This window comes from Columba livia, chromosome 2, assembly GCF_036013475.1.
Source record: "Columba livia isolate bColLiv1 breed racing homer chromosome 2, bColLiv1.pat.W.v2, whole genome shotgun sequence".
In the NCBI taxonomy this organism is placed as follows: domain Eukaryota; kingdom Metazoa; phylum Chordata; class Aves; order Columbiformes; family Columbidae; genus Columba; species Columba livia.
This window is the reverse complement of record NC_088603.1, coordinates 109,924,753-110,176,770: the sequence shown is the minus strand read 5'-3', so window position 1 is coordinate 110,176,770 and position 252,018 is coordinate 109,924,753. Positions and strand designations below refer to the sequence as shown.

Genomic DNA, 252,018 nt, shown 5'->3' with positions numbered 1-252,018 from the left:
TTACCAATAAAGACTGACACAAAGAGAGCCTTGAGAATCAAAGGTAATCCTTTTGCTGCCAAAGTATCTATAGGTCTTCTTCTTGCCATTCATGTCTATCCAGAGTCAAATCCAGCTGTGCTTGTCTGTTACCTATTTCATAGCAGTTCTCTGTGCATTTGATGAATTCTTCTGTGCAGTGTGCAACGTTTCCTCCTTGTCTGCCCAGGATGTCCTTCCTAAAGGGTCGTCTGTTACAGGTGCTCCAGTCATACAAACCAGTCCATCCTTCCAATGACACCATAGCTCTGGGGCTGCTCATGGGTTCCCAACACCTCCTTCCCCATGCTGTGTACATTTGTGTTCCCCTTTTTTGTCCCTCTGTTGCCAATTTCAATACACAAAAGGAAAGATACTCTATAAATCCTGAATGTAGACTTGAAACTAAAATTCTTCACAAAAGGCTATCTTGGAGCAAGCAAACATAGAGGTACAAGCTTCTACATGCCTATCCCAAGCCAGATTAAGCCTAAATGCAGTATTTGTCCATCAAACTGTAAGCTAATAAATCCATGCCAACATGGGTGCAGTGGTCTACCAACACGGCTATGTCACCTCTACGCCCTGCATACCCAGCAGTTGAGGGTACTGTTTGTGATGCACAGGGTTCTCAGACCTTCTGAGACCACTAGTTAACCTAGATAGTTAGTCTAAATCTACAATTAAACTGTGCGGATTCACGGGCAATAATTCCAGTAGCAATCAGCAAGTCCATACTCAGTTTGGGTGATGTCAACCTGGCTGCATGGAAACCCCTGTCGGCAGTTGCTTGAAAGTTTCTTTACAATGAACCATTATGTTAAACATATGCTGAGACATGAAAAGCAATTCAAGCTGTAGCAAGAAACATGGAAAAGGCACTACAGAAATTCCATAACATGCAACTTCAGTGAAGCTAGGAAAACATTCTCTAAGATTCTCCCTGCTGGTCTTCACCTTAATGCAAAATCCCAAACCTAACCCTTCCCAAACATCCATCTTCACTAGTTTAACATCTACTTGCTCCTGTCTGCAGCATGAAGACTTGCAAAGGATGGCACACAGCTTGTTGAACAATATTAAGTGCACCCTTTTGTATGGTATAGCCAACCTGCTAAAAATAGAAATAGACCAAAGCCTTCCTAAGGAGGGATTTCTCTTTCTCCCACTATCAGATGAAGCTCTTCAGACCCATAATTTAACTGTTTGTCTCATTGTAGAGGTGCTAAAAATTTTGTCAAAAGACTTCAGCTAGTTAGTCTGCAATTTAGCTTGAAAAGTTTGTTGCTTCCCTTTCTAGTTTTTGAATAAAGAGATAAGGAATAACGCCTGCTTGCCATGGTAGGTACACGAGCTATAATTTGCAATGAAATATCATGAACTGTGCCATACTACAGAAGCTTTAATTAGAGTAATTTAAACACATTGTAACTTACCAGTGATTTTGCATTCAGTATATTTTAAACAGCTGAGCCCTGAAAAAAATGCCATGATTTTCTCACCACCACATATCAATGGGCTTCTGCAGCTGCGGAATCACACTCAAATCGAGCTTGCACAGGCAGCCAAATTATTCTTCAGGAACTGGAGAAAATCAGAGAACGATATCCTTAGAGACAGACTGTTAAAGGAAAATTAACTGTTAGGTCTCCTATGTGATTTTTGACTATTCACACCTGGATGACAGGCCTCAAGGCTGTTATTTGCTTTTTTTTTTTAAAAAAAAAAAAAAAAAAAGTTAATATAATAGTTCCCAGATATTTCACCTGTTTGTCTCTCTAAGCTCACACATATGCTGCTCTCCATCAGGGCAGGAGGTGGCTGGCCAGTCGCCACATAGGGCCATGAAGCTGTCCCTCTAGTTAGCCGAAGCAGAGAAATATGCTGTAAGAGAATATGCTATTAAGAGTACTGTGAGCATGGACTCACAGTAGAAAGGAAAAGATGACAGGTACTACTGGCTGGCAGTTTCAAAACAGCTGTTTCTTGGAGGATAATCTCACAAGACTGTAATTAAGAAATGAATATGCTTTTGAATGAAGGAATGAAAGCTAGAAAAAAAAAATTCCTAACTCTTTCTTGGCAATTACATTAGCATTGTGTATATCCCCAGCGTATTTTATTATGTAGGCCCTTATCACTTCCAGAAGCTAGAAAATACAAAAGATTCTTTCATTCCTTGCACAGCTGCTTAAATTGAGACTGGCTATGGGTAGGAGACACCTAATTTGATTGCACTTTTACACACCTTGCACAAACACTTAGTGGGAAAATATGTAGGAGATTCTGCATCACCAGCCCTCCACAAGGCACCTTGCAAAGGCTAGTTCATCTTGTGCATCTGGTGTAGGTCCAAGTCCAAGCTCATGCCCAAACATGCACGATCTATACACAGAAATCCCTGAGCATGGACCATCAACATATCCTTTTTTGTCTTCTACTGTTTTCTTCAAAGAAAAAAACACTACCTCAAAAAAAATTGCTATAAACAGACCAATGTCCCACACAGGAAAAGACGTGGGTCCTACAATGCCCCTCACAACTTGGAAAATGCTTAAAATTAAAATCCCTGTGGCTGCAGGTGAAGGAGTCAAACCTCTGATATACAGCAAAAGGAAAGACTGGCGGGTTGCAGCTAACTGCCCATCTGACATTAGTTGTTTCTGCACATCCAACATGAGGACCAAGGTGAGCAGCTGGGGCTCACCTAAGCGTAAGTACTAACCTTCTCCTAGTCAGGGCCCATCAGAGGCTAATTTGGACAGAAAAGCGGCAGCTCAGGCACTAGATGTGCAAAAACCTAAAATTCCCTTTAAGGAGAGACCAGCCTGTAAACAGAAGATTTTTGCACTCAACGTTTAGAAAGTTTAACATCCCTGAGATTATATGTTCACCACAGCATCTGTAAATGGTAGAGAAAGGTATCAAGTCTGTAAAGGGCATGCAATTTCCACACAAAAGCGAGGAGTTCCTCTGAAAACACTCTTTCCAGGCAAGGACTGCTCTGATAATATTTTCAAAACACAGCACAACAAAACAGCTAATCATTATAGGCTTCTGGAGGACACCCTACATAGTTAATTCAAACCTAAAACACAGAGGAGTAGAAGTACTTTATTCCAACACCATTGTTTTTTATTTAAAAAACTACCTTTCTGAAAATATAATTGAGTCAGCTGTTTAAGTGACAGCGTTGGCAACAGGGAAAGGATGAGTCTTCAGTGAGTGATTAAACTCTGAAGCAACCTATTTAGATAACTATTAAAATATTTTATTGAAGATCTAGTGCAAATTCAGAAGTATATTCATATCATAGGACAAAAGAAGAAGATAAAAAGTAACGTAAGCCTTTAAAATACATTTGTCCTTTCTTGGAAGCATTTGAAAATTGTAGACTATTTTTGAGACAGAAACTTGTCACAGGACAGCCGCTCACTGCCCACCAGGCTGTCCCTTCGCACCTCTCAAAATCATGAGTGCCTTCTGCCCACGCAGCAGGCACCAAATTTCATTAGCGTGCTCTGACAGGAGACTGATTAGCAGGGCTGTGACTGCGCTAGGGACACAGATGAACCCTTGGTTGGTTCAAACACTCATTTTATCTACAAAATTAATAAAATAATAACAACCAAACTTCACAAAGCAATAATTCTAAACAAAACATCTACTTAAATGACTGCTGATACCACTCACAGCCCACCACGTGGATGCACCTCACTTACATGATGAGCCACTACAGCTACAGTTCATGTATGGCCCAGGGACCCTCACACTGCCCCAACTGAGAACCAGGGGAGGACACATCGTTTGGCTCAGATCAATGTTAGGAATACGGTCACACCCACCACACTCCAAATGGCAATAACACAGGCAGCTTCATCTCAGGTCCAGCAATGAGGGTCCAGTGTTTCCTCTCATTAGGATCTTCTCCCACGTAATTTACTATGTGGGTTTGATATCACCAGCCCCTGTGCTGAACATTACATGGGTCATCCAACTGCTTTTGATGGTTTCATCCAGTTGTTACCCCTTATCTCTGGCAAGAGCAGGGTGCCAAGGAATGGTGGTACAGACTCCTCCACAAGAATCCTATGCATCAGTATTGCAAGCAGAGCTAGGGCTAGCTAAGGAGTCAGGGTAAAAAGAAAACAATACAGCTCTGACCTCCATAAGTCATCTGAGCCCACTACTACAAATAAATTCCTTCAACAACTGTATTTGTTTTGGAAAAGAAAATAGCCTTGGTTTCTGGATGTATAGTGTAAGAAGATTTCAGGATTGTCCTGTTTTACTGGTCAATTCATCTTTCATTTCACCTGTAACAAAGTTTGGTTTAAATGTTTTTCATAAAATACTTGTCATCACTATATAAAGATGGCATTAGTTATAATGAACTAATGCAATCTGTTATTTTAGGATTAGAAAGTATGGAGACCCTAATATACCAGGGAGAGAGTTACCAACAGGAATTATAATATAAAACTTGGTAGTTCTTGCCATATAATTTGCATTCTTCCTTTGAAGCATGATTGGAGAAAACAACATTTGGTAGTATCAGCAAGTTGAGCAACACCATTATTTACTGCCTTAGCTTCCTTGACTTCTCAAAGGTCAGCCTACTCTTATAAGAATCATTACCTAAACACTCACCGCTCTGCCTAATCATTTTACTTGCATAGGGGCACATATTTAGTACTAGTCAATTCATGAATTTTAAAATGCTGGAAAAGCCTCAAATCAATTGGACCCCTCCCTTTAGAAACAAGAAACAAAGGAACCTACTTTTCTCTGCAAAGCTTTATCACAACACCTTCTTAGCTTGACTTAATTTCTAAATACTACCAAGATTGTCTACTCAGCAAATTTCAAATCACATGCAGGACAAAAGAAAAGAAAAAAGGATAGTGAAGGAGAAGCTTTCATGCAAATAGGTCACAACCAGCTCTAAGCATTTATTCATCAACACTTACCTGAGAGTGTCCAAGAGCCCCAGGTATCCTGTGTAGAAAAACAGGCTAAAGCATTAAATCTTTTGAAGAAATATTTGGTGATTCAGCTCTACCAATGTTTGTTATGCTGCCTTCCCAATCTATCAGATAAACAGCAATCAGGTTTTTTTCCTCCTGAATGATTACTTTATTCACCACAGGTGCAGGCGTGTCATATTCATGAGAAAGGCTCAACCATGTGAATTGGATTTGGTATAAAAACTCATTCCAGGAAATCAGTTCTACCTGCTGGTAATATAAGTTTTAAGTAGCCTAGTAGGTGTGGCTGGCTGAAGTGTTTAATTTAGAGGATTTCTATGTGAGTTGGTAGTGTTGCTATTAGCAGGTAGGTAAACAAGCAACTAGCTAATTTAATTTCATAACTATCTTCCTGGCTATAGTCTTGCTCTTTAAAGAGCTGTAGTTGGTTAATACAAATGTGCTGTACACAGAGAAATGGCAACTTATGGTTCCTGCTAATGTGTTTGAAAAATGGTTAAGGGTAATAGGAATTTGTGGGTTGGAAAAGAGGAGACAGAGTACGGTGTGGTTTGAGCTAATCTGATGTTAGTGAGGGTAAAATGCAACTACTATGTGCAGAAAGCCTAATTGCTCAGCAGGTTTGTATTGTGGCTTTTTATTGTGGTTCTGTGTTGTACCTTATGACCCTGTTTTTATTTCGAAGGGAATCTCTATTTGAAATGTGTTCCTTGAGGTAAAAAATGTATTGTAGTGCTCTCCATTAGTATTGGCTTATCTAGTAGGAGGTAGCAGTTGGCTATGAATCTAGATAATGAACTGTTTATATCTTTCTTATTTTAAATTTCTGTTCTAAATATTTTTGGCTGTCTATTTGTGATGCTAAAGTGATTAGAGAACTTAAGAGCAGCAGCTCCTGAGTCTATTTGAACTAAATCTGTTTCCCCTTTTTTACACATGGGGAGAGGGACATAACCATAAAAAAATTTTATTTTCCCTGTTATTTGTTTTTTTTTTTATTATTTTTTTTAATTTAATTAGTGTGTTCTTGGAGCAAATTGGCCTCAAATACCAAGTTACTGGTTAATGGATGTTTGTGGAAACCTGACTCTCTAAGATATAACTATTTAGTATGCTGGGCTATATTGCTGTTGCCTTTCACAGGCCGTAAAAGACATGCAGCTTGAATAATAACTTAAATCTAAGGTTGTTAACAACTGACTATAGGCCTAATAAGCTACTGCCACTGGGAATAGTTAATGACGAAAGTGTCCTACTTATTTGCAACTTGTGTATTACTTTTGTTTATGCTTTAGCATTTGCTGTCATGACGTTTTACAAAAAAAAAAAAAAAAAAAAAGGACAGTAAAGTTTTTGCCTTAAGATTATTCTTTAGGTTAGGCATGTGATTTTGATAATAATGTCAGGATGAACTGGTGTTTACTGGAACACTGCCAAGTTAGTAGCTTTGAAGTGTAAACCTCCTGTTTTGTTTGCCCAGGAAGTGGAGCACCGGTAATGGAGGTTTACCTTGTCTTGGGAGTACTTAACAGCAATCCCGAGGGAGGGCAGCCTCTCACTGAGAGCATTTTGTCATCTCCAGAGAGATGTCTTGTGGCTTTATAGCATTGTGGAGGAGGGACTGGGGACAGCTGCTTGGGTAAGATGTAAAGAGGAGATTCCTTTCCCTCTGTTCCTCACTGACCCTTGGCTGCCTCTTCTGTCTTGCTGCCCCAAGACCTTGTCTGTGGCTGCTACTCCTTTTCACCTATGGAATAAATGTCCAAATCCAATTTGCCTCTTTTCTACTTGGCTATGCAATAAGTTTGCTGTGACTTTCCTTAGGCTTTTTAAACACTTTAAGAACGTGGCCTCGGGAGATATCTTAATCTAGGAAGCCGAAAGGGGGGTATTGGGAGGGGGGAAAATGCTTCCTTAAGTTGCTTGTTCTGACCTACAAAGTGGGTTGGTGGATCCTCTGCAGATTACTAATAGGGACAAGTGCTTGCTCATCTCTGCTACTCTTTCTTTTATTTTGGGATAATTTTATTGTTGAAAGGAATATATGGATATACAGTGTAAAGGATTTCCACAGTTAAGGAATGAGCAAGCTGACTTATATTCTAATGTTGGTATATATCAACAGCCTATGCAAGTGCAATGCATGTTTAGGTTATATAAATATATCTATACACATACACACAGTATGTGTGTGTATATATGTATACAAGCTGTAACTGAAGACTCTTGTTGCCATATTTTTAATTCTGAAAAACAGCCATCTGCCAACCCAGAGCATTTTTTTTTGAGGCTCCTTTGTTAATCATTAGTTTTGTGGTGTTCTTTTTTCCTAATACCGATGTTTCACATATTGAGATGTTCAACAGATTATCAAAAGAGAAATTTTCTATAAGGCTTATTTCAAAGAGATTTGTGTTCCTGCAGTTCTTTTCCATGTTTCCAAATATGGTTTTATGAATTTAAATAGATGAGCTGCAGTTGTTATCTCTTCTTAATCTGTTTCTGAAGCTACTGATCTTTTATCTCTTTCACACTGGTGGTGCAGTTGCTTGTTCATTCAAGGCACAAACTCTGAGGTTCTGGGATTATTCTGTGGCTCTAAAACTGCTCGTTCTTACAAGTAATCAATGCTAGTTCATTCTCGACAAGGATTTAATCCATACCAGGATTTTGATGGAAAGGTTCAATTACTCTTTCTCTTAAATTTGATTGTCAGAGCACAAGGAATAAAGGAGATGGGACAGTTTCCATAATTCTTAATGGTGTTGTGCCTTACTCTACAAAAAGCTATAAATACTATTAATTGCAGTCTCTCTTGTGCCTCCTTCATATAGAAAGTGACTCACTGCTTCCTAAAAATCTATAATAAAGACAAAATAACTCCTGTAAATAACTTTTTATGGTTCATTTGAGCAGTTAATTAAGAGTGTAGTATTGTTTCTCTTTTCAGTGACTGAGCAAAACTCAAAGCAGTTTCTAAAGAAAGCAGGAGTTTATACACATGCTGACTGTGTATTCCACAAATATCCAGCAATTGCTTATCTTGTAGCATTAAGTAATATTTTCTTCTCCTGCGGATGTTTCTGAGGAATAGCCTTGTTAGAACTTCTACAGAAACACGCTTGCTATTTCAAAATTCCCATTTCTTTGTTCCCTAGAGTATCTCGTCTAGTAAGCACTGTAAATTTCCTTTTCTGTTCCTGCCATCCTCTTGTGTGTTGGAATGCATGTATGTGGCATCACAATTGATGTGGAGAGGGCTGATTCACAAAAAAAAAAGCCTCCTGTTCTGTGAGTATCTGACCTGCCTTCAAGCGCATGCGAGAACTTTGGGCACAGAAACTAAAATATCTCCAAGATGTTTGTGCCATGTTAATTTTGTTTGAATATGAGGGTAGTAAGTACCTACAAGAATTCTGACATGCTGCACAAGCCACAACCTGTTGGAATTGTTTGCATAATATATACCCAGAGCTGTTATTCCTCCCCAAGAGGATCCTAGCAATCTACAATTTCATTCATGGAAAAGTTATCTTTCAGGATTGTCTTTTCTTTGAAGGCTCAACAATGATCACAAAATATATCAAAGCAGTTAATTTGTTCCTTTTTTAGTAAAATGTTGGCAAGCCTGTGTCTTAACAGCTTACTAATGGATATGTAAGAAGTTGTCTGTGCCCATAACTGTAGCAAGCAGAAGGCTCTCAACACATTATGGCTGATAGATTAGGTATTAAGGTTAATAGGCTGCAGTAAGAGGTCAGGTTTTAGCTTTCACATTTGGGAACAAATTGACAAATATATGTTACCTGGGATAACCCAGTGTGGTGATTATTTTAAAATAAACAAAAAGCATGGGGGATGGAAATGAGAACCTCTGTATTAATGTGGTCTGCTGCTTCCGAAGATCAACAGTTTGGATATCTAAATACAGAACTGAGCATTGTCCAAAATTATGCCTGTAAATTAGCTGTGTCATCCTGTAACTGGTAACTCTGGGTATATTGTGTAGTTCAGTAAAACATTGCACAGTAGCAGACTGGATTTGTGCAGCAAACTGATTTCCTTATGGCAACTTGCAGAGGTAACCTTCCCCACATCCTGCCATGAGCTTCTTTTCTAACCCATCCCAAAAAATCCCGGGGCAGATGCTGTGGTAAGTTACTTCCATGTATGTGCCCTAGGATCATTCCCTTCCAACACACCCTGCTAACAGGGAAACCAAGGAAAAAAAAAAAATCAGAATAGAGGTTTTAATTTTTTGACTTGCAGTCTAATGAGCAGCTTTCATGGTGATAACTGGGAGTAGGTTCCTCTTAGGTCTTTTGTCGTCATTGAAGGAAACTGCTTGGTGTGTGGCTTTTTTTTTTTTTTTTTGACCCTCAGACAAATGAGCATAATCACCACAAGGGGAGTTTGACAGACATGTTGCAGTGTGTACTCCATGGCATAAGAATAGTGGTTCTTGACTCTCTCCACAGGGGAAACTTAGAAAACTTAATGGGCATCATCTTGCTAGAGTGAATAGAGAAAGGAGCTTCAGGGATAACTCTGTTTTCTTTATACCCAAGAAGTATTCTTCAATTTGAGAAGAAAATTACATTCTTGATAACAATCAAAAATAGCAAACACTTTTAGCTGTGTTCAATTCCCCCTGCTATGTGTTTACAGGACACAAAAGTAATGCATAGATTGAGTGGTAGTTGAGAGTTCATACTTGCACACTGGCATAACAGTAATGTCTTGTGTAGCTTCACTACAGTGCAGTGTCTTGCCACTATTTCTGGCTTTAATACCAAATGCAGATTAGCAATGCAGGATTATTGTGCTGTACAGGCTATGTCTATTATAGCATGTGCTTCTATGGAGAATGCAAAAAAGAACCCAGCTCTTCTGGTGCTGCAGTGTTAGATACAGTCTTTATGTCTAAATGTGGTGAGCATATGAAAGTGAAATGTAAGAGCAGATTTGCCAACTGCTGATATCTATCTTATTTCTCTGCTCCATATGTTTTTCCACGGGCTGCCTCTTGCGTCACAGTTTCCATCCCACTGCTCAGATGCTTTTGTATCATCTTTGGAAGAAGGATCTATGTTCCTCTAACAGGAAGAATACATAATGTGAGCTACTTATTGAAATAGGAGCATTTTCTTGGACCATACATATACATTGATTTTGCTGAGCTCTTCTTTGAGCATGCAGGTAGGGAGAGTGGGTGGTGGAGGGGGAAAGCATTACCTTTCCTTTCATATCCAAATAGGTCTGCAGACCTTCAGTGCAGGGTGAACTGCAACAGGAGCGTGACTCTGCAGAAGTGTTTGTTTATGTGACTGAAAAATCATTCCAGTTGTAACTCAAAGGTTCATTCTGTTTGCATACACCAGTACACAGAATTATTTTTATTAAACATGCCTAAAACAATCCTAAGGAGGTGTATGTAATACATAATTCTTAAATGTTATTGAAAACTATTCAGGTTTGCAGTCAGTTACATACTGTTACAGTGCTGCAACTGAAGAATGGAAAATGCGGTTTCAAATGCTTCGATAAAGAAGTGAAAGATGGTTAATAGGAGTTGCTTTGCAAAGAAATATCTAAGCTACTGACTTAAAACTCTTGTTTAAATACCAAAAGTGTTTTTTTTTTCCCACAGAACTTGAATTCTGCGTAACTAAAATAGATTACCAGATAATATTTGTTCCTAGTCTGTACAAAACAGACCTTATGTATAATGTATGGTGTTAAGAACAGTGACTTGTACTATGTCTTTTGGGCAATTAGAAGTCTAGTAACTGTGTTTAAGATTAAAAATAATTTCTTATTCTTGATTCAAAGAATTTTTTAAGGATACTTGTAAAACAAGTGCAGTTTTGCTGCCCTAAAATCTCCAGTCCTCATGCCAGTAGAAAGAAACAAGATGGGGGTGTGGTGTGTTTTTATGGATTTGAGATATGCTTTCTCCAGTCTCTAAGGTATGCTCCTCTAGAGAGGAAAATGATGACTCTCAGCAGTTTTGTGCCTGGCTCCAGCCCAGCTTGCACCCCAGGATGCTGGGGCTGAAGAGGGTCAGGACACTGTGGTGGTCAGATGTTCACCTGTAGCACTCACTGCACTGCTGATGGATGCCTTGCCTGGACTGTGTTCTGCCTTGTGCACTTCTAGCCTAAAGAATGTGTTAGCTTGAGTCCTCTCACACTTACTGCCTGAATAGTGTTTGTGTAATTGGCTGATTAGTGAGGCTTCAGGCAGGCATGAACTAAGAACTCAATAGTAAGTGGTTTGGATGCTTATGCAGGGTCTGGAAATATGCATAGTTTGAAACTCATAGTAAAGACTTATCTAGTTAGATATGATTCTCTTTCTCTCCTTCCCTCCCTCTCTCTATTTCTCCTAGGCTGGGCAGTCAGTTACTTAAGATGGAGACTTCTAGATATTCCTGTATACTTGGAAAATATTTTTTAAAAGAGCAAATAATCCATATTTTCTTTTCCAAGTGGATATGAAGTACTTAAAAGCCATTAGTTTAAGTAACTCCTTCAGACAGGAGACAATCACTGCGGCTCAATATTATTAGAGGCCATCATAAGCAGAGGCTAAGGTGATGCAATGTACTGTCTTTCTGATTAAAGATTCTCTCCTTAAGATACTATTCTGACTTGTGAAATATCGCTAAGATAATGGAATCTGTAGAAGTGCAATAAGAAATTGTCTGTGTTAGAGTAATGGGACAGTATCTAGACTATGCTGTCTCAAATCCACAGGTGTAGTCGTTGGTGTAAAGCTGATAGTTAGGCCCTGCCTTTGCACACAAAAAGTGCATTCAAATAAAGACAAAAGCATGTAGGGAGGAGGTGTCCATTCTCCATAGAGCTGGCTTGGTTCATGAGTGCTTCAGAAGTTCTGGTGCTGAAGAGTGATGGGAGTGCCAGGTCTTGCTGAGCTTGTGGCAGCCAGAGATGTTAAAGTGTGGAGGGACAGACTTGAAGCTTCTACCTGAGGAAGAAGGAAACCTTGCTTATCAGAACCCAGGGGTTTCCCAAATCAGTTGTGGTTTTAGCCTTCCTACCTATCTGTTTAAAGTGGGTTTAGGTGCCAACTCTGCAAAGGAGTAACAAAATCAGGACATCCCTGCAGGGCATGCTGGCAAGCAGCTGATTGTGTAACCTCATCTTTTTTAATTCAGTCCTGGTATTTTAGTTTCTTGTGTACCAGAAGTGATTGAATCTTACCTTTTCAAAGAATGTTTGTTTGCATAAATGATATGCCTACCAAAAAATCAAAGTAATCTCAAGTGTGTGCTAACTGATTATCTTATGCAAATTATCTCAAGTTTATCTTGGGTAATACTCCTATTTCATGCTAGGGAGTATAAAGATGCACTTTGAAATGCACACTAATATGGCTATATGAATCACACCTTAACTGAGTTTTGTTTCACTTGGGGAGGGGCAGCAGTGGGGATTACAATTTAAAGCAGCTGAGAAGGTACAAAAATCTCTGCCTCTGTTACACCTAAAAGATCAGTACAGCATCAAAGATAATTGCTGTTTAATGGCTGATCAAAGATTTTCATGAAGAAAAGCAGTGACTGGGACATATTTTGTGGGTGTATCAGTTTTTGCTGCAATGAGAATGTGGCACAATCATTGCATGATTTTGGTAAGTATGAAGAAACTACTACAAAAACCTCTTTAACACATTGTATAATCACTATAACTCACAGGGGAACATTATTATTTGAGGGAGGATGGTTTATCTTGCATATCTAACTTTTTCTAATTACAATGTTTTAAACAATGGCTGATAAAGCAAGATACACACTGTCATTTGAGAGCTAATAACTGCATTCCACTTGAGAGCAGTGTTGACTTTCCTTCTCCACCAGATAGTGGTGGTCTCTGCAAGACACTGTCCTCACTGTTATATGTGTACTGCATGCTAAATGCTGAAACTCTACCCACATGCAGATATGTTAATAGTGGATCATTAAATACAAGTCAAGCCTTTGTTATCTTTTATCTGTGCTCTGGGAACAATTCATTCAGTGTGGTCTGACAGTGCATTGAATTGTAATGAGACACTAAGCAAAAAGTATCTTTGAAGTGTATGTTGCCTCTGTGTGGGGTGGGTGTATCTGTGATCCAAATATATATATTGTTCAGTTCATAGCTTTCATTTATCTTGTTTTCACCCTGCAGACCTCTTTCTTGGTTTCACCTCTGTAGGTGAACAAACCCTGTAAATGTCAGTCTTGGTAAGGCCTTCAAATGCCTTACTTACTGGTTACCCAGGCTACTAGTCAGATAAAAATAGATATAATCAAATACAGTATCAGTTTTGAGGTGTGAGTTGCCTCATTTTGCCACTTTTAAACTGGGAAAATAGAGCTAAATGAAAATGTCAAGAACCTCTTGAACTTCAGTGCCTCTTGATTAACAGACAATGCTACACACAAAGAAGGCAACTGACGAATTCTCTTCACTCTGGGAGGGCTGGGTTTAGACTGTGGAGAAACCTGTACATGCAGATCTTGGAACACTGGTGGTTTTGATCACTCAGTCTCTATGCTGTGTTATTTAATTGTGGCTCTGTATTCCCTCCCACCTTCTCCCCCTATATTAAACTTCTAGCAAAAGGTAAGATGAGACAGGATAAATTATGCCTCAGTAAAACAAGTTATTTAGCTAAAGTCATATTGTACAGATGACTTGTTTATTATATTTAAATTTGGTTCCTTGGTTCTTCTTCCTGCTCCGTTTCTTGTCAACTTCAACAAAATTTCACACTTATGAAGGTGGAATAAACTGGTAAAAAGGAAAAACTCAGCCCCAATAAACTATGTTCTCTCTCATGATCTAACTTAATTTAGATTTAATTGATAGGGAATAAAATGAACAGATTTTATGGCATACTGTGACTTAGAAAGCAATGCAACTTCATACAGAAATATTGTTTCTAAGAATATTTATGGAAGGCTCTTTGACCTGCTGCTTCCTCTTCTCCTACTTAATATCAGGGGAGCTGAATGCTGAAAAGGCATCTTAGTAAGAAAGTTATAGGTATCTGTCTGACATGTCCACTGTGCAAATCATGTAGCTGTTTCTGAGTAAAATAAAGCCCTGTGATCACACAAAAGTATTGGGGAGAGACTGGGGAAACTAACTTGCATAGCTACAGTTTTCTGGCATGATTGGGTGTTTTAGGCATAGGTTGCCAGAGAGGGAATTATTGTTTAGAGAATTACTTCTGCTGCTGCACCCAGGTCTGCTGGCTCCAAATGCCTTTTCCTTCATGTATCAGGTTATTTCAGTACACTGATAGCTTGAGTGGTGGGGAAGCACTGAGGCCTCAGGCAGCTATTCAGGTGAAGTGCCAAACAGGGCCTTGGCAAATCTTCTCTCTATCCCCTTGCAGTCTAAGCAGTCTTTCCAGACTGGGGATGTGAACTCTTTCTCAGCTTGCTGAGCTGCCTTTGCATCCTTCTCTCCTGCGACTGAGTAGCAAGGGGACTTAAAGCAGAAATCAAGGCCCTTAAAGAGACTTCTATTTTAGGTTTCCCAGACCAGTGCCACCAAATGTGCATGTCACTGTCTGTCACACAGTTCAGGAGTTTCTGACCTACCTGATTGAGCAGAACTGTGTAAAAGCTGTTGTCATGGCTTATTTTCTGCTCAGGGAGGCTGTTTTGTATGAGGCAGGGTGGTTGTAGCAGATTTCAGCATCATCCTTCAGAGGTACTAAGGCAGGTTTACCCAGTCAGCAGTTTCCTGTGGCACTTCCCTGGAGGGCAAAAATTCTGTTTCTGGGTGGAAGAAAACATTGTCAGACTTGCATGGTGTCTGTGTGATAGGTTAACACTTGCAACATAAACAGTTGGGCAAGGGGGAGTTGTTTCACACTAGAATTAAAATTTAGTGCATCAGTGTTTAATTATGTATTGTTATCCACATTGCGCATTTGATTCTTGTAAGACTGAGGAAGTGAGAAGCAGCAGAGGGTGGACTGAGGTCTTTAGCTAAATGCTGCCTACATCTGTATGGAACAGGTTGAATTTCCTTCTCGATGTTTCTGGATGCTTTTCATCAAGGGTGACACTAGCTAGGCACAGTTAGTAGCCATTTCCAGACTAGGGCATTGGGGCTGAGGGTGGGGGAGCTTATGCATTTACTGTTTCAGAGCTGCTGGTTGGGATGCAGGTGTCTGTACAAGCTCTGTCTGTAAAAATGCTGAAAACTGAATAAACAACTTATTTGAAGAAATAGTTGTCCTTGCAGTTTAAACATTTTGAATGCACTTGGGTGGTCTTTCAGCTCCTTTCTTTTTTTTTTTTTTTTTTTTTTGAGACGGTTGCTATTAAAAGCATGTTTAATGGCTCTTTAAGTGATGCAGGGTCAGGAACCCTTCTTATTTGTATAGACTACAATCTTCAGCACTTGGCTTTTGGCTGCCTCTCTTGCACTGCAGCTTGTTCCAGGTGATCAGGTATTTGGTAGTGTCACTTGGGCTAAATCAGTTGGCAGTGAGAGAGTTTGGGGGAAGCTTGGAGCCCTCTGGGATGCTGCTAGCACTCAGGATCTCCATCCATGTGTGTTGTGTTTTTTGTTTTTTTTTTTACTTACACAGGTTCTGAAGTGTTTGAAAGACCAAGATGCTACCACTTCATCAACCTCTGTGGAGTTCAGGTTGTATGAACTAGAAGCATAAAAAAACCTGACCCTCTAATTCTTAACTTGATGACAGCCACACAGTGGCTTTAAGGGCTCTGTCAACTTGCAAACAGTGTAGGGATGGCTAGATAACAGTTGCAGCCCTAATTCTTTTTAGGTGGTGGGCATGTCAACAGAAAATTTTGCAGAAGGTGCACACATGTGAAGTAATATAGGTTTAAGAGTAATACAGTATGAGGAAAGCACTCTGGCATTGACAAGACTACTCTGTTACATATTAAAAACCATAATAGTCATCCATTACCTTGTAAAGGACACTGAAGCTTTTTTGTGCACTCCTTCCATACATAGCTTGAGCTGTCACATTTTCATCTCTGCTATACTGGTGGCAGTCTGCAAAATCCCCACTGAAGGCTACTGTGCAGGCACAAATGCAAGATAGCTGACATGCTGGTGGTAGCATAGGGAAAAAAAAAAACCAAACAACAATTGTCCACCACTATGGTAGCTTGTTACCTGTTATAACAAGTTGTTACAGATCTTAACAAATTTTCACACAGCAACTTAGGCTGTGTGCAGAAAAAAGGGTTTGTCTAAACCTTGGCATTATGCCTCAGCTGTGTGTAGGTAGTAAGAAAAAGACTTACATGGGGTTTATGAAGTTTTAGTGGCATGAATCTTGCTGTCACTCTAAGTGCGTCAAACATTATTTCTGTGATTGATCTGAGTGCATCTAAATACTTGTTTACAGAGGAGTTAGATGCCGTGTTCTCTGAATCTGGCTGAACTTTTGTAATATGTTCTCACCAAGCCTTTACAGAGGCTTAACTTAGGTGGTGACCTCTGAAAGAGAAAAAGGAGGTTGCTTTCTCAAGTAGCTTGACTGTGAGGAAAGCAGAGGAGTGTAACAGTGTCTCAGCAGCTGTTATACCATTGCAAGTACTTTAATGCACACATGTGTTTTACAGCAGGAATAAGGTAGGAAGGGACTTGCTGGGAAACTTTGTTTTCTTTTTTCCAGTTTCTTCTTTGGACAGTGAAGACATGACAGCAATGGCAGAGCTTCCTTTCCTCAAAGCTGATATCAGAGATGTATTTGAAAGTAAGTGTCATGCTGTTTCAGGATGAAGTACCATGCTATGCTCTGCCTTTCATTAAGGATCATCTACTAGCTGATCAGGGACTTGGCACATTCCTGATTAAACACTCTTGCAGAAGGGCAAAATCTTCTGTTGGAGCCTGGGCACAAATATCATGGGTAATAACTGATTTTATAATTAGTTTATGACCGCAGTGCTTCATCTCCAGAGGTAGGATCTGTCTATTTCTGTAGGCATTTGGTTTCTTGCATTTGAAAAAATCTTCATTAGTCTCTTTTTAAGGCATTGGATTTGACATACAGTCAACAAAATTCTTAGAATGTAATTAAATACAAGAAATTGAGATATCTGATTAGTGAAATTACATACATAATATATGCAGGCATTCAAATCTCCTTTTTAAAACTAGCCCTTTTTTATGAACAACTCCCCCACATCTGGATTCTTGAAAGTGTAATAGACTTCATATGAATTCAGGGTTTGCTTCTTAAGCTTCTCATCTTTAGCCCACTACAAAAATATGTGGGTTTATTCATATAGGGGACAGCTGTACTGCCTATGTCTTGGATAGTAAAATATTAAAAACATTAGATTGTATGTGATTTTTTTTATGCTTTACCTATTTAATTTTGACTTTTTCATAGATGCAGGTTTTGTGAGAGTGGGAAGGGGTCTGGTTTTCCTGCAAATTTTGAACAAACATTTTGGTTGTATTGGAGAACAGATTTATGGAAAATATATCTGCCTACTTTTTTATAGCTTCAGAGGAAAAACTTGGTGTTGCTGTGACTCAGAAGGACTTAAAGTTAAGACAGGTCATAATCTGGGGTCTGAAGCATTTTTCTCTGTGTAGATGAATCCTGTTTGGTCTGTAGAATTTATTTTCTTAAATGTCTTCCTTAAAAAGTGGCACTTCAGTGCATCTGGGCCTATTGCATCCAAAGAGCTGCACTGACTGATGAAGAAATGTTCTTTGTGCTTCTGTGAAGTTTGCCCATGAAACAAGCAGTGAAAATCTCTTTGGACTTTTAATGCCTTCTCTACTTATATGCAGACACTACGGTTGAGAAAAGCATCTCTTCTGCACCTTTACTGCAGAGAAGAAGAAAATCAGATGGAATGAATGCGAGATGCTAAGATAGAGAAGGACACAGCAGGATTTTAGAGTAGAAAAAACAGTAATGTGTATTTCACAGTATCACAGTTAGTTTGGGGTTGGAAGGGACCTCAAAAGATCATCTAGTCCAATCCCCCTGCTGGAGCAGGAACGCCTAGGTGAGGTCGCACAGGAACATGTCCAGGCGGGTCTTGAATGTCTCCAGAGAAGGAGACTCCACAACCTCCCTGGGCAGCCTGTTCCAGTGCTCTGTCACCCTCACTGAGAAGAAGTTTTTTCTCAAATTTAAGTGGAACCTCTTGTGTTCCAGCTTGATCCCATTACCCCTTGCCCTATCATTGTTTGCCACCGCAAAGAGCCTGGCTCCATCCTCATGGCACTCACCCTTTATATATTTATAAACATTAATGAGGTCCCCCCTTAGTCTCCTCTTCTCCAAACTAAAGAGACCCAGCTTCCTCAGCCTTTCTTCATAAGGGAGATGCTCCACTCCCTTAATCATCTTAGTTGCCCTATGCTAGACCCTCTCCAGCAGTTTCCTGTCCTTCTTGAACTGAGAGGCCCAGAACTGGACACAATATTCCAGATGTGGTCTCACCAGGGCAGAGTAGAGGGGCAGGAGAACCTCTCTCAACCTACTAACCACCCCCCTTCTAATACAACCCAGGATGCCATTGGCCTTCCTGGCCACAAGGGCACAGTGCTGGCTCATGGTCATCCTGTTGTCCACCAGGACCCCCAGGTCCCTTTCCTCTACACTGCTCTCTAATATGTAATTTCCCAACCTATACTGGAACCTGGGATTGTTCCTGCCCAGATGCAGGACTCTACACTTTCCCTTGTTAAATTTCATTAGGTTATTCCCCGCCCAACTCTCTAGCCTGTCCAGGTCCCGCTGGATGGCAGCACAGCCTTCTGGTGTGTCAGCCACCCCTCCCAGCTTAGTGTCATCAGCAAACTTGCTGATAGTACAATCTATTCCCTCGTCTAAATCGTTAATGAATATATTGAATAATATTGGCCCCAGTACTGACCCCTGAGGCACTCCACTAGATACTGGCCTCCAACTAGACTCTGCACCATTGACTACCACTCTCTAGCTTCTCTCCTTAAGCCAGTTTGCAACTCACCTCACTACTCTATTGTCTAGACCACACCTCCTCAACTTAGCTGTGAGGATGCTGTGGGAGACTGTGTCAAAGGCTTTACTGAAGTCAAGGTAGACGACATCCACCGCTCTGCCATCATCCATCCACCTTGTTACATTCTCATAAAAGGCTATGAGGTTGGTCAAGCATGACTTACCCTTGGTAAAGCCATGCTGACTGCCCCTAATAACCCTCTTATCTTTGATATGCCTTGAGATGGCACCAAGGATAAGCTGTTCATTACTTTCCCAGGGACAGAGGTGAGGCTGACTGGTCTATAATTACCTGGGTCCTCCTTCTTGCCCTTTTTGAAGACTGGAGTGACATTTGCTTTCCTCTAATCCTTGGGCACCTCCCCCGTTTCCCAAGACTTGGCAAAGATGATGGAGAGCGGTCCAGCAATGACTTCAGACAGCTCCCTCAGCACTCATGGATGCATCCCATCTGGACCCATGGATTTATGGATGTCCAGACTATTTAATTGCTCCCTAACCCAGTCCTCATCAACTAAAGCAAACTCCTCCATTGACCTGGCTTCATCCAGGGTCTCAGGGGTACAGGGCTCCCCAGGACAGCCTCTGGCAGAGTAGACAGAGACAAAGAAGGCATTCAGTAATTCTGCCTTCTCTGTATCTTCTGCCACCAGAGCACCCACCCCATTAATCAGTGGGCCTACATTGCCTCTGGTATTAGTTTTATCTGCTATGCATTTGAAAAAGTTCTTTTTGCAGTCCTTGACCCCTCTCGCCAGCTGTAATTCTAAGGAGGCCTTGGCTATCCTAGCTGCCTTCCTACATCCTCTAACAGCAGCCTTATATTCTATCCAAGTGGCCAGCCCCTGCTTTCATGACCTGTAAACTCTCCTTTTCTGCTTGAGCATACCCAACAGATCCCTATTTGACCACGCAGGGGGAAAAAAGGTAAAGTGTGTTAGTCTGATTAGTTGGAAACATGTTGCTGCTATAGGAGACCAAAGCTTCACTGGCAAACTTGATTCTGGATATATTAAATTTCTGAGTCTTTGGCTTAGGTTATTCTCCCAATCTAGATCTTGGTAAGTACCTCTAAGTAATGGACCTGCAGTCCCTTGATAAGGCCTATGTTTCTATACTGTTATGAAGTGGTATGCTTGTACCTTAAAGTGTGTGAGACCTAAACAGACCAAGGACAGAAGCCAAAACAGAATCACAGAATGTTAGGGATTGGAAGGGACCTTGAAAGATTATCTAGTCCAATCCCCCTGCTGGAGCAGGAACACCTAGATGAGGTTACATGGGAAAGTATCCAGGTGTCCACAAGCTAGTGATTATCCAGGGTGCACAACATTCAAGAGGCAGTAATTTAATCTTGAGGTGGGCTCTCCAAAGGTTGAGCTATTTGACCTGTTTGGAGCTCCCTGTAGCAAGACAAACTGCAGAGCTGAACCCCGATCAAACGATCATAAACTATTCTTGATAGCTATTTACTCTTTTTTTTCTTTGTTTTCCAGTTCCTTTGAAAAATTACTTCAAGTCCCAAAGAAAGAGGAGGAGGATCTTGGAGAAACCCCAACTTAAGAGAAGAAAGCTTTTGTGTCATAGGATGAAGGTGGTAAAAAGGGAGTTGTGTAGGAGTAGGCATCAAGAGATGGTCCAGAAACAGGTTCAGGTGGATGGAAGTCCAGAGGGAGCTCAGCATCTCTGCTCACCAATACAGTTTGGGCAAGGACAAGACCATCTCTCAGCTGCACAGATGCTGCCCCCTGTTCAACAGCCTCAAGAAGGTGACAATGTCCACGTGCAGCTGCCGAGGCAGGCAGTGAGAAGAGGCATGACCCTAAACGTGGGACCACAACAAGTGGTCCAGGAGTGGGAAGCCCCAGAGGTGACAGTGCAGGTGCGGCCTCAGAAGCAGAGCCAGGGATGGGAGTCCCCAGAGGTGACTGTGCAGGTGCGGCCCCAGAAGCCAAGTCCACAATGGGAAGCCCCATTGGTGACTGTGCAGGTGCAGTTACAGAAGCAGGTCCAAGGGCCAGCTCTCCCACAAGTAGTTGTACAGGTACAACCACAGGAACAGAGACAAATTACAGCTGGTATCAAGATCACTGTGCAGCTGCATTTGGGCTGTGACACAGAAGAGGTAAGCTGCCTCCAGGACCAAGGTGAGGAAATGTTAGGGAATGGAGAGCAGCTGACCGCAAAACAAAGACAGGGAGAGCCAATGGCAAGATCTGAAGGTGAGAGAGAACTGGCTGTGGTGGAGCTGGTGCCACAGGGGACTCTAAGCCAAAAGCATGATCAAGAAGGGGAAATGACAAAACCACAGCAGGACCAGAGCCAAGAAGAGGAAAGTTCAGAAATGGTGGAGCTGCAGGAAGTGCAAGTTAAACACAAAGCAGATTTGGATGGCACGGTGACAGAGGGGCAGCTGCAGGACCAGAGCCAAGAGCAGGAACAGCTGAAAGCAGACCTGACCCCACAAAAGGAAGGTCAAAGAGCTACAGACATGAGGCAGGAGCAAGGTGATGTCCAAGAAGAGTCCAAAGGGATGGGAAAGGACCAGAAGGAAGACCTGGGGCAAGAAGTTTCTAAGAAACGTCCTCGAGGGACTCCAAATTATTTTGTTGCTATTCCAATAACAGATGATCAGGTATTTCAAAGTAGCTGTTCCACCAAAACAGAAACCTGAAATAACAAGCTGAGCATATGTTTCAAGTCATGTTGGTTTCAAAGCTTGTTAAGAAGCCAAGACTGACCAAATTCTGCTCACTTACCTGCAGTGGTCTGTTAGGTCTGTCTGGCATAGAAGTTAACTTCCCCACAGCAACCTTCATAAGTACAATGCTTCATATTTGTAGCCAGAGAAGTGTCAGTAACACACCTATGTTTTAACTCTTGATGGGAGTGGAACAAGGGCAAGAATCAAATACTTTGAGGGCTGACGTTGCCTTTTCTATTATATAAGGCTTGAGTGGATGTGTTTCTCCTGAATTTCTTCTGTTCTGTAATCTTTTTCCAAATGAAAGCAGTGGCTTTCACCATCTTCCATTGTTCCTATCCTATGTTGTCTCACAGCCATATTTAGTGCAATAGTATTGATTTGTTTCTTCATCTCGTTCCATGCTGAAGTTCACAGTGAAGGATAAGAATTTTCTTCTCTTACAGAAGATTCTGTATAATTGATCTGTTCCCTCTTTTCCATCTTTTACCCAACTAACTTACCTTGGCATCTTAGGCAGACAGTTAATTCTAAGAAGCTGTGTATGGAGTCTCAATGTGCATACTTCATTCAGTTATGCTATATTCTGTGATTTCCCTTTTTGGAGCAGTGGTGAAAAAACAAAGGATTTTTTTTCACCTCTGTAATGTTAAACCAAAACACAGCAAGAGCGGAAATCCAAATAGAATCTTCTAGAGGCTTTGTGGGGGACCTAGTGTATTTCAGTCACCAGAGTATAAGTTTCTTCTGTAATATGTCAAGGTAGCCTTGTAGGGCTTGCATGCTACAGGCAGTGTCTTATGATGCATGGATGTAAATTCCAAAAATGATACAAAAGCTAGAGAGACAGACTTGACATTTTGTTTTTTAACTAGATATGTATGAATGCATGATAGCTTTGAAACTCCTAACTTCTATGTAACTCTGTCCCTTTATGTTTGTGAAGAAGGACAGTATTGACTCATCTTAATTACTTATTCCCATTATCCCGGTGTGAATTCTGAAACCCACGCAAAAGTTTCTGCAAAGATACAGACTGTCTTGTTCCCAAACCAGAGCTGTCAGTACCTGTATGAACACAGGATTTTTTTCCCTTTAGCCTCCCCTAGACAAGGGTGACTTGCTGATGGCCATGTTTTATTAGCAGCTGCTCAGGTTATGCATCAGCGGACAGTCTTTGCCTGGTACCAGCACCTGCTGCCCCACTCTTGGCTGGGACTCTGCTCTTGTTGCTGAACAGCAGCAGAGTGAGGTGGGACATGCCCCATGCTGTGGAACTGGATGCAGGGACAGCAGGTGACTGTGCACTCAACTCTGTTGTGAAGAAAAGAGAAGGAAAAAGCTTTGGTGTGCAAAGACAAGAAACAGACTATTCCACCCAATAGGGGCAGGCAAGGGAAAAGTCTTAATTTGAATCAGTAACAGCTGTGTCCCAGCTAGCATGGACAGAACTGAGAAATAGCATATATATTGTGTGAATTATTAATATTCATAGTGTATATGCATCTTGGGATTTTTATCACAAAGAAAATGTAAAAGGCTGAATGAAAATGTAAAAAGCTGAATTTTAGTTTGTGTTAACATAATGAAAATATAACCCTTGGCTACCAGCTTCTGCTATTAGTTTATGGCACTTTATTCAATGAGCCAAATGGATATTGTTTGTTGTAATGTATAACTCTTTTTTTTTTTTCCAGCTTAGGTTTCCATGCAGTATCTGGCATGACTGTATTTATGTTGCCGAAGGGCAATAATTAAGTAGGATGGCTGTATCTGTTGTACATCTCCTTTTTATTTATTTTTTTTTTCCAGCATGACAAGAAGCTGTAGCACAGTAGCTTACTTTGGCAGGCTTTTCAGTTTTTGTTTTTACCTTAGTTAAGTGTAGAAACTCTAATGTATGTGTTAGAGGGAGATGTCAAAGGTGCCTTCCTGTTGGTAGCAATTATTTGCTCTGGCTTTGTCTTGAGTAGAATAATTTCTGAAGGTTATCTGGAATATGGCCTCATATAACTTTCAGTGATTCCTACATATGACTGGCTTTTGAGAGGTGAACAAAAGTGCAGAGTACATCAGGAAGATAAATGCCAGGAAAGGAAAATGACTGTGTAAGCTGGAAGACAATGCTGGCAGAGGAACAAATGGGTATGAAGTGGGCAAAGAATAAATCTAGGCTGGAAACGAGAAGTTTCCTGCCATCTCAGGAATGAGATCATGGAACAGCTTGAGTGGACATGAATGCCTAACTTATTCTGGTATTTTAATGAGATTTGATTGTCTTAATATATGGCCTGTGACCACATCCTGTCCACAGCTCTATGAATGTCCTTCCTCTCTTTCTCCTTTTCTCTCTTGATTCTGCTCTTCCAGATTTCCCTGCTCTCACACCAGCTCTGGTAGCTCTATCCCTGGCTGGATGCTCTGCTCAATATATTCCCAGTTTATGCTCCTCTATAGTGCTACCTTTAAGGGTGGCAGAGACCCAAGACAGTTCTGGGTGAGGCTCTGTGAGAGGAATGTTGAAAGGCACAGTACTGTAGGGCTGGTATGTGTATATGTGAAAGGTAAGTAAACAAATATGTGTGTGTATATATATATGTGCATATAATATATTCTGTTGACAATTTCAGATGCTTTTACCTCTAACATGGAGGTTCCTGACCTCACCGAACATGCAACACGCTCGCCTGTTATTCTGTACCTCTTGTAGGCTGTTACAGAAAGATTTTAAAAATACTATTATTTTGGCGGGTAGAATTAATTACCCTTAACTATACTTTCTAAGAGGGATTTCCAGATGATGGGACCTATGGCTGTCTCCATCTTCCTCCCTTTTAACAGCACATGTGAAAAATCCTGTCACAATCCTGGTGGGTGCAGCAGCTCTTATTTTTTTTTCCCTTCCCAGCAATGGGTTTACACTGGGGCAGATCTACGAATGTTGTGGTCTCAGGTTTTCAATACTCCATTACATGTGCTTTCTTTCCATCCTTCACCCAAAACAACAACAATGCCACCACCAAAACAAAACAACAACAAAAAACCCAAACAAACAGAAACCCCAAAACAAAACCAGAAAAAACCCAAACAAACAAAACCACAAAAAACAGCTGCCCATCAGAAACATAACATTTATAGAAAAGTGCTACAGACTGATCTACAAAAAAAAAAAGTGAAGAGGTAAGGTAAACTCTGCCCATGAGAAAAGAAGCAAAAAGTTCTGAAGGCACATTTGCGAAGCTGACAAAAGAGTAAGGAAAGATACTGAAATTTTTCTGTAATAGTTAGATATCTAATTCACTCAAACTTGGCTTTCCAGCTGTCTGAGCCTCCAACTGAGGAGGTAAAAGGATCTTGTTATTTCAGGAGTGTTCTTAGAAAGATTGGTCAAGGGAGAAGAACATGGGTCTGTTTTGTGGAATTGTTGTCAATACTTAACCTAGTCTGTGACTATTTACTGGACTGTACAACAACTGCCAAGGCTTTATTAGAGAGATTGCAAAACAAAATTATATTGACCCATCTGTTTCAACCTGTGTAAAAATAAAGTGGAGCTCTAACTTGTGTAAGCACCTGGGCATGTAAGCCAGAATTAGCTTAGTGAAATAATCTAAAAATCTATAAACAACTTGGCTGTAACAAAGGCTTCCATCAGGTGCTTAGTCCCTGTGTGAATGAATTCTTCTCCTTCCTGCCTTGTACTCATGGCTGACTTACAAACCTTAACAGATCACTGTGAAAAATCTTTCCTTGAAATCAGTTGTGTAAAGGCACAAATAGACTGTGAAGAGACAGAAACTGGCCATGCAGTTCTAGAAAATACAAACTCAGAAAACACCATGTTTACCCAGTTCTGCTTTGTTTGCTGTTACAGTTTCCTTTTGGGAAGAGACATCAGTTTAATCTGTGACCAAGCTTGTAATCAGAAAATGGCATAAGATTAATTATAGAAATGCTATTTCATTTCCACAGTCTATTAACAACTGACAACTGCTTGAAGATCCCATTAATATTTACGCGGTGCTGTGAGCTTTATTCAAACATGCTTAGTGTCAGATTCAGACCTACTGTAAGATCTAGGGGTGCTGGCTTACATGAGAGCTATGAGTTCAGCCTGTGGGCTTTAAAAAAGAAAACAGATCAACTAATCCCTGAAAAATTAACTTTGAAATCGAAACAGAAAGCTGTTAGACTTGGTGACTTTTGTTTTGTGGATTCCTGGCTTAAACTTGAGTTGTGTTTTTGTGTGTGTCAGCCTTCAGCATCCTGAATTCTTTGAGTAATACCTGGATGATCTAAAATGAATATTTGTTTCCCTGTCTCCTGTTTATTGCATTGCAGATTTTGGACAGAATTGAGGATGTCCAAGAGCTCATATTCACTAAAGAACCTGACCTGTTGAGAGCTCTTCTTCCTGTTCAGACTATGCACCTTACTATAATAGTAGCTCACCTGGGAACAGAAGAAGAAGTAAAAAAGTAAGAATCCTGCAAAGTTCAAGCGCAGCTAATTTTTCTGTAAATGTGGTAGCCTTACTGCTGTTGTGAATTATGATTTAGTAGAGCCTACAGACAATTTCTCTTGGATGTTTTTGATCAGTTTCTGGCTTGTTCTCAATACCAATGAGGAGAGATTTTTACAAAAGCTAGATGTGATGCATTGGAGGTTCAAGTTTTGTGGGGTGAAGAGCAAAAGCAGCCTAGTTGCAAATAGTATTACTACTGTGTTACTGTATTATTACCATAAATTGACTTGACAGATGTAAAGTTTACTGAGTTGTTGACTTTTACGAAACCACAGCCTTTCAGATCAGCTTTTCCTGTAACAACTGGAAAATGTTGGCTGATAGGACATGTTAAGTAGAAAATAAAAAATAACTGCTGAGCTCCTTTCCAAGCTGTTTTTCTGTCTAATGCAAGTTGTGGGCTGTCACTGAGGGACCCTGTGAATTAAGATGGAGATATTGAAAGATGACTGAGGAAAGCTACCTTGTGGTCAGGAAGGCCAGAATGACTAGCAAGGTGCAGCAAAGAGGCAGTATGCTGCAGGTATTTTTCTCTAAGCCTCTCCTACTGTACTATGTGGGGTATCTGGAGACTTCTTGGCATGAGGAGGGAGGGGAAATCCTTAGGTGTCTGGGAAGGTCTCCCATGGTAGAGGTGGGAACCTGGTGAGAGCAGCTCTTTCTGCAGGGTCCTTGGTACACATCAGCAAGGGTATTAAAAACAGAGTAAGGCCTCAACACTATAATAGTGTGACACAGGATCTGCTTGGGCATAAAGCAGAATACCTAACTGAAAAGATGTCAAAAGAACCAATATGAATAGAAAACCCTACTGCCCATACAGGTAGCAAAAGTTAAGCAGGATTGAGATGTATATGACAGGTTTGTGTGTGCCTTATTTTAAAATTACCTTCTTTACTGTATGTCTGAGAAGCTTTTTCAGAAGGTTTGAGACAGGGAAAAAAGGTGGGAGGACCATTATGTGGGTTAAGGAGCCTGCATGTAGAAGACACCATGTACAGTAATTCAGTAACAAAAACATGTGCCAGTGCTGCTGACTGGATGGGCTGGCATCCAAAAGGATAGGAAGCTAGTGGAGAGCAGCAATCAAAATGGGAATCAGCTGGTTAGGGAGGTGAGTGAAGCAAGTAGTGTTAATGAGCTTAGGAGTGGATGTGTGCCTGTAATATAAAAATAATGGGAGTACCTAATGAAAAGCAGATCTTCCTTGCCAAATGCTTTATCTTCTGCCTACCTACAGAGCTCTGCTCAATGAAGCTGTGCTTCATTGGCTACTGCTCTGTGCTGCCATATGAAAGAACTGCTCTAAGGCCAAGTATTTCTCTCTTTTCAAGCAAACAGCACTGCTGAAACAGCCGTCCCAGCCCCTTGCAGAGGGAGGAAGGCATCTTCAAGTCTCATGGTAGAAGTTGTTCTAGCAGCATTTAATGATAGCTTAGACAGTGAGGACTTAAATGAAGGGCTAGATTAGCCTTGCTTGTTAAGGTGGAAGAAGCAAGATCCTCTGCAAATAATTAATTCCTTTTCCACCTTCAGTCCTGTCCTCACCAAACCTTCGTCTGTGGAGTCCTCAGGAGTCTCAGAAAGAAGCAGCTCTGTCATTTTAGCTGAAATAACCTCAAAGTAGCGATGAAGATTGCTCATAATAACTCTTGTTGGCTGAAGTGGCCTTTGTATGCATGAAACATGCTTTCCTAAGGAGATTAGTTTGTGCTGTGTGGGTTGTAGTGCCCGATTTCTATTTGGATAATGTTACATATTTTTAAGGTTTTTAGACAATGAAATGAACATAGTAAAAACATGTTCTAGGTTTAATGACAGAATGTGGCTACAGGAGCCACAACAACTTATGGACAGGTGTCCTGCAGTCCTTAATTATGCTCCCCCTCCCTGAGACATCAGGGTAAAGAGGGGCACCTGTAAAACTTCAGTGGGTATTAAGCTGCTGAAACACTTGTCTACATCTAGAAACCTGATAATTATGATTTTTCTGTGTCTTTAAGAAAGATGGTTCAATTTGAAGTATTAACGTCTTTGGGTAGTTCACTTTTTTTGGAGATATTTTTCTGTACCACAAGATGCATGTCTGAACTTTTTTGAAATGGGACATAGAGCTCCCAACATAAGCATCAATTTGATATTTAGTTAGGTGTTCTGGAATAGAACACAATGGAGACAAATGTTAAATGTGTGTCAGGTGGGAGAATGCATTTATTTTGGTTTAAGAATAAAACTATAGAACCAGTTGGAAATGGCAATGATAACGCCTTAATCTACTTGACATTATAAAATATACAGTCAGTTTTATCCTTTTTGATTCCCTATCAACATACATTCACATAGATGTTTCTGGCGTGTTAATGACATTCACTTTGCTAGCAAAATTCACTTTAATATATAAGCTAAGGTTGAGGTTAGTAAAAGACATAATGTATTTAAAATGCCTATGCATCTTATAACTGCTAAGAAAGCATTAGCATTGAAATATAGTGTGCTTTCTATACCTTGCATAGTGCTACAGAGTGGTCAAAATCTGGTGTATTGCCTGGTATTAAAAATACAACATTTTGTTATGTAATAATCAAATAACCTCCTTTCAGAATATATATATTTTAACTTTTTAAGGGCTGTTCTAGCACTGAAGCAAAGCAAGACTAAAGTGGAGGCCATCTTACAGGGCAAAGACCTTAAAATGACATTTCATGGGATTGGACAGTTTAACAATCAAGTCATATATGTGAAAATGTTGGAGGAAAACCAGAAAATCCTGAACAGAATTGCAGGTAAGTACCTAACCTTGACTCTTTGCCATTTGTGGTAAATCAGTTTGTAGAGTCTGTCAGCTCTCATAAGCATGGGCCAAGGCTGCTGTGCATGGCCATGATGTGCTGCCTTTCCTCTTGTCTCCTCTTTTTCCTAACTGTTAAATATGAAGCTGACAACTGGGATCCTGTACAGCATGAGAGCTAAACCAACTTCTCTGTGTTAATTTGGGGCAGTGAGCTACACAGACATCTGGCATGTCAGGATCACACAGCAATGCTCTTCCAGCCTGCCCTGCCATCAGGATCTCTCAGGCCTTTGGTCTACACAGGGTCTTCACTGGGGCACCTCAGAACTGGGGCTCTGTTCACTCTAATAAACTGGAAACCCTGTTGGATCCAGTTGAGTTTATAAGTACTTTGTTTAAACTGAAGCATGAATGAAATCATGAGTATCTCTGTGGCAGGAGGTGATAAATAGATGTAGCTTTTTTGCATATGTGTGTGTAGCACCAGTAAATCAGTCTCTTGCTTCCACTGCAGAAGACAGACCAGAAGTATGAGTAGCTTGTGTCCTCTGCTCTAACTTCCCAAAGCACTGATGGGCTCATGAAGATGTTCCAGATCTTTGACCTGCTTACCTGCATCAGACTACAATTTCAGAAGGGCTTGATAGTCTCCCCTTCCCGCTTCCTCCCTCCCCCCCGGCTCTGTTCTTAGCAGCTGCTTTACCCTGCAATGCAGAACCTAATCTGTGTCCTGGGCTTCTGCTTCCAACAGAGCAGAAATAATCAATATACTTTTTTCTTGCTATTTTCATACTAAGCAAAAAGGAAGCATAGTTCAAGTAATGCTTCTCAAAAGACATGCAGTACAAAGACACTACGCAATCTTCAAAAGATAGGACCTGCCAGAATAGTCTGTTTTCCTTTTGTTGAAGATGCTTCCTACCTCCTCCATTTCTTAGCTTTGATATAATAGTCCTGCTCTCTTCTCCTCCTGCTTATTTTCCCTCTTTAATAGTCAGTGTTGCAACTAGACAGAAAATGCCTCTTAATATGTACAGCTTCTTTGCCTGAGCTAAATAAAATTATTCACTTCACTATCTATTACCTTTTGCTTGACTCTGGCCTTCATTTCTCTTACTGTTTTGTCCTGGCAAAGACAATTTTGACTCAACACAGCTGTGCTTTTATTGAAAGTATTCTGATGTTGTCCCTACTTACCAGCATCAACAAATGTTTCTTCTGCCCAAATTGTTTCTTCTAAAGTCTTTAACACAAAATAATCTTGACTGGAAGATGACTAAGTAGAAGGCATGTGATGCAATTTCTGCTGAGATCGTATTTGATACATGCCTGCCCACAACATATATATACTTCAATGCTATTGAAAGAAGGGACTGCTCAACTGTTTTGATGCACCCTGCACCTTAGCTTTCTTATCATTTATGTCTGATGTAGAAGTGAATATCTCCCTTCTCTTGTCTGTCTACTGCTCTTTTCTCCCTCTACTCATTGTTTTGCTTAACTGAGAATTTTATTACCAATGAATCACAGCAGACAAGATCCACCTTTATCACGTTATTTTAGTACCAGCAGAAGTGTTTCATTGTGGTTTTGCAGAATGTGTGCTATGATGCTCTCTTTTTTCTTTTTTTTTTTTTCCTAATGATATTAGAGCTACATTAACTCTAAAAGCCATTATAATAGTGAGTGGCAGATCCTTTGTGTTCTCTACCTGGACAAGCTGCATCTTCAGGGTTCTAGAAACCTGGTGTGTAGCTTCTGATCTGAACCCTTTTCTTAATGAGATGGAAGAGAAAAAAATTGTTTGCAAGTTCTGGAATATTCTGTCAGTTCTTGTGGCTTTTTTTTTTTTAATCAATATGATTGTTCACTGATTGCCTGAAATAATTTCTTGACTGTGAAACAAACTGCCAGTTTTCAAGCTGTTAACTCTGTCACCAATAGATTTGTTATTCAGGGATGTAACTTTCAGTGATGTTCTCCTTTCTGCATAACTTCTGACCATTTCTAGAACTTGATGAGTCTGGGGATTATGCAAATACATATAAAAATCTGTCTTTTTAGTGGCATCCCTGAATAAATGTTTTTCTGTTTGTGTGTGTGTGTGTTTTTGTTTTGTTTTTCCATTTCCCCCTCCCTCAGCATGGCAATAGAATTAACCTGTATTCATTGTATAACAATTTTTTTCTTATCTTTTAGTCAATATTTTTGGTTGCTCATGGGGTAGATGTGGATTTTCAAACATTTCCTTTTCAAGCAGGATGATGGGTGAATGATTTGACTGGCAAAGGCCAAGCTGCTCCTGCCAGCTGCCTCTGCCTTGTCATACACTTATTGATGATTTATCAACAACAGTTGAACAGTTCAGCCTGCTCTAATGAAGTTTTTGAACCTCTGAAGTGTTCCAGGCTTTAGAAAGTACAAAGATAAGTGGCTGGTTTTTAATTCACTTTCATTGCTACATTATGGACTTGGCTTTCAAAGTGGAAAGTTATCCTGTCGCTTGATCAATTAACTGCAGTTAATGGGTAGATACTGGGCACTACTGGGCTTTGTTTGCTGCTAGTCACCTTGCCTACTTTGAAGAAGTACTGCTTAAGATGTCTTGTAATTTTCTTAGGATATTTATCAAGTGAGCTATGGAAGAGTCCAGAAAGCTGACTGTTGTCCTGACATGGGTGGGACATCAGCTACAAACCTTGTTTCTAAACTGAGTTTTTGAAGATGATTCCTAACCTCAACCTTTCTTTCATCAGCAGCCTTTTTAATGAAAGTCTGCTTATGGCAGCAAGACCTTCACCTTGCATTAATAATTCCTTCCTGCTCTTTAGTAGGACTTGTGCTGGGTGGTGAACATCAGGAGATACTAGCTTCACGTTTTTGATATGTAAAGCTCAAATTTGTTTTTGTGCATCTAGAGGCTCTTAGCCCAGATGATATGTGAGGAAGGGCTTTTTCCTACAAGGAGCTTTAGATATTTGTGTTTTTGGAGGCTTGTTTTGCTTTGACCTATTGGTGCATGAGTAAGAAGGTTTAATAATATGTGGAAGTCCTTTATGTTAATATGCCTTATTTCATGAAGTACCAGAGGCATAGTAGGGGTGGTTTGACACCTAACCATAATCACCCAGTACCATTTTTAGATGCTCTAAAGCATCTGTGTTGTCCACACACACTGGACCTACAGTCAGCAAGTACCCTTCTGCAGTGGCAGCTGGAGGCCATGTGGACATCCTGTAGGGCATCTGAAAAGGGCATTAGATGTTTCTTCAGGCAACTAGATCCTTTTTTTATGTTTTCCAGCTGGAAAACACAAAGCAGTTGCCTTGGCAAAGTGACCAGACAGCCCCAGCTGCTGTTCCCTCACAAATATTGAGTTGAAACATGTCAATGTATTAACTAGCAAAACTCCAAGTCAGAGACTTGGCCTTGATACAGCTGCATATGACAAGCTAGTAAACACACAGTTAAATTTCCTGATGGAAACACAAAATGGAAGTAGAGTGATTTGAAGAAATGCACTCATCAGATATGGACTATGCTATTTTTAACACAAATTTCAACATTACTTCTCCCAGTACTTAAACAATTAAGGAGTAACAAAGATAGTTGGCAAGGAGTGTGGGTGAGGTAGGAAGAGCCACATAAATGTTGCAAGTTTCCAGGACAGATGTTGATTTTTTTTTTTTTTTTTTTAAATTTTTGTTTTACTCTTTTATCCCTTTCTTACAACCATGTTATGAAGACCTTTTGCAATAAGAAAAATTGCTGGAAAGAGGTCCTAAGTGCTCTAACCCTAGCAAAGGCTTTCAGTAGTATTTTGGAATTACTCTTCACTGTTTAAGCACAACTGCAGGAGAACAAAACTTCATCTTCTGTACTTGCCAGACTTGCAGGGGTCTGCCTAAAGTAAGCTTTGCCTTGCTATTCTTTTAAGACTCCATGTTCCTCAGTTCAGAGTTCAAGAAAACCAAGGATAGATCAGCTTGGCTTGACTTGTCATTAAAATCCATAGCTGAAAAACCATGAATATAAATTGAGGAGTTGTTCATAGACATATTTTGAAGCAGAATAAAACCTTATCACTTAATTATAGTGGCCAAAGTTTTCAAACCAACTCCACCATAAACACTTCATAGCACATAATCTGGGGAGGGAGTACTATGTGTGACCTTTTCTTCTGAGTTGCTCTAAGTGCTGCAGAGTTGTACAAGTTTTGGGAATCTTGCCACTTTTTGCTGGAAGCACTTTGCTTCTTGCATTGCTTTTTTGCAATAATTGGGGACAATCTGTCCTATCACACTCCTCAGCTCTGGTCACAGGCTGCATCTTGCTCCTGGCAGGGCTGTCATGGGCACGTGCTTTCCTGAACTCACCATTGTGACAGAAGGTCTGCGAATTCAAAAGGAATTGCATTGCAAATGTATAAGTTTGGATTGGGTTTTAGGCTTGCAATATATGGCTGTACATCATGCGCTACTTTTTATTTTTTTATGTGTATGTGTTGGCTATGATGGCATGACAACTAATTATTTGTTGTGTGTTTTAACTGTGTCTCTTGCTAAAGGAAGTCGTACTGGCTTTTTGTCTAATCTTCCTGTAAATATTTTTCCCTACCTCTCAACTGTTGATTTTAATTTTTTCTTATTTTATGTCTTTACCAGAAGCTGTGGAAGAATGCTTTATTGAAATGAATCTTGACATTTCAGGGAGCAAGGATTTCAGACCACATCTTACTTTCCTGAAGCTCTCTAAAGCACCAAGGCTGAAAAGAAAGGTAAGCAACCAGGTTTAAAAATATATTTTTGAGATTTGTTCTAGTGATTGTTTTCCTTCTAATGAAATTCTTGGAGACTGTATACTTAAGCAATAATCATTGTAACTAGAGGAAAACATAACTTCTATTTCTTAGCAAAGATTGTATATGGGCTGGCCAACACAGTTGTTTGCTCATAGCAAATTGGAAGAGATGAGGTCTCTTGTTCATATTGCATATGGCTCTGTTGTAGAGTACAGAGTGCTTTCCTTCTGCTGTGGCTGGTCAAATCTGCACAAAAACACAGTGTCAAGCTGTTTATGTAGGGGGAGATGGCTTCTGAGCAATATTTATCTGAGAACAAGATTAATGTCATGTTGGAAGGCAGGCTGGTGCCTTGATTTATGCTAGAAATGTGCCATGTGCTTTTCTAACCTTTACTGCAGCATTGTATGGGGTTTTATCACACACAATTAAAGTAAAAACCAACTCTGATTATATTGCTCATTTCCCAGTGGAATATTGTCCTGCTTGTTTCCTGGAATAGTACTTATATTTATGAGGTCAATATATCGCAAACCTGAAACACTAAAGGAGCATGCACAAAGAAAACAGAAAATGCTATAATAGCTGAAGAAAATGACCTTGTATTTGTGCACTTCAAGTACTTAATATTGACTTGATATTTGCCTTCTGTATATATGGTACAATCAAAGTTGGATAGTACTGATAGTTCTGTGCTGGAGGCTTTTTCTTTTATACTTCCTATGGGGAATTTTAGGAGTACAGACATCAGCAATGTCTAATGCAAAAAAAAGAAATACAGCAGGCATGTAGGAATTATTTGTTGACTCTTTTCCAGAGTATTTTCACACTTGCTTTTACTATAAAGTTTAAAGTAGAAAAAAATAGACCGTAATTTCTTGCATGTCCTCCTTCTTTGATCTCCAGCCCTAAATATAACATGTATTCCTGCATAGTATGATCCAAGTATGCATCCTTCTTGCTTACAAATATATATATATGTGTATAAAGCTTTGAAAGTCAGAATATCAAGTAAATAGAGAGCCCAGAACTGGACACAGTACTCCAGGGGTGGTCTCACCAGTGCCGAGTAGAGGGGAATTTTAGAGTTATAGAGCAGTTTAGGTTGGAAGGGACCTTAAAGATTATCTAGTTCAAATCCCCCTGCCATAGGCAGGGACACCTTCCACTAGACCAGGTTGCTCAAAGCCCCATCCCAGCTAGGAGTGGGGCACCCACAGCTGCTCTGGGCAACATGTTCCTGTGCTGCCTCATTCTCAGAGTGAAGAATTTCTTCTTTATATCTAATCTAAATCTAATCTCAGTTTAAAGCCATAACCCCTTGTCCTATTACTACATGTGCTTGTAAAAAGTACTGCTCCAGCTTTCTTGTAGGTCCTCTTTAGGTACTGGAAGGCTTCTATAAGGTCTTCCCAGAGTCTTCTCCAGGCTGAACAATCCCAGCTCTGTCTGTTTTCACAGAAGTGCTCCAGCCCTCTGATCATCTTCATGGCACTCCTCTGGACTTGCTCCAAGAAGTCCATGCCTCTCTTGTGGGATCAGCTCCCTCAACCTGCTGGCAGTACTCCTCCTAATGGAGCCCAGGGTACCACTGGCCTCTTCTGCTGCCAGGGCACATTGCTGGCTTGTGTTCATCTTGGTGTCTTACCAGGACCACTAGGTCCTTTTCTGTAAAGCTGCTTTACAGTCTGCCCCTGGCCTGTACTGGTGCATAGGGTTGTTCATACCTGATGGCAGAACTTTGCACTTCCTCTTTTTGAACTTCATAATGTTCCTATAAGTTCATTTCTCCAGCCTATTGAGGTATCTCTAGATGGCAGCATGACCTTCTGGTAAACCAGGCACTTCTCCCAGTTCTGTTATCAGTGAAGTTGCTGAGGGTGCACTCGGTCTCATCATTCAGACTGTTAATGAAGGTGCTGAATGATGCTGAACCTAGTATTGACCCCTGGGGTACACCTATAGTTACCAGCTTCCAACTAAAGTTTGGGCCGCTAACCACCACTCTCTGGACCTGGTTGTTCAGACAGTTTTCAACCCACCTCACTGTGTTCACTGAGCCCATACTTCATTAGCTTCTCTGAGGATCTTATGGCAGACAGAGTCAAAAGACTTCCTGAAGTCTAAGTAGACAGTATCTACTGCTCTTCTGTTGTCTACCAAGCAATACTCAATCCTGTCCAAATTTGTTTGCGCCTTAAAACCATTGCTCCTAAAATACCATTCTGCATATCAAGGCCATGAAGACAAAGTGGAGCAGGACTACATGTTATCATGGAGCATGCAGATGCTGGAGGTCCATGTACAAATCTCCCTGAGGTTAGGAAGGGTCAACCCTAGATGTAGAATTTAACCTCAAAGACCAAACTGGAAGATTAGTATATGTGTATTTTGAGATCTGACATGTCAACTGAAAATACTGACAATTTACTTCATCTCTTTCAAAATCAAAATATAATGGAGAAAGGAAGGAGGGAAAGTGACTAATTCTATAATATCCCATTCCTAAACACTGCAGGAGAAAAATCAACCTTCCTAAGTATTACAAGATGCCAAAGTATGAATAAGACAAAATATTACTTCAGCTATTATGATGCCATCTACTGGCTGTAATTACTTGCTTTATACCATAAATAACTGTTTCATTGTAAGGATGCAGTTTAAATATTTCATGCAAGTTAAGTGCTGCTTATATGAAGTTTGAGGAAATAATTAACTTTTCCTGTTTATATTTTACATCTCAAGAAAAATTTGTTAACAAGACAGGTATGTGATGATATTGGTGGAGTAGCTGCAGACCTTGCTCTTATTTGTGGGGATTGAGGAGCTGCTTGTCTTTAAAACCACTACTACAACTGCAAACTTTGATCTTGGGAAATAGTGCATCTTTGACTATAGCTGTGTGTCTAAAGATTCCAAGAGATTGGAGAGAGCTTGGTTTGTGTTCTCTTTGACTGGAGTAGCTACCGAAGGAGCAATATGTGCTGTTTGTTGATCAGGCTCAAAATGCATAGCATGCCCCTGGCATAAATATAAAACATGGGCTCTTCAGGTTTTCTGACCTCTCTTTTTCCAATGAGCCTAAAGGGAACAGTTCACCACTTAAGAGAATCTGTTTCAGTATCTTTCTGTAGTAAGAGCCTTCTTCAGCATGGAGACCAGGAAGTGCTTTTGTCAGTGCAGTTTGTCAGTCTCCACTGCTGGGCACTGCCTGTGCTGGAGTAAAGCTGTGGAACAAGCACCTCCATGCTCAAGTAAAAATGTTTCTACTTTTTATTCTACTATAAGTAGATTCACCTGGTGCAGGTCTGCAAATGGCTGTGGTCCATTCTAGTTTGTGAGAGAGCAGCAATCCTGCAATCCTGAGGGGTTAGATACTTGTATTAAAATATTTGTGGTTTGTTGTTTTTTAATGAAAGGGCAGCCCTAATCCTGCCCTCTTCTGACTACTTGATATGTTATCTTCTGTGATTTGACCTTACTCAAGTTTCCATCATCCTTTAAAATTACCCAGAAGACAGCCCATGCACAGGGTACCTCTGCATTTTAGCAGAACTTGTACCCCACTGGTGTCAAGGTGACATGTAGCTCTTGGTTACTGAACAGCCTGGCTCTGACAGGCAGATGAGTATCTCTGGGGGCACAGGAAAAGTTGTGCAGTTTGTTTAATTAAACTTTGAAGTGTCTTGGTCATCAGGGGCACTAGTGCCTAATGGTTTGATGTGCTTGGTTGCAAAGCTATTTATATCTGTTTTTAACCAGGTGACACTAGCTGTTCTGGTTGTCCTCCCACAGTCCCCATGTCATGGGCCATGCATGTTTGCCTGCTAAAAATGCTGCCCTTACAAGGAATGAAGCTTGTAAAGAGACTTTTTTGGTTGTTTTTAATTGTGCATTCCTGTGCATTTGGGGGCAGGGCTGAACAAACTGATTGAGACTTCTTTGAGGCAATGTGCTGCAAGGGGCTCCTTGGAGCCTTGTTAGCTGGCTTGCTCATTAGGTTAAGAGAAGGCGGAGACTGTTCCCTGTTGCTTAATGATTCATCTGTCCTTCACTTCATCACCATGTGTGCCCCTGGCATATGTGGTTTGCAGGCTAAATGCTTTGTGGGAGCTCCTTATTAAAATTGGCAGCCTGTTGCTGACCAAATTATGCCATGGGGACCCTGGAATGTTGGATTGCTTGCACATCCCTGGTGACAGCCATACATAGGAGCCAGCACTGCTGCGCTTGACTTTGTCAGGGGAGAGAACTGTGAAGAAATTACTCAGACAGGGGACAGTTGATTTTAAGTCTTGACAGCCCTAAATTACATTGGCTTCTGAACATGTGCCTTGACTATGGCAGTGGAAGTTACTTTTTCTTAGTCTGAAAATAACATGTTAACATCAGAAAACACATGTATAGGAGTAAACGCTTCCATTTATATGCCATGACTGCTGTAACATTTGGTTGTTGGGATACCAGCAGTGCTTCGTAGCCATCTAAGAGCCATTGTGTTTCTCTTTCTTCTGGCTTACTGAACTGAGCTTGTTCTCGCAATAAGTCAGAGTCAAATTTCTTTCGAATACTACTTAGCTCACCCACCTTCCCTGTGAGTTCTCTTTCTAACCTATTTTCAATGTAATTATTGCTGTGGAATGTGAACACCAGAGAGGACTAATTTTTCTGTTTGTAAAGGTAGTGATGGGATGAAAGTGAGTGCACTTTAGGTGAAACAAAGAAATCCCACCTTAAGGTAATTCAAGAAACTAGGGAATAGCTTCTCAACAGATTCAGTAGGTTACATTGATCTGTTTCTGCATCTTTGGTATGTTTTTGCTTGCAAAGGGTGGGGTAGGTGGGAGGATTGAACAAAAGCTGAACTTCTTACAGTTTTCATTAGTAACAGTTGATTTTTCTCAGTATCAACTTAAATACTACCAAATAAAGCAGATATTGCTATCTTAATGGGGGAGGAGTATTTTCTTTGCTAAGTTTTATTCAGATAATACCTGATATATCTTGAACCTTTCTAAAGTGCATGTATTTTTTGTGTGTGTATATGTAATATACATGTCTCTTTCAATATTTAGGGCTTCAGAAAAATTTGTTCAGATCTGTATAAAGAATATGAAGACAGTTACTTTGGCACAGAGGTTTTCAGTCAAATTGATCTCTGTGCCATGCGTAAGAAGAAGCAGGAATCTGGTTACTACTACTGTGAGTGTTCAATCAATGTGGGTTCCAGTGCTAGAGAAGAGAGTAAAGAGCAAGAGATGCAAACACAAGATGTAGGAGAAACCACCAGTGAAGATCTTCCAAACAGTGCTGCAAAGACTGAAATAGGAGCAACTGCTGTAAGCTGTAAGCTTGCCTCGTGTTTAGTAGTAGCTGATGATAAGCCATCTGAAAATATTGCTGAGGCTTCAATTACAGGTTAAGCAAAAGAAATCAATGAGGTGAAGGGACAGCCCAAAGCTACAGATGGGACTTTTCTTACAGCTGGGGAGATCTGCTCAAAGTCAGCACTTGGTCTGTTGCCAGCAAGGTCAGATGCGCTGAAGAGTGTGGAAAAGGAACAAGAAAAATGAATGATAAAAGATAAAAGATGGCAGCTTGCAGAAAAGTGAAGCAATGGAATATGTACCTGATCTGCCACCAAGTTCAGGATAAAGCTGTTGCAGTCCTCAGTGAAGTGAACCTGCACTTGATGATGGAGAAGGTGAACAGTCACAGTGGTGTTGAGACCTACCAGACTGAGGTGGGGGGGGGTGGGGATGGCAAATGAATTTTTGGCAGAAAAGGTCTTTTTAGGAGACTCACAAAACAAAGTAGAACAAAATCCATGGGGGAAATATCACTGAATGTTGTGATAATGAAAGGCCTAGGTCTAAACAAGAACCTGCACTACAGGTCTCTGTGAGCATCTGCACTATGAAGACAAATGAGATTTGGTTTACGGGATCAACAGTCATGCATGGATACAAAAGTTGTTGCCAGACACTTCTGCCTTCATCACATTTATTCTTGTCCTGCTTCCCATCTTGCTCTGGGCCTTGCAGCCCCTGACTTTGCTCCCTCTTCTGCCTGTCTGCCTTCTCCTTTCAAAACTGCCTTACAGCCCTCTCCTCTTGCCTAATCCCTGCAGCTGCTCTGACCTAAGAATCCAAACCATGATTGTGACACAATCATTCATTTCCTGTCTGCAAGTGACAGATTACTTCAGCTGTTAACACTGTTCTGTGAAAGCTTTTGTTTGGCTAGTAGCTACTTCATGGGAAAATTATTTTGTATTAAGTATTCTTTAGATAAGGAAAAGGAGAGGGAAAGAAATCCGTAATGTTTTTTTTTCATGTAAAATGCGTTGAGGACGAACATGAGGCACAACAGCGTTTTTCGAAACTGCGGTTATGTCGTAGTCTCCCGTATAGACAGGTGTTAGAAAAGAGCCGGATCAAACAGAACCGGGGAAGCGAGAACCAGCAGGTGGCGCCGCCGGGAAAGCAGCGGCGGCCCCGGGGCGGGGAGGGGCGGCCGAGCGGGGCCGGTGGAAGAGGGCAAAGAGACCCTGGGAAAAGGGCCTCCTTCCCTTTTCTGCTCTGATTGCTCCTCGAAAAACGGTGTTTTAGTCTCTTAAAATCTGTCTTTCCTTGGAAAGCCTGTATTTCAAAGAAAGATGTGATCAAATACCGTTCTTTCCTCCCCAAAAATTAGTAGTATTAAATATAGGATGTTTTACTTCCCTACATAGGGCATGGGAATACACATTTGGGCAGGATGTTTAGGATGTGCTCTGTTAAATTAAAAGGCTGTTTTGAACCTGTTCCACTTGTTATGTGACTTAAAAACAAACATGCCCACAACAAAACAACAACAAAAAACCCCAAATCTGAACAAACAAATGCAAAAACAACCAACCAAAAACCAAAAAAACCCACCAACAACCCCAACAACAAGAAAAGCAACCACCTCCCCACAAACCAAAGAAACAAAACAATCAAAAAAAGCCAAACCCACCCCAAATCAAGATGAAACAAAACCAACAAAAAAATCCAAGCAACCAAAACAAAGGCAAAAAAATGCACACCCCCTATGCCCCACCCCTCCCCAATACCAACCACCACTAATAACAGAAACCCAAACAACAACACATAAACCCACAAAAATTACAACACAAACCTCCCAATCTCCTGTATTTGTGCCCTTTACACAGGGATGGGGGAAAACTGAAATCCACCAGCCAGCCCCTGTGCAGGAAGAAAGGGAAGGTTTTGCATTTAATGAACCTTCTTTGTACTCTGCATCGAGGTCTGTGTCAGATCCCTTGTGCTACAGTTCTTGGCAGAGCATTTATTTTTGTGTCACTCCTCTGAAGGTTGTGGACTTTCAAAAGGCTTGTCCCCAAATGGTCTTCGAAATGCAAATTTGAGAGTAGCTGTTTCCAGCTTCTCTGGGGGTCTTCAAAATGGAGCTAAATTGCTCAATGCTAGAGGAAGGCTTTAAGGTTAATTTGGGGGAGTAGTTAAGAGTGAGACTTCCACAGAGCATCTCTGTATGAGCATGCTCTGGATGAGTTTGTTTTCTAGAAAATTTGCTTTAAATATGTACTGAGGAAACAGTGTTTCTTAATGATTTCTTTATTCAGAAAAGGGTCAGCAGTGCCATTCATCTTGGGAATTTAAGTGGATTCAATGGCCTAGGACCAAGTACACATTACAACAAGCTGTATTTCTTCTTACTGAAGATGTTAATTATCTTTTTATAGACAGATGGCACTGGAGTGTAGCAAATGTGTGGTGAACCTGCACTCATAAATGTTTGGGTTTTTAACGTGTGCAGGTTCCAATTTAAGTTTAATTCTGTTTTAAGACTATTGTAATGATTGTAGGGTAATTAATTTCACTTATCTTGAGAGTATAGAACACTTGTTTTGGTACATTAAGTTAAAGTAAATACTTAAGTTGTACCATTGTGATTAAACTTGACAATTTAGAGTAGTGCTTAAAACCAAATATCTACCACAGTATTTGGTTCTTTAGTCTCTAATGACAACCAAGTCAAAATAAGCTTCTATAATGCTTCAAATCATAACAGTATGTTTTCAGCCTTATGATGGAGAATATAAAATATGTCTCGAATTTTGTTGGTGCTCTGCTTTAGCCATGGGGATCCATGTTTTTGTTCCCTGGTGTTTCTTATTCGAATTAGTTGAAATATATTTGGTTATTAGACAGTTCTGATGTGAGTAGGGCAGGTGTGAGAGTTTCTGAAATGAAAATAACTTTATACTGCTAAAGCAGATTAATTGTCCTTTCTTATGACTACTGTAGAGAAATTACACCATAAAATCTAGGTCCAGACATGAGTTTGATTCAGTCTTTATGATCCTTGCATTAACAGTTATTTTTCTATGACTTTTTTTTTCCACTTTTATGGTCTCTAACTTGCCTATTTTTTTCCTCCTTTGAGCAATTTGCTGTAAAAGCACTAGTAGTTAATGTAGAAGATAAATGCTATCTACTAATTTCTTCTAATTGAGTTTAGTTTAATGTAACTTGTTATTGAAACAATGGTGCAGGACTGGGATGGGAGAAACTTGCATTATGTATTACCCACTGGCTGCGTTGTTTTTGTTCTTGTATTTTTTTTCTCCTCCCTCCCCTCTTTGGGAAAGAACTAAATGCTGAATTGCACTGCAATGATTATTGTGTTCCAAATAGGTTGGGAGCAGGCTTTGACAACAGCATTTCCCTGCGTCTTGGCTTGCTTTACCTGGATGTTTGTTAAACTAGGTATTCTAATAAACAGGATGCAAAAGCCAAAGTATTAGGAATGCTTTGTAAATGCTTTGTTACTGGTTGCTCTTAGGCACTTAACATCAGATGGGCCTTTGCCATCTGAAGAGCTGAGGCAGTTCTTGCTTCTGAATGTTGCCTTTTTGGGGGGCTAGATGCAACTGAGTAAGAGCCCTGTATCTGTGGGTCATCTGCCCCTGCTTGGCTGAGAAGCTCTTGGTTGTACAGTCCCACTCACATATCATCACCCTGACCTGCAGCTGAAGGGCTGCAGTCCTTTAGCCAAGAGAAGGGCTTGCTTATGGCGCTCTGGAGTGTTGATGGGGTGAATCAGACCAAAACTACTTGTTTTTCTGTCAGGAAGTCTTCCATTTCTTTCCCATCTCATTGCCATGAAACTAAAAGCAGATGCAGGATTGAAAGACACCGTGTTAGACAAGTACCCCCATTCAGAGAGCTGTTTCTTTGGGAATATTTAGATTTAGTTAGAGTCAGAAGGACACATCTGGGGACCCATAAATCCTAAGAAACTCAATTTAATTATATCGTACAGTTTCCTTCTCACAAACCACTCTCGGGCTTAAATTCAGGCACTATGCAGGTTTAACACCTCTGAAGCTGGCTTCCTACCATGGATTCTGGTCACTGACCTGTGCAGCAGAAACATGGAGCAAGTCTTATAAAGAAACTCTAAAAAGCCTATATATGTAGGTCAGAGCATACTTTTCACACTCACAGGAAAGAAATGAAGTGCTTTCTGAAAACCAAGATATTTTAGTTATTGAATGTCCACCCAGGGCTCTTTTATTTTCTTTTTCTATTCTGGAGATCAGCCATTGCTTAACTGACCAGTATTTCTGCATAGAAAGCAAGTAGTAGTGCATGTGAAAGTGGTGGTTAAAATCAGATCTCCTTAGCTTTTTTTTTATACTCAGGAGATATACTTACATAGTTAAATCTGCTCTCAAAAACTGAAAGTACATCTCCTTTTCCCATTGTCAGGAGCACTTCCTAGAATGTGCAAGTTGCTTCATTACCTCATTACTTGACCTTCCTTTAGTACTGCTTTTTTCCATTGCTGTTTATTTTCTGTGATACTCCTCATTCTCCCTATGCTCATCTAGTTCATCATGGGGTTCCACACTTCTGCCTCTGCTATGATGCTTCTGTATCTGACTGCATTTCCTAGCTTGTACCCATTTTCTCCCTTTTTCTGGGTAGTGAACACCCTGCAGTGAGAACAGTGCTTGTTGTACCACTTTCTATTTATCCCTAGTGTGCTTTTGTGACTCAGTCTGCTGCTGCAGGACAGGATGCCCAACATCACCCCTTCGAGCTGGTAGAGTCTCTGGGCAAGCTCACTTTGCTGCTTATAAGCCCCTGTTCTGGTTTGCAGATCCCTTGTTGCAATGGGGGTGCTGGGCTATCACAATGTCTCTGAGCTGCTGTAATCCTACACGGAATAACTGAGCAAGTGTACTGCTGACTCCAAATGGAAACCGAAGCCAGCACAAAATGGGATTGCAGGAAGTGTACCAGTAAGCATACATCAAGGCCTTGCAGAGCAGCGCTTAAATAAGCAGCATCTACAAAGTATGGTGTAAGATAAGACAGAAAGGGCACAAGTTCTCCCTGTACTCTTCAATTTAGGCAGATGATGTAGAGAAGCAGCAGCAAAAAGCAGGATTTGGTGTCATGGGCTGTCATAGAATAATTTTTGTTGGAAGAGACCTTTAATATCATCAAGTTCAATCATTAACCTAACTATAGCACTAAACCAGGTCCCTACAAACCTCGTCTATGTGTTTTTTAAACACCTCCAGGGATGGTGATTCAACCACTTCCCTGGGCAGCCTCTTCTAATACCTGACAACCCTTTCTGTGAATAAATGTTTCCTAATATTTGATCTAAAACTCCCCTGGTGCAACTTGAGGCCGTTTCCTCTTGTCCTGTTGTCACTTGCTACTCAGGAAAAGAGACTGATGCCCTTCATGCTACAACCTCCTTTCAGGTAGCTGTAGACAGTGATAAGGTCTCTCCTCAGCCTCTTTCTCCAGGCCAAACAGCCCCAGCTCCCTCAGTTGCTCCTCATAAGGCTTGTGCTCCAGGCCCCTCACCAGCTTCATTGCCTTTCTCTGAACTCTCTCCAGCACCTCAAGGTCTTTCCTGTAGCGAGGGGGCCAAACTGAACACAGGGTTTGAGGTGTGGCCTCACTGGTGCTGAGTACAGGGGGAAATGTCTCAGGCTGGCTCCAGCCTTGGGCATGTAAACATAACTGGTACTAATTTGGTGTGCATGACATGGGTGCAGAAGGAGGAAATGGTGAAGGGGACAGAAATTATTCTGCCATGTTTCCATTTCTGGGACTTCTGGGTTCTGCTGTAGGATGAGCTGAGGCTGCTGCTGCCCCCGGTATTCCTGCTCCTCGTTGAGGAACAGGCTCTGTGCTGCAGCCTGCAATGTAGCAGGTGATCCAACAGTTGCTGGAGGGACAATGTCTGCTTAGGACACGAGAATGCACTGGCCACAGGAACTGGAATTGCTCCTGCCTTAACTTGGGACCTTTCCTATGTGCCTGATGTACAACATGGCACTGGCATAGAGAGCTCCCTCCCTCCTTTTGAGTTGCCACTGCTTTCATGGGCTGTGGGAGGGCTCCATGACATTGCCTTCAGTTACATGACTTGGGTTTTCTTTTTTTCTTTATTTTTTTTTTTTTTTGCTAACTTGTGGCAGGTTCAGCCTAGCCTCCAATTTCAAACATCTCTGACCATGCTTATGCCTTTAAATCACTGCTGTGGTGAGATCAGCTGTTTCCACATTACCTTCTCCATCTAGGACACCTATTTTACCCTGAGTGCATATGTCACTCCGTGTGTTCCACTAGAATTTGGTTTATCAGCAATTGGCTCAGTTCTTTGGGCTATGTAGAAGTAATGTGTGTTAGTTGTGCATAAACATGATGATTTATATATGTCACGTTACTACAATATGCAGGAGTGAGCACCTGTAACATAATTGCTTACACTCTGTACCGTAACAGAATTATTCATTTGAACAAAAGATGATTAAGTTGTAACCCTTGACAGAGGAGAAACAGAGCGATTCTCAGTATTCTTGATATAACAAGACCTGCTATTACTTCTATATTTTAAGGTGGTATAAACAGTGTACTAATTGCTATTTCAGAGTTATGAAGACTAAATACTCCCTATATTCATAAAGCAAATACTTTTTAAGAGAAGGTTGCATACTGGATATTGTTCCCATTTACTATGTGTAATACAAATAACCTGTCATGTGGTAGGAAAGAAAGCAAAAAAGGTTAGGCAATCCAGCATCATAGCACGGAACACTTACCAGCTTGTGTTCAAAATGAATATATTACTTACCAATGCCACCCAGGCCACTTGAAGCTCCTGCTGAAAAAACCTTGTCCATCCTTCACATTACTATGTGTATTCCATTTTTTGCATTAAAGCAGAAATGTTCTAGGACTGTTTTAGGGCTAATTTTTTATTTTTCCTGTAATTTATAAGCATTCCAACTGCTCAGAGGAATCCACAACTCACTCTAAAATAATTTGAATAACTTATGCCCTAATTTCCTAATGAAAATTTCTAGCTCAGTAGGAGACTGAGTTGTAAAATGGCAATTCTAAGCAAAGAAACTGTTGTTGAACCAAATCTGATTCTTGTCTCTAGGCTGGGATTAAACAAAATACTTATGTTCACTCTCTTTATCAGTTTTGCTGAAAAATGTAGTTTTATCCTTTTTTTTTTTTTTTTTGGTGGCAGAATTACCTGAAGCTTATTTGCCTAGGTTGCAAGTTGTAGAACTGTAAACTAAACCACGATATTTTATGGAATATTTTGGATAGGCACCTAATACAACTTGTTGGAAAATGTTGTTGTCAATAATCTGTTGCCTATGTGAGAATTAATTCGACCTGCTGGTGAATCATTAGGCAGCATTAAAGATTTATCTGAGCAGAGGGCAGGACTAGTTTGCTGATGAAATGGAAGATACAGTAAGCGTTATCTTACTACTGCTTTATGAATGAAATTACTTTGAATGTATCAGTGTCCTTTGACTGCAGGACCCTCAGCTCCCCTGGATCCATCAGGCAGAGGCAGCTGGGCAGGATGGGTGTGTGTGTCACACCAGGAGGCAATGCTGGCTGTGGCCATGGTGGCCCTGGGGTGGTCCAGCTTAGGGACAGCAGAGATGTGTGGGGAGGGAGTGAGGTGACAGCTCAATTTAGCCATTGCACTGGATTCTCCCATTTGAGGAAAGGAAAGCCTTTTATTTCCCCACCTCTGCTTGGCTAGGATGATGTTAGCAGAGCTGTACAGAGCTCTTATGGAGGCTGCGAGGAGTTACAGTGAAGTCAGTGCCAGCTGATGGCAACAGTCGAGTGCTACTGAGCACAGGTGGTGCAGCTGCAATGTTTTGTGGTTCCTTTTTGTCCACATTTGACAACCCAAAACTGCAAGGACAAGTGCAACAGAAACTTCACTGACTTTGCCTGTTATCTTTAATAGTGCCTTCCTGATGACACCAGGAACGATGCAACCTTCAATCGTGTTAGCTTCTTTTGCCATTTGAGTAATTCTTGGGACTCTCTAGGTGCTGTTCTGGCAGCTGACATACAAACTTGTCATGGCTAGAAGCTGCTGACCTTCCATAGCTCATCTTGTGCCCCTTTCCATCTTTTCCCAGACTGTCAGTGACAAGCCTGGACTAGCCAGGGGACTACCAAGGCACAGTACTGCTGCAGCACGAGGAGCTCGTGGATACCAAAACTGTGCCACAGCTTTTATTGCTGTTTTCCCTGCTGTGTGCCAGAGAAGATGCAGTAGAACTTTGTAAACACCATTGCTACGAAGGTGTCATCACCTTTCCTGCATGTTAGTCCTCAGAAGTTCCTTAAAACATGTAATTCCTTCATTAAGCAATGATGATGCACCAAAACTCTAAGGGTCAAAAAGAGACAACTTTCTTCCACAGTTTGTTTGTACTAGTCTCTGATCAGATGGTGAGAGAAGCAGCCTTAGCACTCATCCTTTTCTCAGTGCTGTGGTTCCAGATGTTGTACACGTTGCAGACAGCCACACAGACAAGAACTGTCCTACTACATTTTTACGCACCAAGTTAGCCCAGAGCATTAATCACTACCAGTGCCAGCAGACAGATTTAAGTTCCCAAAATCTGAAGTTATCATCACTGCAGTAAACTAATAAGCAGTGTTGGACTTTACCTGTTCTCATTTTCAGTTTGTCATTTGAAACAGAATGACATCAGCTACCTAATATTGCTTGGGTCCTTAAATATTCTGCAGGGAGGTCTTTGAAAGGTTGCAAAAGCATAAGACTTTATTTCCTGTAATATTGTGTGCAATAAGTCTGAAAGACAGTGAAATAGATTAACACTTCAGTGTCTCGCATGCAGAAAGAGGCTCTGTTAAATATGATGGATGAATCTCCTGTTGGAGATTCACGCTCTGTTCCACAGTAAGCTGCTTGTGTGATTTGGAAATGTTACTCCAAATAAGATATTTTTGTGCTGTCATTACCACATATTGGTATTTGTATTCTTTTCCCTTTAAAAAAAATAAATCTGGTCTTTGCACACTTGGTCTGTGTCTGTATCTCAGTGCCTTGTTTTTACGAAGGAAGACAGTCACGCTCTGTATCCAAGGCATTAGTGAGAAATACAGTAAAGACTGTGACATCATCTGATGCTATTTTAATAGGGACTCTATAAGCATTTTAATTAATACGTTCTATTAGGCTATGAGACCAAACTGTGTTTCTTTAAAATGAATTTTGATTGCAAAGTCAATGAAGTAAAAACATGCTAGACCCCTCAGAGAGACCTAAAGCAGGCTTCAGGAATGAGGGAGGAAGGCCATTTTCTGGTGTTGCAGAAGTAAAAATAAATAATAAAATTAAAAATAATGTAATAAACCCAAAATAAAAATAATAAAAAAAATAAAAACAAAGCAAAACATAATTTGTCTCAATATATTTAGATATTTTAGTAAATATTGTGATGTTTCCTCCAGTTGTTTAGCAATAACTGTACCCTTGCCTTGTGGGTTATGTTTTCTTCAACGTTGGAGTTCCTTTAAACCTTTATGAAAATAATAAATCACTCGAATGCTGAACGTTGACTTTTATTTGCCATGTTTCACTTTAGCTGTGAAGCTTAGCGTGGAATGGGCTGCTTTGCTAAAGACGAACAATCTCTCCCCATTTCTATTATAATATCTCCTGGTCTGAGAGTATTAGTTACATGTCTTCACCAGAACCAAATTTGTCATGAGGAGAAAGGGAAAAAGAAAAAAGTAATTCTCAAAATCTTAGACTGAAACTCCTTTATGCAGAGGAGGGCAAAGGAAACCTCACAGACTGAGGTTTAAGTAGTGATTTTGACACTTGTTTAGTTTGCATCTCTTCTGATACTTTCCCCAAACAAGCTTTCTGTCTTGTTACAATGTCATTTAAAAAGAATAATAATCGAGAGAAAAATTTAAAAGTAATACTGTGGCTCTACTTCCTCTATCTAATTAAAATGTAGCTAAAAGCCTAACCAGCAGATAAACACAGGCCATGCTCTTCCAGTTCCTGAATTATCCCATGATCTAATCAGATCCTTTCCAGTAGCCAAGTTCCCACACGCAAACTGGGATGCCATTTCACCTTCTCGCAGTTGCCTCTGTTGGACCCCCAGGGCCTCCCTCTGTCACCGTGCTAACCATGAAATCTAAATAGCAGAAGGTATTTTCTAGTGGGCTTGCTTGGATGTTTCCACTTCGGAGGTTTTAGAAGAGGTAAAAAGTAAGCTTGGCTTCTGCTAGTATAGATGCTAGTATAGTCTTCCATGGCAGATTTTTGCCTGGGTCTGTAAGACCCCATTTATCCCCCCGTATTGTGCCTGCACACACTGTGCATCTTGTTTGCAGGACCAAACTGAACCCTTGACTCATCCTTGGTAGAGAAAAATAGTAATTAAGCAGCCTAGATAAAGCTCTGCAGTATTGCTATTAACAGTCTTGGAGAAGTGAGAGAGAGGTTTTTTCTGAAGAAGTTTGATGTATTTGCTCTATAAGAAAAAAGCAAAAAAAGCCAACAAAACTATACTTTTATTGATTATTAAGATTTCAATTATTGGCTACCACTGAGCACTCATATTTTTCATGGTTTTATGTAGCAAAGTCTGATTTCTAGCTAGGTTATGGCCAAAGGTTGGTTGTTGCTTTCTTGTCTCCTTTTTCTCTCTCTTCAAATGGAGAGAGAGAAATGAGGGGCTGAAATATGTTAATGAGGCAAAACATTAATTGGTGTTCTACTTAAATTATTAGTAATTCTCCTTTGTCCCTATAAATACAGTTCTGTTTTATTGCATCCACACATACATATTCTCGTTTAGAAAGAAAAACTGTGAGATGTTATAAAAGGCTATTCATCCTACTGAAATCAAATAACCTTTACCATTGTGCCATCTCTCTTACTTTTAATGAACTTTATTGTTTAATTGAAGTCACATTGCTACTTCTGTGTAAACTGTTTTGGCTATTATGGAAATCCATACTCTTATCTCAGACTGCAGACATAAAACTATGTTAAGAGTTACTTAATTCAATGTTTTTAGGTGCACTATTACTCACAGTTGGACAGCTCCGAACCTTGAAAATGCTTTTAAAAAATGTATGTAAATAATAGACAGTAATAAATCTGGGCTATAGTCTTTTGTAGTACATCAGCTGACATATCAACAGCTGGGGAGTTCAGTAAATCAGTTCAGCCAAGGGAGCCAGGTTAATGCAAAGATTTTAAGTACTTTGCCAGCCAGTGAAAGCTGAGCTATAAGTGGGTTATGGTACGATCATGTCAGCAGGTTCTTCAGAGTCCTGAGGGTTTTGTAATAAAGAGCAGCATGACTGAAGTACAATTAGGGCATTTGCCTGTGTCCTGAGACTGGTCCAACCAGCATCTATACTCGTAACAAACAGATGCAGCCTTCTGTCTAGCAATGGGAGTATTCTGAGGGCTCAAGCAGAAATTAACTTTTCCTCTGGAAATTTTTATATAAATACCATAGCACAATTCTATGCTAAAAAAAAAAGAAAACACTCACAAAACAGATCACACATTTCTGGGCCAAAATCTAATTTATCCAGGTATTCTAGCTTAATAGATATTCATGGATATCACTTTTTAAACAGGGGGACTAACAATTACTTAATAAACATTTTCTGTAGGGATACATCTCTTTTACAACACGTAGGCAGGCAGATACTGCTAAGTACAGCTGCTCAGCTCTTGACAAGGACTATGGAGGAAGCACTTAGTGGCAGGACACTGGAGATGAAGGTTAAAAAGAAGAAAACAGATCAGAGAGAAAATGCACAAGCAAGTGACAGTATGAGCAAACGATGGCCAAGAGGCAGCCTGGCAGCCCTGAGAAGCGCCCAGGCCCAGCTGGGAAAGAGTCAAGAACAGGTCAACACACAAACCCCAGCACTCCCAGCACCTGCTGGTATCACTGGGAGAAGCTCAGCTCCTTACCAGCTGCTGCATTTCTCTTCCAGGCTAATGGTACTAACAGCAGCCAGGGCTGGTGCACAGGAGTTTGAATTTCTCAGCTGTTTTCCAACACTGGTATGTTAAGCTGACTTGCCCATCGTGAATTTTAAACAAAAGTTTCTGACTCAAACTCTACCACTGCCTAAGTTGCTCAACAAATAGTTTTAATTAATACATTTGCAAAAAAATGATTTTTGATAACTTGCAGAGAGGCAATTTTCTCTGCTTATTAATCTACGTGTTGCAATTCACTTTTAGCTGCTGTTATAAAAAAATCCAGCTTGACTGATAAATGTTCACGTTTCACATCTTTTTTGGCAACACAGGAACAAACTATAATTTTACTTATTAAACCCAAACTCTGTTGTAATTTTGTTACTCGGAAGGCTTTGCAGTAAGTTAATCATCAGAAGAATTACTGGGCTTCTTTATTTTAAAATCAAAGGAGTACCCAGATTTTTTTTTAAAGTGTTTTGGTTTGCCTTTTGTTTGCTTGTTTGTTTTCAGAGCAGGCTGTAGGTACAGATGACTACAGAAAATTTTGCTAAGAATATTTAAATAAGCATGTTTCACCCTCTCTGAATAAAGCAACCCCCTGCCACATCTTTGTGAGGACCTAGTGCTTCAATAAGTAGCACCCATGACTCCTCTGTTCTCTTGCATCTCCATGAAGGGTTTTCACGTGGAAAATAACTGGGTGTCTTCAGCTGTGTCAGTAATTGGTATCTCTGTCAGCATTAGGTAATGCTGCTCAGATACATCTCATACATCTTGCTGGAAATCACAAGAAAAGGAGCAGAAGCACAGCACCGTTGACCACGGGGAACTGAAAGGAAAGACCTGTGCAAACATCAGTGCCAGTCGAGCCACACACTTCTCAGTTCACACGGTGTCTAATCCGCCTCATGCCAGTCCAGACAAGTTTACAACATATTTTTGCCAGTTGTGTGCTAGCTGTGTCATAGCACGAAATGTCACAGTGAGGTTCATATAGTCAATGCACTGGTGCCACTGACAGGAGGAAAGATCCACCTGGATGTCTCTGTTGCTCGAGAGAACATGCATTTTCTGGTTCTCCAGGTTCAAGACTCTGACATGGCAAATTGTTTTTTTCTTCCTTTCTTTTAAATTAGCCTTATTTAATAGAGGACTTTGCCAGATTACTAAACGCAATTGCATTTATCGATATATGTTTTCAATTTTGCAATGTATTATAATGTTAGTATTTCAACACGTAACTAAGCATTTTAAAACATGAAACCATAACAAAAAACTGCAACAGAAAGACTCTTGCCTGCCTACACATTTGAGTTGTTTAATGTCGATTTCTCTTCTTGTCATAGTGAAATGCCACATCTGTATTTAAAATCTGAAGTATTGACAAAATTTTCTGAGCACATAAAGCTGCTTTGCCAAAATAAAGAAAGTGCCTGCTGTGCTGCAGCTACAAAAATGAAACAGCTCATCAATTTACCAAAAAAACTGCCTACAGACAAGGCATTCTCCAGCCTTCAGGAAACCTGATGCTTTCTCATGCAGGAAGAAATCCTCACCCCACCAAAGTCAGTGAGAAACCTCCGCTAACTTAAATAGGGCCAACTGCTATGAGATTGACAGGGCTATCATTATGCTTTAAAATTAATCTTATGCACATGCATTCACAAATAGGAACCACAACAGCAGAAAGAATTAAAGAAACACTTAAAGGGAAGTGAAAAACCCAGAAAGAATATGCTGTAGTTTGAGATTAATGTGTTAGTCATGAAAAATCTAATTTTAATAGTAGGTCAAACCTTTAATTTTTTTTTCCCTTAGCTTGTCAAAATCTCAGATTTCTTCAGCTGTCACAGAGCACTGTTAGAAATGGAGGCAGAGTCTTCTGATTGAATTAAAGTGCGGTTTCTCAGTCTGAAGAAGTGTTTACTTGGAAATTAATCCAAAATGATTGATTACCCACTTAAAAGCATAAGCGAACCTTTGGTCTCATATCATCTCTATAATCTTTCACAGTACAAAAACAAAAGGCTTCTGATAGCTGTAATTACTTACCAAAATAAAGGACTCTTTAGTGTAGCAGTTTTGTTTGTAAATGTTTTATTAAAAAAAAAATCTTTAAATGCTATTAGTCAATACATGAGTAATAATACTTAATAAAGTATCACGTAGTAGTAGGTATTTTGGATTCAGGAATGTAATGGTTTTAACTAGATCAGAGCTCTGTTCCGCTCCAGTCTCTTCTAAATTGTCATTTTTCCAGAATTTAAACAAACTCATTCTTTGTCAAGGTACATCATCCTTAAGGCCTTGCAAACTTTTTAGTGATTGAACCAAAACAAAGAGAGAGCTCGGCTTTCTTGATCTGAAGACCACATTGCTATTGAGCTTAAAAAGGTGCCTGCAGTTTTCAAGCAGTTAGTGACAAATCAGCAAGAAAGAAATCAGAGGAAAAGAAAGAAGGGGCACTTGGAAATCAAAACAGTAAAGTGCACAGATATTCTGTCCGAAATTGTATTAATCTGATCCAAAGAACTTATTGGACTGTGGATATTTAATACAATTTGGCTTGCATGGAACATACAATCACGATCGGACAGAAAGGGTTTTCTTTTTCTTCCTGAAGTCATCTACAGGATTTACTGTACTCAATTTTCAAGGGCAACATACTGCAGCTCTTTGGATATTGATTAGTTTCCTAAGTCCACAAGAAGATGGAGAAGGGGGGGAAGGTGTGGAGGGCTGCAAGGTGTCCTTGTGCCTTCTCGGTTTTGTTTAGATGCCAGTACTCTCCAGTTCCCCGTCCTCCAGCCCTAATGCAGCGTGCGACCTAGAAATCATAAAGAGTTTCTCTTTATTTGTGTACTGTCTTTGAGTTTGCTGGGACTGGTCCCCTGTTTGTTCTCTGCTGGTAGCCTTGAGAGGGTCTGTCTTCTCAGCTGGTTCCTCCTCACAGTCCTGGATTTTACTGGCTGGGGTGTTGGCAACTGACTCCAAGGAGGTGCCTGCCTCCTCCAGGTGGCTGTAGCCCTTATTGCTGCTGGAAGGCTCAGACTGGGAGCTCTGGGAGTCCGCCCTGGTGATGGCAGGAGGGCTGGAGGAGGGTGATCCCCCCAGATCCAGAGATTTGGAGTAGCTAGAAGATGCCTTTACCAAGAGGCTGGAGTCTGTGCCGCCGCTGACAGCTGGGGACTGAGGGGGCTCAGAGAAAAGGGGGCGCCTGGCATCAGGCAAGCAGCTGGTGCTCTGTCTCCTGAGAACCAGCTTGTGCCTCCTTGTCCCACAGCCTCCCTCGATGCGGCTGCTGCTGAGGTCAGTCAGGCTGAGTTCAAACTCCCCCCGTGGAATCTCCCGGGCTCCCCGCTCACCTGGGGGCCTCCGCCAGCCTCCCCCTCCGCTGCTCGGTGCCAAGGGCAAGAGGGTGAAGGCGCTGAGTGAAGAGCCGACGATGGAGCTGGCTGTGCTGCGCTGGCCCCAGCTCTCTGGTGGGCTGCAGGGTGGGCTGGTGATGGTGCGGCCAGCAAGGGTGGCACGCTCCTGGTAGATGCTGTACACAGCCTCAGCCAGGCTGGGCGGCTGCAGTGGGGTGCAGAAGGAGGAACGTCGTGGCGAGGATGCCATGTCCGGTGGGGAAAGGGAGACTCCCAGCCCTGGTGGCCAGGAGCTCTTGGCCAGCATGGCCGCAGTACCCAGGCCTTCACCACCAGGCTTTAGCTCCAGGCCCCGGGACTGCACGTAGTTGACAAAGCCATTGAGAGGGGCTGAGGCTGGGGTGCCTCCGTCCTTTGTCCGCAGGCTGTGGGCATCAATGACAGTGGAGTAGAGGTCACGCAGGTTGATGATCTTGGTCTTCTTGTCACGGTTCTCATGCAATACTGCATTAGCACAGATGAAGAGGAAGATGCCGATACCCATGATGAGGGGGCCCAGCACCTTCAGCTTGTCTGAATGCAAGTAGCTTGAGAAAAGACGGAAAAGAAAACCCACTGAGGCCTGGGGAGATGAGGAAGTTGGGGGGGACTGTGGGGACCCCTGGGTGGTAGTAGTGGTGGAGATGTTGGCTCTGGAGGGTGACTCTGGATGGATCGCTGCTTGTGCCCCTTCCTGGCTTCGGGAGCGGTTCTTGGGGGTGCCACCCTGTGGTGCCAGGTGCCGGCCCCCACCGAAGCTGCTTTCTCTGTACACCTGGCTGGGCTTTGGCCAGTAGCCCACCACGGCCAAGGCAATGCCCACCAGGAGTACCAGGATGCCACAGAGGGCGATGAGCCCTGAGAGGGAGCACAGCTTGAGCTTGCCTTTCACCACCACCACGTCGTTCTTGCGCTTCTTTTTGGCCTTACGTTTGCGTTTGGGAACCTGACTTTGGGGTCGCAAGGGGTCCTGTTTCCTAGCTGAGATCCTCAGGAGGCCTCCAGTGGCAATCATGGCTGGCTACCCAGAGCACTGCCCCCCACGGCCACTCCAGCTCCTGCAGTGAAAGGGGAAAAAAGAAGAGGATGAGGACCAGGTGTAGACCTGCACCACAAAAGTTATTTCTCTTTACTGTTTCTCATTCAAACTCCTGCTGATTTAAACCCTCAACAAGTGGGATGGGGTTTGATACCAACAGGCCCATCTGCTTTGCCCACAGAGCTCCCATGTATGAAAAAGAGACAAGCAGACTGATAGCATCCAAACAGCCATGTGCCCCACTACATTCTTGCCAAACAGCTAATTAGTTTCTTTACACTCCAGGTAAACAATAGAGGGAGTGGTATCTGCTGATGTAAACAAAAAAAATGATCTTGCTGGTCTCAGAAGGAGCTTGCAAAGCACCTGAGCTCAGAGATGCTGAGCCCCACTCCCTAATAGGATCTGGTGTTACACTGCACACTGACTGTGGTTAGTGATGTCATGCAGGATTTGAGGGGATAAGGCAAATAAAAGTAGGAAGGCAGTGTATTTTATCTATAGATAACATTTGTTTCATTATATTACTCGTACATGACTGAAGAGAGGGTTGAACATATTATTTGCCTTTCTTAAATGAGCGGTAAAACGATTACTGCAAAATGCACAAGGGAAACATTTGAACACCGGCAAGCAGTGCCCTGTGTAAAAGTTTCTTCCTAGCCATTTGCACTTGATCTGCAATATTACAGAAATTCACCTCCCACCTGTGGTCTAGAGGCATCCTTGGTTTGGAAACATGTGCAATGCTCCAGGTAACTGTTATGTAACAGAGGCGAAATCTCCTCCCTCCTCCCCTGGCCCCAGAAAGGGGAGATGGTGGCTGGTATGTCAAATCTTATTAAAGGAGGAGTGAACCCCTGCAAGTCATCTAGGGAAACAGCAACGACTGCTTGTAGGTAAACCGGCAGGGGACTAAACATTGAGCATTTATGGCTGTTGTTTTAGTAGATCATCAGAAGTCATCTATCTCCCCGTTCCAGTGATCTGAACTACAAGATGCAGAGTGTAATTCCTGCACTGTTGCAATTCTTTTTGCAAGATATTGTGCCATGCAACCAAAGAGCAGGATCCCCTCCCCCCTCTCTCTTTCTGAGTGTCCGGTTATTTTTTGAGGGAGAAAAAGATGACAGCACCAAATATAATATAATTCACAAAGTCCAATTAATTTCACTGAAAGGAGATTAAGCGAGCACCCCTTCAAAAACAAAACCAAACCAAACCTATTGCTTACCTTCCCCTATTCAGCTTTTAAATATTTTCTGTTCTATTCCCAGACTGCCACGTATGAGGTAATTTCGTGTCCCACTTACTCTGTTTGTATTTTCCCCGGAAAAAGACGGGTGTTGTCAGCAAGGACATTGTTAAATTACTCCTCGAGGTACCGCATGCTCAAAACAAAGAGCGGAGACTTGTCTTTTCATTCCTATCGCTGAACTACTTATTAAAAAAACAAACAAACAAACAACACAAAAAGCGCGTTCGTTCTTTGTTGATGCACAAGTGTAATTATCGGGGCATGTTTTGCTTTGATTATCGGTTCGGTGGTCCCATTCCTTCTGCTGCCCCACTAGTCAGAAACCCGTCTCCTCCATCACAACAAAAGAGATGGCAATCATGTACAAGCAAACCTTCCCAATTCGGCATCGCCTGACACTTAGTTGTGGCGATGGAGAGAGCAGAGCTCGGCATGCAAAGGAGGGCACCGTGGGACCACCAGTCATCGCCAGCGACTGCAATACAACCAAACAACCTGGGACTGGCAGGAACTGGAGCCACGTTTCGCACAAACTAACCGCGACTTCCATCCGCGCCCCAGCCCACCGCCGCCGGCTCCGTAAGAAGCCCTCAAGCGCTACCCCGACCCGAATCGGTAAAGACCAAATACAGTTTTAACAGTATTAACAGGAGCCGGTTTAACCCCTTCCCGCCCCTCGGGCGCCACAGACAAGGCTCGCCGGCTCCGGCCGCCGGGCATGGGGCCGCCACGCAGCACTTTAAGGGCACTCCGGCAGCAGAACCGGGATGCCGCTGGCTCCGCCGGGCGCTCCGCGGGCAGGACGGGCGCTCCGCGGGCAGGGCTGGCCCCGCAGCTCCCCGCCGTCGGGGCAGGCGCTCAGTCCCGCCGGGCGGCAGCCTCGGGCCACCCTCGGGGAGTCGGTCGGGGGTCGCGGGCGGACGGAGCCGCCGCTCAAGATGGCAGCGGAGAGGGGACGTGGTCACTTACCGAGGAGGGCCGGGGAGAAGTCCGCGCGGGAAGCGGCCGGGCCGCCGCGGGGAAACTTTCCGGCCCGAGCGGGCATCCCCGCACGGCGCTCGCCCCGCCGCCGCCTCGCCGCTCCTCACGGCCCCGGGCGGGCGGACGGCGGGGCTGGGCCGAGCGCCGGGCGCCCCCTCGGCCCCGCCGCCGCCGGCCCCCTCAGAGAGCTCCGCGGGAGCGCTGCCCCCTCGCCATGCCGCATCCTTCCCGCCGCGGGGCCGCCCCCCGGCAGCGCCCGCCCGCCCTCGCCTCCGGACCCGCCGGGCCGGCGGAGCCGCTGCCTGTGCCGCCGCCGCTGCGGGCGGTGCGCGGCTGCCGCGGCTGTCGGCCGGACTCGGCGCCGTTGCTAGGAGACGGGAGCCGTGACACAGGGAAATTGCAGCAGGATGGCCGCGGCCGCCTTCCCCCGCCCCGCCACCTGCGCACCTGCGCCCGCCCGCCGGCCCCGCCCTCGGAGACCCCGCCCTCAGCGGCCACGCCCCGTCCTAAGGCGCCCCGCCCGGCCTGACCCCGCCATTCTGTGCGTGCCGAGCCGCACCGTGTCCGTTGACCTTTGCTTTCCCTGACAGCATGAGGTCCCGTCTGCTCTCACCACCTCTGTCATCCCTGGGTTCTCCAGGTCTCCCATTCAGAGGTCGGCACCAGGGAGCGGAAAGCCCCTTGATCTCCTTTTCACCACTGGTGTCTCAGCAGTCTCAGACTCAGCCACCCCACCTGTGGTTTTTCCCCTTAACTTTGCAAGAGTGTTTAGGGAGAACACCAATAAGCAGGTGAAGAGATGAACAAAGTAACGGAGGATGAAAGTTCCAGCTGAGATATGTCACCGGTGTCACCCAAGATCTCGTTTTCAGCAGAGACCAGGAAATTATGTTATCTTCTGAACTGCTTGGTGAAAACTCTGATTAAATTGAAGCTATCACCTAAGCGAGACATAATCTAGCATGTCCCATCACACTACTTCCCCTATTTGTCAGAGGAGATTGCTGCTGATTGCTTTAGTCAAGTCTTGTTACAGGTCCACTGTGAACTAGAAAGGCACATCTCAGGCAGGTATCTCAGTAAATACAGGAAACTCAACCTGTGGCTTGAGTTTGCTCCTAACATACATTGCATGGTTTTCTGGGGTGCACAGACTGAACCTACCTTTTTGTACGGTGGCCTTGGATTCCTCTTGAATCTGCGGTGTGTCCTAGCCTGGGCCAAACCATCTCTCATGTACTGCTGCTTGGCCTCTTGTGTTCCCACAAGACTATACAGCCTGCCAGAAACTGAGGGGCAGTGGAGAGAACCTCTATGGTCTCAGACTGTGTTTTTTAAAAGAATGGATCCAACACAAGTTTGGAAAATTTCCAGAGAGATTATGCATATTCAGTTAAATTGTATATTTTCCAGCCTCAACAATTCTGCAGTTCTGTGACTGTTCATCCAGGCTGTGCTATTACATGTCTTTCACCCCAAATATCAGTGCCTGTTTTGAGAACAAACAAATCCTAAATCTGCACATATGCATTTTAATGTCATTTGCAGTTTGTCTCAGCAAAATCACTTGGGGAACATTTCTTTTAGTACACATATAACTTTTGGTTATGCAACAGGCTTGCAATTTAAGATTTATTATTTAAGAACTTCTTTTAAAGTGTGCTTTGAACAGTCTCGATAAACCCAAGTCTTCTGACATTCAGTAATTTGCTTTGTGTTCAGCCCAGACTATCAGAGAAAACCAAACATACCACATCTGTTTCCACTGGAGACCTGTATCACATCAATAATGCAGCATCACCAGACTCTTCCCTGAAAGGCTCCTGTATTAGAGAAAGAGGGAGAATGAGAGAGATTTTTTTTTAAAGGGCAAAGAGCTCTTTTCCCTATCTGAGTCATATTTTCTATTTCTGTCAAACTAAAGCATTCTGTTTAGCCATCTTTTTATACAACAGCATTTCCATATTTTCATTGCTAAAGATTTGAGTGATTAGGCTATCATCATATTCACAGTTTTCAAATTACCCTTAGCAAAATGTGCTGTAGGTGAGGCCATATCCTGCAAAACAAAAAATATGTTCTTGGGTGAAAAGCTGCTGAAAGTGTTGTTCCGCAGTAGTTAGCAATGTAATCTTAATTTGCTCTACATGGTGAGGACCAGTTGTATAATGGCAGGCCAAATCCCTCAGAGCAAATTACCTTGCTGAGTCGTGTATCCCTACCTATCCAACAGATTCTTATTCTTGTTTAACAAATGCATTGGGAGCATAAATGAAACCTTTATTTTATTTTTACTTGATATGGATTTTTGTGCTCCCAGCAGTGGAACGGTTGCAAAAGGCAGCTTTCCTGTGAGCCTGGTTTGCTGGTTGCCTGAGTTAATTTGTAACTGTCTGTGTTTGCATTGACTACTGAGCGCTGCTGGCAGGCGCAGCGCCTGCCTTATTCATGTAACTTTCGACATAATGCCGTGCATTTACCATTAAACTATAATGAACATCAAAAATTATTAGGAAATTCAAAGAGGTTATTTGACCTGGGTTTTCTTTCTCCTTTCTCCTTTCTCCTTTCTCCTTTCTCCTTTCTCCTTTCTCCTTTCTCCTTTCTCCTTTCTCCTTTCTTTCTCCTTTCTCCTTTCTTCTCCTTTCTCCTTTCTCCTTTCCTGTCCCCCCCCCTTTTTTTTTTTATTTTCCTTTCCTCTTTCTTTTTATTTTCCTTTCCTCCTCTCCTCTCCTCTCCTCTCCTCTCCTCTCCTCTCCTCTCCTCTCCTCTCCTCTCCTCTCCTCTCCTCTCCTCTCCTCTCCTCTCCTCTCCTCTCCTCTCCTCTCCTCTCCTCTCCTCTCCTCTCCTCTCCTCTCCTCTCCTCTCCTCTCCTCTCCTCTCCTCTCCTCTCCTCTCCTCTCCTCTCCTCTCCTCTCCTCTCCTCTCCTCTCCTCTCCTCTCCTCTCCTCTCCTCTCCATTTATCTATATAAAAATCACTAGCTGGTTTCATTAGGTTGTTTGAGCATAAGACGGTAAACTTCACATGGTTCTTCTCGGGATGTGGTTCAGGACCACAATGCCATCAATTTTAGTATAACCACTCAAATATGTTCCACCCCAGTCTGGCTGGGTATGTCAGCTCTAATCCAGGAGGTGTGTAGCCAAGTTAACATATCTCAGCCCTCAGCAGGCCCAAGGTCTAAAAACAATTCAAAGGACAATTACTTGGTGTACCTACCTGAAATACTGTAGCACCTATGGGTTCCAGCCATAGACCTACATTTCCCAGTGTAGAGATTAGAAAAAACAAAGAGAAAGGCTCTTACTCAATATACTTTCATCCCGAGCACAAGATTAAAAGGATAAATATGAAAAGAATTGCTAGAGGAGCAGTATTAAAAGCATAAGAGAGAGACATTCTGCACAGGCTTCAGGTTTCCTTCAGTGATTTATCTTCTCAGTGTCTCAGACATAGAGTAACAGAAGTATCAAAGGGTCATTGCCATCTCAACATGTATCCTGCTGGCAGAATGGCTTCAAGTCATAACAGTGGCTCTGGCCTGAAAGCCCATTGTAATTGTAGCTTATTTAGCTAATTTTAATTAGCTAATTTATTACATTAATAAAAATTAAAGCCAATGTACATTTTGTACATATGCTTCACAGTATATTGTGCTACATGCCAAGGTTTCCTGAGTCTATATTGCTGAAGTCATTGCTTCATATTATTCAGTAGCTGGGAAAGTTGTAAGAGCATCACGCCCAGTCTGGCCACTGGTCTCGGTGTTTGTTTTGTCTTGTCTTAGCCCCATATACTTTATTTGTTTGTTTGTTTGTTTCAATGGCAGTGAAGATTCTCGTATGATTAATGATAGAAAGTCTGGTATGATTAATGATGATTTGATAACCAGTGCAGGGGAAAAGAGCAGCGCTGTGAATGAACTATGAGAATCATCCTCACTGAGAAAAAAGGTGTTTGAAATCCTTGCAGGCCTACATTAAACACAGTGAATCTGCATCGTGTATTAGATTCCTCTGGCTTATTTGATACATGGTAGAATCAGAGGCAACTTTTCTTTTCATTGTGTAGCAAGCTTGAGTCTAGGGAATCCACTGAGAGCAAATGGCAATTTGCATGTCTACTGTTCTTTCAAAATTAATTATAGCAGAGATACACATTGCTGGGAACATTTGTCAGGGTGAAAGAAATACACAGCTATGAAATCTGATGATTGAAAGGTAAAGGGAATTAATACTTTAAGATGAAAAAGCTTTTTCATAAAAAAATTTAAAAAAAATACTAGTTCAGTTCCTTTCAGTTTTTGCTGACATTCTCTGTTAATAGATTTTTATTTTCAAGGCATAAATGACGCTAACCACTTTATAAATATATATATGTCTTTAATTGGCATCTTGCAAAAGGCTTGAAACTAGAGGAAACAGAATGGGAAGTGTTCCTGGGTCAATTGTGACATATTGCAGGAAGTCTGTGTCGGTTGCACCCTCAGGTTATGAACCGTGCTCAGGGGCAGATGTCACTCAGTTCATTTTAAATGTTCTGAGCATGATTTCTCAGCTGGCTTGAAAAGAAATAGGAACCATTCAGCCATGTTATTTGCCTTCACTTTTGATTTGTTGATACAAGACAACTGCAAATAACTGCAAAAAACTGTACCTGTTATTTGTGGACACAAAACCACACAAAGACTAATAAAGAACACTTTCCAGACTATTTGCCTGGAAGGTGAGACCAGTGTAGCATTTGCCCCAAATCACTGTAATTATTTTTTTAATGTTGTTCCTGCTCTGCTCATGGCTCTACAATGTAGGCTCTTTGAGATGGAGGCCATCCCAAAGCAACTTGACCCTAGCTGCAGTGAGATATCTCTGTACAAGTGTCTTATGATTAGAACCTTCTTATTGTTTAAGCATTTTTATTGTATATTTGAAGGTCTACAGCAAATGATGTGAATGTGTATTTTGTAAGGCAAGTTCAAAAAATAGCTTATTTTATCGTCAGGCCTTAGAAATAGTATTTTGAGTCAGTGAGACAGCACTTGTCTATGAGAAATATTGACAAAATATTTTGGACAGAGGGTTGGAAAATGTTTTTATTGTAATTTATATCAAAAGTACATTACTTGCATACTAAAGCACTAGTAGGAGGGGAACATAAGAATGCACCAATAACATATGGCTCCCACTGTCTTTTTTTAATTCTAGGGCAGTAGGTGCTACAGAGATTTTTAGCCTTGGTAATTTAAAATTGTACATGTTCAAAAATAAGCTTGATACCAGAACTTTTGCAACTCTCTGCAAGGGTTTTTCAACAAGGAGGGAAATGCTCATGCCTTTTATCTGCATTGCTCATTGCAAGTCTCAACATCAGAGAGTTCTGGTGATATGAAAGAAGCTCAGTTCAGAAGCGGTCAGGCAGGAGTGGTGTGCAGTTCACCTCCTCCACATGGGGATAGGACATCCATGAAGTGGAGTCAGCCCACCCAGTCCATGAGCTGGCTTAGTCGACCATCACACAGAGCCTGACTAGTTGGCAGATATTCTACAATGTTAATGATATCAGCGTTTCCCCCCTGTTTCTTGCGGATACACCTGCTGCTTCCCAGAATATCCTCAGGCTGCTGAGGAGGAGGGCTGCCTTTTCACTATAGAAAACACACAATAATGCACAATGCTTGTGTTAGCTGTGGAAATTCCTGACTGGTCTGGTGAGGCACTGGAACAATGCAACCGAGCATAGTCACACTTACAATTAATAATAAGATGATTTGCAGAAATCTGCATGAAAGCACAGTCTGTCATTCAGGAGAATACAACAATGATGGCATCCTTCATTTTTAAGAGAAGGGTTTTATCAGACCAGCACTCACTGCATATGTACTCCTGCCTATTGATAGCTGTCTTCGCCGTACACTATTAAAGGATTAACTTAGCATTTAGTAAATGGAAACTGTTACAATATCTTTGTTATATGCTGTCAAGAGATTAACCCAAATTTGTGTGTGTGTGTGTGTGTCATTTCACTCCCCCCATGACCTGCAATCATGTTTTTTTTACTCTACACTGTATATCTGATCCTCACTGTGGAAAGACAATAAGAAAATGTAGAGTACTTTTCCAATAAAAATAATTTTAAGGATTATCAACAAAATTTGTCACAACCCTGATGAATTGTGGAGGTCCTTGAAGCTCTGTGGTTCATTGCTATCACCTTCAGTGTGATACAAGATCTGCTTAAAAATGAAGACCTAATTTGCCCAAGATGTAATGATACATTTTGGGAACATAAAGGAACACAGAAAATGTATTAAAACTCTGGTGGATGAACCCTAGGTTTGCCAGGAGACTCATCTTGTTTCTGCCAGCTATTCCACAGGTTCTCTGTAGAGAAGGAACATTGGGGTAAAGTCAAGAGCACATTTTAAATGTGCCAGGTACCACAAAAGTGTGAACATTCTGTGGTAAGAGCTAAACCCTTTGCAGGCTTAGGGTAGCGTAGAAGCGAATTGCAGTGTTCTTTCTGCTCTGCCGTGCTCTGGACCCAAGTGCCAATGTCAGTGTACTGATATATTTTTCTCTTCAGTCACGCTGAAGTTGTGCATTAAATTACTCTAATTCATAACAGTAGCAATATATATTTTCATAACTTAATGTTAAAATAGTGAACTGTGCCCTAAAGTTGTAGAATGGTGATTTAACAGTGAGCAGTAGGTGCTAAGTCCTAAAAGTAGGTAAAAAAAAAAAAAATCCTTTTCAGAACTAGAACATGAACTTTGTAGTTAAATAACACTTAGAGACTCAGATTGTAGGCCATTGTTTATTAAACATAATTCATAACACTTTACATGGAGGACTTGATTATTATTCTTTTGATATTCATGACACATATTGTACCTCTACTTTGATTCTGAATGTTACTGTTGCAACATTCAGTTATATTAGTCAAGTGCCTGGTATTACAGTAATCATTCTCAATCAGTTTTTTAACTTTGAAGGTATCAAATAGTATAATTCAAAGAAAGTGCAACTTGCTAAATTGCCTTTTTGCATTGATACAAGCAAGCTGAATTTATAGAATGAAGTAGATCTACAGGAAACATCATGGTTTTACCCAAGCCAGGGAATACTCATAGCAGAAAGCCAATAGGAATATTTTTTCTTTCCTATATGAAAGAATGAAACAGAATAAATGAGAAAATTATCAACATCACATGTGCTGGCTGTTCCTTTTGCTTTCATTACCAAATAACTTTCCTTAAAGATAAAAAATAAGGTAGCCTTTGAGTTGTACAGGCTATAAAGATGTGGCTTGCTCTGATCTTTTCAACACTCTCACTGGGTTAGGTCATGACCTGGTTGATCTATATAACTGAACAAAAGTTAATTAACTTGCTATAGAGTTTGACCAGCGACACTGAAAGGAAAATTTGGCCTGCAGGTGCTGTGGGATTATGTATGTGAGTAAAGCAACCAGGCTTTGGTCCCAAATGTCAAGCACTAACTCTACTGTTAATGTAGGTGAGAGCTTTGCAAGCCTCTGCAGGCTTGGGTGTTCCTGAAAGACACAGATGTTCCAGGCAGGAAGAAAAAGCATGCCTCATCTTGTGATGCAGAACATAGCTGATTTTCAGTCTGTGTTTATATATTTAGTTATTTTTAGAGAGTTATTTTACTGAGTTTTATTTCCAGATATTAATGGTACAGAGAAGGTGCCCTAAAGCACTCAAAAAGGCAGAACCTGAAATAATTTTTAGGTTTTCCTGAAATTCAATTTTGGGTAGATTGGGCTATTAAACAGAAGGATGGGAAGGGCTTTTTCATGCTCTTTTTTCTCTTTGCTCGTTTGAATATTTTGGGTGTGAAATCAAGCTTGTCATGTACGCTGGTTAAAAAGCCTCAACTCCTCCATTTACTCTGCATTCTGTTTTCAGTGAATGCTTATTACTCATGCATAGCCAAGAGTGTAGGGATCACAGATGCCTTAAGAACAGTGTACTTAACTTTAAAATAACCAATCAGAGCTTAAGAAAATACTAAGCAGATGTTTCAAAGTAATACCTGCAGGTATAAATCAGGGCAGGGTTATACAAGTAACTGTCTTTATCACAGCTTCTGATGAGGACTCAACCACAGTCAGAGCACTTACACTCTTGGTTACTTCTGCTGTTCCTAGGTGTCCTCACCACAAAAGGCTGTGTCAGTTCCTGTCTCAAATATGACATATTGCATGACAAGTGGGTGGAATTCATCTCACCTAACTTTGGAAGGCTTTAACATGCCTACATCACTTCTAGAGCATGACAGATCTGGTCTTCTGTAGGAGTAGCAGTTTGAGAGGAGTGTTTTTTTGGAAATACCTGGTTCCTCCTATTGATTATAGCAGGACTCTGAACTCTAGGTTTCCATGTTGCAGATTTTCACATTTCAGACTTTTCCCTCCGCTTACCGGTACTACTTATGTGACTTCCTTTGGAGCGTTTTTGCATACCGTCATGAGAGTTCAGTAAAGTAGTAGATCTCAGAGTCAGGTTCCCCAGAATTCTATTCTGCATCTCACAATGCTTTCTACATGACAATATCAGGGTAAGTACACGTGTCAGTGTCTTCATGCCTCTTTTTCTATGTATGGATCCTCGAGGGAATTCTGCATCTCTCTTGAAGACTGCATATTATGTTTGCTCTGTATTCAGAAATTTAAATTATTCCTGATTAGAAATTCAACTGATGGGTGTGCTGAAGTGTAGACAAGATTTTTTAGAGGGAGATAAATGGACAGGACAAACACTTTAAAAGAATGACAGTTTGTTGCATTTCACTGAACAACATTTTTGAGAACAGTAAATAACTCCTGAGTGGCAGGAACACATTGTAGTGGTGACTTAAATAGCAAGAAGCAGTTGCAAAACATTTGGGTGTGGAAAGACATGTTCTTGAAGTTGTATGATGAGCTTGCTCCAGCCCTTCAGCACAGATACCAGAATGAGAGGTCCTTTGGTAATAAGGAAAAGTGCTTTGACTGCACTCTGAAAGCCTGCTACTCTAATCTGATGTTGATCAGTTGGCAGCATGCCCGAGGCTGGGAACGCCATGGAGGGGGTCGTATATAACCACGTGCATAAGACCCCTGAGCACATCCTTATTCACAAGGAATTTGAAGCAGTGATTATTCTGAACTGAGGTAGGAGCAATAACAAATGTTAAGTATGACCTGTGGACACCTACTCCAGTTCTGGCATTCCTCCCCTTATCCCACTTATTCATCCACTCAGAGTCTTCCTTCCATCATTAGGTACATGCTGCTGAGTCTCCATGGTTAGTTTGCTAACTATAAGACTGCAAAAAGAAGCTGCATAAGGTTCATTTAGACATTCATAGACAGTAAAAGTGCAGGCAGTATGACTTCCCTGATTGGCATAATCAGCATATTGAGGATTCAAATATCTACAGAGATTCTGAAATGTTTATAGTATTCTGGCTGACTGAGGAGATAAAAAGGGAAGAAAAAAGTCCTGAAAGATCAGGTGTGAGCAGCTGAAGAGAGTATTATAGGACTTATCAAACAGGAGACAAGCCACACTCTCCACATCCAAAAGGCAGCATAACACACTGGCTATGGTTAACTAAATCTCATGTAATGTTTCTAAACACAAATGCTGCTGAATATGAGCTTAAATCTGAACTGTCTTAACTTTTGGGTTTGGCATTTGCATGACTGTATGTATGCCTTTTCTCAGCATGAAGGTGGACACCATCAACTTTATTTAACTGCATCTTGAAAGAGAAATCTGTTACCTTGCTAAAAGGAGAACTCATCACTTGACACTTCATGATGACAGGGTCTTCCCCTCAGCACCATTACCTGTATCTCAAAGTCAGGCTGGTTCCTAAGGCTCCTACAACTGCATCTTCCCTAGAGCTACCCCACAGCACAGAGGGCCATGCTGGCTTGCAGCAAATACAAGTATTTTACTTCTGTAAATCCAGAAACCACTCTTTTCCTCATTCTGTGTGTAGAGATAAAACTTTGACTTCCTTTCTGCTCCCTCTGTGACTGATGCTTTTCTGTCTCAAATCTTCCATTTTCAGTTTTTGAAGAGTTTCTCAGTACTAATGGTGGGCAAAGTCTCACTAAGAATATTGGACATGCCACATGGGATCAGGTAGAAAACTGATCTACTGAGTTCAGTGTTGTCTCTCTGTAATAGCCTGAAGAAGCATTGGGGTAAAACTGTGCTGTCTTGTTTTCCCTCCCCTCCAAATGTTAAAAAGGTGAAGAATCGACAATCTGAAAACACGTGAACTAAAACATTTCTTAAACAAGGCAAGTTACTTTTTTTTTTGAGCATTAACTAAAATTTTACAAGAAAACATTATTTTGAAATTGTCAAAATTACATCCTTGCCTAAACCTGTTCAATAATTATTATTTTTTTTTTAACCAATTATTGTCTAATAGTTTTGATTTTGGTGAATTTATTGCATTCATGGAATAACTGTCCTTCCCCCATCCTCAAGATGCTCATGGGGCTGATGTGGACCCAGACTCATTCCACCTAGCATATAAGCGTGAGAGTGACTAAAGCAAAGATGCAGAAGAATTGTCTGAGGAAACGTAAGGGTTGTGAACAGACTGATACTCTAATTTGAAGTCTAGGTGGAGTGCCCATTTAATTGAAATATAGAATAATGAAGCAAAGCTGATTTGGATAGACTTCCTGATGGATTCTGGAAATGGGAATATAGTAGTTCAGTAAACATAGCTATGTTACAAGCAGATTAAGTTGATTTGGGTTATTTATCAGTGGAAGTAAAGACAAATGTCTTTCCAGTGTGTTATTTGAGACAAAAGGGATGCAAAAATATTATCCAAGCAAGAAAAACACATCAGAGAGTATTAAACTTTATGGCGACAAGATACTGTGATGGATTTCTATTCTCCAGGGCTTTGTGCAAATATTATATAGTTAGTGATAAAATAAATGGGATGCTTGGCATTTGCAGAAAGGTGATCTGGGAACCAGTGGAATAGATAAGACATTTCTTTCATAAATTGATGTGAAAAATCAAGGAATGGATTTTGTTCCTAGTCATACCAGTGTAAATCTTCAGTAACACTGCTCTCAATGAATGATGAAATTGCTGTAACAGAAAGTGGCCTTTGTGTTTCAGATGAGTGAATCTCAAAAACTGTGTGCTCTTAGTTTTACCCCTTGTAACACTTGCTTTTGCCATTTATTTTACCTAGAGGACATCTTAAAATGTTGTCAATCTCCACACCACTCTAAACTCAAACCTGGGATGAACCAAATTTAAATATGAAACAACCTGAACTGGGGCTATTCTAGGTGGACTATTGCCATACTAATGAATAACAGATTAAATGAAGCCCTCTGTGGGCTATGATGGCCCAGCAGAGTTAAAACTTTAAGACCAAGTTTCTAGAACCTCCAGCTCCTATCCAAATAACGCTGTGGACTGCATAAAGCCTTTCCTCCCCACTGACACTGGATGGCTACATCCAGCTGCAGGAAGCCCAGGGTAATCCATACCATTATGAGACCCATGGAATGTCATGATCCTAGTATGCTACAGTCATCCTCAACCTTCTGCCACTCTAGTGTGGAGGTAAAGTTCAATTAACGTGGGCAGCACTGTGCTGTTGATATGGTGCTAGTAACATTACAGATGATTGGTGACATGGGAAGTGACCAATTTCTATCTTGTTCTTCCACAGCCAACCCACTCATTTTGGAGCATCAGCCATGAAGGATTTAATGTCTAGATATAATGAGGATAGAATGGAACTGGCAATTCCACTCTCACGCTTGTCTAGCACTGTTGCTGTTAGCTCCCGCTCAGAGACAAATGTCCAACACTTCATACGGACTGCAGACTTGAAGCAGAAACCTGGCTGGGCTTGCAACCTAATTTGCAGCAATTTCTCAACCACACAAACTACAAAAACAATAATCAGAGGTACGAAGCCAATAGAAAGCTGCTGTATAGACATTCTACAAGGCTTTATAAGGCATAGCTGGGATTTGTCTTGTAAACCAACTAGGGAAAACTAGAGGTAAGGGAAAAATTGTATCTAAATGCTTTCTTAAAACACTGTCTTGAAAAACAGAGAGCATATTCATTATTTTTTAAATACTTTTCTCTAAGTGCTTAATCAAGATATAATATCACTAAAAATTTTGTTATTATGTAGTTTGGTTTCATAGAATTGTGTGGGTTGGGAGGGGCCTTTAAAAATCATTTACTCCAACCCCCAGTGCTTTCTTGAAGTGCAGGTTTACAAACTGCTTGGTAGTCTGGTTATCTACCATTAGACAAAGACCAAGATTTGAAAGTGGACTAAAGCGATCATTTTGGAAAGCTTCTAAAGGTACCATTGGCAAATGCTCGTATTTTTAAAGCGTATTTTTTTTTTTTTCTGCAGAGCACTTACTGGTTTAGATAGCCTCTATTGAAAAATAATTAATGGCTCCCTCCATTGCTTTTAAACCTAAGGGAGAGTCAAGCTTATTTTGAATCTATTAATAAAAACAGTTGTTTGCAGCCTCCAACTTAAGCAGTCATAACCATTTAAATCAAGGGGATTTTTCTGGATATTGTTCAATGTTTTTATACATATTTGTTTGTGGGGGACAAGAAGAAGAAAAAGAAAGTGCCACAGCAAAGAAAATTACAAGGGATACAGTCTGAATAAACATTGAGAATGTGACCCTGAGATGAATCCAAGCCTACAGCAAAACTTTAGGATTAATGTCAGCTCGAAAATGGTTTGGAAATAAGTCCAAAGCACTAGTTTCCTTCTTTCAAATATCTGTTTCTTGCTTTTCAATGTAATAGCTTGGGGTCAGAAAAGGGTCTGTTTGCTTATTCAAATAGAGGATTTTTTGTTATGAGGAAAGGGGAATCTAAGAAGTAATAGAGAGCCTTTAAGCAAAGGCAGTGCCCTCCTGAAGATGCTGCAATAATGTAGATTTCATTATTGAATTTGGACCATCTACAATTAGGAGGTTGATATTTACCTTATATATTTTCTGTGGTTTGTTTATACCAACAGAACTGTGCAAAACTGATTAATTTTCAAAAGGTGACTGGAAGGTAATTACTGCCCCAGCTCTGAAATTATCCTTCCAACTTTTGCCTTGCTGTCCCTATTTACTTGAAAAGACACACTCTAAAGACAACAGAGAAAGTTATATATAACATTATTGCAAACATTTGCCACGTTCATTTGTTAAAAGCATGGGTGAGTCAAAATTAGGTAGCCCACAACAGAGCTAAATATAATTTAGTTTTTGAAAAACAATGCATGGCATAAACATTCAGAGCTTGAATAAAAGGTTAACTCCCAAGGCAAGACTTTTAAAATCCTAACAACTCATATTGGCACTGACATTTTAATAAGACAGAATCTTACTTGTGGAAAATAATAAACATGTGGGCAATAATGACCCTGCCATCAAGATATTAGAGATGAGACCAGTTGCTGTATGTGGGGGATACTGGTGAAAGAACAATATACCAGTCTGAAAATCTATTTGCCTTTCAGTCTATTTGTATTATTATGTTTGGCTGCTGTCTTGAGTGATGACAAATGTCTTCTTTTAGTGGTTGAATAAATGTTCTATGGGATTATTGCTTTACAACAAATTATGACTCAAATTTTGTGCTTGGCTGAAAATGAGCAATTAATCATGGTCACAGGCTCTGTAACTCTGGGGAAACAAATATCCATTTTCAAAAATACATGGAGTCTGCTCATACATGTTAGCTTTTTCTGCTTATGTTTTTTTTTACAACAATGCCATTCTTTTTTTTTCTCCTTTCATATGATAAGGAGCACTGGAAATCCAAGTGGCTGTGAGGTGAGTCATGCACTCTCTGCTTTCAATACTTTTATTAAAAAAGTATGAAAACAACAACAACAACAACTATTTTTTTCTTTCCATGGTAATACAAAGTGCTTGAAAATGTGGTGAGGAAGCCATGAAAGTAGGTACTTGTAGTTAAAAGAACAGCTCTTTACACATGCAAAGTTGGATTTACTATAAATAATTGTTCCAACATTAATCTCTCTCTGAAGATCTGAATCAAATGCTGTTCCCAATTTGGTAAATATTTTCAGGAGCTTGCTATTTTCAGCCAGCAAGGAACTGAAAAGAAAGGGGGTGAGAAAAGGTGGGAATCTTAGAAGACATCTTGACAATAACTTTCTTTTGTCATCCTGCACAAACACTTTTCAAAAACACACAGAGAAAAGCTGCAGTGTAGAGAATAAGGACTTAACTGGGATTCAGCCAAAAGGAAAATGGAAACAACTGCATTTGATTCTGCTCTCACATACTTCAGTTGCACTCATAGCTGCACTGTATTGAATATACATTTACCTTGGTATAAATAAAAGACTTGGAACCAAGCTTGGATGTTTTGGAAACCAGTAGCAGACTAAGTTGCTATGAAAACCAGATGCTGAAACACTGGAAGCTTGGAGCCCTTTCTGTTCAAATGAACCTCCTCATGGTCAAAAACAAGACTCCTCGAAAGCTGGTCTTCATGTGTTCTTTTGCTTTCGTCTCAGTTTTGTCACACTGAATAAAAGCTGAAATTGTAAGTGATACACTCCCTTAAGTGCACTTAACTCCCTTGCCTGCACTTAACATGGCCCCTGCTTCAAGTGAGGCTGGACCAGGTGTCCTCCCAAGGTGCCTTACAGCTTTGGTTGTGCCATAATCCTGTAGGTTTTGGCCACTGCTTTACATGAGGAAAATGACAGAGTTTGATGACAATTCTTATGTAATTGGTAAAATTATTTTTACTGCATGGGGGGAGGAACAAACTTGTGCTTCTTTTTCTTTGTTGCAATTAATATGATTTGGGACATGGAAGGCTTTGTGTGTCTTTTGCACTTTTTGGCTGTTATATTTTAAAACTTTTGAATTTTTATTTGATTAGCAGTGATATTACTATTGTCAGCCAATATGTAACCATAGCTAAATTATTATTTTTGCTGCTTCAGTACTAAATTTGGCCTAACCCATTTAAGTCATTTTTAGAGACAGATTTGCATTTGAGCTGATTATGTGAATGCCAAGCTCCAGCCTACAATGATGGAAAACAGCTGAACAGTGAAATAGTGAGTGACACTGTTTAAGGAAACAGCTCCTGACCCTTGATGACAGGTCTGTGAATATGATGACACAATCATGTGAAGATGTTTAATCTTGCTCACAGTTATTACTACATTAGTTCCTAATTTGTTGCCGTCCTCCATCATCAGAACATGTTCTGCAACTCATTATGTTGCTGAATTTTGCTTCTATCTGTTTCCTCTGGGTGATATTTTGTGAAGGGCCACAATATTAATAATATCACTTGCATTTATTTTCACAGGGCTACACTCTGCCTTTGGGCATAGCCTTCAGATAGAGATGCTGCAATATGTTGTCCTGTAGCAAGAATAGCCCCAGGAAATTATGTGTTTCAGACATTCCAATGAATCACATTTTTCTTTGCTTTTCCCTTTATCTAGCAAGTAAGTTGCTATTAGCCTGTATAACAATGAGTTTCACTAGTCATTAAATCAACTCACCTGTGCTGATCAGTGCATATATGTGTGTATGTATATACACAGTGTGTGTGAGACAAGCAACAGTGCTTTACAGTAGGTGCATTATTGGCGTGTTGGAGGTTGCCCCCCCCTTTTTTTTCTTTTCAGTTCTAAATCTCTCTCCTGTTCTACACGCTCTCAGTTACTCCTGCGGAAATAAGACTGAGCTCTGGAGAAGTGAGGCTCAAGTTCACTTTCACCATCCCCATGTTCCTCTCTGAGTGTCTTGTCTCACACGGAGGCTCTAATTTGCAGAGGGCAATGCACAATATTGTCTCAGGAAGTCTGATGAAAAGCTCTAATCCTGGCATATTTAGTCCAAAGGCCAAAGTGTGAACAAATGGGTTTCATGAACTACATAGTGTCTAGTTTTTCCTGTAGCACATAAAAAAGATAGATGTTTGTATTTAGAGCATTTCCATCTCTACTTTATATATATATATATATATATATATATATATATTTGATCTGTCTTTATTATTTCTCTAAACTGGATCCTGAATTTTGAACATAGGTGCTCCCTTACTCATTCATATGTCCAGGCCACACAGATTTAAAACATATAATATTGAAAGACTGCACTTAAAATATCCATCCATCCATCCATCCATCCATCCATCCATCCATCCATCCATCCATAACTCTGGGTGTGTAGTGTTTATTCATGTTTGTCTGTGGAAAGGTATAAGGAGCTAAAAGAAGGGCCTCCATTCTCTACTGTGTTGAGTGAAGATCTGGTACTCAACAACATATTAAAAAAAAAAAAAAAAAGGACAGAAAGAAGTTTTGGAGAAAATAGCCAGCTTTGTCCAGTTTAACCCATTGTTTTATGTACCCTTGGCTTTGGAACTCCCAACACAACATGTATTTATTTTTGGGGAAAAATATACTTATGTATGTGTATATATATTTACACATAAAACTTTGTAATAACTTTGTATGCATGATCTTTATTAATGGCTAGTTTTTTTTGGAGGTTTCTGTGTCTAAATTCACAGTCTTTAATGCCATTCTCTGATTTACTGGGGTCATACAAATTTTCTAGCAAAGAACTCTTGACCTGTCAGTTATTGACATCTGTAGTTCAACGGAATGGGACAGCCTAAAGAGTACTTGACCAATTGGTTCTGCTGTAACTTTTACAAAGCCTTTGGTTTAGCCTTGTTAGACATTTTGTGCCTCAGATTTTATACACTGTTTGAAGTGTCTCTTTATACATTATTCATGTTCCCATCAGCACAATATTGAATTTTGGCATCCTCCCAAGGATTGATAACATTTAGTTCCAAGATTAGACTGAAAAGTAAAGAGGGGAGAAAAAGATCATATTTCTTACTTTTTGCTCAAATTTGTCTGACCGTTGACCTACTTTATTTTCTTAAATAGCATGAGAGATAAAAGTGGATTGATGAAATAATTTCTACAGACCTCTGAGTGCAAGTGAAATTAAATGGAGGGAATACAGTCTTAAGGAGAAGGGGGCAAATTCACCATTGGGATTATGCCAGCCAGGAGCAATATAGACTTCATTGGAGTTTTTTATGGCAGAAACTGAACAGGAAAATTTGTATTAGTAGAAAGCTGCTATGATCTTTCAAACACCAAGGCTTGGGCAGTGCTGCAAGGAGCAGATGAAATTTGAGAAATGGATGTTTTAGCAGTTGCACAGGTCTTGTAAGCACAGCTTCATTATGCTCCTTCGGCAACTTCTGCATTAAACCCTTGATACAGTAAATTCTGATGTTAATAGAAAGCTAATCCTTATCTTCAAGGATAAACCGTGAAGGAGTGTTAATACCAATTCCTACCTTTCATGAGGATAACATTCTTATGGCTCAGTTTTTGTCCCCGTACCAGTAGAGAATAAGTTTTCCTGCAGCTTTGGCAGATATGGTGCCACCAAGGATGGTATCCTTCTAGCTTGTGCTGACTCTTAAATGAGTGCCTCTCCATGGATTTGACAATATTAATTGAAAAGTCAGTGGAAGGTAACTGTTCTTTTTAAAGTCAGTACAAAGTACCTTCATGCCATTGTCCTGATCTGTTTGGATTACCTGCTATAGGGAAGAAACCTGTGTCTTTTCATAACACTTAGCAAAACAACAGCATAAAATGTTTCTTTGGACTTCAGTGGAGTGAAAAGCCAACAAACTGTGCACTCAAAGCAAGAACTATATGGGCAAAAGCAAAACTTATCAGCCATGCTGCAGACTTGTGTTTGCTCTCTAAATCTTCCTCTAGCTCAGTGGGGCAGCCAGACCACAACTGCTCCGAGCAAGGAAGGGAAGCGTGAGCAGTGATAACCCCTACCCACCGGTGATAACACTGTTCAGAAACTGCCAAAACTAATAATACTGAACAACAGTGAACTGGGTGTTATTTTTTTCCTGTTATTTAGCAGGACTTCTAAAATGTTGATATATAGGTATGGGTAATGAATGGAAACAGCTGTAATTACATTGAGATAGAAACATAATTGTCACATCTTGGAATCCAAGCCAAACTCAGAAATATGTTGTGGAATTAATTTTTTTTTTTTTTCCTATATGTTTCACATTATTAGCATTATAGCTCTTCCTCAAAAGCATCTAAGATTAGCTGATCTCAGAGATGGGCCACTCAACAAGCTATCTGGCTGACCTGGTACTGCCTTCCAATGCCTATTTCTCCATTTTGTCCACTAGCAGAAAGCATTTGTAAAGAAATCATCACCAGATACCATCAGAACTGGTGATTGTTACTTCTATGTTGATAAATTCTGATAACTTACATTTTGGTTTGTCAGAATTACCACTGAAATGGATTGCAGAAAAAAACAACACAATTATAAATTGTTCTTTTCTCAGCAATGCAGACTTCAGATCAGAAGGTAACTATTCTTGTTTCCAGAGTAGGAAATCCTTGGCATTTACATTTTCAGGCACCTTCTCCTATATCAGAGACTGTGTAGAACACACAGGATAAAAATCTATGACTCGTCCTCATTAGGGATTACTTTCTCCCTTGCACTGAGAGCAGACCAAGAGAAGAACAGCATGCCTTAAATTCAGCATCCTCACTGTTGGCCAAGCATGCATTCTGCAGAAAAAACCCCACAGCTTAGGCACTTAGGTAAATGACACCAAATACTCCATATGATCATTTTCTTGTTCACCACTAAGCATATGCCTAAGTGCCATGCTGAGCAAGGCCTTCTGAATGCTTCACTCTATGTGGTACCCTTGACTTCAGTGCTGTTACCACCATTTTCTGGAGATTTTTGTAGTCTGCTTTTTTAACCTTCAAAATCTGTCTTTTCTCCAAGCACTTAGGGAAGGCTAGGTTGAGACATGAACAGCCTTCAACTTATTTTTCCTCATGATAACTGTTGAATATTTATGTGCTGAATTGTGATGAGCTGTACTTTCTATATTGCATATCAGTGGGTATTTTAATTCATGAGATAGGATTCAGAGCAGAGAGGTGCTTCTGGAAGTTTTTATAGCTCTAAATAAATAAGTGAGACTGACAAGTTTTTGTTTTTTTCATCTGTCTCTTCAGCAAGTGTGTTTCTTTCTCTAGTCTTTTATTTTGCTGTTCTTCTTCAGGGTCCAGCTACCTCAGTGATAGACACCATGTGAATCAAAACAGATCAAATCACAGTCTTGGTATTCTCTCTTTTGAGAGAAGAATCAAACAGAATTGAGAAATTACTCTCTTTTGTAAGTTTTTTTTTGTTTTCTTTGTGAGTCTGGAACACAAGTAGTTTCACCAGAATTATCTGGACAATATTTCTCAGCTGCCCTCAAAATACTTGCTAAGAAGTTCTACCTCTTTGGCTTCTTCACATCCTGCATTCTTCCCATCATGTGAATATGAGAAAGACTCTTAAAAATGTGTCACAGCAACAAGAGTTTTACTTTTTTATCTTCCCCTGTTCCCAAGTTGTTGTGGTTTTCACTAACCTTAAATATGTGCTTTTTGTAAGAACAAGGAAAATTGCAGAGATGTTCAGAAAATGTGATCAGTTTAACCTTTCCAGTATAAATGCAACATGCAATAAAGGCTTCAAATATCACCCTAAGAGTCAGGAATATTTCAGCTTTGTTTGATGTCTAAGGATCTGATTCTGCAAAGACATATAAATCTGACACAGGATTAGAATCGTGTGCTACTGCTAATGCTCCAGAGTTGAGCAAATGAGTTGGTCAAACACTGGCCAAAAATTCTTATTAAGTAAGTAAAAATATCAGTGTAACAGTCATTATTATACATGCTTTAAAAACTGTGGTGAAAAATGTATGACTACATCTTTGTTTTGTTTTGTTTTGTTTTAATGATTGTTTGTTGTAAATTCCCTTTTTCTCTTCCTCCTCCCCTCCCCCACCCTTTTTAATTTATTTTTTTTTTTCTATTTTGATTATAAAATGGGCAGGGGAAGAACATGAAAAATGATTATTTAATTTTGGATGCCCTAAAAATGGGCACGTTTTTCTTTATTAAAAGATCTTTTTAATAAAAGCATTATGTTTGAACTGTTAAAGTTACCCAGACTTGCCAGGATTAATCCTTAAAATACCTGAGAATAAAAGAAAAAATAGTTTGTGACTGAGACATAGGTCTACCTAAGCTCATTGTGAAGTCTTGAGGAATTCATGTTGTTTGTCTGATGCCTACATGCTAACGGATTCCCAAATTTCTCAGAACCACAGGGGTTGTGTGACATGCAGCATATTCATGCTTGAAAAGATCTTCTAAGCTCCAGAGATGGAAGGATCTACAGTAGTGAGAAGTATTAGTATTTCATAAAGTTATGTGCGAATGAACACAGGAAAATAATCTTCTGGCAGGTTAGAAAGCAACTGGAAACTAAGATCCATTCCCTGAGTTATTTAACCATGGATTTGCTTCACTTTTTTCCAACAATTTTTTCCAAAAAAGCTAATTCTACCACAGGGACTTTGAGCTTTCATTCCAAAGGTTCTTTATTCATGTCTTTTTGTAACTGGAGAGCTATATAATATTATACTTTGGGAGCACAGACTCACTGTGCCTGGCACTGGCAAAAGCCCTGCTGCAGTAACCATGTCCTTTCACATCGTGAGCAGGCTCACATTACCAGGGAATTGTGTGGAGAATAACAGACCCTGGGAATTGCCGTATACTAGCTGTTCTTGAGAAAATGCAGTTCCACTACAACACTAAAATCCACTGATGCGTGTAGTTTGAGAGTCTAGTTATCCATCCATTTTAATTTCTCTGCAAGAAAGTAGTGGGAGTTTTTTGGTTGTTGTTTGTTTGGGTTTTTTTGAGTATTTTGTATACCTTAGTTATTTACAGAAAGAGGGGCACAATCTAGTTTCAAAACTTGTCTTCCAGCGCATTGGGAAACCCTCAGTATTGCTTTTTTCATTTTTTCAACTGAGCATGTAGAATGAGATGCAATATGACCCATAAATAGTTTGACTTAAGTAGAAGTGGATCACTGGCTCAAGTTCCTATAGCCTGGACTTTATTGCACAGTGCACTGTTTTATCAAGAATGGTAGCTAGAAGCGAATTAAGCATTATCTGATGTCAGTGTATTAGGAACTTTAAGATAGAGCTTATAGCCAGAGTAATTTTCTATGGGTAGTAAAAAGCAGTACTATTTCAGTACTCAAAGACATCTTGTTGAAAACAGCATGCAATGATATCAGAGAGAAAAGTCATTTTGGAAGCCATAAAGAGCTGAATAAATAAGTATGGCTGGGATGGCAGAGTAATACAATGTGATATCTCCAGCTATATGACTGCTTCTTTTTTTAACAGTCCTTAGTTTCGTTGAAGAGACCTAGAAGAATATGTTTAATGAGCTCCTGTGTGTACAGCGAAACTTTAAAGCATATGTTTCTTAAAGAAAGAAGGCTGAGGAGCCATAGAAGTAGTTTATGTAGGATTAGCTCCTCTGGGTTTTGTTCCAGTCTTTGGTTTTGTTGAGTTCAAAAGCATTTGGATTAGAAGTAGTTTAGTGCCTTGATTTGTCATAAGATACTTAAGAGAGAGATCTTTAATGAGTTAAACCCTGCTTGGAGCTGAAAAACTGCGTACTTAGATTTTATATGTCTCTATCGCAGAGATATCTAAAATACTGCACCAAACTAAGAGAAACAGAAAGACCATTTTCTCTGCCTCATCCTCTGGAAAGAGTGAGTCTCTACATGGCTCTTTCTTCTTGTTCCTCTCCTTTACCAGCATTTGTTTTCTGAGAGGATGTTCTCTGTTTTACCCTTACTTTGAACATTTGGTAGTCAGCCTAAATGAAATAAAAAACAATGGGTTTTATAACAGCATCATCTGGTAGAAGCTGGAAGCCAAACAGAACTGTGCAAAATACTGCTCCTTCAAGACCAAAATGTGTGAAGAAAGTCTGCTGAAAATTTGCGTTAAAAGTGTTTGAGAGGGAGAGAAAGAAGGATGCTTCTGATTTAGGGATCAATTCTGAGCAGCATGTTACCACTCTGAAGGGTTAGAGGTTCAAGAAAATTTAGAGAAGTGGAGTCAAATAAATATTTGTGCTTAATTTATGTTGCTACTAACAGCCAAATGAAGTGCTGGGAAACACTGATATTTTAGCCATAGAAATGAAGAATGTAGAAGGAATGGCTAAGTCAGCCCACTGGTTGCCCAACCTGGTGCAGACAGAGACAAACTGAATTATAACAACAGTAATCAGTTCAATGAGTCAGTAACATAAAATAAATAAGCCTGAAAAGTATTGAGGAAAAACATATTCCCAAGGATCATTTTATTCATTCGCATAAGAAGGATATCTGATCTCCTCTTTCTTAACTACTAACTGTTGCCACTAAGGCATGTGTGTGTGTATATGTATAAAATATGCATATATAATATATATAATATAGATTGCATGAAATCTATTTGGCAACATTTTATTTATTCATTCAGATCCAATTGTTCTTCTCTTTCAGTAAGTAATGATAAACCATTGTGGCTCCTTCATATGATCATTAGATTGTGTTAAAGCTGGAGGTAAGAAAATGCACTGAGTGCAATGTCGTCTTCCTGCTCTTATGAGATTAATATACGCTCAGGTCTGAGAAGAAGCTCACAGTTTCAGCTCTCAACACTTGGCACCTGACGACCATGTGAGCTATGTACTTTTGGATTTTGGCCATGTACATACTGTATTTAATTGTGCTTTGTATTAAAATTTGTACTTTGGGCTCAGTGGTTTGCCCTTTTGACATATAGTATGTGTTAAATGAGAAAAGCAAACAGGTTTGTCAGCAAAATCTGTCTTTTTCTAATCAGCAGTTGCAAATAGACACAGTTTTTTCTGGGAGTTGGTTTTGTTTGTGGGGTTTTTGTTTGTTTGTTTGTTTTGCTCATCAGCTTTTCAGAAATCTTCATCCATTTCCTATTTATTCTTAGTGAGAAAATGGTAGGACTCTCTTTTGGGTCTGCTTGAACATTCAGACAAGTATTGATGATAAAAAAAAAAAAATCCTTTCTGCACTTCTGAGAGAAGACACAGCACAACATGTCCCCTATCTGAATGTACTTACCATTTACACTATAAACATGATAAATCAAGCCAGAGCAGCAAACAGAAGGGAAAAAAGCACGACTGAGAAATGCAAAGGCTGCAGCCCCTCCGTCGGTTGCTGCTGTATGATGGACACCATGTCACTGGGTTGTCTCCCTAACGAGCCCCTCGGCTTCTGCACCATGTCCCTGCCCCTGCTTTTTGTCATGGGGTCAAGCTGCCACAGCCCAAATGTGGGCTGCAGGTATTTGGTCTGAGGGCTGTGCCTCTCTTGGGGGTGCACAGGGGCACATATGTAGGTGTGGAGTGCAATCAGGTACCCAGAATCTTCCCTCATTGAGGACAATGTCTGTGTCTGGGCTCCCAGGGCAAGGGTAGTTCAGGCCAAGCCTTGTGGAAGGCATTGCTAAAGAAGAGCTCCCCAGAGGTCCCCCAGGGGTCATCCCTTGTGGGGGCCTCTTCATCTCCTCACAGGAGTGCTCCTGGAGGACAAGCTGAGCCTGAGCAATTCCCAGGCTGGCCTAGAGCCCACGCACCATACCCCAAAGAGGGAATGATCCACCCAGGACCCTGGCAGCCTTTGCCAGTTGCATGGCAGATCTTGGCAGAGGACCAGTCAATAGCTAAAATCTGCCTGGGAAAGCATATTTAAGGAGATCTAATTCTAGAGACATCATGAGGAGGCTGAGGGGAGATCTTCTCGCCCTCTAAAACTACCTGAAAGGAAGTTGTTGCATGGAGTATGTTGGTCTCTTCTCCTAGGTAGCAAGTGATAGGATGGGAGGAAATGGCCTCGATTTGGACCAGAGGAGGTTTAGATTGGATATGACGAAAAATTTCTTCCCAGAAAGGGTTGTCAGACTTTGAAACAGGCTGCCCAGGGAAGCGGTGGAGTCACCATCCCTGGAGGGGTTTAAAAGATGCATGGATGTGGCACTTAGGGACACTTGGTTTATGGTTGGACTCAATGATCTTGAGGGTCTTTTCCAAACAAAACGATTCTGCAATTCCATAATCCTTGCCCATCTCTATCGCAAAAGTAAAGAGACAGCTCATTGCAGGCAGGAACTGGCCCCAGGCTCACAGGTACTGTGGGGACCTTCCACTTATGGGCTGCAGTTTGTTCAGTGGCCCAGAGGCAGGTTGTTAATGTGTTGCTTGGATTCCCCATGTTTAAGCAAATATAGTACTTATTGACAGCAGAGACTGACGAGGGTGAATGTCTGGGAAATGCTGACTGTTTCCACTTGGGGTTGTGCTGGGTACAGCTGCATGCAGTGCAGTCTCCCAGCCCCAGGTGCAGTGCTTTTGCCTGTGTTTGGTAAAAAGAAAGGGGGGGAGGCAGGGCTGGAGAGTGAATCAGATGCCTGAAATTAAATGCTGTGAAACCTCTTCTCATTTAATTCCTACCTCAAAGGATATCTCAAAGGCCAGACTACAGTCACAAGAAAGGCAATAATAGTGTTAATCTCTTACATTGGCTCTCTGGGCTATACATCTGCAAGAAAATGCTCCACACTGCTCACACCCTGCCTCCTATCTCCCCAGAGCAGCTGGTGCATAAAGCTCCTGGTACCAAGTGTGTGCAGCACTGGATCCTTAGTCATCAGGGGGAACAAGGCTGACAGCAGAGGTTGATGCCTGCAGAGAGAAAACAGTTACCAGCTGATGCTTCAAACAGCAGCTGCAGTATCCTCAGATTCACTGACTCCCACTCAAAGACCTTGCCCGAATCTGTTCAACATGCAGAAGGCAGCACATGTGCATCCATGGAGAAGCCTACTGTAGGCAGAGAAAAAGCTGGCCACTGGTGTGAGGTTTTAACCCCACTGAAACCAACAAGGAAGGAGGTGAGAGCTCTGTGGGGGGCGGAGAGGGAACAGAGACCTTCCGGTGTCAATAATGTCCATAAATCCTTTGAAGGGGAAGGGGCAAAGCAGTGAGAAATGCTGCTTTTGAGAATGTGAGAAGTTGAAGCACAGATCAGTACTAATGAAGTAGAAATCGAGGAAAATCAAGGCCTGCCATCTGGTCATTCAAGGCCTGAGGAATCCAGGTTTGTATTGGGGTGGGGGATCTGTGCTGGAGCCAGGCAGGCTGAGTTGGGACCCCACTATTGGGTTGCTGCATCTTTGTCTTTACTGCATGTATCTGTTGGGAGACTATTGGCATTGATTTTCATATCTATAAAATTTCAAAACTTCTTTCCAAAACATACTGTAACAAAATACCCTGTACTTGGTACATGTCTGTATTTGCATTTTTAATTAGATATGTGTCTGTTTTCCTGTATTTATATGTTATACCAGTATATATAGATAGAAGAAAAAAAAGGAGGTAATACATGACACACGGGTAAAATATGACACTGTGGTCAAGCATTTGTACTGAATGAGGTTCAGAATAGAAAAGGGTAATATTTTTTAGTGACTGAGGTGCACCATTATAATTTTAAAAGGCTCTTTAACATCGTGGTGCTCAGCCATTATTTTTCAGAAGGGCATACATGATATATAACTGAATACCATAAGCAGCTTCTATGAAGGAAGTATTTTCTAGTTGTCAGCAGACAGGCAGTGTAGCTGAGAAGAGGATTTCATCATGCTTTCTCCAAATTCCCTAGCTGGCAGCTTCTCTGCTCACCTCCCAGTGGCCCTCTGTTCTGCTGCTCTGGCAGTGTTTAATGTTTAGAGAGACAAAGGAGGATTGTACATACATCAGCACTGCCTGAGAGAGAAATACAGCAGGAAACACTGATTCCAAATTGCTGTTTAAAGTGCCGCCTTTCTTCTGAAATGCAGACAAAACAGAAATAAAACAGGAGCTAAAAGCAGTGACTTTTGTTCAAGCAGAGAAAGGGGTCCCTTTTGGCACCTTTTCTAAGGCACTAACTGTACCCAAAGAGCAGTTGAAATGGGGTGAGAAGGAAATGGTACTTCTGATGTAAACAACTGGGCAATGGTAAAGCAATAACTATTCCTTTAGATACCGGTTTCCGCTGAACTAGAACTTGGGAGGTAAAAACTAATTCTTACTCTTGGTGGTAAATCTGCTGGGCTAAATCTGAAAATAAAACGAAGCTCGCAAACTTGGCAAAGCTCGCCAAGTCTAAAGAATCCTACTAAATGTACGTTAGCTGGAGACTGATACATGGACTGCTGCACAGATTCTGCTCAGAATTATGCCATCCCTTCATGCAAGGCCCCCAACACAGGACGCTGAGGTTTTGTGGCTGAGAAATGCATCTGGGTCTGCTCCCCTGTTCGATGTGGGGATAATGGTTATTGCAGACTAGATGGATAATACTGGGGTATTATGTATGATTTGCTTGCTCATTGGGTTTTTTTCTCCTACCTAACCTGTCAGTAATCAGAGACCAGAACTTGCATGGGGCAGTTTCTGCACTAAGATCACTTGAAATATTGTAATACACAGATCTGAATTTGCACACTGAAGCCAAGTGAGGTGTGCTGGTTGAGGATGTGGTCCCTTTTTTAATCTGTAGTGAGACTCTGGAAATCTTTGGGGTACCTGAAATCAGTGAGGTAAAGCAGAATGGCTCCTGTATTTGTCTGGTGTCTGTTCTCGGAGTCCTTTAAAAAGTTCATACTCTGGCTATCTTTTTAGAGCCAACATTGCTGTTTATCCAAAATGGTTAGCAAGGAAATAATATTATTCAACACACACACACACAAAAGAGAAGTGAATTAGTGTCATCTTGAGAAGCTTCTTAAAGAAGATTTTTCTACATATGTTCATTCTGCTTGCTGGAGCAGGGAAAGGTGCTAGATCATTACGCTTTAGGTTAAAAACGAATCACCTCCTTGCAATGCTGCTCCTCAGATGTTCTTTTATTATACTCCTGGAGTGATAATAGATATAGACGATGCTCCAAACTCCCACAATTTCTCTGGGCTTCATGCCAAGATTTAATGCATTAAAAATGAGAAGAAATATATCTTTACTAAGAAAAGTTTTGTTGGGGATACAACATCGTGTCAAGTTCTAGAATTCTAGCAGAGATGCGTTTGGGGCTGCCATTTGCTGCACTGCGCCTACCCCTTTCTGACTCTAGTCCAATGCTAATTAAGTGTAGCATACAGAAAGCTGAGGCGAAGCATTCAAAACAATCAAGAGATCATGAAGATCACAGAAGGTGGTTCATGCTTTATTCATATGTCGGTAGGGATCTACGTGCTAGCAAAGGTCTTAAAAGACAGAGCAGAACAGGTAGTCTAGAAAAAATTATAGCAACTGCATGAAAAGAAAAGTGTTACTGCATTGGCATTGGTGTGCCTGAGGCACTTGAGTGTTCCCTTTTGCCTAAAGTAAGCAATAACTGCCTCATGTCACAGCACTGGTATGAGCAAAGGTTGGCTTTGTCATGGTGCTATGTTTGACTTATTAATGAACCAATATTCAACCGTTCACTTGTATATGCAGAGAAGATGGCCTTGAAAATTAACCTGTTTTCAGAAAAAGGCCAAAAAGTAGAAGTGCAACTACTCATGCTGCAGTTCTAAGCATCAGATCAGCACAGGAACCATGGTGCCCTGGATGGTGTCAGATGCAGACTCAGGCTCGTGTGCTGGGCATGCATCATTAGTATCACTTTCTTCTCTCCCATAGTGCGGGTTAATCAACAATAAGCCACTCATTTAAGGATGGAAATGCAGCTACAAGTGGGGTTTTTTTGTGTCCACAATACTAAGAAGTTCCACATGTCTGCTCCCCACTTGCATGAAGAGCCACAGCTCTTGCTTGTTTGTCCTTAGTTCTTTTACTGGAAGATGCAGCAAGCAATTGGTCCCTACCTACCTCATTTATGTTGTTAAGGGTATTGTGGACTTTTACTATATGGTATTTTTAATAAGATGCCTCTTTTCCAGCCACCTCAGTTTTTCTTCTTATTGAAGTTTTTCCTGCTTTTGATTATCCTTGTTGGCCTTCTATGGACCTTTTATGTCCTTTTGTATATGAGGAGAACAGAACCGAACACCATATTCAAGGCATAGACAAAACATGGATATATACTGCAGCATCGTATTTTCTGTTTTGTTCTTTATTCTCTTCCTGATAATTCCTGGAATTTGTTTTGCTCTTTCAACTGTTATAGAACACTAACCTGATGTTTTTTGTGGACTTATCTGTATCATAACATGAAGCTCTTGCTCCCAAGTGGTGAAGGTCAATATAGCACTCAAAATTTCTTGTGTGAAGCTAAGATTGGTTTTCCCCATGTACATCACTTTATGTTTATATGCACTGAATTTCATCTACCAATTTATTGTCCAGTCACTAGGCCCCTTAGTTCTTAGTACTTTGGATAGCTGTGTAGCTTGGATAGCTGCAAATTTTGTTATCACTCAGCTCACTCCCTTCTGGAGGTGATAAAGCTTCAAGTATCTTAGAACAAGTTCCAGTCCAAATCCATGCAGAATTTGACTAGTGACTACACTGAGAAATGACCGTTACTCTTATATTTGTTTTGAGTTTTGTATGCAGCTTAATTTCTATGCATGCTTCATTTCTTTGTCTTTGATTAAGTAGATTTTAAGAAACCTCTTGGAAATCCAGGTTTATCAACTAGAATACTTTCACCTACATATTTGTCACCCCCTTCTTGCACCTTAAAGAAGCTGGGTTCACTGCTCTCAAATCAGACAATCTACATGGTTTCATATTTGGTTCCATCTAATTTTCAGGTGGAGAGTTCTTGTTTGTAGTAGAAATGACAACCGGAACAAAGAAAGAAGGGAATTAAGAAACCATGAGAATCTGTGATTTATTTATGACATATGAAACTAAAAAAAAAAAAACTTTCACATTTTTCTAAGTGCACAAAAATCTCACTTCAATTATTTTGAAGGCACTGATTTACCCTATCTTTTATAGTGTGTAAGTGAAAAATTCTCACAGTCCAGATGGAAAAACATCTGAGCATTGCTATGTTTTACTGATAAAACATTTAGAACATATTTATGAATACTACTTTTACTACTCAACCAGCTGAGGATTTTCTCACAAACATATGAAATAATTTTCTGATAGATCTTCTGCTGTAACTTTTTGCAATGATGCACAAAAGCTTAAAAATTTTCATCAAAGAACGCAAGCATTTACATTTGTGGGCCTAAATTGGTCTTGGCTCATGGTCATCAGAATCTCTTAAAAGAATAAAATTTTTGCTTAGTTAATATAGGTGACCCAACTTGAGGGATAAAATCTGACATATTCTTGAGGTTCAGATGATTACCCAAATGTATACATAAACATAGGCAAATATTCAAGTCTTGCACAGATGATGCTCTTGTATATACAACTAACTTAAGGGTTTCTGGATTCATGTGCCAGGCTGTAGCTATTCTGATCTCATATCTATCTTACAGTATGTTACAAAACTCTTTCTGAAAGATTTTTAGCTGGAATTCCTTTCCTAAATGTAGGTAATTTGGGTAATAAATAGACCTGTGCATCTGTTCTCCCAATACAAGTACTGTAATACAGACAACCTAATTTCAGTGTTCTCCCAATACAAATCTAGTAATATACACAATCTAATTACAGATACCTTCTTAGCTGCTGAGGTGTAAATGTTGGATTAAAAGCTGAATACATTTTACTGACTATGGGAGTGCAGACGCGTACCTCAGCTTAGTTAACAGCTGTATTTAGATCACTATAGTCTCCAGTATAGTCTCCAGCTGGATGCTTCTCCTAATATTTTCTGATATTTTATCTTCCACACCTAATTGTCAACTGAAACCCTTTTTATTTTATTTTTTTCCCTGATTTTCAGATTTGATGAGAAGTCTTTTTTAGTTTTTATTTTGTTTTGTTTTTTAATGAATATAATACTGAGTGATCTCAAGCATCTTTCTTGTAGCACTCTACAGATCAAGTTTCCTCTCCCTCTCCTCTCCCTCTCCTCTCCCTCTCCTCTCCCTCTCCTCTCCCTCTCCTCTCCCTCTCCTCTCCCTCTCCTCTCCCTCTCCTCTCCCTCTCCTCTCCCTCTCCTCTCCCTCTCCTCTCCCTCTCCTCTCCTCTTCCTCTCTTTTTTCTGTTTTCTTCTATTTTCAACTCCTTTCTCAGTTCTGCTATGGTCTTTTAAATGCACTAATAATAAATATTTCTGAACTGCTTTACTTCCTCCTTTTTGTGTCTGGGTTTCCTCATAATCCAATAGGGTGCTTCTTAATGTCACTCTACATATATTTATTTTCTCATGATGGCAATCCTGAGATAGAGTGGTTTAGTAAAAGCTGTGTTTGACTCCATTACCATGGAGTTTAAGCATGTACTGCAAGTGAGGCTTTCTATGCAAGCAGAGCATGAAGCTATTTAAATCACTTCCATCCACCATATTTTGAATTGTCCAGCCAGTGACAATTCAAAAACTCCAGGGTGAAATAATGCACTCTCCCTCCTGCTGTGATCCTTGAATCAGCTTGAATATTTGTTAACATGACATTTTTAGTTTATAATATGTGGTAATTATATTAATATAGTTCCTGGGGAGATTTTTCTTCTACTGATTGCATTTCTATCCTTTTTTTCTGGTGCATAATTTGTGTAGTGAATCAAATATCTTTAATAAATATTAATAAATATTACATTTACCATATATTTAAGTCAACAGGGAGGCTATTTTGCCATTAGCCTGCTATGAGAGTATATTAAAATAAGTGGATCATAATGGTTTAGAATGAAGGACAATTTTCCATAAATTTCTGTGTGTAGTTATACGTGTAGCAGTACACTTGGCAGAAAAATAACAAATTACCTTTTAGCAGATATATTAGATGACAAAAACTATATTATAAAGAACAGGCATGCATCAATCACATTTTAGAAACTGCTTGGGTAATTCAAAACAATGTGTAAGACCTGAATTTTGTGGCTAAATGATCTTCAAATTAAAACAAATTTTACATAATGTTGGGCTAGTTCATACTGAACTATTAAGATGGGCTAGCTTATTAACAGAAACATGCATTACTGTGGGTTTCTTAAGTAATCTATGTTTTAGTTAAGCTACATCTTGCTGTAGGGGATTGTGGATAACAGTTTTCCAATTCTCTTCTCGTGTCCATACAAATAATTGCTGGGACCTTTGTGTATTTGGTGCTTTAAGGGTATTTATTGTATACAAAGTGGAATACAAATAAAAGGCAGTCAAAATGAAATGTCACCCAATATTTTCCCAAGCACCAACCCCAGGGCATGATACTGAAGGAAAACCCACATACTGCATGCCAGACTCTGCTGTCTCGTGTCTCACTCCCTCCCCTCTATTTGCCTCTTTACTTCTAAAATTTTTGCTTGACAATGACACTGAATCAAGCAAGGCTTCTCCAGATACTCTCAGGAGTTATTGCATCTGAGTCTTATTTGATTCTTGCCATGACTTTAAAGCAAGTGACTCTGGCTTTTTAAAATTGAATTCTCCTCTCTTTGTCTGAATTTTATTTTCCTATAATATTTCAGTGTCACCTTCCTCCATTCTGCATGCCGCATGGCACAACAACGTGTAACAGCACGTAACACAGCGATACACAAGACACAAGACTATTGTGCCATGCAAAGATGCCATTCAGCACAATGCTATGACTGTAGTTAGGATGAGGTCCTGCTACAACTAATGAAGTCTCACCTTACATAGGACCACAAACATGTTAAGCAATTGACTTGATTTTATATAGGTTTCACAGCATTTTCAGCCTCTCTGCATGTCATTCTGTGTATATATATATGCCTACAGCCAGGGTCTCTTCCACTACTCTTGTCTTTCTATGCCTTTGTCTCTGACTTGCATCTGCTGCTGGATCCATCCTGTAACTCACATTGTTAATTCTTCACATGTGTGAGCCTTGCTTGATTGGTTTGCTGGTGTGGTTGTAGACTCGTGGCTGAGATGCCTGAGCTCCTTAGCTGGGTATTTGTTGTGTGTTCTCCAGTGCCTATAATTAAACCTGAATGTCACTGATTCTTAGTGCACAATGATTAGGAAACAATGGTTACTGAATGCTTTAGCTGCCATGTTGAATCTTATCAGGGGCTTTGAACACTCTCTGAAATAAAATGAAGGATATCTAAGCACAAGACCAATATACTGTGGTTGGATTTCATCTGTTCAGTGAAATCAGTCCTCTTAGGAGATTCCCTGGAAAACTTCAGACCTGGTGAATGCTGTTCTGTTGTTGGAATTAGACTGTTCAGGCTGAGAAAAGTCCAGTCTACTAATAGGGTCAAGTGGGAACAGCTACACAAATCATATAATGTGAGCAGGTTAAGAATGTGGCAAACAAAGGCTGCTCATCTGACTGGAGTACATACGTTAATGAGGAAGTACATAAGTTAACGGAGAAATCCACTCTGCATGAGGGACCCTGCTCCCAAGGGTGACTATGCAAAGATTTCCCTTCCCTATGGGCAGTTCATACGGTATGTGCAGAATTCAAGCACTGCCCTAACCTCACGTGTTTAACCATTGCATATGTAGGTATTTATTCAGAGAAGAAACATTTAGAAACTAAAATATTATCTGTGTCTGTGTTTGTAACAGATGTGCTAATCCTTGGGAAACAGGTCATTCTGACCTCCTTGCTTTTTCAAAGCAGGAAGTTGTGGACATTTGTTTGGATACAGAAGGGAAAAATGTCTATGATTTCATCTTTTAAAATACACAGAGATACATGCAGTAATGCATTTATCATTCTATTTGGAGAATTTTGGTATTGGTAAAGAAATGTCTTGTTTCTCATAGAAGATTATTTGCTACCCGTGAAAAAGAACAGATATTTAGACCAGAGCAGAACAGCTAAAACATGTCACTCGTAGAAACTTGTTTCCTTGGAAATATTGCAAATATTACTCCAAGTAACTACTTTAGAAATCAGTTCCATTGGAAAATAACAATGTGAGATAATTACTATCTATTTATTAATTTCTATTTCAAAATTACATAAGGACAATATCTAATTTAATGTGTTACTTGCATGAAATATTTTGTGTTCCAACTGCAGTATTTGTAAACAATGTAAAAAGAAGAGTCATGGTAGGTACTTAGAATATTGTAACACTTTTGTTTTGTTACATTTCTATTTCTAGTTAAAAGAGGAAAAATAGGTTTTACCTTTTTTTTTTTTAACTTCTACCTGCCAAGGTCATAGTGTGCAATTCTATCCACTAAAGGCAAAGGAAAAGCTCCTGTTCATATTTGCTCTTTGCTAAATAGTATTTTGCTAAATCTATACCAGATTTATATTTGCAATTAACTCTGAAAAGAAAATACTGTCCAGTTAAGACTTGCATGTCTGAAAAGTAGAAAATATATTGTTTCATAATGAAAATGCTGAATTATAAACACTCCCAATCATGGTAGATGTAAGCACACAGGCAGAATTGATGTTTCAAGCATCTTTCTCCTTGTGTGAAACTACTTTAATAACTTTTCAGATTACATTAATTTTAATATATTTTTAATATGTTCAGTAAACTTGTAATTATGATGAAGAGATGGCAATCAAGCTTCTTAATGTTGAGTATTAATATCTACAATGGCATGAAGATTGTAAGAGTGTAATCAGTTACAATGTCATTTGGGGGGGAATTTATTGACTGGTCATAACGGTGAAAAATGGATGCATTTTGTTCAAAGTAAAAAATAGTATTTGAATCTCAGAAGCAAATTAGCCTTTTCAACAGCAGACTGATGTTACATTCCAAATCTTTTACTTTAGTTGGTTAAGAAAAGAGCCATCAAGGAAGGCAATACCGCACAAGAAATTATCATGTTCTGCAGTGATAAATCATTAAACTTGAAAGAAGAGGAAGAAATGGAAGCTGAGAGTTGACTTATAATGTAAATACATCCCATAACATTATAAGATTGGATAGTCTAAATGTAGTACTAAAAGTTAGTTGCTTTTAATGAGTTATCTGCTCTTAATGTTTTTATGACAGAAGGATTTTGCTGCCCTTAAAGGGCTGTGAGGGGAAAATAGAAAATCAACAACTCCATTCCTTAATGACATTATATAGCTAAAGATTACTGTGGTGTTACTGTATTACTGTTTATTAGGGATGCAGTGCTACTTCTTTAGAGGCAAAAGGACATCCCTCTTTGTTGATGTGGACCTTTGTGAAACATCACACAACTCATTTTACAAGTATACATCTGAGTAAGAATACACATTTCCATTCATAGTCTTCAGTGCTCATGTTTATGGGCTACAACGTTTATTATTCTAGAGTGATTTTCTGTATATATATTGACACAAGAGTATAGACCATTAATTATGTAACAAAGGACACCCATGAAACCAAACCTAATTTTTACTTTCCTAGTGGATATACAGTCTAAAGAGCACTAAAGCACAGTAAATGTATTTTTATTCCAGATCAGTATATTTGCAAGGGTACATTCCTCCCTAATTTCATCAGAGAAACACAGTGCTGTAGGAGCGCTCTTGTCCAAGCCTAAGAGCTTATGTAATAAAAATTGTTCGTGGATATTTGCAGATGAAGTACATTGGCATCTGAATATGCTGTATTCCCCCTTCTGCTAGCAATTACAGGCTGCTTCACATGGGATGCCAGGTTTTATGCAGTGTTCTTTATTTGTGGCAAATTAGGGAGATGTTCTGAGGAACTGAGGTTGCTTAATCTATTTACCAAATGCCAGGCGACTGCAGTTATCATTTTATAGGTGAACAACAAGAACTATCCAATTGTACTTTGAGTGTATACATCCACAGCAGTCCAAATTACACCAGCAGTAGTGCTGCTATTTATACAGGTGGTAATAGCACTACAGAAAATACCACCCACCTGAGAATAAGAGACTGTAGTAAAAGTCCTTATTTATCTGCCTATCTAAATACTCTAAGGCTGAATTCACAAAAGGATACTGTTTATATTTTCAGGGGAAAAACTGTACCTATGTTATTTTTATGCATAGAAAATGGTTTGTGAGGTTTTCTTCAGCTGTGCAAAGGAAAATCACTGCAAAAATATGATGTAATTAGTTTTGACTAAAGCTACCGGACGGGTATATGTTTGAATGCATGAGGAACAGGTTTTAGAAGATCAAGGGTAAAACTCATTTCTGTTACAAGAATGTTGGTTCTTACCCTTTCATGAATACAAAGTCTGCCCTGTAATAGAGCGATACTACATTTTCGCATGTAGCTACAAGTGAATTACTGTTCTGTCATAGGACATACTAAAGGTGTGTGTAGACAACCTGACCTTACTAGTCGTGGTATTTACCCTGTTCAGCAGAGTCCTGCTGAGACCCCTAACCAGTTAGTGAATACTACTGAACATCTCTGTGAAGTGTTTCCCAAGGGGGTGAAGAGGATGAACAATCTGTGGTTGTAGCTTGGGTGTGCTGCCAGACAGTCTCAGCTCTGTGCTGTGGAGACTCAGGGGAAACTGAGGTTTTTGCACAGTGTTCCTGGGAGCTCCCCAGGGTAGAGTGAGTGCAGGCAGGAGCCCTCAGGGACTCTCCACTCTCTACACTGTAAAAGTACAGTAAATCAATAAGGCATTTCTGTTGTATTAGAATACTTAAATGCTGTTAACTGGCTGAAGATGAGAAGTGCTGTAGCCCTAACAATCTGATGATATCACTCCACATTGGCTTCTAGGGGAGAGAGAGACAAGGCCAACTGTTGGAGCTGGAAAAAAATAGTCAAGCTTATAGGCAAGTGTGCCATATGCATTCAGGTATATAGGTCTGTTTTGGTGAACACTGCAATGAAAAAAACAATCTCTCCAAGCCTGGCTAGTAGAATTAATCTTTTAAGAAGTTCTGTCCCCACTGTTTCAGCTCACATAGCTCTCTTGTGTATGTCCTCAAGAATCTTCAAGACTGAATTTCATGTTAACATCTTCATAATTGCAAAAGCTGACGGGACCAAAGGGACTAATCCATCAAAGTATATAATTAACATTTCTTCCAATAACTATTATATTTTCTAAGTTGACTGTTATAGATTTTACACCTTCACTGACAAAATTTATTTTCTTCTAAGTGGTTCTGGATTAAGATGGGAATAGGACTTTAAACGGTAAATGTATTACTTCCACACTAAATACATGTGATGGTTTTGGCCTGGTGCCCAAGAAGAGCTAAGAATTTTACTCTGCCATAGGCTTGGTATTAATATTTTTCAAAGTTGTTTTACATTTACCAAGAAGCTATAGATGCCTTTTCCATCTCTTTCTATGTGTTTTGTGTTCTATAGCATTTGGATGCATTCTGATATGGGTTCTAGTGACTCTAAATAGTTTATTTCTGGAAGTGAGATTAAATGAAATATGCACAGATGGCTAAAGCAGATGCTTGGTCAGGCTATTTACCGTTAAAGAACAGCTATGTTTTGTCCTGGCTATTGCAGTCACTGGATCAAAACCTTGTTCAGGGAAAAAAAAGTAAGGGTTCTAACAATCTGGCAGACCAAATTGTCATATACATGTAGGCATAGTTGATTAGTGAATACCAATACAATTCTGGACACCTAATTTTCTTTCCAATTGTTGTCATCCAGCTGTGGACCTTCAGCTCCCACTAATTTATCATGTTTGTTGGTCTGATTAGGGTAAAATGTACATTCCTCGAGGTAAGTATTAGGAGACAGAAGTTTGTGAAAGAGTCAATGGTTCGCACTTTAATTTGGATTAAATTAGAACTTTTAAAGTTAATTTGTTTAGGATCAAACATTCAGTGTTTAGGATTTAGAAATGGTTAGTTCATTATAGGGTTGGTAAAGCATTTTAGCAGAGATGGGATGAGCCAGTGATAGTTGGGAGATGGATGGAACACAGAAAATAAATGTGAGTGGAAGGACTTTGGGGACAGGACAAGGAGCAGTATGCAATGCTGTTCCCAGTGCCTTTGTGAAAGCAAGGTCTGAAGGAGAATATGCTAATGAGAAATAATTTACATGCCAGTCCTGCACCTACAGAATATGTGCTGTGTTCCTCGGGGCCTCTGTAACTTGGCAGTGTCAGAAGATCTGACTCACCTGTTGCAGAGGTAGGCAATCTGAAAAATTGTCAGTGTAAGCACACAGAAGGCTCGTTGTGGTACAAGCTGCTAGACATCGCCTCACTTGGTGAAGATAATGGTGAAGTTTGTGATGACCTGCATAACCTCTCAGCCTTGGCCTAGACCTTAACAAGCCACGATGTTCAGGCTGCAAATGAGACAATCCAAATACTTGGCCTTGTAAAGGCTTATACAAATCAAGGATTAACCTTGCTGTACGTCAGCTGCCACAGAACCTATGTTGTGAATATGGCAGTGATTAGCAGTGGGTTTACTGTAGTCACCACAGTTTATATTAAATAGAATCATAGAATCACAGAATAGATCGGGTTGGAAGGGAACTTTACACGTTATCCAGTCCAACTGACATGCCATGACCAGGGACATCTTCAATTAGATCAGGTTGCTCAAAGCCCCATCCAACCTGACCCTGAATATTTCCAGGAATGGGGCATCTACCGCCTCTGGGAAAACCTGTTCCTGTGTTCCACAACCCTCATTGTAAAAATCTTTTTCTTTGTATCTAGTTTGAATCTCCCCTCCTTTACTTTAAAACCATTACCCCTTGTCCTATTGCTACAGGCTCTGCTAAAAGTCTGTCCCGATCTTTCTTATAAGCCCCATTTAAGTACTGAAAGGTTGTGATAAGGTCTCCCTGGAGCCTTCTCTTCTCCAGGCTGAACAACCTCAACTGTCCCAGCCTGTCCTCATAGCAGAGGTGTTCCAGCCCTCTGATTATTTTTGTGACCCTTCTCTGGACCCTCTCCAACAGGTCTATGTCCTTCCTTTACTGAGGACTCCAGAGCTGGGTATAGGACTCCATGTGGAAGTGTCTTATGCTAATACCCTGGAATCATACTCTGGTTCTTGTAACAATGCCAGTGTCTGATCTGGTTTGGGTTTCAGCCACAGAGTTTTATTGTCAGCATATGGTTCCTTGATGAATTACTTGCAAAAGGACCTTGCTAAACACCTTCTTTCATACTTAAGTTCAGATTAGATTATACACTTAAGCCAAAACTGGCATTTGCTTCCCTCTCTGGCATGATTTTATGTGTTCTGTATTACTCCTCCCGAATTCTCTTTTGCAGAGAACCACACTTACTTCAGTGCAATTTATCCCAAATGGTTAAGACTAATATGCAGTAGAAAGGCATTGTCACAAGGTGCATGAGTGCACATGAGTTGCATTTCAAACAGTGGTGATATTTTCATCATTTCAAGTGTACCTTCTGTACACCAAGTTACAGAAAAGAAGTTTAATATTTGCAACATGTTGCATATTGCATGATGAAGGCAGAGATCACTATATGTCTTTGCCATTGAGGACAAGATCTCAGTGGGTGGCTTTATTGCACCTCCACAGGTCAGACTCAAAGAATTCAAGAATAACTTGTGAATATCAAATTTTATGGTTTATGTTGCTTGGTCCATCCAAATTGTGGTGGAGTGAGAAAGTAACACTATGATGAAAGAGTCAAGAAGGAGAAGTTCAAGAGAAAGAAGGGAAACAGTTCAATCTCCTTTTCCCCATTTGTCAGGGTGTGGTGATTTTCCCTGTTAACAGGTCTGTGACAGATTTGTGGGCACTGAGTGCTCATACAGATACAGGCTCTTCTTCTATGAGCTGGTCACATAGGAACACAGGGCACTGGCCTAATAACATTCAGGAGCCAAGACCTTTCAGAGAAGTGGAGGTGAGTCATTTGAAATCACCATGATCTGCAGTAAAACTAATGGTGGTGGGAGTGCCTGTCAAATTAGGCAGCCCTGATTGTGCTCCAGTTAGCTGTGCTTGTAATTGATGTTACAAGTTTGAAGTCTGTTGTGATTCACGGTCACTAAATTTCACAGCAGTGGTGGCTTTTCCATTTTAAGGAAAAGACCAAGGACTGCTTTATAACACTTATATCTGTGATTTATGGAATGGAGAGCTGACTGAAAACCCAATATTTTAGGAGACTGGCAGAGATGGTGAATTAAAAAGGCAGGGGCCATAGCATACTGAACTTCTAAATTAGTTAGTATGCTCAGACACCCCGTACTGACTACAATGGGGACACTGTACTGAATTCCTCTGTGGACATTTCCAACCAATTGCCTGGCAGATTCTTGGCTGGCTGAATGTTTTACTTTAGCCTCTGAGAATATCTCTCACAGTTTTAATTAGTTTTCATAGAGTCCTGTGGATTCCTGCTACAGAGAGATAGAAGTGCATCATAGGCAGTTTTGTATTTAGTTAGAAATGTGATGTCTCTTTCAACATCGACTAAAATACTGACACTTTATTTTGGCTGCCACAGTACCCAGGGTGTTAGTGATCTTCTAGGCTCTCAGACTTATATCCCCACGGGATGCATCTGGTACTTCCTAAGGTCACTGCAGAACTCAGCTAAAAATCTGCACGGTGCTCTCCACAAGGGACACCTACAGCACTGAAGCACAGCACAGCCAGAATGAGTGGGAGGGCCATGGCCCTTTAACTGTGCCTTAGGAGTCTGGGGAAGCCTTCTGAAGCAGCTCCACAACTTCTGAATTGCTTGTACATGCTGAGAGAAGAACAAAGATATGTAGGGGAATGGCTGTGACTCGGGGTTGTGTGATTATCACAGAAACATGAATACTTGTGCCCAGTTTTTCACTCTCTTGTCCGCAGCAGGAGAGGCAATCTCACTGCTGAGCACAGAACACTTCACCTTTACTGTCTCCTTGTGTCTGAAGAGCTCTGCACACAGGGCTCTTCTTGGGATGGCAAAATCAATGCTGCTAATGCTCTTAAGCAACTTTAAGGTGAGCTGGCTACCCAAACGAACTAGTTTAATGACAACTTGGGTATATCTGCATGACTTCAAGTGACTGCATTGTAGACACATCTTTTCATGCCCATGCTCCTAGTCTAAAGCCACATTGGAATATATTGCTTGCTGTATTATAAGACAATTACAGTGTGTAGACCTGTGTTGGCACTGAAACACCATAAAATAAGATCAGAATAGTTTCAGTTTTATGTCTGAGTAACAGCATCAGCCTGAAATCCTGCTGTGAAGTTTACATCTTGGGTAGAGGTACATAAGGCCCTGTGAATATTTTTCTACTTTATACCCTATAACTTCTCTCCTTCTGGCAGATCTCACTGAATGACTTTAAACTGTGCATTGAAATTTGCTTTTGTGTAAGTAGCAGCATTCTTTTCAATCATTTTCTGGAGAAAGCAGCATACAAAAGACAGCCTTTCCTAAACCCTCTCTGTTTCCTCCACCTCCAGGCCTCCCTGCTTCACCTTCAGTTTCTTTCCCAGCTGGAAAGAAATTCTTACGCATCTTTCTAAAGACTACTAACTTTTCAGTTAAAAACTATCGTCTTCCTGCAATGTCCAGAGGATGCTAGTGTGAAGAAGACTGATAGTTCAAATGGCCCAGAGGTGATCAAATCAATTTCCCATATTTGATATTGCCTCCTACTCATTCAATTTTGGTCTTTATTGCAACAAGAATAAAATAGACCCCTCTGGACTTCTGAAATTTCCCTTAGCAAAGTAACTTCTCAGTAAAAGATAGATCAAAAAATTGCTTTGGTACTGAGGTGCAGATTGGAAAAAAAATAATAGCTTAAGACAGTATGACTGGTGTTGCAGATCAGGTACCTGGCTTCAAAATTGTTCACAGAACCACTCATCATCCCTTCCTGTACCAAGAATTGGGAGCAAGAGAAGGCACCAAACCAAGCCAAGAGACCAGGTAGCATTGTGAGGCTTTCACCCTTATGATTTGGGTGCCTTTGAGACACTTGGATTTGGCTATTAGCCCTCTACGTGGGGATTAGGTGCTTTTGGACAACTGCTTGCTTTTCAAAGAGGTGTGTGCAGCCACCATGGAGTCCATCAGGGCAGATCTTGGCAGACAGGGCCTATCCCACCACCCCAGGCAGGAGCAGGACAGCTGGGAAGCACGGGGGCAGCATCAGCCCTGGGCATTGGGCACCTCACTAGGGACATGGATGTTCTGAGGCTGGGTAAGGACATGGGCCCACAGGTGGATCCACCCTGGTGGGCCCCATGGCCAGGAATGAAGACCAGCCCTGATGTGGTGTTGCTGGGGCAGGGGCTGATGGCACCTGAGGTGCTGAGATGGGGTCCTGGGTTGTAGGGAGGGTGGGGGTACCCTGGGATGGGTAGGCAGGGATGGCAGTGCCTTGGGGCCATGGCGGTGTGCTGTTTTGCACCTACCTTTTGTGTTATAGTCAGGGAATGAGAGCAGATACTGAGGGAAGAGAAGGTACAGTCTCCAGCTCTACCCACCCAGAATAGTCTCCGTTCACCTCTCCCATATCACTGCAAAGTACCCATGGGTTTTAGCACTTCTGCCCTTTCAGTCCTCCATGGTGCAAAAGCACAGTCTAAGGAGGCCAACTCTTCACATGTGCTGCAGAGGGAAGCACTTTATGGAAGTCAGTCTTGTGAAGCCCACCCTGGTGTCAGATCTAGGAGGCCATTTGTCAGTACGGGGCTCTGCAGCTACCATCTCAGCACCGGTTACTGTATACGTGTACATGTAACACTGTACTTTCATGAAAAAGGTGAAATTTACACTGTTATATCTCATTACTTTAGAATAAATTTTATGAGAAAATTTGCATTTTATTGAACTTTTGTTTTTATGTAATTAAATCTCTGCTTTAGTGTGAATCCCAGTATATTAAAGCCAGAGATGACATTGAAAATCATCTCTCCAGTATAATAAAGGAAGAGGATGTAAATTAGAGAGCTTTCTCAAAGTCACTGTTCAAAATGTCCTTATAGAGAAGCATATGAGCCAGTAATATCATGAAAAACTCTCTTACTTGCTATTTCTGAAGGAGTTGAGAAGGAAATACAGGTTTAGTTACTCCAGTAGTTTTCAAATAATCCTAGCATTGAAAATAAGTTCTCAAACAACTGAAACTTCTGAATAAGTCCACTCTGAACCTTCATTGTGAAAGTAAAAAAACCTAAAGGAGGACTTCATATGGCAGAGTACATACTTCATTTAATTTAAAACACTTTAATTGCATGTGAAAATGAGAAATACATGCTGCGTAAGTAAAACACATATTTTTATACCTCTTCCAAGTGATTTATCATCTTTTTAGAGATGCAGACTAGAAGGACAAGAACACAACATGCAAGAGGGGAAATTGTGATTAGGTGTTAGGATAATTTTTTTCACTATGATATTGGTCAGACATTATACGAGATTGCCCAGAGACTTTTAGTATACCTATTCTTGGAGATATTGTTAACTGTAATGAACAAGTCCCTGAATCCTCTAAATTGGTTCAGATTTGAGCACTGTCTGGACAAGTCAATATCTAGAGATCCATTTGAACCTATATTGTTCTATTGTTCAGTAAGATGCAGAAGGCTGCAAGTGCAAAGAGATGGAAAAAGTTCTTTTAGTAATCTTTGGACCTCAGCCTTTCATTCCACAGCATACATTGTTTGAATTAAAAATGAAGTAAACTACGATGTAACTACAACAATTCCAATTCAAATTACCCCAGTGGCATGTAATGGATTATTATAAAAAACATATTTTAGGTCCTGAAGACATTTTTATACAGACTATAAAGTTGCATGAAACTGAATAACTACATATTCTGCAAACAAAAGCCCGCAAGACCAATATCTCTGCATGAATCTTTGCATACTGCATAATGCTTCCCATTCCTGGGAAAGGGAAGTTAGTGATTTATTGGGAAGAATTAAAAGGGACCAAAGAAAACATTAAAAAAGGTTTACTACAGTGTTGTTCTTTGCTCCTCACACTTGAGGTGCTGAGTGAAAGAGAGCTGAGGGTGTCCAGTCCCATCGACATGTGAGTGGAGGAGACACAATACAGGGTCAGGCCTTTGGTGGTGATGGGTTCTACATCAGCCGTGGATCGTTGGGTTCTTTATCAGGTATCTTTAATGATGAGATGATAGAACAAGGTCTTTAGCCTGTCCTTGAATTCACCCGATTCTACAAGCGGATCTGATTTGGATGTCGCAAAAGTGACAAGAACATGGGAACAGCGTGAGAAGTGAAAATGTAGCGGTAAATTACTGAGTGGCAGTCTTTCCTGGCTTATTTGAAATGCTTCTGTCCTCCTCCTTCAGATTAAGTCTTAAAGTTATTGACAATACCTAATGGATGGAATGGTTGATGTCTGTGTTATTATTAAGATATTTGGCAATCATCTCACAGAGAAGCGGCACAGGGGGATATTTTTTTCAACAGGAGAAAAAAATCCTATCAAAGAAAGCAAAATTTAACTAAAAATATTATAACAAAGACTTGTTTGTGTTATATTTTGTATGCCTCAGGTAACGCTGACCTGCCAAAAATAATTTTGTTGTTGTTTTTATGGCTTGTTTTTGTATTTATGCGGTTCTCCCACCTGCTACTACTGAAGGTAAATAATAATATATCTATTTTCCTTGGCTGAGTCCTAGTCAAACACAGAAGTGGTTTACCACACTGTTTGAAGGTGAGTGGAAGGTCTGGGGCTCTGTCAAGGCTGGCAGGGAGGCAGATGGATGGAGTGGTGGCTGTGTTCCCTCAGGAAGGAAATTCTGGAAAAGAAAATAGTGCCAGAAAATGCATTTCATTTCCAGAGATAGTTCCCCTTCCTGGAAATGTCCCACCCTTTCCAATCCCTGCCATGTGGTATCTCTCAGTAAAAAGATAGCTAGCTATTTGGTATTTTCTCCAAAACTATGGAAGATGTTATTTATTTATTTTTTTAATATCAGTACTAGTGTACTGTATAGGACTTTGCCTGAAATTAACTGGCAGCTGCTGTAATCTGTGAAAAAAAGATAATTTTAAAATAAAATAAATTAGAATCGAAACAAACAAAACACTTGATGCAATTAGAAGTAAATACATTTGGGATTAATGAGACTAGAAACAATATTGGGTGTGAGAGAGACCCTGAGAGAACTAGAGAAGGAAAACAGAGAATTAAGAGCAAAACCCCAGCAATTATCTTTTAAACAATTTTAAGTGATGTCCTTATGTTTCATGAGATGGTACATGTACAGAAGCTGTGGGATAGAGGTTACAAAAAGGACTGGATAATTTCCATGAAAGTGGCAGTAGTAGTCTGCATTTCATTTTGAGTCTCAACCTTTGTGTCTTTTACTGCAGCTGACTGATCAGACCACAATAGACCATAAGAAATATGATGGGGGCACATCAGCCTTACAGAGTTTATAAATTTAACTGAGAGAAACAACATGGCTGTATTTATACCTTAATTAGTAGCGGATAATAATTTCAAGTCCAGGGAGTTATGCCAATTTACACTAGCAGAGGAGTTAGTCCTTGATATTTTGGGATAATCTCGCTTGAATGAAAATTTATAATATTTTTAGCAGTCTGTATTCTAGCTGCATTATCACATAAAATAAATTAAATAAACTAGTAATAAAATTCAAAACCTATTATGAGGGCTTGTATCCTATTAACTGTGTATGAAAATAAGAAGCAGCTATTATGCAAATGTCACACCCTTGTATTAATTACACATTTTAGATGATGAGTGCGACCTGCACTTTACATAAGTCACTTTTTTGTGCCTATTAGTAATCAGAAAGATTCATAATATGAAGATGCTTGACAATCACCTGACTTATCTTTAAACACTGCATTATTTCTCCACATAGCTGCCTCAGGGATGTGCACATGAAGATAAAAAGGTAAAAGGAATTCCTGGGTTCATATAGTTTTATGCTTCACTTGAATGCAGTGATAATGCACCCTTAATACTGATTTGTTCATCATTGACCTTTTCAGTATGTAAATAGATCATCTTCCTGCACAGCGCAATCAACAGCATATAGCATGATTGATGTAGAAGAAATTGCCTTGAAAAATTCAGGGAAATGTTTTTCTGAAGTTGGAAGGTATAGCATGGTCAAATATGATGTGTATGATGAGTTCATGAAGCATGCAGTTTCAGTACTCTAGTCTCTGACTACAGAGAATATATGTAGTGAAATGGCAATTCACCATTTCTTTGGTTGTTCAGAAGGTTTTTATTTGCAAAGCAAAGCAGTGAAGGCAGATGGCTAATAGTGCACATTAGGTGATAAATAAATGACTCTATAGTATACACATTTATAGATTGACTGTGTCAGGACTGATGAAGTGTGATCCTTTCAGTGACGAAAGATTTCCATGATGAAAGACAGAAATAACACAAACACATGAATTCTTTGTCATAATTTATTGCAAAAAATGTCTCCTAGCATGAAGGTCCCTGAAATCCTGCAGTCACGAAGCCTTTGTTTCTCCTTGTGAAGGCAATCTTAAAACTTTTATAAACGTGGTTTGCATATCAAGGAACCATGTTCAACTTCTGCAAGGTTGTTTTTGTGGGGTAGGGCAGAAAAACACCACTGAAATGTTGGTAGGGTCTAAGTTTTCTTTCCCCTATGAATTCTTGCCTCTTTGAGTGTTTTGACAACAGCTGGAATCAGTGGGCTCTACTGCTGGAGAACATCTCTGAGGCACTCTGATACTTGTGAAGGTTCTACCTGTATACTAGGGAAATAAGGAGAAACCTTAACACAAATCTACAAGTTCCTGGTATTTGTTGATCACAAATATCACTCCTGAAAAGAAGCAAAATGTTGAATAGCAAAAGGAGATGCCATTTTTCAATAGCTAGAGCTGCAAACCTTGGTGGTAGCTGCTCCAAGATGCCAGGTGTTAACACCGCTAGTGTCAATCAGTTGTCTCGTTGGAACCCATGTTTCCGTCAGAAACATCACTTGAAGCTGCCACAAAGGTCAGTCCTCTGTGCTGGCAAAGTGAAGAAATTTGCTAGATATACCAGATAAAAAAAGTACATTAATTCTTCCTGGTAAGGTGAAGGAAAAACCTTGTGACACTGAGGAAATGGCAAATTCCCTATCAGATGAGCTATCATAGTGTCAGTCTCTGACCTTGCATATAAGGGGCCTGCATTTCTGGCAGCCACAGTATGTTGGAGGTAATATGACTATCATCTTTTGCTGCTGACATCTTATGAAACCAATGCATAACCACTAAGTTTCTTGTCCATTTTGTCAGGAATAAAAATGGAAAGGTTTAATTTCATCATGCAGTACTAAAGAAAATGAAGAACTATTCATAAAAGTGCAGTCACAGATGGATTTGACTGCAAATGCTTTTGAAATATTTTATTTTAGTTTGTTAATAATAGCATGGTGAGTGCTTCTCTGAAATTAGAAAGACGATATACAATATGCTGCGTTGCATTTAATTAGAAATTTTATAATACCACTTGTATGAATAACTTTGGACAAAACACAGTTGAGTTGTTCTTAATTTGGTCACTGGAGGACTGCCATTTAATTTTTTTTTTTTACTTACAACAATATAAAGAGTGAAAAAACTGATTACAAAACTGCTGGGCCAGAATCTCAGCTATCACTAAACATCTCACAGAGCAGTTTGGGAATGACAGTGTGTAGGCATATAAATATAGACTTTTCACTCCTGTGGATGTGTATGCCAGGATGATCTCCATATTTTCCAAGCTCTGTTTTTCTTGTAGGAGTTACTAGATGTTTAAGTACACCAAAACACTGGAAAAAATGAGGAAGACAAGAAAACTGAGTTGAACTAAAAAAGACAATTTTTTTTTTTTAACTGTCGGCAAATGGGCAATAAAATTTCTATCCCTGTCTAGGAGGTCAGTGGGTAACTGTAGTGGGCTGGGTTGCACATTTTCTATAACTCATAAAGCAACAGCATACTAGGATGGAAGCAGAAAAAAAATCCAGAAGCCCAGCACTGTCTGGTAGATGAGATAAATCCTTCTTGCTATAGCAAGATGTATGGTGAAGTCAGAAATAGATTATGCCACAAGTATTGTACTGCTAAAAGGGATAGTACAGCAATATAATAGAAGTTTCTAAAATATAATTCTCTAAATTAGTTGTGTTGAAATGCATTAAATTAGGATTTATCATGAAGCATTCATGTATCTCCTGTAGCAGAATACTTCTATGCAGAATGAAGTCCCTCCCTTTGTGGGGAGACCACTTCTGTATTTCAGTATCAGAAGACACCACGCACATCTAAGGACAGACGTGATCACCTTTTGTAGTCACACAGGACTGTGTAGCTTTGGGAGATGGTATGTTACAGTGCTAATCTTGGCTCTATAACCAATAAAGTGCTTGTTTTCAGCATTTTCTAGCATTATTGTGTTCTGTGAGGGCTACAGATGTATTCCTCTAATTTTTTCAGGAGCTCAGTTAATCCCACATCTAAGCTCACATGCACAGAAACAGCAAAGCATCTGAAAAAGAAACTGCATGATGATGCAGTCTTCGCCAGAGATAAGCACCTTAATTCTTCTCTCTGTTGCAATGACTTGATGCCAGTGGTAGTTGACTAACTTTAGTATAATTCCCTCTACCCTACTAAAGCTGGTTTGACAGAGTATAGCAGCAAGTCCAAAGGGAGATGTTTGCAGGAACTTTGTACCTTTTCTGTATGGCTCTTCCATATTATGTGTGTGATCCACTTTAAACATTTCCCCACAAGAACTAGATAAACTGAAGATGCCTCAGTTAAGCAGCAAAGAATATGTCTGCTCTTGCACACAGGTAGTGCTATCACCTCAGTTAATTGCAAACAAATTAGTATGACTATTTAAAACAGTGATTTTTCTGCTGGTAATTCTACTTCAAATGCTTTACTCATTAGAAAGATTTTTTTTTTTTTAATGAACAAAATTGACATTACACAGAGACATTACCCGGAAGAACATGTTGAGTTTACCAGGTATAAGTGACTTCTAGTGCAATAATAATACCAGGACAGTGAATGAGGCAGGTTGATGTTCTGGTTAGTAGTCTTCTCTGCAAAATTTCACTTCACTGTCTCCTCTCAATGTTAGAGGCTGAGCACCGCAAGGAAAACTAAAAACAGACTGTAGCCCTTTTCCCTCCTGTTTTGGAAAAATACTTGGTGAATCACTAAACAAAATATTTCATTCCTTTACCCTTGAGAAGCTGGCTGTATTTAAGAAGCCAAGGGATATATTGCATATCTAAGCAACTTTATGCTACCTTGTCAGTTTTGCAGGGTTTAGTGTCATTCCAAGATTGCCAGAAAGAAAATAACGATTATAGGAGAGTGAGCTTTTCAAAAAAGAAGAAAAAAAAACATTCTTCAGACATACATTAAATGTTCTAGAGCTGTCTGACTTCATTGAGGGAATAATTTTTCTTCGAACAAGACACAATAAGTCCTCCCCTTAATTAACCTTCCTACTAGCACACTGCTAGACTGCCAGCAATATGATCTTCATTCATTTGTCTCATACTCACCAGGCAACATTTATTTTATCTTATTATTCCGATATGAATGCAAGGTGCTAAACACATCATCTTGTGCTATTTTTCACTACAACCAGCTCTTAAATTCCACTCACCTTTTGAAATTCAAAAACTAGGAATAAGTACCTCTAATGAAATAAAGTCTTTTAGAAATTATGGCAAACCATAAAAACACAAAATATTTTCCCAAATTTTCCCAGCAAAGAGCAAAAATTGAAGGTGACCTCACTGTGCATGAATACTTTAATATGAAAAAGATAAAATATGAAAATTTTGTAATCTTTGCTTCTGGCTGTTGAATACACGGAATGTTGCCCACAGCAAGAGAAGTCAATTCAAATGTGAATGCACCCTATTGAATAGAGCAAAGAAGTAGAAGGATGCTAATGGCTTTTTGAGAAAGCATGTGAACAGCCAGTGTTTGAAGATAAAGGAAGAACAGTCCCAGGTCCTGGAAAAAACAACTCATTAGTCAGTGACAGTAAATGGGAGGTTTAAATGAAGAAACATTTGGCAGACTCAGATGCTAATATGTGCAGACTCCACAAAACAACTCTGTCTGATAGTGCAGCACGAATAAAAAGGTATTAAAATTATTGTATTCAGGCACGTCTGTCAGCACTGCAATATCTTTTTAACTGATGACCCTGTGAATTGCTATGCCAGATCACAACAAATGTTCATCTAGTTCAGTGCTTGGCTTCTGGAAGTGAGTAAACCTTGTCTGTTTGGTTGTAATCCTCCCCTTCCCCTTCTGGTTTTTTTTGGCCTAAAAGGTATGTTGATACCTGCCTGATAAAAAAATCTAGTATAGAATCTCACTAAAAGGAAAGTGTTTTGGTTTGGTTTTAATTTAAAACACTAATGCTTCTTGTTTTGTGGAACCAGAATTCTCTTGAGGATGAGCAGTACTGAAAGGAGGGAGCAGGCAGGCATAGAAGAAAGGAATCCCTTTGAGGAACAAATTTGAGGTAGTTTGTAATTTTCTGAGTTCTTGAAAATGTGATTAAATACAGTCTTAGGTCAATAAATATGGTAACCTCTGGGTGTTATATGACATTGGTGAATGAATCAGAGGTGGTGTGCAACAACATTCGGAACCAGCAAGACATTTTGCACACACAGTTTTTGCCAGTATCATGAACTCCCCAAAAGAGGCCTCTTATTTAACACCAACCTGAAGATTGCCTTGGAATTCTTGTTCTCTTTTAATGCTTTTTGTTTTCTCCTCTGGACTTGTGTGTACTTCATCCACATCTTCAGATCACCCTGAGCCTTGTCATGCATTGCTCTGTTTATATAACATAACACAAAACAGTGTTCTGGGTTTCTGAAGTCAGTTGACACAGCTTTTGTAAACTTTCAGTGCCAAAGAATCATGAGTCTTTGTTTCCAAAACTCTATTTTTTTTTTTTTTTTAATCAGCTATGTTAACAGAGAACTTAAGGGAAACTTATATCCTATCTCTGACTCTACTGGAACGGCTGATATCTGTATTGAGCTATTGTGCTGGCACACAGGTCAAAATTAAAAAAAAAAAACCCACAAAAAAACCCACTTCTTATTTTCTGTTCAATGAAAAAAGAAATTTGATTTGAATTTTCCATCACCAGAGGAGCTGGCAAAATTGACAATGCTGCAGTGCCTCAAAGTCTCAAAGCAGTAAACAAGAATATCTGTATTTGTGCTAACAACTTATAGCAAGCAAACTTGTTTTCACATTGAGTTTTGTAGCCAGGCCTAGTGACTAGTGGTCTAGACTTAAGTCAAGAGCTCTGAATTTCATTATGTCTTATTCTGCATCTTTGGGATTCTCCTAGGTAAATCACTTTCTCTGTGTACTTTAGTTTCCCATCAGTAAAATGACCTTTGTGAAATGCTATGAAGTCAGCGGTTTCCCAGTGCGATGCAGCACTATGTGTTATTACTGCAGCAATATTGCTTTTGAACATCAATTGCTGTGTTCCTATAAAAAGGACACAAGAGATGAAAACAACAGCTGGTGAATACCACACAGAACTCTCCACAAACAGCTGTGGTGTTCTATTGAATCCAGTCATTACAAGTCTATACCAAGTCCGTATGTCTCATGTTTGATCCTGTCAACTCTTACAAAGACTTGCAGCACCAACAGTTTCATGTGAAAAAAGAAAAAAAAAGTATTTCCTCACAGAGTTTCTCTTTAAGTAAATGTCATGCAAGTCAATATGTTAGATGTGCCCCTGAGGGGCATTGGGACAGACAAGCTCATTCAAATCTGAGAACTGAAAAATTTGCTGGACATTTTAGCATTTGCCATAGCTGGTGGTCCACAGGAATTAATGAAGCTTATCTTGAAAGAATCTTTGTTGTGTTGATGTATTTTTAAACCATAATATTATATTTGTGTTATATTTGTGTTGAGTAATGTTAGGAGGGAGGATGCTCAGAGGTATGGCATCAAATTAGGATGTTGGAGAGCTGGTCGCAGTTTTGAATTTTCCACTACTTTGCACATGATTTTAGTTACACCATCTCACCACTTACACCTCAATTTACAAAGTGGGACTTGAGATCCTAATTTGCTTGTAGAGTGAGATCTAGAGGTTAAAAATAAAAGGACACAAGCTTTGTCTATTATTGTTATTTTGCAAACACTAGGATAGTAATAATAATAATAATGAAAGGTTGCTTGAAAGTAGCTTGTTTCCTCTGTACTAGCCAAAAATAAGACTTGGCTTTGAAATCAGAAAAACAAAGAAAAACCCTGCTCATTTTGAAAACAGAGGCTTCTGTTTTTATTGGTTTGTAAAGGCTGGAATCTGGGCTGTGCCCTGAGACTGCACTTACAGCTTTAAAACATTGCTATCCTGTACTTAAAGGGTTAAAAACTCACAAGTATTGGAAATAAATTGATAGAATAATCTGGTGAACATCTCTAAAATTAAAGTCAAATACTTTTTTCTTTTGCCACAGGAGATAGATGTTCCTCCAGCCACAGGCTGAGGAGCAAATTGTTTACCTCATTCCACCAAGGGACACGTTTCCACCTGGGGTCAGGACAATCTTTTGCTTTCCTTTAAGAAATGTACACTAAGGGGATTATGATCATGGCAAAACAGGATGTAACTTGGATTGAGAGCTCTTGTTCAAACAATAGAGCATTAAGGAAGCAAGGCTCATTTTTGGAGGATATATTGAGAGTGTATTTTATGGAGTGATCTGATAACTGCTTCTGGATCATTAGCAGTGATCCCTGCAGAATCAGGTCTTCCTAGATTTACTACAGACAGTTGGTGGCTTAAATCTGATAGCTTAGTTTTCCTGTTTAAAGCTGCCTATTCTTGACAGAAACTAAAGCTGTGGCAGTGCCTGAACTAGAAACAAAATAGGCATTCAGCATGACAGTAAGTAAAGGCATCTGCAATCTATAAAGGTAGCAGTGCCAATATTGGCATCTGTCTTGTTTCTGGTCTCACAGCCCTGCTGCTGAGAGCAGCCCATATTACAGCCCTCATCTCTGGCATGAAAATCTCTCCATTCCCTGGAAGAAGGGTTTGTGCTGTTATGGTGCCAGTTTTTACAATGATGCAGGCTACTGGTGTCGGAAGGGACATAAAATGAACAACTAGCCTGAGTTCCTCAGGAATGCTCTAGGAAATGTATGTGGCTTGTGGGCCTTGTTAGCTGTGTCACAGCAGAGGCACTGTCTGTTGCATTTTCAGCTATATCTCTGGACATCCACAGATGCATCACAGCACTTCCTTCTGACATCTGTTGTTATTAAGCTGTAGCAAGGTGAAAACTGTCAGCTTTTCTGTTTTCTAATTCTGTAGATTTTTATTTTCAACTTAAATGCAGAAATACAAAGATTTCAAATGTTCTAAAAAAAAAAAAGAAGCTTCCCACAGAGTCTAATAAAACTGTAGTAGTAGTCTAATTTTTTCACAGTATGATTTTTCTCCTCGATCTTCCACTTTGAGTCATCATATTTTTCAGTCTAGCAATCTCGTACTCTTATGTTGGGCATAAAACCTAAGGCTGATATGGTTTAAAAAGCTCTGATTGCTACTGATACATTTCAAATTAGTGTCTATAAATCACCTGTTATCACTGTCACATTGCTTAGTATGATGGCTTAAATAAAGTACATGTGCTTATTTTTTTCCAAAAGGAACCTCATCTGTTCGATGAATCTGGAAGATGAAGGATATCTTACTCATCAGTGGGGTTTATATATTCTGTGTGTCTGAATCAAAAGGTACTGCACAAGGAATTGTGTGTTAATAGGAAATACTTCAAACAAAATTGGTGGTTGAAAAGTCTGTTCTAAGACATGTAGTCTTAGGCTATCAAAGCCACTGGACATTGCAATCTTTGAGCAGCTGTCCCCATTAGAAGAATTGTCTCTATCGCTCATATGACTCAGTGGCTGAAGACTGCCCAGTTTAGTCACATTCTCTGCCCTGTCAGCTGTCTTCAGTATTTCTTCCTACACCAGCTATCATCTCCTCCATGATGGCCTTCCTCTGTACAGGTTTTCTTCTTTCATGACACACCCCTCTGCTCTTTTTATTTTTCCCCTTATTTTTTCCAAATCTCTTTTTCTACTAAATTTACAAACAAATTTACAAGTTAGCATGAAGATGCATGCATCAGCTTCCCAAAGAATCTTAAGAACAGGTAGAGTCAGGAGAAACTAAGGAGTCTTATATTCACAGGAATACTTGCAGGATACAGGTAACCTTTCGTCTCCCATGCGCAAACTGTCTGGTGTTGGTGGCTGCATGGACTCTGTAGAGGTGCAAGTCTTGGGAATGGACAAGAACTCTCCTCTGAATGAATACTGTCCATCATCCCTGTGACAGCTTGAGTTCCTTCACAGAATGAGCTGGCTACAAATCTTATTTTCCCTTGAGGCAAAAATCAGTCTGTAGGATGGATCATCTGTGTCTGCTCAGATATGGTCAGGCCGTATCACCACAAGGGTAGTAATAAAATGTGGAGTTGGCTGCAAGTCATGGCTGCAAGGCACGTGCACCATGAGCACAACTTAATGCTTAGGGTCCTCCCAAGATCTCACCTTTGCCTTCCTTTCAATCTGTAACATAGCAGGAGGCACTCTGTCAAGTTAGAAATGTGAATAGTCAGGGAATTCAACATCTGCCCAGCCTGGCATCCTTATTTAAAGAGCAGCAAAGTCCCTTCTACCTTGCTACAGGCGTGTGGGGATATGTAGATTGGTCAATGAAAGATTAAAGCAAACAATAAGATGGCATTTTTGAGAAGGGTGATCTTTTTGTATGTTAGGTTTATCTTTCAAATGAAGCATTCTGCAAAAGTAAACTGATATTTTCTAAGGTTTCTGTTTTTATTAACTAAACATAAAAAATACCTACTGCACATATTTTTCTCTGTGACAGGTATTGTAAGTAATTTTATGGTACACTGTACAGCAGCTATTACATTCAGTAATCTATTTCCTCCACTAAAATAAGTACATTTTCAATTTCTTCAGAGAAAAACCAATTGTATCTGTTTAATATACATCTGCTTTAGAAATCAAGCCATTTTTATTTTTTTTTTTATATAATGCATTAATAAAACTCCACATTGTACTATTGCTGTGCAGAGAAGTAATTTTTTGAAGAATACGTAATATTATCTACAGATACTGGATATCTAAAGTAAAAGGTTATCCAAGGAAATAAGGAAAGCTAATACTGCAAATTTAGTTCTGTCCTTTTTGAATATCTTTGAATACTGTAAATATTTCCATTAGGTCTTGAAGGATCTCAACAAACAAAACCAAAAAAGTATCTCTTCAGTTAAAGTTTTGTGAAATGCCTTTTATAAATACTGTACATAATGAATATGCCTCCTTGTCTATTTGATGTCCTCCTGACAATCTCCTTGGTGCCACCCCTTTTGCTTCATAACCTTCTCTGATAATCTTTGCCTGTTATATTTATACAATGCAAGAACAATTTCTAAGGAGTCTGCTTAATAACCAGCATGGGCATAGGGTATTTTAGATGCAGCTTCACGCTGTTGCTGAGGGTGAGAACATAGTATAAACCACAGGAATATACTGGTTACTGATCTCATAGTTCAGTTTTCATTAGCAGTGGCAATGTAGACTAAAAGAAGTATAACCTGAAAGTGTGTTTTCTCAGAAAGCTGGAATGGAAAGAGGCATAAGTACGCTAAAATATTGTTTTGTTTCAGAAATCCTACCATGCTCTGGCAGAGTACTAAACACTCCTTCCAGGTTATCTGCCTTTATTCTTCTGTTGTATCTCGTCTTGATTGCAAGCTATCTAAAGTCATTCTTCTGTGCAGGGTACCCTGCACACTAAGAGTTCGGTTTAAATACTGTCATACAAAACCATATGTAGACTAAAAGTAGATTGAGGACAAACATAAAATAGTTCCTGAAATCTGACAGAAAAAAAAAAAAAAGAAAAAAGAAAATACATTGGATGTATAGTAGCTGAACAGAGGGATTAAACGTGCAGACTGGGTGGTTCAGGATCTTCAGTTCAGGACATTTCACTCTCATGATGGTCCAAGTAAGATGTAGCTTGATATTGACTGAGATCCTTTGTTTTTTGAAATTATTTTGATAGTCTACATAAAACTCCTAATACACCCTTAATGTCACAGAAGAGGTGACGCTGACTGTGGCAGGAGTAATGACTGGACATAGCCAAGTTCAGCTGACACTTGAACATGACCGTGGGGTACAAAGCACATTTCAGTCTTTCTAGCATAAATACAAGCTCAACTGGCACTGGATCTTAACTTAAACAAATACCAACTCAGACTCATAATGCTTCCTTTGCTGAGGTAAGTCACAAGGTACATTGACAAGGTGGTACAAAGCATCCCAAGTACATCTAGCTATGCTGTAGCTGTTCTCCTCAGAATTAGGAGACTACTGTGGGCAGGAGCTGACGGTACTGAAACACTCAGGACTAACAAACATACAAAACAAGGTTAGAACGCTCTTAAAGATAAAAGTCCAGTGCTTGTAAGAGTGCTAAAAGCCCTCCATTTAGAAAGCTGATCTGATCTTTGAATGTTCTTTCTTCAAAAGAGAAAATGATAGCATTACCTTGCATGTGTTTTAAATTTGTTTTTAATAACTCTAAAAGTTTTTCTTTATCCATTCTCTTTATGATTTCTCTATAAAAGTAACCAAAAGAGTGAAACCATCCTGATGGAGACATATTGCAATAATTCACCTTCAATTTCATTGAATATCTCCTTCTTCTTGGACAGTGAGACAGAGAGAGAGAGAACAAGGAAATTTCAGATCTGGCTTTTCAGCAGTTTTCAGCTTTATTAAATATATTTCTGCTTTGCTACTTTCCAGTATATCAGTTAAGAAAATAAACTTCTGGGAAAATTCTGAGAGCTTTTAGAGCATATTTGTATTAAATTTGAGATAATCAGAGATTTAATTTTTTAATGCTACCAAGTTGCCGTTTGTTGGGTTAGATAATACCAAACGTTATTGTAGCTTTCATAATAAGTCTTTATTTCAAAGTTAGCTTTCTTCAAGTGCTGTTTCCACTTGCAAAGGTGCTGTGTAGAGGTCCGTGTGGACCCCAGTGTAATTCCATGTGTGTTTCCGGCACCATGAAGTGCTGGACATCCTGAGAAATGCACATCTGACAGTCTCTGCTGACAGCGCTCTGCACCCATCCTGGGTGCACAAGTTGATATTTTGCATCTGCCAGCAATGATCTCATACTCCTGCTGTGGCTGCTCTCCAAACAATCAGGAAGCCTCTTTTCCTTCGTTTTGAGGTCACATCTTATTCTAACAGTAAATAAAGATGTGCAATTACAGTTCAGCCTTATCCTTGCTGCTGCCTCTTGGGACTTAGCACCATCCAGCCTTGTCTCTGCCCCTTGCCATTGGTGAAGCTGTTAGGAAATGACCTGTTATTCACGGAGCTGTGCAACACTGAGAAGTTGTGCCAATTTGTCCTTCCTACAACAGGAATGATCAACCTCGGTGGACAGTCATGCTCAGTGGAAAAGAATAGGTCTTTTTAAAATTTTGCTGAACTTCAACGATGCTGATGTGAAATTTTCCTCAAACAAGTCAAACATATAACCTTAAGCAAAGCAAAGACTAGCACTTAGTGCAAATTCTAAGAGGAATCTTAAAGGACTCAGAACACTGTGCACATCAGCACATCACAGTGTGCTCTTCCTTCATGGCAGCTGCTCTTCCTTCATGGCAGCTATTTTGGGAATGAAAACTTTACCTGTTTCAGTTAGTAGTTCATTTTATGTGTCTCTTTTTCAATCGGACAGCCAGCAGGGTAAGGTGCTACTTGAAGTCAGTAAATGTGTCAGACTGGCTTCTTTTTATATCTCAAAGACTCCTCTGCATTTCTCTACTAAGTGGTGGGCTTCAGGACCATTTGTACTTGAGGTGAACTTTGCAGTATCGGCATTTTGCAAAACATATCAGTGCAGGTTTTGACTGGTGTGGTTTACAGTTCTTTTTCTGGAAAGAAATTTGAAGCTATAAAACCCTGAGTTAAGACTCTAACATCTTAATAAGATATGCAACAGACTTTAACAAGTTTTATGCTGATGTCTAAAGAAACACATGTGACTTAGATAACTTAAAAAAGGAAAAAAAAAAAAAGAAAACCGTAAAAAATTAGAAGACTTAAAGAAAAACCCCTACATTTTCCTTGCAAAGAAGATAAACATATAGCAAAATAATAAGCTGTTTCTGATCATTGGCATCTCCAGGAGACTGCACCAAGACAAATTTCCTTTGTATCTCTGAGTTGTTATTGTACATATACCTACAATAATTTTAATACATAACAGGATCAGGAGCCAGTAGATACAGTTATTTTAGCTCGGTTACTGGGCAATCCATCTATGTACTTGACTACCACTGTTTCATACTGTCCCTGGATGTACAAGCCGAACTGTGATTCCTCAAGGCATATGGCCAAGCAAAGGTATAAAAATGTTCCCTCGTCTCTCTGGCTTTGTATCACATTCAGAGTTTTTAGGGGAGCTTTTTCTTTTAGGCACCAGAGGCACAATGCCTCACATTCTCCTTTCCATATCCTTGAGACGGGACTCGACACATGACATCACCTCATCTGCGTAGCTCTTTCTGCTGCCTTTGCCCTTGACATCTTCTGACAGCGTGATGGGAATGGAAGTAAAGCCTTTTCCTACTCCTCTTTCATCTTCCTGTAATTTCCTCTGCTCAATCCAATCTCACAATCTCTGTGCCACCACAGAGCAGAGTGACAATCTGATCAACTGCTTTCTAGCCTGTTTATATCCATGTGCCCTGCTTAGGTCTCCTAAGTATTACAGTGTCGCAGTATGTTTGGGATTGGAAGGGACCTCAAAAGATCATCTGGTCCAATCCCCCTGCTGGAGCAGGAGCACCTAGATGAGGTTACACAAGAAGGTGTCCAGGAGGGTTTTGAATGTCTCCAGCAAAGGAGACTCCACAACCCCCCTGGGCAGCCTGTTACAGTGCTCTGTCACCCTCACTGAGAGGAAGTTTTTTCTCAAATTTAAGTGGAACCTCTTGTGTTCCAGCTTGATCCCATTACCCCTTGTCTTATCATTGTTTGCCACCGAGAAGAGCCTGGCTCCATCCTCATGGCACTCACCCTTTATATATTTATAAACATTAATAAGGTCACCCCTCAGTCTCCTCCAAGCTAAAGAGACCCAGCTCCCTCAGCCTTTCTTCATAAGGGAGATGCTCCACTCCCTTAATCATCTTTGTTGCCCTACGCTGGACCCTCTCCAGCAGTTCCCTGTAGATGAACAGAGCCAGAGAGTGGTAGTCAATGGTGCGGAGTCTAGTTGGAGGCCAGTATCTAGTGGAGTGCCTCAGGGGTCAGTGCTGGGGCCAATATTATTCAATATATTCATTAACGATTTAGACGAGGGAATAGAGTGTACTATCAGCAAGTTTGCTGATGACACTAAGCTGGGAGGGGTGGCTGACACACCAGAAGGCTGTGCTGCCATCCAGCGGGACCTGGACAGGCTAGAGAGTTGGGCGGGGAATAACCTGATGAAATTTAACAAGGGAAAGTGTAGAGTCCTGCATCTGGGCAGGAACAACCCCAGGTTCCAGTATAGGTTGGGAAATTACATATTAGAGAGCAGTGCAGGGGAAAGGGACCTGGGGGTCCTGGTGGACAACAGGATGACCATGAGCCAGCACTGTGCCCTTGTGGCCAGGAAGGCCAATGGCATCCTGGGGTGTATTAGAAGGGGAGTGGCTAGTAGATCGAGAGAGGTTCTCCTTCCCCTCTACTCCGCCCTGGTGAGACCACATCTGGAATATTGTGTCCAGTTCTGGGCCCCTAAGTTCAAGAAGGACAGGGAACTGCTGGAGAGGGTCCAGCGTAGGGCAACCAAGATGATTAAGGGAGTGGAGCATCTCTCTTATGAAGAAAGGCTGAGGGAGCTGGGGCTCTTTAGTTTGGAGAAGAGGAGACTAAGGGGGACCTCATTAATGTTTATAAATATATAAAGGGTGAGTGCCATGAGGATGGAGCCAGGCTCTTCTCGGTGGCCAACAATGATAGGACAAGGGGTAATGGGATCAAGCTGGAACACAAGAGGTTCCGCTTAAATTTGAGAAAAAACTTCTTCTCAGTGAGGGTGACAGAGCACTGGAACAGGCTGCCCAGGGAGGTTGTGAAGTCTCCTTCTCTGGAGACATTCAAGACCCGCCTGGACATGTTCCTGTGCGACCTCACCTAGGCGTTCCTGCTCCAGCAGGGGGATTGGACTAGATGATCTTTTGAGGTCCCTTCCAATCCCAAACATACTGTGATACTGTGATACTGTGGTAGATGAACAGAGAAGGAGCCATTCCAGTTCAGGGCTGCTCAACATCGGAACTTCTTGAGCCTGGGAATCCAATGAAGGAACAAGATACCAGCAAAGGCTTCTGCAGCCAGATGGAGAAGGACAGTAAAGCTGTGAAAATGTCAAGACATGGGAGAGGATATGCTGCATGTCAGGACTGACTCCTGTGTTATGGGAGCCAGACATGGAAGACGAAGGGAATAGCCCAGGCTAATGCTTCTTTCAGAAGTCCTCTTCTCCTGAATTGTGACCTGCAGAAATTGTGGGGTCACTGCAAAGGAGGATCTTTATTACCACTGATGTACCATACACATGGATTTTAGTGTGAAAAATATAGTGTAGCCAGATGGAGCAGGACTTCCCTAGTGACCTTTCTTCCCTGCAGCTGCTGTAGTTGTGTGGCCTTCAGATGAGGTCTGACTCTTCTCCAGCAAGCTCAGAGCATGGACAGAGTAGCACCAGATGGTTTGTACCTCAATTTGTCATAGTGTCCACACTCTTTTAGTTGTTTTCTGGTAACAGTCAGTGAAACCTGCTGTTGGGACTATTCTGAAGATGGTTGTGTTTATTGCACATTTTAAATGGAAGGAGGGAGGTGGCTTTTGGATACCGAAGTTCTTTATCATATTTCAACAGCCCTGCTGTTAAAATTTTACATATTTTCACATACATTTGGATGGAGTATTAGGAGTCTGCTGAGAACTAGTTCAATCTACAAATAAAGAAGAGGGTGAAGGACATACAGTAGACAGTTGACAGCAAAATTAGATTCATACTAATTTAGACCATTCAGGTGTAGCTTTTCAACTGAGTGATTTACACCACCACACAAAACATTTTTTATTCCTTTTTTTTCCCCAAGGACAATAAATTTTCTAAACCAGAGATTTAGAATAACTTGATAAGCTGTTTGAAAGGAGGTTTCCCCATGTACAAGACTGCTAAACTGCTTCTCTACAAATATGAACCAGTTGAGCAATTGCCTGTCAAGAAATAACTTTTTTTTGTTTGTTTTACTAGAATCAGATCATTTAGGAAAAAAAGTTACAGAAAGACAAACAAGTGTCAAATAAAAAGAAGTTGACCTGAGAGTGAGCAATAATTTAAGAGAAAACCCATACTTTTTAGGCAATGAGAGCTTTGTTTTTGTGAAGCACATTTAAAGGAACAATTTTTTGTGGATGTAGAGTAGAAAAGGAATATGTAAGAGAGATTCTGAAGAAAAATTAGTATTTCTATAGTTATAGCTAGAGGTTAATACCACAATATGTCAGCATGTCACCGTCATTAAAATAGTATTCCAGACCTTTTCCTGGCTTGGATCCCAGCAATTATAATGATACTAGAATGCACTAGACAGACAATGTGCCAAAATTCTCATTGGGTTTAAAGAGGGAGGAATTATGTCCTTTGGTATATGACAGTGATTGTAATCTTGTGAAGAGACAGAAATCAGACAGCCTTGTGATGTAGCCAAGGGTATTTGAATGCTAAGAAAACATTTAAAGGTAAATTAAAGGGCTACATCCAGTACTTCAGGTCTAAGCAAAGCCCTGTTATCCTGGATTTTGAGCTTACAGAGGAGGAAATCTTTCTAACACGATTAAGTATACGGTTTTGCAGGACAAGAAAATTTGGGTCAAACTCCACATACTTCTGGAGTCATCTTGGACACTCTCACTCCTCTGAGAAATATAGAAAAGGCATGAACCAAGTAAGCAGTATGAGCACTTTAAGTGGGAACATGCTGACAGTTTTGCCAGGCCTATGTAGGATGCAATATGACACATAATCATATTGAATTGTAGACGGTATCAAAAGATAACCTGTAATAAAAACTTTGTGTAGATAAAATACAACAACCTCTCCCAAAATAAAACAGCTTTTCAGTTTTATTAAATCATAAAGACCCATTTAGGAGGAAAAATTCAACCAAAACCCGGTGAGAGCATAGCACAACTGTTCAGTAGCTGTTTTAGTTGAATCAGTTCAGACACACCAAGCAAGCAGAATCAAGCTGTTGCTCTCATCACAATGTATTTTTCTCATGAAAGGGCATCCTTTGAGATAAGTACCTGACAGGTAAAATTACTTAGTATATCACCATAAATCTGCCCTGCATTTTTTTCTGCTGTAACCGTCAATTATGAAGTGATGAATACTTGTATAAGACACAGTACAACCACTTTATTTTCCAGGACTATATTTGCATCTCTTGGCTAGTAACATTTCCCAAAGTTTGACACTTCCTTTTCACTCAGCAAGTTAATAATCATACAACAAAACATTTTTTTTGTTGTAATGGTAAAATAATACATTGCTTTTCCCCGGAAATTACAAGTGGCTATATCATCACTTTATTGAGAGTTATAAAATAATTCTATGTACATGCTGATTTATTAATTTCAGATTAAATCAGATTTTTCTCATTTAGGATAGATGAAAAAACAACAGATATGCATTCAGTTCATTCCAGAAAATGAAATTCATAACATGTAAAATATTTCTCTACTTTAAAAAGTGTTTTATGGTTATTTATAGAGAGATATAATATCACAGTGATTACATTAATAGTTTCAAGGCAACGATGAGAAAATTGTTGGTTTCATTATACTGCTTAAGTACTAATAATTTTTTGAGACTGTTGCAGCTTTTCTCTAAAATCTTTCCCAAATGCATGAAATATTAGCATCCATGAATCTGTTTTTCTTACCAGAAATCCATAATTAAACCAAAGAATTCCCTCTTGAGTGTTCTGGCCCACTGCAGAGACCTGAAATTCCTCAGGGAGCCATTACTGTGAGGAAAAAAGTAATTTCAGGAAGCTCATGCCACTGGTGTCCTGGTTACAAAAAGAGGAAATCTGAAGTCTTGAAATTACACAGCACCTTCTTCACTCAAGCAGTTTCCCCTAAAGCACACACCCTTTTCCTAGCGATGGTTTGTCATGGACAACGTGGCAGAGATATTGTTCTCTTTACTTCACTCTTATAATCCAGAAATTATATACGATTTTCTAATTAATAATTTTCAGCCCAGGAAATCTTATCTTTTCCAGACTATTAAAATGATCTTAAACAATCAAGAGGACAAAAAAAACCCCAAACAAACAAACCTATTTGCATGACACTTGCTCTTGAGGTTTTAACAGTTTTAACTATTTTCACTGATTGTGAGGTTTGTGCTTCTTGAGATGACTGTTTTCTGTATATATGTATGCACACACAACCCTGTTTTGCTTAATTGTCACTTGCTCTGCCCTCAGATTATGGAATTCAAATGGCACTATTCCATCTGTTGTCAATTGCTGTTCGCAGATCTTTAGGTGCACCAGTATAGCAAGAGTACATATGTATCTCACTTGATGCAGGTTGAGAATTGTAACGTTATATCACTGCCTCTAAAACTTAAACACACTAATGTGTTTATATTTTAGTCTCAGTTATTTCACCTGTGTAAGACAGTAGGTGCCTTACAGTACGTTTGTATAGATATGGGCATGGGTGCTCTTCTTGTATAATTATTAGAGAAGATCGTGGATGTTCCAAAAATGGGACATTACCTAAATAGTTTCTCAACAGCTGCAGAAAATTTCACTACCTCAGTTGCTCAGTTGAGCAACTTTTACAGAGACTGCATGTCAGATACATCATCTGAGTGAGCCCTACCCTGTGATCAGCTCATCTGTTCCTACTGAGAGAACAGACTTTGAGAAGACTGTGACCTGTGATGGGACCTCATCCAGGGAACGGTGGTATGCTATCATAAGGGAACTTTTTACTCAGCATTAAGATGTTCTTGCAACTCCATAGAAAGGGAAAGCAATAGGTTCCATAGTCTCTGAATAAAACAAACAATTGGTAAAAGTGAAGAATTCAAAAAATCTATCAAGTAGAAATTAATTTATTATTATGCACAGGAAGCAGTGCTATATGTAACAATTATGCAATTGTGCCTAAGCGTACCAGGATACTTATGCAATTCTTCCAAAGGTTTATAGAGGAATTCAAAGTGAGAAAAAAAAAATCAAATGTCTACTATTTGCAGATCTGAAATTCATATAAGCCAGAATACAAGGCTTGAAAAAAATAATTAATGACCTGTTCCTGTCACTGTTTACTGGTGAAGTACAGACCTTAATCTTTGTATAAAAATGCACAAGAGTTTGTTTGTCTGCATTTATATGTGCAGTTACTACAATTATTAACTCCATTATGTAAAGTTAAAATGAATAGCAGAATAATCATTTGTATATGTTGTTAACTCTGCATCCAAACAGGGATCTATATTTAGTCTTATGTCTAGAAAGAAAGACAATGTTATTAAATTATTTTAATAGCCTCTATGCTATTAATAGTTTCTCTGATTATTTTGCTCTTGCTAAGTATTCCTTTGTATACAATTTTGTATGTGAGTCAAGATGTACAGTAGAGAATGCTAGGAAAATCCTTAGTTGATATAAATCACTGTAACTCCACTGATTTCTTGCATATGCATGTTTTTGTGAGCTGAAGTATTTAGACCAATTTTTCTCATGCTCCCATTGTGCAGAGCTGTAGAGCTATGCCATTACTATATCTTCATCTGAATTGTCTGTGCTGAAGGCTGCCAGTTTGCCTCAAGGTAAGTCAAGCATCTTCTAGTAGTGAAGGACTGAGTCACTCTTTTTGTTATTTCCATCAGAACTGAAGCCACCAGGTTTTAATTCGGCCAGAGTAAAAAGCTGAATGAGAAAATATAACTAAAAACCTGTGCAAGTTGGCACATTTAATTTACATTTCAAGAGGAGGGTAGTGCTGCTTTTGATAGTGCAATCATTTAAGAATGCACTTAACTTAGAAATTAATCAAACCTGAGAATGTGACAGAGTTTATATACGTGCTTACGTGCCTTGCTAAATCAGAAAACTCATCCTCACATCAGTTTGTCAAGTGATGTGATAAATCTAGCTCTCTTTTGTTCACAAATCACATAAAAGCAGGTCCATATTTATGTAACTGTATTCATTATTCATAAATATTTATTGAATAGTTTACATAGCACTATGCAGTCTAGGTCTGAATTGCCTGCTTTAGATATATATTTTTTACAACAGTTGTGACAACTATTTTGATTACTGGAAAAAAATTTCAGTGGAATAATAGTTGAAGACAAACCATTTTACACTTGAATGACATGGAATTGATATATATAATATATGCCTTTGTCTCCCTTTATCTCTGCTGTTGTGTTGCTCATGCTAATCATTAATACACCAAGGTACAGATTCAGTTTACTGGTAAGCAGGATGATACAGACTTCATTTGTAATCAAATCCATGCTATGCACTGCTGTTTTATTCTAAAGTGTTATTTCCACCTTTATTTTCATACGTGATGTATCTAGAAGACTAAAAAGATTTTATTTACTTTAATAAAAGATAAGAGTTCAGTAAAAGTTTAAAATTCTCTGCAAAAAAGGGTATTTGGAATTACTGAACTTTAGCAGAAATTGAGGGACTTGATAAGCTTTCAGCAAATAAATACTATCTTCCTCTCAGTGGAAATAAAGATGGATGAAAGTACCATGATCTATTTAGCTATGAAAGCAAATTTGCTTCTTCCTTAGTAGGGAAAGTGTATTGCCATTCCTTTCAAACTTCTGAATAATTTTCTCCAAGACAGAAAATTGACAAACTGGGTCTTGTGAGATCAAATGGCTAATGCATGCTGATATGGGACCTGAAGCAGAACTATAGAGCCCTTCAGATGGTGATACTTCTGTAGTTTGTTTTGGGGTTTTTTTTTGACATATTTGTATGCTAGCCAATACACTTTAGCTGTTCCTGAAGATTTCTAACTATAATGAGGAAAGATGTCTCAATGACTGAGAATGAATTTGGTACTCAGGAGATGTGTGGTCAATCACTTACTCTGCCATGGGCATCAGGGCAGTGATTCAGGTGCCTAAACACAAGCATCTGTTGGCATTTCTGATGCCCTGGCCTCCAGCTGTTGATGCAGAAGAGCATAGGTCACCTGTGGGTTCTGTGTCATCACTGACTGCCTGGTGGACTTGTTTTGGACACAGCTAGTAGCAGCACTACATACCTCCATGAGACACTTCAAATCTCTCCCCCAGCGTGACTTGAGCAAGGCTTAGGCTTCAATTATTAAAAGTCCTACATGCAGGTCATTACTCAATGAGACTTGCAAAAGCCTCTAAGTGTCTAACTCCATGGTACTGCTGAGAAATTCTTCAACAATCTTAAATATGCCTTTGGGCACCCTAAATACCTAAATATCCCTTTAAAAATAGATCTTGCTCTGATTGGGGGTATTTATAAGAAGTAATGAAGTGTGGTCAGCAGTGTGAATCCAAGCTAGTATCTCTGCATGGCTTACGTGATCAGCCACACCAACCTAAACTGGTGGACACTGGTGTGCCCCCAGAGTGCGTCACAATGCAATGGGAACATGTTTTTGTCACAGATTGCTGGTCATCAAAGAGTCTTTCTCTTACATAGTTTTGTTTTGAGGGTTAGACACCTTAGGAAACAGAGAGCAACATGAACAAACATTTTTAAACTAGCCTTTTACAATGCCTAGTTTCCACTATATCTCAATTAGGCCAGTTCCAGTTAAGGCCTCAGTTAGTTTTGAAATTGTGATTGTAAAGAATGTGTTTTCTTCATCGTGCAGAGGAGAGAGTGGTTCCTAGTCTATGCTCATTAATCTCTGTCTTTGCAAGAAGCAGCTGGGGGATTATTTTCAAATACTTTGTAATATTTAAAGTAACTTGTATTGAAAAATGTGGTGGTTTTCTCCTACATATAAAGAGCAGTGTTTTGCCTTTATGACTTTTATCATGGTTGCCCTAGATTCATAAACAGAAGTGAAAGGAATTAGTAATCTTCTCTCCTTTAATTTAGGTAATGTGATATTTAGCCTTAATTATTGTCTTAAATATATTAAAAAAAAATATTATTAGACTTTGATAAAATTTCGTATTATGGTAGGCTGAAACAGTAAAACAAAGCTGGAATTACGTAGAGCATGACCTTTCCTTGTATGATGTCTCCTTGTACAAAAATAAGTCTCATCAGGCTGTGATTTAGATGCCAAGCCAAAGGATGGTAACTGTAATTAGAGGCTTAAAATGGCAAGATGAAATATCCTTACATTAAGTTTAAATTGAAGCCTTAAAACATCAGGCAAATGTTTGATAATTTTTCACCCTATCCAACTAACTTATTTCTTGTTACTTGTCAGTTCTGCAGCATCTTATATTATAGAAATATCCTCATTAGTAGTGTTCTCAGTGGAATAATTGGGGCATTATGATTTTATGTTCTCTTCTCTACAGCCAGACAAATGACTGCTGTGCGTTTCTAACATCAGTTTTGAGCGTGTAAGGACAATATAAAAATGCACTGTAAGGCTTATTTATGTGATAGTTTTGAAATCTGGGAGAAATGCATCACCTTATTTGCTGGAAGAGGATTTGAGAGAAAGCAGAGCAGAGAATAAAATGCCATTAGTTCTATGTTGGTACAGATTGGTTTAATTTCATGACATTTTTATGCTATCATGCACTTTATAATATGATGGTATCTTGAGTATTTTTTGGTAGCTGCTCTATTGTGTGGTTTGTAATCAAAATGCTGACACAGCTTTAAAATTTCAAACTCAAATTCAGATGTATGAACAGCATTATTCTAACAGTAAGGAAAGTCATTTCAGGAATAAGTTTAGACATTTGCCTTGGAGCAAAGCGTGACTAATACCCTTAAGCTATCAGCAGAAAAAAAAATAGAGGCAAAAATCTTTTTTGACCATGACTGGGAAGAGCAAAAATCCTGTAATCTCAGTAATAGCCCTCTGAAAGGGTACTGCAAACACAGTTTAAGATATAAAATATTCTGTAACAAGTACAGTGTTTGAAGGATAAACTGTGAAATACAAAGCAGAAAGGGAAAAGTCTCCTGAAGAACTATAAAACTTTTCAAAGAAGGGATAAAAAAATTGCTTTCCATCTCCCAAAGAGAAAGTGGGTGCATCTTCAAAACAACATACTGAGACCTACCTAAGAAATTCTAAGTGACTTTAGAGTGGTCACTTGGGTACATTTCTTAGCACAACTGCGCCCTAATGTGCTGTAGTACTCACCTGAAAACTTGTAGCAAAGAATCTCATTTTTTATTTTTTTTTTTCCCCTCAAATGCATCAGTGAGAGAATTTGGATACATAATCATCATATATTTTTTTTCTTGAAGGTTTTTAAAGTGACTATATTCTGTAACCAGACCTACCCAGAAAAAGACAAAGGCAGTTTTTCTAGTTCCCAATCATTCTCTGCCCATTTCTTTCAGTTGCCCTGGTGTTTCTATCTCCTCCTTCCCAGCTTCCACGCTGCCTTCTGAGCAACATAGCACATCCACAGAGATCTCTCATCAAAAGCATTCTTCTTGTCATGGTGTATGGAATGTTCACCTGATTTCTCCACTTGCCTCCTGCCTAGCCACATAATTGCCATATAGATGCCAAGGCAAATGTTACACATCCTCTTAGTGCTTCCTTACTTCTCACTTTCTTGCCTGTTCATTCTCTTTCCCACCCCATCTTCCAATTTTGTTTTAAAATCATGTATTTTCCCCATTACTTGCTAGCTGGAGTAAGGATCAGGAAAGTAAAATGGAATTTTACATTGTATAGAAAATGGTCTCACCTATGTAGAGGCTGTCATGAAAGAAAAAACAAAACAAAACAAAGCCTTTTAAAGAGAAATCATCATCAGGGGGCTGAGACCAAAAGGGACTCATTAACATGTATCTGCTGCCTTTTGACAAATGCACAATACGTTTAGTAACAATCATGTACTGCCAATGGAAGAACTCCTATTATTTTAAATCTCCTGTTTAAAAATAATTTTCTTATGCAAAATTATTCTGCTTCTTTTTTTCAATACTGTCACTCTCATGATTATAATTCCTCAAGTCAATGTCTGTTATTTATATCCACACTTTACTCCTGCTGAAAAGGCTGAAGCTCAGACATCTATTCAGTGTTTTCTGGAGACGGAAAGTGAACTGAAAGAACAAAGTCAGGGGGTTTAGTAGAGTTTTTCTTAAAGTAAAATTGACTTTCTGTAGTCACTGCACATAATTTTCCTGGTAAGTAGGCAGGGTTTTCTGATCAGGCTTAAAGGTACCTGGATTTTTGTGTGTCATTTTTATTTCAGTTTTAATGAGTGCATATATAAAAATCTTCATTTTGATGATATTTTTCTTGAGACTTTGTTGGGCTGGACTTATTATTTCACTGTTGGACAGCCATGATATGACAGACAGGCATGGGTCATTCAATTCAGCCACCCTTGCTTGAGTGACTGGAGCTCTGGTCTAACTTGACAGCCTGCTATAAGGAAACCAAAAATTATGCCCAAATGGGTTCAAGTCCAGCGTGTTTGTGCCCTCATATCTATTCTTCTTATTCTTTCAGCTTTCTTCTTGCTTTCCTCTTTTTTTTGACAGCAGAGATGGAGTGATAGATAACTACAGGATGAAGTTGTATAACATCTGCATGTATTTCATGCCATGAAATTTTCTCTGTTGGCCATCTGCCCCCAGAATCCATTTCATTGCCATGGCTGAAAGGTGCTACATATTGTTAGCTGGCTGGTGAATCCTGGCTATATTCAGTAGCTGACATTACATTCTGACTCCTGCTAGTTGTTATGACTAATGGTAGTTTTAGAAAAAAAATAAAAATAAAAAAGGAAAAATAATAAATCAGTCATTAAGGTTTTCTTGCTTAGGAGATGATATTTCCCTTCAGTTCCTACATAACTTCAGTAATGCAAAGCTAAAATCAAATTAATTTTAGAAAAATGTGAAAGTAATTTAGAATAATATTTATTTTTGTGTAGCAAATAAGAAAAATGGTCTGCTATCTGATGTTGTCCCTAACTCAAGTTTAGATCAGACATTTGCCCAGTGCTAAATTTCCTAATGCAGCTCAAATCTAAATACTTAATGGTTGGTACAATACAGACCTCCAAATCAGTACAGTGTGGCTGGCAACATTTCTTTTTTTAATTTGTGCTCCAGACAGTTCTTATTGTACCTGAAAAAACGTAAAATCTTCCTTAATTGCTATTAAACTGGCTACATTTTATTTCCAAAAAGAATATTTAAGGGAAATAGCCAGTTTTAATGGCTGAATACATTAAACATCAATGTACAGTACATATTCAAGGACATTAAAATATAAAAATAAGGTAAATTATAGGCAGGGCTGTGGAAAGGCTCTAACACTGAGCTGTTAAGACTGAATGGCATCCTCTAATGCAATTCTCTGTCACTGCTCCCTCCATTTCTGAGTATTTCATCTTCTTGGTGGCAATATTCTTTGTTTAGTTGCTACCCAATGACAATCAGAAAAAGCTAGAAATAAAATAGTCCTTTTTTAATTTTTTTCCAGAATATAAAGTGAGAGATAAACACAAAATTTTCCCTTTATAAAATTAAAAAAACCAGCATCTTTTTCTTGAGCAGTCTTACAGACAGAACCACCATGTGCTGCAAGATTCAATACAGGATAGGAAGTATAAAAATACTTTCCATTATTCTGAAGGAAATTAATTTAAATCTGACCCAGTCCTGATCCTACTTTTACCTGTGTATTTAGAGCAGTCAGAAAAGATTCAGCAGCAGAAGGCTCATAAATTCTCTTTCCTGATAGGAAGCTTTTCTAGGATAAGATCATACAGTCTTTCTACAGGGGAGCCCTTGTCCTCAGAAATAATTCTTAAGCACTTCAATAGGTCTGCTATATGTGTTTTAGGCTCATCAACACAGATGAAGGTTGAGCAATTTTTGTTTTAATTGTTGTCTATGCTTTAGTCCTTTTTCAGTTAATACTCGTACAAGCCTTTACAGAGTTTCTTCCATTTATGTGAGATACTCAGACTCAGAAGACTCAGAAACCTCAGAACATTTGGAAGAGATGCTGGTTTTGCTGCACTCAGTGGCAAATCACTGTTTAGCTTCAAAGAAGCTAGAATTAAAAATCATATATCTTTGTTGGCACAAAACTCTATTATATCTAATAGACCACATAGCCTCCCTGAAAAACTCTTCAGATTGGTGCACTTGGTTTTATCTTCTCTGAAAAAATAATATAGCTCTCTGCCAAGTGCATTGATCTTCAAAAATCAATATGTCACACAGCATTAAAGCAATGATATTAGATTCATTTTACAGACTGTAAAACTTGAGACATGCTTTATCTTAATTTACATCCTTCTCAATGTGAAGTCTAAATTCTCAACTGGAAAATATTTCTCCTCTGTAGGAATGGATTTCTTTTTGTGTGGTTTCCTTTTACTAGGTTTCTGTCTTGAAGACCACAGATTAATTTGTATTCTCCTACTTTCTTCTCAAAGCTCAAAGTGGAATCTCATTAAATATCTTGCTAAAGTCAAGTATACTTCGGTCCACTTGTATTATGTCCACAAATCTTGGTTTTATATCTCTGAAAGAGATTAATTTGAGTTGACTAGCTTTGGTTTTGAAAAATGGATGTAGTCTTAGCCAATGTACTGAAATTATCTGCTTCGTTAATCAACCCATCCTGTCACTGAAACTTGATTTTTCAGCTTCAAATTTCCCAAGTATTTCTGCGTTTTCAATGGGAAAAGGTAGATTCAATATATTAAGCTTAAACCTGAAACACTGACTATGTCACACAAATTTGTCATGCCATCAGACCAGCCTTCACAAATCCTATGTACTAATTTAAAAATTGTTTTGTGATATGCATTTGTGTCCTAAGGTTATTACTATCACCGGTGACTTCTCATTTATGGGATGAAATCAACAGTTTGTTTTTTTGATAACCACATCCCAGATTACTTTGCAGCTCAGACAGCTGCTTCCCTTACTCTAGCTTCCACAACTGGATTTTGCAGAAACAAACACAGCTGAACTGTACTCAACTTTGTTTGAGGAAGAAGTGCTCTCGTCCTTTGTTTAGATGTGGTGTTTCTATACAAGTTCACCAATGTACATGAGGCCTAATTTGGTCCATTTTTTGAAAAAAAAAAAATTAAAATAGAATGGCTGCACAAAGTCCTAGCTATCCAGAAGGCAAATCAGCTGGAGACGGAGCACGGTAACAGTGTGCCAGCTTCTGAGCCCAATTTAGGCTGGCAACAAATCCCTGAGGGACCAAAGGTGTCTGTCACTTGTCATGACATACAGCTAGTGACATTAGAGGCAGCTTTAAGGTGCCTCCTACCTTCCTAGTAACAGCAGGCCTGCTTGTGACAGCACTGAGAATTTAACACATTAACTATTATGCAAAATTCAGTTGGGAAGTTAGCAAATCTAACAGTCATATTAATTTGTTTTGTGCTTAGGAGATTCTGCATAGCTCTCCATACACAGCTTTTAGAAAAGCGTTTTGGAGGGTTTTCTTTCAAATATTGTTAGGACTGATTAACGTTTTGGTTTCTGATTCTGATTACGATGTGTCATAGCAATTAAATGCAAAGTAAGGACATACAAATCATACGCTACAATAAACATGTCTCTAAGACAGACATCACATGTCATTACAAAGATCTGGAGACAGACAAATCAGCTGTCAACCATGCTAATTGCAATTCTTTCTGAAAAATTACACTACCTGTGTCACCAAATGTTGGGCAATGTAACCTGCAGCAAAATAAATAGCACCATTATGTGTTTGTACATAAGCCGTCTTAATTCATTTTGTGATCAGCTCAAAAAAGAGTGGAGCTCTGTCCTTACTGCTTATGTCTAACTGCTCAGAAGACCATAAGACCAGAAATTATTGTTTTTTCCTAAATCAATAGATGTTTCTTCCTCAAACAAGATTGAACATGGCTCATTTGGGTTATAAAAAATAAATTTATTAATCATAACTAGCTATCTATCCTGCAGTGAAAAAAATAACAAAAGCAGAGGTTGGCACAATCTCATCTAATAAAATAAAGCTCTTTTTATCCATCTTTGTCTGAGATAACTACTCTCTTCATGCTGCAGCAAAGCAGTTATTATAAGAAGTCATCTTAAATGCAAAAAAAAATATTAGTAAAGGGAACTATCTGGAGGACTTCAGTATTTGTTTAGTTCTAAAACTCTGATTTTTTGCAAGTTCAAATTTCAGCACACAAAAATATCTATGATAATTCTGCAAAATGGCTCCCACTGTTTTTCACTAATTGAATAGGTCATGATCCCAAGCCCACTAAATGCATCAAGGGAGGCCACCCATGATCTTGGAGATTCAAGACACTGGGGTGACACCACCACCACTAAATCAGTAGTGAATTCTTCATTAACTTCAAGGTCTAATATCAAGTCTTCTTCATCTGTACCAGTGCACAGGACTTGATCACAAAGACGAGTTGTGAGAACCAGCATTGTTTTAAACATTGCCATGAATATATGCTTGTCCAGTTAAGAGTCCATGGAGGTTTCGTGCTGCAGACATGACAAAGAAAAAGTAAGCACAACTATAGTGAGAGAGGAGAGCACCTGCTAATATCCAGAGTTACAGAACAGAAGCTGGATGTTATTTATTACTTCAATTCATTTCTCTCCTGCCTTGGCCTAAGACAGGAGATTTCAATCTCAGCTTATCTGATCCCAGAGAAGGTGAGGAAAAGGAGGAAAAGGAAACCAAAATATCAGAGTGAACATGAAATATTGAAGAAAAAAATAACAGATACAGATAAACATGTGAGAACTGTAATTGCCTAGTGCAAATACACAAGTGTGTGCAATTCATAGAGTATATTTAAGAATTTTATAGAAAAATATTTTACTCACCTATAAACCTTAGTAAAATAAAATATTAATTTTAGCCTGTGAAAAACAGTTGCTAAAATATTAGCAGATGTTCAGTTTAGTCCGAAGAACTAAAGTGGTTAATCTTCCTTCTTCTGCCTGCTCTCTACTCAGCAATACTCCTTTTTCAACCAACTGTGTGAAATCCTCCTGCTTCTAAACCTCTTTTCCAACAGCCTGCCCCAGAGGAATCACTTTCTTTTGATGGCATTATTTTAACAGCCTTCCTGACAGGATTATGAACAACTGCACTAGAATAAGGGGGGTTACCTGATTCAGTTTCTGCAAAACCATACCCCAAATGGAACGGAAGTTTTCACAGACACGCGATTATGGGATTACACATGGAACTGGTTGACTGAGGAGGGGAACTGTGCCAATATCCTTGGGCTTCATGTCCTCTCCATTCCTCTCTGTGATGCACCCAAACACGCAGGAGATAAACACTTTCCCACAGTCGTAGGGTAGGTGACATTAACTATGCAACACTGTGAGAGATACCAAAACCTCAGTCTTGCTGAGAACGTAGATAGTGCTGTGGACCTGAAGATAATATTGTTGTTGGGAGAGAGTGAGTCAGCTTTCCAGTGCAAGCATTTGCTTTTTAATGGAAACTTACTCATCTCTAAGCACGTGTAACTCCAGGACTGAATCCAATGATGAAAAAGTAGGCTTTCCATGTAATTACTGCTATGCAACGTGATAAATCTCGCCTTCTGTTTCCCATCCAAAGCAGACTATTCTTTCCACAAAATATAATGCCAACTGCTGTTATGATTTTTTTGGCACATTTGCAGGACTTTCTGTGAATGATACAGCATTGGTAACGTTATTTATGCAAGCTGCCCATCTAAACTCAGAATACCTTGGCACACATTCCTATACCAAAGCTTGCAATCAATATGTGAACAGGCTGAGTGCCATCTGAAAACATAGACATGAATGTAAGGCAGCCAACACACCCTTTTTTATTATCATATGTGTACTTAGGGCAGGAGTGCCAGCAGACAGTCTAGCAGCTTGCTGCTCAGACTCTGAGAGATACCCTTTTTCTTTTTATATTTCAATTTTTTTTCTTCTTTTTTTTTTTTTTTTTCATTTTCAGGACTACTTGACTATTCTTCAGCCTCTCTTAGAATACAGTTATATTAAAAAGCACCTTGTATTTGTTGCTATAATGCAACATGTATCTTTCCTAGAATAAAATCTTTTCCAAGACAGAAATTCTACTAGTAAATATGTTTTGCCTCTTGGCCAACATTTTCAAATGTAAGAAGTTTCAAACACTTTTTAAACAGTCCTGAAAAAACATGTTGGTATCTCTTGTTATGTGTGATACAACAGAGGAAATATTCATTCTGACTTGGGGCCGTATTAGATCAGGGAGACTTGCAAGCTGTCTTACAGATAGATGTGGAATTGCTTATCCCACACACAGTAAGCCTAATTCTGGCCTCTTCTGGGTTGGAGATTATTAGAAAGGATTAGGTCCTGACACAGTAGTCTGACCTCCTTCTCGATGGGTGTTACAGCAACTCTGTGTACCCATATAAAATGCTCATTTGCTTCTTGAATCTCTTTTATTTCTAGGACAAAACGACTCTGTGTAATGAGTTCCTTAGCTTGGCTGCACCCATGCTGGGTGATAAATGATTTTCTTCTTTTTTTTTTTTTTCTTTAAATTTTGAATATCCTGTTCCTCATAGATTAAAAGATAAAGACTCATTTGATTTAAAAATATTCTGAAAGCTGTCTCAGTCTTTCAAACTCTTTGCAAAAGCTTTTTCTCATCCAGTTTTTCTTATTACTCTTCTCTGAATCTCATGCACTTCTTTATTATGCATAATTTACACATTATTCCAGACAGGAATACTAGAAAGCAGCATTTTTCTTGCATATAAAATAATTGTTATATTCATTGTACTATTAATTGTTCCATGCCTTGTGTATATTTAGCATAGTATTTGCTTTGTATCTGGAATTACAGAGTGAACAAAGGTCTTCATTTAATTGACTGCAATAAATTATAAGATCATTGACATTAATATAAAATCCTATAAAGTATATGAAAGTTCAATTTATCTCTCCCTCATCCCTCACACACTTCACAATACTTGTATTTATCGATATAAAATGCATTTGTCTATTGTTGTAACATGTTTAGTCTTTCTCTGACTGTAAGTTACCACATGACTACTTTCCCTAGCACCATGGAGGACCCTGGAAATCAAAAGAAACTGTGGTAACTGAGTCTCTTTTATGTATAGAAGCATGCTTTACCTGCAGTGAGATGTTCAAAGGGTCAGAGAAGATAGGAGAGAGGCACAGTGTCTCTTCTCAAAACAATGCTCATTATAACCTATCATCATCGTGCTATATTGCTTTTACTTTTTGCTTCAGCCAGATACAGGTATAAATATTTCTTGTCTTGTGCACTTCGATGAGTAAAAGCGATTTTTAAAATATGGAAAAAAAACATTTGCTACCTGTACTTTAGAACAGCAACTGTGTTTAGTCAGGTACTTCAAAATTTGGATAACAAATAAAACTTTTTGATGTATCTGTCTTAAAACTCTGAATATATTAACTCCATCTTGAGATATCTGTACAAATTATTCTTTTGACACTTACTGTTTCTCATTATTTTTCTTAAAAAAAAAAAAAGAGAGAAAAAAACATTGCTTCTCAGCAATATGCTTGATTGCTGCTTGATTTAATGTTCAGTGGGCCAGTCTCTTCTTTCACAGGCTTCCTACTTCTGTTATAACAGAAAAAGTTGGAACAGTCAATGGAACGCTATTTAGAGTGTTTCGGGAATTAGAATCTAGAATACTTAAATTTGGAACAAAATTCTAAGTTTAAGAAATTCCAGGGTCTATTTATAAATATCCAGAGTATTGGAAGTCAAGTCTTGCACTATATAAAAAAATTTTTTAAAATATACATATACATGTATGTATATTTAACAGTCTAACTTTGACACTCAGCTTTGATAGTGTCAAGATGTGTGTTCTAAGGCAGAAGAGAATACCTGATAACTTCACGAGCCCAAGTTGTGGTCATCTGTAATATTTATAAAAATGTTACTGTAATGTCTAAAGATAAATTACTAGGTAAGATTGGGTCACTTGCTTTTTTTTTAGAGCTTGGGCACATGACAAGAGCACATGGTATTACAACTGAATGTACATCAAATCTCTTGGCCACAAATATTCTTACAATTAAAATCTTTTGCTGGATGTTACTGTGCTACTGATTAAAAACACTTTTCTTAAACCCCTTCTTCTGTCATAGACTTACAATCGTGGAAAAGTAAGTCTGTTGTCATGAGGTGAATTTGCCTCGCTTTTATGCATATGTGAATGCAGAAAAGCGCTGTATGACATTTTTATAGAAGGAACTAAAATATTGTATTTTTAAAAAATGCAAAGCTATTAGGTTTTGATTCACAATGAATTTTTTATATCAACATTGCCAGGAACTAAAATATCAAGTGAAATAATTACGTTTTGGAAAGACAAACTGTCAGCTTTTTATTTACATTCACGTCTTTTCTGAATGCAAAACTATTTTCTGGTGTTTTCCAGGCCTTTGTGGACCTAGAGGTCCAAGAATTGTTTGAGAAGACCAGGGAGGCACAGGTATAGGAAAGGATACAGAATAAAGTGAATTCGAATGTTAAATTCTGCAGTGAAACTAAACATTTGAACTATCACTACTTTCGACCATGCACGGTGTAGCTGAAGTGATCATAGGTTGGAGGCACAAAGCTCCTTTTGTCCTGCTTGAGTTGTCTGAGTTGTCATGTAAAGGTTGATGTTCCTACACCCTGAATTCACTGAGCAAGACTACAGGCTGGAGAAAAAACTGTTCTTCCTGCTTACATGAGCAGTACCACTTTTACTAGTAGCCCCCCTTATTTTTTCATAAAGCATCTCAACTGCCAGCATTGCAAACAAGCAAAAGTGTTCCCTGCTCTCTGCAGCTTTCTCCTGGCCAAAAGAACTGAGCAACAGAGGGAAACAAATGCCTCCCATTGCTTCAATATCTGCCAGCCCCTTCCTTCTCCTTTGCCTTACCCAGCCTTAACCAGGCTGTGGTAAACATAACTGCGCTAACACTGTTGCTGTTTATATGATATTCAGAATCAATAGCTTCAGGGAACGGTATTATACACTGGAAATAGCTTGCAGCTTGGACCTCAGCTGGTGAAAATAAATGCTGAAGTGCTGTGAAGGTTGACTTATTCCCAGTCAGCCAGCTATTTGGTTTCTCTAAGGTCTTTGACAGACGAGCAAATCTTGTTGCAGTAGTTTAAGACATTATCATGCCCAGCTGTCAGCTCGGCTATTCTGCTGGAGGTTTCCACCTCCATAATACTGTTTGCTATTTGTAAAGAAACAGTCTTCTAATTCATACCCTGGCATTTTGCTCAAACTCAGTTTCAGTGGAAAATTAGGCTAAAATACTGGACTCCTTACCAGGTCAGAAGTGCAAGTAGCTACAGCTTTCTCCAAAACAAAAAACTTCTGATTCAGCCATAGCAACTTGAGATTGAAGGTGTCTCAAAATCTAGTTTTGTGATTCATGGGTATTTTCAAATATTCTTTCTATCAGGATAAAAATTCAGCTGTTCTTATTATTTAAAAACTGTAAAAAGTGACCTAGATAGCTTTTTTCATACTAACCTGAAGGGTAGGAATTTTCAAATTGTTTGCAATATCGTATTTTAAAAAACTACTGCACTGCTTATAGCTTTAACATGCTTGGAAATGTTTATTAAGAAATTCTGCACAATCTAAACCTGAATTTTCTTGGAAAACTTTTTAAATGAAAATAGTTCTACTTTCCTGAAGCATGAGACAAAATAAAGGGATATTTTGTTTGAAAACATTATGGACAAAATTAATTCAGTCAGCACAAGTATCCTTTTAGGACACCCCTTTGAGGGCAGCAAAATAAATACAATGAGAAGTGTCTGTATGTAACACCATCATGTCTTCTTCTGGGCCCAGGAAATTAACTTTAGAAAATGTGCAGACCTCAGTGTGGATTTGCTTAAGTCCAACAGCCAAATCCACTGAAATCATCCTTTCTGGACATCACTGTAGCTTCACATCTGCTGCCGACAGCTCACAAAAAACTGCCCCTCTGGAAATTATCTGGGCTGTCCTCAGCCCCTCACAGCCCTTATCTTGGGCTGTACTATGCAGGGGTCTTCACAAAGGGTCTGACTGTGTGATAGGGGGTTAAAACTAGATGATCTTTAAGGCCCCTTCCGACTCAAAGTACGCTATGATTCTGTGATTCCATAACCTCAGGCTAAAATCATAACCTCGTTGTCTAAAATGGATGAAACACCTCATTCAGTACACATGAAGATTTTATCAAGAAAGAACATATACGTGGTTGCAGTGGGTTATAGCAGAGGTCCGTTTCATTCCTCCAAGGCTGAACTACTGATATCCAGAGAAGTGTAAGATCCTGGATCCACAGGCACTGACAGGAGTGTACTCTCCTGGTGGTCTGTGGCTTAGAAATTCCTGGACAAAAGAAATTTCTGGACCCAGACCATACATGTTGATCAATTTATTTAACTGCATTTTGAGCTCCTATAAATTTTGGCCTCTGCTATCTTACATGGCAATGAATGCTATACGTGAACAATGTGCTGTTTGAAGAATGGATTTTTCTTTGCTTTGAACCTTTCACCTGCTAATTTCTGTTGATGGCTCTTAGTTTTGATCATGAGAAGCAATGTCGTTCTCTGTTTGTGTTCTCCAAGCTCCTCATGATACCCTATACATCTGTCATAGTCCACTTCAGTATTCTTTTTCAAGGCTGAAGAATCCTACTCTATGTAATTGCTCTCCACAGAGTTGTCTTGCCTTGTAACTCTCCTCTTGACTTTTCTGATTGTATAATACCCTCTCCTGAGAATGGATAAGGAAAGAGAAATACACAAACCATTCAAGATGAAGGTACATCACCAGTTCTCAATGTTGTATTCATGTTTCCTATTCTTCACTCTTTTCTTCTCTTGCTGTTTTTTCCAACTTTGACAGGTTTTTTTTTTCATTATTTAGTACTGAGTTGATACTTTGACCTGCTAAAGTTTGTCTAAAGTTTCATCTCTGAGGTGCAGCAGCTAATCCAGAGACTCAGTTATGCATGGTTAGAATTAGTTTTCCACATGTGCAATGCTTTACGTTTATCATAAATAAATTAGCACACTCACTATATTCCTCAGCTACCCAATAACCTAAAAACTCTTAATAATTCTTCTCAGTTGTATTTTGGTTTTACTGAATGGAGTAATTTAGTATCAACAGAAAAGCTTTTGCATTTGCTATCAGTTCCCTCACACAAAATCCTTATAGCTATAGGTTGTGTATGAGCAGCATTTTCCTGAGTGACTACTTTACTTTTTCAAAAAATGGGAAACTGCATAGTGAATGAGGCAGGAGTTTGTCAACAAGAAAAGCAAATCTCAGTTGTCATGGTACATATATGTTTAGGGAAGAATATTCGCTTGACTTTGCCTGACACTTGATGGTTTCCAGGTAGCAGCTGTGCAAAAACATTAATCTTGTGTAGAGTGAGTTGTGTACAGTACATACACATAATTTTACATAACAATCGAGCCACTTTGTGTTTTACGGTTTGCTGGCTAAAATCTTCTTGCAAACTAATAATGACAGAATTTCTCTATTTCATTTTGTTAGCCTACTTACTGGCTCTTGAGGCGCTGCAGATGCATTAGTATTTACAGGAAAACTGTAACTGTTCAGAGGCCTTAAGCTGGGTTTTCCCCTCCCCCACATATGCAGAAAACAGTCTGATCAAAAAAGAAAAAAAAAGAAAAAAGAAAAAAAGTTCATTTTTTGTCTAAGCAATCTCCTCATTACCATACTCCATGCTGGAAAGGTCAAGGGAGTGTTTGTGAATCCTCGTGCTGTCTTCTTGAAATAAAGACTATAGCTTATGAAGTTACTTTGAAAGTAATTTCCATACAGCATAGAAATGATCACAGACATACTCAGACTCCATTTAAAGATTTGTATTTCATCTTCTGTATTGTATTTATTCATGGAGATAAACTGGGTTTAGATCATAGGAAATTTTTCAGCCTGTGGCTATTTCACTTGGGGCTTGATAGATTTGTTTCCAGCACTTCATTGTATCTAATAATGAGTCTATCCTTAAAATCAGAATTCCAGGACCTCATATTTTCCCATCTTTTCCATTATTTAAGGATGGAGGATTTTCTAAAATTGCCAGAGGAAAACAAAGCCAGTATAATATGCCACGTACTTCTCTTTTGCTTAACATAAGATGCCACTGACAAAGCTGAAATGCTCAATACAAAACTTGAAGGTGGAGCTGGGTCCAAAAGCTGTCTCTAGCCAAGGTGATAAGTTTCTCTGTGTCTGCACCAAAACCCTACTTCAGACAGAGGCATGGACCCAGGCACTCCTATGTGTGTGGTTCTCCACCCTGTTTGCCAGCACATTTCTGGCACAGCTTTGTCCTGGTCCAACTAGCACACTCCAGCCAACTTCTGGGCATTCCTGGCACATAGCAGAGGGGAAGGAATATTCTCCAAAATTCATCTGGATGGAGGAAAAGCAGGAACACATCTGGGCACATGCTGTGCTGTACCAGCTGTGACTCATCAGTACAGTGTTCAGTTCTTCTGGGCACTGGAACACCTCAGAGATCACTCTGCACTGCTTCAGGCTGGAGTTCATGATGCCCCTTATGTGCCTATGAACATTTGCAAACAACCTCTTGGGTTTTTTTGCTCACCCTACTGAAGGGTCAATATCTTTAAGAAAAAATCTCTTGAAGCACATAGCATCACTTTTAATGAAGGATCTTCTGTATTGTTATACTGGTCCTGCTTTTCATATGCATGCTAATGCAAATGACATGCTTTTATATGCTGTAAGATTACTGTTGTAGGATAACTATAGAAATAATAGACCAGTGCCATCTGTGATGCTGAGAATCTGAACGTACGGTGTTTATTCAGCTATGAAGAGTTTATTTTGCAAATACGCATCTGAATCTCTGTAGAATAAACTACGTACAAAGTGTTTCATTCTGCCAGAGTTATGTTGCATATCTGATGCTTTCCCTTTCACTTGCCTGTCTTATTCTTTCTTAAAAACCCAGAAGGGCATAGTTCAAATTCCCAGCAGAGGCCATTTATATTCTTAAAAGACTTCCAGGGCTCTTAACTCCTGAAGTTCCTTCTGTCTCAGAGGCATTCTGATCCATCTGTGCTTTCCAAGCTGGAAGTTCTCAAGGAGTTCCCGCCTGCATTTCTCTTCTATGGGCTGGATCAGATGTACTTCTGCAAAGGAATTGTGGTGGTATACTGTAGTACTAGTGACGTTTACTAACCATATCAAAACCATGAAAAATTTGCAATAAACATTAAGGTTAAAAACTAAACCTCGAAATCCAAGCAGTTTTGTGTTTCCTTGATATTTTCTTGGCAAAATGTCTCTTCTTAAAGACAGAGCTCTGGTAAAATGGGGCAATAACATATTCTGGAATACAATGTAGTGTCAGAGTAGCATTTAATTTTTTTCCCTCCTGATTAATTTATAGGAACTGTGAGATTATTTTTTTTTCTAGTGTAGCTTACCTGTGGCCTCCCTACATGTCAGAGGAAACAGAAATCCTGTGCTACATAGACAGTTCAATATCTTTATGATTTTGAACTAGAGCCTAAAAATAATGTGTGGATGTTTATTATGAGATATCTAGAAAAAATAGTTAGAAAGCTACTGAGCAACATTTGCTGTTTTACTGGTTTTGTAGATGCTCATTATTGAGACGTCAGAATATTTCTGTTCAGGAGAATAAACATACAATTAGATCGTTATCATTCTGAACCTTGATATTTCATAGGAATGATTAAGTGAACCAACATTTAGATATTCTTATATGAGGAAGCATAATACCGAGACAGCATACAAAGAAGAACAAAAGCTTTTGAAATTTATACTAAAGACTTCAGGTTTTTTTTCTACATATCTATAATTACAACATCATGACCTGAGGAATAATTCTCTTTAGAGATTACGTAGCTCTTTACAGAAGGATTTTGTGCAAGATTTGGTTTCTAAATAAGGTGAATTTATTCACACCTCTGTCTTGCTGTGTCTAACTTGTGAAGTGCAAGGTTGTGCTGATGTGAAATGGTAGTATTCTATAGTTCCAAAAAACGGTTGCTTCAGATGCATCTTTTTTCCAACTCCTTTGTTGTTCACTCTTTCCACTTTTTGTTGCATTAATTTTCAGTATATTTGTAACTGTCAGTTCCATAAGCACAGGGCAGTCCTGTCTTTAGCCCTGAACTATTAATTTTTAACTAGCTGTTCTAGGATGTGTCACCCTTGTTTTCATTTGTTAATTAATTATATGCCAATTAGAAGTAGTTTACTTTCCATCTTTTATTCTTTTGGAAATAGAACTTTCTCACCATTTCTAATTTACTTCTCTCCAAGTATCTTGCATAAATGCTGGAATCATTTAAAAAGCAAGTAAACAAAATAAATCCACCAAAATAAAAAAATGTTGATGCAAAAAATAAAATTAAGCAGTAGAGCTGGGGAAAAATATAAGACTCTTGGTAGTCAAGATGCAAATATCTTTCATGTGCTTTGCATCAATTGTTTTAGTTGTGTCAGTACTGCCTACTTGTTCTTTAATCCATCTTTATGGATTTTAATCCTTTGTCAGGTTCACAAGTGCTGTATTTTCTGCTTTCTCTGTTCACGGCAGGAAAACAATACTTTAGACATTTTTGTGACTCACTGCCTGGTAGTTATATGGAAAACTATGATATTTTGTTTCGTGTGCTGAAAAGGTTCAGGGTATTGTCCTTTGTTTCATCAAAAGTGAGGGAGAAGAATCTTTAAGATAAATATATTTTTATTTTTGACCCTCAATGAATTCTAATACTGGTACTTTATTGATTTATTTTGCGTAGAAAACAAAACAAAGCAAAACAAAACAATCAAATATTTTGTCTTCTTTGTGTCAGACCTTTTAAAGGCACAATTTGCCACAGGCTTTTTGTTCTAAATGCCATCTGAATTTCAAAACACAAATTCTAAGGCTGAACCATACACAATCGCAAAAAAAAGAAAGTGGACAGAGCTTGTGGTTTTGTATTGCCTGCCTGTTGGCTAAAAGAACTAGTCAAATTTGGATATTGAAACAACAGGAGCTCATATCTTTCAGTAGACTTTCTCCTCAGAGTAAAAGAAGAACCCACAGAGAGTTAGGACTCTGCGTATCAAAACACAGTGCTTATTCAGGACTGCCAGCAAAAGCTCTAAGTGGTCCCATGTGAGTAGGAACTTTGATCTGAAGTGAGATAAAATCTACTGAGAAAGAAATGGAAAGGGGAAAAATAATATCCCTGTAGTTCAGAGGAGGAACACTCTGGCAATATTAATTTCAGATTAAGTAGTCAGGTGTGTCAGTTCTTGATGGACGAAAAGCACGCATACAGCAACAGCTCAGAATTGCTTCATATCTTGCAAAAGCCAGAGGAAGGGGGAGGATGATGCTGTTTTAGTGGCAGATACGATCACAGATGGTTCTGACTTCTGAAGACTTGGATATGTTTGCTTCCTTGTAGATTTATTTTATCAGACAAGTCAAGAGAATCACTGCTAAACATGCTAAATGGAGCTGAAGATAATACCTCTCACTCAGAAATCTTGAATTCCACCCGAATTCCAGCTTAGAAAGCAGATAACCTTTTAACAGAAAGATCTGTAATCCCAATTACCAAATCCAGAGATGGTAGAAGGTATCATTTGAATAAGCAAGTAAAATCAACTCTGTATGTATACACAATACACTTGCTTCCTCTCTAGCACAGCATGTTGATAGAATTGTGGGGAGAAACAGTCCCAGGTACTGAATTTGTTTAATCTTGGAAACAAACTCAAGGTTCAAGTAACAGTACAATAAACAAACAGTGTCATGTTTATATATTAATTTTATGGTCATCAAAGTTTTGTTAAAGCTAAACTAAGTTCAGATTATTGGTATAATACAATATTCCCAGATAAAAATTCAGCTTGTCTAAGGGGAAATGTATGAGACATATCTTTGTTAATTTTCTTTGCGAAGACTAACAATCAAAGTTAGGCATCAATTTGATACATAGAGTTCATATGAAGCAGTAGTTTCAAAAGTTGTAAATTTATACTGATGAGATAAACTTTATTCTACAGAAGTCAGATATCAACATCTCAATTGCTGAGAACAAAAGATTAATCCTCATTATTTTATTTTCTTGTAACTTAAATCAGGAGGTAAGAGTTTTCCACTTCTCAGATTTTGCTTGAGGAACAAAAACCGTTGAACTGTGGTTTTTTTCAATACAAAAACTAAAGACTACCCTAAACATGTCCACAAATCATTTGAGTTCTCCCTTCTTTTAGAATGGCATTTCTTTTTGGACAGCTCTTGATCAAACTGCTTGGACAAAGCCAAGTGCAAGGTCCTGCATAAGGATTGGGGCAGTTCCAAGCACAAATACAGGCTAGGTGGAGAATCGATTGAGGGCAGGTCTGAGGAGAAGGACTTGGGGTTGATGAAGCTCAACATGACCTGGAAATGTGCACTTGCAGCCCAGAAAGCCCACTGTATCCTGGGCTGCATCAAAAGCATCATGATCAGCAGGCTGAAGGAGGTGATCCTGCCCATCTACTCTGCTCTGGTGAGACCCCACCTGGAGTTCTGCATCCAGCTCTGGGATCTCCAACCTAAGAAGGATATGGACCTTTTGGAGCAAGTCCAGAGGAGGGCCATGGAGATGACTGGAGGGTTGGAGCACCTCTCCTGAGAGTACAGGCTGAGAGACTTGGGTTTGTTTATCCTGGAGAGGAGAAGGCTTCAGGGAGACCATTTGGCAGCCTTCCAGTACCTAAAAGAAGCCTACAAGAAGCTGGAGAGTGACTTTGTACAAGAGTATGAAGTGATAGGACAAGGCGTAATAGCCTGAGGGTGGTGAGGCACTGGAATAAGCTGCCCAGATAAGCTGTGGGTGCCCCATCCTTGGGAGTGTTCAAAGCCAGGTTGGATGGGGCTTTGAGCAACCTGAGCTAGTTGAAGGTATCTCTGTTCATGGCAAGGAGGTTGGAACTAGATGATCTTTAAGTACCTTCCAGCCCAAACCATTCTATGATTCTATTAAATTGAGGTACAGCAGAACAGAGATCAGCACAAATAATGCAGCTCCTGTTCCATTCAATCCATTTTAACTTTTTAAATGGGAATTATGAGGACACTAATCCTCTGTCATGTAACAGCTGGGTCATATAGAGGCTAACATTAGCAACTGATAAAATACATCCTTAAGCTCACTTACATGGTGTGCACTGAGCCCTAGAGAATTCAGCTCAGAAAACAGGACACTATTGTACAGTAAAATACTGAGATAAAATAATGGATGTGCTTAAGGATGATGTTCTGCTAGAAAAGAACATTACTTTGTCATGCTGTTTTAGCTTAATTCAGTACTTCAAGGGACAAATAAATTGTCTCTGTTACATTGGCTAGAGTATCTGGAAAAACTCTGAATAAAAATCACTTAGGTATTAACAGGACAACACGAGGGGAAAACATAGGCATCTACATTAATATGAGAGAACGAAAAGACTTCTGCCTAACCCAGTTAGCTCCTTGAGAAGCAAAGCTTTTCCTCAGAAAACTCCTTCTATGCCTGAACTTCGCCTGTCTGACACCTGAGGTGATAGTCTAAAGACATTTATTTCATTTAACTTTAGTCACTCTAGTCAACACAGACTGACAGGCATTTCAGGAAAATAGCTTATTCCACCTTTAAAAGAAGTAAAGGGTGACTGTTTCTCCTCTTACTAGGGAAACCAAGAATGCCAAGCTGGCTGAGGGATCCTTCCCAAAGTGCTTAACCTTTTCATATTTGACCATGTGGAGTTCCCATATGGGATGTCCTACGACCCCAAGAGGCTTGGGTTAGCAGGCAAGCTTGAATTGAGCTTGGCACTGACTGCAGCAGCCAATGCAGCACTGGAGCCAAACTGCTGCTCACACCTTTTCCACAGAAGCCTTAGTGGCAATTCCTACCTGATGGTTAAAGAGACTGTCCCTCAGCCAGGCAGTAGGAAGAGATTCGCAGGAACAACTCCCATTTTTTCAGACACCTTTACCATTAGCCTTATATCTCAGGTTTCCTCCAACTTGCTTGTTGAACTTGCACTTCCCTGCAGCCCCAAGGCATGGGCACAGACACAAGTGAAACTTTCTGACACAGAGATTGGAGTATACAGAGAAGGATGCTGTGACGTGGGTAAAGGCCTTTATTTTTGGGGCTGTATAAGTGATTTGCATTAAAAAGTTGTTGACTGAAAGAGTGAGTCATGCAATGAAGCACCTGCCAGGGAAGCAGAAAATGTTGGTGTGAATCTCATATGGTCAAGGGACTAAGATCCATCCTGGTGGAGTGCTTCGACTAACATTCGGAAAATGGGCAGCTCTCCTCTGGTCATATGCAAAAAGACCATGAGGCATTCCTTTGTACCAAACACACAAATAAGGTGCCCAAGTGAATTGATTTCTACTTACAAATCTACTCTCTCATAGGAATCTAAGGTGTGTGTATGTATAGGCAACTAAGGCATGTGTCTAAGAGGAAAAATGGATTTTAAATATACTCCCCTTTCTGGCATTTTCTACCAACCAACCTACTTGTTTTTCTGGCAGTTGTCAGTCCCAGCCAGTCTCAGGGACCTGCATTTCTCCATTTATTATGAAATGAACAGAAGCAATCTAAATCACATTATCCTTTTTCTTTTTACTTCTGGTCTCTTTTCTTCTGTTTCTTTAATTTATAATATTTTCTTCTCTTCTTGTCAGGTGCTTTCTCCTGTGAGAGATTTGAGGTAGAGAATTAATGTCAGAGAACATGTGAAGAAGGTATTAATGTTAATCTGCTACTACAATGGTATTTTCCACATAAACTCTGTTAAAACAGTATCATATAATGCAAGACAAGACTGAAATAACTGTGAATTTATCTAGTATTTCAAGGGTCACAATAGCTGCAGAGAAATATGCCAGGGTCTTGTGCAAAAAAAGTTATACTGGATACAATTAGATATTGTTAAATATGAAAGAACATCTCTTAACAAGCTGATCAGAATTCATGACCTGTGTCAAATAAAAAACTCTAATAAGAAGTATATGAATTCTGTAAAGAGTAGCCTTGAACAAAGAGTGCAGTTTTTGGCAGCTATTAATCTGATTTTAAGTTGTTCTTATTGAGCTCACAAGGTCACTGTCCAAAAGAATTAATGTATTCCTCTCATGATTCAGGAAAGAATTGTGTAAGAAAGGTGAAGATGACTTTACATCCCTGTTTGGTGTAGGTGTGACTGAATCCACTTCTGGTATAGAATATGACTATTGCCATTTCAGGTCTGGTGTCTCCAGGTCAGGAAGCATGTTAATAGATCAGAGTGGGTGCAGAGGAGACTGTAATCAGAACAGTTGAAACGTGCTACATAGTGAAATGCTTGAGAAATTGCCAAAGGGAAGGTTAATGGAGCACTCGACCAAAGCTGATGAATATTGACATGGAGAAGTGAAGCTCAGACGTTCATCTGAGCCTAGAAGACAAATATGACTAGATCCACTGTTTTGGTGTTGTTTGGTTTTGCGTGTTTTTGTTTGTTTTGTTTGTTTTCTTAAAGGGAAAACCTAGTTTAAGTAGAAATTAATTTATAAAGTTGTCTGATATCTGTCACAAGTCTCAAACTGTAGTTCTCAATCTGGAACTTAGAAAACAATTTGGGGACAGGGATGGGTGGGTCCCTGACAAGCACGTGGAAACCAGAAGGGAGATGTGAGGAGGAGGATGTATCTGAAAATGGTAGGAGCCTACTGGTGAGGAAGTGGGCTCTTACCAGGAAAATTTATACCCCTTAGTATTCTGCCTCCTTCCCTACGTTAAGAACCACATGTCAAGCAGATGTTTCTGGGATTGTGCAGAGGACACACTTTGAGAAATGTGACTGCCAAGGGTGCCAGATAGGGTGATTGCACAGATGTCTTCTGGCCTTCTAGCTTATGTACTACCTCCCTCACACTGATTCGTGTAATATTTTAGTTATTATTTGTATGCTAGGTATTCAATTTATTAAAAAAATTACAACACTCTAGAGAAAAAAATGTAAGTTTTTTTTCTGAGAGTTATATTTTGTAATTCTTGAATCTGCTAAATTATACATTTAATCATAATGTTTAAAGGGCATTTTACAGTCATGTTGATTTCTGATTGTAAAGTGGGAACTGACAAGATAACTTACTTCCCCCCCCAAAAGTTAACTTCTGAAGTTATACTGCAATGGTGAGCAATTTCTCATCTCCCCCTGCAAGGTCTCACAAATCATAACAGAACTTTTCAAACTGAGAAGCTGTGCCAAGAGAATAAATCAATATTTCAGACATGTCAACTTATAACTTCAGTTTCAAAAACACTCAGTGCTTAGAAACTCCCACTGATCTCTGTGGAAGCTTCTCATTACTGAGTATTTTATAATAAGGTTACTTTTTCAGATTAAAAAAAAATGGAAAAGCCTAATTTGTGTCTTGAAGTCTTAAAAACATTGGTCCAGTTCTTATTCAAGATATCTCACCCATATAGTCACAATTCCTTTACAGCTTTGGCCAGTATTTCTTTTTTTGTATTTGATAATAAAATATTAGGTTTTAGTAATAATAATAATAAAAATCCTAACACCATAAAATGATAGAGAAGCCAGAATAATAATTGACTGTGAAAGTAGCTCAAAAATAGGTCATATGGCCAAAAGCAAAATTGGCTGCTGTTGTGCTATTGTATTCATGCAGAAGTGCCAATAGTATTAAGGATATTTAGAAAATGACGAAAGCAAAAAAATTTCAAGTTAAATGACTTGACTTGTGGAACTGCTGAGTACCCACAGATCTGACTGAAGTCAGTAGGAGCTGCAAGCATTTAACACTGCTGAAAATCAAGGAAAATGTTATTGTATAGTTTTAGCTTAGGCTGATATGTCTTTATAACGCTAGGATTTCCAACAATGAGTGCTTGTGATTTCTGATGGCACAGCTCTGTATGAAGTCCACAAGCCTTACAAAGAAGTCCTCCAATAGCATTAGCTGATTGGGTCTGTGTGACATTTATTGGGGCTAGTATCAAGGTATTTTTATGTGCACACATGCTGGAGCCCTGCAGAAACCTCGGCAGCCTATTCATAGGATTACACTGGTCTTTGGGCAAAGTAGAGCTTATAGGACTGAATGAAATTCCCCCCTGAGAAGGCTTCCCTCTGTTGAAGGCTCATGGGGGACAGGCAAATAATTAAATAAACTCAGCGAATATGCCTAGCATAAACCTTTTACTGAATGTGACCATTCTGAGAGGGAAAAGAAAGTAAGAGAATTCAAAGAAAGCTCCTTCAGGCTTTTCCTTCCTGAACCTGTTCCCCTGAGGTTCTGTTTGTCAAAAACATTGTAATATTGCTGGTTTCATCAGTTCTCTGGGTAAAATCAGAAGCTAAGAATCTAAGACAATTTTGCTAGAAAAATAATGTTTTCTTTATTTCTCAAGAGTAAAAAAAGTTTGATACCATTTGAGTGATACCTGAAAGAATAGGCAATAACATAAGAGCTAGGGAAGAGGATTCATCTATGTATGCAATAGCCTCAAATCCAGAGATTAGGATCTTTCAGTTTTTGTATCTTGAAACTTCCAATAATGTATTAGATGTGTGGAAAACCTTGACTGCTTTTATGCCATCCTGGAAACAACTCAACCTGGTCCTAATTAATTTACTTTTTTTTTTTTTTCTTATCTGAGACAAGAATCTGCATTTCCATTCTCACACCTTCCCACCGCAAGAATAAAATAGGATCAGCATTTTTGACTGAGCCATGTCCAATGTCATTTTTTTTAACTTTTGTATAGAGTCATGTAAAAAGTCAAATTCTCAATTGTCTTGAACCAAAACATGAACATCTCACAGAAACAGCTGAACATTTTACAAAATATTTTTGTTTGAGTGGGACATTAATTGGAAATGTGTTGCATGAGCAGTTGAGTTTTGACCAATTTGGGGAAGAAAAAACTGTGCAGAAAACTTCTAGCCATTGCTCTTGGAGCTCAGGAATCAATCTCAGAGAAACACATTTATTTCTTAATCAGCACATTCAAGGATTGCTATGAACTGGCAAGAGACACTGGATTACATCTAGCTGAACTTTGACATGACTTAACAAATATGTGGAAATTCAGAGTGTGTGTTCTCAGTATTAGGTAGACTGTTTATAGCCCTTTGATATTGCTTCAGTGAAAACAGCTAAATAAAACAGACAAGCATATTTGAACAGCACAAAGCAGTCATCTGAATGACACCATATTATTACTTTTCCTCATTGTATAAGACATTGGATCTCCTTTATTAACTACAAAAAAAAATTATAAAGCCTTATTTATGTCCTGATCCCAGGAGGAGTAAGAGTATCCCTAATTGCTAGGATACCTTCAGTTCTAGAAGATGTCTTCAGCAAAGGCTTTAAATGCTCAGCACCTCTCAGTTTCAAGCCATTAGCATTCATCTCCCTCTAGGGACTATGGACTTATTACTCACACATGAAATGAGACGCTGCTGAGGTTAGCAGCCCTTGCAGCTCTTTCCAGCTTAGTGTCAAGATGAGTAAGTGACACCGATATGAAGCCTAGATTAAGAACACGCTTGAAGAGGGCTGTGCAGGCAAGGTGACAATTGTCCTGGATGGCAGCCTCCTGCTCCCAGGCTGCCAGCGTTGCTCCACCAGTAACAGTTCCTCTCCTGAATCACGTTCCCAGTAAATTGTACTGGACAGGACAATATGGTGCAAAGGCAACCACAGACACCTCTGTGTTAGCGAGCTCCTTGTTCAGTCTGAATCCAGAATGTGTCATTAGATGTAAGAGGCTGGCTGTAAAATTCAAATGATCTTAATCTATGTTGCAGGGTCACCATGGAGCAGTTTGTTTAGTTTGGAGGAGACTCTTGAACACATTTTGATCTGTCCCACGTTTAGAGAAGGATTAAAACCAAGATGAGTTGGGCTACCATCTGACAGTAATTAAGTAGCTCACCTGAAGTTCACTCTCTTGGGATGCCACAGAAAGATGAGAGAAATTATTTAACTGATAATTTGGGGGAGTGACTTTCAAAAGCGTATTTGGACATAGCAAGAAAAAGGTGGGTTTGTTGTACTATTCTGAAGGTTGTACTATCATAGCTTCATATCTTAGGGTTAGGGTTAGGCCTGGGTATGCACCTCTTCAGACCCTTGGAACTCCACCAGAAGAGGGAATGGACACCCATAGATTTAGTGCTCCTTTCTGGGGAGCACAGTGACATATCTCAGTTTGGTGTGCCCAAAAAAGAAGACTTGTTTTCTGGGAATAACCTTCATTTTGCAGTCTAGACTCTTCCAGCCACAAGGAATCTGCTTCTCAGGTGCACTTACCATTGTTTTTTTGTTGTTTTGGTGGCAGTGGTTGGTTTTTGTTTTTATTTTTGATTGGTTTATTAGTTTTCGTTATCCTTTTACTTAATATTTGAAAGATCACAACAAATAATTTTATAAATTAATAGCACAGTCAGTGCCAAAAACCTCTGTGCCCAGGCAGGAGCCACAGTGAAACCATGAGGACTGCCCCCTGCCATGAATAAGAAATGCCATTCTCAGCTGCAGAGATGATTCTGACTGTGTATGACTGCCACTATGATAAAAAAGAAAGAGAGGTTTTTTAGAGCCCATCTGTGGCCATGCACTGTTCAGGTTTCCAGCTTTTCAGCTGTGGCCAAATGTGTCCCTCAGAGCCTGCGCTTTCCCAGAGGTCCTTCTGTCTCCATCACATGTCCTAGCACAGTTCAAAAAGCACAGTCACTTTTCTTTGCTCACTCTGTTGAAGGCAGGTGGCTTGCAATGCTATGCTGAAATATGTGGAGAATTATTTGTAATCAATTATTTTGCTTTTATTTTCTAGGCAATTGTTTCAGTCAATGTTGTGTGCAACTATATTGTAATGCATTTAGCAAATATTTTAAGGCTGTAAACCCCTAAATGAATAAAAGAAGCATTTTCTTATTTTCTCTGTCTTTCACTGTTTTATCTTCCCAAGACGTCAACTACAGGGCAAGTACATCTTTATTGTTGTTGGTAAATTGGCATTAAATTGGTATGATTTCCGAGGACTGTAAAGAATTTTGCATTAATAGAATACTGAATTACTGAAGACTAAAATAACAAATACAACAATTCCTTTATTTACTTTATAGCACACAATCTAGCCACAGAGTTCATCTGTATTTCCTCCCACTCTTGGAAAAGAATTGAAAATCCTTTTGAAAATCCTATATTTTTTGTTTATTTAAATATATATATATATAGTCTGGAATTCATATTCACATAAGATCATAGGAGTCCTTATGTTTTTCAGTAGAAAATTATCTCATGCCCTTTTCATGGCAGTCTAATCTGAAATCACACAAGCCATGTTCAAAGAACTGTGGGAAAGCGTAGTGACTGTATGGCAGTGCAGAGAGGAGAGGAAATGGTGAAAGAAACAGGAATCATATAAATAATAGATGAAGTTGCTTCTTTTTTCTAGTAAATAAGTACAAGACAAGAGTGATACAATATGTGTCCCACAAGGCCACTGTAACTATGGCAACAATGATACATGTACTGTCTTCATTGCAGATTAGCCATATAAATATCTAACTGATGGACCATACATGGTGTATACTTATACCATAACCACTCTAGCTATCTTGTTATTGCTATGAGTGGTCTCCATGTTTCATCTTCACATTTTTAGAGTCTTTACAATACCTCCAAAGGGAAAAATGTTATAATGCATCCAGCTACTGCTCCTTCTCACTTAATAGGTCAGGACTATTTTCTCTGAGAGAGGCAGAATATGAATGTGTGTGCATTCATATGGGAAAATATAGGTGCGTGCGCACGAGCATTGGGCATGACCACCTGCCCCTGTGCCCTGTAACCTCCCTGCTTGCAAGATTCTTGTTTTCGAGACTCCCCTATTTTGGAGACAACTGTTTTAGGAAATTTTCTAGTTTGATACATGTATTGTACATCACTTAGACTACAACCTAGAAAGGGAGGGTTATTTTGTGTATTCTCTGACTGCTTCGTATTAGCTTTGGTTGCAATTGGGGAAAATTATACAAGATTTCTCAGGACAGGTAATTTCCAGCTGCCTCAGAACAGACTGACCTGTTCATACCACAGATGGATAAAGCTCTTTAAATCCTCGGTGTGCATGCCAGGAACCACAGGGGCACAAAGCAGAGGAAAATTCTGCACTAAAACCATGTTTTAAGCCACTGCATCTCATAATCAAATCTTCTCTTTTCTGTAACTATTTCTTTTCCTTGGTTTATGAGGGTACTTGCTGGTTTTACCTATATAACAGTGAAGTTATGTCCCCATCCTGCTGATACTGTTATTGCTGCCAAAATGTAAGTTGTGTCTAGTTTACAAATGCCAATAATTTCAGTCTTTTCTTTGAAATATGGATAAATAGCTGGTGATTTTTAAAGGTCAACTCATATTCAGAATTACTTGACTTAATTACAGGGTTGAATTTTCAAATGGCACTGTTCATCATCCTGTGACACACGGTGTCACACTCCATCATTTACATTGCAGGGAATGATTTCTTGTCCCTCTCTGGTCTACCTGTACTGTATAGAGCCCCTTTTGCGTTTCTCAGAGTATCTGAAAAGTGTATATTACATATATTCAGCCTGTCATCTGAACTGTAAAAAAAAAAAAAAAGAAAAAGGTTTTTCCATTCTTTAGAAACCTTATATTGCTATTTGCAGTACTATCACTGTCTGAAAACGTTGTTGCAAACAGAAGCATATCTGTCTGAAGAATGGCAAATAAACACAAAAATACACAAAGGTGACGTATATCTGTGCAGTTCACGTTTGAGAATATCTGTGATTACTAAACCTGTAGTCACTTAGGGTCATCTGGTCCCTCTAAGTCTGCAAAACTTGGAGAAAACTGAAGGAGAGTTGCTGTGTGATGAACTTCATTAAAGTCCTTTCCAGGTGAAATCCTAGATAAGAGTCTTCTACATTGGAAGGACATATTGATCACTGCTGTCCTATGAATTGCTGCTGCATTTTCAGAATTGGGTGACTGTACCCTTGTAAAGTGGTTTCTCAGCAGTAGATGATCCGCTAGGTCTGCCCACTGCCACTGCTTGATAGCAAAGTAGCAGATTAAGAGATACACAAGTGTTGCTGAATCCCATAGATAGAGCGACGGGGGTTTGTATTAATGTTGCCACTAATCCAGTTAAGTCTCCAATTAGACGTTTTATGTTTGTTGATACCGACATCCCAAGTGGATGATGGTATTTACTCATAAAATGCTCACATAAATAATTCAGCTGCATTTGCCATGGCTCACACTGTAGCTACATAGAGTCCACTGCAGCCTTTTTCATATGTAGTAAAATTCATCTGAGACTGAGAATGCCTCAAGCCTCATTTTCCCAAAAACGTGAATTTAATTTAAAAAGCCAGTTTTTACCTAAAAATATGAAAGTATGTTTTCAGCACTTGAAATTTTACAAACCATTTCTTGCTAGACTGTATAAAACAAGTCCATGACCCAGAACTGAATATGAGCATTTAATTGGCTATTTTTCCTCTAACATTTGCGGTTGTGCACTTTTTTTTTTCTTTTTAAAAGCTCAGGTACAGAAGTGGGACTCTGTGTGGGAGAGATTTGAGATAAGAATTTTTCTCATGTGATTTATCGGCACAATTTCTCCAGCCTGTGCTAGGTAGCAGCAGCCTAGCAACTACTCACATTTTCCGGTTCCTCACTCTGGACTGGCAAATGCATTCAGTTGCTCCACTCTATCTTTTCACTAGATATCTGTAATGAGTGGAATCTCACCTTATAACCTTTACCTGAGTCATGGGCATTTTAAAAGAAACACATGGTGACACACAGCTCTCATACATCCTGCTCTCTGCTTTCGCTGAACACCAAACTGGGTGTTTGGTAGCTAGTCTGCTATGTATTGCATGAGATAAGAACTCCTCACTACTGTTTTGATGGTTCTTGTATTGATCAGTAAAATCAGCACGTGATTTATTATTGTGTAACCATTTTACAGAGAATATAATAAAAATAAACCAAAACTTACACAAGACCTAGAAGACTATACTTGTTGCAAGGACTACTGCTAGAAATTTCTATATTTTTAAACATATTTCTCAGTTATTTATTGTGTATAGAGACAAATGACATTGAAATATGCTATTGTGATAGTAGTTACTTGAAAATACTCCATTTTAGCAGTGACGTTTTATGTATTGTGTAACATAATGTGATCCTTTTGATACAAAACACAGAGCAGGACAGAAAACAAAATTGAAGGTGCCACAGTCACTTATAGAAATATTGTTTAAATAGGAAAATTGGAATTCAGAGCAAATGCCCAGTGCTGCTTCTTTTGTCTCAGTATTTTAGTCCTGCACTCATTAGTCCATCCTCTATTTTCACGAGATGGAAAAAACACTCTACATAGGCCTGTTACATGGAGGTAGATTGAACTTCTGTATCCCCCATCCTCTGGACAATTATAGATGCTTACAGAAGGCAGCAATATCTTGTTTTGCTTAGAAAACCACTTTGGAGATATGATGAGTGGATTGAAGCTGATCAGACACATCTTGATATCTGCACAAATCATCTCTGTGAAAACCTAATGTACACTAAAACAAATGGTAAATACAGAATGTCTTCTTCAATGTCAAATCTTGATTAAATCATAAGAAAAGAGACCTTAGCAGTCTATTTAATACTGTTGACTGTATTCAGAGAAAACAGTATGTGTAACACAGTTTGGATGCTGTACAATATAGAGCCAAATATTATGCTGTTTTGACACGTTTTTAGATGGCTAAGCTCTTTGGGGAGGCAGTTTTAGGCACACTTCTGAAGACTTTACATCTTTGAACAACGTCAGGAAAATATTTTCAAGTACAAACTGGTTGATATCGTGTTTACCATTGCACTGGCAAACTTGTTATGGGTGAACAGTTTCTATATACTATATTGACTGTGGAAAAAGAATGGAGGATTGGCAAGGAGGATTGTAAACATGTTCAAGTGACTTGTAGCTGGGGTGTAGAAAAATACATCTATTACATGAAATATAGTTTAGTCTGGTTTGTTGGACAAGTAGAACCTCTGTGTTTAGATAACACACGCCTGTGATAGACTTAGAGGCACCCCACTGAACATGCTTGAGATTCCTGCCCAGCTGTGGGAAAGATCAAAGCAGAGTGGTAAACTACGCCTGCGTGAATCCTCGAAATACAGATGGAAACAGCAGGTTCAGTGATCCTCTAGCATGGACCGAGCTCTGTCGTGCCTGTGTCCCTGCTTGGGTGCCTTTGCCCAGGTGCTGCTTTGAGGATCCCCTGGCTGGTGAGGTAAGGAAAATAAATTTACTCTTTGCATTTCATCTGTGGTTTTGCGGTTGTTCCTGCATCCTGCCTGTGCCAGCTCACACATGGACACATTGTCATTCTGCTTGCTCTCTTTAAGGGAAGTAACAGGATGGTAAAAATATCCTGAAGTGGCAAAAGCTTCTATGCTAATTCTAATGTTAAGCCTAGAATTATCTTTGTTTTATACAAATTAGGAAGGGAAAATCAATCTGTCTTGTAGTCATAAATAATATTTTTTTAGATTTTTTTTGCAGTTGAAAACCATATTTTTTAGTTCAATGAAATGGTAGTAGGGATTATAAACTAATCCTTTTTGATGAAAATGAGAAATATGAAAGAGCATAATAATTTCATTTTAACAGTTAGACATAACAGTTGCCAAATGCACACTGTTGAGAAACTAAGGAGAAAAAGGACACGCTCAGCTTGTCAGCTTTATGAGCACAGGTCAGAGGCAGACAGCTACAGTCTCACTGGAGTAGTTCCTTGGAGTGCTTAATGAACTGATAAATTAGTTTCCTCACTTTGGAATACTCAGCTTTAAAGAACACATGAATGTCCCTGGTCATTTTTACTGCATCTGCACCAGTCAGTGTTGTAGTGAAATAGTTACATCTGAAGCAAAATGTTTATGTGGAAAGACTGACATTAATCTGAACTGCATTTCAAATGTCACCACCTGTAAACCAGTACTACATAGGGGGAGGCCTTCTGCAGAACAGTGTGGCTTTGGAGAACAGAATTAGGACAATGCCAAGAGCACAGTATGAATGTCTGCAGTACTTGCCTTAGATCATAACTTTTGGCATATTAAAAGAAGATTGCCTCATCACATGTTTTAATCTGAAGGCAACCAGACTACTCTAACTCAGATTCTCAGAGTTTTATTGTTCTACAGTGGCAGTTCTAATCCAATGTCCCCTCTTTCACAGTTCTTAATGCTCCCCTGCACCTTGGTTGGGGCTTTTTTTTCAGGGGGGTGGGCAGGTGATGTTCATCCTTTCTATGTTCTACTTCAGAATTATTTCTTTGCTTTTGGTGATATTCATCTCAAGGAGCTGTGGGTATGGATATATGGATGGGAAAGCCATGGGTGAGCAAGTCTCCCACAGTCCTCTCTTAGTTAATGGAGAAGAACAGGCTATTTTATGGTTTGAATACGAATACCTGTCCTGGTTTTGGTGTCTACATTAGCATGGGATGCATCACATCTCAGAACCCCAGAGGGAAGCTATGTGACTAATTCATATGTAGATGTCTACAATATAGATAAGCATATTTGATCAGAATAATTGCATCCTTTGAGTGTTTTGGTTAGAATTATGACAAAAATGTCATACTGGGTAACTCATGTAGAATTAAAGCTCCAGATTTCTTAGGAACTTTGGAAACACAATCACACTTCTGAGGTCAGTTTGATTTTTAGGGCTTCATCTTGTACCAGCTAAGTCAAAGGCAATTTTTTATGGCAGAATGAGGTCTTGCATGTACCCTGGGACTAAAATCTCTTTAGTTAATAGGGTGTTTGTTGCATATGAAATAAGTTTGCTTAGAGATCTGCAGGTGAAATGATTTAAGCTGCATATATGGTCAAGGTCTTAATGCCAACTTCTGCTTCTATCCAGTGAGTACAAATTGAAACAGAGTTCACTCACTCCACATGGTTGTGTTATGAGAACTGGAGATTCCTGATGTGAACAGACCCCCAGTGCTGCTGTGGTAACCAAACAGGGCACCCTGTGCCACTTTTACTTATTTTGAAGGATGAAAAGATAACATGGGGTCAAAAATAAGGAAGAAAATATATTCCTGAAAAGAAAGCCATATGTGCTGCCATTTTTATTTGTTTCAGTGGACTGATGAAGTGAATTTACTTCCTGAATCTCTCTGCAAGGACTTCACCATGTTCCATTTGTTGCATGAATGCTGTGGATGACATTCTGCTTTTCCTTCATTTTGTATTCATAGTAAAGAAGTACTGGGACAGACCGAGCAAGGATGAGGGGAATATTGCGATGGGCACCACACATGTAGACACTTGAGAGAGGTGGATAGAGGCACATCTCCCTGGGAAGGGCAAGGTCCTTTTCCCTTTATCCTACAAGTAGTGTCATGTTCATTGATACCTCTTTTTTAGGATTTCTTTGAAAGCTGAACCTGAGTGCACAGGTCAGTTGAGACTCTGATCAGGCAAAACACTCAAGTGCATCAATCCTTTTATATTTACCTGTGTCTTTTTTGTGACTGTAGAGGAAGTGTTTGGCAGAGCTGCAGTCACAAGCGGCTTTCAGAGTGGTATCTAGATCACTTGGCTGAAAAGAAAAAAACAAACCAAATCTTGGCTTCTTCTCATTTTGAGAGAGTGGGAAACTAATCCTAAATTTGTAATTTGTTATATGATATTTCTTGCCGGAAACTTTTGTTTGTTTGTTTGTTTGTTTTGGAGGAAAAAGAACAAAAGAATCATCATTACCTCAAAATTATTTTTATCAAGTGTACAACTTCTTCTGTCCCTTCACCTTTGCTTTCCAGATATTTATCCTGCAGTACAAGCCTGCACAACTAACAGAAATAAAATTTAGGCTCATTATCTTCTGAGGTGTAACTAAATCACTGTAGCAGCACTAATCTAAATGAACACCATGGGGCATACAGCAATGAATCAGCAGACCTTTTGCTGCAGCAAATTTTTCTTTGTAAGTGGAACACTATTTTCAGGATGAGAATGTAAGAATTAGTTCAGACACCACACTGTAAGGCACTTAAATCCTCAAATCCACATTAGGAAAATGAAAACAGGTACTATGTAGTCAAAAACCTTCCCAGAAGGGTTCCATATTTAGAAGCCCCAGGACAGTGGCAAGTGTGCATAGAGCTAGTTTGTTGAATTTAACACTTATTTCTGCCACCAAAGCTGCATCTAAATTGTCAGAATAATTTAAATGACATTGATGGCACACAGAAAAATAATCCATTGAATTGTAGTAAAAGTAGAAATACACTTTCTCTCTAGTCATGTGATCTGCTTTTGGCACAACATCAAGGTGTAATATCCACTTTTACAGGGCTGTTCTTCTGATAGCCATGGCAAAGTTTGAGATTATGGGCTTTTTATCCATTACCATATTATACGTGTGAAAAGCTAGATTAATTTAACATAGTCTTGTTGAAATCCCAAAGCTGTATTGATGAATACTCTTTAAAGAGCTTGCTCAATGGCTGATGGAATAAAATTGTTCCAGTCTGCAAATATTTACACGGAATTAATTTATCGATATTGGAATAATTCTGTTGGCTAATACAACAGAAAAGAAGTAGTATACTTGTATTATGTCTGTATGTATACATATATTAGTCATCTTTCCTTTTATTGGCACAGAAGGCCTGATACGGTGGGGCTCCATGCTACAAAAGAGGGAACATTCTCCTGTGTTTCAGTGTAGAGTCCAAAAAGTCGATGGGCCTGCTCTTTGAGGAAAATTATGTTACATTTTTATCATGCATTATAAACTGTAGCTGAACTGAATTTAATTGTTGTAAAATATTCTGACTAAAGACACTTTTTTGAATTCTCCGGATAATGAGAGGGCTTAACCACCTCTGAGATCAAACTCTCCAGCAAATTTTTGTCCTAAAGACAGGAAAAAAACATCTGTCATCACCTTCATTGCTTTATTGCTCTTCTTGGAGCATTGTTAGCTAATGTTTAAAGGCAGCATTGAGCATAAAGGTTTACACAAGGAGATCATTCTTGACTCCAGGAACCTGTAGTCTTATCGATGAAATGGAAAAAAGAGAGCAAATGATGAAACATCAGCAAAGGTCTGAAGCAATGAAGAAGATATTGAATCACATATTTTTTTTCATGTTACAACATGGTCCCATTTTTTCAATTGTATAAATAGGGAATGGTGTTTGGTTGATTGTTGAACACAGCATTGTTATGGCTTTACACTATCTACTGTGAGTTGGCTCACTGTTTCTAATTAATTCAGAACATTCAGAACACTTGCTGATTTATGACACCAGTATTAATCCTGTCAAGATCACGAAGTCAGATTAATCTAACAGAGATTGTATTAATGCTTTAGAACTATAAATAATATATAGTGGCTAACCTAATATTTTTCTGATTGTTTAATGTATTCAACTGAAATATGTTCTAATACTGTTTCTCTGAAGATTTTACTCTGAAAACTAAAGGTTTTCTTTAAACCTCTGTCTGTTTCTCTACCTGCAACACTGCAGTGACATTCTTAGGAAGGAATTCTTATTGCTTCAGATTAGATTTTTAATTGTTTTGTTTAAGCCTGTTTCACTGGTTTGTGGAAAATCTTAGACATCTTTCCCAAATACCTACTTCACGAGCATTGCCACTGAATCAGTTAGGAAAGAGTCAGTCATGTTATTTTCATCAGCAGACTTGAGCCTTCCCAAATTCAGCTCAAAATCTGACACTCCAAAGCAGGCTTTGAAAGTATTAGAGAAAAATGAAGTGACACTACCTTGGCCACTGCTTTTAGAAATCTGGGTCTCATGTCTGTAGGTTTAACAGGGACAGAGTGATTTTCACAATTGTAAATTGTTTTAAAGGTTATTTTATAATGATGTTAATCCCTGCTGTGAGAACTTTCTTGTTGCTTTAATATGTTAAAATGTAATTGTTTTTGTACTTGGCAATGTAATAGCCAATATTAAACTGCCGTATACAGTTTCAAAGGTACAGGATGCTTGCAGTTAAAAATAACATAGTTTAACTAATTTCAAACTCTCAGCACCAAGACCAAATCAAGTAGTCAGTGTTTATACAAACACAACAAAATTCAGCCTACGGATGTACAAACTTACTGTGTATTTCAGTAGGAGCCACTTATACGAATCTGGGGGCGCGATATGTTTATTGAGGACTTAGTTGGTGTGAATAGGAGCCTTTATTGCTCCTATGGATGTTAAATTGGAGAATTCAGTATTGCTTCTGTATGGGTATGAGATTTTGGTCAGCATTTCTCATGTGTGTGAGTCCAGACCTCCGTCGCGATTGCTAATGCAGCCTGGAGACCCTGGTCCTGCAGCTGCTTAACACTTAGTTCCTGAGTGCTCTCCAGGAGAAGACCAGCAGACCAGCTTGAATCCTCACGGAGAAGGATGCTAATTTAAAGCCCTTGGGGATGAAATTTACTATCCAAGGACAAGTCACAAAAGAGACTTCGTATAGGTGCATATGTGAGCTAGGATGCAGGGAGGATTGTGCTGTAGAGAGCTCCTGAGAGAGGTCCCAGGTTGGAAGGAGAGTTCTTAAGAGGGGTCTGAGCTCGGTTCTCCCCAGCTTGAAGCTGGTAGCTGGATCCCCAATAGTGGGGAAAGCAGCTGCCACATGGCTGCTGCAGCCTGCAAAATGGTGAAACAGCTGCAGAGTCGCTCTGCAGCCAGAGGTAACCAGAAGGATTTAGTCCAGCTGTGAGCAGGAGGCAGAATTTCCCTTCAGGAAACACGTAAAGTACAAGCTGGCTGAATTGCGGTTGCTCTGGAAACAGTCCTTTGTGTCACTTTACTCTAGTAAGCATAATTTCTCAATCATAACATTACATTAATAATGTTTTGGGGTTTAATATCCCTTTTTAAAGCCAAAAGAGAAAGGGGAAAGCAAAATTATGACTGATTGCACATTCAAATGAGTGAACATAAATTCACCTGAATATATAACATTGTATTAACATTAAAAAGCACTATATAACTATAATCACTATAACTTTTATTTGAAGGACTAATTAATTGCAAATGCACATATTTGATGGCATGGGTAACTAACAACATTTTTTTAAATGTCTTCCATTTTGCCTTGGGGTTAAGATCCGTGCAAAATCCACTCATGAGCCTTGAAAAACAGTTGCAATGGAATGGTGGAGCCGTGGGATATTTTAAGGGACACTTCCAAATCCTGTTTAAGCAAAAATATCTGTTGATGAAACAAGCTATTAAAAAGAGCATAAATGCTTTGATGCTGTTTTTAAACTCATTCATAGCTTCTTTTTTGTTCTTATAAGAATAAAAAGCAATCTCCTTCTGTATGTCTTGTAGATTTCACAGTGTTCTGCTGTTCAAAATAACTGTTCTTGTAAGCAAAAAGAGGCTTGGTGGGTTGTTCTTTTTCCTGCACAGAAGGAAGCAGGAGTAGCATCAAAATGACAAAGCAATAATCATCAAAAGCTGCGTGAGTTTGTTTGTTTGTTTTTTTTTTTTTACAGTTAGAAGGGATATTTTTTTTGTTGGAAGTAAAGCAGGGAAATATTCCAGAGGGCATAGATGTCCATGAGAGCATCTGTTTCCAAAGTGAAGGCAGAAGGCAAAGACACCGGACATGTACTGTTGGTAAAATTTGTTCATCAGTATTTAGGAGGGAAGAATACTTGTTTTGTAAAGAATGGAGAATCTTAGACAAAAGGAAAGCTCACATTGCAGGAACAGAAGCTCTGATTTAATGACAGATTGGGTGGGTGACAGATTAGTTGAGAGAGATGGAAAGGCTTTAAAGTATCTAGTAAAGAGGAGACAACTGGGCAATCACCAAACCACAGTATCTGATGTCTAATAGATCAAAAAACTGAGGGCCATGTAAGGTACAGCTACATTTTCAGCATTTTTTATTGCTGATGCTGAGAGTGTAGATAGTAATCAAAGTGGTTTGGAGATGTCCAGGAACCGATGAACTGATAAGGTTGGTGTTATTGAAATTGAATGATACTTTTTTTTCTGACTAGGGTTTACGGACAGTGATTGCAGTTTATTCTATTAGGATGAGACTGAAGGAAAAGCAGTTACTGATTCAGGCAATTCAGAGTTACAGGGCCCAGATTCTTGCACACTACAGTTCTCACCAATAAAAAATATAGATGAGGGAGCTGTAGGCAGCTGTTACAGATTACCAAATCTCGAGGCAGATTACAACAGAACAAACTAGTTCTCGAACATTCATACCTCGCAATTAAGACAAGAAAATTATTAATATGTTCTTGACAATGGCTCCTTTGATGTACTCCTGATCATGGTAGAGTTCCAGGCTTGCCCATAGGACCATGACCATCTTTATTTGTGGACAAATCTCCAGCCTTTATATGCCTACTGCCTCCTTGCTTACATACAATGTGCTGCCTCTGATGAGGGGGAATCCCAACAGGAGACATTTGTTTTGTGCAAGAAACTGGGGGGAATCGCTGGTAATACATTTAATAGAGAGATATGTCAGTATACTGAAGTTTTACAAGACTTTTGACATGCAAATGTTTGATCTGAATATGTATGGGGTGATATCCTGAATGACATATTTGACCACTGTAAATAATAGGCACAAACTGGTTTTTGTATTGACCATGCGATGCTGATAAGTCACTTTTCTAGAGATTTCTCTCCCTGTCTCTCTTCTTCACACAGAGGTGGTTTGAACAAGTGGGTTTTTTTCCACTCAGACACTTCAAACTGTGTTTAATAATAAAAGTAAAGGGGAAGGCTGCTTTGCGTTTTCATAGCACACTGCAGTGTGCTGAAAAATAGCTACTTCAAGGACAGGTAAATGTAAAGAAATAAAGTAATTCTGCTGATGCTTTGCTTCTGGTGACAGATGTTTAGCTTTCCTGGTGTGCAGAGACCAAATATTTGGATTTTAATGTTTTTTTCATTGCTTGAAATCTTAGGCAATTTAAAGCACAGATTTGACTCTGACATTTATTTATTTGTTTAGCTAAGTAAACCTTGTTGTAGAATCTCTAGACTTCAGAAGGTTATGTAGTAGTACCACTCCATATACCTATTACATCAGGTGATTCAGTTAAGGCAAATTATCATGTCTAATGACTATTTAGAAAGATATTATATGTTTTTATTGTTTAGGAAACAATTGCCTTTTTTTGCATCTATATAATCTTATCAGGTCTTCATATTACTGGATATATATCTCTGGCCTTTTTTACTTGGATATTTATATCCCATAAATGATGTTGTCCACAGCTTCCCCTGTCTCAACCTCAGCACTGTGTCCCATCCTGGAGCTTTCAGCAAGTTCAAGAGAATTTGAATCCTAATAAAAACTTTATGTCTTTTCAGCTACAAGCATGCAGCGAAGTTTGAGTTTGAAGTGGCACATGGCAGTGTTTCAAAGCACAAGATTTTGTTAGCCAAGCAGAATGTAGAATCTTCAACATTGTATCAGGACAGAAAAGCAAACGTGTATTTGTATGCATATGGAAAGTGTTCTCTGCTTCTTTAGCATCAATATTTGAGAGTCTCTCTTCCCCAACTGCAACTGTCAAAGTCCTTAGGCCAAGATCCCACTGCAGCTGTTTTAGACACACTGGATGGGGATTCATTTAATCTAACTGCAATATTTTTAAAACTACACACTTAGATCCATACTAAATTTTTGTCTAACGTAAAACTCACTGAAAGTGCACATTTCCTTCCATTCTCTATTGCAAGACATGAGACAATTCATTTAACTGCATAGCCTTTGACTCCTTATTTGTAGCTAAATGGAAATGAATCCCAGCCTCTGTTTTCACACACTCTGTTTCCTGAGCAGCTATTTGTTTTAGGTCAATGTGTGGTTGTTTGTATTTCCATGCCCCATTTGTTATTTTCTGGCTCTTAATTGTGGCCACACCAGCCTGGGGAGCCTAGGGGCATCTTTACAAAGTACTCTAAAGAGCATGCAGAGCCCACACCAGCACATAGCTTCAAGCTGCTCTATGTGGTGACATCTCAGGTGACAGCAGCGGTACCAGTACCTTAGCACAGTGTTGCATCCAAGCGGGTAGGGACCAAGCTGTGCCCTGCTTCTGGCTGGTATGTTTCTGATGTTGAAGCATATTCTGTTGCCAGCTTCTCTGAGCTCTATGTGCTGGGAACCATTACATGATCTAGACTGGACCTGTTTGCACAGCAGCTGCAAGTTAATCTCATGTCTCTTCAGTCCTAATAAATCACAACACGAAAGTCAATGGATAAATGGAATCACATATGATCTCCAAAAAATAACCTCACAGTTCCTCATGTGGCGTGTTGCCACTATTTCCCCTGGAGTTACTCCTGATTTACACTGTTGAAAATACAATCTGCCTGCAGATAAGTGGGGATGTAAATGAGGCTGCTATGGTTGATCACATTTTCACCTCTCTTGCATATACAGATTGATGTTTTCTGACAGAGTTTTTCAGCCAAACCAAAATGTATTCATGTCTTATTAAGCAACTATGGAAGAAACTATTTACCTTCTTATTGCTTCGTTATATTAGTCACATATTAGGCAGTAATATCTTTCTCTGAAACACAAGCATTTGTTGGATCTTCAAATATATCAGGTTACATTGTAGTTTCTTTGATAAATAAAACTTATTACTGTGGGGTGGATTTACCTGGGGAGGCAGGGGATAAGCCTTGTTGGCCTAGGCACCAAGGAAAATCGTGGCGCAAACAGAGAACTGGGAACTTGTATCCTTTGGGAAAGTAGATATCTGGAATTTTTTTTTTCATCCCTGAAACTGATATTTCCAAAAGCAGGAAAAATAAAATGTTTTTAAATTGAAACAATCAAAATGCTCATTTCAATTCTTTATGCCCCCATCATACCAAGAAGTAACGTTTACAATAGATGTTATTGTAGTAAAATCAAAATTGAAACATTTTAGAAAATTAATGTAGAAATAAACATGCTTGATATTATCAGAACAACCCAAGAAAATAACTTTAAATTATTTTGTTTAAAATTTAGGTAAAACTGTCCCAAATCCAGGAAATTATTTTAATAATACTTAATTTTCTGAAGGAAGACAAAGTTTCTTTTTTTACCCTGTTCATTCTTACACTTTTCCACTAAATTTTTAATATTGTGCTTTAGTATTTTTTATTACAAAATAAGAGACATTCTACTACTGCTGGATTTTTTTGTTTATAATAGATTAGTGATTCTGTCTAGAAGCTTATCTGTCATGATTTTGTGGCTTTTATTGTAATCTTTGATGTAAAGCATCATTTTAACTTCTGAAAAACATACTTCAGTGCAAGATACATGGAAATGGAAATGGAAGTGGAAATGGGAATGGAAATGGAAATGGAAATGGAAAGCATTTGTGCCTCTCTGTGGAATGACTTTTTTGTTCGTGTAACACAGTACTGGATCTTATCTCAGTAGAATAGGAAAGATGATCTAGTTGATGAGTATCACTGGGATGTGGGGAAAAAAAGAAAGTGACAGCTTCCTATTTATCCACTGTGACAGAAAACTTATGGCAAAGTAAACATTTAAAGCACCTCTAAAAAAGTAATCTTCCTCGCAGAATTAAAATCAAAATATGTCACCTCCACATCTTCCTGATGACTGAAGAGCCCCAAGTGGTATTTCGGAAAAAAAGATATCATGAAGGTGAGTCAATGGCTGAATATTTCTGGCTTTTACATTTCTTTGTTATGAAATATCCTTATTAATCACAAAGTAGTAGGGAACTAAATAGTAACAGTTCTTTCTTTAGTTTGAAGGTTTAATATTAATTCCCAAAGATACAATGTTGTGATGTGAAACAAACATGAAAATTCAACCATATGTTGTACAGCTGGAAATGAGGAAGAGAAAGCGAAATGTGTCTTGACCTGAAATGGAGCACAACAACTAGAACTAACCTGTGACTGAAGGTCAGAAGAGACATCATAAAATTGCCATTTTCCATTATTTTGCAAGCAAACAGTTAATTATTTAGGCTGGAAAGTAGGGAGATCTTCATTAGAATTCTTAGAGAATTAATTGTAGCACAATGAGGAAGCAAAGTCTCTGTCTTTTACTGGAAGGCTGTTTTTGGAATAGGAACATCTTACACTAGGCAGTAATGCATGCAAAAAAAAAAAAAAAAAAATCTGATTTTTTTTTTTTTCCTCTTTTGCTAGAGCTTGGATGGCTTCAATTGAAGAAAGTTGATGTATTGGCTTTGAGGCAGACTACATATTGTAAAAAATATAGTTCTACAGGACTCTGAAAATGAAACCATAAAAAAGTGATTGCTTGTTTTTCCTGAAGAGATTTAGGGTTGGTTCGCCTCCCTTGCAGGCCGCGAGGACACTGTAAGCAACACACTCCAGATGGGAGCAGTGCAAAGTCTCTATGCAAGAAGATTTTATGAACATTGGTTTCTATAGTCAGGCTTAGTGTGTCCCCAGCAAGAAAAATTAGGAGAAAGGGGTGCAGCACGGTGGCACCCGTGGACCTTTGCAGTGCACAGGTGTGGAAGACCAGCCAGTTTGGGTTGATTTGTATCTCCTCTGCAGTACCAGCATACACTTCCAGAGGAGACTCATCCAGCTCTGTAACTCCACTCAGTGCCAATCCCAGACTAGTGGTCAGCTAATCTTTTCATGATGCTAGGACAGGGTACATTTTATTTCTCACTTGAAGAAATAGATTTGCCTGATATGGAATATCAGATGGACAGTTTGATTATTTTTATGGAGTAAGAAGCCTTATTAGCTCTTGAATAATGCTTTGGAGTAGATGGTTTTATATTATTTTCTTAGTTTTTTAAAATATCTAATCATACGAACCTTTTCTAATAAGAGATTAGAGTAAACCTAAATAACTATAATATTGCAGTCATTAAAGATTAAATTCAGTTTATATAAAAATGTAGTTTACTGAGTCAGTCCTTCATTTCTAATGACACGGATCTGGAATGCATGGGGATTCACAGAGAGAAGATAGAAAAGCAGTATACCTAGATGACAAATTTCAGGGCAAGTTTTCTTCATGTTTCTTTCAACCCATGCTAAAATTTCTCTACAGCTTCTTAGATATATGAGATTTTTATTTGTTTTACTTAAAAAAAAAATTTAGTACCTGAATTATAGCTGTTGCTTTTGTTGGTAACACATGAATAGCAGAATTCTCTCTTCCATAGCTTTGTTGACTGTGCATCTCTATCAATACTAATAGGCTTTCTACCTGCCAATACAGTCAGGAAATGTGACAATGACTCAGAGGAAGTAGGAATACTGAGTATGAAGTGTAATAGTTGGGGTTTCTTTTTAAGAGATGGTTTTCAGTGATGTAACATAAGGAACACTGGGTTTATTTTTCACATGTCCTTCTGGTCTGGTAGATAAATCTTAAAATTTTGTGACTAAACCAGAAAATATAGATATGATACTTATAAATGTTATCATATACAGAAAGCATAGAGTATAGAAAGTATAGAAATCTGGACACACTGCACTTAGGAAAAAAGAAAAGCCTCCATCCCTTTATGCGACTGCCAAGTTTTTAAGTCAATCAAAGTTAATCAGCATAACTGAACAGCATTTGGTGAACCTCTATAACAGTAGGGCGTGGTACATCCATATCTGAGATTAACTGCCAGTAAAGATTATGTCTTCTATACAGAATACATGTTCTATACAGATTACATATTCTGTGTTGAAAGGCTTTTACACTGATATGGTGGAGCTACTTTGGAAGATTACAAATATTTCATCCCATTTTCATGTTGGAATTAATAAATTAGTATACCTTTTTTTTTCCATTACTACTGTAATTTTTTCCCTTTCTTATTTTTTTGAGTTTATCATTGTTTATGGAGCCTAGTTGAGCTGACAGAGATCAGATGCAGAAGTAACATGCAGGGCAACTCTGTGAAATCAAGGAGGTTGAGCTGAAAATGTGCAAAGGACATGAGGCAGTGAGTGCTGAGAGTGTGGTTGGGTTGCAGGAGAAGCTGGGAGTTTTCCTGAGTAGGGAACCTGAAGAGGCAAGATTATAAACAGCAAGGATTGTAGAAAAAATAGTATTTTCTGTACTTTTCTAAAAGAACATTGAAAATGTAAATTATCATAACTGGAGACAGGCAAGCTTGCACAAAAGAACAGTAAAACAGGATTAATCAGTGTAGCAAACTATAAACATGCACTTTGGCTCATGGGCAACTTATCAAAGAGAAGCTGTAAAATGAGTCTGGAAATGAATAAACACCCCCTCATGTGTTTCCATTCTGAGGAGCAGCCTCGAAACCTGAGTGACAAGAGGAGGGTGCGCTTGAGGGCACTGCAGGGAATTGACGGTGCAGACTGGTAGTGGTACCCTGTGACATCTGCAAAAAGGTGGTGCAGGGTGGAGTGACCACCAAAATACTATGAAGAGAGGTGACAGGCTCGTGTGGGCAGAACAGAAAACATGCATTAACAGCAGCATTGCAGAGGAATACCAGAAGGCTAAGATTACCCCAGGCTTGCCAGAGAAAACTCACTGCCAATTTGCAGGGTCTAGGGGCATTCTTGGGGCAGTGAGCTCAGCTCTTCCGCAGATGGGACAGTCTGGTGGTGTATCAGAAATGATACATCCATTCAGTAAATGACACTGATGAGATCTGAAGAGAGGCCACCTAGTTGCTCTCAGCTGGCAAGATTTGATTAGGGAGCTGTGAGGAGGCTCAGGCTGAAGAGTTTTATAGCAAAGAATGGCTGACTCACAAAACCAGCAATGAACAGGTGAAAAGCTATTGTGTTGAGCACAGTGATTATAATAACAAGGAGGCTTTAAATCTTTTTTTATTGTGATAAATCCTATATTTGCCAGCAAACCTCTGCACTACCTGCGATGACAGTTCAGGTTCTGTTTGCTGGTGAAGTGTCAAATGACAATGTTCTTCATCTGCAGGTTTGATAGCCTAGGAATAAAAACCCGTTCTCTCAGAGGTAATCTATGTTTCATGCTTTATGAAAATGAAAGTAGATTGATTTTTGTGAGTCAAGGTCTCATGTATTGCTTAGCAAGGGTCATGCCTGCCATCTGTGCTGGGACAGAGTCAGAGCCTCTGGGGCTGGCAGAACAAGCCTGGGCTAAATACTCTGTAACGGATGGTGGAAAGGACACAGAACTTCTTGGAGCAAGCACAGGAATAGACCTATAGCACCCAGCAGCTACATGTGTGCTGTGTCAACCACCAGATGCAGCTTCCTTCTAGAAATATTCCTTAAAAAAAAAAGTTAATTTAAGATAAAATGAATAAATAAATAAATAAACAAAACCCCAAACAAACAACCCACAAAAAAACCCAAACAAACATCAAAAATATTTAAAATTAATCACAAAGGTACTGATTTTAAAACAGTTTAGCTGTCCTGATGGCATTTGTCTTCATATGACCTGATTACACTTTTTTGCTGCTATCTTGATATCTTATTTTCAGATTTCATTTTATGCCAGTTTTTCATGTTGGTAATATGTAAATTAAAGAGATGTTCTGGAGTAGGCATGCATATTGCTGCAGTTGAGTAGCAGATTCTTATGAAAAAGGATGGTGGGATAAAGGATTAGGATTAGGATTTTTTTTTAGCAACGTTGTCTCTACTACTCACAAAAAAAAGCTATTTCTGTTAATGTTTGTGCTACTGTCTTTGGGACTATGAATTCTTTAGTGAAAAAGAGGCAAACCCATCATTGCCACTCATAAAACCATCTCACATCTTTGAGGGATCTCCAGCTGGAAAACAGACTGCTGAATTGACTTCACAATTTCATATTTACTCTTTCAGACCCATGTAAGAATTACCAGTTTATGAAAAGGATGTAACAAAACTTAAAACAAAACAAACCAAACATTTTTAAAAAAAAATAACACAATGAAAAAACAACACAACCACAGAAAGCTTTAAACTAGAAGTAGGAATTCTGAAAATTAGGAATCAGCAAGGTAAAATATCATCTTCCAAACACTTCCCTAATAATGCTGACACATTTCTGAATAAACGAATAAATACAGGCAAGCGCAGAGACACCAAAACCAAGCTACAATTACCATGTAGATTATCCATTACATCCATTACATGGATGATCTAAAACATTTCCATGTTAATATAATTAGAAGAAAAGAATAGCAGTGTTTGTAGTGTAAAAAAATGAATCTTCAACTATGTGTCACAACTCTAGTGTTAATCTAGAGGTATGAAAATGAGAACACAAACAAAGACAGCGGCTTCTGAATGCAAAAAAAAAACCCATACTTATTACATAATTTATGTCAACAAAATTTTGAAAATGAAAACACTGTATGTGAAACTGAGCAGTGAATACAACAGAGTAGCACAGTTATCATTTTGCAATGGGATTGGGATGGAACAGGCAAAAGGCTTTGAGAAGCTCTTCAATTAGCAGCATCTTTGGAACAGCAATTCAGTGACAAACTAACATTTTTCCCAGTCTCAAAAAGAATCATCTTTCATATTATAAGTCATTTCCATATGATAAGCAGTGAAGTCAGTGCAACTAAGTTTAAGTGCATCTGGAATTTATTAGCTGGGAAAGAGGGAATTTTTTTTAAGAAGAAAGCACACCTTTTCAAGAATATATGGGTACTGGAAAAGTATATTAGGTCATACTAGCACAGATTTTCTTTAATGACAAAAATGCAGGTTTTTTTCTCATTAGGATTTCATCTACCAATGGAAACAAGAAACTAAAGATGACATCCTGAGTCTACTGAAGTAAATAGAAACACTTTCAGGTATTTAATGGAAGCCAGTTTTTCGTCATTGCTAATTTTATCATCAGAGAAGTATATTAGGAGAAAGGAAAACGTTGTGGTGGAAATAGTCCTAATCTGACCTGAAGCACGTAGCAAGACAAAATGATGTTAATTAGTGTGTACATGAAGAGGTAAGAAACCTTAATATATGATTCATACAGTACTGCTTGTTAAGGTACATGGGTAGCAAATAGTGCTGCAAGCATTTTCAATAAAAAGGTAAAAATTAGGTTTTAGAGGGTTTTTTATGTTGTTTTAGTGGGATAATCTGATAAATACAGACAAAACTAAAATGTCTCATTCTAGTGCTGCTGTATAAGCTCTGAGAGGGCTATTTCTTATGATACAAGGTGTTGAAAATTAATCATGTTATTTAGGAGGTAGTAGAGGTTGTTCTGGTTTTACTTTCCTACACTGAATTCCTCATTGTGGGTGCAGTTTTACAGAAAGTCGAAACTCCTGGCTTAATTACCTACAAAAATGTTCTCATATTCTTAATTTCCAGAGTGAGCAGAACAGCAGAGAGCCTGCTCTGAATAAGATCACTTAGTTACTTTTCTAGGCCCTGATCACAGTGACTTTAGGTAATAATGACTGTGTCTAATATTTATGTTGTTTTGTATATTAAACCAGTGAATTAACAGAGCGAGAACTGGTTTGAAGCCCCTACTCTGATCTGCCTTTGCCTTCTATGCAACTCCGAGCTTTCTTGGAGATTATGCTTTCAAACCCAAAGAAATATTGCCACAAGTCGGTGTAGCCTCATAGTTAAGACAGCCAGTCTCTCCATATACATTTTATTAGATACCATGCAGTTTAACAATAGTATATTCAACCTTCAGGCAATGTTTAATGTAGAAGGAAAAAAGTTTAAAACTGATGAAAAGTCCAAACAGGATTGCACTGTGGATGTCAGCATCACTCAGCAGCAGTCACCAGGCAACCTTCACCCTTCCCCTTTCCATGCCACCTAGCAGAAAGAATTACAGTCATGTAACACTGTTTCAGAGGGAGATTTTTGAAGCGAAGCTCTGTCAGGAACAGCCCTCACTTCTTCCATTTGACCCAGACAGGCATTTTTTTCTTTCTTTTGTAAAAAATCCCACAGCTATTTCATTCTCCAGATGCTGGTCCAGGGCTGTCCTCTTGTGATGTAAACTTCTGCGTTGGCTTCAACAGTGCTGTTCCTGTGAACCACGATAATTTTACCAGGTGTTTATGTCCTAGCATTGAGATTAAAGACTCAAATCTTTCTCAGCCATTTCTCTTCCTAATTTACCAAGGAAAAACTGGCTACTCACAGATGCTGAGATACTCAGGTCTTTATGAGAAAAACAAATGTAGAAGGAATTATAGGTAGCAGATCTTAGTAGGCAAAGGCCACTGAAAAACAAACTTTAGAGAAAATGTGTCCTCTTAAGTTTGCTGCAAACAGTAGAGAATGCAAAGATCTTCTGCCAGGGCAGATCTTTTTGGCTTCCTTTTCAGCAAAACTAATTCCACTGCTGTTCATTCTAAACCTGTGAAGTTCCTCCAAAGAAGACACAATCAGTGGAAAGAAAGCCCAAGAAAAAAAAAATAAAAGCAATCTTTGGTTCCCTTTTCTGCTGAACTGAACTGAGCAGTCTCACATGTTATGTGGTACAAAACAGTTCTGCAATGATTCATTCTGAAATTAAATCAGGTGCAGTCAATCTTTTCCAGTATCTACTAAAGGCAGAGAATGAACTTTTTCCTTAGCTGCCCAGCATAGAAGCAAAGACACTCTTTCCCTTAAGTCATGTTTTTCCTCCTGAATTCTCTTTCTCTCTCTGCTGCTTTCTTCCTTGATTTTTTTTTCTCAATACGATTCTAAAAATGCAAATTATACTTTGCATCTGATATAAATACTGTATATATACCATTATCTGCCATTCTGATAATGCATGTTGCATTGTGTGCTGAAGTTACATAAGCAAGTAAAGCTCCCTATATTCAATTCAGTATCTGAACTCTTGTCATGATACAGAACTTATTCTCCTCTTGTCAGAGTGTTGTTAAGAATCCCTTCGGATAAAGAAAAATGGCAGATTCTTTCTTTAAAAAAATTGGAGATCAAATTTGACATTTGTAGGACACCAAAGCCTGTCTCTGATGTGTGTCTCTGTCTCTCAGTCACAGAAACATTTATTCCTTCTTACTTTGCAGTTCATGTTTTCTCACTTGTGAGGATGTCCTATATTTCCACCTTCACAGGCATTATTATGCAAGGCTGTATTACAAAACCACATGACTTTTTTTGTGGAAGTGTTTAGGAAAAGGATGCACAGACTGATCCAAAGTCAATCTTGACTTCACTTCCACAATTTTTAAAGCAAACCTGGATTATGGTCCAGAAGACAACACTAACATGTAAATATATATTTTTATTAACTCTTTCGGAGCATCATGCATGTAATTTAGCTACCATGTTGCTATTCATATTGAGAAGGATGTTCAAAATATTTTATCAATATTTAAGTACGAGAAACTTATTTTGATTAAATTAGGCATGATTCACAACCCTCTTACATAACACTATATTTAATGTTTAGTTCCACTAGCTCTATCTTCAGGTTCACTTGAAATATCACATGACATTTCTGTATAAAATTACAGTCACTTGGAGAGTCTCTCTAGAGTCCTTAACAGCTCTCTGACTTAGCCAATTAATATGGGTCAAATCATAAATTTTGTTAACTTCCCCTTGTCATTTCTTAAGGGGAACCCAGAAAAGCAGGATATTAAAAATGACAGCTTGTTTCCTTCTAGTTGACTCTTCTTAGTTCCAAGTCAAAACAAAACCAACTGCTATTTAAAGACTCACTGAAAGCACGTAATAAATTTCAAGATCCATATATTCTAAAAAAATAATTTAAAAAATAAATAAATTGCTTCGTTTGTTTATCACTTCTCATAAATTAAATCTTCCAAGTGGTGATTGTTTTCATTCCTTATCTATTGCCTCCTCACTACTGTTAAAAACAAGAACTGGTCTTGGATGAATGACCCCTAAAATCACTTTTAGCTTTTAGTACTCATATCTATATTACCTAGAGACTGCAGGTTGCCTTGCTTTTAATCATCTATTTTTGAAACCAGATTTAGTTGTGAAAATTATTGCAATATAACTACCTGGGCAGAAGAATTCAAGTAAGAATAAAAAGCAGAAGCAGGAAAGCTATTAAGACAAATGTAAGTGTTTCTGTTAAATAAGGAGAATAAGAAATACAAGAAATATTTGTGCAGCATGACCATATCAACTCAAATAACGTTGCCATGTCTCACAGTCATTGTAAAGGAAATTTCAGTCCCTGCTTTCATAGTGTAATATCCTTTTATATAATCTGAAAATCAACTCAGTGCTTGAAAATTCGTGGCTTATCCACAAATATGCCATTATACAAATAAACCACAGTGAATCTTAAAAAAGGCTTTCAAGAAATATAAGGCATTAACTTGTTTATTATTTGTTAACTCTCTTCCAGTTTCCTTTGTTTCCTGTTTATTTTTTAGTTTCAGGTGTTGTCTGGAATACACTAAACCTTTTGCAGTATTTTTCTGGTCATTATTTACTGGGTTACCAGTTTGACAAATGGCTGTTTTCAACCAAGTTATTTCCCTGCTTGAGTCATCAGTAAATTTTTGGGATAAAAATTTGGAAGAAATCTATGATTTGTGCTAAAATTGTAGTGGGTGTAATCACAGGGTAATAAAGTTGCTGTACATGTGTGTTTATGTTTGTGGACAATAGCTTTAAATATTTGATGACTACGATAATGTCAACCATTATTCCAGATTCTCTTGAGATCCAAGAAAGTCCTATTTCCATCACTGCAGAAATGAAGTCAAGTACAGGGAAAACGAACTCTTACCAAGGACCCCACCAGGGACCCCTAGAGAATGGGTGATTGACACTGGGTAATTATATCTTCCCAAGTGCCAGTCCAGTGTCTTCCCCATAAAATGGTCATTCTAGTCTTTCTATTCTCATTATTCTCATCAGCCCCATCATATTAATGCTTTAGAAGAATAGATAACTTAGTCAAAAAGTGGAATAGTTATTCAGTCTCCATTCTGAAAGTGAAAATAAAAAAGGCCATAACTTTTTCTTCTCAAATAATAAAATCTGAAAACTTTTAAAAGGAAAATGACTATTCAGGATTCAATGAATTCATGAGCCACAAGGCATGGTACCAAGGGAAGTATAATAGCTGTTCTTTCAGGAAAAAACGAACCACTGCTGCCATCTTATTTCAAATGCCTAAAGTTATTCTAGACTCAAAGCTCCATAATATTGAAAAACTCAATAATATGTTCAAAGTAACAGTATGAAATTAGAGAAGAAAGCAGTGCACAGATCTCAAGAACTTCGCAAGGGAAGATTGTTTTTAATCAAACTGGAAAAGCAATATAAATATTACTACAAAGCATGACCAAATACCTTGAAATCAGTGTTAAGCTTATGGTTAGACTAAAGATGCATAAAGATGGAGAATTAATTTGCTGAAATTTGACATGTCTAAGTATTTAGTTATTTGTAAGAGAAAATATGATGCACCAGATATATTATTGGAAGAGTTAGTTGGAATTTGTCAAACTTTGCACATTAAATAGATAGCTGCCTTGACTAAATATGTTATCTAGGTTCTTGTTGTGGTCAACAAAGAGAAACAGTGGCTTCCAAGGGATAATATACCATATGGTTTAGTCATCTATTTCAAAACGTGATTAATTCCTGTGTGGAACTGTTTCTCTCTTTCTGTCTTCATTGATTGTACAGGAATCCTTGCTAAGGCAGTACTTGCTGGACTAGAATCCCATGAAAAGGATTTACTGGGTTTGGTCCAGAATATTTCTGTTTGAATGGAGATTGTTGTTTGGTTTTCTAGATTTTTGCATGAAATGTGCAGTATTATCTAAACCCAGGAAGTGTTAGTATGAATAAACATGTAAGGAACATGGTCTCTAACAAGAGAGGTAGCACAGGGAACATAATGAAAATTTCTTTGACTGGCATAAGGTGCTTTTTATGTTAAGTGAAAGCCTTAGATATAAGGTTTTGCATCAGATATCAGTGTTGACTTTTTTTTTACTAAAATGGAGGGTCTCAACATCAGTGTAAGAAAGCCCACTGAAAGCTTACCAGTTTAATCATTTGACCTCTATCATTTTGTAAGACCCACTGATTTTAAAATGGGAGCATGATTTGAATTTGTTACAAAAATATTGTATTTTAAAAATGAATTATTGGGCAACAGTGTAGTTTGGTAACCTATGTAACATCTTTTATGTCAAAAAGTGAAAAAAAATAGCAGTCAATTTTATTTGGCTTTTCACATATTGGAATCCACTGTGGAATTTCTCCTGATGAATCTCATTTGAATCAAAAGAAGAAAACATTCAGAAATGTGTCCTGAGAAAGCACTGATAATCTTGAATGACATTCACATTTACTACAAATATTCAATTTGTTACAGTCAGGAAATAAGAAGAAAAAAAAAGGCTTTTTGCATCTCTTTCTTGACAACACCAAATATCATCTAGGTATTGGAAATATACATAAGTTCATTTAAGTTATTGCATCATTATGTTACAAGGAATATAGGCAATATGGTTGAAAAGTATGGCAATATTTTAATCCCGAAAGAAAGGAATAAACAACTATTACTATTACTATTACTATTACTATTACTATTACTATTACTATTACTATTACTATTACTATTACTATTACTACTACTATTACTACTACTACTACTACTACTACTACTATTATTACTGTTATTGTAGTTCACTTGGGTAAACCACATAGAACAGGAATCCTTAACCTTATTGCTGTAAAAAATATCTCTCCTGGTTTTGGCTGGGATAGCGTTAATTTTTGTCCCAGTGGCTGGTACAGTGCTGTGTTTTGGATTTCAAGTGAGAATAATGTTAATAATAAACTGATGTTTCTATTGTTGCTAAGCAGCCAAGGACTCTTCAGCTTCTCAAGTAGTACCAGGTGGACAAGAAACTGGGAGTGAGCACAGCCAGGACAGCTGATCCAAATGGGCCAAATGATACCATATGATGTCATGTTCAGCATAAAATCTGAGGGAAGGACAGGGAGGATGTTTGGAGTTATGGAATTTGTCTTCCCAAGTAACCATTACATATGATGGAGCCTGGCTTTCCTTGGGACCTGCCTGCCCATGAGAAGTGGTGAATGTTTGCTGTGCTTGCATGCATGGCTTTTGCTTTACTTATTAAACTGTTTTTATCTCTACCCATGATTCTTCTCACTTTTACTCTTCTGATTCTCTCCTCTCTCCCACCACGGGAGAGTGAGTGGCTGTATGGTGCTTAGTTGTTGGCTGGGATGAAACCATGGCACTACATTAAGAGAAAAATCCTGCCACAAAAAAATTAGTAATCAACAGTACAGGAAAGAAGGATCTACTAGCTTGCTTTGATTAGTTTGCTGTAGGGGTATTTAACAGAGTTTAAGAAGAAGCCGGATACACCATTTTAAAAGGCAATGTGTGCACAAATTGAATCACAAACCAGACTGTTAGTAACTGTCCTTAGGTGAACTCTGTAGTACTTTTTCTGCTAATAGTTAAGATACTATGCTGCCAGACACATGTTTGAAGATGCTTTAAAGGTATAACATAATGCTGCACAATATGAAATAGATGTAATCTAAATGTATGCATGTCAAAATGAGCAGAGGGAATCACAATACACAAGATGAACACAAAAAGCTTTTTGCATTAAGGCTTTCATAAAGCATCTGCTCCTAAGAACAGATGGGTAGAACAGAAAAACACCCTCTTTTTATCTTTAAAAAAAACTGTAAAGTAACATTCAACATTCATAATTCTAGTCTCTATTATATGGTACAAGGGAATCCTGTAAAATTTTTCAGTGAAGAAAAGGTAAATCAAAGCTGTCCACATGCTTGCAGGCACATGTATGTGTCCGTGTGTTAGTTATATTCAGTGTTCTTCAAAAGATCCCTCACACATGCATACATAGATGTGCAAACTTTTTAGTCCATTTTATGGTATGGGAGTTATGTGACCGTGGAAAAGATGGAATCATCTTTAAAAGAAGTTTTCAGTTTATGCTATTTATAGTGTTGTTGCTTTGTTGTTTGATTTTAAATAATGGTTAAAAATCTGATAAAACTCAATAGAAAGAAATAGAAATTTTATTTTTGAAAGAATAATGGGTCATGGAATTATCTTTACATTGTTACAGAACAACATGCTTAAGCAGGCTCCATTAAATCCACCAATGTGTTACATAGAATCGGACACATTTCCATAATTGAAGGCAATCCATAGTGCTTATGGTCTACTATTAAATTTGATCTGAAAGTTCTCTTCATAACCTTGCATGTGGATCATTTCTGAAACATGGTATAAACTAAAAATTTCCAGCTTCCCAAGGAAGGAGAATTAAAATTAAAACATACCATTTCAACATTTTAAAAAAGATTCCTCAGAATTACACTAATTTTGCTCTTTTAAAAGTCATTTTTAACAAATGCACACTTTAAAGAAATAGTGCGTGCTCCTTTTGGTTAAAATAGATTGTTTTTCACAGTAACTTTCGATCTGATTTCAGCAAATGTTTACAAAGTCAAAAAACTATCAGCAAATAAATAAATTTCCATCAACAGAAAGTAGGAATTGAAACCAATTTTTTAGTAGACCAGGCACAAATACAGTTTGGTAGGTAAGCCATTTGACTTTTAATCAGCCCATAATTACAATTTACTTGACGCTTTGATATTGGTCAAAGTAAAAAGCTTCCCAACCAGGTGGGTTTTTTTTCTGATGAACAACTATATTCTATCAAGTAAACGTGTGGTTAGAAACTGTAACACAAGTGAATACCAGCCTCAGTTTTCAGCTTAACTGAAAATCAAAACAAAACAACAAAAACAACAACAACGACCTAAGTACTGGAACTATAATAGTTTTTTTTCTTCTTTCTTCCAATTACGCCACCTACCATCTTCCTTTCCATTAAATACATTTAAAGGTCTATTATCCGAAGCTTTAAAGAGGATTTCACTGAGATCTGATGAGAAAAAGCCATGTTCTCTTCAAATTTACTGTTCTTTTCTTGTATTCATTGCAAGCATCAATTGATGCAAAGTTAACAAGGAACACTCTTAAACTTCACAGAATCATGGAAGCATTTTAAGGAAGGAACCCCTGGAGGCCACATAGTCCAGGCTCTGGCTCAGAGCAGGACTAGATTGAATTGGTCTAAGGAAAAAGCTCTTTTTTTATCCTTTTTTTTTTTTTTTTTGCTTTTTCCATGTATACCATTGTGTACCCAAGGTTATTATCAGAAAGATGAATTTAAAACAGAAGTTTAGAACGCTCTTCAAGGATGTGTCAAAATACTCAGGGTTATATTTAGATCGAGAACACCTTTAATTCTTTCATCTCTAAAACTTCTTTTAAGAGCCAAAAACTTTTAAGTTTTCTGAAAGCAAAAGTGATCTTTAGAATACAGTATTTCTCATTTAGGTATTAGTAAAGGGAAATCTCAGCTATTTCAGAAATGCTAACTGCAGTGTAAAGTTACATTTTACAATGTAGAATTTCTACTACAGGATAAATGCTTTGAAAGTAGAGTTCAAAACAAAGGTTCTGAAAGAAATAGGGTTTTATGGTAAAAATATATATAATGTGTTTTTATCCAAATAATGTCAGTATTCTGGATAAAGAATTCTTCATTTTATATTTTGTCTCATCTAACAGGCTTTCACTGACTGACATTAATTTTAGGTGGGACAAAATTCATAGATAATCTGTCTCAAAACCGGAAACTCCACATTTAGTGATGAGCTATATTAGTGCACGAATGGCTCCTTTTGATTTTTATTTTTTTTTTTTAGTACTTATCTATGTAGAAAGCTAGAAGAGGTAGAATATCTGTTCCCTTTCCCCACATACACAGATAGCTCAGGGTTTGTTGGTTTGTTTTTTGCTTTTATTTTTTAATTTTTTAACACATTATAGCCCCAACAGGTAAATACTTCCTACAATACACTAAAGAGTATAGCAGCAATTTTTCCAGAAGCAGATACTAGCTACTGAGTTAATGAGTTAATTCCTATTAATTGCCATAAGCATGAAATCCAGCCCTCAGGAAGGAATATACCAGCATAATTCCCTGCTATAGAGGAACCCAAATCTGGAGGACTTAAATCTAAAATACAATACAGCTGACATTGATGCAGTTGGCCAGATATTTAGCTAGACCACAGTTTCAGTAAAATTATGTTTTCAGTGAATTTTTGCAGTTTGCTTTTAATGTTATACGGTATAAAAATGGAGAACAGGCATGTGTCTTTTAGAACTAATGTTAGTGTGCTGTGCACAACAAATGTAAGACAAATGTAGCTTTTGATATCTGTTCATTCACACAGGTTTTGCAATACTGATGCTTTGGTGATTCAGTAGGGTAGTTTAGGTGTAAAATGAAAGAATATTTCAAGTTTCAAGTTTAGTGTATGGAGTGTAAAAGGCAAACTCCATGTTTTCTTATGTATTGGAAACCTGGGTTAATATGAGTTAGTGCTGTGTCTGTCAAAAGAAATATAGTTTTTATGTAATGCTGCTGCTACTCTTTGGCAATTTTGGTAAGTTTTAATGTCATTTTTTACTTATTTTTAAGGTTTTTGATTATACATATGATGAAATAATGAGACGATTATTTACAGAGATGGCTATACAATGAGACAAAAAGGTGATATTTTAATGTCAAAAAAAAGTTGGAAATTCATCTCTGATTATATTTATTAACTATTTAAATGAAAGGTAAATATTTCCTGGTGATAGAACCTCAGATTTGTTTTCCTTTCCTTTTGGCAAGGACTCTTAAGACAATGAGTATTAGAGACAGTTGCAGTAAAATATAAAGCATATTTAAATGAGGCCACAAAAGAAAAATGGTAACACTGTGTAACCAAAAATGTTAAACCTTTATATGGCATATCTCAAACAAAAACAATACAAGATGTTTGGTGGAAAACTACCATGCCTTATTTGTAACTATGACTGGAATTTTTAAAAATTGCCAGAAGCTAAATCTAGAACAATATTTTCCTTTATTGAAAATGAACCATAATTCCATTTGTTAATTTTTATTCTATACATGAGTATTTTCAGAATTGTATGCTATTTTTTTTTTTTAATTTTTACTAGAAAACCAGTCTCCTGCAGAGTTTTCCTATTGCTTCAGTTACAGATACTCTTGCTTTCTAATGTGTACATGGAAGGAAGGGAATAGTCTGCTAGTTGTTATAGGAAATAAAAAATTACCATCTATCCAATATATTGCATAGAGATATGATTCTAAATTAAAACACATACACATATTCTACTATGAGAGACTGGTCTACCTCTGCCTAGCAGTTTGATCTCAAAGAAAGGAAAAAATGTGTTTGGGGTTGTTTTAGGAATTTAAGCACCAAGACAAGCTGATAATTACTTCAATGAGCAAAACTCCATCAATATTTTGTAGGTCATTTTCTGCCCATATTCCTCTTCATCCTTATTGCACAAGTTGATAATTCAAGTGTGAACGTTCAAATCCTTCAGAGTGACCTGATTCCCTTAAGATATCATGAGAAGAGGTGTTCCCACAGTTTTTTGTGTCAGTGGCAACCCCACGCCAGGTCTGTTTCCATACCCCACCTCTCCATTACCTCTTTTGGTCCAAGAGCTACCACCTCACCTTAACCTGGTGAGACCATGTTGCTTCACCACCCAGAGAGATGTCATGGCCGTCAGCATCATTCTCAGCACAATCTAGCAACTTACAGTTAATTTTACCTAAATGGAGCATGTAATTAGAAACGTTAATGTAGCCACGGTGTTAACACATTAATAATAACACTTGACATTTAGAGTTTCCAAGCTGTATTTATTTAAGCTTTATTTGAGGTTTGCTTCAACTTATAACTTTTTCTGTTAACCGGTAGAAGAAAAATTCTCACATTGTGCATGTTTCAGCTGCCCTTTGTAGTCAGGACTCATCTCAGGCAGAAGTCTACTCAAAGCACTGTGTTTTCCTCAGGGTTGTTTCACTACTTGTGTAAACTAGAAGGTTCATCAACAAGTACTCCTGTGATCAGCAGAACAAATGTAGTCTGGTTACCAGTGGATATGTATTTTCTGATTCTCTGATATAAGCCATATATGAATCTTTTTCCTTAATTGGGGTCACTGTAAGGATGCTTTCTCTGACATCATATTTGGGTTGATCCAAGGTTTTTCTAGGATGGAAATGCTGACATTCCTGCCACTTATGTGCATCAACACAGGTGTAGCTGATAAACTGCAATGCCCCAGGGAACTGATGAGACCAGCACCACCACTGTCTTGTGGAGCGTTGCTCTCACCTTCACGGAGCACAAGGGAGAGTTCTTCTGAATGGTGCATGCTGTCCTGTCCAGCTGGGTAGAGAGATTCTATGTTAGTTCATGGGGTCACCACAAGTGTGACTACTATGTTGCTTTATACTTGAAGCATAATTGTGAATTTGCTGTCATGCTATTCGTGAATGCATCAGGAATAACTTGACATACTTGAGCAGCTTTATGATGCTGTCGGAACAGAAAATGCTTTCTGTCTTTGAGGAGATGTCTTGCAGTTTTGAAGAGATTATACATATACATATCTGTGTACATGCATCTGTCACTAGATGACACTTATAAATGTATCACACAGAAGTCACGTGGCCATGGTTATTTATCTACAACAAAATTACATCGTATTAGGAATTCAATTATTTCATATCATTATTTTCTAGTCCAAAGATCATCTGAGGTTTCTGCTTGATCACTCTGAGAAGACTGAAAATTGTTCTTGCATATATGGCTGTAGTTCCCACTGCTTTCAGATAATGGTACCATGCATGGAAAGAGTGAGTCTGACTTAACAAACTATCAGAGTTGTGGTCTGCTTGGATTCATTATTCTTTTTTCATTAAAAAAGAAGCACTAAGCTACAAGAGCAGAAAGTGAATTTTGATTTATTGGTCTCTTAAGGAATTTAGAATCAAATCATTTGCTTCTTGAAAGGAGGGATGTAAATATCTGTATTTCCATGTTTTGTGCAAGGCAGCTGAGAATTCTGCTCATACACTGTCCCACATGTTGCTTCTTGATCTACCTCTGCTGAAATTGTTTTTCATGAGGAAATACATAGTGGCATATAATTGTCCATACATCATCATTAAAAATATTTTCAAAATAGAAATCAGAAAAATAATCATGACTGGAACTTTTTATGAATTCTTAAAAATATGGTGCAGACAATAATAGGAATAAAATGCACTGAATTGATGTGCAGCTTCCATTTGATCTGATTTGTAAAGTGGATGTGGCCTGACCCAAAGTTAACATAATTTACTCCTGTTGTTTATAATAAGATATGAAAAAGGGGTTCTGTAGCAGACAACCACCCTCCCCTGTGTTGTGCATGTGTAAGGAGGTGAGGGTGATAACATAAAGTCCAGGACTGAATTGTCTCACATATTTATATAGGTTTTTTTCCTGGCTATAGTCCATTGTGTTGTATTTGTTTTCCTTTCACTGTGCCATGGTTCTTGAGGACATAAAATATATTGACCAACTGATAGACCATTATGTTATTGTGAATTGTTTTCTTTCTTCAGGGAAGGCTGTTAAAAGCTTCTATGACCTTTATTATTCTTTGTGTCTTTAAGAAGCTCAATGAAGGATTCATATTCTGAGCAGAGGTGAGGCAAGATTTGTCAGAGTAAATAATTTATTTTATGAGATCATCAGTTGTAGCTGAAGAAAAGCCTGGCCACTTCCTGCTTCATAAAACCTCCTACTGTGCTGCTGGTCTCAAAGAGTATCAGTAACTCTCATAAAAGATGGGGTTTTTTTTGTCTCTCTGCAAACATCAGATTATTTAATTATGTAGGACATCATGTCTGCTTCACTATACTCTGAGCACTAGCTAATTAAAAGGGTGAAAATGCAAACCTTTACGCTAGACTTTTGAGGGTTATAAAGGTGAAAGGAGCAAGTTTAGCTCACCCTGCCCCCTTCCTCTAGTTTGGCTGTGTGGACTCCCAGGGCAGGCAGGATGAAGGGAAACACAACTGATCATTTGAACATCTGTGGCAGGTTAGAGGCACGACAGGCACCACTGAGTGGAATATCATGGTAGAGACTCAGGCTGTACTGCTTTCCATAGCAAACCAGGTTGTCATAAGGTGCAAAAGCTGCTGCAAACTGTGTACTATGGTACCCCTCCCAAATCCAGAACAAGGAGAGATTTCTCCAGCTGTCCTTTCTCTCCCTCTTACAGCACACAGCCCACACATTCATTTCTAATATCCAGTCTCAGCTCATGATGGCAGTATAAATTTACAGCTATCAAATAGCACTTAAAGATATTCAACAGTTTACTCAGAAATTGTTTAACTGCTTTTCTTTCACTGCTGGCAAATAGTGACCTTTCCATATTAAATTCAGATGATGTGAAAAGAAGTGGCTGCACAAGCAGGAGTACTGTCAAGAACGTGAAGCTATCCCAGAGCTTGCTGTCTGAACTATTCAGTACGAATAAGTTGAGCCCAGTCCTGACATGGATGGGTACAAATTTCTAAAATACAATAAATAACGGATGGTTGGTAGGGGTAGCAGAGCATGGTGAGAGTGCATTGACTTTTCTTGTAATTGAAATTTTGCAAAAGAGCATTGTATTGTTAGCATATTTGAAAAGTTTTCAGAAAAAAAAGAAAATGCTTAAAGCTTGCTTTCTGGTTTAGAAAAGCAAGAAATGAATCTCAAAATACATGGTTGCTCTTTGGTTCTGACTGCAGTTTTGTTGTAGGAAAGAATTCCAGCACCTTGTGCATGCATATTGAAGTATTCATTTCAGAAAAATAGGATGTCTTACTGCCTACATCTTATTGTCAAATTACATTGTTTACATAGTGATTCTTCCGTCAGAGATATGCCTCAGTGTCATCTCTTTTGGCTAATTAAGGCTTGAAAATCCAACTTTCTAATCTGCATCTTAAATCCGTAAGTGATAGTCAGAGTGAAAAATCGATGCTCTTGTGAATATCTGTCTGTACCCTACAATGAGACCCGTGAATTAACCTTCAAAGATTTCTACAGTAATGGATCAGAGTGTTTTAAACACTTATGAGTGATCTCTTCTATCTTCATTACTTACTCTACTAATTACATAGTTAATCATGTCATCTTGAAAGCTGAAAAAATAGATAACAGGGGAAAGAACAATTTGGTTAGATAACAGAATCATAGAATTATAGAATACATCAAGTTAGAAGGATCATTGAGTCCAATTGTTTGCTCCTAGCAGGAGTACCCAAAAACGAAACCATATGACTAAAGAACATCATACAGATGCTCGTTGAACTCTGATAGGCTTTGTGCAGTGACTTCCCTGAGGAGCCTTTTCCAGTGACCAGCCACCCTCTCAGTGAAGAACCTTTTCCTAATGTCCAGTCTGAACTTCCACAAATGCAGCTTCATTTCATCTCCTCATGTCCTATCACTAATCACCAGAGACAGGACATCAGCACCTTCCCCTCCATTGACCCCCTTGAGGAAGTGGTAGACTGCAGTGAGCACGCCCTCAGCCTTATCTTCTCCAATCTGAACAAACCAAGTGACTTCAGCCACTCCTCATAAGTCTTGCCCTCTAGGCCTTTCACCATCTTGGTCACCCTCCTCTGGATACACTCTAATAATTTGATGTCCTTCTTAGATAGAGGCATCCAAAACTCCACACAGCGCTCAAGAGGCAGCCACACCAGTGCACGGTAGAGTGGAACAGTGACCTGCCTTACCAGTTTGCTACGCTGTGATTGGTGTACCCTGGGACACAACTGGCCTTTCCAGCTGACAGGGCACACTGTTTACTCATATTCAACTTGCCACCAACCCAAACCTCCACATCTTCTCTTTGGGGTTATTTTTCAGCCTCTTTTCCCCCAGTCTGTACATATAACCAGGATTACCCTGTCCCAGGTGCAGAATCCAGCACTTGCTTTTTTAAAATTTCATATTTTCACAATTTTCCTTTATTTTTGTTAATATTATTTTTTCTCTTTGTTTGGTATTAACTTGATACGTTAAAAATCAAGCCAGTTACAAGTAAGAAGATTTTCATTTTAACAAAACCTGTTTTTTTTTTCCCGAAGGACAGGATCATCAATATACCAAATATAAATATATATTCAATTCACTATGGGTTGAAATTACTTGTTCAGCTAACTCTCTAGGAATTCATTGTTTGGATAAATGTGCCTTAGCTTGATCTACTTTCTCAGAAGTTATATACCCTAGTACATTCGGCCTTTAAGAGACAAAAAAAGAACAGATAGAATGAATGAAAGCGGTTTTACAAGGCAGTCTGGTTACTTTCAGAAGTTCTGATGATACTTTCCCAAATGCTACTTATCTAGAAATACTTCTGAAAGTCTTATCAGCTCCATCAGTGTTTGTAGTGCATTTCATACACTTTTGAGTACTTCAGATTTCTCATTTTCAATAGATCAACTACACCTGACGATAAGTGAAATCAGAATGCAGTTTTGTTGTTGATTTATAAAGTTTGTCTCAATGAAATCAGTTGGTGTTGATATCTTCCAGGTATGATTTATGTATTTTCATCTGCCATAGGCAAAAAATAGGTTTCTTATAGCCTCACAGACTTTGTAATAATTCACTCAAAAGGAAAAGGGGAAACTTTCTCACTCTGTGCATCCAAAGTTGCTTATCATTTTGGTTGCCCTCTATAGGGAGCACATGAACACTACTGAGTAAAGATCAGATGTAACAACCCATTATTCTTAACCACTGCTATAGCTTAGAAAACATGTACTTCTCTCAGAAATTTGAGCTGTGCCTTTTAATATTTTTAAATGCCTAAGTGTACACATACATGATCAGAATGAGCTAAAATAAACTAAATGAAAAAAGTAACCTATAAACCTTTATTGACAACAAGCTTATCCATAAGGACAATCTCTAGTTTCCAACTCAACAGATTGTATATATGAAATATAAGTGGAAGTAATTTTTACTTGATTGTGCTGACATGTAAAAACACCACATGTAAACCAGAGAGTAAAAGCAAGGAAATTCAACTCTATGCTTTCAAGACTGAATTAAAATTCTCAACAAGCAGTTTAAAAATTATGAAATCAGAACACCTGAGAAAAATGATCTTGATTTTATTGTTGAGTGGTTGCTATATAATAGGTTTATTAATTTTCCTGAAACAGCGTCTGATTTTTCCCTTGTATTGTCTTTTCAATGCAATTGTGGGCGAAATCCTGGTGGGAACATCTGAGCTTTGGGAAAAAGACTGTCAAAATAGATACAAAGATATTTTCAGAGACAATTTAGAACAGTGAATACTTTAATCTTTCTCTAAGTGAATCAAAAAAGTAAGCAGTCTTCAGAGTTTATTGACACTATCAGTTCTTCTGACATGTGTTTATACTAATTACTTGCTTAGAGTAGGTTTGTTTTGTATTACACTTGATAAAATGAAACACATCTCTTGGGATGAAGAGAGGCCGATGTTACCTCCAAAGGAATAAATGATCCTGAAAGATAAGTTTGGTTTTCCGTGACTCAGCCTTCTAGATTGCCAGCAATGGAAGGAGGATAGTTGTCAGCCTTTGTTGCCAGCTCTGTCCATGGTGTGTGGGCAACTGCAAGGAGACCTGTGTATGCCCTTTGCTTTCAAATTGCAAAAGACGGGAAATGATGCTATGCCATTTGTAAAGTACATGTGGATGAAGGTCCTGATTATTATGAGTGCTTTTGGTCTTCCAGATGTTCTATTGTCTCTTCATACGAATAAAGAGTATTTAAATAAAGAAAGAAGCCAAGTTGTGCTGCTATTTGTACACACGATCTCACTATCACACTATCTCTATTTTTATACGAAAAATATTCTATATTAATGATTACATGTGCAGTGTGCTGAGTTGTGAAGGAGTATTTCCAAGAACGCAAAGCTATGGTTCTAAAATTGCTTTGCCTCAGCTGAAAATACGCTTAATTCAATAGACAGGATACCAAACATAAATTATTTTAATAGAATGTATTGTGCTGGGAAAGGAGACTACACCAAGCTAGGAATATTGATGTGGGTAAAATGAGATTGTCACTCTTCCTGACATAAATGTTATTTCTCTTGAGAACAAATTTCTATCAATATACTTTAATAGTTATGACCTCTAGCAAATAATCATGTTATTGTCTGAATGCAATAGGCAGACATAAACCACAACCTTTTCCCTTGTTTTATAAGTTAAGATTTTAGTAGAGCTTCTGAACTGGCCTCTCTTTATTTTAATCCCCAAATCTCATTTTGACTGTTTGCATGTTGATTCTTAATTTTTATGTAGCTCCTATTTCCTTAGATTTTAGTTATTCTTTCTGTTATTTCAGTTATTTATTTTCTTAATATTTCTCATACTTACATGGGGAAAATAGGAATTCAAATGCCAAGTCCTACTTCTCTTTAATATTGTGTTCATAGAAATTCCCTGGTAACTCTGCACTGTTTTCAAATTCTACCCAATAATGCTTGAGATTTGTTCTTTTTCCTCAGACTTTTAAATTTCCCTGCCTCTCCTTTTTGTATTCTGCATGTCCCATTCAATTTTTATATTCTCCTTTGTCTTTTACAAACCCTTTTTACTGCAGTGCAGTGAGTCTACTTCCAAAACGGAAGCAGAGGCTGAGCTGTGATTCATTTATCTCAAAGGTGGAGTACCAGATCACCCATAGCTTCAATTGCCTGTAATACTATCCTGAGACCAACCAAATAACTGCTTTCACTTCCCACAGATACCGGGAGTGCCTCAAGGGAGTGAAAGGCATCCTAGATATGCATCTTCAGCTATCTGAGAGGCTCTGGGAAATACTACAGGTATGGGCACTTCAGAGCCCTTTTGCTCATGAGAAGTGTGTTATGGGTGGTTATAAAGAACTCAGAACACATTTTTTTGCTGAGAGGAGACTGAGCCATCCCATTAAAGGAAAGGATCAAAGGAGGATTAGCATGCTGATAGTGTAGGTGATCAAATAGGGGGACCTTACTTGTGAACAGAAGTTGAGGATTAGGTTTTCAAGCCTGCTTGCACTAAATGGCATGGAAGATATTTAGCTGGCTTCATCTGGGGCAACTGGGAGAATGTAAAATGTTTTTTAAAAATCTCTCTTTGATGAGAAAAAATGCTACACATTGCAAATTATTATTTTCTTTCTCTGATATTGAAGATTCCCTAGAGGCATTGCAGCCTTAAGTGGCAACTTGTTTGAATGAGTGCTGCTGCAAGGACTAGGAGGAGCATCAAAACCCATGGAGTTACCTGGCTGTTACAAAGGACATTGGTAAAACAGGACATCATTTGAACGGTGAATTGGTATTTGAATATTCACTGTGTTCATACACTTCCTTTTTTTCCAATAGGAAATGAAAATTTTTAAAAAAGCAAAATAATCATGCCTCTTTCTTTTAACCAGAGTAAATTGTATTAAGACAGGAGTTACGAGCTGGTGTCATAAGTGATCACAGCTCTTGGTGATGGTCTCAGAGACATGTGAACACATTCAACATTCCTCAACACATTCAAGCTTCCTTAAGCTTCTCCACTTCTATTATTTACCCGAAAACGAAAGACTGAATTCTGAAGTTAACTATTAAATAAGGACATAACATGCTGAATTTGTTTTGCCATTTTTAATCTGTATAAACAAACACAACTTCTCAAAGGCATTCTGGTATCACTTTCCTCTGTCTCAGAAAATTTGAGTGAAAAGCATTTCCACTCACTACAAGCCTTGACAATTTTAGGTAAATGCAGCATGTAGTTGAAAACATGTGTTTGCCTTACCCACGAGTAACACTTTGTTTCTGAAACATAAACTCTCAGCTCAGGGCTTGTAATTATCTATTTATATGTCAACCAGCATAGCAGCACTAAATGTGATTGTGATGGTTTGCTGATTATAATAATGACACTGATCAATCTTTTTGCAAAGTAACTAGAAAACCAGCAACCGTATTTGTCAGAGGAAAAATTGCCATTGGCAGTCCAGGTTAGGTAAACCATATGTTAATCCCTGAAAAGCTAGTAAGGGAGGGTGTGGGACAGGCACTCAAGTCAAAGTAAATCTTTGTGGCATAAGGAATAATTCATTTGCTTCTTTCCATCAGCAACCTTCCCTCTTGCTCTCCCTGTCACATTAAATATTGACACCTTCTGCTGAGCAGTAGAAATATTGGGAGCCCTCTGTCTGGGTCTGCTTGAAGAGGCATTATTGATAGAGAGTGTGCAGCACATTTTATTTGTGTAATATATGGGTTTGATTTTCTCAAGCACGCGTATTTGCAAAGAGGGGAGGGAGGCAAACAACACTGTCAGCTGTCTCTCAAGCTGTAGTTTTAGGTCTAAACAGGCCTAAAACAATTCTGAAAATGTCATTCTGACCAAAGAATCAATTCAAGTTACAGACATTAAAGAAAACTTTAAGACACAAAACTTTGACAAAAAATGTAGGCAAGAGTATATAATTCTATCAGTCGGCAGTTATTTTGCCCTTGTCCTGATTTTTAGCCACTTCCTTTTAGAGAAAGTCTGGGAAAAATAAAAAAAGGCCAATCAACACAGAAATGTCCCTTCTTGACAGTTTCAGAAGAGAAGATTAAGTTTTTTTCAATGTAAAGCTAAGATAAAAACCACAGTCAAATGCTTCTTTTGTAGAATCTTTTGAGTTGTTCTGGATTTTGTTGTGCTTCAGAATAAGGTAAACTTATTCTACCTGCTTTACAGTGGGAGTCTAGCAGATCTAGGTCTAACCAATGCCTTTGCTGCTTGCAAAATTTTCTCACATAAGCTGATTGTAATGCAGGATTTCTGGGCACATATTAAGAGCAAGTACTTATAATACTGCGTCTAACACTCATCGCTCAGATTTCCTGTGCCATTGCTCTGATGAATCTGCTTGCACAGCTTGACTTACACAGAGACTTGATAAACTGATAGAAAGGTTTGTACACATATTTAACTTTAGGCTGTGTCTCATGCACTAACAATGCCACACAAAACCAAATACAATTTAAGGAGTAAACGAGTAGGATCCCTCTTCACTACCTTTCTTTTTTAAAAAATAAGAAGTTAAGCAAGGGTAATGAATGAATTGTAACAGATTTTGTTGATTCTCCGTGGCACTCTTCCAAAGTGAGAGATACATTTTTAGGATACAGACATAACATTTACATTAAACATTATAATGCATCTAAACTTTGGCTGAATTAGGGCCAAAGATTTTGTACACTACTAAACGTAAGTATGAAATTTTGTATAGGATGTAAGATACCAAATATATTCCCCATTTATATCTACAGGTTTCAGTCTAAAGGATTTGATTCAAGCCCACAGACACTACCTTAAAATATTTATTCAGCTTTTTCACAAGTGCCATTTTGTGTGAAGTCAGAAAAATTTTTAAGTACTTTGAGAAAGCAAAGTGTTACATGTTTAAAACATCCTTAAAAATACATTGATATCCAAACCATAAGTAATTTATTAAAAGGTTTTTTAAAAATCCCATAAAATATAATCCTGTTGAGGATCAAGGTTACTACAAATATTTGTGAGATAAATGAACCTATACAATGACAGCACAATGTGCTCAGTTGGTTGAACCATGATACAAATGCAAAGCAGAACTTCAGCAGTGTATTAAGACAAATATAGAAATGTAAAGACTTTCTGAAGCCCATTATTTACTCAACGGGGCCTATGATGTAAATATGTAATTAGGAATTCTGTAGAAAGCTGTGGCTTTTAATTGTATCTAGTACAGCATAATTGTCTATTAAGTTAATAAGTATGTAGGGATTCCTAAATCTGCAGATTGCATGGCTGCCATGTGTATATTAAAGCCTTATGTTCAAAATCATTAGGATGATACTGAAAGCCTCATCTGGACAAGATACTACTTCTCTCAGACAACAACTATGTTTATTAGCAATTCTTTTTGCCATTAATTCGAATAGCCAAACAATGTCTAAAAGACGATTGACATTTAAAGGGTAAGAGTGAGGACATTTTTGTAAAAAAAATCCAGCTCTTTTCAAATGAAATAGGATACTTCAAATAATGGACACATAAAATCAGCAATAAGTTTTGATATCTGGGAAATAATTTTTCATAGATATTAATGAGCCTCTGTTCCATTGTGAGGTCACCTAAGCTGTGTCTGAAGAGTGAAATAGTGGCACTTTAATTACTTTTAAAAACCTAAAAGGGAAGAAGCAAGGTGCCAGAACTATGAAATCAATCAATTGTTAAATCCTTTTTCTCCTTCTCAGTGTGTTCAATGATGGGTGATTAGTTTATATGAAATTTCTCTAAATCCAGAGCTGATAGCAGATGTTGTGCTTGGCCAGTATGGTTGCTGATATAAAAAGATTTACTCTTATCGTCTTAAGCTTGCCACAGTTCTGTCTTGAAATATCATTTCTGTCTTGAGAAAAACCAGTCTTGAAGAAAGCAGTGTCTCCTCCCCAAAAGCTGGGTGCCAGTCCTTCCTTCCTCTTGGGGCTTTGTTGCTATGTGTTTGCATCTGAAACTGTTCAGGTATCTTAATCTGATGTGGGAGATTGTACTGGAGAACATCACATGGCTTCTGAGAGACTGTTAAGTATTCTGATATTTCACTCTCTTCTCTCTGGTACATACTGTCTGGACTGTTTTGCATTGACTTTCCAATTTATTTAATAATAAGAGCTACTTCCTTTTCTCAGATCTGGTTGGAATTTTACTCTGCATCATCGATGGCATTTCCAGGACACAAAAGATTTTAATTTATTAATAAAGGGTTATCTCATTTTGTCTAGCAATGCCAGTGCTGATAGCCATGTTCAAGAAGCAGTCAGATTTTCCTTTGTTATTTTCTCTCTGTGTGCCAGACAACACATTAGTAAAAAGCACCTTTGGGCCATGTTGTGCCATCAACCTTTTGAAGCACTTTGAAAGTGCATTAAAATCAACAGGGAGTCCTATTTAATAGGCAATTGTACTGCCTCAGGATATTTGCTAAAAGCCACACTATTTTCTTGGATGAGATAAGCAAGAGAAAAGAAATTGGCACATAATTAGAAAATACAGTTCTTTATATACAGTTTGTTCAAACTAAAGCAATTCCATTGCTCTGGATGGAGTTTTGTTGGGTAAGTGGAGAAAAATAATCAGGAAAAGAGGGGCACTTTGGATGACACTGCTCATAGCACGTGAACAGCCTCCAGAAATCCTTTTTTTTGTTGTTTTTAATCAGGAAGTGAAGGGCTGGCAGCTGGTTGCTGTGGGCTGTAATTCAGCAGAGCACTTAAGCATGTAAGCAAATGAGACTTAAGTGGGTCGTTAAGGTGCTGATTCAGCAAAACCTGCTCATCACCCTCAACAAATCTCTGTGTCTCAGCTGCAGATAGATGGTCTCTGCTATCACAATGCTTGCACTCCTCATGGTCTCCAGTCTACTGAACCTCAGGAAAAGACTGAAAGGTAGGCTCTTCTTTTACAGCCTAGTAGTGGCAGTGGTCAGAAAGCCAGGAAAGGGAGAGATTTAAATCTCTTGCCAATTTCTCACAAAGCCACATTGAATAGCAAGGTTGTCGAGATGCCAGGCAGCAGCACAAACACTACATCGCTTTCTCTCCCTCACTTTGTTTAACCTGAACAGGGATTTGGTTATTCATGTCCTCAAATCTCCAACCAAGCAGGGTGGACAGAAATGTTTGCCAAAGAGCTTTGTTTTCACCAGAATATTCTCTGTGTTACTGATGAGCTAAGCATGGTGAGACTATAGTTACCTATGTGCCACTGAAGCTAAGAGAAAGCTTCTCAGAGCCTTCTGCAATCTGAACAGAGACTTGGCATTTTGTACACAGAGGAAGATGTCAGTAGGACTTTCATGCACTGGAAAACAGACACAAAGGGAAAAAAGGCTTTATTATGTGCTGTGAAAGGATCAAAGTATTCTCTAACAATAAATATATAATGTGAACATCTGACTTGGGAACCTTCTGTAGCATGAAACAGCCCAAAAGAAACCTTTGTGTAAAATATATTAATACTACACAGGATTTATAAAATATAGGGAAAGTAAAAGTTCATAACATGTCTAGGAACACCTGTGTGTCCATTCGGAAGTGCTTTGGAGCTAGGTTTAGTATTTCAGAACCTGAAGCTACTGATTTTAGGGACTTTATCAAAAAGAGACTTGCCCCTGGTATTGCACATCCAGGTGCTGGATGTTACTATAGTTTACAGTGTTGAGTTGGGTGCTTTTTTCCCTACATACTGAATGAGAAAGGCAGTGGAGACTGGGCTGCAGAGCACCGCTCTGGAGACAGCTAAGATGGACAAGCAGACAAAAAGATAGTGCTAGGTCTGAAACTGCCCCTGGATGAGCAGAACCTCTGGAGTTCAATGCAAGCTGGCAACAGCTTAGTGAGAAAACCTCATCAGCCTTGGAGAACAAAATGAGCAGTTCACTCTCTGCATCCTTTCAGCTGAAGATGAACAGCCCTGCAGAGCCAAGGGCCTGGAGTGAAAGCAATGTGCCTGCTTTCTCCTTCTCTTCACAGCTGCAGGATGAATGCAATCCAGCTAATCAACGCTCTACACACCAAACCCATCATTTTACTTAATATCTACAGTTTTGTCCATCTCTACCAATGACTCAGGACCATTATCCCGTAGCTCAGTGAGCCTTAAGGGTACAGAAATTAAAAAGATTTTAGCAGGACTAAAGAAGTACTTTGAAAACAGTGTATTAGGTTTTGAGGTTATTCACATTGTACAAATGCAATTCTGAGGAATCTGCTTGTCGGATCTTGAATCTAACAGGACGTGATATTCTATGAATGTTTTTTAGCATATCAATATTACTTGCAGACCAGGTTAACAAATCCCTTTTGTGAGACTGTTGGTTTTATTATCTAAAATGTCTTCTAGACCCTGCATATTCAAGATTTCTGAAAATTCATTTAATCTTTCACTCTAATTGTTTCTCTTACTTTGCCAATAGATGATTAGAATGCCAAATGGAAATGAAATATGACCTCTCATAGATGTGTTTGTAACATAACCAGTAATGTATATGACAAGCTTGAGGAGTGAATGAACACTGAGTTTGTGAAGGATATTTTATACCAGTTTCCACATATTATGTCTTACTTTTAATTCTGTCATGCTATTTGGCAATATTTTAAAGGATAGCTAATCCTGATTTTCATGATGTTCAGATTAAAACTTAGACTCAGTTACTTACTGACTGGAAATAAGAGAAGCACAGTAAAAATCAAGATGGAGTACTACTTCTCAAAAGTCCTGGCTGTCAAAAGTAATTTTTTTTATTTTTTTTTTTTTAAGTCAAGTAATCATTAACAGATTTTGAGCATTTTAAATAATAATGACCTCATGCATGATAAATTGTTTCTAAGAAATGAAAGTCCACTTGTCCTTATAAAAAAAATTGCAAACAGTACATCTTGGAGTAGGAGCCAAAATTTTAATCTCCATCCCACAATTAAGGTTATTTACATGAATAATTAGGGCAAGTTCTAACAAGTACTTACCTAAATGTCATTCTCTCTATATGGCTTTCATTACAAACTCAGAGTTCTTTTGTCTTACAATATAGAATCTATGTATAATGTTTCAAATGCTGTTAATATGTATTCTTTGTACATTAGTCCTATTTTCAAGAAAAACAGCAGTGTCAAACAGCAGCAAAAAACCTTTAACTAGACTCTGAAGGTGGTTTCTTTTCTCCTATGATTGTAACAAATCATCTGCTACAGCACTATATTCCAGTCCTGCCAGCACAAGGAATATGACCAAGGAAGAGCTTTGATTAACACTATCCTCTCTGGGTTTTACCTATTGGTAACTATGACAGGGATTTAAGTCAGTAACTGAAGAGTTTTTTGTCCAGAATCTGGACAACAAATCACTCATTGCAAGCTTCTGGGTGCCACCTCCACCTGCCTTTGGTCTTACATTTTATCCAGACAAAAGCACTTGTAAATTAACACAGTGTGTCCCAGCAATCTAGAGATGCAATTTGGAGAAGATCTAACCATTCGTCAAAAAAAAAACCTGAGGGAATTTAGAGAAAAAAATGAAAGAATAAGACAAATACTGAGACGTTCAGTTCTTAATTTTCACCTATGGGATAATTTTTTGCTTCTAGAAACTCTGTTTTTAAAATCTTTAATACTCATTCATGGTTACTGTTGTACACTAATATATAGTAATATAACCACCCTTTTAAGTTTTTGTTCTTTTACTAATTCTTCACTTCCACTCCTCCAAAAACTATGCTATCAAGAAACCTTATCATTAGGAAACAATCTTGTTGGAAATTTAATTGAAGGACTTTAATTCTTAGGCAGTTCAGAATTGTTATGATCAGTTTTATCATGTTGCTCTCAACTGAAGTGCTTCACAATTATTAACAGTTGGCATATAAAACTCTTTTGTGGGCATGTGATTACTTCACTTTTGTGGATGGGAGAACAAAGCAGAAAATGAAAAGGGGTAATTTCACCCTGTTTTGCTGCCTTGAATGTATTAATGTATTAATTGTTTATTTTGTACAATTTGCAGCTCTTTTGTATGATCATTTTTCAGTCCATAACTCATGAAGTACATTAGCTGTTAGGACTGGTAGTTGTTTAGACTGTAGCATTACAACTTCAAGAACAGGCACTTAAATTACAGCGTTTTTATTTTGTTTGGTGACTAAATGACTGAAATTTTATGATCAGGAGAACTCCATTAAATTGATAGAGGATTTGACTCTTTCATGGGGAAGATGTGTAGCTTGTGAAGAAGTAAAAGGACAAAGGCAGGCAACTGGATGATAAACTTTTAGTGTACTTCCAACTTTCTCATACTGGTTATAATTATTTTAATATAGGTGGGTAAGGTCAGATTAAAGGTTTTTCTGTAGTCACAGGCAGGTAAAGAACTGCTGCTGGTGGGCAGCATTCATGTTGCCTTTAAAATTTAGGACTAGGTGTTTATGTGGGAGCCATTTTAGAATTGTATGCATGGTACGTTACAATGGGTAAAACATACTAATCCTACTAAAGAAAGCTCTAGAGCACTTATAAAGTTCATGGTGAACAGATAATGGAGGAGCCAGCTGAGGGTTATTGCCAGTGGGTAGTTGTCTTGAAACAGAGGTCTTGGCAAGATTAGGACCAACCTGACAATGAGAATTTTCATCAGTGAAGGCAGCAAAATTGCCCAAAATGAGACCATAAATGGTACAGAGACTTGTGGAGGACCAATGTGAGATCCACCACATGGAGACATCTGTATTACATGGTAAGTTAGACTCCATTCAAGCAAAAATGGACATTTTAAACCTAGAGAAATGTGAAAATCTCTAAGAGCAGCAAGTACCCATAGAAATAGGTGTGGTACACTTGTAAGGAATGATTTGAAAATGATCTAAGAGCCCAATGGGGAAACCAGTCCAGTTCCTGATTGGGGATGTGCCGGAGGGATTCAGTGCAGCTCCTGGATGAATACACAAGGGACTAACAAGTAGGAGGAGGGAGAAAATACTTTTTTTTGGAGACTGCCACAGTACAAGGATTAAAAGTATTTCCTCATAAAATTCCGATGTGCACATTTAACAAATGTTTCGGGGGGGAAAATGATTGGGAAGAAATTTGGTGATTTGAATGAGGTAGAGAAAAAAGCTGGACTGAAAATTCACCATGGCAGACATAAGCTAAGAGATAACATAAACAATTGCTGAATGCAGAGCATTGAATTGTTGCTTATATTGTTCGATTTATAGAACTTGACAAAAATTCCCTGTGAAATGCAGCGAGGTGGTTCTTAGCTTTGCAAACACATTTGCTACAACATAAAACAGTCAGTGTATATTCCCCAGACTAAAAATGAAGAAAGGCTAACATTTTCTACTATTTATTTTTAACTGTAGCATTATTGAACAGAGCTGAAACAGCCAGACTACTGATGTTAGGAATGCAGAACTCAGCGCTTGCTGAAATTATCACAAATATTCCAACTTCTCACCTGCCTCTAATTATTATCATGGAGCAGAATTAACATACATAGCAATGCGTGAAGTCCAGGTTCATAAATAAAGCTTCTAGATGTTAGTATAACGCATATAACAGCAAGTAATAATAATGAAGTATGATCCCTGCAGTATGTATTTGGGAAATTAACTGCTATTTGTCTGCTTCCAATATTTTAAATTCCCATTTAAATTCATCTAGAGGAAATGGGGTAGCTATGAAACCAACTTTGTTCTTATTCTCATACCTAGTGGACAGTTTCCACTGTAAATAAGCACATAGCATGACATAATTCAGTGTAATTGGGCAGTTTTTGTTTTAATACGGTTTGTAGGACAAAAAAAAAAAAAAAGAAAAAAAAGAAAAAAAAACGTTGATAGAGAACTATTTCTCCTTTTCTTTTCACCTAACACATGTAGAATGATTCCTCATCCTTTCAATAGAGACAGTGATCTGATCCTTGTATTCCAGACACTCAAGTCTAAAAATTGTTCACTGTAGAAGCTGCTTTCTGTAGGGCCCTTTTTAAAGCCTTGAAGACTTATACATGACTACATGACTTTGTTTCTAAGTGAAGTGGGGGGGGGGGGGGGGAGAAGAAGAAGAATGAAAATAATGGAATCAAGAGTTTTATATTGCATTACTGAAAATACTATTTTCTGAATTCTATAGCACATCTATAGTTTAGATGTACTCGTTTTTATCTCCTTGTTTATCTAGACACATTTAACTAGATGGCCCAAACAGTGATTGTGCAATGAGCTGTATAATTGATTTAGGACTTAATAACAGACAGGTGGTTGAGGTAATCTGTTATTACTGCAGAATTAGATCTCAGTAGTGTGTTCTCTGTTTTGGTTGGTTGGTTGATTTTTTTGTTTGTTTGTTTTTCTCCAAGAGAACAACAGCTTGAGTGGAGTAACTGTTATTGCAGATATTTTACATATATCTAGTGGAACTGGGCTCAGATAATACTTAAGAAATGTCCAATGACAAATTTGGTGTAAATAATGAACGGAAGCATTATGCCTTAGCATTTTGCAAAGTAATTACCCAAATGGGATAATTCAAAATAGACCATCACTAAATTTAAAATGTGGATGATAAGCAGCCTGTGTAAAATTGCTTGGATTCACCATTGAATTCCCAGATTGTGGTTGGTGCTTTCTTTGAGAAATATTGCTGCAATTGCCAGAGCACTCCTTAGTCTATAGTGGGCCTGATTCTGTAATCATGTGCGTAAGTCTACTTGCCACAGGGAGAGTTCTCAAACTGAAATCCTTAAGTGCTTAGAACCTCTAACAGTAGAAATTATAATGACTTCTCCTGCTTTCATTCCTCTCCCTACTTCCGATCTGTCTATTGCTTTCAAAACCTCTGCCCTTCTATGCTGCCTGACATGCCAACTTCGTATCTGTCTCCACCCACATAGGATTTTGTGTTCAGAAGGCTGCTGAATACCAGATTATCTATAAAATTCAAAGTAGAAAATTCGTTCCATGCTCTTTTGCTTCAAAATAATAATAATAATAAAATGGACCCATAGCAAAATAATAAGGTGCAAAAATATTTTCATATGTATTATATAAGTCATTTTCCAATAGCGTATACTAATGAAATAAGCACATAAGTCTTTCTCTCTTTTTTTTTCCACTACAGATGAGCTGATTTGATTCTGCAGACGCATATGCTTATCTCCTCTGATTTTCCGGGAAACTATTAAAAGTGCCGGAAGCTATTATAGGTGTACTCCAGCTAAAGTACTGAAATTATGTGATCTGGAAAAAAACTTACACCTTAAGAAAGATTTAATGTTTTCCTTTCAGACCTAAGTGCAGCATGTTCCTATCATAGTGATTTGTTCTAGGAGTTAATAATTAATGGAGTAATAAAAAATTTGAAATAGCAGATAGGAGGCTATAATAATACTACAGATGGCATTCGTGTGCACTATTAGCTCACAAAGGGTAAGAAATATACAATTTTGAATACAGATCATTCTCCAAGTAAAAGACAGCAGTTTAGAGGATCCTTTTGCTACCTTTTTCACAAGTCAGCTAGAAGAGCTCTGGTAAGTAGACACCTGATTATTCTCCTCCATCCAGCCTGCCGTGTATGGTATTATATTGCCTGCCCCATCAGACATCTGGTTAGCACTCTGGTCTGACCATCGCCATGGTAACAGGGAATAAAACCCGTTTCTCTGGCAGTGCTGCCCAGCAGCGTTAGGTAACACACATCTTGCTCGGTGCAGGGGCGAGTGCTGCGGCAGCCAGCACAAAACCCTCATCACCCTACACAGATCCTGCTTCTCCCTCCATAGCTCCAGGAACATCAGTTAGTATTGACTGGGACCGACAGAGAAGCTTCTGACAACAACCCCTTTGAGGAGCATGGATGCCACCACTCAAATTTTTGCAGACGTTTCTATATGATAACCACTATTTAATCTGTGTTTGTTCTGTTGCTCTGTGACCTTGTTATAGATCTTGCACCTCTCCAGCTCCAGCCCCCTGAGAGACAGTTAGGAGTCTGTTCTAGCTGAAGGTGTCTCTGCTCATTGCAGGGGAGTTGGACTAGATGACCTTGCAAGGTCCCTTCCAACGCAAACTGTTCTATGATTCTATGACTCTAAGTGGTGAGATGAGACCTCTCTCCAGCACACTGGCTGTCGGCAGTGCTGTGCTGGACGAGACAGCATCCTCTTGAACTAAGCTGGGTTCATACCCTGGGAAGTGTTTCCTTTTTGCCTCTTACTAATGGTGACTGAGGACCATGACCAAAATCTATTCCTTTTGCTGAGAAGATTTTTAACTCCTCCAAAACTTTGTAGGTTGAGCACAGACATTTTCCTCTTCCACATCCAATTATCCAGATTGCTTTGATGAAAATTTATTTGAAGAATCAGAGAATCATTTCAGTTGGAAGAGATCCTCAGGATCCATGAGTCCAGCCATAAACTAACTCTAGCAATAAACCATATCCCTAAGAACCTTGTCTAAACACCTTTTACACACCTTCAGGGATGGTGACTCCACCACTTCCCTGGGCAGCCTGTTCCAATGCCAGACAACCCTTTCTGTGAAGAATTTTTTCCGAATATCCAATCTAAACCTCCCCTGGCACAACTTGAGGCCATTTCCTCTTGTCCTGTCACTTGTTATTTGAGACTTGCTACTTATATTTTGAACCCACTTTTCTAGTATTTCCAAGCTATACAAGAATTTACCTTTGCCAACCCCACTGCATAGGACTGGTGCATGGCTAACACTGGAATAATGTTTGTGTTTATTGTAACTTATCAGAAACATAAGTAGTTTTTAAAATTACCATTTTAAAAAATATAGATTCAATAAAAACTGTATAGGTTCAATAAAAACATTGCAGGCAATTGAGAAGTTTTACTGAAAATATTCCCTTGTTTATAACCGAAATAAAATATTTGTTTATCAGTAGTGTACTGTCTTAATTATGTATGGTCTTTAATATGGTAACTACAAGTCTTTAATTAAATAATTAGATCTGAAAATATTCACCGCCTCCTCCAAACAAGCTAACCTGAAACAAACAAAAAAAGCATGGAATTCCAACTATTAAGATATTTCTACATAAAACAATCTGTTGGTGTGGATGTACTTTGTATTGGGATTTAATTGAAATTCAGTAGCATTGATAAGTTATTTTTGTATTAGAAACATTCACAGTGAAATTCTGCTTTTAAATATCAGCTGCTTATTTCCACCATCCCCTCCATAGATGTGCACACACACATGCATATGTATATAAATTAGCAATGACCACACATACATAACATCATCACCCTACACATGCAGCTGTAATATCTGGATATGATGTGTTTTTTTCCAAACAGACATACATTTACTTCAGATGCAAAAAAGTTTGGGTATGTCTGTTGGTTTACCTTTTTTTTTTTTTTTTCGACCCACCAGGAGCTCCTCTGTTACCCCAGTTGTGGTATCTGCAGCTCCCATACATGTGGTATATTTTGGGATTTTTCTTATCTTGGGAGCTATAAGTCCCAACAACTTGTTGAAACTTAGAATTTTGTTGTAAATATAAAAGTTAGAATATGAAGGTCCTTAAATCTCTCTTATCCTAGAAATACAGAGACACAGAATTATTTTTTTCCTGTTATCTAATCTGGACCTTCCGTTCTGCAGTTTATCCCCATTATTACTTCTTCTGTACTCTATCCCTTCACAGAAGACTTGTATGCCTATGAATATTATCACTATTTTTTGTTAATTGGTTGGTTGTTTTTGTTGGTTTTGCATTCCCACTCCCTTCTGCTGGGCAGTGCCCAGTAGCTGTGTGATGTTTCTAAGCAGAGGTACCTGTAGCAATGTCAGTCAGCTAAAATGGTGCTGAATAAGATTCCTCTTTTGCGACATTTCTCTTTCTATCCCTTACAGTCTAGCCTCATGTCATTTTCAAATTGATTAGTGTATTTTCCATTTTGTAAGATTAATAAAGAGTAGCAATAAACACAGAATGGATAGTATCTTCATATATGCCCTACGCTTTGTGATCACTGCTGTAAATCCTGATTTCCAACTGGATTTGTCTTCCACAAAACAGCTGGAACATTTCCCTTGCTGGCATAAGAGAATACCGTGAGATGATGTCAGAAACTTCTGCTTTTTTCATTATAATGAATGATCATCATCTACAATAAAATAAGATACAATTCACTGCTTTTAATACTTTTAACAGGTTTAATATTTGTGCCATCTGTGATGTCAATTTCCTGATATTGTTGGCTCATTTGAAATATATATACATATATCATCATTGTACTTTAGTGTGTTCCCAGAAAGCTGATATATTTTGGAAGCCCAGGACAGAATGGATAGAGTGAAAGAGAACATCTTGTAAGAAACTGAATTTTAAGTGTCATTACAGTACACATTGATGAAAGTCACTGCTTTCATTCGTATCTCCAGTTGTGTCAATATTACTCTGTCCTCTGCTTTGCTTCAGATAAGAGATCTCAAATACAGCTGTAAAAGGTGACCTGAAAGTAGATATATGTGGGTAAGTATAAATTAGACATTTCAGTTCTCCAAACTTAAAAGCAGTTTAATTTAGGTTTCAAAAAATAGTTAAAAGTATTTTAATCCATTGTGGCTTAACCTGAGCTAGCAATACAACCATGATAGTTGCTCACCCACCCCCTTCCACTCCTCCTTACCCCCCTAACAGGGGAGAGAATCAAAAGGGAAGGGAGAAACTTGGATTGAGATAAACACAGCTTAATAAAATAACAAAATACTAATACACTACTAGTAATAAAAGATACTCAAGGCAATTCCCTTCCAACCCAAGCTATTCTATGTTTCTATGATCCTATAGTATCATAACCTATAATCTCATTTGCTTAAGCCTTCCTCTTGTCCACCTCGTGATGATAATTTGCTCTGGTTCTCTCCAATCCTGCCCTAAACTGCCAGGCTCCTGCCTGCAATGCTCCTACAAGTCAGCTCTTTAAAAATCTATGAGAGCCAGCTGAATGGAAACTATCACAACCTACACTAAACAACAGATTTCTGGCGATGTCCATGGGACGGTAGAATATTCTGAAGAGCTGGCAGGCTACTGATGGCTTCCTGAGCTGAAGCTCCTACTGTGCATCCTCCTGCACTCTCTTTGCAAATAATCATTGCCCAAGAAATGCCCAACACTTGCTCCAGCTCTCTGGGTGGGGGAGGAGGAAGGGTGATGGGAGATGAGGTTTCAGTTTTTGCCAGTCTTAAAAATTTAATGAGTAATTAGTGTAAACCAGATGGTACTAATTGAGAGCAGGGGCAAAGGATGGCTAAGATCTCCATAAATATTGTGTACACTTTTGATTGAGGCTCTGCTGGAATCTTAATTATAGGAATCCTGCAGCATTTTCAGGGATTTAGTAGTGCAAATTTTAGCTAAATTAGGTTTATTTTTTTCTTAGGTCTTTGTAAGCTGAGAAGCTCTATGAAAGCATCCAAATCTATTTTATACTGACCAGTTTGGACCATTTACCATTTAATTTAAAAAATTATCTAAGAACTGATTATGTGAGAGTTTTTGACCCTACTGAATGGAATAGCAAAACTCCCATTCATCCCAGACACGACTTTACCCTCAAGTGAAGGGAAGAGAGCCAGATACTTCTCAGATTAGGCTCAAATAGAAGATTTATTTTTTTTTCCTCAGTCTTCAGTTATCATTTCTCATGTCAAAGAGCCTAAATGTGACTATGCTTTGAAGCTTATATATATAAAAAATATTGTCAGTGTGGATAATCCAGCAACAATTACTATTTTTCATTAAGCACCTTGACATTTATTATACATTATGAAGTAATAAAACAGAAAAATCTATGGATTTTTGTGATGTGGGTTATTAGCATAATGTCCCTATAATATGGAACAAGCCAGTGTTATAGCAATGCTATGATAAACTGTGCCAGTGATCAACATATCCTAGAGTTATCTATAGTGAAGTGATATATAATCTTAATTATATGTCATCATTTTAACACAGGTTTTGGTTTTGTTTTTCATTTGTGGAGTATACCAATCACAGGATAACTGAGGTTGAAAGTCACCTCTGGTGATCATCAAGTCCAACTGCCCTGCTCAGATCGTAGTCAGTTAGAGTAGGTGGCTCAGGACCATATCCAATGGAATTGTGAATAACTCCAAGGATGAAGGCTCTACAGCCTTTCTGGGCAATCCACACAGTAACAAAACTAAAAACAAACAAACAAACATTCTTATGTTTAAGTGGGATTTCCTGTGTTTTAGTTTGTGCTCATTGCCTCTTGTCCTGGCACTGAAGACCACTGAGAAGAGCCTGGCTCCATCTTCCTCACTGCCCCTATCAGGTATTGGTACACATGGTTAAGAACCCCCTGAGGCTTATCGTCACTCAACCTCCAGGTTGAACAGTCCCAGTTCCATCAGCCTCTCTGTGTGGATGCTTCTGTCCTTTAATCATTTTTCTGGCCCTTTACCTGACTCTTTCCAGCAGTTCCATGTCTACCTTCTACTGGAGAGCCTAGAGCTGGACACACAACTCCCATACTAAGGTGGGATTAGCATGTCATGCCAGACAAACTTCTACTTTAATTTTAGCTGTAACAACATATGTACTGTAGTGCTGGTGGTCTCAACATACACAGTCCAGACCAGGGTGAAGAGAGGCTTACCAACAAACTGCAAACAGATAAAATGCAATTTCTTGTGATAAAAAATATCACAGATGACAGCTAAGATAGGTGCTTGTTTTATGCATCAAATAGGCTTGCCTTTTCAATAGGAAATAATCTGATTGTAGTCTATCAGATAAAATGTGACTTGCACTCCAGGGAGCCAAAGTCAGAGAACGCGGAGGAGTGACATTGCAGACTGAGTTGGTGGGGACTTGTCATTTCCATCCCTTTGCATCTGCCTGAATTGAGTTAGTTATTCTTAACCATCTCAAATAGATTAATATCTCCCAGGATGGCAACTCGACAACTTGCCTTGCCAGCTTTCTCTGCTTCCTTTTTCTTTGTTTGCTTGTTTCAATGTAAACTCATTACTGATTGTTTTGGTTTTTTGTTTTGTTTTGTTTTTTTTTTTTTTTTAGTTATTCCTCCTCACCTTCTCAAAATCATTGATGTATTTTATTAGTGCACAATAGCAAATGGCACCTTCATTCCTGACTTGGTATTCTTATTCTTCCCCTCTTTCAAGCTCTTAGATGGTAATATTGCTTTCTTTTTTAAAATTTTCTTCCAACCTCTGCCTTCATTATTTACATCGTTAAGCAAATTCCCCAAGCCCTGTAGATTCTTGTGGGAGAGTTTCTCTACTGGGCTGCTGGATTTGCATCTCTCATCGGGGACACTGTGTAATGTTGCTGCTTGATGACAACACAAGGAAAATAATTTATTTTATTAACAAGTTGCTGCCAGACTCTGCTACACCAAATGGAAAAAACCTCCCCATCAGTCTGGTTAAGCGGGATGTGGGTGTGATGTCAGCTCTCATCTAAACACAGTTTGAATTATTAACCCCAAGTAAACCTGTAGACTCACTCACAGCTGGGCTGACGGTGACTTAGAAAATCTGTTGGAAACACATTTCCTTTTCCTCTCCACTCTCTGAGGGACCAGAGGTGACATGTGGGAAATTTTGCTTTTGCCTGGAGCTTATTACTGCCGTTGGAGGAGTAGCAAAATAGAATATTTGTTTCGTACAGCCCCATGCTGCCTTAAACTGTCAATGGGGTGGATTTCATCCAAGTTATCAGACTGTCTGAGGTATAGACTATTTTCCCTTCCTACAAAACTGCAATTTCCCTCTTTCGTGAGGAACTGCACTCTGGCATAGGGCCAGTGAGGTTGGGCTGGCACTTAGGAGCAGTAACATCTTAATCCAGCATGGCTAAATCCTTGATGGTTCATTTCTCATAGCCCTGAGAAAAATCAAATAGAAGAGTTTTCAAACAAGATAATTTCCTTCTTATCAGAACGTGACTACGAAGATGGTATTGACTTCTCACTTTCTATGTAATAGGCTTTGCTGCACTTTACTAATGTTATCTCCAGCTGTCAGACTATATTCTGCCTACAGCCTGAGGTAGAACACAGGGATTTGAAATTAGTCCTTGTTCACAAATAATTGTGTTTAAATCAATATGGTGCTCCTTAGAGAAGGTAACTATGTGACTCTTGCCTCTCTAATCTCCAACAACTGAAACAGGAGAAAAATTGTTGCATTTTCTGTCAGGAAAGCATATATTTGTGTGTGTTAGAGTAATGGTTAGAGCTTTAGAGTTTATGTATTTGGGGGGAAGACAGAAGAGGGTAGGATATGGGAGGATACTTCCTCTAAATCTGTGGAAACTTTGGAACTTGGTTTAACAAAGTCTCCAGAAAGCAGGTCCTACGTTGCAACATAAGTAAAGTGAGTATCTAATTAAGTAACCACTTAAGCAACTATTTGCTTCAGAACACTGCTGGGAAACTGCAGAGCCTTTCACACCAACCTGGCCAAGCAGTAGGACTAGAAGTTGTTTCCAGTTTTCCTTTGTTGTTTGTCTGACCTACTGGTGATCTCAATAAGAGAAAACTCAAACCAGCAATGCTTCATGGGGTCTAATGTCTGAAGACAAGGAGGGAGAAGTTTGTTTCTGCATTTTCACTTGTTTGACAGAATTTTAAGGGGGCGGGGGAGAAGACTGAGGGGGAAAAATCCTTTTTTTCCTTCTAAACATTTTTTCTACTAAAAAGAACTGTTGAGGAGGCATAAAGATTACATCAGACTCTGTCACAGAGAGTAAAACATGGAATCTTGCATTCTTTTTCTTCTTAAACCATCAGTTTAAACAGTTTGCTTTCTTTAGAACAGAAGCAAAAACAGTATTCATTCTCCTGTATATGAATATACTCCGATTAGGAATGCAAAAATAGATTGTCCTCAAAGGCGTGCCTTCTGCTTAATTTCTTATTTTGACAATGGCAGGGAAATCTACAATATCAGTACTGCAGCTGGTCAGAGGTGGTAAAGAACTTAAGGGTTTGGAAACAGTCTTGAAATTTGAGGCAATAGTTCAAAATGAATCTGTGTGAATTTGAGTATGTCTATGATCTGTTTTTATAGCATACATCCAGATTGTTTGATTAAAGCACTATTGCAAAATAGCCACATAACCAATGAAAAGCATCCATTGTAAACAAATATTATGAACACTTGGATACACTGATTTGTTAAATAATCATAACTAAATTATCAAATTAATGTAAGGAATTCTACAGTTCTAGATCTTTACTGAGTTATCATTGTATTTTAGTCAGGCTGCTGATAAATAATTTTTTCATTTTAAGCCTCTTACAAATGTCAGCTATGGTGCCTAGTGCAGTTTTGATACATCATGTGCATTTTACATATATACACAAGAAAACAGAAAGGTCTTGATCAGCCGAGAGGACCCCAGGGTGCTGCACTTCACGATATTTGACTTCCAGCTGTCTTGATGCTTGGCAGAACATCTAAATCAGCACTTGTGCTTCTGTGCACAGGCAGATTAGCCTTATAGGAATATGCCAGGACACTGACTCAGGAGTTTTGCAAGGCTGATGATATCAAACAATGGGTACATCTGAATTCTCAGTTACCGTTAGCATCCACAAACCCTTTTCTGGTCCTCTGGGAAGTATCTCCTCTGCTTTAGAGATGGAACGCTTGATTGCCCTGGGGTCCTGGGCTCTACTGCACTGTATTAAAGAAATATTTCAAGTTCAGGACTGAGGATGAAAAACTGAGCTGCTGTTTTTCCACAGTTTCTGCATGATTCAATGATGGGGAGGCAGGGAGCTTGTTCATCCACAGCTAGGTCCTGCTGCCATTGATATAAGCTGAAATTATATCGGTATCACTACAAGGTATCAGACTAAGAAGAACTTCATTCTATTAATCTACCTTTTTCAGCCTAGATTGGGCCATTTGAACAGATCATAATCTTGTTAGTGATAACCGCAGCATAAACACACTTTTTAGACAAATGGATAATGCAGGAAAATAAATAGGTGGAGTACTACTACTAATAAATGCTAATCTCTGTGTTATAGATGCAGAATACCTTGTATATATTAGCAGCATTAATATTTAAAACAAAAAAAATGTAAATTTAATAGTGCAAAATCATCCAGAAGACCTGCATTACAAACATTTCCTGGCTTTTACAGCATGTATTTACCAGTAGGATGCAAAATAAAGTAATCCATAATTTTAATTTAAATGAAAAAACATTTCTTTTTTGTTTTGATGCCTTGATCTGGTTTTAGTGCCTGCTTATACATTTCATAGCTTTTTCAAATAAAAGAATAACTCATCATTATTAGTGCAAGCTGTTAGTTGCTGACTCAAGACAGGTACACAACAAAATGCCATTGCTTTTCAGCTCTTGAAAACATTTAGATATTCTCTAATCCAAGTCTGTCATACAGAGCACAGCCGTCATGTCTTCTGATGGCCACCCTGTCCTCATGGAGTGCTTTGCCAACCTAAATGATGATATTTACAAGCACCTCATACTGCAACAGCCATGCACAATTCAATTTAAGCCTCGCAGGTGCCGAAACTTGTCACCAGTCAGGCACCAAACCAACTATTCATGCTGCACATGTGGAGGGGGGCCAGGTAGGGTTTGCTGAGCATCCTCTAGGGGCAGGGAAAGTCACAGGCTGAGAAGGGGTTATGGGGGAACTTGCAACAGTCTCCTCAAAGGACCACCACATGAGGGCTAGGTGTCCAAAATATCTGCTGTCTGCTAGGTAACACCAACCACGACTATATGACAAGCCTCCCTGAAGTTTTGCCTTGAGGTACCCATTCAAGAAAACACTGCTCTTCCAGTGCAATAATTCAGATACTTTTCTTATTAGGAACCAGTTTGTCCACAGCCTTAGTCCTGTTTATAAAGAGGTGTATAAATTAACACTTTCACAACCCACTTGCACAGTCTTGGCAGAAGGGCTCACCAGAGGAGCCCAGGGATGTCCTGGAACATCTGCCCTTGGATTGTTCTTGTGCCATGGGAGGGCAGAATACAGGCAGAAGGTAGGCAGGGTCAATTTTTTGCTCTCTTTGCCAGGGAAGCTAGCCTGCTATAACTTTTTATAAAGGCTTCTTCAAATGTTTGATCTGCATAATGAGGGAGTACTGGAAAAATGATGTTTCACATGTGAATGTAGAACTTAAGCCTTTGCCTGAGGATGGGATGAATAGGGTTTTATTTAAAGTTCTACCTAAAGGTACAGTCTATCCCTAATTAGTTGTATATTTGACCTAAAATATTTGTTTTTCCTTTCATCCAGACCCTAAGTAATTTTCCTCTTCTCCTTCATTCTTCGTTCTTTTCAGAAAAGCAATAAATACTCCAACTTAATGCATTAAATATGAAAACACTTACTGAAAGGGCCCAACTTATAAATGATTCAAAAGTCTGTATGCTGCAAAGCATCTATTTGAAAACATTTATTATTAATTATCCAGTTTAGATGAAGTTGCTATAGGGCAGTCATTTATTAAATATTGACTTCTGTTAAGTCCACCAAATATGCTTATCTGTACAACATCGCATATAACCAAATAGCAGCAAAATACCAAAATGTTCCAATCAATGATTTAGATAATGAATAGATAATGAATGTCTATTTTGCTAAGGTACCAAACAAAACCAAAGTATTTACTTGAGACAGCAAACACTGTGTCACTAAAGCAAAGAGTGATTTGAGAGCTGGTACAAGTTGCATTAAATCGAATACATGGAAAAATTCTCAGGCAAAATGTTATAAATATTAATTGAACTAAAATAAGCACATTAATTAAGGATGTGTCACCTTCAAAAGAAGAAAATTACTTTGCAGACAAAGATTTCATAATCTGAACCAAACCTACTACTAATTTATGGAAGTGGTAACATCCTTTTGAGAGGTGTATTGAAAATGCTGTGCCAAATGCTGATGAGTTAGCTCCTTCCTACCAGTCAGTTCTTTCTAGACTGAACAGATGGTAATTTACTCACGCAGTTTACACAGGTACCATTTTGTGGTAGAGCCCAAAGAAATCATCGTGAAGAATTAACATGATGATGACTTTTTTCCACCCCTTTGGATCATTTCTTGTTAGTCTGTTCAGTGCTGAATCTAAAGAAGTAGCAGATAATCTTCTTCCACAAGTGAACAAGTGAGGTCAGATTGTCTGGAGATTCATGTAGACTGACAGGAGATCTTCAACAACATACTGAATTACTCCTGATTTTCCAGACTCAGAAAAGGACAGTTAGTTGTAATTGTAGTGTTAGTGCACCGAAGCATTATAATTAATGTTAACTACATTAGCACCCAATGAAAGAAAAATATATGACTGTACAAACTTGTAAATTATTAAAATGTTACTGACTCTAGATCATCTCAAACTGAGATGATCTGAATCTTTATTATAACTTCCTCACCTCCACAGTCATGCAGGTTATTTACTGTGATAACTGTGATCACTGTGTCTCTGAGCCAGAATGGAAAGGGCAGATCCACAAAGGAGGCCAATTTCAACAGAGTGTTTTCTTTCAATCTGTTCCACATCTCCCAGGATGAGCATTTTGGGACTCTGGATTTTTTTACTATTTCTATAGCCAAATTGTTCAATAGTCAAGTAGTCTTCCCACAGGATTAAAAAAATACCCAAAGTCATTCACAGATCATTAAGCCTGAATTATATTCACCTTTAGCAGTTCTAAGCAAGGCTAAGTAACCCTATCCTTACAAGCAGAAATTATCCACACAGAGGAATTTTCTTAAAACATCAACAGCACATTCAAAGTAAACATTATCTAATTCTGGCTGTAAATAGTGATTCAACATCACTGATGCTGGAAATCTGTAGGAAATTTTAAAACAACCAAAGCCAGATCAAAACTTGACTGTGATTCCACAAGAGGAGGCTGATCTGGAATTTGATGAGAGCCCAGAGTCATCCTGTTACTTACTCTCGGTCCTTTGGCAGCAAGTGAGGCCAAGAGGAGGTTTGCTTTTGGGCATCGAGGGGTGTGGTAGGGAGGGAAATTCTTTGCAGTGATGGGGCACACCAGGGAGGGAGCCAACTGAAAGATAGACACATGCAAAATATTATTACAGGTCTGATTCAACACCATGCAGAAATATTAGTGAAAGCAGTGTCAGAACTATTTTTAAGACTTTCTACTCTACAATCATCCTGCAGTTTTGAGCATTACTATATTTCTTGATATTGCTTTAATTTTTAGTTAAACTCCTCCTTTGGAGTCTGTACTGGCCATGTATTTCATTTTTAAAGTGCTTTTTCCTTTCGCTGTACTGGGAGAATGTAAATGTGATTAGATGTGGTGTCCTGAACACTGCAGCAGTCTACTCAGATAGTCAGCCTAAAATAAAAAGTACTTTATATACAGTAAGAAAATGTACTTAAGAACTTCCTTTTAGTTTTTGTACTTAGTTAGCAATAAAGCTTAGTCATGAGGGGGAAAAATCAAATGCCTAAATATTCATGCTGAAATAATGGACTCCACTCTAATATAATTTACATTTGCAGGAATTAAAGATACTTCATCCTGCTATCTCACATTACAAGTCCAGATAATTCTAGAGAAACCTTTATAGATTTACAATAACCTAAATGAAATCAGGACGCTAAGAGCTTACATTTCCACTCAGCATTCATTGTCCATGTGCATATCATATGCATATATTTGCATACCTGGACTTGTGCAGAGCATTTGACACTATCATGCACAACATCCTTGTCTCTAAATTGTAGAAATATGGATTTGATGAATAGACCATTCATTGGATAAGGAATTGGCTAGATGGTTGCACTTGAAGACTTGTGGCTTGATGGCCAACTGGATACTAATGAGGAGTGGTGTTCCTCAGGGGTCGGCATTGTGACCGGTCCTATTTAGCATTTTGTTGGCAACATGGACAATGGGACTGAGTGCACACTCAGCAAGTTTGCCAACAACACCAAGCTGTGTGGTGCAGTGAACATACTGGAGGGACAGGATGCCATCCAGAAGAACCCCAACAGGCTTGAGAGGTACGAACCTCATGAAGTTCAACAAGGACAAATGCAAGGTCCTGCACCCGGTTTGGGGCAATCCCAAACACAAATACATTCTGGGCAGAGAATAGATTGAGACCAGATCTGAGGAGAAGGACTTGGGGGTGCTGGTTGGTGAGAAGCTCAACATGACCTGGCAGTGCACACTTGCAACCCAGAAAGCCAACTGTATCCTGGGCCGCATCAGAAGACACATGACCAGCAAGTCGAGGGGGGTGATTTTGCCCCACTACTGTGCTTTGGTGAAACCCACCTGGAGTTCTGCATCCAGCTCTGGGGCCTACAATATAAGAAGGACATGGACCTTTTGAAGCAAGTCCAGAAGTGGGCCATGAAGATGATCAGGCTGGAGCACCTCTCATTGAGGAAAGATTGTGAGACTTGAGGTTGTTCAGCCTGGAGAAGGCTCCAGGAAGACCTCATAGCAGCCTTCCCATACCTAAAGGGAGCCTACAAGAAAGCTGGAGAGGGAGGGACTTTTTACAGGGGCATGTAGTGTTAGAACAGGGGGTAACGGCTTTAAACTGAAAAAAAGATAGATTTAGATTAGACTTAAGGAGCAAATTCACTATGGGGGTGGTGAGACATTGGAGTAGGTTGCCCAGAGAAGTTGTGGATGCCTCATCCCTGGGAGCATTCAAGGCCAGGTTGGTTGGGGCTTTGAGCAAAATGGTCTAATGGAATACATCCTTGTCCATGGCAGGTGGCTTGGAACTAGATGTTTTTTAATGTTCCTTCTAAGCCAAACCATTCTATCATTCATGATTTGTGATATTTCATGAGCTTCACTACTAGCCCATCAGCAGCTTTGCCATTTGCAATGAGCTACTGCTCTGTATATTTCTAACCTAGACCACTTTTCAGTCTTCTGTTGAAAACTGATTAAAGACAAGGGTGGTGGCTTTATGAACAAGTGCTAAGTGACAGAAGAGCTTTGTGCTCACCTTGAAGATATTCCTCTGATGAAAGAGTATACTTTGATGTGTGACTGCCATGTAAACAACAACAGCACAGCTTTAAGTGGTTTTCTGTGTCAGTAAAGGCACATCTTCAGTTTTAAACACCTCATTTCCTCCCATTTTTGGGGGAGACTAACATTTACAGTGTAATGAGGGCCGTGCTGGTTTGACCAAAAATGAGTTAATTTTCTTAATGCAGCTAGAAACCTTTATTTTTCATAGCTAGCACAGTCATTATTTGGACTTAGTTTGAGAACAAGAGACAACACCCCAGCACAGAGTTAATGTTTTTATTTGCTTTGGTCTGAGAGCCAAGGACTTAGGAGGGCTCTGCCCACAGTTGTAAGGCATTGAGGAAGGGGTGCATGGATGGGGCAGAGCTTGACTGACATCCAGACTGATCAATAAGAGTATTCCATCCCATTATCATCATGCTTTGTATTCAAGAAGAGTCGGGACCTTCTGGTCTGTCGCTCATGGACACTCTCACTCTCTCCCATGCACATTCTTCTTCACTCTTTGTGTCAGACCAGGGGGAGCTCTGTTTTGGACATTTAGTTTGGCCTTATGCCATTTTGCAGGGGCCCCTGAGCCTTGCTGCCTTTTCTCCTTTTTACTCTCTTCAGGATCAGCTGTTTGGGACCAGGGTGCTGATTCCTGGCACTGGCTGCTCCGTGTGGATGGTGTTTGTGAGGAATTGCCTTGTGTATCTTTTATTTTATATTTTATTTCTGTTTTTTATATATAGATATTTACTAGTAGCGTATTAGTATTTCATTATTTTATTAAAGAGTGATCCAAGTTTCTCCATTCCCTTTTGATTCTCTCCCCTGTTTGGGGAGTTAGGGGGTGGGGAGGGGGCTAAGTGAGCAGCTATTGTGATTGTATTGCTAGCTCGGGTTAAACAACGACAGGGCCTAATCCAACAAAAGTGTCAAGATGTGTCACTTTGTCCAAAGTGACAGATCTATTGCTAATGATCAAACAGTTCCCAGTATTAGGTGAGTGCTGGAGTGAATATCTCCACCCTATTAAAAGATCTAGCACTTACCTCACATTGGGCTCTTCAGTACTTAACATGGTATAAGTGACAGAGCACTGAGGGGACTGTAAAATCGATCCAGCTGAGACGATAATACATCTTCTCCCTATTCACAGCTTCTTTTTTAGATTCATCTAAAACTAACTTCTGATATTTGTGTGTAATGCAGAATGAAGTGATGGTCCAGAAACTTGGAAGCTGTAAAATGCAGAAAGCTGTATAAAAGACAGAAACTTGGTTTAAGAGGCTTAAATTGCACGGGCAGATGTTATTCATGGTTAGGATTTGCTAATTGAAGTGTCAGCAGAACTGCTAAAGAAACTGTCCAGCTGTGAAATCTATAATTAGCAAAGTTTTGAAATAAAGGCATCCTCAACAGCCTTTAGCTGAGGTGGCATTCACCTGGCTCAGGCACCCAGAGGAAATGTTGGAGCAGCTTCTTTCTTGAAAATGCTTCCTGTGTTGTACTTTTCTTATTTTCATGCTTTGGTGATCAAATTAAGTCTTTGCTATTATTGCAGCTTTTGGAAGGACAACTCGTTTTCAGTGACTTAGTTTTTGCAAAATATTTACTAGGCTTTGCATAATATAATGCTTTTGAATGGTCCTTCTTATTTTTGTGAGAATGATCTCAGTCAGATCTGGAAGAAAGCTATCCTTTCCCCTCTACTGTCTGTGAAAGAAAGATTTCTGAGAGAACAATGAAACAAGGAAGTTGGGGAGGGTGATCCATGGATGTGTTTCAGAAATTACCCCATTTGCAGCAGGAAAACAGAGATGTGGCTTCACAGAGTTGCAAAATCTGTGCTTGGCAAAGAACTGTCTGAGGTAGGCTAACAAAAATAAACCACAAAGTGGGATGTGAGAGGAAGAACAGAGAGATGCTCACCTAGAAACAAGAAGAAAATGCACTAGCCTTCAGTCTTCTCCAATGTGCTGAGAAATCATGATGCTGACATTATTTTCCATGATGACTTTTTCTAGTAAGGTGATGAGGATGAGGGGTAGGGTAACCTTACACCATTTGCTGTGATAATTTATTGACCTTTACAATAACTGTAGTTGACTTTGCACTGTGAGATGGTCGAAATGTTTTCATACATAAAGGCCTGTCTGCCTCCTGACCATGAAAGTATCTATGCTTTTTTTGGGGGGGATGCTTTCTGCAGGATTCCTTGGGTCTCCTTTTATGATCAGGTGACTCACCTGGTGGATGAGTGGAAAGCCGTGGATGTGGTCTATCTGGACTTCAGCAAGGCCTTTGACACTGTCTCCCATAATATACTCCTGCAAAAGCTGGTAGCCCATGGGTTGGACAAGTGTACTCTACGCTGGGTTAAGAACTGGCTGGAGGGCTGCATCTAGAACTGGATGGTGAATGGGGCTGCATCTAGCTGGCAACCAGTCACTAGTGGTGTTCCCCAGGGGTCAGTGTTGGGTCCAGTCCTGTTTAACATCTTTATTGATGATTTAGATGAGGGGATTGAGACCATCATCAGCAAATTTGCTGATGACACCAAGTTGGGCGGGAGTGTCGACCTGCTGGAAGGCAGGAGGGCTCTGCAGAGGGATCTGGATAGACTGGAAAAATGGGCTGATTCCAATGGGATGAAGTTCAACAAGGCCAAGTGCCGGGTGCTGCACTTGGTCACAACAACCCCCTGCAGTGCTACAAGCTGAGCGCAGAGTGGCTGGAGAGCAGTCAGACAGAAAGGGACCTGGGGGTACTAATTGACAGGAAGCTCAATATGAGCCATCAGTGTGCCCGGGTGGCCAAGAAGGCCAACGGTATCCTGTCCTGTATCAAAAATAGCGTGGTCAGCAGGACAAGGGAAGTGATCCTTCCCCTGTACTCTGCATTGGTGAGACCACACCTGGAGTATTGTGTTCAGTTCTGGGCCCCTCAGTTCAGGAAAGACATTGAAGTGCTGGAGCGGGTCCAGAGAAGAGCAACACAACTGGTGAAGGGACTTGAACATAAGACCTATGGAGAGAGGCTGAGGGAGCTGGGGTTGTTTAGTCTAGAGAAGAGAAGGCTTAGAGGTGACCTCATCACTCTCTATAACTACCTGAAGGGAAGTTATAGCCAGGTGGGGATTGGTCTCTTCTCCCAGGCAGTTAGCAATAGGACAAGGGGGCATGGGCTTAAACTCTGCCAGGGGAAATTTAGGCTGGATATTAGAAAGAAATTCTTTACAGAGAGAGTGGTCAGGCATTGGAATGGCCTGCCCAGGGAGGTGGTGGACTCGCCGTCCCTGGAGGTTTTTAAACTGAGATTGGACATGGCACTTAGTGCCATGATCTAGTAAATGGACTAGAGTTGGACCAAGGGTTGGACTCGATGACCTCTGAGCTCTTTTCCAACCCAGTCAATTCTGTGATTCTCTTCACAAATTGATGTTGGAAAACTCATCCTATTGCCTTGGCAGAAGAGAAATCAAGGGGAATTATAACAGTTGTGATGAGCATGTGAAACACTTCGCAAAAGCAAGCCATGTCTGTGGAAAAGGAAGGGACCTACCACAGACCAGACAAAGGTGAGCACACTCCAGCTCTGAAGGGCTCTGAAGACACTCAGATCCTGTTGAAAGGAAAAATGTCATTCAGGGGAAGAACTTGCCTCTGCTCCAATGCCTGTATGAAGGATTCGTCCAGCTGCCTTAGGGAACTTCATGGGGACTAAAGGATCCCTGGCTATTGGCTAAACCAGATATTTGAAGTGTGTGAGGTTAACTTAAAGGTAACGCATCCATATCAGTGTTTTCTTTTTGACAGTTTGTAAGAGTCTTAAAAGCTTAAGGAGTAAGAAAGAAGAAAGGGGTCTCAGTAACAAAGTAAGATTTAAATGGGTTTGGGGGTAAATCTGGATTCAAAACTTGGTTTTGTCACAGACTTCTTTGTAACTTGTGTATGATTTTTGTAATGTGCTAGTTTGTTTTCCCAAGGGTTGCTCTGCAGGAGTATTAAAGAATGTTAAACATTTTAAAAACTATCAAATATGCTTGACCCTAAAAGATTATTAAAGTAATACATATGTTGGAGTTTGTGAAGCATTTGTACATGAGGAATGGGTTGATTTTAATATTTTTCCCATATCAACATTTGATCAATCCAAGCATCTACTTTACATTATGTTCCTTCAGTTTAAGGGGTTTTGGGCTGGCTTCCTATTGACATTCCCATATCGTGAGTGGAGTAATCCATTGGATTGTGAAATTATGACAAATGGGGAACGGTTGTTTCTTACCATCCAGATTTTTAAATGTAAGTTCATCTGGTGTCAGTAAACCCACCACAAAGGAGAAAGCATTGCATTAAGTGTACCTCTCATTAACAAATAATTATCATCTACCACTTCTTTCCTCTACCAAGAAACTTTGTGGGAAGAAAGTTATGGAGAGGAAAGATCATTATCATTTTAAATTAAGATTATATGCAATTATGCTTGAAATCTTGCCTTCTCTCTTTTATTTTTTTTTATGCTATATGCATACCACTGTGAAATGAAACAAAATAAAATATAGTGTGCCTATGCTTCTACAAAGGGATTCCCTTCAGAACTGTCTAAAGCAAATTAGCTATGTCTCTTTGCCTGCAGCAAGAATAACAACACATTCTGTAAATCTTCCTGGTTCTCTCATTTCCTTTGGCTGTTTAAATCGTTTGAAGCAGTGAGTAGCAAACAGAAAATATGTTATTGCATTCTGTATGCTTCTGTAATTATGATGTTTTCCTAAATGAAAAAGATTATACTTTTCTGCTTTCTTGTTTTGTCCCTTTCTCAACAATTGCTGATTCTGTGAGAGATGACTTCATGCCGGTTAAAGCAGTCATGCATTCTCCCACCTGGAAACACTTTTGTTTGCAAAACCTGACACAGCAGCTCTGCCTGCCCAGTCTGCATCTCCTCCCATGAATGCCAAGGTGTGGACTGATGGGTCCAACCAACATGGTGCCACCTTCCAGCAGCCTGATCTTCCTCAGTCCCTCCCTCATCACTACTTGCTGCAAACTCTCGTCCCTGGGATTCCTGACCTCTTGAAGATATTATTTATAGAATAAAGTTAATCACACTCAAAGACTTCAGTTCTCCCCACAGGCAATGAAGAGGAAAGTTTCCAGGTGTAGATAGCCACCTTCAGAGCTCTATACTTGGGTGGTGAACCACACCCAAAATAATAAATGATACATCATAACAATAACAAATTATGCATCATAACAAGAGTGAAAAAAATGAGTTTATTTTACACCTATAAGAAATAGTAAGCTGGTTCTGGCTAGTCCTAGTCAATCTGGACACTGCAGAGCCAAGTTGCTGTTAGTTCTACGGTCCTGGTCCTGCGTGTTGCTAATACTCATTACCTTGCAGGTTCTTCATTACCATGACCCATGGAATTGTCTTCAAAAATAAAATGGTAGGACTTAAAGAATGGTCCACTCATGGGACCCTTCCCAAAAGGCAATATTAATTCTAGTGAATATCCAGTGAAGACTGCTTCAGGTCTAGTATTCCAGTACCACCCCATAAAGCATTTAATCCTTAGTCACCCTCATATGCTTTCATGCCATACTTCCACAGCATGCAACAGTTACAAAACATACAGGATATGGTGCTTGAATTGCTCACATTTATACTCAAAACATTTCTGGAGGTTTGATCCTGGACATATCAAATTGAGATCTTGTCTATCCTGTCCACCTCTTGTCTCTAATATATTTTGATTTTCATTAATGGTTTCTGTCAATATTCTGATTGCTTCTCATATGCTCATGAACACAGTTGTGCCCCCCTAGAATGCATAAAAATTACAATTATTTGGTTTTTTTTTCAAATTTAAAACATTCTTGCTTGTATTGAATACTTTCAACTAAAGCTGAATACAGTAGTACCTTGTGCATAGAGCCTGTATGAGGAAAACAATACCAGAAAGGAAAAACCTCAATCTACAACCTTAATGAAAGCTGATTGTTAGGAAGCTGTGTTAGGCATGGAGGCCACAGAAATCACTCTCACCACATACAGTAGTTCTCTACAAGAGACATCTAACTGAAGTGGAAATTGAAGAAGGGGAGGACAATATAAGTTGTGAGGCTACTGTAGCATGGGTGATTGCTTGAGCTCAGCTCTGTCCCTCAGCTGGATGCCACCACACGGGGGTGCTGCTGTGTGTCCAGGTGGCTTTGCAGTCCCACATGCAAGGGCAGGCAGGGACAAGCTTCCAGATCTTCTGCAGCAGGGCTGTCAGCTTCCCTTTCACAAGTGCTGACAAAATCACTTGCTGTCAACGCCAGCGTTTATCTGTATGTCAAAATTATCTCTAGCCATCAGATTTTGAGTGTCTACTGAAGATGAATTTAGCGTGGGGGACTGTGAATGTATAAACACAGTGTGATGACTGGAGAGACAGATCCAGGACCCTTCTGGATTAGAGACCAAAATGAAATTCACTCTCCAAACTAAGTATCTTGTTGAAGAAGTAGACTTATCAACATCAATTTGTACAATTATGGCGTCAGGTGAGCTGTCAACATGCTTCAGAGCTGAATCAAGCTATGTCAGGAAAATTGTGTCTGATGAAACTAATGAAAGATTGATTACGGGTTTAGATGGAATAGGAAATCAAAAGTTCAGTGGTTGTCACTGACACATTTACAGACCATTTTACATCTCCTAAATTACAAAGTATGAACAGCTTTGATTTAGGCTAAAAAAAAAAAAAAAAAATTAAAGAAAGGGGAAATTATGTACATTTCATTGTTTTGTACGCCAGCTAGGATTTTTAATTACAGCAAACACTCATCAAGTGTTAGGAATCAAATGTAGACAATATATGGCACAATAAAATAGAATGAATAATCTGAAACCTTTCCAGACTAATAAGAATAACTAATTTATGAATCAAAGGATAATTGAATATTCTCCAGTATCTTCCATGCTTTCAACTATTTAATCCAAGTACCTTATTCAAATGAGAAAATCTATTTTAGCTGAAAAAACTTCATGTTTATTAACACAGAAATAAGAGCACAAAAGCAACTGCTGGACAGGAATTTGCATAACTGAAAACTATGATTGTTTCTTAATTTTCTTTGCTGGAAGACCAACTTTTTTTTTAACTTGTATCTTTTTCTCCTTTGACATTTTTCCTTTTTACTGCAATGCCCCAAAATTTAACACACCTCACATGGGACAGCTGCCTGGTCTCAGCCCATGCTACTCTACTTTCAACTATTTAATTGGCCTCAGAAGAGAAATTAGTTAAATAAACTGCCTTTTTATCAATATATTATTCTGAAAACTATGTAATTGATGCAATATACAAAATATACAATTTCATGTGAAGTATCTGGACAAGATGCTGGCAAACCTCTCATGTTTAGAAAATAATTATTTCCAATGAACCTAACTGAGGAATATATACATATTTGTAAACCAAGAGATGTATGATTTTACGTACTACATTCTAATGAGTAACCATAGCAATTAGAAAAACAAGTAATTTTTATAAAATATATCTGTTGAATGTTTTAACATAAGAAATAAACTCTTCATTATTTTTGAATAATATTAGGGACTAGTGATAGTTATACCATCTTGTGAAATACATGTAAAACCTTTCACAGTCATAATAAAACATATTTCTCAAAAGTGTCTCATCTCAGGGAACATAATTCATTTTAGTTCCAGTGTTTCACACCAAATCGATGACTTCTCTTTAATTTTTGAAAATCCTGGAAATATATACATAAATATGACAATGTGAAAAAATATTATGTATGCCATAGCTCTTACATCATTTTCAGCTTGGGGTATGAAAAATAGCTCTTATGTTTTAGATCTTTATTATATTTTAATTGGAATAAATGTTCAGCTCACATAAAACCCATCATTAAGAAAGTTAAATTTTCAAATAAACCCACTCATAATCAACTGTTCTGAACTACATCCGAGCCTCATGACTTCAGTATCAGAAGGTATATTTATATGAATCATAGTGTTGATCTTCATGTTTCTCTCTCTGACACTCTTTTTTTTCTTTTTCTCCCTTTAAATGGTAAATATTTTATACCCTTTCGGTTTCTAAGTGAATAACTTGCTATGGATGACTGACAGTGCAGTTGTATAATATGTTTATGTGCTTTCTGTTACTTTTACTTCTACTACTTTCCTGTTGTAAAATGTGTTTGGTGTCAGTCGCAAGATCAGTTTGATCCATTTGAAACAAAACCTAGCGTTTTTATACTTATATGTAGCTATTGCATGAGTAAATAGTTACTGTTGCTCAAATCATATTATTGGCATGCTAAACAAAAGGTTAAAAATGCTCAGATTTAATTTTCAAAGACTCTAAAATCTTTAATATTTTCCAAAATCAGTAATGCTTTGAGCACCTAATCTGAGTCTTTTCATTTAAGAAGGGAATAACTTCGTAACACTGGGTTTGCAAGGGCAGAAATGGTGGTGTAATACACTCCCTTTGCAGGGTGCAAGAGTTTTTCCATCCTCTCCATACAACGGCCTGCAGGATGAGCACCAAATAATGAGCCGCTGTCGATGGTGCACTTTTAAAGAGTACAATGAATTTAAAACAGGGGAGGTGAAACCTCTCGGTGCTGAAATCAATAGCAGCTTGAAGGGAATCAGAATATCTGCTGGAACAAAGAGAAACAATCCATAGGAATAACAGAGTAGTTCTCAGTAAAGCTAACCGTTCAAAACAAATTAAGAAAGATAATGATTTGATATTAAATCCAAATTTATTTGACGAAACAAACAAACAATCCCACAACACTCTTTCTATATAACTATCCTGTAATTAGCAAAAAGTATAAAATCTTCCTAGGATTTCGTACAGAAGGCAGCATATGGCTGCAGACATCAGCTTCAGCCTATTCATTCTGCCTTCAGCCAAAGGAAGAGACAGATGATTGTGACAAATTGGTCAGGTTCTTGGGTTTCTGCTCCCAAGGGGGATGGTGAGTGTGGGAGGTGGCTGCAGCAAAATCAGAAACATTTAATTTTTTTTGGGAATTGAGAGTGAATTCCAAAAGGCTGCAATTTAATCTGGATTTTGACCCTTGTAGTCCTCAGAATTCTCTCGATTTAAGTTCAAAGTGGCACACTAAACCCATAACAAAATGTTATTAGATTATGGGTGGAAAAAAGTTGTTTGGAAAACATTGACGCGAGCAGTTTTTAATACACTATTGTCAGTCATCAGTACTCTAATTCAAACTGACTGCAGCCATATTTGTTAACTACACTTAAAAAAAAAAAAATAGTTAATTCATTGTTTTAAACTTTTCTTCATATTGTATTACTGACAAACCCGTCTTCTAATCCCTGACTGGAATTTAAATAGGTGTCAGGCTTTGTGAGCCTTAATGCCTCTCCAATTCTCCTTTTTCCTTTTAATACACTTTTCCACCTTCACAGGTGTTTGGAAAATGATTGAAATGCTTAAGTCTCTGAATTATACAATACTGATTGCCCCCTGCTGTCACTTCCTTTCTACAATAACCTTACTATAATAAGGTGACCAGGAACGCTCACAGCACATTAAAAATGACCTCATTAAGAGGTATAAATGTTCAATAACTATTGCTTTACTTGTATTTCACTCCCTGGGTCAAAGCAGCTCTTGGTTGTGTGCATGGACTTCACTGACCTAGTGCCTGTGAATAAAGAATTCGGCCGACTATCTTCAGTGAGCACGAAGCGCTAGAATTTTTCTGTTTGTTTGCTGTATGGAAATTAGGGTGGGATAGGGCCTAGAGTAATACATCTTCTGTTGTGGAGGCATTTTTGGTCCTTTCCGTGATACAAATGCAAAACGTTATTGCAACATTTATTTGTGCAATTCTAAGTGTGTTCTGGAGCCAAGTGGAAGAGCTGCTACAGACTCCCTGAGAAATAATGCCAAAGATTCCTTTCTTAACATTCAGCATGAAACTCCCAATTTAAAAGCCATGCAGCATGCTGCTCCTGGTTGTGATCCACCCCCTCCCTTTTTAACCTCCTATAATGTCTTTCTCTCAACAACAATTCTTGTAATCTGGCTGTCTAACTTCATAACAGTTCCTGTTGCTCTTTTCTACGCTCCTGATATGCCAATCTCTTTCTGGTATAGGGGTGCCTTGAACTGAGCAAAACTGTTGCAGGTGAGGTCACAGAAAGGCTTCAGAGAGAAAAAAATACTATTTGCACCTCCCTGCTCTATGATGAGATCCTGCACAGGCCTCAATTTTAACTCTTAGTGCTCATTTCAGCTGTTACTTCGGCTTTTATTTCAGAGTTCGTGCAGATGTCACAACACCAGAAGTACCCATCTGTTGCAGAAATAAAGCTGTTGTGCACTGCAGGAAATTGTGTTAGACTGTAGAGCCAAAGCAAAGCCCAATTGGATGCGTATGGATACACCTACCACATATAATAGCATATAGCTTAATTCCACAGTTTGCTCCTAGGCCCTTAGCTGTATACGCTGCATAACTGCAAGTAAGCCTTAGTGTGATTTTTTTGTTTGTTTGGGTTTTTTGTTTATTTGTTTGGTGCTGGGTTTGGGTTTAGTGGTTTGTAGGCTTTTGTTTGTTTGTTTGTGGGGTTTTTTTGTTTGTTTGTTTGTTTTCCTAAGTAATTGAGCTGGCTTCCTTTGAAATAACACTCTGTGTCTTTTTGGGGACTATTTACTGGAAGGTCCCATCTGAGGGTCAGTATAACAAAGACAACCAGGTTTGGCTCCCCTTGCCCCGCTTTCCTGCAGGCTGTGCTCTCTCAGTTGTGCTGTGCTGGTACACTATTCTCCATGGTATGTCAGCCATGCCCTAGGGTTTCTGCCTTCCAGTTAAGCCCTTGTTCTGTGCCATGCACCTGAGAACCCCGAACTCATGAGCTTGCCTGATTTCTTCTTTTCTTTATATCTGCATTTACCATCCTGGATGTGATTCTGGTCTACAACCCAAATATGAGATGGTATGTAGCTTTAGTCTGTGCTAAAGAATATTTTGTATTCTGAAAGGGAATTAAAGTATGCTGGAAAGATGTAATGGTTAAGAACACAGCCAGCAGTAAGCAGCAAACATCCAAACGCCCACTTCTCTTCTTACGGTTCTGCACTTCTGAGAGCTCATAGTCTACAAGAAACTGTCACAAATGGATGTAAAGCACACAGTACACTTTCAAGCCCCCTTCCATCTTATGTGCTGTATGATTAGCATCTAACCTTTTGATGTAGGTTATGTACAAGTTGAATAGAATATAAAATACCTTTCTAAATTAAAAATGGATGCCAAACACTGACTCGAGAGGATAAACTACCCAGTCATCAGTCATACATGGTTCAACTCATTGTCTATATTAAGTTGCTTGTATCAGACCTAAATATTCTACAGAAGTTTTCCAAAGCACAAATGAAATATGAGGAGGAAATATCTGTGCACACCCACTAAATAATTTTCTTTATAATTTACCCAAAATGTGTGATCATGAAATGAGGATGCAAAGCCAATGTAAATCTTGAAGAGAAATTTTTATCTACAGAGAGATCAAAAGCATGGCTGGATTTCCCACCAATCACAAGTACTACTCTGCTACCCAGCAGATTGGATTTAAAAGGATTTGTGTGGTCACCACTGCTTTCCCTGCTTTAAAGTTGTACTCTGTCATATCTTAAGAAACATGATTTGAAGAACTGAGAGAGCAGCAAATCAAAACAGCAACAACAACGATAAAAAAACATGGCAAAGAAATGGGTTGCTGAAGAAATCACAGCAAATAAATTACAGCAAGAACAATGTCAGGTATCAAATTGGAGAGAAAAACATCTTCCTCTAGGCAATGTAATGTATACTGTTTTTATCCCAAACCAGCAACAGCAATTCTGTAGCTAAACATTAGCTGATCGAATTCAGCAGCACAAATCAAAATAGGGTTTTTTAAAATCATTCATAGAAATGATGCAGACTCAAAATGAGTATCAAGAACATCACTCAGGTGCAAATCATAGACTAGACTGTATCCAATATTCATTGATTCACACTGAGGATGAACTCTGCCTTGTAAAAGGATGCAAAATCTCCTTTTTCACTGCCTGGTTTTCCTAAACACTGCAGTGCAGGGCTGGTGGCAAACCCCATCTGCTCTCCAAAATCAGGGCTCACCTGCTGCTGGCCTTCACGGGGACAGGAGCAGGAACAGGCAGAGGCCTCACAAAGTGAGTACATTTTAAAACCACCTAAATCCTGCAAAGAGGACCCAGGAAAGGCCAGGAGCCTTTTCACCTCTTGTTCCCTTTTGTATCCAGGCATGTACCAGATATAATCTAGTCTAGCAGATAATTAAATACATCTCAAACTCAGAGTTACAAACAAGGTACTCTGGAAAAGCAGAATGCAATGGTTAATGTGAAACTTGGATGTAACCAGCAAAAAATAGAAAAAAAGTGGAATTGGTAATGAAATCTATAAAACTTTGCCACTCATTTAAGTTGATCTAGTACATGACTTCGCATAAAAATTGATTTCATTTTTAATCTGAGATGATATGGTGACATGTAAGAACTAAAAAAATTTTGAAAATAACATTTAGTGAGTCAACCTTTTTCATCTAATTAGTGAATTATCTGAGAAAATTTTGTTTTGAATTTTCTTAGTTTTTTCCTTTTATTAAAATAAAAAATCCTAACTTGTGGATTATTTAGTCAAATACAACTCATCAGTATGGCTGTGATTTTATGCTTAAGCATAGTGACTAGCATTGTTTCTTGTAGCTAACCTTTATAAACCATAATTCGCTTTCAAATGAATTTTGTTTAATTGCCAAAAAATGTCCTTTTGTCACTAAATAAATCTTGTGTGTCAGCCAAGACAGATCTTGGTTTGCTTAAACACTTCCAAAAAGACATTAGAAAGGGATGTAAACACAGTCAGAAAAAACTTTTAATTGGACATTGTTTTCATATCTATTAATTTTTTTATTTGTTTTCACTCAGTTCTAGTATATGACTATTTAGTGAATGTACTCCTGTAATTTGTTGATTTGGAAAAGTTGTATAATAAAATTATTTCTTCTTTTCAGCTACTTAAAATATAAGGGATTTTTGCAATGATACATTAACTTTTGTAACTTCACATTTTCCTCTTGTTTCTGTGCATCTCTTCTTGTCAAAGAAATTTAGGCAGTGATGTAAAATAGATAACACCTGAGTAGTTTTGAGCTTGCATGAGATGAAAGCTTTTCTTTATTTAGAATTTCTGCAGAAAACAGTTGTTCAGATTGAAATTTGCACAGGCTGGGTAGGTAGTACCAAAAAATAGTCTGAAGCAGCTCAAATATGGAAATGGGGATCTGTACAATGTCTTAAAGCTTTGTCACAGAGAAAATACTGACATCCTAAAATACATATGTAATAGTCATAGACCAGATTTTTGTATTTTATATTTGTCTGTTCTTTTCTACCTCAGCATATCATAAACTTGAAAATTAAGAACAAAACAGATCTATATGCTCTAGTAAAAGGCAGGAAGCAATAACCCGTGGCCACCGGAGATTACGTAGAAACAGAACATCAGAGACTAGAAGAACACTATGGTGTTCAATAAAACAAAAATCATATCTATATACAGTCTGACTGGTACTGGAAAGATTCAATAGTTTCTGGAAAATTATAACAGTAGATAACCATAAACTACTGATATAGCCACATTTTATTTTAAAGTCCTTTTGATTATGTCATTCTTTTTCTGTCTGTATTTCTGTTATTTAATTAACCATTTGTGATATCCTGTACATTTATCTGCCAGGTAGAAGATCATTTCAATATGGTTGCTAATCATTTGGTATAGCATGAAGGATAGCTGGTTCCTAACAAGACTTTCTTATAAGATTCTGTTAATAGGTAATTCTGCCCAATATAAATTTTATGGGGTAGCAGTGTTGTGTTCCTCATCTCCTTTTATTGCTTCTACAAAGCACAATATTAGTAATATTGTTTTATGTTTGTACAATATTTTCCATCTAAGTTGTTTCAAAGCATTTATGAAAAATATTTAGCATACTGTAGGCCTGTGAGGAGAATTTTAGATTTCTGATTTCCAGCCTTGTCTCTGCACAGTTGGACTTATCTTTCTCATCTGTCCTGTAAGCTGTTGAGTTCATTATCAACAGTTAAAAATAGCTCATCATACAGCTCAGTTCATGTAAACAGATAAAATTATGCCAACCTGATACAATTTAATTTGATTTATGCCAATGGTTTGGTCAATATAATAATTTTCCAGGCTGTAGGTTTTATAATCTAAATCCTATTGCCACTTACGGATGTCTCCAAAAGGGATTTGATTCCCTTCCTCCATCATCCTCCTGCCTCTCTTTCAGTATCTGTTTCATTGTTAAAAACTTTCCTGATCTGTGAGATGGAGCAGTGAACAAGATCCCCTGCCTGGATAAAGCTTTACTTTTAGGAGTAGTGAGACATAGTCTACGCTTTTCTCCTTTGACTTATAGAACGCAGAATAATTTAGGTTGAAAGAGTCTTTGGATCCAAGGTCCTGCTCAAAGCAGTTGTAGTTCCAAAGTTACCCTGTGTTGCCCATGGCCTTGGCCAATTGACTTTTTAATATCTTCAAGGATACGTGTTCCACAGGTCCTTTGGGAAACCTGCTGCTAGGATTGACCACTCACTGTGAGGATGTTTTTCGTCATATCTAATTTTAACTGGCTATACATGTGTTAGCACCGTCCTCATGAGGGCTCAGTTTAATTGCTACCAGGTGGTGCTGCTGAATCCTGCTCATCATGTATCTGCCAGGCCTCTGTGGTCTCTTCTGCTCAGCCACTTCCCAGCCCACAAAGCCTCAGCCCACGAAGGGTTGTGTGGGTTATTCCCCCCACAGATGCAGAGCTCTGCATTGGCTCTCGCTGAGCTGCGTGAGGTTTCTGTCAGCCCACCTCTTCAGCTTACTGGGGGCCCCCTGAAGAGTGGCCATGCACCTCAGTGTACCCACTGCTCCTCCCAACTTGATGGGGTCTGCACACTTGCTGAGGGTGCACATTGTCTCCTTTTCACGTTACTGACGAAGATGATGAATGAGATCAACCCTGGTGGTGACGTTTGAGGATGCTGCCTGTAAGCAGCTGCTGGTTGCACTGGGAACCACTGATGATGCTCAGCCAGTTTTTCACCCACTCATCCAGTTCACTCATCCAGTTCACTGCTTTCCAAGGAAAACATTGGTAAGAAACTCTCATTCCTTGTGTGTTAAACCTTATAGCTTTACAGCTGGATTCTCATTATTCTTTATTCTTTTACTGTCCCTACCCTTGCTAAGCCTGACAGACTTAAGAAAGCAGACAAAACAGGTACAGAAAACTAGAATTAACAGCAAGAACTGCTTTCATTTTCTCCTCCCTTCAGCACTTTGTAATGAATGAGCATTCTAACTACAAGCAGCTATGGGCAAAACACATCTCACTGCCGCTGCCTGTGAGGGAGATGCTGCTCCTCTTCCAAGAGTGCTGAAGAGCTCCCTCAAATCCATCTGTGGCAGAGACACTCTCCAGGAAGGGAACAAAAAAGCTTACAAGCTGCCTATGGGTATCATCACCCAGAGCTTGGGGTTTACCTTCTGCCTGCTTGTTTCTCACCCCTCTGTAGTTACAACACACATCTGCTCAACTATCCGTGGGGACAGGTGAAGCAATCCTCTTCTGAAGGGCTGTAGCTGTCTCAGTTAGGCTTTCAAAGATGAAGATGACAAATCAAACCTATTCTGTCTCTCAGATATGATATCCTTTGCTCTTCACAGAGAGTGCTTCCAATCGTGATCACAGGTTTTTTTTACAGTAAGTATAAATGGCTGTGTTCCTTCCATTGGAACAAAGTGTTTTTTCTTCATTTTTATTCTCCCCTAAAGAGAAAGCCTATTTCAGTTACATTGGGTATCAAAATTCCGATCAAAACATAATCTGAAACAGTGTGTAATTATTTTTTCATTTGCAGATCAGTGTTTGACAGACATGCCTGAAGGCAAAATAGATTCATATCCTTAACAACCTTCTAGCAGTTAAAATCTATAAACAGCTTATACAATGTGCAAATTGCTATTTCAACAAATCAAGAAGGCTTAAAATAAGTCTCTGAAAAATGAAGTAACTAAAACGAACTCCCAATGGTGAATGCATTCAGGAACAGAGAAAACTGGACAGTCATTTAATAAATCTCTTTTTAATTGCATTCATTTTGCTGAAGGGAATATTTCAAAATTAACAAAATGTGGGTTTGTTCTTCTAAATGTTGTACTGAAGTCAAAACAACTACACTGACTTCCTTCTAGAAGCCATGAAAGCTCAGCCATGCCGTGAGGGTAAGAAATGGGAACTTGGGTACCACCCTACAATACATACCCTTAGTGCACTTTCAAATTACAAAGAAGCTTAGGGATAAATTGTGTCATAGAAAGCCACAATTCCTTCCATTGCCAAAAACTGAGCTATGCCTTCTACAGCAGAATATCCTTTAGGGTTTATTCCTACAAGATTTGCTACAGCAAAAACATTTCAGATTTTGCAGCGAAACTGTATCTCTAAGAGGGCTATTCAAAGAGTCCAAATTTTATACTTTTTTCAGAATTGGAAAACTGGATGTTTTGAAGAATTTGATTAAAATTAGCATGTGAATCATTAGGTTGACAAATAGGGAGAGTGTATTTTTCACACAGGCAGCTAGATATCCTCAGGGACATATCAATGGCCTTACCTGTTCATAAAGAAATGTTAAATAATCCATTCTTAGAATTTAGTGCAAGAACCCATCTGTGCAGTTTTTTCATTTTCTGCTTTAGTTTATTGTTCCAGCTTCACCATTCTGGGGAACAGAAAAAGAAGGAAAAAAAGCTGAGTCCAAAGGGAGGCGGGTCCTCTATTTCTTCCTCAGCTGGACTGGAACCACACATCACTGGTGCTGCATGGCCCAGGGAAGAGATGGTGCAGCCATGGGGGTGCGTTTCACCCACACACTGCCCAGTTTACAGGGTGGTGCAGCCCCCTTAGCAACTTGTGCCCACTGCTGGGCTCCAACACAAAGCTGTTTTGATGGATACCCAGAAGACAGTAAAGCCTCTTCTCTTTATGGACTGATAAGATCCCTGTTCTTTGGCTGCAAAGAAAAGAATATTCCTGTGTCCTTCTTGTGGTTAAATAACGCATGTGTGCATGTGAAATTTTTAGCCTATTCACCAAGTAGTCCTATAACCATGGAAAATAAAAACATGGCATGACTTTAAAACCATTACATGTACTTACCAAAGGGAAAATAAAGCCCAAAATAGGAGGCTGATCTCATTACATTCAGAAATTCTTTTTATCCAATGAAAAGTAACATTTGCTGAACTAATGCAATGCTAACACTAGTTATCAGATTACTATCAGAATGTTTAAATCTCTACATCTTTTGTTCATCTTTGTATGAGACACTAGGTATTAATACTTGTCTAATTATGTGATTATCTAATTTCTAGATTTTGCACTGGAAGTTGGATGCTATAGAAAAGTGTTATATAGACACAGCAGTATCTAAGTTTTCCATTGTAAGGAGTACCTGTGCTTTAACTACAGCTGTACAACAGTAAATCAAAATATAATGAACATCAAAAAGATCAAAGTTAAATATAGGGATGTATTTGTATGAAATGAAGCATGAGTTGATGCTGTCTCATGGGTTATAAAAATATATACTTAAATGTTTCAGCAGACTTTTGTGTTCTCCATTAAGTAGAAATACACTCTGCAGTTGTGCCAGCAAGGCCTAAAGCAGTAGCATTTCTTCAAGATGTAGCATGCATGACTCTCATTTAATACTCCCAAGGTATTTTAAACATTGAATTATCTATTTATGTTTAACTTTGGAAATGTGTTTCATTTAGGTTGCTAGTGCTGAAGCTTTTTAATCCATTTCAGTTTTAGCAAACATTCTCCACAGTATTTCGTCTGAAGGCCTTCCTGTTTGTCTTAATTTACTGTGAATAAATTTGTTTCTACAATTAGTACACAGGCCCCTAAAGCCAGAAATACCATAAATTATTGCTATGGTGCATTTGGGGATGTAACTCAATTACTAAATCTAAGTACTAGAACTATGAACAAGAAGCTTATTTTAACTATCAGGCAACTTGCAAGACAGAGTTGAGACTTCCCAATGGAAATATGATGATCTTTACATGTTTGACTAATGTAACCATTATGTAACATTCAAAAATAAGCTTCCTTTTAGAAGAAAATCTTTTATATAAGCCTGTTGAGGCATAAATGTCAATTAGGAGTACTAGGCCTGTTATTTTAAACTCTTCCAGACAAGCACAGAACCTTTTGTCACGACTGTTGCAACTATTTGTGGTAGCAAGCAAGAAACATTGTGCAGGATTTGAGATTTCCTCAGCCTGCAGATGTGCAGATCAACAGAACCAATTCCTGTTTGCACAGTGGTTTTATGTGAAACAAATGAGCAGCACCGAGTCCAGGGAAAGTGCATGTTTTGCTGGTGTTCGCTGGAGGAAATCTGACTACCGAAAGGCGGAAATCCTCTCCCAACCCATGGAGAGAGGTCTGGGAAGCCAGAGGCACAATAGCAAGTCAGACTGCAAGCTTGAAGGCGAGCATTGCCATGTAGGAACCACAGGTACTGCGACACTCTGTGTCACATTAATGGCAAAGCTAGGTAGGAAAATATTATCTTGGTGTTTCCTAAGAAAATGCGACTGTCCCTAAGATGCCTCAAAAGTAACAAATTAGTAGGTGGTGGAGGAAGTTGTAAAGTTGCCTGAGTTAAGCACACCAGGAGAAAAACGGATTTGTCTGCACTAACCATGGTGAAAATATCCTCATCACAGGCAGAAATTTGCAGTGCTGTTATAGAAGAGACTGAATATTTCAGCTTATATTTCTTTTAAGTGTCACAAGGTAGTGACAGTAACAAATGAAAGATATTTGTTAAAGCAACTTGCTGTTCAGTTTTTTTGGGAAGCACAGCATCCATAGTGATAAGATGAATACCTTCTCTGAGAGCACATGGGGCTGTGCCTGCTGCTGTTTTTAGGGAGAAGAGTAAAGCAGTTTCTTAAAGCCTCATGACAGCATTATCTTGCTTTTACAGTTTTGTTACTATGCCAGCATTTTAACTTCTCATGAAACTTAATTTTTTCCCTAATAGTGTAATCTAAATCAACAACTTCATTTCTTACATTGTAATGAAATTTCCATACATGGTTCCACCCCTCAGGCATGGCACCATCTGCAACACTGATTGTTAAGCAAAGATTTCCACATTAGTCACTAGACAGGTATGAAATGACCGTGGCGAAACAGAATGAACAAAATTAAACAACAGAACGATGGTGAAAAATAGCTCTCTGAAGTCCATATTACCCAGACATTTAAAACAGTATTTCTTACAATTTTATTAATATGACTTTAAGTTTTTTATAATACATTGAAGGGATGATCCCTTTTCTGATATCTCCATTTCTTATAAAGGTCTTGAATGGATATTCTACAGAATATATGAAGAAAATTGTAATATAGTAATTCATACAGTCATGCTAGTGAGATTTATCTCCTTCCTAACAGAAATAGTAATCTAAATACTGTCATTATCTACATATGTTTATTTCATCACTTTGTATTCTCTTGTTATTTTTATATCAACATTACATTGTCACAGTATCTACAGGTAGTACTACTTACTGGCAGCCATAAAGCAGCTGCTCACCACCAACTAATCTGCCACTGAGGTCCTTGAGCAGAATGGGTGGATTTTGACCCATACAATGGGCTTTTCATCCTCTGGAAAATAGGGAGACAAAAGGTAAAGCTATGGTCTTCTTGGCCTATTTTGTTGAGACCTGTCTGAGTTATATGTTCCTTTCCTGGGAGCTGGGAAAAGGTGCTGTGTTCTATCATTTGGACATAAGGAATCTCAGGGATTTTTCTGGAGGAGGTATGGCTTTTCTTTTAGTCATTCTTTTGCTGTCAGTTTTTTTCCTTTTTTTTTACACAAGGAAAGCATGAATGGAGTTTTCTTATTTACCCTCTCAACACAATTCATTGCCATGATTATTTCTATCATGGATTCTTTTGTGCATGTCCTCTCCGGTGCAAGTTCTCTTTTCAGCATCTTTTAATAGGTGTCCTTAATGCGGACCTTTGCTGTCCTTTTCCTCATCTATTCATTTCTGGGGAACAGATTCAGGATCTGTATGCTTCATGCATGCATATTTATCAAGACAGTGAAACTTTCACTGCTTTCTGTTCCATTTCATCTTTTAGATATTCTAGCAACTTCTTCATTATCCTAGTGGATAGTGCACATTAAACAGCATTTTTAATTTAATTCTCCACAGTGACATCAAGTCTTTCCTCTGTGTGGTTACAATTAATATTAAATGAGATGATGTACATGAGCAATTCAAATGAACACTGCCAAAACTCATTGTCAGCTTTGAAGTGTTGTGCACTATTCTCTCATATAGTTTTGTTAGCTTCTACTGAAATTTGAGAGATCTTTCCTGGACTTTTATAACAAGTATTTATTTGCCAGCAGTAAATTTTTCACATAACAAATCACTTCCTTTCCAAAGCATGTGAAATTACACAAAACAAGATGAGAAATTTTAAATATAACACGTGTTTCCAAGAGGAGGCTTGTAGCAGTCCAATATTAATTTGAGTGGTTAGAAGAGATACAGGGCTAGATGGTAAAGTGTCTACAATTTCACATGCAACTTCACATTTTTCTTGAAGAGTCATATCAACAAAACCTGGAAAGGTTCCAGACTGGAAAAAAAATCTCAAATAAGAGAGCATTTTGCTTAAATCTGAAAACAGGAGATATATTAGTTCAATCCTCAATCCCAAGTCCCTTTCAAAGCCATGCTGACGTGCACATGGAACATATTTTAAATAATCTAAATTTTTAGTAAAAATATATTTCAACGGTTAAGCTAGTTATTATTTTCTGTTCAGAAAAATGACCATTTTTTTATTTTCTGCTTGTCTTTTCAGACAAATGAAGTTAACCTTGCCACTAGCAAGGGTTTAGCTGTCGAAACAGGTCCAGGTTTGGGCACTATATTCCAGGAACTGAAAAACAATAGTATGAACAGAGGTTATTTAGCCTGATGAAGAAAAGACCACAGAGAACATACTAATAGTTTTGAAATACAAAAAAATTTGCTTTCTGTGTGGAGGGTATGTGATATGCATAGAGAAGAAGCAATGAGCTTAAATAGCACACAAAAAGATTGACTAGATATTAGCAAAACTGACTAAAATAGTGGAGTTCTGGAGCTAATTTTCTGGGGAGATGATGTAGTCTTTGCTATTAGATGTCTTTAAGAAGCAGTAAGAAAAATATCTGTTAGGAGGGTAATAGATCTTGTTTTGAGGCTTGAAACTGGTATCAGAAGATTCTTGAGACATGTGCCATTTCTGTGATTTCCTGCTTCTAATTTCTGATTCTTATTAATGATGATAGTTTTTCTTCAGTCAGCTCTTGCAACGGACGTTATCTTCCTCTTATTCTTTCTTTTAACTGTCTAATATTTCTTCTGATTACTGATGTACTGAGCAAAGTAGTGTTATTTGGTTTTGCGCCTTTGCCTATAATACTATTCAAAAGTCATGCTTAGAGTTTCTAATTTACCATTTGTTTTATTTTACTGTTAACACAACACTGAAATAATCACACTGACAGAATATAATGTAATGTCCCACAAAGTATAATGATTCTTCTAACAGTTCAGGTTTGAGATCGAATAATTTTCCTGGACTAATCACCTCATCAGAGTGTCGTAATGGAAACCTCAAGTGGTCTCTGTAGCCTTGAATTCAAAGCATTACAGCAATCTAAATCTCACAATTGACCTTCTAATGCCTCTGTAGCAGAAGCCTCAACAACCTTCCACTGAAATTTTTCCAATGCATATTCACATATCTCACATTATAACACTAATACAGCAAGGTCTCCACTAAGTTTCATGGAGGCTCTCCTGAGATTATTGCTATCACGTGAACATCATTCTTATGTGGGCAAAGAGTGCATGAAAGCAACAAATATAACCATTCTCCAAGGTTGTACATCAAAATGGATGTCTTCTCAATGTTTCTTTTTCAAACTGAATAATTACACACTACGCCTATTCAGCAAATACTAAACTCACCTTGACCCTCAGCTCTGATGTTGTAATTGGGGAAATGCTCAGCTGGCTAATATGGTTCCTATCTGTTTTGCTAATGTTTATGTCTATTACTTAATTTAGATTTTATGTCAGTTAGAATTAGATATGTCCTTGCTTTGAGGAGTATAGGACTAACTGGGTGTTGGTTTTCAGTTCCTGGTTCACTCATCGTAAGTAAAAGAAGCCAAAGATTTTTCTCATTGTAGGAGATACAACATTTAAGTAGAATAGAGATACTGTGAGTAAATACGGTGAGCTGGAAAGTACTACATTCTCACAGAAATGACATTGCGGAGGTGTTCCTTGAACAAACATAAAGCTTGTGGAAGACAATGAACTTACAATGCAGAGTGGCAGAAAATTGTTGTCTCCTTTGAGGAAAAAAGTTTGAAAAATCTCTTAGGAAATACAACTTTATAAAATGCAATTCTTCTAAAATTAAAACAAGATGGTGATCAAAGACGGTGCCATTAATCCATGCTGACAATTTATTTGCAAAACCAAGCTCTTCAGAGCCTTCAGAGGAACTGTATGCATAGCTTGTAATGGCAAAATACCTCAAGTATTAAAATGCTCCTCTTCAACTCTGAAACATGAGAAACCTTACAACAAACTGTGAAGAAATAAAATAATAATTTCATCACTGTTGTATATTTATGACAAGGTATTATTCTTAGTCTTGTTATCCAAGACACATTCAGAGAAAGTCAGGTTTTCAATACGGTGAAGTGTTTCGTTTTTGTCAGTTCTAACTGGCCGTGAGGTATCTGCTATGTATTCACCATACTAAAACACAGGAAAAGATGCACTCCTATCCAGCCTGCCCTTGTGTCTTAATGAGTCTGTCAAGAAGTACACTGAAATATAGCATTAATATAAGGGGCAAAGCAGAAATAATAATTATTTCTGATAATTCCCATATAATTCAGCAAATGAAACACAAAAATAAGATAGCATTTTCAGAGTCATAAAGTAATATAGACATTGTTTTTATTGATGGATCATAATAGAGCCATACTTCATATGTGATTTTTATTTATTTGTCTTCCAAAACCACATAAGGTGAACATAACAGGAAATTGATAAAGTAAATCTCCCTTTATTCAAATACTGGTGCTTAAAAAACAGCTTTTCCTAAAAGAATGTGAATATTAATACACAAAGAGTAGATTTTTTTTTAAATGGCAAAGACAAAGAAAGGCTCTAAGAAAAGGCCTATTAAATTGTGTGGGTTTTTTACATGGTTTTAACTCTCTTTTCTTTACATATATTTGCTACCTGTTAAGATCTTGAGCCCTGATTCAGGCTACCAACAGAGTTTCTTTACCAGAAGAGATCTATTTAGTATTTTCATTCAAGGATTTTTGAGCACAGATCAGGTTGCAAGGTCACGGTAATGGTTTTATATTCCCAGGTGCAGCAATATATTTTTGGTAGTCTTAGAAGACCATACATACTATACCTGTTACAGAAATAAGGAATAATGAAAACTTACGTTTTTAAAAGTATTTTTTAATTAATAGAATAGAAAAAAATTAATACATAATTTGACTAGTCTGTTTCCATTTAATCTACTAATGGTTTTGCAGTTCTATCCTTCAGGAGTGCTACCTTTTTCTTTTCCTTAATCCCAAACTATATTCTCCTTTCTCATGTGATACAGTTTTTCTTCCTCTCCTCTTTTCCCTGTCCAGATGACAATTAAAAATTTATTTTCTGAACTTACAAATCCCTACAGTTCTTTGGTGTTTAGTATTAAAGTCCAGGCCTGGCTCAGGCAGAATATTTGTACTCTGTTTTCTCTTTCAAGTCTTCAGTTGTAAGGTCTGAGAAATACAAATTTATTTTTCATATCTTTGCAAAGAAGAACATGTCCTCCTTTGATCATATCTCTGGGAGAGTTCACAAGATTCTGGGTAACATCTCCTGCTCACAGAAATGTCTCCTCATCCATCCTCTCTCAGCTGGTGCAGAAAGGTTTCTCATAAAATAGACACTTCACTTAATCCTCCTTTAAATGCACAGCCCCATGATCAGTCCTAGACCCCTGCCCCGTTTAAGCTGCAATTTTGCTTTTCAGCTCTTAGCACATCATTGCTACATTATCTCAATACTTATTCCTTTGTCCTCTATTGCATGTTGACTATTGTGGATTAATACAAACACAAACAGCTCTCTGGACACTTTGGACAGTGACTACGTTTTCTTCGATTTGTCAATGCAAAGTATAGCAAACCTTTGCTTCCTAGAAACTGCTGTAGTATAAATAATCTAATATCTTCAGGATGTTATGTGTTTGCTTATTATCAGGGGGAAGAAGGTGAAGAGTCACAAAGAGATGACAAAAAAGCAATTTTGTTGAATAATTTGTTGACATTTCAGTAAAGCAATTTACCACTTTGGCAGTCAGTCCAGTTTATTCTAGGAAGACTCTCAGACCTACTCTATTTGTGGACATTCATCCAGTTATAGTAATTACTACAGCCACCTCTCTGCAAATTAATGTTGTAAAGAGACTAGATTCCTTACAAAAACAATGGTTTTCTTGATAACTCCATACTCAAATAATTTCTCTCCTCCTCCCTAAACCTACTTCACTGACCACTCTCTCCTGAGAGATCCCTGAAAGGGTTTATTTTATGAAATTAAGGTAGCATGGAAGGCTTTTTATCCAAAGGTTTTGGGGACACTGGAGGGATGCATGGAAAAAAGTATGCTCTTGTCAAAGAGTATCCTTCAGGAAAGACTTGTTTTAATAAAAGCAAATCTTTTAACATTTCAGCTCTGTGTGCCTCACTTTCTAAGGGGATATATTTGTATCACTGTCTATCTACAATCATCTGACTAGCACAATTTAAACAGTGTTCTGGTTTGAAAATCTGCAGAAACATTCAAACAGGCAGGAAAATTCCTTCTTTGGAAACTATCGACATGAGGCTTTTGGATCAGGAATGTCATGAAAAACATAGAAAAACAAACATAGAAAAAAAAAATAAAGCACTAGCCAAACAAAAATTCCTCACAAATATTCTTATTTTTTAAAAAAAATCTCCTCTTGTGACATTTCCCACATAAAAAAAAAAAAAAAAAAAAAAAAGCACTAGGATAGAGTTTTGTATCATTCAATCTTGATCTTGAAAATTTCAGATTATATTATTGTGTATTTACAGTCCAAGATATTACGGCTCTCTAGTGACAATACCATTTGTTCAAAAGGAGATAAAACTCATCAAGGAAAATGCAACACTTGGAAAACATGTAATAAGCCCTGCTGTTATCACAAGGGGAAAAATGAAAGCAAAACTGCAGCTAATACAGTCTTCTGGGAAATAAAGCACAGTGTAATGGTAAATCTAATAGAGCTTCTGAATTTATTTGAGTAAGGCGATAAGGTGACTTCATGATGCTGCATATAAACTAAGGCATGTCTGGTAGCTGTTAATGATGGTGAAGTGTATACAAAAGAGATACACACTTTGCAACTTCCCTTTTAAAGTGCTAGGTTCCTCTGTCAATGCATCCAACCATGACTTGGGCAATTTGCTTATAATTGAGCCACTCTGCGTCACAAGTTCTGGGAAAAAAGGATGCCTATGTAAGCCATATAGGGACATACTAACAAAATAAAATGTATTTTTGAGTAGAGTTGGGACAAATTGGAACTAAGAGTCAAATGAGAGTGTTAGAAGAAGTCACTGCTTAGAGATTCACAGTTTGTCATCTGCATAAATGATGTATCCAGGGAGTCCAATCATAAACGAATTATCATTAATATGACATGTATTGTAATTGTGATAACAGGGAATGTTCAAGAAATGGGCAGTTTAATGCAAAGGTCAAACAGCCCACTTTTTTTCCTAACTAAGTCTGCTTTAGCAAATGAAATAAGCTGGCACACATACATACTGTTGAAAGTAAATGTATTATAAAAACTTGATCCATACACATATGCATAGTGTGAATAGTTGCTGCATATCTAAGAGCTTGAACTTGTCCTTCCAACAATGACCAATTCTAAAAAAACCCACATCCTTTCAGTAAGAAATTGTATAAGGATGGCAGAGAAGATAGACTAAGCGTCTGACCATTTGGGAGGCAGGTGCCAACTCTGACATTCAGAGTGAGGGCTCTGACCCATAGTCCCCAACAGTTTTATCATGTGCCCATGGACGTTCTGCCTTCAGCAAAGCTCAAGTGAGTCCATAAGCTGCCCCCGACCTGCAGCAGCTGCTGGGCAGGCCACCAAGCCCCTGCACTGGCGAGGGCACCACCAGGTTCCTGATGCTTTATTTGTGCAGCTGGCCTGGACTGACTCGTTACTCAGGGAATGCAACAGACATAAATAAGGAAAACAGACTGTAACTTGCAAATGTCAAAGGACCTGGTCTTCTGAGAGGTGAGACTTGCAGGATCAGCCCCTCAACAGTGGACCTGTTTGACTCACATAGCAGTTGTTCTAAAAATTAACAGGGGAAAGATACAAACAAGCTTCTGGGAGAAACATAATGAGGTAGACAGGTTAAAAACCAAACATTCATAACTAAGCAAATAGACTGAGGCCAGTGAAGTAAGCAAAATATTACACAACACAAATGTCAACCAAAATAAGCTACTATTATGGTCTCACTGGGTGTAGGATGATATAAACATACTACAAGTAAAGATCATAAGGAGGTGCTTTCACAAAAGGTCTAGTCTGAAGAAAAATCAATTAGAATGAGTTGCTGAGGGGAAAAAAATATATTTTTTTTTGCTTTTTAGGGGAAGTAGTAGCAGATTAAGCTTGGATTTTTAAACAACCAGTCAGTGGTGATTCTCTTAACTTACAGCAGATCTCTTGTTACCTTCCTCTCATTAGTACTATTTGACAGGATGCAATTCTGCTGTTCTTACAGTTCCAGATAACAGCAGCAGCATCAAGACAACTGTTGGAGGGTCAGGACTAAGGTATTCAGAATAACTAATGATTGGCTTCACAGTCCGAGAGGAAGGGACTCATTTAATGAAGGCAACTGCTGAGTACTTTCTGATAACTGTGCCCTTTAGCATGTAGAACTTTGGATATTCAAAACAGAGCCCTGAAAATCTCTGTCTCTTCCTCAGAATGCTATTGTTATTGTGTGCATTTCTGAGGATGCCGTTAGATAGAAGTAGGACATAGTTTACCCCAGGGATAAAGGAAATACTCTCCTTTTCCTCTTTTATAGAATAAAGCTGTTTACACAGAGGAAATGGCTATACCATGTTTTAAGAATAAGCTGCTATGCTCATTTCACAATTTTGTTTCAAGGAGAGTGTACACCTCTTCTATGCAGTAGAGAGCCCTTTTCTCCTGTTTTAAGGGTGAGAAGGTGCAGTGTTATCCCTAGGGCTCAGCTGAGGCAATTAGTCATCAATGCTGCTGCTTCCTCCAGCCTGCAGTTACACTTGTCATCCCCGGCTACAGCAACCGATCGTGGAGCAGAAGGCCCTCTCTGAGGTTCATCTGTCTGAGGTCATTTGCAAATAAAGACAACTTACACTCCCACCAGTTCCTTGTGGTTTGTGGTTTTTATTGACTGGATGGCAGCTCCCTGCCTATTTCTTTATTACAGTTTGTGAGTCACTCTTCAGAAGAATTAAGAAGTGACTATGTCTTTTTCACTTATTAGAGGCAGGAGTTTAAGTGACATTTGCATCATCCAAATTTGGCATGAGGCTCTTGAAATTGTCTCTGAAGTCCATTTGGGTTCATTTCACCCCAATCCAGGAATGTAATTCACATGACCTATTTTATACTGAGAGTGAGATGAATCACTGCCCAGAAATGCCTGTTTTTCTCTGCTGAGTACAAAACATATTCATAAAACAAGCTCAGGTCTATACATCTGTACTAGAGATAGCTAAATTTGTTAAATCCCACGCAGTGTCAGAAGGACAGGCACAGTCCTGGGTGGGATTTATTCTTGATGGCCTGGCTGTTCAAGGAAATGTCTTTTGAAAGAGAAGTTATTTCTAAATAGTCTTCATAATTAGCAAAATAATAGCAAGGATCAGCTTCAGGAAAAAGAGTTGTAACTAAAAAATCCCTAAGATAGCCAATTTGAGGACTTGAACTTGTAATGCTAGTTCATACACTTGCTATTAGGTATATAGTACACAAAAGCCAGCTAGGACCTATAACTCCCCAGAGGAAATGTCAGAGTGACCCCAGTCTGAAGTGTCCTGCATTACATTATTGACCTGTATCATTGTTACAACATAGACCCTTCCCTAAGCAGGCAAATTAACACAATTTGTAAAAGAAGGTGGAACAAGAGATTCATTCACATTAGAGAGAACTTCAGCTGACTCTGTCAATGCAAAAGGTATCACAGGCACCACTTTTGTGCCTAATTACTGCCATTATTTGAAAGAGGCATAGAGACAGAGGTCACTCTGCCAGCCTCTATAGGGCAGACTAAAAACTGTGGCAAATGTGACCGCTAGAGGCAAAAGGAAAATGTAACTCATGGGCTCTGAGAGATGAAGTCTGTAAGACAGGCAGACATTGTGCTTCTCAACAGTACAAAGGACTGCACAACCTGATGGTGCTTGGTGTGCAGGACCAAAGTATTCCTTCAGTATCTGGAGGCAGCTTGTTTGATATTTTACTTGGCAGATTTTTGATGAAAGCCGGAGCTAATGTCAACATGAAATATGAAGGGACATTTTGGTGCATGTATATAAAGGCCATGCATTAAAGCAAATATAGACTGGGCTACTGTAGCCCCCCATGCAAACCCAATATAGTCATGCTGTCTCAGTGCCCTTTAACAGCAACAGAAATGAGATAACTTTCCAGGCTCATAATTTCTTGGAGAATTGCTATTTGCCAGAGGGATGCTGCCCTTACTGTTGTACCACCTGTTCTACCTCAGGCTGATGTTAAGCCCAGACAGCTCCTGCATTAGATATGTTGTCCTCAACCAAGCCCTGTCCCAGTCCTCAGAAGTAGTAGTTAAGAGAAATTGATGCGAATTTGTAGCCAAAACACAAAACTAAAGTTGTTGCTGCTAGGCCTTATTGTAACAAACAATATCTTGTCTGGAAAAAAAAGAAATCACATTTCCTCAATTTCATCTGTGTGGCAGGAGGAGTGAGAAATAACCCATGTTTCACACAATGTGATAAAAAATAATTTTAAAATCAGAATCCGAAGAGCCCGAGGCATGTTACAATGAAGTCTAGCAACTGTGAAGAAAACAAGCTTTTTTAAACAAATGAATGTCTGAAGTGTCTGCTGCCAAAAATGCAAATAAAGAAAACTGTAGAGATGACTAAAAAGAAAAATGTAAATAAGAAAAAAATATTAGTATTTATGATGGGTAATGACAGGACCCCTTGAAAAGAAAAAGATGATGTGACAGGGTAGGAGAATCATGGTACATATGCCAACCATTAACAAGCTGTCACTTCTCCCAGCTAGGTCAGTCTTTGATTTTGGCAAGTTTCAGTTCACAGAAGCCAACTCAATGACTTAAAGGTAGTGGTAACTTTCCAAACACCATTTTCACCCTGAAAAGCTACTGCTGTGAAGCGATGAATTAGAAACGCAAAGTCGTACCAATAAATGTGTCAGATAAGTGTCAAGAAAAGCAATTCCTTCAGCTTCCCTGGGGTCAGTAGATTCTTGCCATGTTGTGAAACCCACTTCTGCAGGGACCTTGAGCCCAAATTCTGGGCAAGTTTTGAATTTGCGTTGGAAAATGTAATTACTGCAATGCCCCTGGCAGTCAGAAGCCTTATTTTGAAAAGAGCTGATCACTGCTATTTTATTGTCCTAACAAAAACCTTATAGCAACATGGTGTATCATTAGTCTAGGGAACAAGATCATGTGGTTAAAAATGTGATTTTTCCAGGGTGCTATTTGGTAGTTTATACTAAGCAGTAGCCAGTGGAAAGACATAGTCTGTATGCTGTTGCTTTTGGAAACCAAGCTCATGGTGCTGCAGGAGATGACAGGCAGGGTAGGACAACCAGTTTGTTACCATTACTACAGGGAAGGCCACTGAATGTATGTGGAAAGCCTCAAATCTTTAGTTCTCAGGCACTCAAGCCCTCAGAAATGTGTTTCACTGGTGACCTTGGTGCTCATCTGGCCAACCATGTGCAAATGGCAGGCCAGAAGTCTACTTGAAATATTAATTTTGGTGCCTGTTAAAGATGATGATAAAGCTGTTAATGATGACATGGTGAGGAGGTGGGTATTAGGAACTGGCAGGAACAGAGTGGTGGTAGAATAGTTCAGATGCCATTGTAAGAGTTCTTTGCCTACCCAAAGAATTCTCCATGAGAATAATTGTGCTATATGAGTACCAGCAGCTCTCTCCAAAGGCATCTAGCAGAGAGACCCAAACTTGTTCTTGCTCCACTGCAAATGATTTAAGTATTTCATGAATCCACAGTTGCAGTCTAGCATATAAATTAACCTGCAACTGAATGCACAGAAAGCTTTTACTGAGCTACAGAGTCCTTAGAGCTGAAATAAAGAATCATTATCATATGTGCAGTATAAGCTAATATAAAAATAGCATAAGCTTTATTGTCTTAAAAAAATATATTGCCTTAGCATGGTTCTTACAGACAAGCAGTAAGGGGTTACTTTCATCCAGTGTTTTCTTTCACTACACATCAAAATGCCTGATCTTGAGGAAACTGCTGTGCATAAAACAATTCTCTTTGCAGTACACTTTTTAACTCAGCCTGAGTTGAGAAATTTCCTCCTTGAAATTACTGTAATTACCGCCATGTTCTTTGGTGGGGCAACAATATTCTGCTTGCTGCATATGTGGCTGCTGTTCCCCCATAGCTATGACAGGCATCAAGCATGCTGTGATGATCTCTTGACTTTAAGTTGCCAGATTTCCAACTTGCCTCTGGAGCTAGCTGTTATCCATCTCTGAGAGGACATGTTTCTAGAAGAGATCATTAGTTGTAAATTGAAATAGTAATGATGAATACCCCAATGATGATGGCCAAGTGTTGATGCACATGCAAACATACCTGCCTCATTATATGACTCTTCCATCTCTGTTCCAAAAGTAAGAACCCTTTTGGCCTGCCCAAATTGGAGAACCAAGAGTCTTGCTTAGGCTCCATTGTGCTTGTTTTTTCTCTGCCTTTTAGTCCACAAAATACAACTTCTGAGCTTCTGCTCTAAACTATGTTTGTACAAAAATGTATTGTGGATTTGCAGCTTCCAAACAAAAACTTGGAGCTCTATTTTTTTTTTTAATGTCAAATTTACTCAGTTCAAATGCCAACATGTCAAACTAGCTTTTTTTTTTTTTTTTTTTTTTCCATCTATATACATATACTGGTCTTGCAATGAATTTGGACTCTGAGCCTTTAAAGCCAGAACCAACAGCCCACCTCCCCAGTGGCTTGAAATAGATACAGTAGTAAACCATTGTGGAACAGCTCATGGGATGATGATATAAAATAAACTCCTGTCACTTACTTTCAACCCTTTAAAAGCCAGTCAAAGGTTGTTGCTCAATCTAGTTTTAATAGCATAGAAACCTCCAGAGGATCACTCTTTAATGTCAGGATAGGTACTTGAAGCAACTAGGATAAGAAAGCTTAGATGTTTGATGGTTGTTGAAACAGTCTTGATGTCTAATATTGTCTTGAATGGAACAGTCTAGATGTCTAACTATTAGATGGTTGAAGTTTGATTAACTCTTTTATTCTATTAATAACATAAAAGTTGGGATACAGTCTAGCTTACATTCCCACCATTATAGTGATACGCAAATGCTAACGAGACCCAAGAAAGGAGAACAACTCTACTTTGTGGCACTATTGAAGTTAAAAGTATGAATAGACATTTTCTGATCAGTTGAATAAACTAGTTCTAATTTTACACAGTAATTTTACATAATACATTCACACTGCTTTTACAGCTCTGAATTAAGTGACATTTGCTGCTATTTGTACTGGTCTAAGTAAGCTGCATAATGTGTATAATAATAATAACTCTGGAAGGTGCTCTTTGGTTAACCAAAGAAGAAAATTACAGACTAATGTTAAACTTTACAAATAGCACTGACTGGAGACACCATCTGGACAACAGAGACTTAATAAATAAAACTTGATGACATGGCCATAGCTCACTTTAAACAAATAAATATCAGTGAGTTTATTCATACATTTTGGCTCAAATGATGGAAAACCACTTTATATTCCTATACAGTTCACTGCTCAGTACAATTAAAATAATGTTATTTTTGAACTAGTAAGCTCAAGATTAAAATTTGGCAGATCATTTTTAAACTGTGTCCCTAGCTCCACATAATTGGTATTTCTCTCTTAGTCTTTATGGTTTTACTTCTTCTCTCAATAACTGGTTGTCCTTGAAATTTTCTCATTTTCCATTCCATGCAGATAAACTGTTTGAGCTGTTTCTGTTGCAAGTACATTTCTTCCTACATACTTTCTGCCCTCTGTTGTCCCTTTGTCCAGCACATACAATAAGCTCAACATCAATGCTTGTATGATTACTGAAATCAAAGTGAGTGCAATTATTTCTGACTTATTTGTATGGGTACATAGATCTTGATGAATGCAGTAAATAAGATGTTGCAAATACGTAAAAGATAACTATCAAGGGTGGGATTCATTTTTCACCTGTTTAAATAACTAAAATATACAGATCTATTATTAATTAGGATGAGATGAAAGTTCCTCTAAGAGTGTTTATTTCTCTTCTGTATTGTAATAGGTGTTCAGCTGACTAGCTCATGTGTAGATGACTACATTAAACACTTGAAGTAAGATATTGTGACACCCACTACATGTTCTTATTTCTGTTTTTCTTCGCCTCAGTTGTTGCTACACTGGTTAGTTTTTATTAAGAATGACAGAGACCGTGAGCCTCACAATACAGCACATTTTGTTTTCCACTTTTTATTTTAGCTCAGAATTAAATTCATGCATTTCACCTGGTAGAAAAAACAAATTTCCTCGAGAAACATTTAAACTAATGCCCCCAACAGGCCATGTATGATAATGCATAATAGTGCATAATACTGGTTGCATAACTTTAGGTCAGGTGTCATACATGCCTATATTCATGGGCTTCACTCTCCTTCATTATACGTTCTTGTAGCACTTTTTATAGCTATTTTTTGCAAATATTGTTATCCAGTCATTTTATATTATGGTTATTTTAACTTTTGTATATATTTGAAGAAGTACTAAGCATTGCACACTTGTCCGTTCTAATCCTGCCAGTCTTTTGTTAGTCAGTCACGATGTAAATTTTATGTATTAAACTAAGGAGGTCTCACTGTTCTCAAACATCCATTGCTTTTTTCCTGCTTCCTGATGAATACTCCTGTTTGCTTTGGGTTTCTTTAGGGAGGTTGTTTTGTTTTGAAATCTGGCACAACTCTGGAGCTAATGATTGAACAACCATTTTGCTGGGCATAGGGCTTAATCAGCTGTTTTTGGAACAGGTACAATTAGGTTATTAAAACACTGCAGCATCCTACTCACTCCTTAACCCTCCTTTGAAAAGTCTTACAGTTGGTGCTGCATGGTTTGACAGGGTGTGCTCCTGTGACACTGTTCATCTTAGACTTAGCTCATCTTAGCTCTCTAAGGATCTCTCCTCTCTCCAGCAGTTCTAACTTCTGGGTTTTTTCTTCATTCCCAAGGTATCAATTATTTTTGCTGTGTTGCTGACAAGTTTGAAAGGGTCAAGTGGGAAGCCAGATATGAAATAGATGATCAGCACATTATGCACCAAATAGAAACAGATGAGTGGGACACTATAAGCACCCAACAGCAGAAATGTGTTTCCTGATGCCATCTGCTAGTTTCTCATACAAAGCCCTTACTATGGTGATTGCTCATACAGAAGTACTGAAATACTTATTAAGTCTGGAATCCTTTTTCCAGTAGGAATATTATTATACAACAAGTATTGCTTAATTGCTTACCATTGGTGTTATACACAGTAATAAGGTTACAATAGTTATTTGTTGTACTGTTAATTGTGGATCTGAAGAAATAAATATATTTATATAAGCACTGTTGTTCAAATATGTGATGAGTCAGAATAATATCTCAAAGGTCTTATTTTCTGTAGGGATGGTCTCTCTCATTTATGAACTACTATTGTTTCCAGAGAATATGTTAGCCAGTAGCAGACTTTTACACATTATTTTGATTGTAGAATATTTTTTCTTTTTTGAGAAAGAGGACTCCTAGTTGTGACTTTGTACTTCTTTCTCCCAGAAACCACAAAACAATCAAGTCATTTATAAGATGATGGAGAAGTTTTTTAAAAAAATGATAGAGCACATATGCTAGCAAACAGGAAAAATAGGATGAATCACTTAACAAGTTGCTTAGACAAAGATCAAACTAAAAATTCACCTGAGTGAATACAAGCATCTGATGTACTGTACCGTCATTTTGGACAAGTAGATACATTATTTTCTAAGTGTACTGCAGAGAATGAATTATCCGGTTGCAGCCCTCCAAAGACTGAACTTGGAGCTGAGACATTAATTACAGTCATCGTAAACAAATGACAGTATGTTTCTGTGGTGAGATGACAAAGGTGAAACAAAAGGTAGGTCTAGCATACCCATCGAAAAGCTAGAATTTATTGAACTTTTTTTAGCCTGAGGGTTTCTGGACACATCTGTATTACCTAGATCTGACACCCTGATTTCACATTTGAGAATTCACTAAATTATCATATTCACTCAAAGTGACAAACGGAACTCAGGTGGCAAGTGTCACTGAGAGTCTGTGAAGAGAGAAGAGTGAAGGTAGACGGGGCTTTTTGGCAGGCTACCAACCTGAGATCTAAAGGGCAAACCAAATGGCAAATAAAAATACTGATTAAAGCCCTCCTTTTGCAAAGATAAGAATATACTGCAATTAACTGGGAGGGTTCTTTCTGTGGTTCACTTGGCAAGATTCTGAATTGAAACACTTAGCCTCATACAAGCAAAACCTTAAAAAAAATCTAATTACTTGTTTTGGGCAAGACAGACAAATACCAAGGAGAATGTGACCATTTTAGCTGGCAATTCAAAATATGACTCTTTAACACTTCAGTTGATACATTTAATATTGTAATTAAATAAAGTAATGCTCTGTGCAGAAAAAAATATGGATTTGGACTGAAAGAAAGCAGAATTATTTTGGAAAAAAAAAAAAAGAAAAAATAATATATCTACTAGAAGATTCTGTTGCAAAACTGAATCTCTGAACATCTTTCATAAAATATCTGATTCTTTTTGAAGAACAAATCGTACTTCTGGAGGCCAACAGAAATATAATTCTGTGGCACTAACCAAAAGCGCGGAAATATTCATGGTTCATCCTTGGACCATGTCTCCTCCCAGTCTACCAGAATCCTTCTTTGCATAACCTTTCTGCAAGCTCCCCTCTTCTGAACTGCAGTCTACTTCTTCTGGCCTTGCTATAGCAAAAACCCTTGTAGCAATTCTTGGCTCATCTCCAAGCTCCGTACGTCACCGAACAAAAATCCCAGTCAGCAAAATTTTCAGAAGCTGGAATACTCTCCATCTATTGGCAAGGACATACTTCAGTGCTAACATCTCACTGTCCCAAAGTGTATGTCTAGTATACATAAGAGGACTTAGGCAAATATTCACTATCTAAGCACGGCATTTCCTGAAATGTGGATGGAGAAACCATCCACAGTTTTGGCCATGGCATTTTTCACGCTCCAAGACTGTTCACCACAATCTGTTTTTTAGCTTACAGACATATTTATAAGGGGGTCAATCTGATCCTTATCCAGCTGCCTGCCTCTAAAGCAATGCCCAAGCACAATTCTTTGAGATTCTTGGAGTGCTGAAATACAATGTGATACTGCACTACGTGAGCAGTTTGTGTTGTACTGTTGTCTGAAGTGCTTGAATCTGTATTAAGGCGATAAAATGTAGTTACAATAAAACATAAAAGAGTTATTTTGTAAATATAGGAGAAGCTTTTCCACATTTCATAATCTAAGAAAATATACTCCCTTTAGGGTACCTACCTGAAGACATACAGGAAATCTAAATTTAGTATGGACCTGAAGACAGCTTATCTGGGCCTGATCCAAACTCTGCTGAATGAGCAGAAGTCTTTCCCTGTTCTTTTCTTAAAACAGATTTTTAATGAGACCTTTATTTCATCCACAGCAGTAGCCTCAGTCTAGCTCCCTTGGTATTCATTGGACATTATCATTAATTCAGCTAGGGACATAAACTAGTTCTGTTTTATAAACTATGCTGAAATACATTCATCTCTTTTATCCTGTGCCCTACTTTATGTAATTATTTATTCAACAAAATAGCTCATCCTCTTCTTGGTCTCCGTTACACCTTTCTTTACCTTCCACAAACCTTGCATTGTCTCCTGGAGGAACAGTCCTATTTGAAGGTATGAGAAGATACAAAATGTGTGCTAGAGTTGTTCCTCACACTCATGTAGGCATTCTGAGACATGTGCTACAGAAAGGAAGAAAAACAGTTTCATGAACGTTGCTAACAGTATGTGTTACATTTTTTATGACTTAAAGAGCTGTCACGGTCCACTTGGTGATGGACTCATGATGGTTGGTTTACCTTGATCTCAGAGCGCAAAATTAAGGCAACCAAAAAGCCAAGGGATTATGATTCAATCAAACAGTGTTACTTTATTAATTTGCCTGTAAAGCGGTACGAAAGATAGAGAGAGAGTAAGAAAAAGGAAAAGGGAAAAGAAATGGGGAAAGAAAAAGGAAAATAAAGTAGAGATGAGGATGCGTTTACCACTATAGGAGTTCCAGAAGCATCCCTCTGGTCTCCTGTCCTGTAGAGCCCTGCTGGTCCTCCGTCATGGTTCGGGATCCTCTGGTGGGAAGATCTTAACAATATCCAGTCAGGAACCATCTTTATGCTTCTTCACACCCCCTTGCTCCTATTGTTTGAGGCCAATCTCCACCTTTGTTTTTCAATCCAGGCTTAACTGCACAGGCTCGAAGAGTCTCTGCTTCACCTGCCAGAACTTGTCTGCACCTGCATGGCCTCACATTCAGGGGTCTTTCTCTGGTCCATTGGGTGCATTGGGTGACTTCAGGACCCTTGGCGAGCTTCTGGGCATGCTCTTTTTCGTTGGCCTTTGTTTGAGGGAACAGGTGGGACACAAGGTGTGACTGAGGCTGCAGGTGAGAATCCATCTTCTGGACGGCAGCTATTGTCCGTATAACAATCCCTTTTAGGAGGCGGTGGCTGCTAGCTTGTCTGAAACAGCAGGCAAAGTCCATAGAGTAGCCATTGTTAGCAGTAGCCCTCCAGGTTGAAGAGACCTTCGGACCGACTCTTACAAGAGCAGAGCGACTGACACACAGATTTTAGTTTAAATTGAACTTTAAACATTTGCATTCACTGTTCCCTGGACAAAAAGCTCTGAAAAACCTACGTTCATAAACTTTTCACAGAGAAAGATGTCAAGTTTGGAGCTTTTATTTTTAAATGAGATTGTCTCTTTTTCTAATTGTTTTTTGATAGTATAATAAAAAGTACCATTTCTCTTACACGACTACATCAGGTTTTCAGCTGGGTAGCTGGGTTTTAACTCAATCCATCAGGCAGCAACCTTTTTTGCTTTCTTCTTTCCCACTGGGTAATGAATATCACCGCTCAGCTCTGCAATTACTGTTTATTCAGCAAGAGAAACAACTTTCCTTCAAACAGCCTTGCAGGATAAGAAAAAGCTTCTTCTGCCCTGTAAACCAGTGCGAAGTGTCCATGAGAGCTGCAACTGCCTCCACACTGCTTTGCGATGGGCCAAAAGTGATTCGTTCTTATTGTTCACCAAAACAGCACTTCTCTGAAAGCCCTGAAAAGTATTATTTTCAAGCTCTAATGTGGCTTTCCTTCTTGGGTCATAGCCACAGGAAGGTGTGCAGCATGAATGCAGCAACAAGAGAACAACATTTTAAATAAGAATGTCCATATACAGATGCTAATCACAGTATCGGACTACATGACAAGACGGATTATAGATAGAAAACCCACTGCAATTTTTTTAATTCAGCCAAACCAGATTTACTTTTTTTTTTTTTTTGTCATTTTAGAGGAAGACATGTCATGAAATAGTAACAGAAAACAAAATTGCTGAGTATGAGGAACACAAGAACAGCAATAATAATATTTATTTGTTTGTTTGTTTTAGTTTGGAGACAGCATGGTAATAAAAAGAAAAAATAAAGTACAGAATTACTTCTTTATCAGTTAATAATTGTTTTATTACTGGAGTTAAATGTAAGAAATCTGAGTGTTTTGGTTCTTTTTTTTTAATTCCACTGTTAATATAGCTAAAAGATTAATCAACAGAACTTAATTTTAAGTTATTTAATTACAAAATTTAAATGCCTTTGCTTTTGTTTTTTTCAGCAAGATCTGACAGGTCTTTGTAGAAGAAAAATACGGAAGATTTTAATTTTTTGCCCACGTTTTCCCTTCACTTAGTCAGAGTGAAGGATCATGCAACTCCCATACTGTGTATCCATCTCAGGAG

General features: G+C 38.7%; 2 protein-coding genes and 1 long non-coding RNA gene across 4 annotated transcripts; 2 read left to right on the top strand and 1 right to left on the bottom strand.

The window, feature by feature from the left end:
- Nucleotides 1–5,263: 5,263 nt before the first annotated feature.
- Nucleotides 5,264–48,259, top strand: LOC110356809 (uncharacterized). The gene is made up of 8 exons (XM_065053186.1): nucleotides 5,264–5,352; nucleotides 15,627–15,685; nucleotides 16,692–16,772; nucleotides 20,525–21,663; nucleotides 26,074–26,210; nucleotides 28,883–29,040; nucleotides 33,713–33,825; nucleotides 38,925–48,259. Exons 2-8 carry the CDS (start codon nucleotides 15,652–15,654, stop codon nucleotides 39,270–39,272), a joined length of 2,010 nt encoding a protein of 669 aa, XP_064909258.1. The 5' UTR covers nucleotides 5,264–5,352; nucleotides 15,627–15,651; the 3' UTR covers nucleotides 39,273–48,259.
- A 5,037-nt stretch (nucleotides 48,260–53,296) lies between these two features.
- Nucleotides 53,297–58,344, bottom strand: TMEM200C (transmembrane protein 200C). Its single transcript, XM_065053187.1, has 2 exons — nucleotides 57,890–58,344; nucleotides 53,297–55,681 (listed from the first exon to the last, which is right to left on the bottom strand). The coding sequence occupies exon 2, from the start codon at nucleotides 55,636–55,638 to the stop codon at nucleotides 53,989–53,991; it is 1,650 nt and encodes a 549-aa protein (XP_064909259.1). The 5' UTR covers nucleotides 55,639–55,681; nucleotides 57,890–58,344; the 3' UTR covers nucleotides 53,297–53,988.
- Nucleotides 58,345–82,637: 24,293 nt separating this feature from the next.
- Nucleotides 82,638–202,519, top strand: LOC110356800 (uncharacterized). 2 transcript variants are annotated; one of them, XR_010470456.1, is made up of 4 exons: nucleotides 82,638–82,900; nucleotides 165,161–165,246; nucleotides 188,298–188,379; nucleotides 188,730–188,867. It is a non-coding gene; the product is annotated as an uncharacterized LOC110356800 (long non-coding RNA). The 2 variants fall into 2 exon arrangements; XR_010470455.1 differs by lacking the exons at nucleotides 188,298–188,379; nucleotides 188,730–188,867 and adding an exon at nucleotides 199,246–202,519.
- Nucleotides 202,520–252,018: the final 49,499 nt, after the last annotated feature.

Coding starts and splice junctions, on each gene's coding strand:
- TMEM200C (XM_065053187.1), bottom strand. CDS start 55,638: ATGATTGCCACTGGAGGCCTCCTGAGGATCTCAGCTAGGAAACAGGAC.
- LOC110356809 (XM_065053186.1), top strand. CDS start 15,652: ATGCTACCACTTCATCAACCTCTGTGGAGTTCAG. Junction 21,664..26,073: donor TTCCAATAACAGATGATCAG/GTATTTCAAAGT, acceptor ATTGCATTGCAG/ATTTTGGACAGAATTGAGGA. Junction 26,211..28,882: donor ACAGAAGAAGAAGTAAAAAA/GTAAGAATCCTG, acceptor TAACTTTTTAAG/GGCTGTTCTAGCACTGAAGC.